The sequence below is a fragment of the Drosophila obscura genome, unplaced genomic scaffold (assembly GCF_018151105.1).
Source record: "Drosophila obscura isolate BZ-5 IFL unplaced genomic scaffold, ASM1815110v1 contig_28, whole genome shotgun sequence".
Classification (NCBI taxonomy): Eukaryota; Metazoa; Arthropoda; class Insecta; order Diptera; family Drosophilidae; genus Drosophila; species Drosophila obscura.
Window position 1 is genome coordinate 357,344 of NW_024542815.1, and position 288,358 is coordinate 645,701.

Consider the following 288,358-nt stretch of genomic DNA (forward strand, 5'->3'; position numbering starts at 1 on the left):
CTGGTTTGGATGTAATGCGCCGAAGGAAAGACATGCTGTCTGATGAAAATCGAATTCTATTGTTTTTGTTTCTCTTTAATTTTGTTTATACTATTTCAAAAATATGATGTGTCTATTATTTGAATACAAAGCGTATAACGTATATACAAACATGTTCTTACGAGTATACGTAATTCGTATACATTCAGGAGATAACTAAATTTCCGGTTGACAGAACAGGGAAACTATGTACAGTGGTTGCTTCGGTCAATATATCATTGAGTTTTCCGCCTTGTTATCCCAACGGCCCACACGTCTTGGCACATGATTTGAGGTGACGGATCCGTGTACGAGGCCCTGTCCACCGAACAGGATCTTAACTCTCAAATTCGCTGCTCGAAATATGGGTACACCTATTCCAACTCGTACTTGCAGCACTGCTTTTGCTGGGCAGACATATGTATGTACAACACGGAGACAGATGGTGTATATGCTGCTTGAATATTGAAGTTCGTACATCATTTCATTTCTGTGGGTTGCAGGAAATATATCTTCCCTCTCTCCTTTGTACACAATTTAAGTTCATTTAGATTTGGAATTAAATTGGGCTTCGTATTTTTCACGCTTTTGGTAAGTTAGAAAGTGTGGGAACGAGCAGAGTATATCTAAGGAAAACGACACTCAATTTGCGGAATGCAATAAATTGAATGAAAAGTGTGAAAATGAAGAGGACTCATCAACATCAACACCAGCATCGGGGGCAACAACACTAACGACCAGGCGAAGACGAGCTCTAAGAAATCCAGAAAATGTAAATGAAAGTTCAAGAAAATGTAATAATAAAAACATCAGCATAAAGTGAAACGCATAAAATCCAATGAAATGTAAAAAGGGAGCCAACGGGCAGGCGCCTGCCTGACCTCCTCCGTTACGTGTCCTTGTACTGTTCCAGCATTGGTCCGGGTTCTTCCCAGGTCGTGGTCCTGCTCTGGGTCCTTCTCCTGTTGCTGTGGACTGGATGCAGAATACGGATACGGATGCGAGTGCTGGTCTCGTGTGAGTACAGAATAGCGTCGGGTAATCACATTGCGCTGCTCTGGCTGTGTCCTGTACCCGACAGGATATGCTCAATTGAACATGTTGATTGCTGAAAGAGAGAACCAGCCGGCCTCAACAACCAGCAGCCAGCACCACCTTCCATTCCCGTCCGAGCAAATGGGGAGTCAATTGAAAATCAAGTTAGAGCTTGCTTTAATGGAATTAGTTCTGCAGAGCATCAACAGCATTGGCATCAGAAGGAGCATGAGCAGGAGCTGGAAAGAAAGAAGCATCAGATGAGATGCAAAATATGCCGAGGCGAGTTCTGTACATCTGTGCAAAGCATTCCTGGCCCGGATTTATAATAAAACTCCCGAACCTCAACTTACTCACCTTTGTGGCAGCATCCATGGGTTCGTGCTTAAAAGGGGTACAGCTAGATAAGCACTTGCATCCCAATTGGAGCAAAGAAGCGTTGAAGAGTGCCTTTTGACCGACAAATGCCAAGGACGATCTACGATAATAACCGCAGGGAGCGCAATTTGTCCTTTATTATCCAGAGTAAACATTAAGTTCGTGTGGTGCGTCCCCAGAAAAGGAATCCGCAAAACGTCATTTGATGACAAACCTTAAAAACTTTTGCATGCAATATGCTTTGTGATTTCTTGTTGGCTTTTGCTGTTTGTTTCTGGGTTTCTTCCATGTTTTATTGTTGGTCGAAAAGTAATTTGTTGCTGTTGTTGTTGTAGCTCCAAGACGAAGTCCTTATGACGGCCTTCCGATATGCCATTAAGGATGAGCAGAATGATTTTCTCTTCCAAGGAACCACTGTGCTCGAGGTGGGCTGTATCATTGCCATTCTCTCCATGTGGGTAGTCCAGCAGGGAGCTGCTCGCGTATTTTCCGTGGACTCTTGCGCCAGACATGTGGTGCGTGAGAATCACCTCGATCATGTGATCGAAGTTATGCAGCATTGAGGAACTGGAGCTACCCCTAGTCGATGTCATAATATTGAAGTGGATGTGGTAAGTCCAAACTCGTTTCTGTTATTCAGTTGTAAGTTCCATTTTCTGCTCTGAATGGCCTGTCTAGTGAAAAGCCAAAATATAAGTGGGCGAGATTCGCCGGGCTGGATATGTGTCAGGCTGCTCTGGCAGTGTTTGCCGTACATTTCGACTTTTCCTTTCCTGCTGGTACCAAAGCGATGGTCGTCAACACCAGTCCATGGCATCCGACCACGCACTGGAAGCAGACTGTCCTCCACATCAACCAACATCTGCCAGTACACCCAGCCGATTATCTTCATTCTTCAAGCTTTATATACAGCTTATATCCAGCGTGCGCATTCTTGCGTGCGTTATTCTTGATGAAGGCGCTAATCTTACGTAAGTCTAAATATTAACCATAAATGTATCATTTTACATAAACATATTTTTAATGTATATGCTGTACATATGTTGCAGCTTCTAGTATTTACCCGCCAGAGCTGGAAATGACTGAATGAGTGCCAGCTTGAATGGTTCAGCGAATTGGTGCATGAATCATTGAATAAGCGCATGAAGGGCACTGCTATAAAGTGTAGCCAGCGGTACTCCACTCTCGACATCGAAATCGCCATCGCCATCGTCGACATTCGGTCCCCTGTCTGTGGACAGGACTGGGAGGCTGATGGGTGATTGGACGCCTGTGGTCCTGGCTCCCATGTGTGCGCCAGGCGATGGGACATGGCGTTGCCTTGTATTATGCAACTGCCTTTGTAGCTTAATTGAATTTAAGTGCGACGCACAATATGCAATATTGCAAAATGATTCATCACATATACACATGTATTCCCATACCCGTTCCCATTCCCATCCACATCAGCATCCCCACTCTGCAGAGTGCTCTTGGCCGAGGCAAAGTGCATTTGACTTTGTTGCACGATTTGTCGCCGTACTCGAAGCGTTGGCGAACCATCCACCATCTGCCACTTGCAAAACGTCAACTTCAACGGAGGCCCTCGACTGCAACTACTGCTACAAGGGGACTGGGTGGGTCGCTGTTATTATGATGTGCGCAACTTGACAAACTTTATTACCCGCCGCAGGAATAGTTTTATTAATTGCCTCTGCCGAAGATCGCAATCGCAGTCAGTCAGAGCCGTTACTGCTGCTGCTATTAAAGAAAGAGTAAACAATGTAATTAAATGTGAAATAATTCTATTATATGTATATTATAATTATTAGAGAGTTTCAGAGTATACATATTTATATTATATGATATATTTTAAATATTTTACTAATTGCATAATTTAATTCAATACCAAGTGCAGGGAATGCTGAAGTGAGTGCATGCTTTCAGATGCCCATTGCTACCACTCCCAGAGCTGTGCTCGACTTCAGAACATCGCTAAATGACGCTTTAAAAAGTTAAAGCCCCTCTTCTTCCGTTCAGTTACGGCACATAAACAAACAGTGCTAAACAAACAACTCCAATGTACAGTCTCACCTTCCTGCGGCCTCGTCCAGTGTTCGTTCTACGCTGCTCCGTAGGATAGCAAATAAAATGCACTGAGCGAAAATCGATGTGCATAAAATAGTAGCCAACAAGTGAGCAAAACAAAACAAAACAAAAAATGCACACAAAACAAAAAAAGTCTGAAGCGATGAAATAAGAAAGAATAAAGAGGAGAGGCAGCAGGAAACTTGAATCAGTCGGGTCCACATTAGGACAGGGACAAATGCAGGACCGGGACCAGAACTAGGGCTGACATTGTACGAAAAAACTGTTTGGTTGAAATGGCGGATGGGGTCGGCTCACACAACAAATGTACGACAAAAAGTACGACAAAAGAAGAGGAAAATTTGTTTGGGCCGCTTTAGGCGACCAACGCAAACACTTTTAGTTGTTGTTAGTGGCTATGTCGAGTGGATCCTCCACGGACTAGTCTGCTATGGTCTGGCCATGGTCTGGTCTGGGCCTGGTCTATCCTGGCTGTGGCCCTATCTTTGTCTGGTGGCTATTCCTGAAGGTGTCGCCGCGAAGACTTGCAAACTATGTACATGGCGGTAAATACTCCGCACGCCACGTGGCCGATACCGCCGGCAACAACCAACCACTCCCGATTGCTGCTCGGAGTCTTTAAATTTACTGTCCTCAGGCAGTTCATATGGTGTCGCGGCCATTTGGGCGATATGTTCCTTCTGCAAACTTTTTCGAAATGTGACCAAAAAAGAAAAGTGAAGCAAACGTTTGAGTGCGCAGGGTTCTACTACTACGCTAGAGAACTAACATTTCACAAAAATTCCATTCGGAAAGGTGGTCAAGAAATTAATGACTCTTTATACCTGTACTCAAACAAGAGTTAAGGGGTATATTAGATTTGTGGTAAAAGTGGATGTGTGTAACGTAGAGAAGGAAACGTTTCCGACCCCATAAATATATATTCTTGATCAGCATCAAAAGCCGAGTCGATATAGCCATGTCTGTCTGTCCGTCTTGTTGAGCGCCTAGATTTTAGAGACTATAAGAGCTAGGGCAACCAAATTTGGTTTCCAGACTCATGTGATATCACACTGCTACAAGTGTTTTTCAAAATTTTCCCCGCGCCCCCTTCTGCGACCCCAAAGGACGAAAATCTGTGGCAGGCACATTTTTAAAGATACGATAAAACTAAAAACGCAGTATCGTAGAGAATGCCCATATCTACCAGAATGCCCATATATGTAGAATATACAAAGTATATGTAGATGTAGATAATAGATGTAGCAAAAAAATTTAAACATCTACATATACTATGTTTAATGTAAATATGGACAATAGCTAAGCCACTAATATACATATATACATGTATATATCTCTATGTACAATATATATATATATATATATATATATATATAAAAGTAAACGAGAAGGAACGTGTGAGTCGCTTCTGGGGACGCGACTCTACTTATACCCGTACTCAGTCAGTATATGCATTTTTGAGCATGATTTTTTAGAATTTTAGAATTTAAAAAAAAAATTTTACATTTTAAATTTTTTTGCTACATTTGTTATCTACATCTCATCTACAATGTCTATTCTACATCTAACATGTAGATTGTACATGTACCATTTAGATTCTACATCTCCTCCGCTAGGGGTTGCTCGCGCACTGAACGCGGCAGAGTGTGCGAGCGAGAAGGAAAATGAGTTGCGTTGTTGGAAGCGGGAGGGGGAGGGGAAGCAACTGAAAATGAATTTCATCATTCTGGCTATAATTATGATCCGATCTAATTCAGATTCGGCAATCTGGTAGATATGGGCATTCTCTACGATACTGCGTTTTTAGTTTTATCGTATCTTTAAAACTGTGCCTGCCACAGATTTTCGTCCTTTGTGTGGGCGGAAGGGGGCGGGGCGAAATTTTGAAATACACTTGTAGCAGTGTGATATCACATGAGTCTGGAAACCAAATTTGGTTTCTCTAGCTCTTATAGTCTCTGAGATCCAGGCGCTCATCAAGACGGACGGACGGACAGACGGACAGACGGACAGACGGACGGACAGACGGACAGACGGACATGGCTATATAGACTCGGCTATTGATGCTGATCAAGAATATATATACTTTATGGGGTCGGAAACGTTTCCTTCTCTGCGTTGCACACATCCACTTTTACCACAAATCTAATATACCCCTTAACTCTTTTTTTAGTACGGGTATAAAAAGTATATATATATATACATATATGTATGTAAATACGAACATCTACAAAGTTTTATTGATGTTGACAATAATGAATACGAAACAATACGAACCAATACGAAACGCGTCTTAAACACAAACAATATATGTACATACATATGTAAAACTAACACGAACAAAATTAGACACAAGCACACCAGTTGCAGCATGTTGCTAGGAATTTGGCAACATTTTGCCAGCATCATGCTGCTAGGAATTTGGCATCATTTTGCCAGCATCATGCTGCTAGGACTTTGGCAGCATGCTGCTAGGACTTTGGCAACATATTGATGTTGCCAGCAACGTGTTGCCAGGATCATGTTGCTAGGACTTTGGCAAAATATTGATGTTGCCAGCCAGATGTTGCCAACAACATGTTGCTAGGACTTTGGCAACATATTGATTTTGCCAGAAACATTTTGTTAGGATTTTTTTTGTATTTTGCCAGCAGCATGTTGCTAGGACTTTGGCCAAATATTGATGTTGCCAGCCAGATGTTGCCAACAGCATGCTGCTAGGACTTTGCCAACATATTGATGTTGCCAGAAACATTTTGTTAGGATTTGTTTTGTATTGTTGGCAGCAAAATGTTGCTAGGACTTTGGCAACAGATTGATGTTGCCAGCAAGATGTTGCTTGCAACTTTGGCAAATGATTGATGTTGCCAGCAACATATTGACGTTGCCAGCAATATGCTGCTAGGACTTTGGAAACATATGGACGTTTCCAGCCTCATGTTGCCAGCAGCATGATGCTAGGACTTTGGCAACATATTGATGTTGCCAGCATCATGTTGCCAGCAATATGTTGCTAGGACTTTGTAATATATTTACAGTGGGTTTGGATTTTAGATTGTACATACATAGGTACATAGGTGGATATATTGGATGCATGGTGTGCAAAAGATTATGGTAGCATACATATTTTCTGAAGAAATTCTTTGAACAACCTTTTTCAATTGATACCTTAGAGGATAGTGTGATACTGTGATGAAGTGTGATGTACCCACCAAAAGGCGACACCCCACCCAAGCTTAAATTTTAAGTTCGATCAAACGGAACTTGACTATTAGCAGAACTCTCGATTTATTCGATTGCCAGCAGCGACGACAGCATCTGTAAAATGCAATTTTGAGCTGTTATCAAATAAGCCGAGGCTAATAATAAATTGAATCAACTTTAATTCTTATTAAATTTTTTGTGGTACGTCTCTGGAGTAGGACATTGCTCTGGTCTCCCGTTTCCGCTTTCCGCTTTTCTCCACACCGTTGCGAGCTGGCAGCATCAGTGGGTAGCTTCTGGTTGTAATCGGGGAGGGCAAGACGCACATCATTTCACGCGGAAATCAAAGACGCTTCCTTATTTTTCTTTAGGTTAAATTGCAGGAAATTACTTTCCAGTGGCAGTGCCAGCAACTTCACCTCGTCTCCAGAGTATTTTTCATTTCTTTCAGCGCACTGCAATTTTTAATATTAAACTCCAGACAGGTAAGCAGAGAGCCACAGCCAAATCCAGGAACGAAAACGGAACATCCCTTGACCGCGGATATTGAGAGCAGCAGCAAAATCCTACTGCTACTTATCGGGCTCAGAGCTCTTTCCCTTTGGCGTCGTTGCCACGGAAATTCATCAAAATCATATAAACTTATTCCCTGTTTGCTCTCTACCCAGCTATCCCATCCCATCCCCACTCATCCACCCACTTATCCATCCGTCCACCCACAGAGCCCTAGACCCCCTGCTCAGCTCCTTCGTAAATCTCATCACAAATCGCGAGTGCCTCTGCGACTCTGTGGCACTGCCAGCATTGCGGTCTGTCGTTGGCCAAAAACTTTGCATGGACCATCTGCATGTTTTCTTACACGGTTTTCCACGGTAATCTGCTTGTTGTTGTTGGTTGAGCTGCCAGTGGCACTTGAGCAATATTTGATTTTCTTCTTTGATGCCATTAGTTATTCTTTCATTCGTTTTGCTTGCCCTTTTCAATCGAGTTGTAATATTTTTGTAGGCAGTTTCTCCAGTATCAGAGATATCTCTTTGTCAGTCGGCTTGTAGATACTGCATGAGGAACAAATGCCCATTAATTTTTCGTTTGACGCTTCTTTAACTCTTTTTAAAAAAGCTCGGAAATGCTACTATTAAACGAAGCTCTACGTATGTATATGTCTAAAACTCTCGATGGATCAGGGTAGGGTATTTAATGCATGGACCTGTCTATAGTTGGGATTTCATATTTGTGTTTTTTTTTCTCATCGTCCCTGACCCGCCTTTACCTATTTGTAATCGCAGTCGTAGTCCCGTTGTCCGTATCTCGGAGCTCTCAACGATAAACTTTTGTAAATGAAATTGCAAAATATATTTATTTTGCCCAACCCTGCTTCTGCTTCTGTTAGTGCTGCTGATGCTGGGCCTGCTCTCGTGCCACCTTGTACTCTCTCTTTTCGTCCACTTGACAGCTCAAGCAGATAATGCGTTTTGCGACTGTTGCATTGCTGTGCCACCGAACGAAACGGAATGGATTCGAATGGAATGGGTTTTGAGTGGAATGGATTGAAATGGTTGGAGGTAGACGGTCAGGACGGGCCTGGGTACGGGCAAGCATCCCTGCAGGTGCTTAGAAACCATTCGAGTAATCAAAGCTCGACTACTTACAATGCCAAACCAGTCAAGGCAGCATCAGAAGCATTGCCACCCAAAGCAATCAGATGTCGGGCGCAGGGAGCACCTGGAAAAACAGTTTCCAGTAAAACCTATCCTCCCACGCCTCCCCAATGTGTACAGTGAGTGGATAAACAAAAACAATCACAGGTGTATATTTACTAGAGATGTGCAATGGGTCGTGACTCCAAAGGAAGTGATTGATCTGACGGTTGGGAGGAACAGACATCGACGTCTCTCTCTACTGATGTGTGTCAAAGAGCTGGCTGTCACAAAGCCGAGGGAATCGTGACACCTGGGAAATCCAATGTGATCGTATAGGTGAGAGACGTGATTTTATGGAACAAAAGTGTACAGAGGTATGCATGGCATATGTACATACGTATTTAGATGTACTACTTGATCTCTAGCAAACATTCTTTTATGAGCATCGTGACACGACCTACCAAACCAGAAACGCCCACGCATCCACACAACTCGATGGCGTGCATTTCGGGGTCGGGTCGCATATGAAAAATGTTGCTACCATGCTACACACACACGGTGAAAGTGAGGTAGAGAGAGAGAGAGAGAGAGAAGATTAGAAGAAGTGGTAAGGAGAGAGCGCAATCTCAGTTGCATTTTAATTACCGAATCAGTAATCAGAGAAGCGGAAATACTTATGAATTTCTTATGAGTGTTCAGCAGAACGTCTCCTTCTGCAAGACAGCGCCCACGCCGCAGTCGAGGATAATTTCAAACCAGTCTGTACGTTGTGAGTCGCGCTCTTCATAATACCCTCTACTTAGTTTATATATTTATATTAGTATATACATATGTATTGAAATATGTACAATATATTGTACACGTTATTAAACCATTCTTTCTATTTTCTTTATTGCTGTTCATAAAGCGACAGATTAATTTGTCATGAGAAAAGACACAGCGCATATTGGGGAAACATAGAGAGAGAGCTACAGCGATTCTCTTTGCTTCCGTTTTTTATATATTTTTACATACTTAATATTGTGGATGATACGTACAGGTTTGATTTCTTACAGGGTTACCTTTTATAGTCTCTAAGAACTAGGCCTTAATAAAACAGACAGACAGACATGTCTATATCGACATGTTCTTATACGCTTCCTTCTTGTGTTACATATGTATGTATATCTAGTCGAATCTGTTACACTGCTATACTCTTTAAGTACCAGGTATAAAAATATGGAAAAAACGAGAAGGAACGTGCGAGTCGCTTCTGGGGACGCGACTCTACTTATACCCGTACTCAGTCATCATATACATATACATTTTTGAGCATATGATTTTTTAGAATTAAAAAAAAAAATTTTACATTTTAACTTTTTTTTGCTACATCTGTTATCTACATCTGCATATATTATGTATATTCTACATCTAACATGTAGATTATAAATGTACCATTTAGATTCTACATCCCCTCCGCTAGGGGTTGCTCGCGCACTGAACGCGGCAGAGTGTGCGAGCGAGATGGAAAATGAGTTGTGTTGTCGTGGGCAGGAGGGGGCAGGGGAAGCAACTGAAAACTAATTTCGTCATTCTGGCTATAATTATGATCCGATCTGATTCAGATTCGGCAATCTGGTAGATATTGGCATTTTCTACGATACTGCGTTTTTAGTTTAATCGTATCTTTAAATGTGCCTGCCACAGATTTTCGTCCTTTGTGTGGGCGGAAGGGGGCGGGGCGAAATTTTGAAAAACACTTGTAGCAGTGGGATATCACATGAGTCTGGAAACCAAATTTGGTTGCCCTAGCTCTTATAGTCTCTGAGATCTAGGCGCTCATCGGGACGGACAGACAGACAGACGGACAGACAGACAGACAGACGGACAGACAGGGCTATATCGACTCGGCTATTGATACTGATCAAGAATATATATACTTTATGGGGTCGAAAACGTTTCCTTCTCTGCGTTATACACATCCACTTTTACCACAAATCTAATATACCCCTTTACTCTTTTTTGAGTACGGGTATAAAAAAAAGAGCAACAACAATTTTGGCAAAAGTAGAAGCAAGAGTGAGAGCGAAAGGTAGGAGATGGGGGTGTCTCAGTTGTAATGGTATTTCCAGTTTTCTATTTTACGCTTCCATTTCTGCTTCGTGTTTCAGCAGAGGGCAGGTGAAAAAGTATTGGATAGTCGAACGTAATAATTTTATACAAAACAGGATCTTTTATCAAATTAAATTATTTTTTTTCTCTTAAAAATCGCAATGAAAAAGCTCTTAAAACAGCAGTAAACTGGAATGTTATTGATGCGTCAATACTCAAGTTCAATTCTCTACATATGTACATATGTATATAGATAAATTCAGTATCGATTCTTGTTTTACCAAATTCTATATTCTCACCTCGGTCTCCACTGCAGCTGCACACGCGAATACACAAATTGGTTTAGCACACACATGCTGTAAGTGCATTCATATTTTTGTGTATCTGTGTGTGTATCTGTATGTGAATCTGTAAGTGATGTGGTGTGGAGAGGAGGGGAATGTGTCGGTGTGTTTGAGTGGGTGCATACGGGAAGAGTCGTCGCGTCTCCTTCAACGTACAAATACGAAATGTGATAAATGTTTAATTCAAGTGTGGGTGTTTTTTGGGCCAGCTTCCGTATGGGTCTGGGTCTGTCCTGTCTCTGGGTCTGGGTCTGGGTCGAGGCCGATACTCCCTTGCGACCCCAGATATGGCTGCTCTCATTCGTTTTGCGGCTGCTGTTGTACTTCACTCAAAAAAATCATATACTACCGCATATCGTGTGTCTAGTCTGCTTCTGCATCCGTCCCATCTCACTATGGGAAATTTGACCCCTTTTTCTGGCCAAAACCCGTTTTCTGAAAGTCGGAATATTAAAATAAGTTTTAGTGCAACGCATTCACAACACTTCAATCTTTATTGTTGCATCACAGAAATCTTCATAGAGGGCGCCACAACGAAGGAATCAGCTGATAAACACAGCTGTTTCGTTTGCACAGCACATGCTTCTGGAATGCTAGGTTTTTATACCCGTACTCAAAAAGAGTTAAGGGGTATATTAGATTTGTGGTAAAAGTGGATGTGTGTAACGCAGAGAAGGAAACGTTTCCGACCCCATAAAGTATATATATTCTTGATCAGCATCAATAGCCGAGTCGATAGAGCCATGTCTGTCTGTCCGTCTGACCGTCTGACCGTCTGTCCGTCTGTCTGTCTTGTTGAGCGCCTAGATCTCAGAGACTATAAGAGCTAGGGCAACCAAATTTTGTTTCCAGACTCATGTGATATCCCACTGCTACAAGTGTATTTCAAAATTTCGACCCGCCCCCTTCCGCCCCCATAAAGAACGAAAATCTGTGCCAGGCACATTTTTAAAGATACGATAAAACTAAAAACGCATTATCGTAGAGAATGATCATATATACCAGACTGACGAATCTGAATCAGATCGGATTATAATTATAGTCAGAATGAAGAAATTAATTTTCAGATGCTTCCCCTGCCCACTCCAGACGACGACAACACAACTCATTTTCCATCTCGCTCGCACACTGTGCCGCGTTCAGTGCGCGAGCAACCCCTAGCGGAGGAGATGTAGAATCTGAATGGTACATGTATAATCTACATGTTAGATGTAGAATATACATAATATATGTAGATGTAGATAACAGATGTAGCAAAAAAATGTAATATGTAAAATTTTTTTTTTTAATGCTAAAACTCTAAAATATCATACATATGTTCAAAAATGTAAATACTGACTGAGTACGGGTATAAGTAGAGTCGCGTCTTTAGAAGCGACTCACACGTTCCTTCTCGTTTTTGCTAACTTTAAGTGCCAAAAAAACAAAAAATTAAACAATATTACTCAAGTTTTTGAAATGAATTCCAATCAGTGTGGTTTTTATTATGTGTTTGTGAACTTCTGATTCAGGAAAAACTAGTATTGTCCCCATAATAGAGCCAAACTGTAAGTAGCCTTGTAAATGCATATTTTTGATTAAGTCTCATCTTGCAAAAGGGATTTAAAGTGAGTCCAGCAGAGTCCATCAACAAGATGTGTTTTATGTTGTAGAGTATTAAATTCTTGTTCAAATGAATATAACTAAAAATAACACTTTTTACGATTTTGCGAGAAATTTTAATTTTTAGGACATAACCTCAATTTGGCAAAACTCAGATTTGTTTGGCAAGTGGTACGAAGCAAGGGAAAAAGTCGCAAAGGAGGATGCTGTGTTGAATTTGATCAAAGCTGCCATATCAGGAGTGGATCTTGCCAGTATTCTGAAGCTGCTTTCGATATGACCCGAAAAAGCTAAATACATGCGCAAAGCAATTATGGCACCGATCAAAACGCCAGAAGCTGTGTCCCCTGATGAGGCATTAGCTCTTCTTCTGGACCAAAATTTTACAAATAGCAATATTTGGATATACGAGACCAATAAAAAAAAAAAAATGCGATACATATCCATTTTACAAGACGGTTGCTCACCAAAAAGAAATGAGCCGACCTGATGATTTTTCAGTAATTGATAAAATAGTTAAAGTAACTCTGCAGAGTCTTCTAGCTCACACAGAAACTCGGCTCGTTCATTTGCAAGTTGACATCGTCAAGAACATTATGAAAGATCAAGGTACACAGTTTTTATCGGCGGAACTCATTTTAATCTATGGCTTTGATGGAAGCTCTGGGCAATCGAATTACAATCAGAAATACTCGGGAGGACTATACTTTGGCTCCAATATATTTTACCTTGTTAAAGGCGTACCACGCCCACTATTGTCCAATAAATATAACCTAATACTATCACAAAATTGGTTGTTACTTGTTAAAGTAGAACTCTAAAGAAATGACTAAATTTAAATGAGTTCTAAAAAGAAAAGGGGCGGTGCCCTCTATTTTTCTATTTCTAATAGATGTTGGTTCATTTAACCCGATGCAAAAAACAGAATGGAAATATCTTGCTCCGTTCTTGAGTTATTAAATTTGGCCAGAAAAAGTGGTCAAATATCCCATAGTGCATCTGTGAGACATTCACACTCATGCATACACTCATAGACATTAATATTTGGCTTTGCTATCGCAGGCGCTAGTTTTTGGGACTACTCCAATCGAATCCCTGATGAGTCGTGCCATTCTTTAGTGGAATTTTGGATGAGCTTTTCATTGCCAAGTGCAGCTCGAATCAAGATTCCCTAATTAGCATAAACTACAAAAATATTCAAATCCCAACCATTCCGAGTAGATCTCTTGGAAGTCGAGCTTTTATTTCCTTCTAATCTGTTTTGGTAGCTCCGCTTTTGGAACTTTTATAAAACTTCATTCGATTCAATATTGTGAAAACATTTTTGGAGTCCTCGTATATATACTATAATATATGTATATACCATATATTTACATACATATGCACATGTACATATGTATGTTTTTACACATGTAAATATATGTACATATGTATGTATATATATTTGTGTTGGAGGCAGCTGAAGAATTTTTGGCAGGATTTCCACCCATTGGTAATTTGTCTGCTGCTGCACATATTTGTGCTTAACAATTATTTATTTATGAGGTAAACATCATTCAGATGCTGCGACGGCGGCTTCTTTATGAATACATAAGTGCCTGGGGTCCCCATGCCGCCGTGCCACATGCCACATGATGGCCGTTAGATTGGCTGGCTGGCCAAATGACCGTTGCAAATTTGATTGCATTTACATATGCAGATCCTCGGAGAAAGGCATGGAATGGCAGGTGGCAGGAGGCAGGTGGGAGAGCTGTACACTTTGTGATTGCCACATCCCTCGTAATTATGTTCGTGCTAACCCTTTGGCTTAACCTCGCGGATGCCCTTGGGGCTGGGTTGGCGTGGCCTATTATTAATTTTCAGTCACAGATCACATTATTTTTGTTTTCGATATACGGTATCGAAACGGTGTTGCATGGGACAGCTCAGACAGCCGCAACGCTTGGATTTTTTTGTGCTGCCCGGAAAAAAGCGTCGGAAACTGTTGCAGCATCAGCGAAACGGATCTCGCATCTCATAACCACAGCTTTACCACCAGTCCGCATGCCTCGTAGCTCTTGGCCCAGTTGGGTTCTGGAAAAGAAGAGTAGAGGACTTGGCCCATCGTTTGGCTTCTGCTCATTTGGTTTTGGCTTATTGGAATGGCGAATTGGCTATTTGCTGCACTTGCCACGCGTAACAACTGAATATTGAATATGAAGCGATTGCTTGGCGGCTTCCCCTGGCACGTCTATAAATATTTGATGCCACACATATACTCAAATACTGAAGCAGAGATACAGATACAAATTCGTGTACACATACACATACAGAGATGGAAATACAATACTCGTACGAGGAGAAAAATGTGTGTAATTGTGCACTACTCATGTGCGATATGGTCTGGTCTGGTTTGTCCCGGTGCCTCGCTTATAAGGGGAGAGATTTCATACGAGCATCGCCTAAATTCAGAAATTCATTGCTCCGGTGTCGCTTTGCCAGAGAGAGCCCTTTTCAGAGTCTGATTATATGCTCATCCCGAGCTGGAACTGGAGCCAGAGCCAGAGCCGCATACTATCCATGTTTTATTCAGCGGAGTGGGTCTGCGGAGTCGGTTATTGTATATCGCAATATTCTTATTTAGTTTCATTGTGCTTTCCTCAGATACGAGTATACACCACAAGAGGCATAAATATTTGAGCACTTTTGTTCCCTGTTCCCCGCTTCCCCGCTACTACCAGAATAAATCCACAGGCCAATATTTGAAATTGACTCAAGTATGAGTGTGAGAAAGGATTAGGAATTGGATTAGACTCAAGGAGATCTGCTTCGTGCGAATCATCCCATCATCCTGTAAGCCCATTTTGGGACTACAAAGGCATGTTATGCCTTTTCGACCACAAGAGAAAAGCTACTCAGAAATATTTTATTTCATTTTCTTTGTGCTCTTGACAGTCGGAAATTTTGGCAGACATGAGCTAAACAAACTACATATTGTGCACCTTATCTCTATCGAACTCTAAGCTAAGATCAAAATAGATATGCATATACTTGCTAGTCTGCAACTCATCGTATGGGCCCTATGACAATCTGTAAACTTTCGAAGATTTTTTGGCCCATAAAGATTCCAAAGCACAGGTATGTTTTGCTTAGACAACCATTCCCCTAACGAGATATCTTCGAGAATGGAAAACGGTTGCCTGCCACGGGATCATTAAATGTGGCCGAAAAGTGGAGAGTCGAGAGGGTTGTTGGGAATGTGAAAGGTTGACGAAAAGGCGTTTGCCAAAAATGCCGACCGACTCATAAAATGCAATGTTGGAATAAAAACAAATTCACGTGGGTGCGACAAACCAAATGACAAGCACATTAAGTCCACACACAGATACACCTATGCTAACCTATGCGTATGGCAACTTATTCTCGTGCACACACAGATACACCTGTAGTCATGCGGAGCAGAGAGTGGAGTGTGGAGTGTGCTCCACGTCTGTATTCGTAACTTTTGCAATGATTTCACCATTACATTTTATTTGCACTTTCGTTGACATTTTGCGCAGCCCAAACATACAAAAACATGAAAGGAAGGCGGAATTCTGTGCCGACGCTGGGTATGCCCTTGCAGATCCATTGTTTCTGTGCCGGAAATTATAATTGATAATTATCTTCAGAGGGATCTGAATAGGACACTTCCCGCAGCACAACTCAAGGACTAATTGAAAAAAATGAATCCACATCTGTTTTTTTTCGTGGTTTTTGGCACCAATTATAGGGCTTATTAAGTTTTATAAGTGTAAAGCCTACTGTCAAAATAAACGTTTTAGGTCGAGGGATATCGACACATCTATCTCGGGCATTTTGATCATGAATATATGCGCATGTATGTACATGTTTCCTTTATTCTTTATGCTTATTTGCGTCACAATAGCCCTCTGTAAGGGCATCAGCAAGCAACACAAAGGGCAGGCACAGTGAGTCCCGGCAGCCTGCCTGTGGTGCATAGCGTTTTAAAGTGACTAGAAAATCTCCAAAGCACACTTGAGTTAAATCCATGGAATATGCTCCACGTTGGGCAGGTGGGGAGGACACTCTCACAGACGAGCACACACCCGGAGCCAGCTCCGTCGAACGATGTTGACGAACACGAGGCACTCAAGCGCGTCCATGGGCGAAGCAGGCCGTGGCGGGAGTATGGTAAGCAGCATCAGCAGAAGCTGAGACATTACCAAAGACAGACAGATGGAGATACATTCAGCGGGAACAAGAGCACAGGGGGAGAATGATGACGAGTGGAGACGCTTCTTGAGATACTCGCAATATTGAGGGGTGAAGACACGTATTTGTGGGACAGTAGGACCATTACACATAGACTTGGCTAGTTCAAGACAATTCTAGTCAGGATTTCGGACATTGTTGGAGCATACGAACGCCGATGGAGACAGAGATAGAGACAGAAAGGAAGAGGGAGAGGGAGACAGAGAGTAAACATACACACATACATACGCACACCAATAAAAAGAAACGAAACGATGGGACATTTGGAATCCTCATTGCAACGAAAGTGATTTTAATAATAAATGAAATGTTTGCCTCCTCTGGTTTCCACTCCTCTTATTTCGTCAGCAGGAGCGTAGTAGAACAGGAGAGGTGTCCGGACGGAGTACACATGCCGATATCGTTGTGGCCAACTATCCGCTATCCGCAACGTTTCCGGGCCTGGCCTTCTTTTAAGACCCTTGTGTGGTCGTGGTCCCATCAGCTGTTTCTGCTTCAGCATCAGCATCAGCATTCACAGAATCATCGGAGACATTCCATGATGGAAAAGGTCGTCAAAATATTGAATAGTTTTGGGCTGGATAAGTCAGTCATTGGGGAAAGTGTACGGGGAATTCGTAAGGCCTAATTGAAGATTCAAGAAAAATTACTAGCACATTTCCTAAAATCGGTTTTAGAATGAATCAGGTAGGCCAAAAAGTTTTTGTTTATATTTCGGAAGTACATTGATTGAATCGGGCTCGGAAAAAAAAGGAGGCGACGAATTGGCAGTCTAGCTAGACACAAAGAATAAACAATAAGTACAAGCAGAAACGGAGACTACAGAATTATTATTTTTCGTGTGAATTTTTGTGTGAAATATTTTACCAATGTCTGAACGCCAGAACAATTTCTTCAAGGCAAAATTGGCTGACCAGGCCGATCGACACACAGACATGACTGAGGCCATGAAGAGCACCGTTTTGATGGGCGAAGTGCTAACTGTGGAGGAGCGCAACATGTTCTCGGCTTCATACAAGAATCGTATTGGGAAGGTGCGTTCTTCGTGGCGCGTCCTTAACTCGATCGAAAGGAAGGAGACGGGCGTCGTTAGCGTGGAGCATCTGGGGGTGATCCCCCAACGGCGCGGACTTCAAGCAGGCGTCTGAGCAGTCGCTGTGCTCTTACAATGGAGCCGGGGAATTGGGAAAGGAATTGGCTCTAACACACCCTATTCGCTTGGGTGTGGCACTGAACTTATCGGTTTGCTACTACGAGACTATGCGATTTATCGAGAAGGCCGTCGACTTGGCAAAGCCCGCTTTGGATGATGCCATTGCAGAACTGGATAAGCTGAACGAAGAAAGCTACAGAGACTCCACACTCTGGACGTCTGCCTTGCAGCAAGAAGGTAAGCCACTGCCTTCATTTTGGTTAATATTTTAATTAACGATTTCAAATATAACGGCACAAGAAGACACCGCAGATGGTGTTGAGCCTGAGAACCAGAACCAGGAGGGAGACCTGGATGAAATGGATAAATATTAATCTAAGTAGTCCTGCACACGGTTCTTGAACACTACACTTTCGGACTCAATTCTTTGTAAGCAACAAAAAAAAATTATGTGACAAAGTCACATAACGGACGCGTATCGACCGCTATGCAAATAGAAGGTAAGCCATTTGAATTTTTTCAAATTTAATTATACTAAAAAGGTGATACCAATGCAGTTGATGGTGAGTCTAGGGATAACAAAAACACGGCATCATACGTACAAGAAGAAAAACCACAACAGTGTTCAAAAATCGCTGAAACATTAACATTAATTCCTTTGCCAATTCCCCGGCTCCATTTTAAGAGCACAGCGACTGCTTCGACGCCTGCTTGAAGTCCGCGCCGTTGGGGGATCACCCCCAGATGCTCCACGCTAACGACGCCCGTCTCCTTCCATTCGATCGAATTAAGGACGCGCCACGAAGAACGCACCTTCCCAATATGATTCTTGTATGCAGCCGAGAACATGTTGCGCTCCTCCACAGTTAGCACTTCGCCTATCAAAACGGTGCTCTTCATGGCCTCAGGCATGTCTGTGTGTCGATCGGCCTGGTCAGCCAATTTTGCCTTGAAGAAATTGTTCTGGCGTTCAGACATTGTTGTAAAATATTTCACACAAAAATTCACACGAAAAATAATAATTCTGTAGTCTCCGTTTCTGCTTGTACTTATTGTTTATTCTTTGTGTCTAGCTAGACTGCCAATTCGTCGCCTCCTTTTTTCTCCGAGCCCGATTCAATCAATGTACTTCCGAAATATAAACAAAAACTTTTTGGCCTACCTGATTCATTCTAAAACCGATTTTAGGAAATGTGCTAGTAATTTCTCTTGAATCTTCAATTAGGCACAGATCACATTATTTTTGTTTTCGATATACGGTATCGAAACGGTGTTGCATGGGACAGCTCAGGCAGCCGCAACGCTTGGATTTTTTTGTGCTGCCCGGGAAAAAGGCGTCGGAAACTGTTGCAGGATCTCGCATCTCATAACCACAGCTTTACCACCAGTCCGCATGCCTCGTAGCTCTTGGCCCAGTTGGGTTCTGGAGAAGAAGAGTAGAGGACTGGGCCCATCGTTTGGCTTCTGCTCATTTGGTTTTGGCTTATTGGAATGGCGAATTGGCTATTTGCTGCACTTTCCACGCGTAACAACTGAATATTGAATATGAAGCGATTGCTTGGCGGCTTCCCCTGGCACGTCTATAAATATTTGATGCCACACAGATACTCAAATACAGAAACAGAGATACAGATACAAATACGTGTACTCATACACATACAGAGATGGATCCCCCGTTGGGGGATCACCCCCAGATGCTTCAGTTGATGGTGAGTCTAGGGACAACATAAACACGGCATCTTACGTACAAGAAGAAAAACCACAACAGAGTTCAAAAATCGCTAAAACATTAACCGAATTTTGGAGGATTACAACAGTAACATGAAACGCAATCAGAAACAGCAACAACACGAAGAAGCACGGCCTGGTGGCCATGAATGTGGAGAGAGGACCCCCACGCCTCCTTGAGCGCCAACAGCAGCCTCCCACCCAAGACATATAAAAATATCAGCCGCAGTTGGTATTAATACAAACCTTAAAAAATAAGTATTAATAATTAGATATAATTATAAATATTATTTTATAATTAAAAGAGAGACTTGAAGTCTGAAGTAGCAAGAGTATGTCGCTTATGGGTCGGTGCTCCGTGGAAATTGCATCGAACTTTTAGACTTTTTTTTTTAAATATACCTATCGCATTGTATCCACGGTTCGACGCAACTTGCCAATCTGTCAATATTTACCCACATTACTCTTTTGCTGCTGTGGAATCCAATTCCATGCATCCAATTACTCGAAAGAGTAATTACCTGCCATAGCCCTTCACTGCCTTAGCCCTAGCCCTCTCGAAGAACTGTAAACTAATTCAAGACTGCGAATGGAATCCGTGGCCGCGAAATATGCTCAAAAATGAATAGCCTCAAAGAACAGAAACCTGAAATTTAGAATTATAACCAGGGGATGGGCTCCTTGTTCATGGGTCTGGGCCATAAATTATAAACATAAATTTAAATTAGAAAACAAAACGCGCCAGCCCCTTCTAACCCTTTATTGCACTCCCACATCGACCATCCACCACTTCGTCATAAACTTGGCCCACAAAATCAGGCAACATTAAAATGAATCAAGTGCAGACGAACTTGTTGGCCATTATCTACCAATTTTAAGTCCCAACAAGCAATCTTGATGTTTAAATGGAACCAACTTGGAACACAGTTTGTTTAATATTATACTATACATATGTATGTATATGTGTTATACATGAGTTACAACGCTAAATGGCATAAAAGGTACTATATTACATATGTACATATGAATTCATTCATTGTGCTAAAACCTGATGCAGTCCTATGTACATTTCTCGTATTATCAAATCAGATAATACCAAAAAATAAACAACGTCTGTTCGTCAGCGACAAGCGTAGCGAGCTGGAGACAGCGCTGCTGCCCGACTGCTTCGTCTGCTCGTCAGCGAAAATGTTCCGGATAGCGCAGCAGCGAACAGTGGGCATAGCTTGCACTCAATATGGCATAGCGATATATCTCCGAACGACATATGTATGTATCTCCTGCTGAAAAATGTATGTCAGGAGATATGTCGTTACCCGCTCAATATGAGTAAAGCTCTAGAATATTCTCAATTAGATGTGTACACTTATATTATTCAAAGCTATCATAAAGTATTTTTGACTTTTGCCACCTCTTTTCCCCACTGTGAATACACACAATACAAACAAATAACGGCATCAATGTGCTGACTCATGCCCAAGCAATGTAGTCGTTTTTGCATTCTTCCGACCTGTTCAGGACCGGCCCATCAATCTGGGGGCCTCCCTTTTTTCACGCAAGTTCCCTTCTATTTTCATTTGAAATAGAAACTTATAAATTTTGTGTTTGTTTGATTATTTATTATGTTTCTCAGTGGTTTTTATATTTTTGATTCATTATTTGGAGTTTTGTTTTTTCAACATATGTTTCTGTCAGCCCTGGGCGGGGATTATAAGATTATAATCCCCTAAAAGATCGGCTGTTGGTCTTATCGTACTTTATAAAATATTATCGAAAGGAAGCAAAATTCAGCAAATGCAATGCATTTTTGTATAGATGTATTAACTTAAATTTCAATTGATTTAGTTTTTAATGATTAATGATGGTTTCGACAGGATTCTTCCCACCGATTCGTTTTCTTTTTGGAGGATCTGTTACGGCTATGTTGTGTTAGCTGGTATTTGCAGCATCGCATCCATTCGGATTTCAAAATTTGGTCCACGTTCGGACGCTTGGCTGGATCCCGATTAAGGCACCTAACGACCAGACGTCTGAAGGGTCTGCTGGCGTATTTCCAACGCCTAGAGAGCTTATTGAAAGATTCGGCTTGGATAGTTTTTCGAAGACTGTCCAGTCTCTCGTGGCCCATGTTCATGTCGTACTCGTCCTGGCGATAGGGGGGATGACCCACTACAATTGTGTAGAGAGTGGCCCCAAGGCCATATATGTCGACGCCGGGTGAGTACGACACGAACCGCGAATCGGCGAGAAGCTCGGGAGCAGCATAGTCGAGAGTGTACCGTGGTATGTCCTTCCAGTTTTTGGAGCTGCTGTTGTAGCTGTACACAAAGAAAACTCGATTATATAAGAAGAAACATAAAAAATGAGAGGCATTGAGACACGGCTATGGTATGGATATGAGGACTCACCATGCATTTCCAAAGTCAATCAGCTTGATGGTCAGGTCCTGGGAATTGGTATCTGTGAACAATATGTTCTCGGGCTTGATGTCGCCGTGTATGAAATGCTTGGAGTGGACGTGGCGCACGGCCAACACGATCTGACGGAAAATTTGGCGGCAGGTCTTCTCATCAAGGTTTCTCAAACGATAGCGCTCGCTTAGCTCCTCACCACGTATATACTCCGTAAGAATCCAGACGTCGGTCCTGTCGCGGATCGTTTTATAGTAGGTAAGAATGTTTGGATGGCATCGATGATCCGATGGGTTTGTCTTGGTGGCACAGGAGGCCAGGGCATCCACCTCGGAAAGCCGGAACTTGGACAGCGGCACGACCTTGGCCACGATGCGGCCTTGGGCGTGGGCGTAGTGGGCCATGGTGATGTGGCAGGAGCTGAATGATCCCCTCCGGATGCGAGGCCCCAAAGAGAAGCCGTCGGGCCTCGTTGGTATTTCGTTTACTTCCGGGTGGCAGTACTCGATGTGGACCTGTTTGGCTCTGCGAATCTCATCCAAGTGCTGCGGAGCAACGTAGGTGTAACCACGGAAGACCTTGATGGTATCAGGAATTTCCTCAGATTCTTCATCAACAGCCGGCATATCCGTGAACTCGACGCTAAAGTTCTGCACGTCTTCCTCGCCGCTGAGGGGGGGCTTGCATGGAGTCGGGTACGTTTTGGCCAACAGTAACTGCCAGTTGATATGGTTGAACCATGGATGTTCCTTGATCTTATTGGCCTCCCGATCGTTCCCGCCCAAGCGGCGCTTTTCGTTAATCTCCAACATACACAGCACAAAATCCCGGCCAGAAGGGCTGACCGACGAGAATACCATCTCCCCATCACTGCGTATGCGTTCGACGATCTGCGCCGCGTCCAGGATGTCCGCCGGGCTCTCAAAAGGTCCTTTTCCTTTACTGAGCAGTTCATAAGTTAGTACACCCACGGACCACCAGTCTACGGCCATGCCGTAGCCTGTCGGCTCACCACGAAGGACCTCAGGGGCCATGTACTCCAAGGTTCCGCAGAAACTGTGGGTGCGATACTGCTTCTCTTCGGACAGAAGCGTCGCCAGTCCGAAATCGGCGAGAACAATGTGTCCATCTGCATCCAACAGAATATTTTCGAGTTTAAGATCGCGATAAACGATGCCCAGCTTGTGCAGCTCCTCCAGAGCCAGCACCATCTCGGCAATGTAAAAGCGAACGGCACTCTCCCCCATGTCCGAAATCTCGGAAGCGTGGCTGAAAAGGTCGCCGCCACGGATAAAATCTATTACCACATAAAGCTTAGAGAGCGATTGGAATGCATAGTGTACTTGGGAGAGAAAGCGGCTTCGCTGGACAGCCTGCAGCACAATGCGCTCCATTTTTGTGTGTTCGGCGTGTTGCCGTTTTTGCAAAACTTTTATCTTTTTGATCGCCTTCATGGCGTAGAGAGCGCCCATGTCGGTACCCATCAATTTGCGCACTAGGTACACACTTCCATACGACCCAAAACCCAAAACGCAAAGTATCTCAAAGTCCTTCAATCCAACGGTCTCGTCTTTGTGTAAGTTTTCGTAGGAATCCAGGGCTGTTAGGGCTTCAAGCTCCCGCTGGTGGACCTTGTTATTTAAGTTTAGATCTGATCTAATTGGTCTGGGAGCAAGTGCTGGTGCTGGTTCTGGTTCGTCCTCGTCATCTGCGTCATCGTCCCCGTTTAAATCAATGAGTTCCTCCTTTGGTTCCGCGCACAAGTCCTCGAACACCTCCTCTGGTTCCGACTCCAAGTCTATGTCCGAAGCAAGGACAGAGTCAGACTCTTCGTACAAGTCCAAAATGTTCACTGGATTTGAGGTCACCTCGCCCGCGTATTCAGAATCCTCCTCGTTTTCGTTATCCATTCCCTCTTCATGGAGGGATTGTGAGGCGGTCGGAGACGACATATTTTGTTTCTTTGCACGTTTACAGGTGACGCTCAACGTGCTACTGGCGCATCTGCGATTCCCAGTGCCAGCCGGACGAAGGTCCTCTCCGTCGCCTGCGGCAACCGGTGGAAGCGGGGCACCTGGAGAAATTCCTCTGTCGCTATCACAGTTACTTCCACTGCAAATGGTATCCACCTCCATTGGAGCTATTACAAGGTGAAAAGCAAAAGTATTTCAGTACAGAAGAAAGCAACTAACAAACTTTCGATCGATCTATTTGGGAATACGATTTACGAGTGAAATCCCCTGAGGCCCTGAGTTCGCATTTTTGTCTTGACGAAACCCCTTCAGACGGCATACTCGTATATATGTATCTTCTCTGAGCTGAGGCTGCAACCCAGAGAAGGAATGTATTCGGCATTATTACCAGCATCGAGTGTTCTGTTCTATTTGTTCTGTCTGTGAGTCTACATTCCTTTCGTCCCTCTGTTTCTATGGCCGGAAATCGTACACTCCCCCTTTGATATACGCCGTCCCTTCTGCGATCTTGAAGCTGTGGATGAGATCCACATCAAATGAATTCCATCCAATGCCTCGGCCCCTAAGATCGCCTTTCTTTCTGATTCTGATTTCTGTTTATTTTTGTGTTTACTTCGTTTTGGAATCCGAGTCGGTCTTGAGTCTACTTTCCCTGGGCGGGGCTTTCTGTTACTCGGATATCGGCATGTCTGTTTGCGTAAACAGCTCTTCCCCTGAATTGGTCTGCCTGCTCTCCTGCCTTTTTTCTGGGAACTGTTGAAATTAATTTTGGCCAATCTTTGCGATAGGAAAAAACCGTCCCAGCTTAGTACTGCTAAATTGTATTTGTGAACGATGCGGAAACAATGAACTAACTGCAATACTCGCAAACTAAAGACAAAACTTTTTGAACCAAGGCATTCTTTTTCCTTTTTGGCTTTTGCTTATATATTTAGTTGATTTTTAAGAAATTAAAGCTGAGTGTGTTGACTTCTGTGGATTTTGGCCTTACTTCAGACGATATTATCTTTGAAGCAAGTGCTTACCATCCCCCGATGACAAAAGTTTTGAAGATTCTGCCGAATCAGATATTCGATTTGCCTCAACGGGGCTTACTTTCTTATCAGGTTCTTGTGAAAGCTTACCAAGACTTTATTCTTTTTCCCCAGTTAACTTTAATTGTAAAGAATCTTAGCAAAATTTTGGAAACAAATTTTGGCCTATTTTTTTATTTCTCGCCCCCTTCTGCTGCTACTATTCACTTTTGTTATACGCAGGCTGACACTGATGAAAACTGGGGAAAACTGATTGACGGCGCTCTCCTGATCTAGCTTATAAGGTGCCAGTGTTCCCGGTTTGCAGAAAGCTGCCAGCGCCCTAACATCTAACTGTCTCTGTCGCCCGCGGATAGATATACGCCCAGCTGGAACCACCACAAGCAAGAGCCTCGCCTTACAGGGGGGAGTCACCTCCGCCCTAAAAGTATAACGCCACAGCTCCCACTATTCATCTCTTTATTAAGAGCTGTTGATAGCAGTAATTCGAGTAGCTGATGTTCCATGCTGATTAAACATTGTCTCTTAAGCCCCCCTTAAGTTCCATCAGTGATCTCTTATTTTGGATCTTTAATCAGGGTGTGCTCTCTCAGTTTCTTCTCTCAGAGAGCCTGAGCTATGAGAGAAGCTTGGAAAGAAAGCTTTTGTGCGATCAAAAGACACAAGTTGCGATTGATTATATTTGTGTTCGCCATGTTGCAGACTCATGGAGCTGACGGTGTGGGCCAACATGAACATGTATGTACATATGTATGTACATGGAGATAAGAAACATGTTGATTCCATGGCGATCCATTCTTTACCGCAAGTATGGATTTATCCAATATTTATAGTTCTTTCATCGCGCAAATGCAGATATATTGCTTGCTTTTATTCTCGCTAACTGGCGGATGCCATTGGACTTTGTTAACTGACAAACTTGCTAGGTCATACGAGAATAATATAATTAATTTATAAGCAAAACAATGACACTGCTGAATTAGCAGTGTAACCGTTGTGTGTGCACCGTGCACCTGGCAACACTGTCGCTAGCGATACAGTGCATACATGAAATTTTATAATCGAAAATTGTTCTAAGCTTTAGAAAATATTACTACTGAAAACATTTAATTAATTTAGAATAAATGACAGCAATTTCCATTTTAATACTATTTCACTCTATTGTTGGGTCCATCATGAACGAACGATCAAAAAAACTATTGACTATAATGAACGGGCTGAATAAGTTCAGCTTAATCGATATTTTTACCTTATTAGTTCGATGTTTCTTGCTGGTACGGCAAATCAAATGATTTTAATAAATACAATAAATAAATCGAATTCTGATAGAAATTACGAATAACATAAACGAACTATTAACAAAAAATAACCAACTAAGAACGACTTAGTTCCAGAATAAAATTTGGTAAATTGAACGATGATTATTCAACAACACTATTGTGTTCCGCTCCCAATATATTATTGAAAACATTTTGCCATCCCAAATTCCATTCCATATTCCGTTTACCGATAGCCACATGACATATTTCTGCAATACATTCACAAAGTGCAAGTACAACTTTTGACTTAAAAAAAGGAAAATTAAGAAAAATGTCGAATGTTTCGGATATTTATGCGGTTTCTCATCTGGATGGGAGCGCCAGCGAGGGTGCTGACAATGAGGAGGAGTTTTACGAGTACTACGATCTGTGGGTGCGCTATCTCCTTGGGGCCAAAGCCAACCTCAAGGACCGTACTCTAACATTGGCCATCTATCACCAAACACCCATCTGGAAGGCGACACGCTTCCGATTCGTCGTGTGCCACGCGTCGCCGACCGGCAATATGCAAGTCGCTCTGATCACCGTCGGGGACATTGTACTGGTTTACGATGGCCTTGACCAGAGCGTGCCTTTCGAGTTGCAGGACTCGTGGCAAGAGCACATCACTTGTGCTGCCTTCCGGCCCAGCGGGACCGTCATGTTGGCTGTAGGATGCGCGGAAGGGCTATGCATTTGGGAAAAAAACAGCGACCAAATGAGATTGCTGAGTGCCACGGGACACAAATACGTGACGTCCTTGACTTGGAGCAAGAATGGAGCGCACCTGGTGAGTGCGGCAGTTAGTACCCACCATATCGTAATCTGGGATATGGACAAGAAGAATTTCGTACGCTTCGTCCCTGGACCCGGCGGCCTTCTCACATGCTACCACCAGCTGCTTTTTAGCCCTGACTTCCAGTTGCTGCTCTGTGCAGACAACAATTCTCGGGCAAGCATCTGTCAGATGAATCAAAGCGGGAATCAAGACTTGAATCGCAAGGACGTGAAGCGGGACCTTCTCCTGATGAAGGCCACAATTCATGCTGCAGCCTGGGCAACCATTGGCGATTGTCAGTATCTGCTGTTTGCCCATGAGCGAGACTCCAAGCTGTACGCCCTGACTTGCAAAAAAGAAGATGGCCTCTGGATTCAATGTGTCCTTTCAGATCTGGAAGCTCACCCCGAGCAGTTTATTGTCAGCCCCCAGAACAACTTACTGGTGATAAAATTCAAGAAGAAAAACTTTGTAAAGCTCTACAAGCTGGTACCGTGTGAGAACTTGCCACCGAAGATTATTCCGTTGCTATGCTATTATTCCACCATCGATGGGCGTGCAGAAAGAGATGAAAATATATTTGCAGAATGCGTAGCTTTTGGCGAAGACGACTCGCCTGAAGATCCACTCCTAGTGATTGCTTGGTCTTCTGGATCGTTGCATCACATCAAATTGCTACCGTCGACCGAAGAAGAATCCCTGCATTCCTAATTTGGGTGACGCTGCAGAAGAGAACAATGTTCACGATGAATTACAAATTACACTCAATTGGCAGAATTTTTAACCTTTTTAATACTTTGTTTGCAAATGTACGTTTGCTTTTCGCATTTTCACACAAAAACGGACAGCACTCAACACTAAAAAAAAGGGAAATGTAACGACATTTCCTGAAAATTGTTATCTCTCTTTCGCGATTGTCTATGATACATCCGATGTGGGGATAAATATCAGCAATCAGCCTCCTTACCACCGATTCGAAGAGATGACATGCCGCAAAGGGTCGGCTAAGCGGATGATGGAGTTTCCGGGGAAGCATCTGGCTGGAGGGTGAAATGGAATGCAGCAAAAATAACAAAATGCGACCACTAATAGTGCCCCGTGGGGTGGGTGGGTGTCTGTTGTTCCCTTTGATGTGGCCGAAAAACAAAGGCAGCCGCCAGTGGGGAGGACGAAAAACTTTTGGTTTTATTCCACTTGACTCCGCTCTGGCCCGCTTTCGGTTGCTGCCAATCTTGATTATAAGTCACATTAATGCACAGGCATGCCCCAAGAAGGGGTTCGGCTGTCGGCCGGAGTGAAAGAAAAGGTTCTCCTATATTCCCACAAGCGGAGTGGATCGGTAGTGGGGGATACTTCGAGAAGCGCTTGGCGGTCACCACTTTTAATTAAAACAAAACAAAGCAGAACCATGCTATAAAATTTCCCAGCTGATTTTCATGAAACTGCTAGGTAATGCTTGGTTGGAGTATTTTTGCAAAAATAAGAAGTAATCATTATGGAAGCTATAAAAAGGGCTATATTTTCGTACACTTTCGGAGTTCCGCTTCATATTCTGCGTGCCAAGAATCTGGTCAATAGCGTAATACCCATTGCAGAGAGTATAAAAAAAGATAAAAATTAAATAAAATATCCAAAAATGGAGACAGATGCGGCAACGGAAGCGGATACGGACAGAAACAGGAAAGGAATGAAACGGAATAGACAGAACGCGAAACAAGTGGTAAAAAAAGGCGCTACGAATGAACAGCTGTGAACAATGACCTCACCGCAATCCCTCCCTGCCGAGCGACGGACATTTAGGGAAGTCAAAAAAAGAAGAAAAATACTACGAGTACGAGTATATTTAAATAATAGTGGCCTACAGAAAAGGCGAGGAATCGGGGCCGCGAACTTTCTGTTATTTAATGCTCTTTCCCTTTGGCCAGCTCCGTCTGCTCATCTTCTCTCCTCTCCGGCTACGAGAACGTAAAGGGGGGTTTAAATAAATTGGCATAATGGGGCTTAAGTGAGGATGGAATGGTTTGGCCAACAAAGGGACACCTGATGATGGCGTGGGCAGTGCCAAAAAGGGGATACTATATGCCCAATCCTTCAACTATTGGATTTGTATGGTAGTTTTATCGCACGCTCAACGTGTTACAGGCCAATGATCTGGATGGGGCTTTACACATTTCAGCGAATTCTTCTCAGTTCTCCGTCTTTAAAATATATTCAAAAATTAAATCGAAATCAGCGCACTACAATTTCAAAGAGATGGGAGATTCAATGCAATTTTAGCTCTTAACGGTTTATGGAATTGAATCAATAGTACACATGATGCTCTCTGCATTTTAAAATATGTAGACCATTTTCCTCTTACAATTTGTAAACATTATCATTCAACATTTTACCGTCGAAACGTGTCAAGCCCATTTCGCTGAATGAGAGATCTCTGGAGTGAGACCATGTCCATGTATTTTGCTGTGCTAAAGGGTATCCAAGCCTCCCTGATGTTTGAAGAGCAGCAGGCCAAAAATTAAGTTGTTACTCGTACTTTTGTGTCCTGCTCCATGTGTTTTCCGTCATTGTCCTATCTGAGCCGTGGATCCACTGCCTCTGACGACGACGAATGGCAGACATTGAAGTGCTTGCGTCCCGCCGTTGCCCCAAAGGAATGGGAATACGAGTGGAGTTGCCGGTGCCTCTAGAATGGCTAGGAGAGTATGGTCCGGTATGGTCCGGTTTGGTATGTTCAAGGGGAGGCACTTTGTTTTTGCCCTTTTGGCCTTTCATTTTGGTCAACTTGCACTTGGCAAGCCAGTCAGAAAATGTTTATTGTTGCTGCTGTTGTTCTTTGCCCATCGCTTTCCATTCCGTTTCTTGCCTTTCCTTTCCTTTCCATTCTTTTTTGGTGGCTAAATACAAAAGGCAGCTGGTTTTTATGCCTACCTCTTCCCTGTCCTGCCCCTCTGTGGCAAGCATCCCAAGTAGCAAATGTCTGGTTTGTCTGGGGCCGGGCCGGGTCGGGCCGGGCCGGGCGGAAGTTTTTTTCTGTGCCGGTAGGGTCGGTTGTAAGTTGCATGAATATGAAGTGGTCTTATAATCCACACCAAACAACAAAATGACCCAAGTGCGAAATTAAAAGGCGAAAATGTGCCAGAGTTGGGGCAGAGTGGATGGTGCATAGCTGTGGAAGATTGAGGCAGTGGGCAGTGTTGGGCACCACTGGAAAATGCGACGATTGTCCGGCAGCTTCTTGTGGCAGTTGTTGCCATTTTCTACCATGAAGACATTGGGGCTAAAGGAAGGCCGCGCCGGAAGACTGAAATGCTTGTGACACAAAAAAGGGGACAACTTCCACCTTCCACCAGCTCCACTTCGAGCGACACTTTTCATTTGGATTTCCTTGGGGCAGTGATTTGTTGCTGCCAGATAAAATGTGTAACAACTAATTGAGATTTATAGGAATGCCATGAGGACAGAGGCAGAACATAGGAAGGGTTAGTCAGGAGGCCACGTTAAGCTCAAACAATCCCCTCCATTAAGCCATTAACCAGTACTCACACCTGATTCGATTGGAGCTAATATCTGGCGGTTCTTGGAAGGGATTCTGATGATGAGGCTCCTCGAGGCAGTTTGATGCCATTGCCCCGTCTCCATTAGCAGCAGCAGTAACAGCAACAGACGAAATGTTATCCTCTCCGAACGTCGCCTGCTCCTGACGCTCTCGACGACTGCGCATACCTCAATGGAGACGATGCCGCTCTTTGCTATAATTATTATAGTTGGGTTTGCGACTTGACTTAGCCCAAATAGGTCTATCTATATAGGAACTGAAATCTCAAGAGAGTTGTGGTTTTGGAGGGGGTGACGTGAGTTATGTTAACCACGGTCATGCGCAGTCCTGGCCCTTCGTTCTCTTAAAGTTATTCGCTTCCAATTTCTTGCCTTCGTATAACAGCTCTTTGACGGAGTTCCTTGGTCTGAGTTTATGGCGCTTTGATTTCGGAGTGCATACCTACCGACTTGTTGCTAATGCCATCAAATATCTGTTTGGCGTTTGTTCCAATTTTTCCACGAGAAACACATTTGTTGGAGGAAGATCGCGGTCTGATCAAAGAGCTGGCCAGCTAAATTTGCTAGACTAAATCGACAAAGAAACACAATTTTTAACCTTCTCAGAAATCCGGAATTATATGAAAAAATTAAGCGGAGCGGCAAACGCATCGATGAACGGTGCAAGAGGCCAACTCGACGTCTAGCCGTTCAAACAACAAGTCTTGCATGGAGATCAAAGGTCAACTGAAGCTTGAAATATCCAAAAGACGTACTTATCAAATCTTAAACGAAAATGAAACGGTTAACAATGCTACCCTCGACCCTGTACCAAGGCTAATGAAGCACCATATTAGCAGTTCCTATCTGGTGTTACGTTACTTTCGTATGGTCAAAAAGCCGAAATTTAGAAAAAACATCACCGGAAAAATGTAAAAATTCGTTACATAAAACAGAAGTGGTTTTCGAGGTTGGGGTACAAAATGGGTAGGTTTATCTGTATACAAATTTACTGTGCATGTATTTGAAATCTGCAGTGTTAACTTTCAAAGTTATTTAATGTAAAAACCTTTGCTGTTTTTTTTGCAATAAGTCCGCGGAAGCATCTGACGAACGTTACTGGCGTGACGTTACCAAATTTTGCGATTAGAAAAGTCTAAAAATATACTGTTAGCCGAGGTTGGACAAACTTTCTGATAATTTTGTTAGATAGTTCAATATGCTGGAAAGACTTTAAGCAGAAACTTTTATCAAGAATAATATTTTTCCTAGAAGATAATAATAAAAGAAAATATGGGAATTGCAATCGTTTTAATTAAAATGGCGTATCAGTTGGGATCGTGGGACCTCGAGGAATGAGAATATCTTCCCTGTTCGGAGCAGAACCCAGCCGACTAGCTGCGTTACCCCTGTCATTATTCCATGTTTGTTATTAAATATGTTCGCTTGAGCTTGCCACGATAATTGCTCTCTAAAAGCTCGCTCCTTGTTTTCTGCGACTCCTCGCTGCTTATCTATGCCGAGCGAAGCTGCGCTCAGCTATCGGATCGGAAATGCAAAGGGCAATGTCATTAAAGAACATACATAAATTTTGTTGTAAAAACAATTATCCCCAATTCCCACGGTCCGTCATCGTGCTTCCACACTTGCTTCCCTCTATAATCGACTTTTATTTTACATCCTAGCTCCTACTCAAGTAGTTTTCCCCTAATCACTTATATGTTCACTGGACTGAATTACATTGTTGAGTTCGTAGACATTTTTATTCTTGGCGTCAAGGATAGCTCGTTCGCTCAGCCAATTGTGGTTCCTATAATTTATTTGAATATTAGGAAACACAAGGAAACACACGATCAATTATTTCCTCATTGCAACTGCATAAATTACAGAAATCCTCTCCAAATGTGCAGTAACTGGCGTGAGAAGATCTCGATCGATTGATCATTTTGTAACTGGACACGCATATTATTATTCAACTGTAACGTATACACGTACGTACATATGTATGTACATATGTACATACATACGTGTCGCCAAAAGGTTGAATATTTGAGGAAGGAATTTATTTCGTCCGCTGTTGTAGATCGAGGAATGACAGTTCATTTTTGCCTAAAGTCCCCTGCTAGCAATATCAATGAATTTCCAAATGGTTCAATATTGTCACGAAAATGTATCAAAGTTCTATTAAGAGCCTCGGCGATTTTTTATGAGTCATCTTCCACTCATCCCAAGCAATGAGTTTACTTTTTTTTTAATTTTATATTAGATACTAAATGAAGGCAGAAGAAGTTGCTAGCAGAAAATTAATACAGAAATATATAATAATGTAGGCATTTATTGAGATGAAGCCCAACGGACCAGACTTTTTCACCCGCCTTCAAAGGTACCTAACGGCGATGTCAGGCTCACAGGTTGTACGATTGTCTGTTAGTCAGCAGTTAGTTAGCTAACAGCTGTGTCCACTAATATTCATCATGACCGAAAGACATCGCATTGCGAGTTCGAAAGCTTTTGGGACACTGCCTGCAAATATATACTCGTATCTCGGGCGAGAATTCCCTGCTTTAATTTACCCCATTGTCTTTCTCGCACCATCCCACCCAAACCCTCTTTGGGCTTAAGTTCCTACAATTCATGAAGTTCGTGTAGTTTTCACATCCTCCTCCTCCACCAGGCATCCCGCCATGCGTATACGCAGGACGACCCGCGAAAGACACAATCGCATATTGATTACAGCTCAACTCCCTTATGGACCACTCTACTGTGGATAATAAATTTCCAGTTATGATCGGTCATCGGTGCCCACAGTCACAACTAGAGCCACAGGAACAGCCCAGCCCAATATTACCCAAAAACTGAAAGAGATACTTGTTCCCTGCGTAGGCCGAGTTCGAAATTTATACTCGTACTCGTGTGTTAAACAAATCGGATTAATTATGGAACCATGAAAATGAGGTTAATTCGTTCTGGTTAAATAATCGTTACCTATTTGGACGATGAGCTCGCTTAATCAGAACACCACCCCAAAAATCCAATCTCCGTACAATCCCCGTTCGGCGCCAACGCCATCGACCGGACCACACGGACAATTCTTCCCCCAGCGCACTCATTTGGGGCATTTCATATGGCTGGGTACGTGCTGCGGCTGCAATTACATGTGGCCTTAATAAAAACAAATGATTTTCGCATCGAGATCAGCTGCCATTAAATGTAATTATTTTAATACGATTTACAATTTGGTTTCATTTCAGTGCTTGAACATGCACTCCATCCTACATCTGGTGCCTTGTCCTGTTCCCTGCGCTCCATCCTTGTCTGCTTTTTGGGGCCTCGTTTCCTTGTGTGGCACGTGTTTTACAGGTGCCCACGATATGTGCACTGAAATATTGCTTTGTGCTTAACTAGCATTTATGTTTTGATTCTCAATAACTGTAATTAATGCCTCTTAAGACAAGTCGTGCAGTTTGGCTCGATTCCAAACAAATTATATTCATACATACATATGTATATCGATTGTGATTCCACGGTGTCCGAGAATAGCGGCGCAAAGTGAGCTTTTCAACTAAATGGACAAAGTGTTTTAAATTTCTAATTTTATTTTATTTCTTTAAAACCGTGATACCGTGATAGTATTTACTAAGAGTCGTTACATGAATTATGCATCCTAATACCCTTCCCATCTTTTTGGTAAATTTCCTTTTTCACTCATAGTTTTTCCGCCGCAAACTGTTGCCGCCTTTCGCGTGAGACACTGCCAAAAGAAGACAGCAGTGTCGCCCATCTCGCGCCAGATGGCGCTAGGCAGAGCTTAAAATTGAATGGCATTAAATTCGAAATTTTTCATATGGGGACTATATTAAAATTTGGACTAACAGGATCTGAACCTTGGGGTATGGGTATACTGGGGCAGTGTTAGCAGCCCCAATAGGCCCCAATCTCCTAAAGCTATTTCCAGATATCTGGTGCCACTCGAATCTACTTTAATCTGACAATGTTTGCAATTATTTGATGATTTGTTATTTGTCGCGCTCATTTGAAGCCAACATTAAACGGGAGACGGAAACTGTCCAATTCGCACCCACTGCCATCACTGCCCCCTGCTGCAGGCCGCTCTAATTGCTCAGCATGAGTGATATTTGTGGGAATTGCATTCCCGGACGGAGCTAATCAACTGTCGTGGATGCCCGGTGGCTGTGTTATTTATTTGAATGCCTTTAACGTTCAATAAATAATGGTGCCCATCGACGAGGCGGCGGCATGCATAATTTTCGCGATGATTGTGTTTTAATTAATGCCACGCTCAAAAATGAACATTCAGAACAAGATATGCTGAGAGGAGAGGAGGAGAGAAAGCCCCCACAAAGACTGGGGCAAAAATAGTTGTGAAAGCGACCGGCGATAAAACTAACTAGCGGCCATTGTTTGTCCATGGCATCTACATTTACATACATGCCACTTCATCCTGCCACGTGCCGAAGGGATGTGCGTGGGTGTGTTCGTGCGTGTGCATTAGAACAATGGCCTCAAATTAAAAGCTGAAATCAATGGCAACTATACACACGGCCATGGACTCCACTCCCCCCAGCCTTCGTTCATCGCTTGCATTAAACATAATGCACGTAATTATTATCATTTTGCGGCAGCTTCTATATGCAGACTTACCTCCACAGCGGAGCACCCGCCACAGCCGCACAGCCCCATAGCCCCACAACCCCAAAACCCCACTTCCCGCCCATCCTATCGGTCGAAACTGCCAATTTAACGTCGATTGTGAACTATTTATTAGCGCATAACTTTATAAATGAGCAGCAACAGCGGACACGAGTTTCCAAATTGGGATTCGATATGTCGGCACACATAGACAGAAACAGACACCGACGCAGACACAGACACAGAGAAAGACAGGAACAGGTACATACAAACGCGTACATACAGCTGCGGTCAGAATAATAGCAGTACGATTCAGAGGAAGCTTCTTCCGGAAGGTGGAAGCTGCTAAAAGTTTTTTCCAAGTCCAAGATAAGTTGCAGACTATTCTTTAAATAAGGGGTACTCGTAAAGTGCTGGCAGCAGTCACAAAACTTAACTTAAGTTCAGGGACCGTAATCATTATAAGCTATAATTTAAAAATCACACAATAATAATTTTTTTTTAGTTTTTGGGATAATTATTATTGATAATAATTATTTTTATTAATTATTATTAATGATTATCCATAATAATTATGTTTGAGCAAAAAATATCAAAGTTAAACAATGAAAATATCATGGGGTGTTGAGAAAAAATTGATACATATCCTTACTAATTAAGTCAAACGGAAAGCATATAACATGTTTTAAGGAATTTATATTATAATTTTTTTTTTAATTGATTTATTTGTTCAATTTTACAAAAAGAAGTTTTTGCAAAAACTCCGGTAAGAGACGCACCCTGTAGATCATCTCTTGCATTGGAAGGCATAGTAAAGCACTTCCAGAATCCAGGCGTGCTCTTACTGCAAGCTAGAATACGATCATGATAAGCTCATCTAGAGCCAAAATTTTGTGCATAACATTAAAAGCTTTCTGGCAGTTCGACCGCACATTTTGTTTACAATTTTGAATGTTTGTTAAAGCTCTGCAACTACTAAGATTCTCCGCCTATATTTTCGCTCAATATCTATGCAAGCTTATGTATGGCGAGCGAAGCTTCTACTAGCAACCAGTTCGGAAATGCATGCATGTATAAAGAAAGCAAGCTTTACCACAATTTAATAATCATGCTTTAATAAAAATGTATACATATTTTCATAAAAATATAATATATTTTTTTTTTAAATTGAAAAACATGTTTTATGCGTTCGTCTTGACTTAATTAGTAAGGATATGTATCAATATTTTCACAGCTTCCAATGATTTTTTCATTATTTAACTTTGAGTTTTATATTTGAGCGAAAAAATAAAAAAAATAAAAAGGTCTATTTAATTCTTCTGTGCGGCTACTTTAAGTGGATGATTTTTTCGAAAAAAATAAATAAAAAATAATCATTATTAACGGTCCCTGCTTAAGTTAGCAAAAATTAAACGAATAATTATGCTATTTACTCTTATGGTGATAGATAACCGATTGCACTGATTTTAGTTGTCTAATATGACACGACAATAATACTTCTCCGCAAAGTAAACTCTGCTCCCCATTAAAGTGTGGCAAATGTGGTCGGTGCAACTCTCGATACTCTCGTGTATTCATATTAAGAGGAGAAGCACTATAATTCTACCTGGCACTGTTTATAGGTAGGCACATATGACCATGCAAATGTGTCGGGAGCCTTTCAATTGGTTTCACAAATATAATTTCGACCAAGTTAAGTTTCACGGCCGAGTCCACTCCACGCAATGGGGATTCCGGGGTTGCATCATTAGTCCGTGTGTGGGCGGGGTAGTCGACAGTGGTCGGGGGAGGCGATACTGTTGCGCTAATGATGATTCTCATAGTTTTCTAATTTGTTGCTCAATTAGCGGCATTCTATTTGCATTCGACTAGCGTGACATTAATCAATACGGCAACACTTTGGCAGTGACTGAAAATTTATTGATTGAATTACTAATTAATTGATAGATTCCTTTTGCATTTTAATGAGCTCCGGCACCGGAAGGTAAGCATTTTTCGATTAACCTGGTTGGCTTGATGCATTAACTTCAATATCCATTTGATTGAGTCAAAGAAATTTTGTAGTGAGTGAGCATGGCAGCACTTGATTGAAGCTGTAGCTGGAGCTCTTTGGAGTAGTCCTTGAGCTGGTAAGCGATTTCTGATCAAACTGAATAATAATTGAATCACTCGTAAGCCATATTACTGGGAATATTTGAGAACATCGAATCAAGAGGCAAAGTACTGTGCGCCAAAATACTGATGGCTGGACTGCCATAGAGTACTCGGACTTCTGTAGATCTTTTGTGGGAGGACTCATACATATCTGCCCCACTGGCAGCTCCTTCCTAAGAACTCCCCTAATCGTATTTCTTATAGCTGACTGGCAAACACATGAGCTTCGGATTTGGCTGTACCTTTACCTTCACCTGTTAGCTTACCTCAGAGCTAACTTCAAGTACCTTTGCAGCATGTACATTTTTGTTTGTTAATTTTATACTTATAAATATGTTTAGCCGGCAGAGAGCCAACAATATGCAGGTGTATGTGTCGTTTCCTTGCCATTGGCTAACAAGTGCCGCAAATGTACCGTAAAGAAACCATTTAGGATTAGTTTAATATGATACACAGACCACGGACAGGGCATGAGATGGGATGTGGTGGGACTGAGAATGGGATCGGGATTGACAGTGGGAGACTGGGGAGATAACGCTACTGGAATAAGCAAACAGTGCTTAAAAATGGCAGGGTAGGAACAGAACGTCGTCCACTACTTATAGGGATAGAGAAAGGAGCCCCAAACATAACAGAAGCACAATAATATTAGCAGGCAAAGGAGGCGAAAAATCACCTTCCCTGAGCTGGTCACAAGGAGAGCGAAAAGCGGACAGGACAGCGACAGGAGCCGAAGCAGGAGCAGGAGCAGAAGCAAGAGCAGGACTCTGGCAAAATATTGGTGAGATAAAGCCAAGCCAAAGCCAGGGAAAACCCAGGCACAGGCGGTACAATGGAAAAAAATGACAAATTTGCAAATGTTAAGACGGAAAGAAAACATCAACATAAGTTATAGGCTTAGTGCGTAATCGTTTTTCGCAAAGCGGCGCCAAAGCACTGTCCCACCAGAAGGACACTCGAGGAGTTGTTTTCCGGAAAGAAGATGCCACCAGGAAAATAGAGCCCTCCGAACGAAGAAAATGAAACGGTCATATGCAGCATAAATAAAAAATTCCTACTCGTACTACAAGTAGGAGAACTTACAACAAATTCTAGTTACTTTTTGCCAATCAAATGATAGGGTCTAAATTTTCGTTGACAATTAATTCAATTTTCTTAGAAGGCTTCGAATTATATTTTTGGAAAAGAACATTTCCAGGTCGAGCTCCAGTACCTATAGCTGTAGCTGTAGCAGTCAGCCATGGAGCAAATGAAGAAGCGTAACATCGAAATTCGCGTGGGAGGCTACAAGGTGATCCGACAGATCGGCAGCGGATCCTTTGGGGACGTCTACCTGGGCCTCTACCTTTGGAGCGGCGAACACGTAGCCATAAAGGTGGAGAGCACAGCGGTGACCCATCCGCAACTGAACTACGAGCGCCGTGTGTACCGGGCTCTGCGCCCCGCCGTGGGCCTGCCGCGCATCCGTTTCTACTGCAAGAAGCCAAAATATAACGCCATGGTAATGGATCTCCAGGGGCCATCGCTAGAGCGGCTGTTTCAGTTCTGCGAGCGGGCATTCACTATGAAGACGGTGCTGATGCTGGCCGAGCAGATGATCAGCCGGGTGGAGTACGTGCACAAGCAGGGGTTCGTGCACCGCGACATCAAGCCTGACAATTTCCTGATGGGCCTGAGCAGGCAGGCAAAGATAGTGTACCTGATCGACTTCGGGCTGGCGAAGAAGTACCTGGACACGACCACCGGGGTGCACATGCCCTACCGCGAGGAACGCTCCCTCACAGGCACAGCGCGCTATGCCTCCATCCGATCCCACGCGGGAGTGGAGCAGTCCCGGCGCGACGACCTAGTGTCTGTCGGCTACGTGCTGATGTATTTCAACCGTGGCACCCTGCCCTGGCAGAACATCAAGGCCTCCACCAAGCGCCAGAAGTTCGAGCGCATTCACGAGATGAAGCTCTCCATAAGCGACGGGGTGCTCTGCGAGGGCTTTCCGTGCGAGTTCCCCATGTACCTGAACTACTGCCGCGGGCTGGGCTTCTACGACAAGCCCGACTATGCCATGCTCATCCGCATGTTCCGCATGCTGCGGCTGGGCCTTAACTACGCCGACAGCCACATCTTCGACTGGGATATGCTTACCATGAAGAACCACAACCGCCAGCGCAATCCCGGCACCGGCGAGCGCGTCTATCCGTCACCCAACGAGCCCGACGACGGTATAAGCGGGTTGCCCATCGTAAGGGATGAGAAGTGCAGTCGCTGGGATTAGCGGTTCCCCCAAAAAACCATATATTCCCTGATCCCCTGTAAAATACACAACATACCCTTCAACTAATTCTAAATTCGTTTAAGTTCTATAGAATCCATCTTTTGGCTTCCCATTCAGGTCATAAGACCATTGAGATCCACTCATTAAAACTATTTTGTTCCAAAGCTGAAACAAAGCCGTTGCCATTATCATTTTGTTTTCGGGAATGATGCGAATGAGGCTTCTCGAAAAGCTAGTGGTTCTATTGCCCTTTTTGGCACAACAGATGATCCAGGCCGGCAGCCTTCCTTGTGGAAGTCGTTGGACTGTTACCAACGACAATATTTATAACAATATGTATGCCAAAAATTTTGGCGCTCATATTTTTCTGGCTGGCTCTAGAGCTGGCTCCAGGCTCTCTTGAAATTTTATTCAAAAACCAGAGAGAGAGAGAGAGCGTTCTAGAGCCAGCCGCTCTCTTGTATTAAAGACTATACAATAATAAGATAACATGCATGAGCGACCGAAAACCGGTTCTATGGGGGGGTTTCAATTCTCTTTTCGACTATGCTTCGTTTTTGACCGAGAGCCCGCTGCCCACCGGCTTCGTCTGTGCATGTATGTGCATGCATTTCGCACAGTGGGGCCTTTGCCTATATCAGCTGCCTAAATTAATAAGCGAATAAGAGTTCAATACATTGTTTCACACTGAAACAACTTTCAACTTTAAGTGCTTTTATATATATGTATATACTATATAAATTCATTTTCTTTTCTTTTACCGTGTCATGTAGATGAGAAGGCCTTTCGAGTTCTCAGTGAAAAAGCCTCAATAAATGGTAATATGGATTTTGCTACCGTCTATTTATTTCAATTATACATTCCCGTTCCGCAATTAGGAATAAATGAATGCATGCAATTAACATTTTTTAAGGCCTGTTATGAAATCCCAAGTACTTAATACCCTTCATGGCCAGCGCCATGTGGAGTGAGCAATTCTGCACTCCAAAATATATCGAAGTAAATTAATGGACTCGTATGAGGATTTCCCCCATCTTGTTGCTCTTGGCAACTGTTGATTCCGATGGCCCGTCAGATGAGGGAAACACAGAGATGGATGGGGTGCGATGGAGAAGACAGATTCAGATTGTAAAGAAGGAAAATCAAAATCACAATCACATTTTTCCATAGTTCTACACACTTGGCAAACAGAAGGAGTGGGAAGGGACATGCATAGCGGCCATGGCAACGCTCCAGCGTTAGCTAATAAAACTTATCCAGTTTTTCCAATCTGAGAGTCGAAAACGATGGCAATGGCCACCCCAAAGCCACTTCACCCAATGCCACACCCCCGCCCCCCGCTCATAGATACGGCGAAACAGTGGAAAGTGAGGAGAGGAGACGGACAGACTACCAGCACCAGAAGCAAGACCCAGAGCAGAACCAGATCTAGAACCATGTCGAGACCAGGACCCGGTCCCGGTCCCGGACCCAGTCCCTGTCCCTGCAAATAGAGCAATTTAAATTGGAACGTGATTATGCAAACGTTTGCACAGCTTAACTCAAGTGCCGCTCCGTGCCGCTCGGCCAGTTGGCCAGTTGGTGGTGCTCACACATGGTTCTGACTCTGGTTACCAACGAGTGGAGCCGAGCACAGTAGAGCGAGTGACCGGCGGACCGGGTACTCATATTGGATTGGCAGGGAAGGAGGTGCCTGCTGTCCATAGATTACATGTCTTAAATCAATTTTTAAGGCCATCTTGCGCCACCGCACAAAAATCCATCTAAAAGCACCATGTCTGGCTTAGGCGATGACCACTTACATATGTATGTAGGTATTACATCGATATGCGTCGTGTGGCTGTTGCAAGGTTCACCTCCACCTCCGCCGCCTACTGCAATGGCGGGGGAATATAAAGTAGTCGGCAATAGGCCACAGCATGTCGTTGGTGATTCGAGGCAGCAAGTTCCTGTTCCGGTTATCCGTGTCATGTGGGCCGGATAGAAGTCATGGTTGCAGTTCGAGATCATCGTGAAGTTCTGCTCGATCAGGCTGAGCAGATCTTCTGACAGAGGTCGATGGTGGGGCAGCCGGAGCACGTCAAAGAGCTTCGCTTGGTAGGCGCACCAGACACGGTCCACACCTTGCCGTGGAAGGGTCTCCCCAGTGGCCCGAATTGGACCAGCAAGCGGTAAGTAAGTAAGCCACTTAGCAATGTACAATGATGAATACATAATTATAATTATTTGTACTTTCAAAAAATTAAAAACTTAAATTTAATGCAATTATTTAATGTTGGTGGCGGAGAAAGCGTGGTCGCATCGGTCAGAAAATGAATTCGAAATTCATTAGTAATGTGAATAGCCAATATTCCCAGTTTCAACTTTCTGGCTTTACCGTGGAGGTTAAGGCGAAAAAAAACGGAATTTCCATCCACCGTGCAGTGGTGGTCCAGAAGTTGCATGGATAAATTTCCACACCCGTATTACATAGCCAATAGCTGTTCTGAATGAGCTGCATGAAGATGCTCGTACTGATATCTCAGCCATAGAAGGTTGCTGTTCCGGGATGGGCAATTTGAAGACAGCCGATCACATCAGTCATGCCACGGCCATGGGGCAAAAGCAATAAGCGCCACCCAGAGCGCACTTCTCGGTAATTTAAGGAGCATAGACGGGGCAAAGACTTGGCCAGAATGTGGTGCTGCTGTTGCCTACGACGGGGGGTCTTGGCACGGTGGCAGAGATGAGTGGTTAGGTGGGTAGTCTCCGGTGTGTTATATTGTGGCCTTTTAGGTTCACTTGATGTTATTTTACAAGGACACGCGCACAATTTATAATAACTTCGACTGGCCAGTGCTCATCTCCGTTTCAGTCTTGGTCTTGGTCTTGGTCTCTGGCTTTCTCTTTGTCTTTGGTCACTAACAGATGCTTTCCTACTGCATGGGAGAAGCAAGAGGCGAAAAGAAAAGAAGGTACACAGCACCCCACACAGATAGAGCCCTACGGTTCTATGTGTTTGAGGGTGTTTGCAAACGAGAAAAATGAAGCGAAACAATTCCAAGTAAGCAAACAAAACTGATGGAAGATAATCTACTTGAAGCATACTTTAAGGCGTATCTAATGGTCCTTTTAATGTTTAAACACGCTTTCGTCTTCCCCACAAATCCCTCCCCCTGTTAGTCCTCTCAGCTTCCCTGCTCGCCCGCTTCTTGGCCAAACCAATGTCCCATGTTTATTTTATCCACATCATCAGCGCTCAAGTCGCCAGAACTCTGGCACCCACAGTCCACAGCCCACAGCCGGGTCTGATTCTGTGGGTGCTCTTACAGTAGCCGGCCAATGTCACGTTCAGCCTCCTTCTCTCTCTGTCCCCTCCATATATAGAATAAATATGTATAGGGATATATAAATGTATTTTTTCCGCTTCTTAAGGCTTGTCGCCGGCTGCGGCTTCTTTTTTGTTTTTTATATTTTTTTTATCATAATTTCGCATTTTTGCTTTTATAAATTTTAAATTTGTTAGTGTGTTAAATACATTGTCTAATGGTTATGTTGATATATTCGATTAGACGGATTGATACACTGATAGAAAGAAGCCCAAAGTGGATGGAAATAAAATGAAAATGATTAGTTTTACGATTTCAAAACTAGCCCCTTTGAATTCAGCTCTTTAAAAGTACATATGTTATAAAAGTAATAACCTAAAGATCAATTGGTGAAACCATCGGGAATGAAGCAAAGTTGGATTTTTTTTTTTATTGCACGCCTCGTAAAGCAATTTCTCCGAACTGACTAAGGCCACGCTTCAAAAAAACTCAAACGCTTTATTAAATTTTAGTATTTGTTGTTAAGAGTACATTCACATTTATATATTAAATAATCTTCAGATTTTTCCTTTTTTTTAATCCAGCAATTAAATGTTCCTGGAAATGAGTTCTGATCCTTCCCTTCCCTCCCTCTCTCTGACCATGAGGTATGTATGTATGTATGTGCTGCGTGAGTAGTCTGAATGATTTTAGGCATACATATGCCTTGTACACTCGTACATATATGAGAATGGCTTTAAAATTGGGGTTAAGTAACCCCTTGTGCCACTTCCATCTCAAAGGTTTCTCTGCCCGTCTCGTCTGGCCTCTCCGCCTTCTGTCTGTGCGACTTGCCGTCTGTTTGTCTGAATTTGTGCGTATCGATTATCATGGCAGACGGCGACATCCGCAGACGTAGACGTAGAAGGGATGCCGTGAGGGGAGCTCGGATGTCGGAGCGGGAGACGGAGACGGATCAACTAGCCAGTAATAATGTCTTTCGCTGACATTTGACATTTTGGCTATATATCACTCACATTGTGACAACTGGCAACTTGGCATTCAAATATAGCCAGAGAGCATTGCCAAAGGCCCAGACCCAGACCCAGACCCAAAACTCAGTCCAGTGCCAATCCCAGTCCCAAGACTTGGGCCAGCACTAGGATCGCAGGGGCTATGGCTATTCATGCTCAGATGTTTAAGAACAATAAATTTGTGGGCCTTGCCTTCTCCTGTGCATGCGTCTCTATGGTTCCCTTTACTCCTTGTGGGAGGGAGATGTTCCAGATATCCTAAAGATTCGAAAGTTGGCAGTTTTAGAAATATGGACATTTCTGGTTCCACCTTAAAACTATTGACGCGACAAAGGAAAGGCGAAGGTGGATGAATCTCTTTGCCTCCGCGAATTCTACAAAGCAGATCCATTTAATGTGAAAACATCTTAAGATTTTGGTAAGACCGAAAACGAGATCTGCGGAATCACTTTTTGGCGGCCTGCTGGAGTTTTCGGGAACACTGGCTTACGTGTACGTGTTCGTGTACCCTTCCCTCCTCCTTTGTAGACAGACGAAATGTTTGGCAGTCTTGTGCCTGATGTAGACCCAATGACAAGAGGGAAGCGACATATTTGAACTGGAATGAAGCTGGAATGGGGCCGGATAGCGGTGGCTATTATCCCCATCAGCAGGCGGAGGAGGAGCAGTTGCAGTAGCAGTGCCAACGGTAGCTGGAGCATTTACATCATAACATGGCCGTCTGATGGATAGACAGATAACCAGCATTAGCATTAGTGGCCACGATGATGAGGATGATGCTGATGCTGACGCTGATGCTGACAACAACAGCCACGGCGGCTCCAAGGATGAGATGAAACGAGGGAAAGCCCAAGCCCTGACTCTGGAGCCAGGGCCTCTCCTGCTTGTCAGTCTGCGCGTGTGGTTTGGTGGGCGTGGCACACGCTGAAGTTGAAACATGCGGGTAAATTATCTTTTCATTTCCATCAACGTCCTCGTCGTCGTCCTCATCTCCATCTCCAGCTTCATCCTCTGCTTCGTCCTTCTCTGTTTGTCTGTCTGCCGGCTCATCGTTTGTCGTGCGCGTTGTCGTCGTGGCAATTGCCACTTCCATGTCGTCGTCCACATCCACATCTGCATTTGCCCACCATTGCCACCCAGGCGGGCGGCTGTAACATGGTATAACAGCATCCGGGAATTGAATCGGTATCTGGCGCTGTTCGATTGTTTGGCTTCTTCAACTTTTTTCCGCCTCTGCGAGCCATCGTATTGTGGACGGCAAGGTGACCACTCCTACCCATTGCCCATGGTTCCGTAACATGAGTTGAGTTTTATTAAGGCCGCCTGTCTGCAGTTTCCGCACCCGCACCCGCTTCAATTAAAGCGGTCGAGCCGACTGCTGCTAAAAGCGGTTAAAACTATAATTCCGTTTCGCTAATTGTTCAGGGAAATTAAACGAGTTGCAGGAACAATCGAGAAGATTTACAAGTAGCTGAATATCTATTTAAAACTTTTCTGCGATGAATATTTCTTAAAAAACAATCCTTAAAAAAATATATATTTCTTCCTAGCGATTAAGTTAATAATCGACTGCAGTCGACTGGTTGAAAAAGACAGAAAGGTTCTTGCTATTGTAATTGAAATTTCCACTTGAATTTGTAGTTTACCAACAATAAATTTTACTAGCATTGCTTTTTGGAGACTAACGGGCCTCTGATGACTGGAAAAAAAAATAATATACATTCATACATGTACAAAAATTACCCTCAAGCAAAGCCTCCAGCTGCAACGGGTCAAAGGGGTTGTTCAGGGGAACGGAACCAGGTTCTGGCCGTGCTTTGATGGCGCTGAAGTTGGACGAACAACGAACAACAAACAGCAAAATATAAATGACTTTAATAGCTCATCAATGATTCAGGCGGAAATCCGGACTGTCCAAGTGCAGTCGGTTTATTGGATACCGGAAAGGCATTATGTTGCTCCTACTGTTTCTCTGTCTCTGTCACTCTCCGTCTCTCTCTCACGTTGTCTGTGTGCTACTGTCTCTCTTTATGGCTTTTGTCCATTTGTTTGATTATTCTGACTGAAGGTGAAGTCTGCCTGATTCTGGGGAGGGGTCAGTGGATGGTGGTTAGTGGATAGGGGATAGGGGAGGACACGGGCCTGTCTGTTTAGCTGCAATGATTTTCACGCTGCATCCGAAAAGTATGCAACCAAATTTGCATATTGTTTTGCTCGTGTCGCCCCCCGCAATGTCAGCAGTTTGTCTGCCTTCTGCCACTCTCTGTCCGAGCCCCAACCCCACCCTGGGTGCATATAGGACCGCCTCGGCATACGTGTGTGTGTATGTGTTTTCAAGTCAACTCGATGGCTGCCTCCCTGTTACACCTGTCTGCGTCTATGAGCAGGTTCTGATGTTGGTGCAGTGGCATGTGTCTGTTGTTTCATCATTATTATCGTCATTATAGGTGGCACATGGGCGGTTTCCCATCCCCATCCCCGTCCCCATCCTCATGCTCATGCTCGTCTACGTACCTTTCTCAATGGCTGCCGCCCAGTGGCCATGTGACAGTAGCCGCTTGGCTTTTGCCTCTCATTTATTATGCAAATCCGGGCCAGGGGTCTCTGGCTGATTGTGTGAGGTTTAGAATTGGCCCTTCGCAAGCGGCCAAAGAGTTAAGCACTATTCAAAAATACAATATGACGTCGCCCTACAGCATCACGAAATCATCGGCAACAACATCAACTAAGCTCATTCTCACCATGCGATGTCCCCAACATTCGTTTTACATGTTTTACATTTACAAAAAAATAATATTGCTAATCGCATATTGATGAAACGACAGAAAATATTACAAATCGGTGTAATCCGAAAATGCATGCGACAATCCCAACCTAAGCTGATTTGTGTTCAACGAATTGGCAATGGGTACACGAGTGGAATACTTATTTGGATACGTTATAGTGGATACCTTAATGCCGCAAATAATACTCAGCAGTGCCGTGTACCCTATGCTAACTCTATTACTGGCTACGAATATTAACTGGCTTCGCACGTCATATAAATTGCAGATGCCCCTTGATCGTGGCACGTCCCTGAAAACTAGCAGAGCGTATGTCCAAAACGCAGGCGGAGCTGGAAAATAATAAAAAGTAAATATAATTTCAATTTCCATTTCCATTTTTATGCATGCCTCAGTGTTAATCAATTACGTGCTTTAATTGAAAGTCGCCAAAGTCAATAGCGAAACTCGCAAACCAATACAAAGGAAAATATGCAATATTAAATATGAATATATACATAAATCCCAATACATATTCATTTGCATATGTATATGTATGTATTTGCATGTATGTATATGTTATTTTTTCACTGGCGCAAGATCCCGTCGGGTGTCTTCTGTTTGCCTACGAATTTCTTTTCAATTAACTCTAAGCCGTAAAAACATAATTGAAATGCGGCCGCATTCCCATTCCCCAACATTGCTTGCCATCCAGCAGTAAAACAGTGAAAAGTGCTCCGGAGGGAAGGTAATATTAAAAGTACTCCAAGTGCGAGTACATGTGGAACGAGCCCAAGAGGAATGACTGAGTAGTAGATTGAGGCAAGATCATAGTTGTGAAGTGAAGTTAGAGTAAATATTTGAGATTGGGGTGAGGTCATTAGGTCTACTGCTAGTATGGATACTAGTTCACGCTAGTTGACTGCGAAATGAAAGATTTATACGAGTATGGGAGGGTGACACCTCTAACAGCACTCTCTAGCACTGCACTACCCTCCACCCCAGTACCCACCCAGTGTGCCCATCCACCGACTGGTCTTACTGTTCCAACCATGCCATGGGCATCGGCGTGCTGCTCGATAGAACTCGACTGGGCCGCCTGGCGTCTGCGGCTGTAAATGAAGTTGTGTTTTAATTAAAATTCCAGACTTTATTTCTGTAATTATATTAACTCGCTGTTCGAATTCGTTTGCTCGGTTCCGGCATCGGTCTCAGTCCCGGTCTCAGCCATAGCTTCGGCCCGGATCGATCGATCTTAGGGGGATAGACTAGGAGTGCGAGTGGGAGTGGTAGTGGTAGTGGGAGAGAACCATGGATAGGGCAGGGCAGTAAGCAAAAGATAAAACCATTAACGGTAAAGTGAAGAAATGTGGAAAACGTGGCACAGGCATGTGGCATGTACGCCTCACTACTCGAACACCATTCTCTGTCCTGCATATCCAGCTGTGTCGTCATTGGCACTGGCATCGGCATCTTCGCCTGCTATGCGGGGGTCACCCCGTCGGGTCCTCTCCTTTCCTATCCTTTCCTTTCCCGTCCTGTTCTTTTACACCAGCTTGTTATACCTTCCAATCGCCTGCTCCTGCTCCTGTTCCTGTTTCTGTTCTTGCCGCTGCCCTTCCCCATCTTCCATTCGCCCGACTGCAAATGGTGTTTAAATTAATTTAATTGAATGTGAAATGAAATTTGTTTTGACACACACCAGCACTAGCACCGAATACCAGCAAATACATCCGCATCCGCAGCCAACACCACATCGACATCAACTCCAGCTAAAAGTACTATATAGCCAGAGCCACAGCCACAACTACAGCTCCAGCTTCTGTCCCAAAACTGGAAACTGGAGCCACTACAATGGCTGCTTTTGCTTTCCCGGACTGCTATGGATTCCTTTTGGCTGCTGCTCTCATTGTTTTCCCATCGCACAATACAAATGGTCGTCGCTGCATTCTGGACGATTGTGTGCGCCTCCGTGTGCACTCCGGGGCCCAGGAATGCCACAACGATGCCAAAGCGGTCGCTTTTCGAGGTGGGACGCAGTCCGACTTATCAGACTTCACCGACTCCTGAAAACATATTCCAATATCGCTATTATCAGAAATTTCGAAAGAAAACTGATTGAAAAGTGGAGTTTCTGGTGATAATTTGATTTGTAGGCCGCCGCGGCCGGTCTTCCAGCGAATGCTCTCATCCATATACCGTCCGGATAAGGTTCAAAAACTTCTGCTTTGGCTTTTCATTCCATAAACCTATCCAGCTCGGATATTCTACAAAGAAATTGCTTTAAACACATATGTAAGTAGTATATAATGTAGACACCTCCTACACAGAGGAGACTCCAACTCAGAGCCGTGTGTTTGGCGTGGCTGATGGTTGCCCAATCCAAAACAGAAGCTACAAAAGCCGCAAAATTCGGCCAACGGTTGTTGTCATGCTGCAATGTGTGTGTGTGTCAGTCGTATGCGTGTGCGAGGCAGCTTGCATGCTTATGTGTGTGTGCGTATGCGTTCACATCCATTTTGCGGCGGCATACGTTGCGTATGCGCAGCGCATTTCTATCGGAAGCGAACGTTGAAACAACTAAAAATGTTGTTAAAATTTGCTAAATTTGCATTTTTTGACGTTTTTGCGTCTTGTTGTAGTCGGACGGCAGTGCCTACTACTACTACCGTCACCGAAACACACCCCGTCCCGAAGCACTACATCGACGTTCGTCTATTTGTGTTGCAAATATAATTTTTAATTTAAATGCAAATTTTGGAAATCATTTTCGAAGCATTATGTGCCCATATTGATACGCAAATTGCTGTCAGCACGCACAGTCATAGACGTAGAGGCAGAGGCAGAGCCACATAGATACACCCGCACACAACAGCCCACAACAGCACACACGGACAGACAGAGCCACACACACATGCAGATTTAATAACGCATATGCGTCAGTCAACCGCTGGTACAAGCCGCAGAGCCAACAGTTTTAGGAGTCGCTTCGTCATCCACGGGAAACATTATAGAATCCGGAGGAGGAAGGGTCTGGGTATTGGTCTGTGCCATTCCATGGGGAAAACGATGGTGTCGGAGGCAGCCGCCGCTGTGACCGCCGTAGTCACCGAAGAGCTGACAACATCAGCTCTGGCACTGCTCCACGACTCTTCCATAAGAATATCGATTTTTGAAGAATTCAGGAGACGTTGGATATACAGCAACCGTTTGCCGGTTTTTGATGATTTTTTTTAATGTTTATTGCCGGTGGCAGCAACAACGAGAAGAGCCACAGGAAAAGCAGAGGGGCACAAACAAAAATGGGATTCATGGATCTGAAAAATGTTCCCTTGACCTTGCTTCAATCAGTTCAATGATTCACTCGTTCCATTTCAATCCATATTATTAGTGTACATATGTATATCTGCTCATTATATGCATACATTCTATATTTAAAAAACAAAACATACATATATAACCATACAAAAATTCTTAAGTAAAGGGTATATTTAGCCAGCTCTGTAAAAAACCGTATGCATGCAGGCAGATCTAGAATGCTTGAGAATATGTGTGCACACGTATCAATGCTAAAGTCTTTGGAGCGGCACAGTGGGCTCAGCCTAAAAGGGGTTGCACAGGTCAACAAATTGTATGAGCGCTTTGCATAAAATAAAAGAGAATTTTCCAGAGAATATGAGATGTAAGCACTTAAAGTTGAAAATTGTTTCAATGTGAAACAATGTATTGAACTCTTAGTCTCTTATTAATTTATCCAGCTGATATAGGCAAAGACCCCACTGTGCGAAATGCATGCACATGCATGCACAGACGAAGCCTGTGGGCAGCGGGCTTTTGGTCAGAGACGAAGCTTAGCCGAAAAGAGAGTTTAAAGTCCGCGCGCGCTCTCTGTGTATGGGACGTAGTGACCCGCCATAGAACCGGTTTTCGGCCGCTCACGCATGTTATCTTGTTATTGTATAGTCTTTGATTGAGAGATTAAGAGCGGCTGGCTCTAGAGCGCTCTCTCTCTCTCTGGTTTTTGAACAGAAAACAGCCAGCCAGAAAAATATGAGTGCCAAAAGTTCGTCGTTACGCATCTTATTGTTACATATGTATATGTATTGTCTTTGCTAGTAGGTACATACATTTAGTTGAAGCTGCCTTTTTATGGTTATAATTTCAGTGGATTTTAAACCCCTTCCACTTCTCCGGTCCGATCCGTTCCGTTCCGTTCGGCTGTGCAGCCATTTGTCTGCCGCTCTCCTGGCACTCTGGCAGCCATTTAAAACCATTTCACAAGTCGTCAAATCCGATTATGAACTCATTTCACTATTCTGTCGTTGAACTACTTTGATGTTTAATTTGCAATTTAATTTTAATGTGCCTACCGAAGTGCCATTCCTTCCTTCCTTCCATCCGTCCGTCCTTCCTGTCATTCTGCCATTCTGTCGGCTTCCGTGTCCACCTGGGCGTGTGAGCAATTCATAAAGGGCCACACTCCGGACACCACTCGGAGCCCCGCCCCAGCGGATCGCTCCACCCTACACCCTGCCCATCATCCTTTGGCGATAATTTTATTACTGATGTTGTTGTTGCTGGTGTTTTTGCCATTAGTTCGTTGCCAGCAGCTGGCCATTAACGTCCATTTAGTCAGGCGCCACGCATTTCTAAGTCGGTAACATTTTCTAATTGCCGCAGATGGATGGGGCACTACGGAGTGCAGGTGGAGGTGGATGTGGAACTAGATGCGGATGTAGAGCTGTGGGGTGTTACTTGGACGTTGATTACAGCTGACAGGGAAAACAGAAGCATGAGGGAGGAAAGGAAAGGGTTTGCATGTGGATCCGATGCCATTGTTGCCACTGCCACTGCCGCTGCCACTGCTGCTGCTTCCACTTCCACTGTCAGTTGCCATTGATTTTACCCGCTTTATTGCTGCTTCTGCTGCTTCTGCTTCTGCTTCTGGAGTTGCACTAATTGCTCCCTCGCTTTCAACAGAAACGGCAGTCATGTAAACTTACAACCTCAACTGGCATCCAGCGCCCATCCCACCCCATTCCATTCCACCCCATCCCATCCCATTAGTACCCGACAAACTCTTTTTGCATTCATTTATGAATATTTTAAAATTCATTGCTGATGTTGCTCCTGTTGCCGCTCGGACGGGGATTGGGTTTGGTTCTCCGCCCTCTGCTCCTCCTCCCCCTCATCTACGAGTTGCTGCTGCTGTTGTTGCTGTTATTGAAATGTAGACGGAAATTAAGTTGTCCCGCTCGACCGTGTGGCCATAATAGAATAAAAGAGCCCACCCCCGAGGCCACAGCACCCTGAATTGAACTTCCATGAACTCCACGGCCAGACCGAACCCATGCACCGGACTGAGACTAGAGCATCATCTGTGACTCAGACTGTGGCTCAGCTTCGTTCTGCTTGTTACCTGAGACATCTTAATGGACACGAAAGACCAAAGATCAGCCGGAATGCATGATGATGCATGCTGAAACCGGGCCAAGCGAGGTGTACATTTTAATTCCTTTTCAGCTAAGCTTTTGGATGAACCTTGCTCATGTTCCCACTCCCATTCGATCTTAGTCTCTGGCTACCGCTGAATCCCCACTTTTTAACCTACTGGCCGTATCTGTTGCCTGCTACTACAGCTGGAACCAATTCCACATGTAAGGCCTCTACTCTCCCGGCATTCGGGCAAGAACAAATATGACTCCGAGAGACGCCACCCCCATTGGCTTTTGGCACTTAAACGGAAGACGGAACAGCTACAGAGAAGAGAATAAAGGAAAGGGAGAGTCATTTTGTGACTAACTTTGCATGCCACTCAAGACGACACTATGCACCCACCCCCTGAGCACACGGCTCCGCAAAGGAGTCTGGGTCCGGTCTCGGAGTCTGTTGCTTCGTCCGGATCACGTGCAGAATGCTGACGTTCCTTGGCCTAACAAGCTTTGGGGCCATGCGAGCGTGTGGCGCTCGCGCCCGGACGGGTCACGGGGCAAGGACGCGTTAATGTTTCTTTTACGTGCCCCGCAGCAGTAAGATTACTCCTCCAAGTCTACTTCCACTTCCCCTCCCCTCCCTATCCCATTTCCCATCCCATCTTCACCTCCAGGTCCATCTCCTCCTCTCTCCAGTTCACAGGTCCAGCACCTTCTTCGACCCAAAAGACTTCTTTCCTTCTTCTGTTGTGTCGCTGCAGGAGTCTGGCTCTGCGGCACTTCTTGGGTAATGTGAGTTAGTGGCCGTTGATGGGGTGCCTCGCCCCACCTTCCTTTCCCCTGCCAATACCACTGCCCCAACCCCCAGCCCCACCCCATCATCTCCAACTCCACTCCTCACCCGAAAAAAAGGTGGAACGGTCAGGTTTATTGATAATTACTGTGCAACACTCAGGCTCCCTTTCTGCTGCCGCTGCTGCTGCTGCTTCTACTGCTGTTGTGCATAAATTTAATTTTGTTAATTAATTAAGAAAACCTGAAAGTGCGAGAGGGATGGGAAGATAGACTGAATAAGAACGAGAGGGATAGAAAGAGACTGCCCAGCAGGCGGGGGTAGGTCACTTTTCCGGGCGCTAATTGAAAATAAAGACCAATTTTTTAATTAAACTTTAAATTAATTTATTGAAGTGCTCCTGGTGGGCGTCGCACACAATAGCTGCTTTGTAATGGGGAAGTGACTGGTGGCAGCAAGAGGTGGCAGGGGTGTGTGTCGAAATGTAATGGTGGCTGGTGTTTAAACATTGACCCGCGGTCAATCAGCAGGAGGTCAAGTGTCCGAAATCTAAAAAATTATACTTCCAACGAAAAATTGAAAAGGAAATTTAAACTTTAATGGATATTATTATTGGAATGAAATCTTTGATTGATTGCCAAACGTGAAGTGGCACCTTGATTTATACTATATAATTGTATATTATATACTCACATATGTATACATATTCTACATACATACTCTATAGAGTTCCATTATCTTCTTTGAAGGATTGGACACGTGCCATCAAGTCGAAGGATGCTGCATTGAACGACCTGAAAAATGACATGGAATCCTTGGGCTTAGAAGTGGCGCCCATGAGGAAACCAGCCAAAATAGACGCGGATATGTCGAGCACAAAGCAGCAATCAAAGCCAGTTAGCGCACCTCCAGAGCCACCAAAGACTACGGAAAAGCGAATCCGTTCAACAGACTACAACAAATGGGACAAGTATGACCCCGACGAGGAAATACTGCGCATGGAATTGACGGAGGAGCGAACCAAAGAGCAGGAGGAACTAAAAAATCGACCTGACCCCACGCCGACGCCGACGCCGACGCAGACCTCTGAAGAAGTAATAAAAAGTGAAAAGGAAGCCCTCTATGAACGTCTCCAGGAACATCTAAAGAAACTAAGCCAGGTGGAACGGGAGCAGTTCGCTCAAAAGTGGGTAACATCGAACCCTTTTTCAGGATTTCTGATGAGTTCTGATTAATTTTAGGCATCGTTTACGTGGCAACGAATACTTCAAGTCGAAGGAGTGTGAAAGTGCCATAGAAGAGTACAATTGTGCCATTATCTACGATCCTGAGAATGCAGCTCGGGCCTACAACAATCGCGCGGTGTCACGTAAGTTTCAGCGAGGATCAAGATATACTTATTTTGCTTTTATTTGCTTCCAATAGATATGAAAGTGAAGAACTATCTAGCCGCTATATCGGACTGCAAGGCATGTCTGGAAATGGAGCCGGACAATCTGAAGGCTCGTCTGCGCCTGGCTGATGCTAGCTATGCCCAAGGAAGTCGCCGTGAGGTAATCAGAGTGTCCCTTAATTGATGATGGCTCTCTGATGATTCTCTTCCTTTAGTCTCTTCATCTTTATCAGCGCGTTCTAGAGCTGCAGCCGGATAATGCTGCTGCCTTAAAGGCCCTGGAGCTGCTAAATAATCAGCTCGGAGAGCTGGCTCCGAACAATGCCACCCGTTTGATGATTGAGGAGCTGAAGCCAGATGCATCGGCCAAACCGAAAGGAAAGTCCAAAGATGTGCCAGTGGCGAAGCCACCTCCTGTCAAAGAATATGATCTGGCCGAGCTGGTGAAGCCGAATCGTGTGGTCAAAAGCAAATTGGTTACTGCAGCCGAGGCCTTGGGCAGTAAATTCAAGGCTCCTACTGCCTCCGCACCCAAAAACCAGACACAGCCACTCACAAGCGAAGCCTCCACACTACCAGCAATGCTACGCATGCCCCAGGACAATATCAAGAGCAGCAACAAGCTGCTAATACAGGAGATTTAGCTGACACATTTATTAAGAGACATATTTATGAGGTATTAAACTGTGGTATGCAGACAGTATCGGGCCCATTATTGCTTCAAGAGTCCCTGAATGTAGCGACCCACAACGAGGAAGGGACGGTGCTCAAACTCTTCCTTCTTTTCGGCGTTGACCTGTGGATGATTCATTGGTTTCGTGAACTTTGGTTAGGGATATGATATGCCGGAAATTCACCTGATCGCCGTCAAGACGGTTGAGTAAGGTCACACAGATGTCGCCAGCCTTCACGCCAATCTTTTGGGTGACCGAGGCGAACATGCTGGCCTCCATCTCGATGTTGCGTATGCCCAGGTCATGACACTTGTGCAAGAATTTCATCTTGTCCTCGGCACTATACTCGCATATGGCGCCATCGGTACGACCCTGACCTAAGTCAATCCAATGGGCATTGTTATGGTTATGGGCTATTTCTTTGAACCACTTGACACTCGCACACTCACCCTCGTAGAAGCAATCTGTGCCCATGGTGTTGCCACTTATGATTTGGAAACCATCATCGGTCCTGGCACCATATGCCAGAATATCCTTGATCACGCTCTCCGTGAACTGGGCGGGTCGCACCACACGCTCTCCGAGAATTGCCTAACCAGCAAATTGAATATAAATAACTAAAGTGTACAATGGACCCACTTACAATCTCGTGTTCGTTGCGGAGCAAGCCGTTGAAGGCGTCCTTCGTAACGACAACCGTGCCGGGTGGTACACCGATGCCGCCGCAGGTGCCGATGCGCAGGAAGACCGGATCGTGGCACTTGGCGTAGTGGACCAGCTTCAGCAGCTCGTGGAGCACCACACTGAAGGTGGAGGAGCCGACACCGTGGCTGACACAGATCACAGGTCCCACCTTGTAGAGCGCGTAGCGATGTCCCTTAGCGCTTATATCCTCAGGATCGCTAGTGCCCTGCACACCCAACTGCTTTCGCAGATATTTGGCCAGTTCCAGCATGCGTATAGCGGTTCCACCCGTGCAGATAACCTGTGGAGTTGGCATCCAGAGTGACTGACTCCCCATTGATTGGCTCAATCCTTACCCTGACATCGCCAAACTGCCTCTGAATCTCACTGGTGTTCTTGGTGTCTGCTACATTGATGGCCAGATGGTACAGATAATCGGATGCCAAGTCTTCCAGGTGGGGATTCTTCAATTGAATGCTGTTGACATAATTGCACTCATTAAGATATCGGTGAATACTCGTAGCCGGTCCGTCTTGTGTCTTACTTTTGTGACATTGTCTGTAGGAGATGTATGTATGTACTAACAGAAGAACGAAATGTAACTTTATATGCAAATCAGAGCAAACACTGTCAAGGCAAGTGGCTAACTATGAACACTTTCAATGATCTTGAAATATTTTTTGTCTTGTTTATTCTTTGCCGGCCTTCTTGTTGCTAGCGTGTTGCCAATCTTATCTATTTTTTTTTCAGAGCCAACATAAAGCTTGTACGACACACACGCCAATATATGCAATCAATATGTAGTTATCTTTTATAGTTCTCGAATTCGAGTATATATATTCGTATATGCATGTATGTATTTTAGTATTTCAGTCACAGAAATATAAGGGGCTCGGCATCTACTTGGAATCACACACTTGAACGACTGACTGCTCGGGACGACGTTGCGATCGCGTCGAGTGCTCGCAGAAAACTGAACACTTGGAAAGCGTCAAAACTTGTACGTGCCATAGCCGCGCACGTGCTTTCCATCCCATCTTCATGTGCCTGTCCAGCCGCCCAAGCTGCTTGCCCTGTGTCCTCACCAGTTCTGTGGGATCCAACTATTCGCTTACACTGCTTATTATGATTGTACTCTACTTACCCTTCAACTGGCAAACATCGCGATTCAAGTCGCATGGGTTTGGATTCGCATTGCAATTGCCTGCCATTTTCGTATGCCATATATGCCATATATGCCATATATGCGTAACTAGTTGCAGAACTAGTTGCGCGGTAATCGGCGCGGAGCTAGTTCGAGAGGGTCAATTCACCCCTTTGGTTCTACAGGGATGTGATTGTTGAACTCTGTTGAATTGAGTGTGGGGAGGCCCCGTTAACAAGTGCAGCAAGTGTGAGTACATATAGCCATAGTCGGAGATATGATAGCCGAGTATGTTTCCAATGGTTTTTTTACAGAAACACAACGGAAAATAATGTGCATATTATCGTAAGAGGGAGATTGTGGGGAAAACCCGTTTTGCAAGTGCAACAAGAACATGTGTGAGTACATACATATAGCAATAGCCGGAGAAATGATAGCCGAGTAGGTTTTCAAGGTTTTATTAATAATGTAATGTTTTGTCGTTTCGTATACATTTTCCTATACCCATGAGATAGGGACGTGCCTTTTTTTATATTGTATTATATTGTTTACTAACATTTAATATTAACATTAACAAAATTTATATATTATATATTAATAATATTTAATAATTAGGGGCACATCAATGGCTGTGGTTCCACCACTACCCAAAGACGAAGGCGACGCTGATGCTGACTGTGTACTCTTGGGCGAGATTTCTCTCGCAATTCTAGCAGTACTAGAGGCTTAGTTATCCAAAATCATACACCGATAGAAAAAAGCCCTGAAATTTTAATATTTTCACTTAGATTTTAATATTTATGCCATTGATTTTCATCCAAGAGTGGTTGTATTAAAATTGAATATTTTTCACTTAAATTTTGATATTAATATAGAAATATTTCAATTTAATATATTTCATATTTAAATTTAATATGTTTCATATTTAATGTTAATATGCTTCATATTTAAATTTAATATGTTTAATATTTAAATCTAATATGTTTCATATTTATATTTATATTCATTTTTAACTAATTGGTTATTATTTTGCGTACGCAAATTACATTTCAAGTCCTCATGGTGTGAATTGGTTAAAGTTTTCAACTAGAAATAATCGCAACATGAGTAGGACTGCATTGGTTGTGATTATGCCCCTGCGCTAAGATAATTTTACTGCGCATTCAAGGCGGCAGCAGCTGAAACCAGTTGGGAATTCGAGGGACATAAAAAAATAATATAAACATAGTTAAAATAAATTCAAAAAATATTTGATTTCATTTAATATGGAATATTTAAAATAAAAAGTTTTTCCTTTGGATTTTAAAAGAAAAATTTTGAAATCAAGTCATAATAATATTCAATTTAAATATGAAACATATTAAACTACAAATTTAATATATTATAGTTATTTTGAAGTGTTTTGTATTTAGATTAAATATGACCGTATTAAAAAAGCATTTTTAATACATTTATATTTGAATCAAAGTGAATTTTATTAAATTTTACTATGTTTGTATTTAAAAATGGCATTTTAAATTCAAATATGATTGTAGTTATTTTTACTATGCCTTTTTTCTATCAGTGTATGTATATGTATACTTACAATTGCATACTTGCACTTACATACGAGTATGTACGGGTATACATATGTGTGTACATGTACATATGTACATATGTAGGTACATACGGGGAGGGCTGGTTGTATTAGGAGGAGGTCGCAGGTGGGCTGGAGGATGCAGCTGGGCGCGCTGCATAAAAACCAACAATGCGCTAATGCTCATTTAATGCGATTTCGCACGTTTGCATTTTCTATCAGACACACACACTCACACACACCGGCGAAAGTAGATGTTATGTTTATACGGTCGAAAATATTACTATACTAAATTTTACTAAATCGACTAAAATAAATAAAATATTAATTTATTAATTTTCAATTAATAATACCCAATACAATATTTTTTATTGAAAATATATTCCTTCTTTTGTATGGAATATAACGATAACCGATATATTATATATGTATGTATGTATATATAGTCTGTGTCTGGCCAAGGCCAGAACCTAATTGAGAAAATTGTTTGTGTAAACATATCCATCTACATATGTATGTATGTATATCCCTAAAGTAGATTCGGAGACTTTGCCGCGCATAAACCCAGCTGGTTCGGTCCCATTTGGCAACCACCTCTGATGTAGCCGCAGCCGCTGTCGGCCACGCGAGCGCATAGCTGAAATGTATTTATCTAAGTTTTACGCAATATTTGCACTATATTACATAACCGCATTGTTCCAACCGCCAATGAAGCTCGAAATGAAAAGCCAGGCCAAAGCCAGAGCCAGAGCCAGAACTGGCAAAAAACATCCCCTTTGAGAGTGACGAGTGTGGGAGACTGCCGGGCGAAAGGTACAGAGTAAACACAATATGTTGGAGCGCATTGAAGCGGCGCCCTGCACTCCACAAAATTACGTTAGCCAGCAGGCGGCGGCAACAGGCGATCCGACCCGACACATTAGAGGGGAAAGGAATAGCATGTGTGGTTAAATTTACATATGTACTATATGGTATGTATGTATAAATACTCTCACATACATATGTATGCATATATGTCTCGAATCGATACCATAAGACATGAATCGAATTTTACTTTTTAAATATGTAGGAAACCAAGATTTAAAGAATGAGCAGCTTTACCTTCTTATTCCTGGAATCTGCAAGTTTATCTATCTCATGTGGCAATTCTCAGCAAGCTACCAAAGAGATGAAACGAAAGAGCGGCAGAGAGAGAAAGAGAACAAGAAAGAGAGTGAAAGAGTGAAAGCGTGATAGAGCGAAAGAGAGAGAGCGAAGAGAGAGAGAGAGAGGGAAATCTCGGTTGGAATAAACAAGAAAAAAAATATTAATTAAATTAAAACCACAAAACCAAGCCCGCAAATATCCGCACACAAAATGTTGTAATCACGATTTATGCTGAGTTGGTTATTTACACTTTGCACTTAATACTCACACACGGATGCGGACACATGGATGCACGAACACATGGATGCACGGATACAGAGACGTGCACAGATACACACAACTACACGGACAGTGGGATGTGCATACATGAGTGCATGTTGCACACGTTGCGCGAAGCTTTTTGCATGTTTAGCAGAAAATAATATGCAAATTATGCAATTATTTTAGCACTGTCTGTGTGCTTTTATCTCTCTCGACTCGATCTTTCTCGCACTATCGTTTGCAGTGGGTGGGACACTCCCATTTGCAACTACACTGGATTGACCAACACTGGACACGACTGAAAAGGATAGAATAGAATAGAATAGGATATGAGACACAGCACAACACAACACAGCAGCCAAAGGAGGAGCCACTTTGCCTGATTGCGCCCGTCTGCTCCGTGTCCAATCCCATCTTTGGTCCTCCAACATTCAGCTCTAATCGCTTTGCATACTCGTCCTCGTACTCGTACTCGTGGAGAGGGTGCAGCTGAAGGAGCCGCGCCAAGGACTTTCAGCGGGTAAGGCTACTTTTTAACGTTCCTGATTTCTGGCAGATCATTTGCCAACTTTGCCAACTAGCGACAGCGACGGCTGCCGCAACTTGCTCCTTGTTCTCATTTCTCTCTTGTCCTCCTGCTCTGCTCTGCACTGCCTTGTCCTTGTTTGTCGCCTCATCCTACCCGACAGCCCGACTGCCTGCTAGACAGCTGCATTCATTCCACTGCTTGCGCCTTTGTCTCGCCGCTTGGCACTGCACATTGTTTCTCTGCACTTTGCCCGAATCAGCCTCAACCCCCAGTCCAAGATTTTGCTTATTCCTGTCGTCGCCCTGGTCGTGGCCTCAAAATTGATGACAGCATTTGGCCAAAGCACATGTTGGCAAAACGAGCATTAGCCGCAATAGCTTCCGTCATCTAGGACCCGGCCACACAGGGGCAGAGGCCCTCACAGGCTCATTAACCTTACTCGCGAGCGAAAGTGTTTCGTTCCACTGAGATTTCTGCAGGACATCAGTCACACATGGGTCATAAATCAATGTAAGAGACTCGACGCGATTGGTTCTATATTCTCATTAGCAAACTTCTGCCACAATAACAAGGTTAGCGATAGAAGAGCAAGACACGATTCATTTGTACTTACTATTGTCTTGCACGTTGGTTTTTGTGTACGGGCTTGGAGAAGACGTGGGACATTTGATTGGATCCTTCTCATGACACTCATCGGAATCGCTTGGTGAATACCCTGAAGCGCAGTAATACTTATACTCGTGAATATGTGAATTCAATCACAAAAATGTTTCAAATTTCCTTACTTTATTGTGCTTTTTTTTAAAGTCATATCTATTAAGTTGTCGAAGTGGCTGGCAGTCTAGCGAAACCATTATTTAAAATTTGCTCGATAAAAATCATTTAAAAGCTCTTTGAAGATTTCAAAGTTTTCGGGCTCCAACTCATCAGAATTACTCGACAATCTGCGGATGTCTTTGCCAAATATCTCTTCAGAAAAACTTTTCCTCTCAGACTTAGAGATGAGAAGGAGTAGGCACTTCATTTATTAGGGTGACTCCTTGAATGCCTAATGAGCAAAATCGAACTGAGGGAAGAGCCGAGCGCCATGTGTGGATGGGGTAGGGATTATTTATTGACTTTCATATGCAAACAGACAGGAAAATGCTGAATTAAGCAGCCTCCACAAATTCTTTTCCCAGAGACTGCCTCCTCATCACATGAGCCTGACAAAGTCACTTGTCAGATGCAGCCAGGCCGATCCGAGGGCGGAGCAGAAATCAAAAGCGACCAGGCAGCGACCTCATCCTCAGCCAGTGCCACAGTTAATGCCAAAAATAAGGATAATCTCATTTTTCTATTGAGTAGAATACCAACTGTAGACGTGCCACATGACCACTCCACAAGTCCACCACTCCGGCTAACGCTTTCCGATTCCTGATGTGATTATGATAAAATATACTCGAGCAGGGGTTTTTCTCGACTTTTTATACCCGCACTCGAAGATTTTAGGGGTATGTTGGGTTTGTGGTAAAAGTGGATGTGTGCAACGTAGAGAAATTAATTTTTAGTTGCTTCCCCAACCTTGTCCAGCGCTACAGGCAGTGCCTATTATTTTTTTCGCTCGCACACACTCTGCCCTGTGCAATGCGCGACCTTTGCGGATAAGATGTAGAATTTACACTGTGTATGTGGAATCTACATTTAGAATGTATAATCGACAATGTAGATGTAAAATGTATATTTTCAAATTCTACATAAATCATAAGCTAAAAAATTTATATGCCGACTGAGTACGGGTGTAAAAGTAGAGTCGCGTTCACAGAAGCGACTCAAATGTTCCTTTTCGTTATGATTTATGACTTTGAATATGGCCAAAAAAACGGCTTCAATTCCCCTATAGACAGAAGGGCGCCACTAGAAGGGGGGCAGAACAGGGCCAGTTAGGTGTGGCAGGGCCATGGACAGTGGCAGGGGGAAATAAACGGGTCGAAGGCAGGACAATAAGCACTCGAGTGCGTCGGCATATATTTTCCCTGTTTGCTCCTGTCGAGCCGTAATTTTGTATTGGTACAATTTTTTACTCGACTGCCTTTTTTCCATTATTTATTTTTCAGAGAGCTCTATGAGTTCAACAGGATGTTTGCAACGTAGAAAACAAAAACATTCGGTGCCTAAAGAATGTATTTCCATATTCAATATTTTCACTTCGAAAACTCCTAGCAACACAATTAATCGAATCAGAATCGAATGAATAGATGATTCTGTCGCTAAAAGGATTGCCAAACCATCAAGGGTATAAAAAGCTGCGGCTCCCAAAAATACGCTTCCACTCTTGTTTTATTCGCTTGGCCAGAACCACATGCCACGAGGAGGGGTAGAAGCCCACGTCTGGCCCAGGTCCACCCTTTGTGCAACACCCGGCCACCGCTCATCACCGATACACCCGTCTGGTCATAATTTTTCGCGCATAATTTGCTTCATTGTGGGGTCTGGGTTCCACTTCCAGTTCCAGTTCGCATTCGAGTTCCCTGTCCTTGTGCCTTCAATTTTCATAATTTGCGACTTTACTCAGGACGTGGAGGGTTGCCCGCAGAACTAAGTGGAATGGGAGGAGGTGAACCCACTTAGCACTGTCACGCCCAGCCAAAAAGAAATTAGATAGAGGGTGGCAGAAACACCAAATGGAAGGAATGACAATCCGACGTTTGTGTACCCTTGAAGGAAGAAACTTAGTTGGACATAGCTTTTCAATTTTACGTGGCTAATCGAGGGAGCGGGGGAATTTCAAAGACTTGTTTTCATCCTCAAAATATATGTACTTATGTATATAATCCTACTCTTCAACATTTCTGGAACTATTCATCTATTCATTCCATGTCCATGCAGGATAGCAATGTATCCACTCACACTCCGTTGCGTTGACAGAGACAGATATGTATGTATGTACTGCGTGCGCGCGAATGAATACCTTTAATCAAGTGAAAACCATCATCAAAGGCTAAGGACAGCTCGAATCAAATCAGGGCAGCGCACTTGATTAGCATATTGCATATTCAGTTCGATATATACGATATATAAGCATTTTTATGTTGTTGTTGATGCCCCCCCTTGTTGTTGGTAGCTCATGAATTGCACACACGCCAAGTGCAACCAGCACATGTTAACTCACCCATATCCTCCCTCCCACGCAGAAGAAGAAGGAGAAGCGTTCACATTGCATTCCACAAAAACTGGCTACGGTGAAGTGTGGCTGCAATGGTTGCAAGGTGGTTGGGTGGCAGTGCCACTGACTCCGCGGATCCCAGCAATTATAAAGCCCCTGCCCATCTTCAATCTCTGGCGAGTGGCAAATGGTGAATGGCCTAGTGCGTTCAAGGTGGCAAGATGGAGACACCACTGTTCCTCGCTTGGGCATATGATGACTCTCTGAACTTGGCTTATTCCGATGGGGCAATGGCAATGGTAATGCAATGGTGCCAGCAAGCCAGCCCTACAAATGAGGACACCACAGCCGCACAGATACATATCCATACATATGTATGAAATGTAACGTGATGAATTTGATGATCTATTGTCAGGGCGGACAATAATGGAATGAAACAGCGAGCATCAAGGAGCTCTGCACTGAGCGAAAAAATGCTGCTTTCCTGCTTTCTAACTTATTGATAAGTGATTTTGAATTTAAGTGGATCTGCAATTGATTTGAGTACATACATTTATACAATAGATATTGAGAATTGGTAGCCCCAGTAGTGCAGATGTTCGACACAAAATGGTTTGGGTTTGATACCGATTATGGCAGTTGGTTCCTTTTTTTTTCAGTATGATACCTTCAGGAATATCGGCAGGAGGTAGGCCTAAGTCCGGGTAAACTTAGTGTGGTGAGGGTTGGGCGGTTTTAGAGTCGGAGCTCCTGACTTTGTATGCACATCGTGTGCCCTGCGTGTGTGTGCACATCTTTAGCATCTATCAGTCTGTAAGGCTTCCTTTCTTCCTTCCCTTCCTCCTTCCTCCCCCATCAGACGGACTCTGCCTACAGCGAACGTGGGGGAATGCGTGTCTGCTTCTTGCCCTGACCTTTCTCCGCTTCCGTGTCTCCCTAGGCCGCATCCATATACCCGTGTTGTTCTGGAATGCGTCGACTGATATGCATATGTGGGGGAGAGACACAAGCGACACGACACTCCCATCCACATGTGTGCTCATTCATTCATTCATTCATTTCATTTCATTCGGCTGGCACATCCCAAGGTGCCTGCCTGGGATCCCACACCCCCGACGACTGGATTTGGATCTGTGGATCTGCTCAACTCCGATAGCGATGGGGCAGAGAGGGTGCCGGGTGTCAGTCTGGGGGGAATATTCAATTTAGCAACACACAGAAGATGACAAAACGATTGCTTTCGACTGCTTGTCCTATGGATGATGAATTGTTCCTGTTCCGACCAGCCGACGAATGGTCCAACAAACGAACCGACCAGCGGATCCCACCCCCCATCGAACCCAAGCATCCATTGAGCTCATCCACCCCGGCCTTTGCTTTTCCACAAAACATCCTTTTGTTTTTGCTGCTGTTGCCTTGACTTTGGGTGCATATAAATGTCCTCAGTGTGTGTCTGTTTGACAAACTTAAAGCGGAAATTAAATTTGGCGCAATTAAGGTGTTCTCCGACAATGTCGTTGAAAGTGAAAAGATATCATCTGGCATGCTCTCCAAGAGCAGAGGTCCGTGGTTTTGGTTTAAGCCTTGTTCAGGCTCATTAATTCACCTGAAACATTACCCCTTAAGGATGTATCATCAAAAAATGAGATGTTTCTCTTAACTATACTCAATTTTAGCATCTTCTATTTAATCGGTTCTCAACAGGATTACTTACGGGATTTATATCATAAACTATACAATTCTTTTGTCGGCTGAACAATTCCTCTACGATTCGTATCAATCAGACCGGATTTAAGTACACTCTAATTAAAATAGCTGCTGCGGCACTCCATGGGTGCCTCGTAGGGCATCCTGGCAGGAAATCGGATGCAACGTCTCAGCCCCGACTCCAGGACACTAGAGTGTTGGCGAATCAATTAGTTCCATGCATGAAGAAAGCGCAGCCCCGTCCCTTTTGGCCGTGGAGCACTTCCGCTCTTCGCTGCCAACAAACAAAACTAATTACAAGCATTTTCATTAACGCCTACGAGTGAGCGCCTTCAGAACGTCCCTCTAAGCCACTCTCCGGGAAGATGGCCAATGCATTCGGATTTAGATGGGTCTGGTGCGGGAGCAGAAGAGCATCAAAGTGCTCGGGTGTCTCCAGTCGCCAGGTCGGGTCTGTTGTTCTGTGAGGGAGGCGACAACTACTTAAAAGTCGATGCGCCAGCAAGGCTAAAACACTTTTGCCGTCACTCAAGTGACAATGCAGGACGCGCCACACTTCGCTCGGGATGGGACAACGGGCAACTATTGGTCGGAGACAAGAGGACAACAGAGACGACGACTTAGAGTACGGCTACGGCTACGTCGACGACAAAGTTCGGTGGCGCAAACTTTACCGCCAATGCGGCGCATCGCGGGCCTCGAATCTGTGCCGTCAACAAAAAATGTCTGATGCTCCAACTGAACAGACCCAAAACAGGGCAAGTGTCCAGGTCCCGGAGTAGGCCCGTAGTGAATTGTCTAATTACAGCTGCCAGCTAAATGAAAAAAACAAAGCGCAGTTCCGTCCTCTTTGTCCCCTATGTGCTCGTCGGCTGTCAGAAACAGGAGCTGGAGTTTCAGAAGGAGCAGAAGCCAAGGCAGCAGCTTCGCCTTTTGTCGCCGCATCGTCGCCAAAGCAAGTCGAAAACATCTTAAGCACATTTTTAATTAATTTAAATGCGTTAAGTTGCTTGTCACTTCATTTGGTGATGCCCCCAGCCTCACTCCCACTCCCAGTCGCAGTCCACAACCCAATGCCAGACGACATCCCAAGAACCTGCCGAGTACTTGTGCCGCTCAAGCCCACGTTTCGACACTTATCCCAAGGGTCAGGGTCGCGGAAAAAAACCCCAAGTGCCCAGCCTCAACCTGAGGACAGCCCCAAATCCCGTTCGATGAGGTTGATGCTGATGAGGTTTTTGTAAGTACCCAAAGCTACAAATAATTTGCTATTTTTTTTTATATATATGTAATGACACAAACATATTTGTATATACGACGGTATATTTTAATAATCGATTAACGTTCATCGGTTGCATTTGAGCCCTATATAGGTATTATGCTGATATATTGATACATATACATACATATGTACGTATGTAGATTAAGTGCACATTAATCCGAAAGATTCTGTTAAGAGTGCCACAAAAAAATATAAAAATGCTTAAAAATTCGATATTCAAGATCGGAATGATTTTCAGCTATGTAAATATTTTTAGGCGGTCCCCTCTGCAACAGTAACTAATACTAACATGGGTCGGCTGTACCACTGAATTACACATCCTTTCATTCCGTATGCCACATCCATCATCGAATGACAAGGATATTCCGTGTTTTGTCATGGAATCAATGACACGACTCCTCTACTCTTTCGCCAATCTCTGCTCTTCGTCACCCCCCGACTCTCCACGCCACAAAACCTGAAATACGCCTCCATATAATCCTTGATCTGCGCCCGCACACGCAATGGTGTGTGTTTGTGTGTGTTACATCCCGATGAAACGGCGACTGGCAAATGGACCAAACACCCTTTTATGCCATGCCATACAGTACGATTCCGTTTCGATCCATTGCCAACGACTGGCTACAAATTGTCCGACTTAATTAAAGAAACGCTGTCTTACTTTGTAATTGAGCGGCCAGTGCATGCAGCAGTGCCGTGCTATATACCGCGGCAGCCCTCACCCGCGCCCGCGAGCTCAACCAATCGCTCGCATACGAGTTTGTGTGGACAGAGACAAAGGCAGACACAGAGTGAAAGAGAGCTTTTCAAGCGTCTATCTTTATCTACGGCAGTTCTTCATAAGTTTCTCAAAATAAAACAGAAACAAAGGCTAGCCCACAAAAAATAAGAGAGAAATTCTTTTTCGGGGGCCGAAGCCTTTAATACACTTGTATATCCAGTGCCTAAAGTCAGGTATACATATGTACATATGTTAAATTAGTTTCAAGATTGTATATGAAATTATAATTGTACATATGTACATATATGTATGTGTCATATCAGCATGTCAGATTATTGTGTTTTACCGAGTCTATACAATACCAAAAGATGGCTGCATGAGGAAATGCTACTGGCTTCGTTTTCGTTTCAGTATGAAACAATCTATTGAACTCTTATTCGCTTATTAATTTAGCCAGTTGATATAGGCAAAGGCCCCAAAGTGCGAGATGCATGCATATGCATTCACAGACGAAACCGTTGGGCAGCGGGCCCGCGGTCAAAAACGAAGTATAGACGAAAAGAGAATTGAAATCCGGCGCGCTCTCTCTGTACAGAGGACGTAGCGATAAGCCCAGCCATCGAACCGGTTTAAGGTCGCTCAAGCAGCATCTTGGTTATTTGGTTGTACATAAATATGCCATAAGAAATTATAATCTGACTGCTCTAAGATTTTGAAACGATTGTTAGGATTTACAACCTATTAAATATTACCATTTACAACCTGCATCATTCCATTGAATTTCTTTCAAGTTTTAATAATCCAATTTCAATGCAAACAAACGTGCTGCGTGTAGCTGAAAGGTGGGCCTTTGCAGGTAGGAATTAGTAACTAGCTTGATGATGAACATAAAAATGTTTTTGTCTTTATTGTCTCGGAAATGCTTCCCTATCTGCATGTCAAACTTTTTGCATAGTCGCAATACCCTCTGAAAGGGAAGGGTATAGAAGAGTAGTGGGCAATTTCTGTGTGTGTTGACTGCGACAACAACAAAAATGGACGCTTCTGTCGCTGGAATGAATAATAGAGGGGTAGTGGAGGATGGGAGTGATGGGAAGTAAAGAGTGGCTTGCTGAGAGCAACATGAAATTGTATCTGCAAAAAAAGGTGCACCGTTGCTTTTAATTGAAAACGCAAATTGGTCATCAATTAATTTGACATACATATAGACGCTACAGCGGCGTTGAATTTGAATGGCCCCGAAAAAAGGCTGAAAATGTCGGATACTCGTATTCATATACCGGATACCCTATATACCCTATGCCTCCCGAGATGCAAGTAAGCTTTAAGCTGCTGACACAAGACCCGTTTTGCACCGATTCTTTGGAAATATTTTCAGTCCGAGCTGTGGCGCCAGAGCTGTTTACTCACCATATCAGCACTATTTTCCCATTGTTTAGCTAAAGTAAACAGACATTTGATTCCGGATAGGTCGAGTTTAGACGGGCAGGGAAGGCTCATGAGTCTTCATAATCGGATAGTTGAGCAATGAAGAGTTTTCAGTCCAAGCTACGGCCAAAGGATTGCGTCAGCATTCTTTATCGTGTCGATTCAAATGGAAATTTTTTAAAACGTTGGTTCTTTGAAACTTGGAAATGAGATGTTGGTCTCTTTGGCGAGTGCTGCTTACTGGGAAGCTGAATTAATTTAATCTTTTGTCTCTACACAAATTTTACCTATTCAGGTAACAGCAATTCTGAGTCAGGAAAGATCGATTTGAAGAATAACAGCTGCATCTCAGTTTTCATGTTTGACAGTCATTGGTGATAACTTTGACTGCAGCTGTATCTGCGTGGCCGTTTTCTTCTGATTATGTTCCATCCATTTTCCGCTGCTTTTCCTTCTTTCGGTTTTCCTCCATCCACCTCTGCTCTTCCTCCTTCTATCGCCACTTTTGCCTCTGTAGCCGCTGGCGTTGCATTTGCAATGGAAATGTTTCCCATCCGTCGCATGCGAAATGCATTTTAAATGCGACTCCGTCCGAAAAACAAAACGGGGCGGGAATCCGGAATGCAGCGCTCCCCTTCCTCCTCTTCCACCGCCTGGCTTTTACCCACGAAACTCGTTGACAATTCGGCGTAGACGGTGAATGCTACGATGAAAATAAATAAATAGGCAGCGACCGGCCGAAAGACCCAACCAAAGTTGCACCCCCTCTATTTAGAACTCCCTACAGAAGACCTCCATGAGGAGGGAGGAAGCGTAAGCATGCAAATATTTAGATTAATGCAAGACTTTTGCAACAAAATACGCGCCGCGCATATTGCCAAACAAATTTTTATTTATGCCAACAAGAGGGACAGGGACAGGGAACTAGTATCTGGCAGAGAGAGCGGCGTGGTGGCGTCTTGGCGTGGTAACCGTCAGTCTTCAGTCGCAACGCCAACCAAGATGAAAAAATTAGTTTTCCTTTTTTGGTTGTCCTTTATTTTGCAGCGTTATTTTTAGGGTTTTATCCGTCGTTCAGCCAGTGAGCGGTTTTCGCTTTTTTTTAATCTTACTATTTCTTGATTGGGAGAAAATAAATCTCGGCAGTAAAAACTTTGAATCAGAAAATTCATACAAAAGCCCCACACTACATTAGTTATGAATCCTGAGTGTCAGGCTTAAACAAACACAGAACAGTGTAACCGTAGGGCATACACTTGGCCCACTTTGGTCACACTGGGAGCCGAGAAAACTATATAGTACTGGGCTTTACGCCATAAATCTCATGCAGCAGGCATCTTGAATAGTTAGGGGCCACTTCTTTAATTGAAAATCGATTGATTCTCTGACACTTTCCTGCCCTTTCCCTTGTATGACTTTGTTTATTATTGTACGGCACCCGCTCCTGTGGTCCCAAGCGTTCACATATCTATATCCCATACCTTATTCCATCCTTCCGACGACAAGAACCCCAACGGTTGTCCTAGAACTGCAATATGCCCTGCGCATTCTCTTACTCTTACTATCAGTGTCCTTCTCTCTCTCTCTCTCTGTTTTCCTCTCTCACAACCAATGATTGTTTCTCTGGCTTCATATTTTTGGATGTTTCTCTGCTAGCCAGCCATAATTTTCAAATGTTTTGCTATAAATTCATCAGCTGGAGGTTTGTGCCCAGGCTAGATGGCAGCGATTAAATTTCTGGTTGTGAAGAGGAGGTGGCAGAACAGTCATCCCCATGCATGGGTTTATTTATAAATCATGTAAAGAACCAGCAAGCCCTATCGCAAAGAACCCAATCAACAGCCAAGACAATGCAGAGACATTCGATTAATTAGTATTAATTAAAAGAGGTGTTGATGCCATCAATACGAGTAGATTTCAACCAATTAATTCCTAGCTCAGGCCCACAAAAGCAACTACAAATCGACGATAAGTAAGTCAAATGTCTTTCAGCTTTAGCATTACAAAATCAGCCCGCAACTATTACGCCTAAAATACATAGAGTACAAGGGTATGTTGCACGTGTAGGTATTCGTATTCGTGTAGGTGTTTTCAGTAAAAGTATACATACGTACATATTATTTCTCAAATCCATTATCATACGAACGTTGAACAAAATAGAACGAGCCTATTCTTCAATATGTCTGCTAACATTAAACAGATTAAAAATAAAAATATAGCGACTATCGATTGGAATACCGGAACTATTTCCCTTGTGATACGAGTTTCAATTATATACGTATAGGAGTAAATGCCGAGTATAATCCTTATGAGCGATATGCCACCGTTGGAATACTGCCTCTTTCTCTCTTACCTATTAAATAGCTCGATGCCCAGACATACTCAATGTACAGCTATGGATAGTTCTGTGAGCTCTGGGAATTCGGTTAGCCGATAAACTGGAATTGCACTTGAAACTTAATTACGAACTCGTGGCCAACTGGCAAGCAGCAAAATGCAAATGCAGATGGGGATGCAAATTTTGGAATACCTGACAGAGCCAAAGCCGTTGGAGATGGAGATGCTGGCTAAGTGCTCCGGGCTCAAATTGTACCTCTCCCCACCCTTCCAGCCTCCTGCATCTCTGCCTCTCTGTCTGCCACGTGGCGTATGAGCAATATGCATTAATGCCAAACGAAATGTGTCTATAATGCCGCATAAACCTAACCCCGATTAGCCCCTCCACCTACATGACGACCCACTCTTCACTTATGTAATTAAGTGTCTTGTTAAAACGGAAATGGAATTTGGTTTCGGGTTTTGATTTTCATTTACATTAATTGCAGATGCATTTATGCCACCGACCACTCGGAGAATCGAAAACAACCCAAGACCCTCTTCAGACTTTAGTTTCAGCATGGGAATGGCACCGAGAACAGCAACGACTGCATTTACTCAGAGTTTAAAAATGCATGAAACGGACACAAATTGCGGCCTTGGACATATAGGACTACGATTGCCAGGTTGTCGTTAATCGGTCGGCATAGAGACACATGCAATTTGAATTGTCGAAAGGATTACCGCTGACCCATTTCGGGCCTTACAGATAAAGAGGATTTGCATTCGTATTCGAGTGGTAAGGGGGGAGGGCCATATGGCGGAGAAGCATTATTAATGCTACCTGACTTATTCATCGACTAAATAAAATCAAATGTAATGAATTCAGAACTGAGGCATGTTTGCATAAGTGTGGAAAATGTAAAGTAATCTTCTTAGCCACTGAAAGAATGAGGATGCACTTGGACAGGTCCTACCTGCAATGGAAGGTACCTGCAGGTGAAGAACTGTTCAGATTGCAATGGAATTGAATGATTGCAATTAAATGATTTTATCAAGGGATTTAAATGCATTCAAGATGAATTGTTGACATACATATGTAAGGGAATCACTTTGAACAACCTGAAATAAATTAAATGTATGCAAATGAATTAATTTGTTAGCTTGCCCTCCAAACGCATTCAAATGTAATGCTAGACAATAGAAGATTGCTGGCGAATGATTTCTGAACAAGAACCTTAAGTATTTGCAAGGTACATCTTTCACATCAACCTTTAAAATTCCAAATGTATTGGGCTAAAGTGACTACATGGAATAGTTAATAGTTAAGTCCCTTCATTTTTGTCTTCTACTTTGGATGTCAGTTGCAGAATCACATGCTATGTATAAGATTAAATGCATTGAATGGGGTAATGTTATTTTGTACAAGCTTTAAAGCAGCTGTCACTTAAAGTATCCTCCGAATATTATGAATGGAACACCTGCAGAGTTACTGCCATCATTATAATTGTGGCCACAATTAACATGTTGCAGCGATTGAATGCATTCCTAATTGGCGGGTAATTGGTCCTTCCCCTATCCCAGCCATTCCCATAGCTGCTCAAAGTACCTTAGAGTACCACCCCATGATGACCACTCCTTCCGCTTCTCTGAACATCTGAACTCTTGACTTTAGATACACAAACAAAACACCCGTGTACACGAGTGTAGAAGATATCCCCTTCAAAGACCTTTAAGAACGTATTGGAATGCACTATTCAACAAAAATAATATGTGCGTGAATTTACACTACGCTAAAATACAATGAAGTTTCCCCCAACAGGGGCAGGGCATAATCGCCGTTGCGTAAGAATTTGTCCAGTTGTAACTGTTTAATTATAGTCTCTAGGAATCAATGGATTATACTTCTAGTCCATTTATATATTTAGAAACATACATACATATATAGTAAGTATGAACATATACATGGTTTGGTAGTTTAAGGATAAAATCCTTTGCGACCTTGTCGTTATCTGTGGAAATAGAAAACAGTGTCTTTATCACTCATCGTTTCAAAATTGTTCCAAAATTGTTTTTTGATTAAGACAAAAACTGTTAAGCTGGGTGTTGGCATATACTTGGGGTGGTTCAACCAGCGCCCAAATCAGTTGGGCCCCTATGGCAGCCTACATACCTTCTGCTTTGCTCCTACAAGTGGCGCCACAGCATTTTGTTTGCATATGCATTGACGTATTTGCCGAAGTCAGCGGAGCGTGTGATTAAATTTGAAATATTTAAGCATATTTTACGCGTTGGCTGGAAAAAAATGAAAAGGAAAATCAAACGAGGAACGGCCATTGACCAACTGCAGACGGGGGGGGACAGAGGCAGAGGGTGGTCGCAACAATGACAGCAAAAATAATAACAATAAAAAAATTAACTGCAAGTGCAAAAAATGGCGCGCAAATTAAAAAGAATAAAAATCCAATGAAAATTGCTCTCCATAAAAATGTAAAAATGCGCCAAGCGCTGCCACAAAAACACCGAAGAAGCAAAGAAACAAAAAAAAAAAAATTAAAAAAGGAAAAAATTAAAATAAAAATGAAAAGAAGCACTGTGAAAACAAAAAAAAAACCTACGAAAAACGCACGCAAAATATAATATAAAATACAAATAAGTATAAAAAGCCGAATGCGAAGGTACAGTAGAACCAAATGAAAAGAAACTGTAAGCAAACGGTGCTGAAAATGCGCAATTGTTTATGGCAGGGAGAGCAGCGTGTAGGAGGGGGCTGAAAAAGGGTGGTTGCATGGTGGGTGGTTCTGTGGGTGTAGGTGCTGGGACTGACTGCCCGACGGCGCCCGGGGCTCAATGTGCGTGTATTGGAGTGTACTTGTGGGGTAGTGGCATAGGCATTGCCCAAACGACGGCCAGGGGGTGAAATAATGGTAGAGTGGAATGTGTGTTTGGTGTTTTTGGATGGGTAAGGGCTGCGGGTTGGTTCGTTGGTTGGCTATGTGGGTGGTGTTGCGAGAATCAAAGGCTGGCCTTGTTGTCTGCTAGGCATGTGGAAAATCAGCGGCAGAAAAAACGGAGCGTGCAGTGGAGACAGACAGATAAGGGGGTAGCCGTGGGTGGTAGGGAGGCGGAATAAAGAGAAGTAGAGAGAGAGAGAGATAGCGGGCACAATATGTTTCCAATGTGGCACATTTAATATTAACTTTTCGAATTTATTTTTATTTCCGCCTGGCGCAAAATACATTTGTTGCCTGCAACTGTATCTGTGTCTGTATCTGTGTGTGCTTCTGTGTATGCATATATCTGTACGTTTTGCGTGTGTGCGTGTGCATGTGTGCCACATTCATTTCGCTTCATTTCTCGCTTTCTTGCAGGAAATTACAGCATGTAATTTGCATTCAGTTGTAAAGTGAAATGGAATAATTTCACGAAGCTGCCGCCATTGATGGCTTCTCTCTCTTCTTCACATATCTTCCTCTGTCTTTATTTGTGTATGGGTGTGTGTGTGTGTGTGTGTGTGAGTGTGTGTTTTAATTTCTCAATCATTCAATCATGCATTCTCGCAGGCATTTGCCAGCCTCAGCCACTGTGTCCCCATCGATGTTCTGCTCTTTCTCGATGTGCAAAAATTTGACATGCTTTTAGCCAGCAACAATACATGTACATATGTAAGCCTTCCTTTCTATACAAGCGAATGTCTTTGTGTGTATGCGGAAGTTGACACTTTCGAGTCTAATGGAGGGGCTGCATGATGGCAGCGGAAACAGAAACGGCCGTCTTCAGGACACCCAACCCCCTTAGCGCCAGACCTCCAGGAGAAGAGCCCCTGAAGCCCCTGCCTCGCATTCTTTCTCAACTTCCACTACTTCTTTTTTTATTTTCCTTAAGTCTCTCCCCAATGCTGCATTTCTTGGTAGACTCAAGTGCTCTGGCTTGAATGGGAAGCACTCAAAGGGATCTCTCGGGAAACATATGTAAATACATACAAGTAATAAAGATTCAGTTATTGATAAGCAAACAGTGCTTTAGTAATATTTATCAATGAATATTTTGAGCTGGCCATCTTTCAAACAATTAACATTTACTCAATTAGCCGATTTAAATTCAGAAAATGTTCAACATCCTTCCAATTCCGTAAATGAAAAAGGAAGGGAATGAGATTGGGGTTGCCATTTTGAACTTACGCTATACGAAATTATGGCTCGCAGAGGTAAGAACAATCCTGCAAATAGGGAGACGTGTATGTGTATGTGTATGTACATATGTATGTATATAGGTACATATATCGAGAGCACAAACATACTGCTCTGACGCTTAGTCTTACGTACTCTCTCTCTCTCCCTCTTTATGGCATTGCCACTCAAACCCGTAAACGGGACTAGATTAACGTCTCAGTGCCGCTTCCGATCTCGTTCTCACTCTCTTTTTCTTTTTTTGTACGTAGCGTCAAACAGACAACAGCTCTTGTTACTCTGGTAGATCCATTGCTTTCATGGCAGCTGTATGATACTCGTACTTATACGAGTAATCAGATATACATGCATACATACATCTTTAAAATATACTCAAAGCTGAGACTACATAATGATGGTATGCTTGATTGACTGCTGGAATTCACAGAGTTCACAGGAGTCTCTACAATTTGCACCAGTCGAATCGAACTTTTACCGCTAGAAAGCCACCATGTGCTTCGGATCAAAAGCACATGCATACATATGAGTGTGAGAATGAGAGCGTGTGAATGCAGCATAGATGAGGCAACGCTATCAAGAGCAGCGCGGACAAGAGTAAAGGGAATGGCGGTGGACACACAGCGTGAAATGCCAATTTAAATTTTTACAACCTAGCAGAACATGGAAAGGGATAAACAAAGTATTGACGACCATCGATTAAATGGAAAAATCTGCGATTATAAGATTTTAGCCCATTCAAATCTGTTGCTCCTCCACGGTGCGTATGGGGACTGGGAAATTTCAATTAAACTTTTTCTTCATTTGGGTTTGAAATGTTTTGTTTAACACCTTCACGGGATTCCGGCATTTATTGAATTGCTTTGTATTTTGGAGCCATTTCCGTTTCGCTGCACGACAGCGAAACATGCGACGTGACGAATGCTAATGCAGGGTGGCTAGTGGCACGTTGCTGTGTGGGATGGGGGGAATACAAGTGGATGAGGTGGGCAGAGGTAGGGTTACCGCTGCGTAAAAAAACAATAAAATTAATGAGACGCATTTACAAATGCAGCATTCTGGAGCAGGAGCTTTAGTTGACGCTGACATTTTTGTTCTACCTGTATCCAGTCCCTATGCATAGTCCATATAGACGCAAATTTGTCTTTTAAATTATGCGCATCTCAGTCCCAAAAAGAGGGTGAAGTGCGTGGGTTGAGGACTGAGCAGTGTTTCTGTGGCGCTGTAACTGCTGGATGCCCAAGCCGTATATGGCGAGGGGCAGGGAGAACTTGTACACGGTGCACATGTCCCGGGTACAACGGCGTATTTTAAAATGCGACGCATGACTTTCATTTCACGTTGTTTACTTCGCATGCGGTCGCGTGATTTTCATACGGTGGCATCTCCAGATCACTGCCACTGAATGCGGGCGGGGATAGAGGGATACAAGGCTGTGACTTAGTTGAGGCTATGGGGCATGGGGCAAGGGGCAAGTGGCGAGGCCGCGGCACGATGCGGCACGTGTCAACTGTTGGAAATGGGTTTTTAAGGCGCCGCAACGTATGCCACAGTTTCTTTGGCTACAACTTTTGTTTCAATTACGATTACCTGTTACCACCCCTAAGGCCATGTCCTCCTGCCCCACCTGTTACCATCCTTAAGGCCATGTCTTTTCCTCTCCTTGGTGCATTTGCATGGATTGTCACGCTCCTTGGCTGCTGTGCTCGACACCCCCCAAAACTCCACGAGCCCGACAAATAAGTTTGCCTATGTTTTTTAATGATTATCTGTGTTGTTAATACGTGGCTAGTGTTGGAAAGCACTGTTGGCTTTTGGCAAGGTTTTTGGGAATGTGGGAGACACTGTGGAGTTGATTAACATGTATTTACCTTTGGGATGGGAAATGATCTACTATCCCTATGTGATCTACTGGCAATGAATATTTGGTTGTATATTTTCAGGAAACAGGAATCGGTACTCCAAATTTACGCATAATTATAGCTCCCATGAATTCCGTCATCAGAACTGATAAGCTTTAACTGACGCATATCCAGAGCGACAGGTATGGATTAAACGTCCAAATATGTAAATTTTAATTAAAAACCAATTACTGGATAATTTGGGTTCTATAGAAAAAATGTATCTGCGGTGATCCGAGTAGAAATAGTTTTGGCTTTGAATATAGCCTTAAATAATCCTGAAATTGAATTCATTTCAAGAATCGGGATTTGAATAGTGCAAACTATTTCTAGAGGGAGCCGAGAGTCCCATGGAAAGTCTCTATGCTCTCTCTGTCTCTGTCCGTGTTTCTCTAAAGATCAATTTTCCACTCCCATTGTTCCAATGGGTGGTTTTCTCCTGAAACGAATATTTAACAAGTTTTAAGCATCTAAATCTGTGCAACCTTCATTAAAGTTTCGTGCAACCAGAGAAACAAAAAAATGATTTCTTTTTTATATTTTTGGGGATAGTCTCACACATTTCCTCCAGCGTCCTTTATGTGTGCGTGTGTGTGTGTGTGAGCGTATCAGTTTCAACGTGACATATTATACACCTAAATGCCTCCGGAGCCGTTTGACTCCGATTTTGGTCTGTGGCCAAGTGAAATTTATATACCCAGACATAATGAACTTGGAGCACTGGCACGTACACCCCGTACCCGTACTCTCAGGACACTTGCACTACCACTACACCTATCACATCCACTACCTCTATCCTGTCGCTATCTCTGTCTCTTTCTATAAGCCTTCTTCTGTCTCATTCTCTCCTTCTTTCTCCCTATGATTCTGTGGAAGTTTGGTAACATTTCACTTTGGCCCAAAGTGCAGTTTGGCTGGTTGACTTGGTTTCGACTGTGTGGGTCCCTGTGTGTTGGTCCTTTAGGCAATTCATGGCAGGCCCACAGGGAAGTGTGGTTAGAGGGGGTAAACGGTGAGAGCGGTTTGTCTGTAGAGGGGGTTTAAGTGGAGAGAGGAGCAGGAGCCCCCCTCTTTGGACAGTACTTGCCAATGTATTCGGTGAAACATAAATAAACTGTGCCATGAGAACTCCCATCATCCAGGTCCATTCCCCTTGCAGCATTCAGTCACCAAACTGCAACACCACCCCCCTCCCTCTCCCTGAAACACACACACACACTCTTTGTACCCTTCCTCAGCTGTTCCTGCTACTCCCAGCTCCATCACGGATCTCTGTGTGCGAGGGAAAACAGCATGAAAATCATATTATAAATAAATTATGCAATTATAATTACACAAGAAAACTACTTGGGGCAAAACAGTTTACACCCACAAATAGTGAGAAAAAGGTAGAAAGGTAGACGAGAGGGACACACACACATACAAATGGACAGGCAACACCAGGAGCAAGAGTCCCCATATGTAGTCCTTGTTTCAGGCTAAAAATGCTCAAAGTTGTCATGCCAGGCGCGTGAAGCTTTTCCCCCCACACACACACACACACACACACACCGAGGACTCTCTTCACCCGAGAGTCTCTTATGTAGGTGTACATATGTCTGTGCCTCGAGTGTGTGTGTGTGTGTATGTGTATGTGTATGTGTAGGAGTACATAGTGCCCGAGTGCCTGGGCACAAATAGCACAAGTACAGGAAAATAATTACATTTTACGTGTTCCTATTAATCTTGCTGAGTTTTTAGTTTCAGTTTTAGTTTTCCCCACTAATTCACTTGCTACCCTTCTCCTGCGCTTTGCTCTTCCCCTCTCTCTTACACTCTTTGCAATTGGTTGTGCCGCAGTGACCAGTCTCCCCTGCAGGGGCCCTGGTCCGTGGCGTCCTGTCTTCACCCTTTTACAAATTCAATTTTCTTCGTTCAGTTTGCTTTTTACTTTACTTTGCTCCACTCTAGTGGTCGGTTTTGGTCTCCCTCGGAACCCTTTGAACCGAGTGGTTGATGGGGGTCTGGGCATCGATAGGTGGATAGATATGTGCGCAGTGCGCACACGATTACATACATATATTTCTTTTAGTTAATCACTTAGATGGGACATCAGAGCAGCAGGAGCACTTAGAGAATGTGAGGACAGGAGGACTCTTGGATCTCCGATTGAAATAGGTTCAGACTTAAAGTCAGAAAGAAGAAAATGAACGGAAAATAGATTATTCAGTTATGTACCTTTGAAAATGTATAAACTCGTAAAGATGTATGAAATATTGGGAAAAGTTTGATATATTGGTAGCTGAGAGACTATGAATACTCACGAAAATTTTCAAGGTGTCATACATACTCGTATGTACGTGGTATTATAGTATAGTTTCTTAGCATTTATGTAGTATATATGTATACATATATATCCGATATGGCCATATTGTCATGCGCTGTCTTACTTACATATGTATGTATATGATGTATACGATTCGATCATAAATGGCAATAAGTAAACGAAATATCATACCATTTATGATCAATAATATATGCATGTATGTATGTATATAGTACATACCGTATGTACATACATTTGTACATACCGAGAGAGGGTATCCTCATACAATATGTGAGGGTGAGAGCGAATCCGGAGCAGCATAAAATAATTTCCAGCTTTCAGTTGATTTCTGTTTTGTCAGGGGCAACCGTAATGGGTTTCCGGGGAATTTCCTTCGAAGGGCTGGGCGCTGCCTGGATATGTGTTTCTGTGTATGTGCGTGTGTGTGTCAGTAGCCATGATGTTGCATGCAACTAGTTATGCTTTTTACCATTCGGTGGTTTGCTCTTTTGCCACTTAGCAACAACATAAGCCGCTTAACCCACTAAAGCCACAGGATACACGCACACTCGGATAGCGAGGGATATTCATACATACACATGCAGACTGCTGAGTGGGTGAGTGTGAGTGGCGAGAAGAGAGAAGCCCCCGCAAATCTCATTAAAGTTGCTAACATGTTTCAAAATTAATTTCAGTAATTCTCCACTTGACTGCGGTTCCGGGCGAACGCTCTCCGTTACGTTCCGCTCATCGCATTTGTTTTGCCTCATTTTCCAGGACTCGGTCAACTCTCGTTCGAACTTTCATTTCCATCCCCACTCCCAATCCGGTGCCATTCGGCAACCGCAGCTCGAATGCAGCAAAGGATAATCACATCACTCGAAAGTTTCCTCCCTGAATGCCAACCAGCGCAATTGGAAGTTGACCCATCGTCGCAGGGACTGGAAAGGCATCTGCGAAACTGCGAGTCTCTGGAACTGTCATCAGGGTAATATACACACATGTGTATTTAGGCCCGGACAACACGAGCATGGTCAACTGCCAGAGTGAACCTGAAGAAAAGCCTAAGGAAATAAAATTCGAAAATACAGTCCAGCCTCCACCAAATCACAAGGGAATGTCGGACGTTACGGAAATAGAGCAGTTCAAAAATACTTAGATAATACTTTTAAATCTTTAATTATGCCAAATTGGCGGCAACATATTGGAATTGTCGGTCTGTCCATACAGTCAGCACTCCTTCACCTAGCACGTCTGCAACATGGCGAACACAAATATGGGCAGTTCCGCCAAAAGGTCCACCAGGCCAAAAATTCTAAAAAGTCAATAAAAAGCGATTTCCATATTATTTTTTCCGGATATTTTTTTCTAAATTGATTGAAAGGTAACTAATTTACTTTATTGACATATAATTTCATTAACTTTCATCCTAAAACCTATGAAAATAAGCAAAAGTTCACGTTTTTGGTATTTTCTGGTATTTTTATAGACATGTTTTCTTTTACTATTATCTCCTAGGAAGAAGATGATTCTTGAAAAAATTTCTCCTTTAATTCTTCACTCCTAACCATGAGTTTGCCCAACTACGGCTAAAACCATTAGGCTATAATCGCGGAACGTGCGTACGCTCGCCAGACGTTCGGAAAAGTATACATTTATAGGTAAACTTTTACTTATTAGCACAAGAATTTGATAACGTCACGCCAGTATTAAGTTCGCCAGCCCCGCGAATGTAACGCACTTTAGGTAAATTTTGGCAATTAAACCGACCCGATTACCGGCCCCCCCCCCCCAATGTTGAAAAAAAACGATAAAATATACTTTGGTTAGACTTATATTCACCAAAATGGGCTCACTGGGCCCATTTTCCGCAACCAGCTGAACGGGAACACCTGCCGTAAGATCATCCGCCAGATTCTGTAGGCCTTGCACCATGTCCACTCCAAGAAGTTCATGCATGGGGACCTGAAACCTGAGAATGCGGTGTTCGTCGGTGGCAAGGATCTGTCTGTCAAGTCTAGTTGACTTTGGCAATGCCTGGTGATATTTCCTTATATTTCCATGATGTTTCTTTGAGTACAATATTTTATAATCTGCAGCTACAATAGAAACATTCGGAGCTGGACGGACTTTCCGCGCTACACTACCGAGTTTGTATGTATGTATGTACATATGTATGTACTACATACATGATATTGTATATTCGAATGTACCCTGCAGTACCAAAATTCATTTGTCACTCGTGATTCATTCGGTGAATCACTCGTGACAATGTCCCTGTCCTGTGGTGACTCCCTAGTGAAACTCCATATGAATTTTGTATGGGATGTCCGCCAATTCACCAGTGACACCTTCATATGACATTTTCACCGAATTCACCCTTGATTTCATTAGAAGTAAGAGGGAGAGGGAAATCTATGGATATCTGCTTCTCTTTCTTACACATCCGTTTCGGTTAGCAGCAGTGAAGCTTGGAAAAATTCTCTGCTGACGTCGACGTCGTCAACGGCAGCGAAGTCGAAGTCGAAAAATTTTTCATATGAATTTTTTCATGAGGTGACTGCCAGAACTGCAGGGTATGTACATATACAATCACAACACAATCACAATCACAGTCAAAGGCATACATATGTACATGTTAACATTAAATGTGCTTTTGTGCTCGACTTCTTTTGTGGAGTTGAGTCAGAACAAAATTTTAGTTGATATTAACCGCACTCATATTCATTGCGCCCCCCCTATTGACAACCCTCGCTATCGGCACCACCGCTATTGTCATCATCGCATTTAACACCGCGTTATAATATTAGTTAGAAATAAAGTTAAAATCTAAAAAATGAGTAATACAGTCCAATAATTCGCAACCACGTTCCTTACAGAAGACACGCAAAGTCCACTTAAGTGATCAGAGCTGGGAAACAAGAAGTCATCTACGACATACATACATACAGTACATACATACATATAATAATAATACATATTATGTATACAGTTATGGGCCCACAATATGCTCAGTACTCAATACCCACACAGCTGATCTACGGAAGCTAAATGAAATCTAATCAAATCCAAACCACTTTCTGCGATACCAAGGGCTCAGACTAAGAACGGGAATGAGGATGGGTCCCGGAGGAATCTGAAGCATTCAAATGTGAACAATTTTGTGAGCCTTTGATGCGGAAACGGAACATCAAATAGATGTACAAATTTATTGTCTCCATCTCCGTGTCCTTCAAGCTAGAGGGTGACCAGGATTAGGTGCGGTGACTCATAGCAAACTTTTGCATTTTTGTTAAATACTTTAATTAATAATTTAGTGTGCACAGGGGTAGGGATGCGGTAGAGGGAATAAGGCAGCGACAGAAAGCATAAGTTGAGCAAACAACTAACAAAAGATCAAGGATTAGGCTTGCTCCGTGTGCACATGGGATGTGGTGTGGCAGGGGGAAACGGCCGAGGACTCGGCGCTGTAACAAAAGGAAGACAAAGAAGATTAGACCAAGCGAAGCAGGAGGTGGAACAGGAGATGGTTGCCTGATGAGTTTAATTATTTGAATGCCTCAGCTCTCACACAGCACAAAGCCATAGACACACACGAGTCAGGGTTGTCCTGGCCAAACAAAAGGCAGCTGCTTTTGTCACATGCATACGCTTGGCCCTGGGGTCTAAATACGAACCGCACAATCCACATCCACCAGCCTCTAGGACACCATTTTTTTGTCATTCAGTTTGTTACTTATATCTTGGAATAAACTGGAATCTTTTTATTATGCTAAAAAGTTGCTCTTCTATTCATATATGTACTTTATACATTCCATATTTGAGTTACATTGGCACAAAGTTCCGTTATTGCGTTTTCAGTTTGATGCCAAAACTCGTATGTATATGGATACTTACTCAATTTAGTTCTCTAATACGGACATTTGTATGAATGTATTCATATAGTGATCCAGCATCATTATCAGTCTGAATCAAAGCTAGGATGACCTCCAGCTCTTAGTTTTGCACACTTTCTTAGCAGGGTATTCTGAGTGTCTGGCTTCGAGAGCAGAATCGAGATCATTACTCAATGCAGTTCTCTAATACGGACATTTGTATGAATGTATGAATGTATTCATATTCATATATACATATACATATATTCCACTCAGCTTGGATACTTACTCAATGCCGTTCTCTAATACGGACATTTGTATGAATGTATTCATATTCATATGAATGTATTCATATTCATATGAATGTATTCATATTCATATGAATGTGTTCATATATGTATGAATGTACTCATATACATACATATGTGTGTATTTATGTATGTATGTATGTATGAACATAATATATCCACTCACCTTGGATACTTACTCAATGCAGTTCTCTAATACGGACATTTTTATGAATGTATGAATGTAATCATATTCAAATGAATGTATTCATATTCATATTAACGAATTTTTGTATGTATGTATGTATGTACATATGTATGTATGTTTTGTATGTATGTATGTGTGTTTGTATGTATGTAAGTATGTTTGTATGTATGTATGTAAGTATGTTTGTATGTATGTACATATGTATGTATGTATGTTTTGTATGTATGTATGTATGTATGTATGTGTGTTTGTATGTATGTATGTATGCAGTTCTCTAATACGGACATTTTTATGAATGTATGAATGTAATCATATTCAAATGAATGTATTCATATTCATATTAACGAATTTTTGTATGTATGTATGTATGTACATATGTATGTATGTTTTGTATGTATGTATGTGTGTTTGTATGTATGTTTTGTATGTATGTATGTGTGTTTGTATGTATGTAAGTATGTTTGTATGTATGTATGTATGTTTTGTATGTATGTATGTATGTATGTATGTGTGTTTGTATGTATGTATGTGTGTAGTATGTATGTATGTATGTATGTATGTATGTATGTTTTGTATGTATGTATATATGTTTGTATGTAGGTATGTAAGTATGTTTGTATGTATGTACATATGTATGTTTGTTTTTTATGTATGTACATATGTATGTATGTGTGTTTGTATGTATGTATGTGTGTCGTATGTATGTATGTATGTATGTATGTATGTATGTTTGTTTGTTTGTATATATGTATGTATGAATGTATGTATGTTTGCATTGTTGTATGTATGTGTATCCACTACTCACCTCGAATACTTACTTAATCCAGTTCTCTAATACGGACATTTTTATGAATGTACATATGAATGAATGAATGTCGCAATATGTTGCTTATATATTCATATATGTATGTATGTGTGTGTGTGTATGTATGTATACATACATACATACATGCAGTAAATAATATAGGGGGAGATTGAACCACTTTGACCTGCCCATTAAATGCATATCCATTGACTCCTCTCAACTTGTCTTTGAACCCGCAACTATTTGGTCAGAATTTATTCAGCATTGACATTGGCTCTTACGAAACACTGCCTCAACCGTCCATCCGTTCATAGTGCCAACCCACTTGGCCGCTGGATTACAGCTGGGAAATCCTTTTTGCTGCTATTTCTTTCCTTCTGGCGCAAATCCTTCAACTACATTTGACCGCAGCCATGCACATTTACGTAAGCTGATTACGTGGCTCTCTCCTGCTGCTGCTACTTCTGCTGATCCTGATTTTGCTTCTGCTTCTATTCGCATTCCAGTGGCCATTAGCCGTGTCCGGAGCTTAGAAACTCCGCTAGTAACAGAGCACGGACAAGGAGGGGTTCACTGACAGCGATAGATGTATGAAAGCGCGCCAGATCCCTCATTAGTCAAATCTATAAATACATTTGAAATTATACATTCATGCATTCCATTTGGAATACGTACATATATGCCTACACCTATTCATGTTTAGGGTCGCTTATAATTTCCAGCACACTCGCATTCACATTTCGAATCGAAAAATACCCGGGCTCGTTCCCTCTCTGGCTCTAGCTCTGGCTCTGGCTCTGACTGGATGTTGGGTCTAGGCTAGAGCGCAGCACTTAAACAGTGGCACCGAGTGCGCATACTGATGCTGCCTATGAGGATGATGTGAATGTGAATGATGATGATGGTAGTCTGTAATTGAAATGCAGAAAATGAAGAGCATCCCAAGCAGCCTCGACCTGCTCGCCGACTGAGGTGAGTGCTCCCAACCCCTGGGGATGGGACTAGTGCTGCTGCTGTGGATGGGTTCCGCTTCTCCCTTAAAGATAAATAATGCAGCAGCCTGAAGCCCGTAGGAGAGGGATGTAGATGCTTTCTTCATCTGTCTCGGGCCTGAGCCGCTGTTGACACATAGTTTGTAGTTGGTAAACAGTCAACACACAACTGCTCAACGAGCACCTGAAGATGCTTTGTATAAATTTGAATATTTAACTGCAGCTGCACTTGCACTGGCTCACGATCTTGCTCTGACAGTAGCAGTGGCAGTGGCAGTCCCATACCCAGCTAAAGCTTCAGTCCCACCAGAAGTAGTAACATTTCACTAAAATCTAGTGCAGCTGCTCCATGGCTCCCTGACTGCCTGTCCGCCTGTCAGTTTGTCCTGCATGTACTTGTCGTGGACTGGGCAAATCTTTAGCCAAATTACGGGCTCTGGAGCCGGACCCAAACCCCTAACCGAACCCGAAAACTGGCTCATTTGGCATGCAGGTGTGTCGCTCTGGCCAAGACATCGGCCTCTACCGTGGCTGCAACTTTGGAAGCAGGAGCCATCTCAGATGATTATTATGTATTTCTGTGGCTGTTCAACATCTCTGCCCAGTATCGACTGATAGTTGCCTGGTTTTTCAATAGCAAGGGTGCACGGGGTATAAAGTTTCCATAAAGTACTAAAGCCATTATGATAACTTAATATAAAGGGATCTCAAAATCGAAATAAAACTCACAGCGATTGGTTCACATTTAGTTTTCATATTTATTTATTTATTTTTAATTAATTCATTAGTTTTTATTTATTCTTAGACCCTTGATATCCTCAGAAGTTGTTTGGTGTGTGTTGGTTTTGTTTTATTTAGAACGCTTTTCGCATTTGCCTTTTCTCTTTTTTAATATATACATATATGTATATATCTATATATTCATATAGATATATAAGTATATGTATTTTTAATACGCTTAAAATATTCTCGTTTTGCGTTGAAATCATTACATGTATGGTATATCATTATCATTATTGCAATAATTATCGTAATTATTATTTTACGTTAGTTTATTTTCTGCTGTGGTACTATAATGCCATATATAATTGTTCATTTATCGTTAGATATATGCATACGCCTAGGGGATTTGGGTGGATTTTTGGGTGTGGACTTTGTCATACTCGTATATGGTATGGTATCGTACCAAATCGTTTGCTACTCATCCTATTCCTCGTCCTTCACTAAGCAGCTTACATAGACAAAAAAAAAACCTTACGGGGAGTGGTTGGTATCGTACTTTTAAGCGGAATTTTCCCTACAATACGAGTACGTGTACGTGTAAGGGTTTGAGTATACCCTAGGCTTGCCTCGGTTTATTTGCTATTTGTGAGTTATATAGTTCGATATACTACAGATTCTTAAGTTTCGTCTACAGCTCCTTTGCTATTTTGTCTAATAAATATAATTTGTTCGTCTTTTGGTTTTTGCATTCTTAAAGGTTTCCCTACCTTTCATCTTTTTATTTTTCTTCTTTCTGCATTTTTCGTTAATAATAGCTATATATTTTTACTGTCGCTGCCTTTGGGTTGGGTTTATTTAATTATTATATCTCATAAATTCTTGTTGTTGCTAAATTTTGTTGTTTGCTTTGCTGTCGAGTACTGTCTGCCTCTGCCCTTGCATCTGTGTTTCTATGTTTCTGTTGTTCTGTATCTGTCTGTCTTTTTGTGTTGTTGTGTATCTGTGAGTTTTTTGAGTTCATGTAAGGTGTGCAAAACGTTTAAATGTTAATTTATCTCAATTGTTTCCCTGTTTCTTTATTTGCTAAGTATTCCTCTTCTGGCCATCGTTGCTTCACTTGTCCTCCTCCGCTGAGTCAGTTGAATCTGGCTGACCATCGCTTTAGTTTTAGGTTTAGTTTTATTTCCTCTGTTTTAGTTTAGTTTCTTGTAGCTCTAACATAAATACTCGTACACTAAAATACTTGGTTTTCTCCAGTTATTTACACACACATAGTGGTTGTTTCATCCGCAGCTTCTGCACTTTTTTCTCTGTGGGTTTTTCTATTCTCTATTCTCCATTCGCTTCTTCTTAGTTTTCGGCAATGCGTAATATTAATTTTAGTGTGCCATTGGGTTTTTCTTTTTTTGTTTGCTTTTGAAGCAATTTAAGTTTTATTTTTATTTCGTTTCTTTTCCTTTTATATGCTTGCCAAATTCTAATAGGTAACTGACTCCTGCTCTTTTTTCAAATGGTTTTGGTTTGCCAATCAACGAAACGGAAACGAAACACAAATCAGAAACGAGAGGAGTACTCGCACAGAGCGCTACCTCCATTATCTTATGGCATTCACACCTGTACACACACGCACATACATATATAAAATACATAAGTATATACATATATGTATATGTATATGCATAGTGTATATCTCGCATTTATATCTTACGAAATACGTACTCGTCATACATATATGTATGTATATATATATATATATTATATTATATTATATCCGTTTGCTCTGTGTCGTAAATTTTACATCTAGTTAGGCGCAACAACGATGGAGAAAAAAGCAAAAAAAGTTTGCATAAACTTACATATGCATACAGATATCTCTTTATATATGTATATAAACTATATATATCATATTCTATATAATTCATATATATGTATTTAGATTACGATGCATGGTGCCATATACGATATAACACTAGTTTACCTTGATTAGCCTTAATGTATATACACAGATACCCCAGCAACTCTAATTCGTTTGTTTTTGTTTCTCTTATTTTTTGTTTTTTTGATATAACGCTATCCCAAAGATGTGGACTTTCCACATGCGGGCGCTTTCTGCGTACTCTCCCTTAAATTGATCGATCATTTTGGCCTCATTTTGTGTGTGTGTTTGGTTTTGAGTCGATATTTTCTTTTAAAGATTTAATTTCTTTGCAACTACTAAATTCAGCAATTCTTTCTGTTTGGTTTCTTCTCTGGGGATTTCTCCTAAGAGTTCATTCTCATAGGTGTCCCTTCATCTAATGTCTAGGAGGCAAGGAATCAACCAACTTATTCACACACATGCACTTTAATAGCTATATCTATATATATTCATATAGTTTTTGCAATAAATTCGATAAGCACCAATTCATGGGAAAAAACAAAAAAATCTGTTAGGGCTCTCAAGCGTTTCGAGTAAAACTCAGTAAAAGTTGGGTTAATATATTCTTAAGTTAATATCTGAAAGCGAAAGAAGATCTAGCAAATATGTCTGCTTGGTTTGGGGACTAACTATGAGTCTCGTTCTGTATCTTATTCTCGGTCATAGTCCGAGTTTTCCGTATTTAATCGGTTTATGCGTCTGCCAATTGTCAAATGTTAGGGCTCTCAAGCGTTTCGAGTAAAAATCAGTAAATTTGATCGGTTTAGGCGTCTGCCAATGATCGCCTCTAAAATTTTGCATAGTTTTGGTTTATTGTAGTATTTATTTTTGTTTGTTAATACTGTTTCAAGCTTTATTTAGATCGATTCGTTTTCATGGTTTTATTTTGGGCCGCATTCAGCTGGGTTTGAAAAGCAAACTTATAAATAATAACATAACATTTCACATTCCATACGATAATAGCAGTATATATATATATATATGTATATGTGTATCATTAGACTTATTTCGATCTTATACGAGCTGTTGTTTTTTTCTTTTTGGATCGTGGATGTTCCATCTTTGTCGCGGCTGCGAGCAATAATAGTGAATAAATTAGTTAGGAAAAAAACTTAATCTTATCTATCAGGAATTTACAATTATTGGTTTCTATTCATACATACCCATATTTGCATATATATATATACATATATATATATGTATACATATATGTATGTACATTATGTAAATATATATATACATGCATATTTATATATACATATCAATATGTATATTTTTTGTGTTTAAATCTATCTTTATATATAATTAAAAAAAAGTTTTCTTTTGCCTATAAGCTAAATTTTGTTGCTCCTTTTTTTTTTAATAATTAATTTTTGTTGTTACATTTTTTTTTCGAATGCATTTTATTTTTGTTCTGAAGCTGTTACACTGTGCAAAGCAAATGAGAGAAAGCTTTCGCTAAGCAAAAATCTCCCAAAACAGGCCCTCAATTGGTTTGCCAAATGTAATATTTTATGTGATAATGTGGTCTAGACGGCGGGCCAGGGCCAGGGTTCCATTTATGTTTCATTCTATTACGATTCTCATACATAATATCCATTCCCATTGCCATATACTTCCTATATACATTTACTATGGCTGATGGTACAGTGTGCTGTGCTGGCTGGCTAAATCTTGCTGGGTTTTTCCGCCCAGCCCAGTCCATCGGGTGTCCGTCTGCCTGTCCGAGTGTCTTTGTTCGTGTCCGCGCACTTTGTTATGTGTTTAAAACTATGCCAGTCTCAAAAAGCTCGAGTACCACGAAAAAAAAGATTCCCTCCTTGCCTACTGCATTCCCCTGTATTCCCTGTTTCTACTTTTCTACTCTTTTACTTTTTTACTCTCTTACTCTTTTACTATTACCCAATCATCTGACGCCCCTTACCACGCCTTATTGTTTGTGGGTTTGCATGTACATATGGATAAGGTTATGTTTGTGTGGTTAGATTTTGTTTGTTTGTTGCTGTTGTTGTTCTGGGTTTATATGACTACTGCACTATGCTATATAAATGTATTGCATATATGTATGTATGTATATCTATGCTTCTATTTAGTATCTATAACTTCATCGGTACCGGTGTATCGGTATCATTAGCTGTATCTGTATTTGTATCTGTTTAGCTATAGCCGATGACACACACATAGACGAGTACGGGTATACCTCTACTACGGATTATGTATCTATCTGCCATGAGCAGACGTCTGTTTGGGACTCGAGTCCCTAATTACATGTATGCATTTTCTGTCGCACTTTTCTAGTTCCTAATAATACAAAAAAAAATCCGTACATATACTATGTATGCATGTATATATGTATGTATATGTTCCTTGACATCAAAAAATTATTTGATAACATACATTTAGTCCTATATATATATATAAATAATTATGTTTCCTGCGCCTGTTGACGGCACTCTTTCTTCTTAGTAGAGCTGCTTGGTGGATCGCATCTCCGAGATCGGGCATCGTCCAAGAGCTAACAGGCAACGGCCTCCTCGGCCGTCGCATCCTCGTCGATTTCGATTTCCCTGCCGCGGTCCGGGGAACGCCGGCGTCTGCGCCGTGTATTGGGCACTCCGGCGGCGCCGCCGGTGGCGCCCTTTTTCTTCACGAACTTGATGTTGTACGGATCCTCGGCGAGCTCCGGGTAGAGGGCCACGTCGTGGATGTACTCACCCTCGTAGTTGTTGGCATAGCTCTGCTTGAGGATCTCATCGCTCTCCTGCTGGGTCCACTCTAGGGCGGTGGTCAGACCGCTGCGCAGGGCCTCCTTCTCGCGGTGCCAGGCCTTACGGACAGCAGTGAGCTTGGCGTGGTGCATAAGGCGCTGCTGCTCCTTGGCGACGGTGGTGCCGTACCGCAAATTGATGATGGCATGAGCTCCATGGATCTTCACGTCGAGATAGTTGCCGCCCGAGGAGCCGGCAGTGGAGACCACCGACGATGAGGAGCCACCGGAGCCACTGGACCCAGCCGACCCGGCCGGTGCAGCCTCGCGCGTGATTTCGTGGAAGGTGGTGTTCACCTGCCCCTGCAGTCTCTTGAGCTGCTGCCGGTCCTCGCTGGCCCGCCACGCATCCTCTTTGACGAAGAAGAACGAGTCCTGCTGAGCGTTGTGCACCACAAAGGTGAAGGGCAGAAGCTTCGAACGGTTGAACACGCTCGTGTACACATCCCGATAGATCGCATTGGCCGCCGGTACGCTGGACACGATGGCCTGCCCGTCCGCCGTCCGGGAGACGACGATGCCCTTGCCGAAGGGCGGTTCCGTGTCGGAGCCGATGATGCGCGGAGAAGGGTCCATAACGTCGCACTTGAGGGCGGATCGCGGTGGGGCCGAGAGCTGCTCGAAGTCGGACATCCGGCGCACATTGAGGTGGGCGAGGAAGCCGCTTTCGACGGCCATTGTTGGGATATTGTCGAAGGGGCGGCGCATGTTCAGGGCAATGGGGTTAGCGGGCGGACGTCCCCAGAGAGCCGGCGGCTGCCAGAGGTCGCGGGCCAGCTGCGGCACCAGGTTGCCCACATTGTAGCCAAGGGTTTGCATCCAGCTGGAAAAGTCCTGTGGGTAGTGGCGCTCGTGGCCCACATTGATGGGATCGTTGCCATTGAAGCGGTACAGATGGAGCCGCGTGGGCGTGATGATGCGCTCGGCCACGCGCTGCCAGTCCGGCGACATCCACTGGCCAATCAGCGGATCGTAGACCCGGCCGTCGCCCATGTGCACCAGGGTGGTCACCTGGTCCAGGATTCCGCCGCAGAAATCGATCGGGAGATATAGATACGGGTTCGAATCGTAGACGATGTGGCCGAAGGGCGAGCGCATGATCTCGCGGATTCCTTCGCCGTACTGGTTAAAGAGCATCAGGGGCGTGCCGCTCTGGTCCGTGGCCACGTAGTATTTGTGGCGATACACCTGCGCGTATATCAGGTGGCCTACGTCGTCGTAGGTAAGCGACATCAGCTTGCCGTCGCGGGGCGAGTAGATCTGGGAGACCTCGTAGGGCCGCTGCTGGTTCGTGTAGAAGAACTGGGTCACGTTTCCAAAGTTGTCCTTCCGAGTGGTGAGCCGCTTGAGATGGTCGTAGTAATAGCGAACGTCGAAGCGGCCCCGCTTTGAGGCGCGCACCAGCAGGCCCTGCGTGTTGTAATGGAATCGCTCCTCCCGCGCATTCTGAGCCACCAGACCCCGGGCATCGTACTTGTACTGGCCCTCTCCGAACTTCACGATGCGGTCCTGGGCGTTGTACTCCATCGGGATGGTGTTGCCGCGGTAGGTGAGCGAGAGCAAATTGCCGTTATCGTCATATCGGAAGCCCCACGGCTCCTGCGCCTCCACACCCACCAGCTGCCCGTCACAGTCCCATGTGTAGTTCTTCACATTTGTGTAGCTATTCACGGCCATGTTCCGGGTGTAGGTGCGCGTCTGCGAGATGCGTCCGTGCACACCGTACGAGAACTCCATGCGAAATACCTCCAGACGATGTATGGCCAAGGCCATGCGCTGTGTCTGGAAACGTCCATCCACGGTCCGCGTGAAGCTGGCCGTTCCGTCGTGCAGCTGCGTCTGGTTTAGGGCGGGCCGCGTGAACTTGAACTGCCCGATGAGGCTGGGTTGTCCGGTACGTGGATCGTAGGCAAATGCCTGCGTCGGCAGGCTCTGGCCCCCGATGCGTCCTTGCAGGGCCACCACCCGCAGCTGGCTGTCGTACTCATAGCTGAACTTTGCGTTGCTCAGCCCTGTCTTGGCCACGTAGTCGATGCGCTCCTCGGTGAGGAGGCCAGCAGCGTACTCGAAGTCCCACCGATACTCTAGCTCCCGCTCCGCGTGCGACACCGTGCTGGGCATGCCGCTGGCCTCGTTGTACTGAAACTCGCTACGACCGTCCCCGTGGACCACCTCTGTGAGCTGGCCTGCCGCATTGTAGCGATAGACGATGCGCGCACCGTCCCCTGGAAGGATGGTCTGAAGCAGGGCCCCAGCGTGGCTGTAGTGCTGGAGGTAGGCGCGGGTGCTTCCCGGCGGCGTGTATGTGCAGCGGATGAAGCCAATGGAGGTCTGCATGCTAAAGCTGTGGCGGGTACCTGAGGGCAAGACCACGTGTCGGAGCCCGCCCGCGTCGTCGTACTGCAGCACGAACTTGCGCTGGCTGGCCAGCCCGATCTCGGAGACAAGGTTCCAGTCGTTGTACACGAACGATATGATACCGTCCTGCTGCGAGGTGATCTCCGAAAGTAGGCCATGCCTGTCGTAGCTGTACTTAAGCTCCGCGGGGCCCCAGGCCCAGCCTTCGACGCGGTTGAACCGGTCGTAGGTGATGTTCACCGGATAGCCGTTTGTGGGATAGTAGGACTTGGGCAGTCCGGACTGGTCGTAGGCCACGATTAGGATGGGGGTGCGTCTGCCGTCGTAGAAGGTCTCGCGGTTGGTGAACTGGTCGAACTCTACTCCGATAACTCGCGACTGGTTCACCCAGATCTCGCGGTTGAGTGTCTGCTGGGGATTGCGCACATCGCCGACTAGGTTGTAGACCGAATACATCGAGTTGGTGAGGCCGTCACCCATGGTGACGCTCTGGTGCGACCACATGGCCAGCATCTCTGCTTCCACGGGCAGGGCGGCCTCAAGTAGCGGGTGCCGGGCCACCGCAGAGGCCTCGACCACCACTCCGTTTGATCCGTGGATGACCAGGGTGTTGTTGGCCTTCAGTTCTGCGTCGGCATGGGCCAGGCCGCGCTTCAGAAAGGTAGATCGGACGCCGCCGAGGACTAGCAGCTCGTTAGCATCCACGCCGACAACGCGCTCGCGCGAGAAGAGTGACTCTACGGAGGCGTGCACGTAGATGGTTAGTCCCTTGTTGTCCGCCAGCTGCGAGGTGATGCGCACGATCTCGCCGCTGGGCAGGATCATGCCAGTGACGCGTCCGAACTCGTCGTACTGGTAGATATACGTCTCGCCGCCGGAGGAGCGCGAGTTAAGCAGACCTGTGTTGCTGTCGTAGTCCAACTCGATCTCCTGGCGCCCCTTCTCGCTCAGCTTGGTCATGATGCCGATGCCGTTGATCTGGATCTCCGACTTGTGGTCTTGCGTGTTCTCAATGGAGCTCACTACATTGCTGTAGTCGCGCAGGAACTGAATTTTGTTGCCCGACGCGTCCGTGACCGTGGACAACCGCCCAAAGCTCGTGTTCTTCGAATACAGGAAGCTGTAGCGCGTCTTGGCCGAGGTCAGGTCCTTGGTGGCTACATGCTGACCGTACCTATTGAATACATAAATCTCGCTCGACGGCGGGAAGGGAATGTGAAACTCTCCGTTTTCGTCGTGCGACGGCAGATAATGCTCCAAGGCCAAAACGTGCAAGGATCCTGGTGAATAAGAAAAGATATACACGATTGTCAGTCATGGAATTTGCCTCTATTACTAATAAAACTATTATTATAACAGCATGCTATGGCAGTATGTAGATATAAATATCAGATAATAAGGAATATTCGATTATGCTACACTCCTATCCATGTGGAAAATGTCTCCCAGACAGAATTTCTTTCGGAAGAAATAATTAATCATTAGAAATATTTTCTACGTAGTTCTATTTGGCTTCTTTTCTGTTGCAGTACAGCTCTATTATCCGTTGTTATGTCGCATCTTCTTACGAGTATTCCACTAGCAAAATTTGCTGAACACTTCGATTACCTCTCGCTGGCCCATAAAACAGTTTCTATTAACGGACAGGGGCGTGTTGTTCCCCAACTATTATCCCAATTCTCCTTGCCGGATAACTTGGCATGGTTTTGGACCTTTTTTTCTTTTAACTGGCCATCAAATTTATTCGCAATTCCCTTCGCCTGTCTCTAGATCTCTCCTCTTGCCTCCTTCGTATTGTTGATCATTTGCTTAAGCTAAATGCCAGATTCTGCCAGCTGTTTGTTTTTACAGTCACAGTTCTGCCCACACCCCTCATTTTCCAGACCTCTCCTCTGCTCATAAAACGCTTGAAGTTTTGATTTACTGCAAGTGCACAAATATAAAATGGCGTGGGTATGCTCTATGAGTCTTTTCTCTCTCTCTATCTCTCTCTTTGTCTCTGTGCGGGTGATGTCCCAAGTATTTTTGTGCAATTTGTTCCTCACCCTCCGCTCATCCAATCCGCCCATCCAATCCGCCCTCTGCTTCACCCATCGCCCATTGCACACCGACCAATGCACTAGTGCCACCCACATTTACGCCCACTGTTGTTTCCTCTGAAGCCCCGTTTCATTTTAGTTAGTGTTGGAAATCGCTTTGGATTTGCATAAATTTACTCATTCCTTCCGCAGCTACGCATCTCCGCACCACCCCACCGTCACGCCATCACCCCCTTTCGGATTTGCATTCCAAACAGGCAACAACAAAGACGATGACAGCGTTTTGTATAAGAATGGGGGTGTTGAGGGGAGTGACACTGCTAGAGGCCATTAACGTAGCATCATCACTGCTCTGACAACAACAGGAATCTATATATTACTATAATCTGCAGCATCTGGCCCACCGATCAATGCAGGATGGTACAAGAATGCTACTTACATTGCTCGTTGCTCGATTTACGGCAGCATGAAAAACTATTATTAAACTATTATAGTCGTCATGTAAATTTACAAAGTGTAATTTAAAGGTGTTTGTACTACGTATACCATCAGATACTTTAAATCTATCTTTGAAAATCTAAAATATACCATCTAAAACATTTATCAAACTCAATGTATTATTCATAAATGTATCCAGAAAAAGGATTGAAAGCTTAAGATTAATTTTCCCCAATAGTGGGTATTGCCTGTACTTGTTTGGAAAACCATAAATTTCCACAATTATCGTATGAAACAATTCCCCACTGACTATTTATTATTTTTTTGTTGCACCAACAGTTATGGAACTTTTGCTCCTTTGCACACATTTGCACAATAAAAATATTAAATACATTGTGGGCAATTTTTGTTGCTATATTTCGGGATGGGGATGGCGATGGGGATCGGAATGGAGACTGGGACTGGGACTGCGACTGCGGTCTGGCAGTGTTGATTTGATTGCGTTACAGTTCATTTACCCGGAGGCAGCGCACGCTGAACCAAACCTCCCATCGGAGACACATCCCTGACGTCCTCCTGCTTCCAACGCAGTCGGAGCGTAAGCCATTACGGTCTCATTTTAGAGGAGCGTTTGGGTTTCGGGTGTTCGTGGGAGGACTCAACCGGACTGTAATTGGGACTGTTGTTGGGTGTGGTCTGGTTTAGTCGGTTGGGTGTGGGGGTGGGGGCTGGACTGCGTCTTTGGGTCTTTGGCAGGGCGCCAGCCAGGCCAACGATTGAGCGAATTTCAATGCAATAAATGTGTGACACTCCGCTGGAAGTTGAACCACCAGAACCACTTGTCCTGACCCCACCTCTCTGAATGGGTGTGTGCCAGTGTGGTATGTGCTGTAATGTAATATAATGGCCCCATAAACTGAACAACTTGTTTGTGCCCAGTGCAAAGGTCTCCTGCCATTGTGTCTCCGAATGTGTCTCTCTCTCTGGCTGCGGGCTGTGGTACCCCGCTCTCAGGGGGTTTATTTTTACGGATTTATGTACATCGGAAACACTCCCACTACCCACTACCCACTAACACTCATTCTGTCCGCTCTCTAAGCTTTAAACAGTCTTCATGGATGGCCTGACATATGTCCAAAACGTAGGAAAAGTTAATATAGATGGAGACTCAACCCAGTTGGCGGATTGAAGTGAAAGTAAGAAAAAGTCGGTATATTCAATACACCTCTCTGTATTTGTCCACTCTTATTTGATATTCTTGGTGGCGCAATTTATGAAATAGTTTTGCACAAATGCAGACGCAGTTTCTCCCCTCCGGCACACGTTCACACGTACTCTCAGGGTGGAGGAGGGGTAGAAGAGAACTCCACATAAGCTGTGAGCTTTTAATGAAGCTTATTTGCGTGAGGGCTCCAGCGGCAATGAGAGCATCATAAACTCTGAGCTAAACCTCGGAGCGAGCACACGGGGTGCATTTACATATGTATATATTCTTGTCTCCACACACATGCATTGATACACATATGTACATATACATACATGCACATAAACATACACATAAACACTCTCACTCGAATAGAAGAAATCGCAGACTGTTGATTAATGTATTGCAGGGGGAGTGGTTCGTAGTTTGGGGAGTTTGGGTCTGAAGTTTTGTCTGAAGATTGGGGTGGAAGGTAAAGTTGGCCAATTCGATTCCGCGTAGGTAATAAGATTGATTTTCACTTTTTCGCTTTTCACACTTTTGCTGGAAAAAGGGAGGGGGTGAACCAGTGGTAGAGACACTGGGCAGCCATCACTCACACGTGTTCCCAAACTTCCCACTCCCGCACAGTAATGTCGACGACTTAAACTTGATTAATTATGGCAATTGATTTGCTTTCCACGGCTTCATCTCTGCCACTGCCATGGCCACGGCCACTGCGAGACCCAGCTCCCGCCCCAGCCCGCATGTCTGGCTCGTCATTAATTTGCGTTGCCTGCCATCCGCCGCCACTGAATGGCCGGACCACCCTTTGTCCATTCCGTCTGAGCGACCCATCGTTAGCGCTGGAGTACGAGAGCAGTCCTCTAGTCCATCCATCCGTATCTATCCACCCTCTCCCATTGTGGAAATTTATTAATTACATTTTTGGTCTTATCAAATTACGCTTTGCTAATGCACTCAAATTTATACCTTCGATGTTTTTTGAGCTTTAGCTTACGCTTTCACATTTGGCTTCTTCACTCTGCCTCTCTCCCCTTCCCCTTTTTCTTTCACTTATTTATTGGCAGCCATTTTGTTTTGTGTGTTTCTTCTTCTCCCTATTCCGATGAAGGGCTGGTGCTACCTGTGTGTGTGTGTGTGTGTGTGTGGGTCCTAATTTGTCCTCGTTCGAATTGTAACGGAAATTGGTTTCGCTTTTTCCTTTTCAGGGCTCTCCAACTCCTCCAGTACCTTCGATTACAGTCCCATCGCATTCCCGCCCCCATGCCGGCCTTCACTGGTCCCCTTTATTCTGCGTGTCCTTTTCTTCCTGTCTACCCCGCCACATTCTTCGATATTCGAGCGACATAATGGCCAATTACAACAGCAATTGCTTGCTTTTCCATTGTTCAGCGATGTTACTGCCTGCTCTTGTTCCGTTGCTGTTGCTGCTGTTGCTGCTGTAGTTGTTGAGTTTTTTATTTTTTTTGTAAAGGTTGTTATTGAGCTTTTTATTTTTGAAGAATTTGTTGCTCTAGTTGTTGTTGAGTGTTTAGTATTAATGAGAGTGTTGTGGCTGGGTTCACGGTAGATGTTGTTGCTACGGAATTTTGTATAAGTATAATGGATGGATGGATGGATTGCGGTTGCGGTGGCTGCTGTGGCGGTGGCAGTATCGTAGAAAATTGCCGACTTTGGTTCAGATCTGATCATCGTTATAGCTAGACTGAAGAAATAAAATTGCATTGGCTAAGCTACCCCTTTCCAGCACTGCAGCGCCTAATCATTCTCTATCTTTCTCACACCCTCTGCCTTGTTCAGTGTGCGCCCTTTGGCGGAGGAGAAGGAACTAGAGAAGAGGGAAAGCGACAGAGGTAGCAAAAAAAATGGAAACAGATAAAATATTTTAAATTCGACAAATATCATGTATGTCATACATACATAAATATTGACTGAGTACCGGGTATGAATTGAATGGCGCGGCGCGGCTTAAGCAGCGCCTCCCAACGTTCCCCATCGATTTGTTTTGTGTATTTGAGGCTGTTATTTCTGGCGTTCTTCTGAGTGTTGTTGTAATTCTTGATAAGGTTCTGTTGAGGGAGTTATTGTTGTCTTATTTTTGTGGGTGTCATTATTATTTTTATTGCACATATAATTCGTTCGTTGCTTTTGCGTTTTGTGTTTTGCAATATTTCAAATTTCAACAACCGCTTCACTTTTTTGTGCCTGCAGATAAGATTTTCTATACTTCCCCCGCATCCTATTTTTTCTCCCTTTTTAGCGATTGTTAACACCCACATATACACACGCAAACATAAACAGAACAATGGTAAATAAGGATCAAAAGCAAAATTCTGATTTCCATGCGAATGTATCGGGGGTTGTGGGGAAGTTTGATTCTGTCGTGCACACAGCGTGGGAGGATAACTAATTTTTAGGTTTATAGGTACATATGTACATAGGTATCTGAAGACAGTCGATGACCGACGATTAAGATAATGTGCTGTATAATCTGTAGATCATAAATATATTTGCCCAATGGATTAACATAAGCCTACATATGAAAACCATAAATCTTATTAATATTATTCAAAAGCCACTCACCTTGATCTGCCACATTGATGACTCCGTCCTGAGCCACGGCGATGGCCGAGATAGCCTGGAAACGTGCGTTCGATGAGAGCAGGGTCTCCGCATTGCTCAGGGTTCCGTCGTCGTTGAGGGTCGCTCCGCTGCCGATGCCTGAGGCGGTGGTCTTCGCCCCCAGGAGCACGGTGGTGGTAGTGGTGGGGCCGGTGGACATGAGGCTGCCACCGCCGACGATGCTGGCCAGAGTACCGCCACCATTACCGGTGCCCGAGCCGGAGCCGGAGCCCGAACCTGAGCCAGAGCCAGAGGTGGAGAGCGTGCCGATGCCGAGGCCACCAGGACAGATACAGGCTGCGGAGCTGCCGTTGCCCGTGGCGACCGTGGCGGAGGCAGAGGCGCTGCCATTGTTTCCGTTTCCGCCCGCCGGGGTCGTTGGGGTGGTTCCGCCACTATTGCGTGTCGGGTTCACGGTCGTAGAGTAGGCGCCAGCACTGGCCCCGCCTAGTCCAGCCGAGGCCGAGCTGCCGTTGCTGCCCGTTCCAATGCCGCACTCGCAGGTCTGGGAGCTGCTCGGATTAAGGGTGAAGCGATTGAGAGGGAAGATAAATGCATGGATAAATTGAGAGTTAGTGGTGTAACAGGAAATAATTTTAGCTAGGCCTTGCTTCATCTCCTGGCTATCCCCATTCGCACCCCTTTTTGCCACTGCACTGCTGCTGCTGGTGCCACTCGAAACGCGTATTTATGATGACATTGTTTGTTCGATAAACATTCCACAGTAAGGGCAGCTCAGTTCTTCGCTTATCGCTGGCCACGCCCACACAGCAGACACTGACAGAGGGACGGAAGCGGATACGGATACGAAGACACACACAAACACACCCACAAGAAAACCGGAGACGAAGAAAAAAGACCCAAGACAACAATAAAATAAAAAGGGGGTAAGCAAAGTTGATTTATAGTTTCTGTCTGTGGCGCAACGGCTGCTAATTACTTTGCCACGTCTGGCGGCTACGCCCTCGTACTATTATCCCCCACCCAACTGACCCACCATCCATCTCCACCTCCGGTTAGACCCCTCCGGCACCTGATGCCATTCCCATGACCCATGGTTCGGAGCCCATATAAAAGTGCTCCCCGGAATTCTATTTGCTTAAATAAACTGTGGACCCTCGTCTGGAATTGAATAAAGTTGCACAAATTGTTGGTTCACTTGTTTGCTATCCTCACCCGTCTTCTGCTGCCTCTTCCCTCATAATTCCCCCCTTGGGTCCCTTGAGTTTTCAGCATTTTTTTGGACGCCACTCAAAAAACCAAATTAATTGGTTTAGTGTAAAATTTTCGATGTAAATCGGAGGCCTCATAAAATTAGGGTTTTTTTTTTGGTGTGCGTGTGTGTGTCTGAGTAGTGCTAGCCGACTAACCCTCTCAGGATATAGGGATAGGAACGCCACTCTCCCTAATGCGCACTTCCGATTTAGTATATCGATTCTTGTGCTCTTTACTCAACTGCTGATTACCGGCTTCACGTTTGATTCTTGTGCCTTTCTATTCAAATTCACAAATTTATTTAACCTCCACTCTGGAAACCCTTCAGCTAGTTTCCCGACGTTGTCCAACACTGAACTCATTCTTCTTACTCGCTTTTCCACATTTCGACTGGATTGCCCCTGAAATGGAAGTTCATTGACTGCTGCTGTACCATTGTGGCCCCAGTATGCATGCCCTGGTATCCCCCCCCACCAGCGCGATTTAATCAATGTAGGAATGCAAATGGCTTTAGTGCCTCTAGTCACCACACACACATACACACACACACACACATGTTCTATACATGTATATATACATATATTTACATATATACACATATGGTGGTATAGTAGTTGTATACATGGGGCCCATGAAAAATCCGACAATGAAATTCCCCAATGTGAGAATTCCAATTAATTTCTGGTCACCGTTTCCAACGCCTTCAAAACGGGTTAATAAAGTCAAATAAAGTTAACAGAGGTCCACATCGAAAGAGGTTATCTATAGCAAGAGAGCGACAGAGACACACAGATGGGATGGAGATAGAGCTAGAAAGAGAGAGGAGGTGATAGACACTCTTTGGGGCATTTGCCTAGTTGGCATGACATTTATGGCCGTTTTGGTGCATTGGAAATTTTGTGCTGCTCTTGCTGAATTTTTTATTATTTATGCCCACTCTGTCGTCCATTGCTCTACCCTGCCATACCCCTTATATCCTTTGCTTACCGTCTACCACTACAGTGTACTGTGTACGTGTGTACGTTTCCCGTTTGTCGTTGGTGGTAGACATTTTGAAAAACTGGGTGATATCGTTCGGCAATATGCAAATAGCCCGGAGCTCACTTAATTGGGTCAAGTATGCACATAAACAAGTCCGAGTGGAGTCAAACCCCAGCTCCGTTTCAGTTTTCTGTCCTGCTCTATACAGACGCGTGCCCCGTGCCCCCGGAAATGTGGGCTTCGACCACATTGGCAGTCATGTTTACCCGGGCCCAGTCAATATTTGAGTGTGAAAACCAATATGAATGCTCTAGTCGAGTGTTCCAAATGTACGAGTATACGACTTCCGCCACCAAAAATTATATATTCTTCGTATGACCTCTTATTGGTTGAAAATGATCTATGATACAATTAAAATTGTGCTCTATCGTTGTGAAACATGTTCCATCTGAGGACACAATGGGCTGCCTTTCAATTTAAGGAAGCATAAAAAAGGGTGTGGGACTCATTAAAAAAATATTTCATTTATGTACATACATATGTACATATGTACACAATACAAAATGAACAGACATTACAGTCGAGTAGCTAATCAAAGCTCTGCCTACTACCAAAGACTATACAATAGCTAAGATGCTGCTTAAGCGACCAAAAACAGGTTCTATGGCTACGTCCCATGTACAGAGAGAGCCGCGCGGGCTTTCAATTCTCTTTTCGGCAGCCCAATGTCTTCGTCTGCGCATGCACATGCATGCATTTCGCACAGTGGGGCCTTTGCCTACATCAGATGGTTAAATTAATACATACATAAGTACCAAGAAGAGTCGAACTAAAATTGAATGGGCATTCGTTCCTTATGCAGCATCTTGGAATTGTATTGTCTTTGCTACTACACATTTTGGGTTATGGATAATCTAAGCCGTAGATTCTAAGGACTCATAGACCGTGGCTATCTCGTGACGGGGATGTGTACTTACCCAGTGCCCTCCTGCTTGCCGGCAAAGTATCTCATGTTTCCAGCCGTGTCTACCACTCGAATGGAGTTGATGCGTCGCGAGTCGCTGTCCGCTATGTAGAGATCGCCGAAAGGCGAGAAAGCCATGGCCAACACGGTGCCTAAGACGTTGTCGGTGATCGTTTTGTTCACGCGGCTGTCCTGTCCGTTGTTACTGCAGTGCAGTGGGGTGCCAGCTACGACGCGTATCTTCATGTCCGAAGTGAGGCGCAGTACGAGGCGGTCGTCGATGAAGTGCAGCGAGCCATCCAGGGGGCTGAGGGCCAGGCCAGTGGGCCACTGCAGCTGCGCCTGGTTGGCCATAAGGGTGCCGGTGCAGGGCGCGGGGCTCCAGTGGTTGTGATGGCCATGGTGGCCGATCAGCGTGTGGATGATGCCCTTGGAGTCGACGGCCCGGATGTTGGTTCCGTCCGCGATGTACATGGTGCGGTCCGCGGCAATGGCCAGTCCCTTGGGGTGTGAGAGTCGCGCCAGTAAGGCTGGCCCGTTGTCACCGCAGTTGCCCTCGTCACCGGGGATGCACCGCTGACCGCTGCCTACCACCGGGTCGCTGTTGATGCTCGGGTCCTTAACTTTCTCGAGGCGCAGGAGACGCAGGATCTGGTGGCGCTCTGGGTCGGAGATATACAGGTGACCGTCGGCGGGCGACACGGCCAGGTAGTACTGGTACGAGACCTGGGTGGCGCTCAGCTGAAGGATGGTGAACACCTTGCCATCGGGCGTGATGCGGCGGACCAGGTTGAAATCGCCCACGTAGAGACTGCCGTCGGGGCCGGTGGCCAGAGCGATGGGAGTCAGCAACTTGGCGTCCTTAGCCACCCCATTGCAGTAGTCTGGACAGTTGAGTGGCCGCTGCAGGCCGGTGCCCATCACCACCTTTACGGTACGCGGGTACTCCTTCATGTGCAGGGTGCTGCCGTCGCCCTTCTGCAGGATCCCCTCGTGGAAATTGTAATGATGGTGGATGTCCAGCCCCCAGCCGCCAATGTCCGAGATGTCTACGTCGTAGCCCTGCAGCTTAGCCGTCTGGGTAATCCAGACGGGCGTCTGGCAGGTGGTGTGCTGGTAGCCCACCGATATCCGGGCGATCGTCACGCCGTACACCTTTTGTCGGTACACGTTGCGCTTATTCCAGGCAAACGTGTGGATTAGATTCGGATCCGCTTCGTACGTCTTCACGTGCAGCGCCCCCTCGATCTCCACACCCACGTGAACATGGGTCAGGGTCTTGGGTATCGTCTCCGAGGTTAGCCGCATGCGGACGATGCTCAGGTAGCCCGAGGCTTGCGACGACTGGTAGGTGAGGTGCAGGTCCGAGCCGGGTATCTGTATGGACTCCTGGACAATCTGTGCGGCATGAAAAAAGAGAGAGAAAAGGTCATCAGAGGACCGCAGCTGGACAGCTTTGAGTGCTGCAATTAAACGTGCCCCGAGCATGGGCACGGGCTCGCCCCTTCCCAAGCAGAATTAATGTTCTGCCGGCGCTGCCCCTTCTCCTGCTCCTGCTGCTGCTCCTGCCTTTGCTTAGACTGCCAGATGCAAAGTTATAATGTCATTACGGCAAACTTTAAATTAATTAAAAATGCGCGCTGCGCCGGTCCAGATGCTGCCAGGCCGCTAATTAGGAATGGCATTAGGGCAGGGAGCCCAGAGTGCCTCTACAGAGAGCCAGCCGACCAACCGAAGAGAGGAGGAGTCCCATCTATGGGAAAGAGGGGAAGGGCACAGGGCCACAGGACACAAGGACACATACCTGAGTCTCGGCAAAGATAACCCGCTTGCCGGGCATGGCGCCCACGCCATTCGGCATCCAGGTGCTGATCAGCTGTGGTCTCAATTTCTCGTGGTCGTGGTCCATGCACACCTTACTGGCATCATTAGCCTCATCCGCCGTGTGGTAGTGTATGGAATTTAGGAACGTCAAGGCCGGATTCAGGGGCGCCACCCTGGAAACACACACGCACAAAAGTACAAACCATAAGATCTGCTCCCCTGTACATCCCCTTCGGCGACTTACTTTATGTTGCGACTGGTGGTCTCGTCGTCATCGCTCAATTGCATCTGGACGGGCGGCAAAACTACGATGCGGTTCCAGGGCACAAACACGGTGCGCGTCAAAGGGCGGAACGGCGATCGCTGGAACTGTAGGGTGACCGCTCCCCCGCCATTCACGAGAACATCAAACCTGAGAAATAATCGGACAGCGATGTAGATTGCGGGTTGGGAATGAAAAGGAATATGAAATTAGTACAAAACTTGAAGGCAAACATGTAAATTAATATTTTAATGAACTTCAATCGAACCGAACCCATTCACAGACATCCGGACTTGGTGGTGGATTGTGGATGGAGGTGGGGGTGGTGGTCTGGCAAGAAACTCTAATACCTCAATTGTTTGTTGGAAATTGAAAAACTTTAGATTTTTGCTTGATTGGGCTCCCCTCTTGGCCGGTCCCCTCACAATGCCGTTAGCCGCATTAAATATAATGATGGCGATTTCGAGGCCGCCGCCATTATTGCTGGAGCAATTTCCAATTCCAGTGTCTGGGTAGAGGAGACGAAAAGTTGCACAAACTTCTACCAGAACAAGAACAAGAAATAGGAAAAGACGCGATAGAGTCTGTTTGAAAACAAAGGCCGGAACAAAAACCAGAAAAATACGGAAAGGAAAGGGGAAAAATATGGAAGAAGCTCTACGAACTCTCCAAAAACAGTAATACTTTTGTTTTTATTCTCGCGACTCGAAGAGTTTAGGGACCATATTGGTTTTTTCGTCGAAGTGGATGTGTGTAATACGCAGAATATTTTCCGACCATATAAATTATATTTAATTATTGCAATTTTTAACTGTGCTTGGAGCGAGCAATTGAGATATATCACGACAACAAACAAAGAAAGCGGAGCTTAAGTTTGCTTTAAGTTTTCCTGCACTGGAAATACCACAAGCTTGTAATAAATGACATAGCATGAAACATTAAATATCCCCCATTTAAGAGGCGACCAAAGCGGGTCATAAACGAAACCATAAACCAGGACAGCATTAACAAAGAGTGGCAGCAAAAATGAAAAAAAGAAAACAAGAATATTCTGTAAAATTTGTTACAATTTTTACTAATTTAATTTTAGTGTTTTCCTCATTCTCCAGCACAACTGCTGTTGTGGCTGCCATAATGCCGGACTGGACGGGCATAAAGTACTATCACACACAACCATACACACAAAGGCATACGCTGATACAGAGTTCGCTGTGGCCGGGTATTGCATACATTCTGGCGCGCATTCATTCATTTGTAATTGAATTGGATTTTATGAGGCTGACCAGAGCCAGGGGGTATGGGGGTGGTGGGGAAACCATTTAGCGGAGGCAACAACCCGAAAACATATACCACTCACAAACACACACATGGAAACTCCCGTTTCAGGAAAGGAATGAGGGAGAGAGAGAAAGAGAAAAGAGTCTAATAACAATACGTATGCAACAACAAAAATGCCAACCATAATCCCTGCAGCACAATATAATGACTTTTATTACCTTTATTACTATGATAACAAAAGCAACAACCAACAATGCATGTCCGACAACAACAAGAAAAGCTAGGAAAAATCATGGGAAAAGCTAAGAAAAAGCAATAGGAAAGAGAGCGAGGAGCCAGCCGACAAAGCAATGAGAACGTCAAGACATAAGGGGAAGCAAAATGGCAACTTGGAACAACAATTGTTGCTCCTTCCGCCATGTGTGTGGGCAGTGGGTGGGTATGAGAATGTGTGGAAAGCTTATAAAAGTAAACTCAAATTGAAATGAACATTATAAGCATAAAACCAGAAGATCCTTAAGAACCAGCAGAATGAACCGCAATATATGCATACATATGTATGTAAATACATATGTGAAAAGAGGTGGATTGACATTTGTTTGCAAGATGGAATAATGGGGGGAAATGCAAAATGGGGCACATAAGCAGCAGTGACATTCATCATACAAATACAGTTAAAATCAGTTATATCCTTTTCCAGGAAAGATATAAGTTAACCTTGAGTGGAAGTAAGTAACAGTCAAAAGTCAATCCGAAAAGCTTCTGCGAGTAGCGCATTTTAGTTTCAGAGTCGTTGCAGCCTGGCTCGAAATGAGGTAATAGAGTATTGACCTGTAGTATGCTGCCTTGACGCGAATATCTCCTCCTATACACAGCCAAAAATAATTTGAACATAAACAGGAATTATAGCCAGCCAACAACAGGAGCAGCAGCAGACAGCTGCATACGAAATAACAAGGCCAATACACAGAAAAAACTTTAAACTCCCTTGAAAATTCCAGAAAGTAGAGAGGCTTCACGAGGCAAAAGCCATGCAGCAGGCAGCAGGAAAATACATAACAACAAAGTTGTCATAATAAAAATACATAAATACTAGCTGGGGAATTTATGCCACAATAAAATCGGGGAGCAGCAGCAGCACCGGAAGAAGCAGTACCAGCAGCAGCAGCAGCAGCGGAAGTAGTTCCAGATCTGGACATATTTGTTAGTCGGTGCGGTACTGCTGTTGCTTTCGTCCTGATTTCCAAAGCTAATGACGACACTGGATCGGTTTTAAGCGACAAATTTTTCCTCATGTAATATTCGCATGAAAAAAAAAAAAACTAAATGAACGTGTTCTATATCATGAAAATTCTTATATTTTACAAAATTAAATATGTGAAGGTTAGATAGAGGCAGCTACCAGTCAGTGGGTAAAAACTAAGAATTAGAAATGACGGCAAGGCGCCGAAGGTCACACCTAGCTGGACAGACGACAGGCACATACATATGTATTTTACAGCAGGGCAAGGCATCGCTTACTTGGCCATTCGGCTAATGAGAAATTATGGCCGCATTTACTCGTAGGTAAAAAATAGTCACCGAGAATATGTGCTGCGTACGGAGTCGTGTTGTGTCTGGCCCATATAGATATGGTCTGTTGTGTACGAGTGCATATATGTACATACATATATACATATGTACATATGTGTGTACATATACCTGACTGTTTGCCCAGACTAATGCGAGTGTGTGTGAGAGATTGAAATAAATAAAGTCCGTCTCTGGAAGCAAACACAAATAATCATCAGACTGTTGGAGCTCTGGGTCCGTCTGTCTGTTGCACAGATTTTGTTCGTGAGGCATGCTCCTGCTTCTGCTCCTACTGCTTGGCCATAATAAAATCAGGGAAAGACGGGTGCGAAATGTTTATTTAAATTGGCCAACACACACATACACACACACAGACACATGAAACAAACACATACACAAAAGGCAGTTTGCTGATGGCTGCAAACGGAATTCCTTTTCCAACCCCCCCAACCCCTACATACCAAACAAAAGAATGGAGAAAAACAATTGCAAAAATATTTATATTAGATATATTGGATTGCCCACTGGCTGACACAGCCACTGCTTCTCCATCCCTATCCCCTTTCTCAGATGGGAATGCATATACCCACACACCTTCTCGCATCTGTGCCATGTCTATGCATCTTTGATGGGCTCAATTAGAGGACTATACAGAACTGGTAGAAGTTTCTGTTTCTTTTGCTGGAAAGCAATTCGTACAAAATAACAAATAATTGAAACTAATGTGTTCCCAGCTCGGGCAGTCCGGACGTATGGCCCGGCCTATACTTTGCGGCTGCTGACCAATCTGTCACTGCCCTGTAGTCTGCTCTAATTATGCTAACCGCTTGTGCAAACTTTGAGACAGCAGCCCGAAGAAGTTTCCGAGTTCTGACGGGGGCCACATCAAAGCAAAAGATTTAATTAAAAATGTGATAACTTCGTCGCACTGTTGCCTGGTCGGTTTATAATTTTTTTTTTTTTTTATAAGTATCTGCTGGCCATCATCTGCAGATTCCATCATCACAGATTTAATCAGGATGGATCAGGCCAGAGCCGGCTCGGATAATGAGAATTTACTCATACGTAAGTAATTTTCGTATATCAAAAAGGTATAATCGCCAGTGTTTCTGAAGCTTCCATCTGGTCAAAGACAGGTTCTTAGTAATTTGTGTAGTGTTACGGAAATTTATTTTGCTGATACACAAGTGCTGTAATTTGAGGTTCATGTATATCTGAATACTCTTATATATAGTATGTTCTTCCCATGGTATAGAAGCCTTAGAAAATATAGTTTTAAATAGCTTCAAAACATAGAAAGTATACAGATATTAATGGATTATGCTTACCAGCCTCCTTGGCGGGTGAGGGTGAACCCGAAGCGTGAGTCTCGATCTACAGAGACACGAATGCCGACGATGCCAAGTCCCTGAGGAGTGATCACCTGTCCTCGCATCACAGACACGCGACTGTAGAGATGCGTCCAAGATCCAAGGCAAAGATAGTATTGGGGAGTTTCGGTATTTATGGATGGGGAAAAATAGAAATTGATCTGTTAGAATCTTTTAATTTTTGGTATTTTCATTGGTTTTATTTTGTTTTTCTATTAGATTTTTTTGTTTGTTTTTTTTTTCCAAATTTGTGGTTTGTGATTGATGAAATCATAAGATTGAAAAGTGAAAAAACATCGAACAATTGTTGTATGTAGTTTAGGTAGTTATGTAATATCGGATTAACGCAACTTGGGGATACAAATAAACGATTCGATTGATTTGCTTTTGTCTCTAAGACAAACCAAAGAAAACTTAAGGTATGCAATAATATGAAGAAATATTTATATAAAGATATTTAAATTTTTGTATCTGTTTTCTTGGTACGAGTATGCATATGTATAGGTCTAGATATATATATAGTATACGAGTATATGTATGAATAGAGAGAGAGAGAGAGAGATAGATTGTGAGATAGTGACAGGGGGTAGGGTGGGGAGTTGTGAATGGAATGGAATGAACCTTGTGACATGAGCAAGGAGTAGGAGTAGTGGGTTCTGTACATAGTATCTGTATCTGTGTCTGCATATTTATCTTTGTCTATGTATTGGCGGAGTTCTTTGTGGGACAATCTCAAAGCGTTTTTCTGGCGGGGGATTATGCAGTTATTGAAAGTTGGATGTGTACGTGATTGAAACTGTGTTGTGGAATTACTTGAATGTCCAACAATCGACTGCGGAAAAAATAACAGGAGGCCAAAGGAGGGGAGAATGCGAGCATGGGTAGCCGTACCTGCACCCGTACTTCCCCTGTTTCATCTCGTATTTATCTACGAGTACGTACAGCTACTGGTGTCTCCAGCTCTTTCTTGTGAGGGAACTGGGAAATAGGTAATGGGGAGTGAAAGCACAAATTTCATTTGGCACGCAGAGAATGAAGTTAAAGTATCGAGTTTGGACTCCCAATCTACTTTCAATGGAAAGATTGGATTGCTTTAAGCTGTTCATAATTAAAGAGGTTGAGGACGGAGCAGCTGTGGACTTGGGACTGGACTGGTTTGAGACGGGATGATAGTATGAGAACTAAGATTCGTTGGGGATCTGAGGAGAAATGTGTATTGAGAAGGATTGAGGGTTTGATTAGTAGCTCGGGCTATTGATGGTTTAATTGGATCGACGGCATTTATCGATATTAAATATTCTGTGTCATTTGTTTTTCTAATAGTAATCGGTGTTTTATTTTTGTTGTCTAAGGAAAAGGCGGCCAAAAAACAGAATTAATAAAAAACAAAGCTATGTGAAAATATTGGGAAAAGGTCTTGTCGCTTTTTATCGGATAAGAATATAATTCCTCTTTTCAACAGCTGCAAATTCTTTCTGATCTGAATATTGGGCTTAAAGATTGTTTCTGTGATATTTGATCGCTATCGGTTAATAATGGAATACGCATAAAGTAGCCGCCGTGGTGACAACGTTCACATTTTCATCGTTTATATACGATCGTAAAAATGTAAGACATCGATAGATTACTTCGATACGAAATTCTGTTATCGACAGCTCGACTAATAACCATCAATGGCCCACGCCGTCAGCTATCTATTTATTCTATCAGAGTATTTTAAAAGACATGCATTTGATTAACAACTATTATGGAAAAAACTATTAAAATTCATTATTCGATTGATTAAATTTCCTGCGATACTTCATAGATGTGGCTAGCGATAGCTAGACCAACGATAATTGAGAGAAGGAAACTAAAACGGTGAATGTACATGATGAAAAGAACAATTGTAAATCAAAAAGCAAATGGCGGGTCAGCCATTGGCTGGCGACTCTATACAATATCGTTGAATTGTCAATCGGCTGCAATGCGATACTCTTCACGGGGTGAATAGGTGGGGTAAGTACCCAGTTGCCCTTGCCGCGTCCTTGGCGGATGTCTTCTGTGGTATTTTCATAGTATATACGATGCGTGCGACAGGCAGGCAGGCCGTCAGCTAAAAAACAAAATCATTTCCATTTGCATTTCCATTTAATGAGCGCTCCTCCCAAAAGAAACTATGGCAACCCTAGCGGAGCTGCTTTCTGCTGCTGGCTTTCTTCTTTGTCACACGAATCGCAGGGCTGCATGGCGCAGAAGGAGCCAACAATGAACCGATATCCGATTTCAAGTTTGCCAATTTATTATGACAAAAGTCAAAAGAAGGGAGCACACGAAATGTGCTTTATATTTTCAATGGGTGCTGGGGGGATGCTATAAATATACTTGTAGAAAACTGAAATGGTTCTTGAGATGGCGATGGAGCCGAATGGCAAACCTTGAAACAAAATTCCACAGTGAGTCAGCAACAGGACAGGACACGACGGGGTAGGATATGGCAGGACAGGACAGGACAGGGTGAGCAAAATTTGCCAAGGATATCGGAAACTGGCGCAATTGTTTGCACTAATTACTGTAGAGTTAAGGAGAATCTCTGCCTGCTTCCATCACACAGGGGTCCAACGACGTCGTCAGGTGAACCTGGGCCTGGTCTTGGGCTTGGGTCCGAGACAGGACTGCAGTTGGCCTCTTTAAACTTTTGTGCCAGCGCAAGTTCTCAAAAACATTTTCAAGTTTTCAAGTGATGCAATTTCTCTTGTACCTCACTCTTTCCCTCAGGGTCCGTTCCGTCCGTCCGTCCCTATGGTTGCTTGCTGTTGCTGATGACCTCCCATATATATCTCTTCCTCCTGCCCTTCTGACTGCTGGTTGCTGACTGTGTGTGAGTGTATGGGTGTACATAAACACATAATGTACAGTATTTGGGTCAGAGTTTTATGTGCACTGTTGCATTTTTATTAGTGATGGTCTTCGGAACGGTTGATCCGCATTGGAATTCTTGAAGAGTGGCCAACTTCTTCACAGACTTCTAATTGCAATTGACCAAGTGGCAAGTGGCAAGAGGCAAGAGGCCCAAAGCCGAATACTCCCACAGCCCATCTTCTATTGCTATTGCTAATGCTATTGCTTCTATTGCTGTTCAATTTCTGTTCAATTTCTGTTCACTTGCCACGGCTTTCGTTCATTTTTGCTGCTTCAATTCGATTCAATGAAGCAAAATTTTATTTGAAATCAAACCGAGAAGCATATTGCATGTGTGTAAGTATCCTTCTATCAGAGTGTGTGTGTGTGTTTTGCGACTTAAAGTGTATGTGTATTCCAATTCATTGAAGTGAAGAGTGGTTTTTATTTCGCATTTTATTCGTTTCGTTTCGTTTCATTTATTATTTATTTGATTTATTTGAACTGCAGCCAAGGAACAGAACAGAAAAGAAGCTCCTCCCCGTTCTTTTCTTTAGGCCAATTGAACCCATTGGCCTTCTGGGGCTGCCATCATGCCCCTGCCCCTGCCTCTGCCTCTGCCCATGCCCTTCCCACTGCCCAACTGCCAGCCAGGTAAATCACTCATACGCCACCGAAAGAGCCCACTCGAATGTCTTCAGCACATTTTGTTTTGTTTGCCTTGGTTCGCTTTGCTTCGCCTCTCGTCTCGTCTTGACTCGTTTCGGTTTGAATTGGTTTGATTTGGTTATGAGAGGCGTTTCACTTTGATTTTTTTACCATCAAATTGTTGCACCACCTCCAATTTATTCCATGTGCCACAATATGCTATAAAGTGCTGAAACTATTCAATGTAAAACGGCACAGGGGAACCGTTTCTTGAGTGCAGTTTCCAGCTAATTTTCAATAGTCTTAAAATGGGAAAGAAATCGAATTGAATCGAAGCTAAACTCCGGCGGATCAAAATAAGTTGGGGACTCCATCAATCCAAAGCGAATACACAATTACGATTGTGCATTCGATTTTCCCCGTTTCAGCGGAAGATATCAAAGTCGTGGAAGAACGAGACCAATAGAATCTCATTTCTGCATTGTACAAGTGCTCGTATCTTTTTGCACTCTTTCTGACAAAAACTTTTCAATCAGCTCCCCATTATTATCATTATCAGCATCATCATCAGCGATGGCCACTCAAAATTATGATGCAATAAAGGCATTTAGCTAAGGAATAAAATGAGATTGACGAGCATTCACGAAGGGTTCAGGAAAAGCAATCTAGGGGGACTGAACTGGCCCTGCCTTGAGAGGGCCCCCAATGAAGTGAAAGCAATGCCACAAAAATTTCTAATCTCATTCGCAACAGCCAAAGATGGAAGCGACCTCCTCCGTCTAATCGTCCTTGCCATGAATGAGCAATAAAGGCGACGACAAAGGTGGCCAGGACCGAGACTAGCAGCCGCAGCAGGAATAAAAGCAAGATGAGAACGAGGATGCGGAAGAGGAGGAGGAGGACCAGAACCAGGAGCAGGACCAGGAGACTCTGAACCAGGGCGAGGCAGAGGCATTGTCGCTACTGCACCTTTTGTGTCAAAAGTGCACTTCCATTATTAGCGCATTGTGTGGTGAGGAGGTGGCCGTGAGGGCAGCGAAATATGAGAAGATTGCGCATAAAGGAAGTACATTTAATTTCTTTTCTTTTTTAACTCTGGCAGAGCTGTCAGAAGAAGCCGGGGAGTGGGTGGATTTGTGGCCATTCATAAAGCGGCTGCCTGCCTTTCAATTGCACCACGAGCCGAATGCGAGCCGTGCCCCTGCTCCATTTTGGCTTATAGCAACACACAAAGTGGCGGCGTCTCCGGTTCCATCGCCGTCGTGGTCGTCTTCCCATCATAAAAATTGAGCACGACTTAGTTGACTTTTGTGCATACAAAAGGACACTAACCGCCAGCGTCAGCGCCAGTGCCAGGAGCAGCACAAGCAGCAGCAGTACAAAATAAGGATATAATTTTAATTTGGCTTTATTTTCATGACGCCCACGACGAGGAGGCCAGGGGAGCAAGATGCCAGAGCTAGAGCCAGAAACCAGAGCCAGAACCAGTTCGAAGGATTCTTCTGAAACAAAGCCAAAGCTGTAGGCAAAGTGGTTTGCGAGGGGCCTGTGCCTGCGTCTGCGTCTGGGTCTGGGCTTGGGAGCCGAGTGGTTCGCTTTTTGTTCATTTAGCTTGAAACAGTTTTTGAAACATTTTTCAGCAACGCCGCCGACGACGACGACAGCAACGAAGAAGGAGAACCCTGGGCCACACATTTCTTTTCGCTTTTGTAACCACGATAAATGTGCTTTATGTAGCGAGAGCCAGAGATGGGAATGGGACTGAGACCGGGGATATGGGCACAGGCACGGGCATGGGCATGGGCATAGGACTGTAGTGCAGGGGGCCGTCGGATGCAGTCTTACTAGGTGCCAGGGCCTAGCAAATAAAGGGGAGTGAGCTCCCCTGTGTGTTTGTGTGTGTGTGTGTGTGCTTGGTTGGCTGATGAAATGTTTCCTGCACTTTTGCTATTTTTTTTTCTTTTTGCTTCTTTCGCCCTTTTTCATTAAAAGGCACACAAAATAAAGCAAGAAGAAATAGAGTAGCGAGTGAAGTGGGATAAGGAGCTGTCCAAAGGGACAGCAAAATGCAGGAAGAACAGTGGCCAAAATTGTTGGATTTTCTGCTCTTATTTTTTGGATACAATATGGGAATTCCATTAGAAACATGTAATCCAAGCGATTTTATAGTATTTTATATTCTGTGGAATTGTCTCATTTTTTCCCCAATTCCAACCCTCCGATGTCCAGACATATTTTAATTTAAAGATATATTTACTTGAATTCATACACATATGTAAATTCCGAAAGGGTCCAACATACCATTCCTTTTGTGGACAAAGATCGTCCAACAAAAGGAGGTTACGGTTATACTTCCCTAAATGGATTACTTTAATACTTCTTGTCGAAGATCCATCACTTTTTTCTTGTCATTCGGAGCTATTTTTGTGGCGCTCCTGCCCAGTGTGCCCAGAGTACCAACGGAGTGGAGTGGAGTGAAAGATGAAAGGAGAGCCCCATATTATAAATAAATAGCAGCTGCAGGGCAGAGGGCGACGAGTGCTAGCTCGTCTGTGGAGGACGATAGGCGTGTGAATAGAGCTGGCTCTGGAATGGGGACACACACAAAGCAGCACGTGCTGCATGTGTATTGAAAAGTTTGAATAGAATTTTTAAGTTTGCCATTTACCAACACTGGAGCACACACACACACACATACACACAAACAAACAAGTCGTCGCGCCGTCCGACAACAAGAGAGAGAGAGAGAGAGGGAGCAAAAGAAAGCCTTTAGTAGCGTGTAATTTGCACTTTGTAAATTTGCATAAAAGCTGCACACAGCAGAGCAAGGAAGCAGGTATGCAGGGAAGGGGGGGCCTGGCATAAGTCCAAGATAGAGACGATATGTAAATGCCATACCATGTGTCGTCGCTTAAGGGGGGATGTGGGGATGGATAGGTGCAGGGTTTGCCACCAAGTGCCTGCATAAAATGCCATTCATTGGCTCCAACATTTCCATTTAGTTTGGGTTTTACCATCATTTCTCTTTTCTTTTCTTTTCGTTCGTTTGCTGCGGCTCTCCTTTCGTCTCATTCCGATACTCTTTCGCCTTATCATACTTCCGTTTCATTCCATTCAGTTTCCCTTCGTTTCCGGTTGCATCTGCATCTGGATGGGAGATTAGCTTCGGCGCCACCTGGTGGCTAATGCATTGAGCATACATACACATATCTATCTTCCACCTGCCACACATTTTGGCTGTTCCAAATTGATACACACAAAACTAATTCCATTTCTGCACCGCTGCCTTCCCTGGAAAAACAGGCAGGGGTCGAGAGCGAAACACACAGATACAGAGAAAAGGGTCAGGAGAGACACAGAGAGTGAGAGATTCTCCGACAGTCTCGTCCTTAAGAAGATTAGAGATTAATTAAACGTATCGTTTTTATTCGATTTTCTGACAGCAATAAATACGAGTACGAATACGAATACGAGTTTAAGCTTCAAAGAATTGCTCTGGAAGCATCAGAATGATAAAGGAATATAAATATGTACCGGGTATCTGAACAGGAGACGCACTTTCCTCTCTCTAATCAGACATCCGACCAATACATATGTACATATATATGTATGTAGAAGATAAGTACTTATGTACATAATTTTACTTATGTACCTGTAGTGGCAGATGGCAGCACTAAGGGATTGTAAACCCTAATTTCAATCAGAGAATCGTTTCAGTCGTATTTTAAAACCTATCATAAGGCATCCCCCAAGGAGACACACACCGGACTGCTTCGTTTACCATTTATCGCCTTTCTTTATAATACCTGAATGTAGTAAATCTCTTCTAAGAAACAGGCAAGACCGTCATGTCGGGTGCGGACGGATCACCCCTGTCAGTGGGGGAGTGGTTGTGTCGTTTCATTTCCGTTCATAATAATTCCACCACCTGAAGGGGTGTGGGGATGTTGGTGGTAGTGATGGTGCCTGCCTCCATTTTATACCGCAATCAAAACAGTTTTCATCAACTTTTGCCGCAAAGGCCGCATGCAATGTTGCAATGGCAATGGCAACTGCCGGCGCCGCCCACTCATTTCTCATGCCAGTAGGACAGTCAACACAATGGCACACAGCTTATATATTTTATAGTTATATGAAGCCATTACAGAGCTGCACCGCCACAACACCCTATAGCCCCAACCCTCGCTTCCCTTCCCTTCGCTACCACATAAAAGAGCGAAAAAGAGAGAGCGAGAACGAAACCCAGTTTTGTAGTTTTGCAGTTTGCACTTCACTTAAATGCGGCGCTCGACCCTCAAAAGAATAACGAAAATGCAAGCCCTGGCCGAAGGGGGAAGTGGAAGGCAATGGGGGATCCCCCCAAAAATCCCCAACCCCATTTCAAACTTATGACTGCCGGAGGGGCTGGCGGAAGGGTGGTAGACGCTGCCGCTGCTGCTGGTTCCGATCTCGCCCTCTCTCTCTCTCTCTCTCTCTCATGAGTTTGTAAAAGCTTCGCCGCAGGCCATTAAAAATTTTGTGCTGATGTCGAATTAGCGCAGAGTGGGGACCCCAATGAAACGGGCTTTCTATATCCTTTCCGCTCTCTATTGTCCCTCGCCACCTTTCCCACATCCCATATCCTCACCCTCTTTATGGATGTGTGCATGTGTATATTTTCTCTGTCTCTACAAACACATAAATATATCTAATCTCACATAAAAGTAATTACTTTCAGCTGGCGTTGTTGCTATCGAAAAATATTAAATTATATTGAGTGCACACACATAGACACACACAAATACACACATGTATATTACATATGTACATATGTGTATGTATGTATGCAGCACATGGAAAATGGCCGCGAATCCTGGGATTGTAGAAGCCGTCGACCGCAGACTATAACTATATATGGCAAACTACAACTCCTATCCCTTCCTCCTCTTTCTACCTCTTTCTTCGCTTAAATGGCCCTCTCTTTTTCTATATACCCTACATATATCCTCAAAACGTTTTTCTGCTTCCTCGTGACCCCATCCTAGACCATCCATGTCCCGGTCTGTCGACATATTTGCTTCATTCTTTCTCTTTTTTACTGTAGCTGTTTTGGTTTTTTGTGCGACTGCACAAAATTCAGCGAATTTTTCTATGGTTTTTCATAGTTTGTACCCACCATTGGATGACAAGCGCATTTGCGGTACAGGCAGTTGGGTGAGGGGGCTTAAGGATATATGGACTAGGGCATAAAGTTGGCAGCGATCAAGCGATGTACACACAGGGAGATTATGGCTATGGCTGTACTGCTCGTATTTGGAGTGGACCGTGGACCACAACTGTTCATTAAATAAAGCCACAGAACATAGAAATTTTCCTTACCGAAAAAAGACATTCAAATAAATTGAATTCGCTTGCCTTCAAATTATGTAAGTATTTTATGTCAGAGATCTGTAGATTTTAAGGTCCTTTCTCGGCAGCTCATTAAAGAGCTTAAGAAGTTCTGCCTTAAAGCGGAAAATGCGTTCTTATACGTACTTGTGCGATGTCCCTTGTCCCTTTAAGTTTTCTCCTGCCACTTGCACATAATTACACCTCATTTTCGTAACTTATATAGATATTCATTTTGGTTTATGTTCTCCTCTTACGTTGTGAATTCGTTGTCTTTTCTAGGGTATGCAGTCTTCCATACGATAGCACGGACAAGAGAAGAAGGATGACAATAACAGCCCCGACAACAAAGGGCAGGAAGAGGTATAGTCATGGCAATGGCATCGTTGATAACACAGCAATGGCGAAGGACAATGACTGTGAAAACAGTCGGAATAGCGCCATTTTAATTTATGTAGGATACATGCATACATATGTGCATTTGGATGTATTGGATGTATGGATGTGCCGCCAATGTATCCAGGATATATGCATGCATCTCTGGTCATAAGTCTTTGAAGCAAGCAAACAACAGATGGAAGAAGAGGCCCGAACGGTGCGAGAGATGTATATGTATCCCAGAATGAAAAACAGCAATCAAGGGAACACTAAGAAGGAAATATGGCTGGCTGGTAGAGAGGCCTTCTAGAAAGCAAGATCTTACGGAAACAACAAGTATCCCTTCTATATAAATATTAAAGACAATTCGGATGGAAAAAAAAAACCGGAATGCAGCTATCATCTTTTACTGTTGCTCTTGTCGCTTTTGATGCAAAGCACATCCTTAGCTAAGCCCATTTCCGTTTCCGTTTCTCCGCAAAAGATCAAGGATCAAACGATTACGAACCGCAAAAAAAAGTAGATTAAAGCAGCGAAAAGGAAAACCCCGACTTAAGAACCCAGAGACAACTCTTCCCTGTTCTGCACTCTCCACATCATCCACTTGATGTCTTCTAGCAAGTTGACACTAATCAGTTTAGCTTTAGCCCCAACGCCGACCACTTGATTTGCATACACAAATGTGTCCGACTTGGGGCGAACACACACACACGCACACACACAGAAGAGTGACTAAAGAGGAAGAGAGTGTTTGTAAGAGAGAGAATAAGTTGAAAGAGTAGCAGGGAAACCACTTAAACGGGTAACCGGCCACCTCACACCTCACCGGTCCGTCAGCACGTCAGTGGAGTCAACGGGGCCAGATCCTTGAACGTATTTCTCCAGAACGAAACAAGAAAAGGCAACCGCACCACAGTAGCACTGGTCCTCTGCCCTTCGTGTTGTTGGACAAAACAAAATGGAAGGCAAAACAGGAAGTAATCTATAGTCGCTCCGCCATTGTTTATTGTTTAATTTTTAGACATCGTTGCTCCATCGTCCGCCAGCCAACTTTCGACTTCATCCAAGTCTCCGTTCTGGTTATGGCTGCTTCCTGTTACTCCTCCTGCTACTGCTACTGCCATTGCCTTTAGCACTCGCGCCTCGCTTTCTTTTGGGCCACCCTGCCGCCATGGCCCTCCTCTTCTTATTTTATTTCTATTGTTAACAATTTTTGCATTTGCCGCTGCAAGTAGCGAGAACTTTTCACAATGGACCTGGGGGGAAAGGGCGTCTGATGGCGCTGGCCCATTGTTCTTGCTCCTCTGCCACATGCCACATGCCCCAGTCCCTGTTCCAGTTCCAGTCCCTGCCCCATCCCGCGCCCGATTCAACGATGCCACTTGAGCACTACAAAGGCACAACACACAAAAAATAATACGAAGAAACCCAAGAAAGTAAAAAGAGGTAAAAAGAAAATAGCCAGCAGAAGCAGCGACAAGAACGAGGCAGACAAAGCAAATCCAAATGCCAAAGACGAAGACGAAGAGGAAGACGTTGTCAACGGCGCGCCGTCTTGGCCCAGTCCACCCCTTCTCTATTCAGCACTGAAGCACTGATGCACCCATCACCCTGGGCTTTGCTTCGCCTCATGACATGCCCGTATCACATTTACTTGGATTTGGCTCTATTCGAAAGGCGACGACGACAGCAGCAGCGGGTACAAGAATCAGTCACCAACAAAGTCACCCAGTTTCCATGGCATCATCATCTGTTCTCCCACATGATGGTATCCATCGCCAGGTTGCCATCCTTTTTGATTATTTTTTTTGCACATAATTCCGTTGAAGAGGAGAGGGTATGAGTGTTACGAAAAGGCGTTTGTTAACCATAAATTATCCACAGCATATTATTCTGGCAATCTCTATGTATTCAACGTACGTATGTGCATACATATGTATGTGATAATATTTTTAACAGACCCATCTGCCAAAATTAGAGCTACCTTAAAATCGATCAGAAATTATACAAATTTTTGGGGTGAAGATTCTTGCTTAACGTCATAAATGGTCAATCAACAAGATTTGATGCGTGATTAAAGTCAAACAACTGAATATATAGTAAATAAGATATAGAAACAGCCATGAGGGCGTGAGACGAGGGAAAAGAGTATTTAGAGCATCGGTCTTTGAATGAAGCGCTCCCTCTTAGTTGGCATTGTAGTCTCCTTCGCCATTGCCTTGTAATTGCGCTGCGCTGGTGGTGTCGGTGGCGGGGGTGTACACGCGGCTACGGAACAGCAAGAACAGCAGCACGGGAGCAAGTAGCGATAATGGTCCTGAATCCCATACCCTTTTGAACCCCCTTTAGACACCCTACTCGCAGCATACTTTCTGTGTGCAGCATGCTGCATGCAACACCACAATAGGAAAAAGGGAAGATGGCATTTCAATGACTGCAAGGATAGCAGGGACAACAAACTGCTGAAAGGAGGAGACATTTACCGTGCGCTGCAATAAAAAGTTAAATAGAGCATTGTAACTGTGTCTAAATCTATACTTAAGCTATGCCTCAAACTCTATCATTATGGCTGGCTTTAACTTTATCTCCAGAGCCGATGAAAGGTAAGTAGTATGTATAGCAGAAAGAGGGCATAACCCACTAAGCTGATTGCAGTTGGGTGGCGGTGGCGGTGGCGGTGGCTGTTGCGGTTTACGTCGCTTTTCCTATCCCGGAGGATTATTCCCAGAGGTGATTCCAATTTAAAGGAAGAGCAATACCCACAGATGGCGGTTGTCTTTTAGTCGATTGCTCCACTGAAGCGTTACTTAATTAGTCGGACTTATTAGTTTATTAGTTGGAAGCCCAGGGCCCTGCCCTGTCGCGATGTGATCGATTATCCATTGAGCCTGTTTATTTATTCAATTTAGTATTAGTTGAACATAATTGAAACAGTTTTTTCAATATAAATATTTGTATACCCTCTCCTGGTTGCGGCTTCTGAACTCTTCCTTATAACACTACGCGTAAATTTGTATGTATATTATGGGAAACGCTGCGAATTAACTGATTAGAGCTGTCACTTATGAGCGCAGTTTAGTAAAAGGGTTTCTAAACATTAATCCACAAAAATCTATTAATTAAGATCGGCGGCATATGTAGGCTATTCCACAAGGCTAGGGCACTCGAAGCTTCGGCCTGCCGAAGTAAGGCTTTCTTTACTATTTTCTCATAACTAAATTTACGCTTTTCGCATTTGCCCAATAGCCGTGAAAAATATCACATTTTTGCATAGACAGTTCAAAGATATTTTGTAGAAAAAATTAAATAATTATAATACAGAAACCGAAAAAATTAACAAAAAACTTGATGAAATAAATTGCATTCTGAATTGTTTTTTCAAGAATTTTTTTCTTCTTTTCCTTTTTTTTTAATGTGGTTTTGTGTGCTTTTATTTAGCTATATTTTTTTTTTTTTTTTTTTTTTTAGAGCTTTAATGGAGATTTCTCTGTGTTGGCAGTGGGATGGATGGATGGGTTTATGCGATTGTGTGGGCGAGTTTTGTTGTATTTGGAAAACATATAAACAAATGGCTTAGACGCAGACAATTAGGACATTTAGGGATACGTTTAGGGGTTTGTTGGGATGTTTTTTATTTGTTTCATATATTTTCTTTCGTTCATTTTTTGATATTTTCTTTTATATTTGTTATATTTGTTGGTTTCTGTTTCGAGTGGACAACATACAAGGATACATAGATGTTTTCTTTCTTTATTTTTACTTGCATTTTTCGCACAAATATGGATTTTGATTGTTTATCTTTTGGTTTTTGGTTCTGCTGCTTTTCCTTCTGTCAGAGGTTGATCTGCTGAGGAGTTTTTCATGTTGGGTTTTGGAGGGGAATACCTAGCTGGTAGATCGAGCAAGTGAGAACTTACTCTCTAGTATCTTGGTCTGTTTGCTGGTTTCTGTTTTTGTTTACATATTTAATTTATTTATTTTTTGGTTAACACAAAATAAACTGATAACAAATAATCGTTAATCGATAAAGAAAACCAAATAAGTGATTCACATTTAATGAGATTTGTTTACCTTAAAAAGCTTTGATCAAAATTGAAAGAAAATGGAACCAAAGAGGACAAGGAAACATAAACATTGAGAGAAAGTGGAAAAATTATGGTCTAAACTTTGGACAACTGAAAAACGATCTGGTGTAAGTGGAGAGACTGTGACTAAGATAGAGAAAGTGATGGAGAGAGAGAGAAATATTGTTGGAGTGGAGTGTCTGAAGAACGTCGAAGAAATCAAATGAAAAGTGGTCCAAAGTTCATTTCGAAATGCTCACATGCCAAATCAATGAGAATATAGTAGAGGAAAAACGATGGGAAAATGAATGAACTGAATCGGTTCTCTGGATGATTTTTGGGGGGCGGGTGGGTGGGGTTGGAGTTGTGGTCTGGGTTAGTATGAGTGTTAATACTGGTTGATTGGTTGATTGGCGAACGGAAAACACAAATCGGAAATCAAACTAAATACACATATAGACACGGTACACATAACACATACAATTATATATATATGGTATATATATATATATATTTTGGGATATATACATATATATCGGTATTCGGTTATTTTCAATTCTCATTTTGCCCTAAAAAACACGGTGGAAATTAACAAATAAATATGCAAAAAGATTATATGTATGTATATCCATGATATGTAAGTGTTCGCGTGTGGTTGCATATGTGTGTGTGTGCGTGTGTCTGTGTATCTGTGAGGTACAAAATTATGAATGCATTTTCCATTATTATTTTTTGTTCTTTTTTCTTTTTATTACTCTTTTTGTTGTTGTTTTTGTTGTTGATTTTGTTGTTGTTGCAGTGGTAGTTGTTGTCGTGTTATATTTACATGAATGATTTGTTGACTTTTCGATCTCTTTTTTTATGCTGCGTTTTTTGTTTTCGTATGTTAAAATGTAATTTAAAATCAACAAAATGGCATTATACGACAAGCAAGGGCGGTGCAACGAGCTGAAAGCAGGAAATGGAAATGGAGATGGGAGCGAGTTGTTCTGCCTATCTGGCGCATTTGAAAAGTAATTACAACCGAAAGGCAGCCGAACACTTGCAACAGTTGCAGAGTACGTACCATTTACCATTGGCCCTGGCAATCACAGTATTTATACTTGTCGTTGTACATATGTATGTATGTACATGCATACATATATTTCATTGTAATAGATTTCGGTGAAAAGTAAGCATGTATCAAAGTTGCAAGCAAGGTAAAGTCATTTCGCGTCTGGATTTTGTTGGATTATAGTTCCCATTATTAAGAATTTCCGTTTTGGAAATAAAAAACAAAGAAGAAGGCGGCTCAGGTGGCTTTTGTGATTCTTTCTATGACGACTTGATACATCATTACGATTTGGAGTATTTTAAGAACTTGGAGCTTGGGAAAAGCCCTTATTCAAAAGCTTTTTAGCTGTAGTTGAAAGGAAAAGATCTGGAAGTCGGCGGATGGGGATCGATAATGTGATATATGTACATCTAATTTTGTTGGATGAAATAAAAACATCTCTTGTGCCGTTTGGATGCATTTTACGTTATGACAACTGAAATCGAACAAACAAACCGTGTTCAAGATGCATTCTGTGGATGAATGGATGGTTGGTTGGATGGTTCAATGTTTGGATGAGGGTAACATAAAATCCAGAATCAACTGAGGAAGATGCGACTATAACAAAGAATTTATTTTTTGGTTTTTCTTTTCTGTTTGGGAAACCAAAATGGTTACACCTGTGTTTCTTTTTCAAGTGTTTTTGTTTTGTTTTTTATTTGTATTATTTTTTTTTCGACTTACCAAGGTGTGAACGAGCTCCAGAAGAGACTACAAATTCACGGTTAGAAAACGTAGGATTTTTTTTGTGATTTTTTTGTTTTGATTTGGATATTGATTTGCATGTGGGAAATGCATTTCGGTTGGTGTTGAAATTCGATTTGGATTTGATTTTTTTTGTTTTGTTTTTGGTTTAGCACACAACATGAAGGTATCGAGCCACAGCAACAGAGTAGGACAGTACACAAGTAATTGACAGGACAATAAAAAAGAAATTAAAAGACAAAAATGCGTTTCGTTAACGAATTATTCAAACTTTGATATTGCTTAAGAATTTGTAATAATTTTCTGGTATTTTTTTTATACTTTTAGCATACCTAGAGTTGAGATTTTACTTTCATAGCTTAGTGAACGAAAGACTAAAGAACCGAAACGAACGAAACGGAAATGGAACGAAAGTGGAAACGAACAATAAACGTCACAATAAGAAATTAACTCAAAAAACACATTTGACAAACACACTTAGTCTGATGGTGAGACGAAGACAGAGACGGAGACGGAGATCGGCAGACATCTTTGGGGTTTTGGTATCATCTTGGTTGGTTTAGTATGGTTAGTTGGTTAATGCACGAAACGAAATGAAGTGAAAGGAAAATGAAATAAACTGAAACGGAAACGGAAACGAAAACCACACGTTGACCAGGAAGTTGTTTTCAACAGTAAAACGTAAAACAAATGTATATCATAATCGATTCGCTCATCTTTCCTCCTCTCTTTGGGAATCCGATTTTCGGTCTGGGCATCAGCGAAGTTATTATTGGAGGATGTAATCGTAACAAAAATCGAAATCGGAATCGAAATCAAAGCAAAAACAAAAGAGTTCACGCTAAATATTCAAGTACTATATAGATATAGATAGATATTTATATACACTAGCTGGAGTATATAATTCGGTGGTAATCTGAAGGTTAAGGAAACCAAAAGAAAGCAAATTAAATATAAAGTAAACTATCAAAATGGTAGCTAGGTCTTTGACCACAGCTAGAGTTAGAGCTAGGACAATGATCGGCGATCATACATACATATACTTATCGTAGGGCATGGGATTTTCTTTGGTCTTATATTTCCATCTTTTATAGAATTTCATTTCATTTTGTTCAGGTTTTATTTTTTTGTGTTTTGGTTTTTTTTTTTGGGTAAGACGAACACAAGGAGGTAGAACACTAGACAACACACATACTCAATGGAGTGCTATCATTATGTATTCGCTTTTGATTTTGGTTTGGCTTTTCTCGTATTGTTCTGAGTTTTATTTTGAGAGAATGAGAGAAATGTGGCGGCTTAAAGAAATGGAAACGAAGAATCTAATCGAAATGAGACATTCACTGATATTTCACATCCGTAACTCAAGAAAATAAACTAAATGGTAAATAATAATAATAATTTTGTGAATATATTTCCTTTTTTCGGGCTTCTTTTTGGTCTCGGGCACTCAGGATCTTTTTCATCATTCTGGTCATCTTCGATCTGATCTTGATTCCCAGGCAGACAAGAAAAGAAAAAGCTCAAACTACGAAAATGCTCTACATTTTCTTGTGAAGTCAACGAAAAGAGAAAACAGAAAAATCGAAACGGAATTCAGGAATGTCACCGAAAGAAATACAGGCACAGAATGGAATGGAACGGAACTCAGAGGAACAAGAGAAAAGAAAATGCCAAAAATTCAACAATTTGTCTTGATTTCTTTCTTCATATCAACATATTTTTTAGCGCATAAATGATAGACTCATTGAGGGGGAGAGGCGTACGGGATTGTGGGAATGTGAATGGGTTAAGATTTTTAATTGACTTTTGCTTTTTTCTTTATTTTTTTATATATATTTTTTTTTGCTTGGAATTTGATTGATTAATTGATTGATAGACTACTTGAGGTGTATTTAGTTGAAAAATTGGTAAAAATAAATTAACTTTTACATATTCTTTTGGTTTCTGATTTGGAAACTTTTGTGGTGGAAAGCATAAAGTAAAAAGATTTAATATGTTTACATGTGTGTATATATAAATCGATATGGTGTTCAATACGGATGTATATAGGCACACATATACGAACATACATGTATGGAAATAATTTGAGCTTTTTCTCTTCATTGCACCCATAAAGCTTAAAGAATACACACAGAACTGAAACGCAAATAGTTCAAACGAAATTCCAATGTAAAGTTTCTCATTTGCTGCGGGCCGGGCAGATCCTCCTAGCAACCTCATTTGAGGCCGAAAATGAATAATGCCGCGGTCTGCAACTGATCCAACAACTGAACTTATAGCCAACGAAAAATCGAAACGGTAATGGTAACGGTAACTGAAACACAAGATTCGAACTCAGGAAGTAAAATCAAGAGTCGCTCAATGGAAAGCAAGGACCTCCTTGAGCTACTCGGCATCCGATAGATGCGATTATATATCTTTCCCTGTGGGCCTAGACTGCGCACTAAGAATCAGACCCATATCTACATATTTGTATACATATGGAGATATGTATATGGATAAATGGGGTATCTCTATATGGTATAGCCTGGTATGCTTATCGCTATGGTTGGCCACTTACTTTTCGCTGTATTCATCCATGTGGGCGTACGACTGGACAGAGTTCTCCTCGATCAGGAACTTGACGCGCTGGTAGAACGAGGCCGTCACCGAGGGCGGCTGCTTCCGCAGCAGCACCTCAACGGGATCGTTCGAGGACAGGCACATGATGTGCTCCGAGCAGGCCGGATGCGAGCAGCACTCGCTATCAGAGCAGTCAGTCATCCCATCTGGGAACGGAGAAAAGGACTGTTGTATCAGCAAGGGATAATTAAATATTTAAATTTTCCATGTACTTACCGCCATCGTTGTCAATGTTGTCCTTGCAGTTGAGTTCCAAGGCTATCGAACAGTCACTGCCAGCCCAGCCTTCAATGCAGTCGCATCGGTACTCGCCGTTCTCCAGGCTGCACTGTCCATGCCGAGAGCAGCCGTTCTCGCAACCAGCTAAAGATTTGATACAATTCGATTATTCGATTAGTTGGAGCTCTTGTAAGTGATGGTTTGATTAATTTAAATTTAAAAATCATTTCATTCGGCACCGCCTATCGGTTGCATTAGTATCCCACTGTGAAATCCAGACAGGTCTCGAATAAACGAACAGAACGAAAAGGTGGGACACATACATATGTATGTACAGTTGCGGCAGAAATAATAGCACTGTTTGGTACCACAGTCTTTATTGTTTCAAGCCTGCAACCAACATATTTTGCCCTTGACTATAATATCAATTAGGTTTACATGTCTCCTCTCTGATAGAAGTGTGCTTACTCTCAAATTCCTAACGGTTCTTATTACTAAAGGAAATTTTCCAAAAAAGAAGCGAAATAGGCGGCAACAAAAATAGCACTAAAATTGGTTTTTTATAAAAACTTTTACTTTTCCGGATTTTCGTAGTTTATGATTTTAATTAAATTACAATTCGGTGTCTAAGCAGATTGTGGCAAGAACTTAACAAAATAAAAGTAGTTTTGGGCCTTAGAAAGCACTTTAGGTTAGAAAAAAGCAACAGGATCAAAACTTTTATTCCAGAAGGAGACAATCCAGACAGGTCTCGAATAAACGAACAGAACGAAAAGGTGGGACACATACATATGTATGTATGTACATATATTCAACAACAGTGGCCGGATTATCTATACCTTAATCCATGTTATGTTCCAGTGTGGAAATTGTGTTTCGGTTTAATACAAGTACAGAGTACTTGGGGTGGGGCTTCAAATTGAATGATAACACTCCACCAATCCATCTACCATCCCACCTCCACGTTCCACCCCATTGTCAACATCATGAATATAAAAATAATTTTTAATGTTTGCCCACTCTCTCTGTCAAGCAAAGGATAGAAAGAAAAGCAAAGTAAACCTTTGCCGGCATCATCATCAGCGAACACTCAACGAAATGTTCGACAAACATAAAAACCCAACGAAACGTAACCTAACGATAGATGATTTTCCCTTTGCTGCTTCCCTCTTTTCTTTCCCACTTCTCTCGTCGTTTGGGCTTTATTTGTTTGTCCCACGATAGCATTTGACGCAAAGTTAATGTCACTTGACATGTGTCATTTGCAAAATGAGGGACGGTATCGGTAGAGCCCTGCTAACCCAGCTTCCGTTATGTTAAAAAGTTTGCGGCGCATAAAGTGACTTTCTTGGCTGTTACTGCCTTAATGTTTACGAGTCTCTGAGCCTGGTTCCTGCCTCCTTGCGTCCTGAGTGCGTGTTTGTGCACACATATTGGCAATAACATCAAGTGTTGTTGCAAATATTGAGCCCCGTCCAGCTCCACTCTCTGACAGTTTGCGCCCGACATCAGAGAAATCTGTCAAATGCTGACTGGCTTGGAGACGGATCGAACACGAACACGAGCATCAGGGAAACCCTATTCCCCAAGAGCAATTTCTTTGAGGCAAATATCCAGAAACTAAGACGGATAGGCGAAAGCTATCTGATAAAGATGAGTGATTGCAAAGAGTGATACTCCCTCCATGGAGAGAAGTTCATTCTCTATCTTAAATTCTAAGTAAACAGATTATCTAATGGATAATTAAGCATTGAACTTTAGGTGAAGAAGGATAGGGGTTCTACTCGTAGAAACGGTAATGGTAAAGGGTCTAAGGGTCTTTGCTGCACTGAAAAAAAAAACATTCCCAGAACAGAATACCAAAATGTATCCTCAGTGGAAGTAGGCATTCAAATTCATAACTCTTATACGATTTTCCCAAAGTATACGCCATTAAATGCCTGCCACTTTAGGTGTGGGTGTCCTGCCGTGGGGATTCCCACTGAAAGAACTCCCTATTACATCAGAGGCCCGTAATTTGTTAGAAATCTCTGTTTCAAGTTCAATCAGCGCATTGAACTTGTTGACTGACTGCAGTTCGATACAGTTTCAGCTGAAAGGTCTAATCAAGGCTCACTGCATGTGTAACAATGGGAGGCACAAAGGCGTGTACACGCACACTTATGCCCCCCAACACGTATATCTCGGGAGGAAAGTCGTTAAGTACTTTCAAAAAATACATTCAGCAGCGCAGACATGGATCCGAATAGGAGAGGGAGATCCTTATGCATGTACTCGTATTAGTGTATTTGGGTGGCAGTTTGAGCCCGTGCAAGCGTGACTCGCACGTCCCAGCCCCTCATCATGCCCCATCGGAAAGTCCTGAGCCCCTCCTCCCATGTGGTCTGCAACACTTAAACCGATTGAAAGCCCTTTTCTGTAACAGAGGGGGGGGCACCAGGGAGGAAAGGCGAGGTCTAGTCGAGAGCCAAGATTGGGTCTGACTGGAATGACGTCGGAAGTTTTATTGGTTTTGCACACGTCAACAAAATGTTCATCGCCAGAAAGAGACAGACAGACACACAGAGAAAGAGACAGAGACAGAGAGATGTAATGGCATTACATGCATGCCTGAGCCAGCGGGTGAGGGAGAGCGCCACACGTTCCGAGTTGTTGCGGCTGTGGATGTTTTTGCAACATGACTGTTTGTTTTAAAAGTTTTAATCACTGTCAATCGATAGCTACTTATCATCATGGTGCATTGCTGCCAAGTGCCTCTGCCTCTGGCCTTGTCCATGCTGCTTCGTCTACTTTGTGCTGCCTGTTACATTGCCTCCTGTTCCTTGGCCCCAAACAACATGGTTAAGTCATGGCGGCAAAACTGTCAAACGCACTTCCATTGGAGAGCCACGATAGGAGTAGAAGTCAGGGAACGAGCCAGCGAGCCAGCGATGGTGTCACGGCAGTTCGGCGGGGGGTTCGGCGACAGCAAATGGCGTAAACATGTACAAAAACTTTGGGTGCATCGACTCCTCAGATAGAAAACCCCAACACCAGAGCCAGAACCAGAACCAGAACCAGAACAGCGTAAGCTACAAAAAGCAAACCCGAAAAAAAGAAGGAAGGAATTGATAAAAAGTACGACAGCAGCAACATTGACAGGGGATAAACGATAGGTACAGCGGCTGTGGGGGATAAGGAACTAGGACAGGGACGGGGACAGGCACAGGCACAGGGACTGTGGATAAGCGAGAGCCAAAGGGCTGTGGCTATGGCAATGGCAGTGGGAAGTGGCACTTGCAACAGCCACAGCAAAGTTGTTACTGCTTCTGCTGATGTTTTTTTGCTGGCTTTGGACAGTCGCGCTGCGACAGGAGGCGACAATGTTGCAGCAACAGCAGCGACTGAGTTTGCTGCCAACGGCGCTTGGCAGGGAGTGTATGTGCCAGCCATCAATTGACCGGCAGCGGATAGCGAAAGAAATTTCCCCACCGGCAGGCTCACTGAGGATTTCGGTGAGTTTAAGTCGAGCCCGGGAGCCCCGCCAAAGAAATATAACAGCCCAAAGATACATTTTCGATCATTTGTGTACTTACGCAGGGTGCAGTGCCTGCCATTCCATCCCTGGGAACAGACGCACGTTCCGTTCTTGCATTGGCCGTGCTCAGAGCATCGAGCGTCGCAGGGCAGCTGATCGCAAAGGTTGCCCGTCCATCCACTGTTGCAGCGGCACTTACCGGACTCGCACACTCCGTTCCTCCCGCAGTCGAGACTGCAAACAGCTGTGAAAAAGACAAAAATGGGCTATTAGGGTATACATAATAATGAAATAGAACAGATCCATGTAAGATCTCAGAAAAGTGGACGGCAGAGGGAGAGTCGCGAAGTCTGTGTATTGTTCTTCGTTGTGGTTCATCCACACATCCGTCCATATGCACGTTTAAATTCATTAAAGTTCTGTACGACAGCCAGCAGGTCCAACCATAGCCACGCCGTAATGCAGCAGGAAGAACAGGACTGGAGCTGGAGTGGCAGGAGGTGCGTACAACGGTTGAACCATAAAAACCACATTATAAATGTTACATGTACGTGGTGGCACACTTTGCTAACAATCCCCGCAACTCCACCACCCATATACAGCCATACGAATACGAGTGTACCGAGTATACCCACAACGGAGATGCGAAGTGCTCATGGCGTATGCATGAATCCAGAGTGGATTGTTTTACTGGTTCGTTCATAACTTTTTCCACTAACTGGGTTAAGGGCTGCTATTACGTTTGCTGGTTCAGGAGTAGTTTCATGCGTTACGAGTTCATGGTCTAAGTCAGGATTTTTTTAAGCATTTTTTTTAGTTCTTAAATTGATTCATTTATGGATTTTAAGTGCAGTTTATGGTTCCATTTTTACCATTCACATATTTTGCAGTGCGTTGGTGTGCGTTAAGCGGAACAGACGACGACGTAAAAATGTAGTTCTATGATTTATACAATAGAAACAATAGAACAAATACAATATTCTTGGACACCTTGATGTCGGGCCACACGTGCCTCGACAAAAAAACATTCATCCATTTCTTATTATAAGTCGAACTTTTATTTAAAATCAATCAGTCTCATTCCTGTGGCAGGCTCTATCAAAATCGTATGCATTTGTTCACCGATTGGTTTAGGAATTGACTCCAGCTTTCTCTCCGCTCCCTGGTTCAGTGGCTGGATTTATGTTCATAATTTAAGTTCATAATCTTGTTCGGAGCTATGTGTATGTGCTTTTCGGGAGTGAAGCCGAATGGAGTGAAGCGGGTATGCGTTTCATGACTTTTGTTCTCTTCTTAACAGTCGCAGGCGTAAATTTATTTTATTTTCCTCTCCCTCGCAGCTCCAGATGGTGGTTGGAGCTCAGGAGAAACAGCTAAGGACGTGAACGTGAAGCTGGAGCCAGGGAAAACCTGGGTATTAAATAAATAATGAATTTTTATGAAGCTCTGCTTCATTACGCCTGGAGAGAGTCGTCACAGCACTGCCCCCCTAAATGGCATGCTGGTGCTAAAAAATGTAAGCAAATTAGGAGTGCGTGCCAATGAGAAAGGCAGACGTGTCTTTGGCCATTTGTGGCTTCGTAAGCTGCATGTTTTATTGGGATTACCCTCCAATCCAGGTCCTCTATCCAGATCCTCCTCTATCGCGCTCTTTTTCTCTCTCTCTCTTTGAAATGACCATGGAACGGTGCGTCGTTTGCGCTCTGATTCTGGTTCCTGCCTAATTGGGAGCTTCGGTTTTATGGCTCACTTGCATCCAAATTTCGGGTTATGTTGTGTCCATAAAACATCATCACTTTTGCAGAGCCCGCATCGGTTGATCGTTCTTGTGTGAGTGGAGGCATAATAAAGATCTCGAAAGTAATTTCTGGCCTCCAGCGTTTTCCCTGTTCCACCTTCACCGTCTGATAATTGTATCAGAATCTGGATCTTGGTATGGCAAATTATTTTTCAGCAAGTATTTGCATCTCAAAGATAACGACATGCATTTCAGACTTTGCTCGACGACTTTCCACTTCTGTGTGCCATTTACCATTAAAGCAACGCACCCAAATCAATTCATTTCCTGTAGCCAAGCACACAACTAAACAGATATTTCAGGACTTGTGGCGGCGGTGTTGTATACGTATTGCGTATACGAGTGTAATTTGTAAGCATTTTTCATCGAATATGAAAAGAAGCATAGCCATGCTTGGTGCTATTAATTATGAGGGAGGGAGGACAAGAGGACACAGAGGACGCAGGGAACAAAGGGAAAAGGGCAGACAGAAATGCGAGGTGCTGCGTGAGGGAGTACCTACCTTGCGAACAGTCCGGTCCAGTCCAGTGGCGCTCACACACACACTGGCCCGTCTCCAGGTCGTAGGTTCCGTGCTCCGAGCAGCCGGGCAGGCACTGGTACACCTGCTGATCAATCGTGCCACAGTCCTCGCCCTGCCAACCGGCCTTACAGTAGCACTGTCCGGCGACACAGGTGCCGTGCCCCGAGCACAGCGGATCAAGGCAGTCGTCTGTGCATTCAGTACGGCGCGGGTCCAGAGGGCGTGTTCGGGAATAGTTCATTGGTTGTTTGGTTGTTTGAAGCGGGTGGAAAGAAAGAATACAAAATGTTTGTTAGTCGCACACGTAGGTACAGTGGAGCTCGATTAGATGAGCAATAGTTAGAGTGAAATTCGTTTGTTATTAGTTTGACTAAAGGGGAAATACACCGAGAAAAGCATAGCGAAGATTCTCTAACTGACAATTGATTAGGAGCAAGAAACATCACTCGGATATGGAGATGGATATGTATACACAGAGAGAGACAGACAGACACACAGACGGAATGATAAACGTACACACAAAAGTTAATACAATTGACCATATCTATGGAGTATAGATAAAAGGTTGCTCCCAAATATGGATCCAAAAACTTTTCAGTCTTGAACTACAATTAAAACAACATTTTAATTGCAATCCCGAGCTTAAAAAATGATCAACAGCATAGCATCTTGGCCTGTTATCCTTATTAAGTGTTGCATCGTATAATTTATGGAGTGTGCACCGTGACTCCTTCGCGAGGAATACGAATGAAGAATGGGTCGTGACAGCCTTGGCCAAACAAAAAGCTTGGCACCATCAAGGTCTCCACTTGACTTATGTTTCCACCAGCTTCAGCTCTTTTTCTTATTCTCTCTCTTTCGGTTTTCTCTTTTAGCCTGGTCAACACAGATACAGCTACAGATACACACATATGACATGATTAGTATGTTAGACACGTACAAAAGTGGTCATTAAAATGAAATTCCAGTTTAGTTCAAGTTGGTAATTTTGCGCAGTTGTTGCAATTTTTGTTGGCTTCTTCTTGTTGTGCCCCATGTTCCATACTCCATGCCTCATGCGGCAGGGCTGCCTAAAAGTTCGCTCCGGTTTTGCGCCCTCCGTGCATGTGTATGAGAAATATGCTCTCGACATAAAAATTCGATTTTATACGTTTTATGTTTGCTCAACGTTTTTCCTTTCCTTCCTCTTCTGTTTCCTCTCGTTCTTCATTTCTTTTATTCTTTCTGTTTCTGTTTCGGATTCTGTTTGTTGTTTGTCCCTGTTTGTTTTCGTATGCCACGGGGTCCGTTACTCAGGGTGGCTGGGTGGCATTGGCACAGGCAAAGGCAAAGGCCACATTAAACATATACAAAATGGTGGCCAGGCAATGAGGTACACAGAGGCATTTCGGAGCCATGTATTGTTGCATGTTGCATATTTTATTCGAATTTTGTTGTTGGTTGTTTTACAACCCACGAGGCAGAGCAACAGAGTGCCGGTGTCCATTGTTTTTATTGACACGTAAGTAACGATGGAGAATGGGCGAGGGAGCGTAGCTTTATGGGCATGTACTGTATAAGGACTACAGTCCACCTACTTGTATCCTGGCTGTCCACTTAAACTCTCAATCTTTCTGTCCGCTTTGATTTGATATTTATTAAAGACAGATAGCGCTTCTCGGTGGAGGCGCTTCAAAACTAAGTATTTCAATCTTGAGGCCTGCTATATTTTGAAGGGTACTTCCTGGTCGGGAGTTGGTTCTTCATTTGTCTTTTACTCGTATTTTTCATATTTGTGCGTCGCCTGCAAATAATTTACTTGATTTGTCTGTTTCTCTTGCGCATTACCCAACAGTTTGGTATTCTTCGTAGAAATGTTTAAATGTCAACCTGAATGCGTCGCTGTGACGCCTGGCTAAAAATATCAAAGCTATCTGAGGCATGTGGCTTGGGATTGGAGCGGAGAAATCTCCACCTCCACCTGCTATCCATTGAAATCCTGAAATTTTGGTTCCTTTTTTTGCCTCTCTCTCTCGCTTTGTCCATTTAAGGCAAACACAAAGCGAGGAGCAGGGTACTGAGAAGGAGCAGGAGCAGATGTCGGCATATTAACTGAAATATTTTGGCATCGTCGTTTCCCCATTCCTGACCGGTGGGGCCCTTATCGTCCAGTGTCAACATGGCCCAGGACGCAGGGCGCAGGCACAAAATTGGATACCGGAGAATGAAGGCCGGAGGGAGATGGAACTCAAACAAGGCAAATAAATAATGTTAGCATTTTTATGCCAAGTCAGCGGAACGGAGGAGAGGCCTTGACACTTACGTTGATCGCAATACGGTCCCTTCCAGCCGCGCTCGCAATGGCACTCGCCCTCAATGCACCGTCCGTGGCTGGAGCAGTTGGGGACCTCGCACTCGCCCACCGGAATGTCGCACTCGGCCCCCTTCCAGCCGTCCTCGCAGTGGCAGACTCCGCCGCCGTAGTGGCCATGCGCCGAGCACAACACCGGACAAACGCCTGCAAAAGAACGGAAAGAGATGGCATCAGTTACAGAGAAAGCGATAGGGAGGGAAAGGAAAGAGAAAGAAAATCTGCAGGTTCAGAGACTCACTTTTAGAACAGTCGACGCCTTGGTAGCCATCAATACAGTCACACTTTCCCAGGTAGCAACTTCCGCGACCGGAACAGTCGTTGGGGCAGGTGGTGCTGACGCCCTCGGCCTCCTCGGCCAACAGCGAGACGGAGTGGGCCACCAGCTCGTCGTTGTAGACGGAGATAAACCAGAGGCCTGTGTCGAGATACTGCAGCAGCGATACGTTCACCGTCATCGCGTCCATGTCGAGGGCGGGCAGGCCGCCGCCATCTACCGCCGAGCGCTTCTTGACTTCATGCTGTGCGTACTGTGGATTTTGCTGCTGGAAGTGGATCTGTCGCTGGAGGTGCTTTGCCGTATCCAGGGGCGTTTCGACATCGAAGAATTCGCCAGAGTCGGGGTCGGAGTCGGAGTCGGCGTCTGGTTCGTCTTTGCTTGCATCCACCATCCTGCTTGCATCCTGCTCTTCGTAGCTGAACTGTAGATTTGGTCGTGGCGTGAATCGTTCTTGGAGGTGCTGCTGCTGCTCGTCGAGGTACACTGCGTCCCAGTCCTTTCCGGCGATCGACGAGGCATTGCCCGGGCTACGACGGTGCCGCAGGTGGCTGTCCAGACGTCCTCCCTTGATGAACTCCACAAAGTCGTGCTGCGTGACCGACGGCGCCACGTTTCGGCGCGAGTATACGGCAAAGTGGGCGCCCCACGGCAGCGTGAAGTTGAAGCGAATGAAGGCTGGATGCTTGTTCCGGAACTCCAAAGTCCAAAACTGGTAGGCTGGTATATTCGCGTGGTACACCTCGTTAAACTCCTTCAGCTCGACGACCTGCGGCCACTGTCCTCCTCCAAGCTGTGGCTGCAGCGCCTGGTGGTGGTGCATCCCGCTGCCGCCCGCTTGGGCCAGCAGCATGTTGTGCTGCTGTCCGTTAAGGGAGCCCGGGCCCATAACCATGCCGTTGCCGATGCCGCCTCCGTAGGTCAGTTGATGGTCCTGCAGCTGGGTGTTGGTCGCGTCCATCGGCGTCAGCGGTTGGTTGATCGAGTGAGGCTGCTGTTGCTGGAGAAGCAACTGCTGCTGAATGCCCGTTGCCCCACCACCGCCGGCCCCACCCGCCACTCCATTGAGTCCATGTCCGTTACTGCCGTGGTCCGAGGTGCTGGTCTGTATCGATTCCTCCGTGGGATAGGCAGTGGCCCCACCCACGCTCTTGTCGTTCGCTTTCCCCCCCGGCCCGCCACGCAGATCGTGCGGCTGTGACTTGACGTCCTGGACTAGGATGCAATTAGTGCTGTCCAAGTTCGGCTTCATCGAGCTGACAGCTGTGTAAACGAAAAAGAGAACAGAACGGAATGAAAACTGGGTTCAAAAATGACTTTTTACGAGTATATATGTATATCTAGTATAGTATATTATCTACTATGTATACATACATATATAGTATTATGTACTATGTAAACCAGTGATCGGCACGCACTTTTGTAACAAAGACCATACAATAACAAGATGCTGCATGAGCGAACAAAAAACCGGTTCTATGGCTGGGCTTATCGCTACTTCCCATGTACAGAGAGAGCGCGCTGGCTTTCAATTATATTTTCGGCTAAGCTTCGTCTCTGACCGAAAGCCCGCTGCCCAACGGCTTCGTCTGTGCATGCATGTGCATGCATTTCGCACAGTGGGGCCTTTGCCTATTTCAGCGAATAAAGAACTCCATAAATTGTTTCACACTTTAACAATTTTCAACTTCGAATGCTTCTATCTGATATTCTCTGGAAAATTATATTTTAGAAGCGTATATTAACTTTATCCAAAGCGCTAATAAATTTTTTGACTTTTCGGCTGAGCCCCGCGCGCCGGTACCAGGAAGCGTCAAACGAAATTTTGTATGGGCATTTCTTCCTCATGCAGAATCTTCGTATTGTCTTGTCTTTGCACACAGCAAACTGTTTTGATCTGCCTGAAATTTATTTACCGAAAATCCAAAATTTAAGCAGTTATTTAATATTTAAACAAATAGTACGCAGCAGCAGCGAACTTTCCTATGAACATAAGATAGGGCCTATCAGATAGCTGACTTAAACATAAAATGGGTATCTGTATTATCAAAATCTATTGAATTTCACAAATTTCCTGAACACACATCATTTTATACTTTTACTGTTTTACCTAAAACAATGTTCTGAATTTTCTTAGTTATGTATCCAGAAATCTTTTGGAACTATTTCAATATGATATAACAATGTCTAAGAGCAGCCATCAATTTCATATTCTTTGAATAATTTTCCAAGTCGCTGTGGTGTATTTTTTTCAAGTGTAGCTATAACTTGTTCCTCGGCTTCTAGCTCGCCGCCTTCTGTTGCAGCAGCAGCTTTTGCTTTTGGCTGGCTTTCGATTCGGTTTGGCCAAATGTGCGGCCATAAATCGAGAGAGATGCAAGAGCGCTTCCCCCCATAAATCTGTTCCTCGGGCTGCTGCCACCAGGATGGAGCCGTATAGCGGCCATGGGGCAGGCATGGAGCTGCAATGGGGCAATAATGTCTTCTGTGGTGCTGTAGTTGGTGGCCAGGCGACGGCGATGGCGTCAGCTGCTCTGCAGCACTGCAGTCTTCTTGTTCGGCCCTGCTTTTTCACACATAAATTTCGGCATCATATTTTAACGCCATATTAATATGCACACGAGTATAAATCAAAAATCTCCCTGCCATCCTCAGTGGCATCTCCGTCCTTCCTTCCTTCCTTCCTTCCGAACCGAAGGGGCCCGCACCGCACCACACCGCACACACACATACACACACAGCGAAGGGATGGACATGAATATGGACACACACACATGGACACAAAGTGGCCGTTGTTAACACGTTTGCATTTGGCCACCAGCTGGCAGCGGGACTAGGACTGGGGTTATCGTTTATCGATAACCATGGCCAGAAATTTATGGCAATTGGTAGGAAATGCGGCGCCAGCAGGTCCTAGACGCAAGGACGCAAATAAGGAAATGATTAAGCGACTCGTTTGCGCTTTAAATTTGCTTCAAGATGAACGATAAGGATGGGACGATAAGGATAAGGCCAATTTTAAAATCTCAGCAGAATTACCAGAGGTGGAGAGGGGCCAGGCAAGTATTTCAATTAACGTAGATATAAAGCAAGCCCAAGGATTCGTTCAGGCAAGTTTTGAGGCAGTTTCAGTTATGTTTTAAAAACGTTGAATCGTCCCATCAATCATTGACTGTGTAGCCTACACTAAGCCTCAATCACGGCTTCAATCCCCCGGCAGTGTTTGGGCAGGCAGAACACAAAGCCTGTAAGCAATTAAAGGGACTCTGGACTGGCATTTTCCATCTTTCCTTGGCACATATCGATTGGAATTATGTTAATGGAGCAGTATATTCGATTGCTGCTATATTTAGAGTATACACAAATCCCCGTGGAGGGAGGGTGGTATATAAATATCTGAATACTAGGATCAACGGCTGGTCTGTCATTCTGTGACGGAACTACGTAGTAGCCATCTGCAATGAATCCTCTCATTCCTAAGAATTTGACAGGAAAAAAAAAACATTTCCTTGACATGTAAACTAATGTGCTCTTGGAACTCCACTCCTCAAGATATTTGTCCAAGGAACAACGAAAAACGAATCGAAATGACACGAATGAAAACGCGGATGGGCCGGGGAATGAGAATAAACAAAGTTCCAGATAGTGGGGGCCAAGTATCATTAATAAATTAGGACTTCCATCGGGACAGGGCAGGGTTTCTTTTTCTCTGTTCTATTAAGTTAACAAGCTTTTCTTTCAAGTGGGCCCCCACTCCCCTGTCCACCACCGAACAACCGCTAGACAAACAATGACGGACTCGCAACTGGAGACCTCGACGCGGGCTGCGGCTCTCGCTGGGCCTGGGCCTGGGCCTGGGGCCGGCTTGCCTTTTCAGCCGTCAATCTTGTTCTATTTTGTCGTCCACCAATTAAATTTGATTACAATTTGTTCTAATAAAGTCCTTCTGCCAAATGATCCTACCCGCTTTCCGTGGTTAATGGTTATTTTCGGTGGCATGGCCAGGGAAAGTCGATAGTCAGTTTTTGCAGATACATAAGTATCTCCCGGATACATGTTTGCACATCATTAGACTGACACATGAGTCCAGTCGCGTCCCTCCACCCCTTAGGTGGAACACTCCAGTTGGCATTTATTTTTAGCTCAATTCAAGTCCTGCTCCAGTTGCTGCCTCAAAGGGTGTGTGCAGCGGATGTGTTCGATTAATTATTTCCGCTTTCGGTTCCTTCTCCTCCACCACCACCTCCAGAACATTGTGTACTGGCCTAGAAGTAGGCAATAACTTTCGAAGCTCTCCTTCAGGGGCGAATTCTCGTTTAAAAGCCCAGCACATATGAATAAAAGAGGGTTTTAAGATCTCCTTTGCTGCAACTAATGAGTCACATCATAGGTCGGGCCCCAGAAGGGTCCTTTCTAATTGCTCCTGATGGGGACGGACAGCCAAACGCAAAGCCAAAGGCATGCCTAAAACCAGTTCCAGTGCCAGGGTCAGGCAGAAAGTTACAGCAGCAACAGCAACAAATTTATGAAACATTTCCTTAATTGCACTTCCTTGAGGAAAATAATTTATTTAAACGACATGCGCACACCTTTAGTCCAACGGCAGAATGGAGGACTGTAAGGCCGCGCCCTCTGTGTTTTCCGACTGCTGTTGCTGTTGCTCTGGCTGTGGGCTGCCAGTGACAAATGTCCCTCGCAGAGTCCGTCCTCCTCGCCGCCTGCATGTGTGTGTAATTTAAATTGGAATGTATTTCAATAGGTTTGTCCTTTTTTTTTAAGGATCTGCCGAATGTTTGCTAAACATTATTTGTGGCCATTTCTTAGTTTCCCCAACAACGTAAAAAAATTAGAACATTCCTTCTAATATATTTCTTTGGGCTCTGGCTTGTCTATTTGTTGCTGTGGCTCCTCCTGTCGTCTGCTAATTGACTTTCTTTGTTGCGGCTTGTGCGTGACGTTCGCATTTCCGGATGATTGGCTTGCCTCCGGCCACCCAAGCCCAACCACCCCATATCGGGTCTGCCAACTGACTGACTGACTGACTGACTAAACAACTGGACTGGAGGACTGACTGATGTTTGACCCACAGGAAAAACGGAATTCGAGCCCAACAATTTCCGAGTGCTTGGCATAATTCGTTAGGCGCAAAGGAAACCGCAGAAAAATGGACAGCTCCATTCACTAATTGGCAGCTCTGGCTCTATCGTGCAAGGAGGCCTCGACTGCACTGGTCACTGAGTTCACTGAGGTGGCATTCTGTGGTTAGTGCAGCAAGTGATGTATCTGATGCGAATCGAGGGTATTGGAGCCGCACCGAACGTTTAATTGGCAAAGCTCTGTGCAGTGGTTTTATTTGCTTCATTCTTGAGTCACATGACAGAGTTTATGAATTTCAAAAATGAATCTTCTATCTGTGGCAAAGCCCTCGCTAACCTGTAACTCAAGTGTTCAGTATTGGCCATTTAAGTTCCAGTTAATTACCATTGACAGTTTGTTTATTTAATGAGAGTCTGAGAGAGATATCTAGCAATTACCTGAGCTCTCCAGTTGCAGATTGATGCAGTTAAGATTCGATGACTGTGGAAATAAGCCACTAGCTGCCTGGGCATGGCTGCATAGGCTTTTGCCAATGAACTAAACAATTCGATTTGTGCCAAAACATTTTATTGGCCACATTCGAATTTGTTGTGATGAGTGGCCCACATTCAGCATAATTTGTCCTTGTGCCAGCGTAATGCCGACAGTAACTACTGATGAACAACTGACAGGCATCGGAATGTGCATCGAATCTAATTTCAGTAGGATTATATTTCCTCTGTATCTCTTCTCTGTGCTGTGGTGGGAGATGACAGCAGCACAGCAGGGAAAGAGCTACAGCCGAAAGCCGAGTGCCGAGTACCGAGGGCCGAGTGGTTGTCTTCAAGTATGCAGGGCAACAAATTAAATTTACAGCAAGCCGCAACGTAAAGTAAAATGAAAATAAAATCGCATTAACCACAAGGCCAGCTGCTGTAAATGACAACGCCGATAAGACGAGGGGCAAGGACTGCCACTCATCCGAGCGGGAAGAAGGATGCGACGGACCAGACCGGACCAGACCAGAAACAGACCAGAAACAGGGCAGGCCCCATGGGGTCATTGCAGCAGTAATAGCACCAGAGCAGTGGCCAGTGGCAGTGGCAGGGCAAGGGCATTGGCAGGGCAGCAAAGCATGCAACCACACAGATGGTGGCATCCCAGGGTGGCGTGCAGCCGGAGGGGGCAATGAAGTTTCAACACAAATGGATGCACGAACGCACTTGGCCATTTGGCCTCCGCATGTAATGCACTAAAAGAGAGAGACAGAGATTCACAAAGATAGAGAGAGAGAGAGGGAGAGCGAAAGTGGGGGAATGTATTGGTGTGTGTGTTGGGTTGGAGTGGGGGGGGGGGGGCTGACTGTGAAACAGTGCATATCGAATGAGTTTCCGATAGCCATCCGCTTAAAAATCGATTAACCTATTTCCGATAACTACTGCAATGCGCATCCAGAAAGGATTGCCAAGGGAGGGACTGTGATGCGGAGTGGGTGGTGGGGTGGTGGGGCGGTGGAGATGCTTCCAGCTGCCAGTCAAGCATATTAACTGTTGTCTACTGTCTGGTGTCTCTCTCTCTCTCTCTCTCTCTCTCTGTACGTTTGCTGTGATAGAAAGTGGCACATTTGTAAATCGCTGGGCAAACATTTATGCAACTTTATAGGTCGATGCAGTTGTTTCAACTTTCTCTCTGATTTCTCCATTGTGTTTGGCCTTCTCGCGTCTCTCTCTCTCTCTCTCTCTCTCTCTCTCACCCTCTGTCTCCCTTCCACCCGCTGTATCTGCATTTGCTGCTGCCCTCTGCTGACACTGCGGTCGATTATTGGGACAGATATGACAGCTGTATGGAGTGAAATGCGTACAGGAGTATTTGCGGAACGAAGGAGTCTTATCGCTGGCGAACTATATCATTGCATACTTCAGTGGCCTTCATATTTTTGGGGCCTTCTTTTCTTTGTCTTTGTCTTTCTGGGCGTGGCGGCAAACAGCTGCTTTAACGACGAGGCAGACAGACAAGGCAGCAGCAAATGAATGGCGTCTGTCTGACTCTTAATTTACTGACAACGGGCGTGACACACACAAACACACACACATTCACACTTATTCACTCACATCGAGCGATATAATCTCATATGTATATAGAGGTATATATGTATGTACTTACAAATCCACTGCCACTTAAAAGCAAGAAGATTAAAGAGTGTGGGCGAGGGCGGAGAGGACAAGCAGCGAGGAGTAGCTGCTGGGCGACATCCACATCCACATTGCCCGCAAGTGTTTTGCTAATTTTATGGAACCCTCTTGCGCTTAATTAATATAAAATTATTGTGCAAACAGCTAAGCGGCGGGCTAAGCGGGGGGCTTGGAGCTGCTCCGAAAAGTATTAGCCACTATTTAAGGGCGAGGGCTGGCTGGAGCTGACTGGCTGGCTGGGCGTATGGGTGGGGTGGAAAAGCGTGAAAACAACATCCATTTCTGGGCCACCTGCCCCTCTGTCTGGATAACTGGCTGATGTTACCATGTCTTAACCCCAGCATGCCCCGCAGTTTTAAAACTATTCAACCATAAAACGACCCACACAGAGAAAGGGTAGCAGAGGAGGAGGATGGAATTCAAGGGTCGGAAAGGAAAGGAAAGGAGAGGAGAGAGCGCCAAAAGACAGAGGGACAGATGCGAAGCGTAAATTCATTTACCGCAATGGGGAAACAGAAGCCAAACACACAGACACACAGACACACACACACACACACACTTACACACACACCGATACAGCCACAGACAAAAAGCTTTTTACACAAATGAGTTTATGGCGGTGGCTTTGGGGAGTGGTTGGACTAGGGGCTGGAGGGAGGGAATGGGATGGAGTGCCACAAAAATTAATACATTATTTTTAAAAGATATATTTCAAGCATGTGCCTCTGCTGCTGCCTCTGCTACTGCTACTGCTGCCAACAATTAAATCAGTGAAATCCACACACAGCTTCATCCTAACGCCCCCAACCCACACCTCCCATCATCCCCCCACAGACGAAGCTATCCACAAAATGTTCACAACTTTTCAACTTAAATTCATTTTGTGCCAAAACCTGGGATCCTTGGAGAAAGGGGATGCCAACGCCCACACACACACACACACACACCTCCCCATTGAGGGTGTGTGTGGGTTAAGATGTGGTGGCTCCGGGAAGGGAAAGGAGTTATTTCCAAGTGGCATCACATATTTTTCCCGTGGTTTGTTGTAAATTTGTTTTCGTTCGCTTGCAACGCTGTGACACCGCAGCCCCATCAGCATCAGCAGCAACAGCAGGGAGACTTGCCACGCCACCCCCTACCCTGTATGGTAACGCCCCTCCCCCAAAAACAAGCCGCAGCTTTTAGCTAACTGTAAATCAGTGCCTCCGACTCTCGAGCAGCTGCTGCTGCTGCTTGTGCTATTCGTGCTTCTTCGCCACCAGCTTCTGTTGTTGCGTAGATAATAAATTAAACGCACAGGAAAAGTGAAAGAAGAGAAAGGCAGAGAAATTGGAACAGAGAGACGGGAACGAGGATAGAGGGTTTTTTAGGGGGAAAGATTGGCTTGAAATTGAAATGGAATGCAGGGGAAGTTGATGAAGCTCTACAGCTGAAGGAGAGAGGAAACTACTCCGAAGCTTTCCGCTGGGAACATAATCGCTTTAAACTGTGGATTTAGACTTATAAATTAGAGAGCAAAATCCATTCTACATTTATTTATGGTAATATTTTAAGCCTCAAAAAAGGAGAATCAATGGGGAAAATCGTATCTATAACTGAGGTAAACTCCACTATAAGAATTCCCAGCAGAATGTCGAGACGTCGAGACAGTCTTTCTTTTTAGGAGGCTTTGCCACATAAATTTGAATGCTTTCGGTTTAGATTTATCAAAAACAAAATGGCAGCTCCCTTGCCCCGAAAAAGATGGGCCGCCAGAGCTGCCAACCCAGATGTCGACGCACAAACGTAAAAAGTGTCCAAAAAGTTGGGCCAATGTTTCACTAGATAAAACGTCAGGGCAAAGGCCACCAGCCACCAGCCACCACAGGATGGTAGGCAGCTCCGAGTGGGTAGAGGAAACAGGATGGCTGGGTGGTAGGTGGTCGGTGGTTGAGGCGTCGTCATTGTCGCCATTGCTGTCAACGGTTGGCGGGGCTGCCACGTCAACCCTTTTGTTTCAAATTAAAATTTACATATTTTAATGTGCAAAGTTTTTACCGAACGCTTCTCGCACGGAGAGAAGCCAGAGGAAAACAACAGACAAACACTGTGGAATGTCAGGAGCCATAGCCATAGCCATAGCCTGTGACAGCCACAGCGACAGCGACAGAGTTGGCCAAAAAACGGAGAGAAAAAATAAATTAAATTGACCTGTAAATATAATTTGGAAGGGAGCACAGCAGTGGGTGTGGGGCTGGGGCTGGGGCTGGGGCCGACAGCAAACGTGTTTAATTACCAAGTTGTAAGCAAAAACAGGAAAGGAAGCAGGACCCAACAGGAGATGGATCAACTTCCTTCTCTCAGCTGCAAATGGAACTTAAAGTGAAGTGAATTTACGGTTAGAGATACTCGGGGCTCGGGGTTGAGGTTTCCAGGTTCGTGTCACACGAGTATGTGGGTGATGTCTGTGAATGAATGACCAGAGTTCCAGAACTTAATTTCGGCATCACCAATCCAGCAATGCGGCATAAACAAAAGCGGAAACGATCCACCATTACCATTCACCACTTAGAGCGCTAAAAGTCTTCAAGTTTCATAATTTCCATGGCTATTTAAATAAACGAAAGCTACGCAATAAAGTCACTGCATTTATCCATAATAATGGAAATTGGATGAATATATAATTATATAATATAGAATTATGTTATCGGTGCAAACGCAAACTCTTCCAGGAGCTCCTGCTGCAGGAAGAATTACAGATAGATATCCGGTGGGTAAAATTTGAATTTCCTACAACCAATCACCATGTAACCACAAGGATGTCAAAAAGTGGGCCATGATAAATTGATTTTTGGGGTTTTACCACACCAGTTCTCAGGGACAGAGACTCGACATGCAATCAGCGATCTGATGGCTGGTTTGATGGCAGTGGGATGGCCAGGGGATGCCTGGCGTGGTCTGGGGTCTAGGGTCTAGGGTTTGCGATGCGGTTTCTAATTGCTTGTCAATTGTATAATTCGTACGTACATATGTTCATGCACCCAAACATTTTGAATATTTATCAATTAACAACAAGCGTTCAAGTTGTGTGTGTATGTGTGTGTGCAAGTTAACACCATTTAACGCTAATGTAAAGCAAACACTTTGATGTATTTGCCTTGTTATCTCTACGTGTGTAGCTCGCACTGTATGCATGTATGTATGTGTGCGCATATATTCGCACTCGGAGAACTCGGAGGGAGTACTCAGAGTACTCGGAGTACTCGGGGTGCGGTTGGAGTGTGGAACTAAGCGAATATTTGCCCGTGTGTATGTGTATTTTTCATTAACTATGTTGGCATTATGACAGTCCACACACACATCCGCATTGGCGTCCGCATTGGCGTCCGCGTATCCGCGGACAGGGGTCCGCTTTTGCCGTTTTCACCGTTTTTGCCGTTTCATCGCAAAGTATGCTTACCTGCAAAGTATGCCAACATGGCGGTTAGGACGACGGATACGAAAATTAAGGCGATGCTCAAGCATTTCCAGGAACATCGGTGCTGACAGCGCTTATCTATGTGAAACCTGTGGGCGAAACAAAAGAGTGAGAGAGAGAGAGAGAGAGAGTGGGTGAGTAGAGCTTAAACAAACTGAGAATTGCATTTGTAATTAACAAAACGGGCAAACAGAAGGAGCAGGGGCACGGGGCGATGGGGACGATGAGGAAGATGAGGAGGAACCGCAAGACACACGGCTAAAGCCGTCATCTGGATGACTCTGCTGCTGCCTTGGCTCGTCCTGTGGCTTTAGACGCTTGACATGTCACAAGGACCACAAAAACCAACCAAACAAACACAACCCCAAAGCCACCCCTCACCCTGCCACCCAGCCACCCTGCCACCGCCAACAGCCACATCCCCACTTATGCACAAACATAATGGGGGCCAGAGATTGGGACTGGGACTGGGACTGGGTCTCGCAACCAGCAAGAGTAAGTACGCCAATGAGTTTGTCAAACTGTTGGTAACCGCTGGCAACTTTTTTAATATAGGTAGCACACATACTACATACGACATACGACTACTGCTAGTGCCAGTCGCCTCCGGCAGGCCGCCAGCCAGAGCTGTCTGTCGGCGTGGCGCTCCTTCATCTAATTGCGTAAAAGTTGAAGGAAATGCGAATGGGGTGGGGTGTGGTGTGGTGTGGTGGCTTAAAGGGAATTAACAATTGCATTCCAATTGTCCAGAGGACGGGGTCTCGGGTCTCGGGGACGGCTCATGTTACTCCCAAAGGTGATTCAAATCACTCAATATCGTCCCTCGAAGGAGTTTGCGGACAGAAGAAGCCTCTCACACCAGCAGAAGCAACCCACTAAGGCAGTGGAAAACAAAAACGAAGAAGTTAAAGTATCCCGACCCCTGGAATTGTTGAACTTTGCAGCAGGCGAAGAGTGATCTCAGGTGGATCTATTTGGGGATGGCTTTGCAATGGCTTTGAGCCTGCAAGGCCATCAATAAAGCGGGAGGAATGTCTGATTTAATCTTCGCACCCATCGAATGAGACCATTAAGAGAGAGAGGGCTGCCCGCTGGCCCGAAGCCTACGCCTGAGTTAAATCAGTTGACTGGAAGTCATATCGGAGGGCCCCCACCCAACCAGAGCAAACACTCAATTTAACTTGAATTCCGGTGGGTTGCACCCGCGGGTCGCGTAGCAGAGGGTCCTGTGTTAAAGGGTTAAAGGGTTAGAGGGGGACTCGGCCTTTCTGCTTACCTGGATGGCGAATATGGCGAATAATGCGGTGCATGCGCTGAGTGGGAATTACGCAATGGGAATCCGGGCATGACCAACGGCTGTGAGCCGCTTATCTGGCAATGGGGCCCCCCATTGCCGCTGCCCGGTGGCCCGACGTTGGCATTGGGGCCACCACCGCCGCTGCCGCCCACTTGACCCACGCCGCCCACACCGACGGGCATTGTACCGGCGCCCATGGGCATGACGACGCCACCACGATCGATGCCGCCATGGCCGATTGTGTTGCTGCCAGTTGACATACTTTGTGGCATCTGTTGTGGGTGGCCGCCCAATCTGGAATGGCAAAAGAGAAATGGACAATCAGTGAGTGCATGGAGTACGAATAGTGTGGATGGGTGGTTGGGTGGTCTGGTGGTCTGGTGGTTGAGTGTTGGAGGAGACTCCCTGTTTTTTTTCGGAGACTCTTCACACAGGGAGAATGAATGCGAGAAGCGCTTGTAATGCGGAAATTAAAACATGTGCACAAGTTTTCGTCCTACATTCGCAAATTCCTTCTCCTTCTTCCGCTTTTCCCGCAATATTTAAATCTCATCCTTGCGGACAAAGGACAAAGGCTTATTGTTGCTGCTGCTGCTGTTATTATTATCATTATTATTTTCAGCGGTTAAGTGATGCGGAAATTTTAAATTAAAAAACATAAATCAATGCATATGTGAGTGGCTTGGGTCCGGTCTGGTCTGCTCCGGTCTGCTCCGGTCTGGTTTGGAGCCCAGCGGCATGCTGGGTGAGAGTTTTCATTATCCCTTCCCTGTGGCGGCGGCCGTTGTTTGTGTTTTATTATCGCTTAACATTATGCGGAAATGCAGTGCTGCTAGCGCTCGATAACTGCTCGCCATTGTTGCCTCTTTTTGCTGACAGTTACTGTGTGTGCCAGAGTGTACGCCGTGCCACACTTTGTGGATGCCATTTTCAGGCGCCGCCCGCAAATATGCAGCACAAATTGCTGCTGCCCTTTTTGTTATTTCTCGAACACATTTTTGCGGACACACACGAGTGGGGAGTGCGTGTGCGTGTACATGTGTACGTTCCAAGGACGCAGCGACAAGAGGAGGAGCTGTCGACAAGTAAGTAAACAATATTGGAAGCGTTCCAGAGAATTGGCTGACACAATTTGGTGCACTTTCTCGACCAAGTCTCGCCCCTCTCGAACCAAAATCCCAAGACGTGCTTTGATCAAGCCTTAAAGGGAGCGAAGTTACGTAAACCTATTGATATCGTTTGAAAAATTGTATGCAGTATTTGATGGCAGTGATGGGAGAGCAAGAATAAGTACAGTCCCATGAAAAGCAGTGACTTATAAATCCTCTGGCAACGCTTTAAATGAACCTCATTAAAATCCCATTACAAATAGGAGAAGCAATAGGAAAAGCCTTAAAGGTAATTTCCTTCTGCATTTTTGCATGGCAATTACATATATGCAAAGTACAGTTGCCTCAAAGGCAATCTCTGCCATCTTTTGTCGCTGCGCAGCACTTGTTATGTAAATGTTTTTCAAAAGTATGTTTTCTTTGACAGCGGGTGATGGAAAAAGAGGAGAGGGAGCGAGAGAACTTTTTCCTGCGTCAGAGGCAGAGACTATTTCCATGGTGAAAACTCAAAGGGGCAATGGGGCTTTCATTAATCGCAAAGGCAATTACAGGAAGAGCTATCTCCGTCCTTTGATGCAGTGCAACGGTTGACACAAAAGTACAGTCTCGTCCAAGGCAGCACTGATGGCGGCGCCGTATAACCCGTTATGCCCGTCTAGCTTATCTATGACAGTGCTTATTTTAATATCATTCGAATGGGTCCGGTTGCCGTTCTGTTCCGTCCCCCAGCAGCAGCATCATTGTAGAGTCGAGTCCCATCGTCAGCTGCTGTCGAGTGCATTTGACATATCACATTTGGCTCTCGCTTTGGTTTGGTTTGGTTTTGGCTCTGAGCTGCTGCTGCCGCCATTTTGGCTTTGTTATTTATGGCCATGTCAAGCGGTCGCTTGCTGGTCAACCTACACTCCACGCCCACTAACGGCTGCTCCTGGTCCTGATCCTTGTGCCTCAGCCTCGTCCTCCCTCGGTTTTTGGGGTCTGGCCTGCATTTGACATGCGGTTGTTCTGTGTGTGCGGTGCGAGTTTTTTGTCTTTTTCGGCTGTTGAAAATTGGTTTTGTTTTTTTCTCAGCTTTTTTGTTTTGTTTTGTTTTGTTTTAATTCGAGTGGAGAAAGCGATGCATGGTAAACCGGCTCAACCGCCGAATGAACTGCGCCCCAATCCATTATATTTTGAGATAGATTTTCCCTACAATCTTTCGATTTCTTTTTTTTTTAATGTAACCAAAAATCAAGCTTCAAATTATTTACAAAAGTTGGGACAGAGGGCCAAAAAGCAACAAAATCTGTGTAATCTGTAGCCTGGAGAGGGGAATGGGTCATGACGCTGACGCCTGAAAGTATGCAACACGAAACAATGAATGAACCCCCGTTGGCAGAAAACGAAAGAGAGAGAGAGAGAGAGAGGACCAGTGCCAGTGCCAGTCCCAGTGTCAAATGAGTGCGAAAGCCGCTTACAACACCAACAGCCATAGCAGCAATAGCAGCAGGCGGCACAAGACAAATGTGTATCTGTATCTATGTGTGCAAATATCTATATACATATACATACATATGTATATAGTATGTGTGTGTGTGTTTGTGTGTTTTGTGGCGCTTAGCAGCGAACAGCGCAAGCTGTGCCTGTGATTTATTAGCAACAATAATAGAATTAAACAATTTAAATTAAGTTGTAGCCAAAAACCATAAACAGTCTGCCAAGCGGCTCCTCCCCCTTCTTGCTGTCGCCCCACTGGCAGCACACGCAACGTATTTTGTTGCCTCGCTGTGGGAATACCCTCGAAGGCAAAATGACTGGTGATGCCACAGTTTTGGATTCTTCACAATTAATGCTGAAAAGATGGAGCTAATTAAGGGAACCCCCTCCACATACATATGTATGTACGATTCCTCGAATCTTTCGTGTTAGGTGCTGCTTTAATCCTCACAGGCATTTCTCAAAGTCAGATCCTCTAAGGAGTGTAATACAATTCGAATAGAAATTCGAATGGTGCTCTTGACCAACAGAAGCACCAGCAGAACCACCACCAGCAGAAGGAGACGACATGGGGCGGCAATGAAGGGGAAAGTCAGGCAGCAGGAAGTGTTTTTGGGGCCATGGTGGGGTCACAGTAAAATTTCCTCGCGCTGCTGGCGGCATTACAAATGCTTCCTGTGCAGTTTGTGTGTGTGTCCTCCTTTCATTCTCTCCCTTTCTGTTGAATGGTGCGGTGTGTATGTGTGTGTGTGTGTGTGTCAGTGTGTATATTGCTGCCATTATTATTTCTGTTGACCAACCACACCACACCCGAATGCACCCGATCCCTGTGCAGCACTCGACACTCTGACGAAAGTTGTGCCACACGCAAAGTGCGACAAGTACCAGTCCGGCAAAAAACCATTGCATACTCTTCAGTGTCCAGCGCATTTTCATTTTGTAACCCAAAAAATGGCATTTTGTTGTTTTCCCCTCTCTCTCACACTATGTTGTGTTGTGTGTGTCTGGCTGATTGTTTAATTTAATTTGGATTTAAAAGCAACGCATAACAAGGATTGCTGGAAATTATTATTATTTTTTGCCAAGTGTTTTTTATTATTCAATCAAATAATATTCGTTTCATTTGCAATCAACAACAACAATAAAAAACGTCCCCGCCTTTATTAAATTTTGCGTGCCCCCTCTGTGTGGCATGCCACACGAGACACCGATACAGATGGAGTATTTTTCTCTCTTTGGATTAAGAATCACAAGTATTAAATGGGCGGAAAAGAAGGAAGCAAATGGTCTCAATTGAACTAAAACTAAAACACTGAATTTCCCTTTTGAAAGCCACTGCATATAATCACCTGTTCAAGGCAATGACTTATCCATTGGTAAGTGAATGAATGTGTTGTGCATCGGGGCCACGAAGTGGGGCATTGCTGGGTATGACGTAAGGGATTTCTTGCGAAGACTACAACGTGCACTTTCGCTTTTGGAAGCTTTCATTCCTAGATTTATAGATTTACTTACTCTTCCATCAAATTCTCTAGTTCTGCAGCATATCGGTTTATGTACAGTGTATGTGAATGTACATACATATGTATGTATGCAGAACGTAAAAATGATTAGTGTCTTCTTTGGGTTTCAGGTTTTTGGTTTTGGGAATTCTGAATTCTGAATTTTTCGTAATACATACCCCCTGTACCCGGAAAAAAATCAATCAACTCCAACGATTTGCCCAATAGTATTTCCCTCCCTCTATTTCAATTTGCTTCTCTCCTCTCCCTTGCACTCAGGGCCCATTATATCTGCATTAGAGTGCGTGACAGGACAATGCGCTGGGCTCTGGCTTTGGCTCTTATTTGGATGCCGTTGCCGTTGCAGTTGCCGTTGCAGTTGCCGTTGCAGATGTTAATGTTGCACGTAGCCATTTGCCACAGTTTGTTGTTCACCTTTTTGGTTTTTTGTCTCACTCCCTCTCTGCATCTCGCTGCCGTGGGTTCTGCCGTCTCTTTCTGTGTGTTATTATTGATTTCGCGCTTCATTTTTCTAGCACGTTTTCAGCGCCGTCTCACACACAGCGTGTAATTTTGTTTGGATCTATCGTACGTTTCCCCTAAGCCTCTTCACCTCTTCCCCCGTTCAAATCACTTCTTTTTGCCCTCCACGTCGCCCCTTTCCCTCTCATTATTCGAAACTTTCTGTGTGTGTATGTGTATGTGAACGTTTTGCGAAAATCACGTTTTTGGTGGGCGTTTTGTTAGTTTTCGCTTTGTGAGGCACGAATCTGATGAAACCAACATCCAACGTGAGACCTGAGGACCTGTGGACCTGAGGACCTAAGGACGTGCGGGGGTGACGTGAGAAGGGGCAAAGGGACTTAACCCAACAATGCCACGCAGGGCAGAAAAACGAAATTCATAGTTTTTGTTCCACTTCCTTTGGAAGCGTATGGGTGTGTATTTGTGTGAGTGCCCCTGCCACTGCCACTACCACTGCAATCCATTGAAAAGTTTCGCAACAAAACGTTTAATGGCCTTCAGGCTCGATCGGGCCCTAGGGAAAATTCCGGTGGAAGGGAGACACAGGGGCCGCGCCATCCGAACACTTTTCATCGAATTTGTTTAGCATTTCGTTGTTTTTTGTTCTGAATGGCAGGGGGGAAGTGGAAATCGCCTCATACATCAACTCTATTCAGCGCTCGCATAGTATGACACAAAACTCTTAAGTGAGCGGAAGAAGAACATCAATTTGGATGGGATGAATACTCCATAGGACTTTGTCGGATTCATATATCATATCATATAATTCATAATATCATAACTTAGTATGATTACGGTCCCAGACCAGACCATCCCTTGGTGATGGTCGATCAGAGTGAGGATTATCGACTCACTTTACAATGGATTTATTTCAAGTCTTTGTTTCAGTCTTTCTCACTGCTCCACTTCTCTGCTCCATTCCATAGTCAAAACAAAATAAAGGAGTCCCCCGAGACCATCCTTAGTCAGCCTTTGGCCATCTTTTGGATGCCCGAAGCCCTTTCTCCTCTCGGGACACCACACAAGTCAAAAAAGGCAGAAAATCAAAACCAAAAGAAGCATCCAGAGAAAAATCCAGGGGTCAAAAATAAGGAGAACGATAAGAGGCACAAGGAGAGACAAAGAGAGACAGCAGCGGGCGGGCAACGATGTAGTGGGGCTGCTGGTGCTTGCGGCGGCGGCGTTGGGGAAAATCAATTTAATTAGTTTTTGACTTTCATTTACAAATTATGCATAAATCTGTAGACAGCACCCCAGAGACCATAAATTATGCGCCAGCCATCGCCAAACGCAAATTCTCAACAACGAAAAAATACACGAAAAAGAAAAACGAGCGCGAAAAATAAACGAAACGAAGGGAAAAACTTTTAGCAAAACAGCGCACAACACAAACAGCAGCAACCGAAACTTGTATCTAACTACGTACAAACGGGAAGAGGGAAAAAAAATATAGCGGAGAGAACGGGAAGTATAAAGAGAGGGCGAAAGCCGAAGAAGAACCAGAAAAAGACAGCGAAGAAAGCGAGAGAAAAGCGAACAGGAACGTGGGTTCGACGCAAAATTAATTTGCGCCTTTATTAAATTTTCTCTTTTTTGCTTGTTTTAGCAGGACACGACAATCACGCAGAGGGGGAAAATGAAAGCGATAGAGAGAGCGAGACAGAAAGATGAAAGAGCACGGTTGGCTGGGGTGGCAGGTTATCATGACCGGAGGGGTAAAACGCACATGAACACACACACACACAGCACATATATACATATATGAGCAATTTTTATCGAGCGTAAGCGCAACAGGAGAGATATGTAGAGAAGAATGTACCTTGCGAAAGGGGGGGAAGTGGAAGAGTGACATGGGTGCAGACCCTTAAAAAAAATGTTAAACTCGATTTATTTCCGTTTTCTGTTCTTTCCAAAGGTAGCGCTGCTCTATTTGCTCGACTAGGCACAACAAATTACGTACTACTATTCGGGTACGATCGACAAAACGGTAAATTCGAGGTAGTAAGGACAGCAAGAGAATATATTTACCTGGAGCGTACATATGCCCTCCCCTCCCTCCATTGATCATTCAAAATAAAATAAACCAGAAAACATACATAATGTATGTTTGAATAGCGATCCCAAAAAAGTCACCATGGTAATACCTACATACATACATATGTATGTATATTTTCCCTACATTGTAAAAGGTGAATGATCTGATAAAGGCATATGCCTTTAGGTGGCATAAAGCAGGAGTTAAAGGCACACTGGCAGGGGGAGGGAGTCGCTGTATCAGTTTCGCTCTCTCCTTGCAAACGATTCTGCTGGAATAAAAATGAAACCGAGAGCAAAACTCCCCTCCCCACTGTATGCATCCAATCCATTGCCGCTGAAGCGACTAATAACCCCCCGAGGGAGCAGCAAGAACCAAAACTTGAATCCGGCAAGCCGCCAGAGGGCGGGGCCGAGGCCGTGGCCATGGCGTGGGCGTGGGTGGTGGCAGGAGAAATGGCAACGGCGGCGACTGGCAATGATCAAAGCATTTTTCTTTCGCCTTTTCCGTCCTTCTCGACATTCTGTCTCATCTTCAACCACCGAAGATGCGATGTCAGGCGGCGGTTGGGTTTGGGGCATGCTAAATTTTTGTTATGACGGCGGAATTAATGTTATTAAGGGTCGATTTTCTGCCACGGTCTGGTCTGGTGTAGTGGTGCCATGGGTCCTTACTCTGTCCCTTTTCTCACTATTTTTTGTTGTTTTTGTTTGCTTTGCTTTGCCTCTCTTTCTTTTTGTGCAGCCGTTGAGTTGATAAATTTGCGATGCCACACCAGCAGCAGCAGCAACAGCAACAGCAACAACAACAGCGACAAGAGGCAGAAGACGACTACGTCATTATCAGCAAATGGCGCACGCCGCTTTGTTTGACAAAGGCACCACCACCCAACCCATTCGACTCAGCTTTCCTTTGGCTGGGCTGCGTTTTGCCTGTTTATGGCTCTTATTAAATATTTACAATTTTGGAAAGTTTGAAAAGCGCCTTTGATTGCTGTCACTTCTAGATTAATTATTTACACACACCCCACAGCCATCCACCAGTACGTCCATAGGGGCTCCCAGAATCCTAGAGGGTACAACCTTTCCCTTCGGGAGAAGGGTATGTTTCCTCTAGTAATTATTTGGAATAAGGAAATTGTATCTGTAAATTATATAATATTATATAATATAATATAATATCAAAACTTAATTCAAATATAGATCGTTGATCTGGTAAAATCACTCAGAGTGTGTCTCCTTATTTCTCATTTGAGAGCATTAAGCAGTCGGCTTTCGGCGCTTCTCCGCTCATCTGCCGTACTCTTTTGGTTTCCCTTTTTGCCTGTTCGTAATTTCGTCCTTTTGGAAGGAATAAGGATGTGGTTGGGTGTTGGGTGTTGCCTGGTATTGGATGGGAGGCATGAAAGCGTCGCGCGATAAGCGCCTCAAACATTTTTCCAAGCGCTTATTAATTGTGTTTGTCGAGTGACGACGGCTGCTGCTTGAGCTTGGGCTTGAGCCCAACCTGACAAATGGGACGATTGGATGTTTGCCAAAGGATTATGCTGCTCTAACGGAAAACGAAAAGAAAACTGTAAAATTATGGTTTAATCTGCTCCATAGCGCACTGCCACCTGCTGGGAGATTTTTTAATATTTGCCAGAAGTGTGGCAATAAAACCAATCGAGCTAATAACGGAAATTGCCTACAGAAGAAGACGATGATAGAAAAAACACAAAAAATAAAAATACCCCCTGAAAAACAGAAATTTCGAAATCGAAAATTCGCAGCGGGTCATCGTCCTTCCAGCCACGTGGCCATAGCGCACGTCCCTGTGTCCCTGTCTCCCTGAATTTTCCCAGCGCCCGATTCCGGTTTGGAATGGAATAAATTGAATTAGACGGCCCCCGCCAGAGGCCAGGGCAGAGCAGTCGCAGCTGCAAGTGCAACCGGCGGTCGGTCATGAAGTGAAAGCCACCACCGTCAACAGCAATGGCAATGGCAGCATCCCTTATCATTTTCCCCCGGCCATGCATTTCCCCTGACCATTTTTCATCTTCCCGTCAAGGCCATAAAGCAGCAAGTAATACTCGTATGTTCGTCCATCTGGCTAATAATCAAATCAATGGGCGTGGTCATATTTTTAGATTGCTTTACGCCCCATTTTGCTAAGGGCAATCAATTATGGTTCGGGAATAGGTCTGCAGATCTTTGTAGAGGTTTTTGCAATGGGATATGTAGCTTTCCCAATCAGAATCCCAGACTGAACTGATAAGAGCTTACAGACAGAAATATCATTAGATTCTTGAAATTTAAAACACGAAAAAATAGAGTAGAAGTTCCGCAAGATTCCGGCCCAGTGCCTTAGGATATCTCGTCCCCAAGTTAATTTGGAACTTAATCTTTTAATCTGATTTTTGTGTCAAGCGCAGACCGACCAACAACAAAGTACAGAGCCCTCAAAAGGGTGTGGGCGAAAATGGTTTCCGGAAAATCCACCCTATGAATTGAGCATCAACCCTTGAAGGCACGCTGGTCGGAATTCATGAAAAATTCATTAGTTCCGTGTGCATCCAATAGATGACGACATATGACCCTAATGATGCCCCAGGCACAAATGAATTGTCCACTTGATGGTCAAAAAGGATTCGGAATTATGATCAAAAGCATTAAGCAACAAAATACATCCGCCATAGACCATTAATCCGTTCCGGCATTACGGGAATCCCATTGCCTGCATGTAAAAATTGGATTACTTCTCTTTTTTAGAATTTTAATTTCATATAAAACAAAAATTGAATTGCGGAAAAGTCTTGGAATGAAAAGAAATATTGATTGGATAAAATGTCGAACATATGTATATACATTTTTTTAAATTTATATTTGTATGTACATATGTACATGTGTATTTCTTACATATCAAATCGATTTTCTTTTAAAGATTTAAAGACCAATCCAAAACCCCATTGAAATATATTCCCTCCAAAGCGAAAGGTTAGATTTTGTTCTAGAAAAAGTATTAATTACCGAACAACCAAGCAACGTCCCCATTAAAATTAAAACATAAAACGAACCCCAAACTCGGATATGTTACTAGTATCAATACCAAGATGCTGCTTGAGCGACCTAAAACCGGTTCTATGGCTGGGCTTATCGCTACGTCCCATGTACAGAGAGAGCGCGCGGGCTTTCAATTCTCTTTTCGGCTTTGCTTCGACTCTGACCGAAAGCCCGCTGCCCAACGGCTTCGGCTGTGCATGCATGTGCATGCATTTCGCACAGTGGGTCCTTTGCCTATATCAGCTGGCTAAATTAATTACCGAATAAGAGCTCAATAAATTGTTTCACACTGAAACAATTTTCAACTTTAAGTGCGGATATCTCATATTCTCTGGAAAGTTCCCTTTTAGAAGCGTATATTAATTTTATCCAAAGCGCTAATAAATTTTTTTGATTTCCGATATTGATCCTTCTTTTTGGTCCGCTTTTTTGATCCACAATATTTTTACATATACCCTTCGCAGTGGTAAATCATCAACAGTCGAGGTTTCCACTAACATATTAATTCTTTAAATCAAGCCTTGAACAAATGTATCTGTTTGAAAATTTTCCTAGATCTTTGCTTTCAGCTTCCAGTAATGGAACGCTGTCTATATGGGTGGTGTAAGTGTAAATAAATCCAGAATATACGAGTATGTAAGTGACATAATTGAAACATAGACGCGATGCATCTGAATGTGTATCCACAGCCTCGTGTCCCTTTTTTTCTGTTTGAGTTTTCGTTAGATTTACTTTTCTTTAATCTGAATGTAATTTTTGTGTGTAATTTTTTTTGGCCGGTGCGTCAGTTTTTATGTGCAACAAAATAGGCTCAGGGGAGGGATCACAATAAGTACACACACACACACATCAGCATTAGTCAGTGTGTGTGTGGGGCTGAAATTCATCAAAATCCAATCAATCTTTCATCTAAACATTTTCATTTCGGCTCGTTGCGCGGCAGTCGCATTGAATGGAAATCCATACAAAGGGCAATAAGGGGAGAGCAAAGGAGAAGGACAGCGATAGGGATAGAAAGAGACAACCAGATGGTAGAGGTAGAGAGAGAGAGAGAGAAATATGGAGAAAATGGCAAAACAAAGAGCAAGAAGAAAATCCAACGTAAAGCGCAAATATTTGCGCGTATAAATGGGGATGATGATAGATGAAAAAACCAAAATTCAGCCAAAGGCCCAGAAACCAAACCCCGAAAACCAGGCCCGTACAGATGGAGGGGGGAATGAGGAACCGCAAGGACGAGAGTGGATGGAATCAGAGAAAACAAAGAAAAGAAATGCGGAAAACCACTTTAAATATCGTTAAAGACTTGGGGACAGGTCGTCAGTCCTCTGCACTCATTTCCCTTCGATCAAATTTTGAAATGATTCTTATAACGGATAAACAGTCAGAACCGGGTTCCCGTCCTTGTCCCATCTTCCAAATTAGTTGGGTGGGGCACAAATAAAGAGCTGCATATACATACATAAGCAGAAGCCACAAAAAACAGAAAGCAGGGCCTACTGAAAGCGAAACTTGAAATTAATTCTGGTGGGATCGGACCACTCGTTCGACCGCATATGCCTGTACAAATATCCAGAGTCCGAGGCTGTATCCCGAACATTCGGGCGAGCACAAATTATATGGCCCAAATACTCTAAGAAATTGTATGACCCATCCCCAAGCAATTTGCCGAACGCTTTTCCATTTCTTATTTGGGGAAAAGCCAAAGCAAACATCAAGCGGCGGGCAGTGGGAGAGGGAGAGCATGCGATGAGAAGCAGTCTCGTCCCTGTTTACCGTTTTGCATTTTAAGCTTAATCCCAACCAAGGAAAGCATGAATTTATAATTAAAAGTAAATTAAAAGTAAATAAAACTGAAGCAACCCAAATGGAAGCCCACCCAAAAACAGATCCAAAGAAACCTCACACCCTGTTTTCATCGGCATAATGAGGGGACAACAGGACAGCAGGATATTTAAATAATGTTTGACAACGCGTCAGAGGTGTTGAAAGGGGGGGGATCAAGGAAAAAAGAAGAGTTCAATTGTTGCCTCATTCGTATTTGTAGTGGAATTGTCAACATATAGTACATATGAGATTCATTTTTTTTTTGGGGCTATTTTGGATAATCCTAAGACGAATTTTCAAGAACTTTAACAAAAAAAAATTGGAAGACACTTTTATCTACATATATTTACCGAAACGCATAAAAGACAAGGCTCCCTCCCCTTGACAGCTTCCAAAGTTAAAGTACATAACATTTGAAAATCTTGTTTCCTTAAATCGAAATTGGTGTCAACGCATAATCAGATGTTGACCTCCTCGCGCCTTAAGCCCCCCCCCCATCCCCTCTGAGAAATTTGAATATATAACAAGGATAAGAGTGGAGTGTACGATGAGGAGTAACATTAACAAAAGATGTGGAAGATACATGGAAGAAGACGGAAGGAGCGAAGTAAACTGCGCCGAAAGTAGGTTAATGTGCGTCGATGTCGATAAAATATATGTACGGGTATATTGACAGTGAGAGATGCACACAAACACAGATGCAGACACACAGACACAAACACAAACACAAAACACATATTCTCCATTCATGGCTGTATCTGTGGGCTTTCCACAGTAAGCCCCCAATCTGAATGTCCCCCGTCATGTGGTGGTGGTCCGTTTGTCGATGTCTAGGCAGGAATGGAATTTAAAATTCTAATTGCTCTCCATCTCCGTCTGTGTGGACGTTAGATGTACGCACGCTCCCCGCTCTTCGTTTCAGCCAGAATGAATAAAACATTAAATCGGACTGGAGAAATTTTGCATTTTTCAAAAATTAACATGTTTATCCTGGCAAAGAGGCGATACCCAGAACCAGAACCCAGGCGCAGTCCCAGTCCCAGTCACATAAGCGAGTCCCAATGCGAGTCGGACTACTGCAATACAGTGACTACTAGCAGGGGGCGACCTCGGAATGGGTGGGGGGAGGGGGGGTTCAAACCGCACTCAAAGTGCTGGGGTAACTTCTTGGCATCGCTCTCATCGACACATCGACGCATGCAAATTGCGGAGAACCCAAAATGAAGAAAAGCCAAGGATTTCCATCAATTAAAGTAGGCAACCAGCCACGAAGTGGGCGGGGCCTAATAGGGTTAAGCATTATGTTGAGGTGTGGCCCTTAGGGCGAGAGCAAACCCACTTGCCACTTGCTATTTGCCACTCGGTGAAAAGTGCCCTGAACAGTGCGGCGAGGCGATGGCAGATCGATGTGGATGCAATCAGCGGAGGAAAATTGAGCACCATTTGGGGACATGCTCCCATGCACAGCAATCATCTGTGAATGGACTGTTGAATTTCCAAGCAAAGACATCTGCTCGAGAAGAGATCTACTGGAAGATGTGGTAAGGAGCACAAGCCATATTTCGGTGTGTGAATTGTGGGAATATTAGCTTCCTTGTCTGGGAAAAATTAAGGGCAACTTATCCGAAATATATATTCGTAAGGAATGCCAAACTCCAGTATCTGCTTTGAGTTAAGAGTGGAACTCAAACCAATAACTGCTAATTGGAATAATTGGAAGATACAATTCTCAACTAAAGACCCAAGTGTACTGAAATCCCTCTGATGCTCTCCCCTTCTCTCTGATTTCTGAATCCACTTGATGAAATGTTGCAACGACTGAGTGACTGATTAAATGACAGGCAGCCGATTGAAGTGGCACAATGAGATTAGGGTCTCAGTTTTTGATACTTTTATGTGCTGTGCTGCGCTGTGCTGAGATTGCTCAGATGAGGAGAAAGGGATCCCGGTTGAAGTCGACCGCCAGCTGGCAATATGATGAGGGTTGCCTGGATCATGGCCCATAATTACGGGGCAGGGAACCACGGAGACCCCTGCCGATAATTACAGGCTACGTCCGATGCATGAACAATCCATCAATGGAGCGCTGGACAATCCACAATTCACAATTCAAAATCCGCTTTTCCGATCGTCATAAGCCTTCGATATTTATGACGTGGCTGCGCGTGGGGCGTTTGTCTGCCATCGACACTCCGTGACACATGACAAACAGCAAACTGCGGCCAACCAGTGGCATAATCAACATCTCCATCGCCATAGCCCTAGCATGAGTGGCATGTGTAATTAGCCTGTCAACGTCTCCTACCTCCCACCCTGCCACTCCCCCACTCTGCCCCTGTGTCTCACAGTCATGGAACACGGGGCGCATTGTATTGCGTCGGGTTTCGCTTGCATTGACGCCAACTGCAGACGGCGGCAAACATTATTTGATTGCCGAAAATGCAAATTGTCGAAGCGATTAGCAGCAGGGATGGCTGTTGCTGCATGCTGCATGCTGCAACCACGATGACTGGGATGATGCTGCAAAACTTGCACACTTGTGCATCGAAAGCTTTTGGCCACAAGCCGCGATCCTGTTTGAAATACCGGAGAGAAAGAAAGGAAGGAAAAGGGACACCCTTTGCCACCCTGGCTCAGTATTTATAGAACATAAATGAAGGGTGCCCAATGCTATGTTCCATAGAAGTTACGAAGCGAATTTCCGGGGCCATCTACGCATCTCTGAAGCGCGCATCCCATTCCAATTTGTCAAGATCCCTATCGTCTTCAAGGGCAACAGCCGCAGCAGCTTGGGAGTGTCGTTGCCCTGGCACTGGCATCTCCTAATTATGTAAGGACCTGCCGTGTGTGCCAACCATGCATATCAATGGCGATATCAAGATGCGATTTATGCGACTTTTGCTCGAGTGCCGTGTGGCTGGGGGGTGTGGCGTGCAGCGTGTCGTGTGTATGAAAAAGTCATTAAAATGTAATAAATTAGGCCACGTAAAGAAGCCACACGTTGGATGAGAGATGGTGAATCAGAGATGAATCAGGGGTTCTGTTCTTTTCATTTCCCTTATTTTTTTCCCTTTTGGGTTGCCGTGTTGCCGTGTCCCCTCTGCCCTGCCGCCTGCCGCCTGCCCCTGACTAGCGCTGTTAAATTGATTTCACTTGATTTTCCCGCTTGTACTCTACTCGTACTTTATTTATTTTCTTCTAGAAAGAAGCTGCGGGTGCCATGGGGGATGGTGGCTGCTGGCTGGTGGCTGGGCTCTCTTCCATTGGTCTCTGTGTATTCAATTCTCATTATTGCAAAATCCACACACATACTTATGGATTTATTGTAGGCGTATATACATATACATATAGATATATATTTTGTGCCGTTGTGGGTAATGAATATCACGCGCTGCTTATTAAACCTTACGCATCGCTTGGAATCTAATAGAAGTGATGCAAACAAAAAAGAGAGCTAGAGCCACGATAAAACGTGGAGCAGGACCAGGAGCAGGGGCAACAGAACAGAAACAGAACGTGCCTGTTGGGTAATTTGAGCCCATAAATGAATCCCAAGCCCAAGTGAGAGTAAACAAGAACCCGAGAGAGTGGGCAGAAAATAGAGACTACAGTCGGGTCTCGTTAAAGGCTAAGAAAATGTGTGGAGCAGAATATGTTACGACATGAAAATGTCACGCTATATGACTTTTCTCGAAGTATTGAAGTTTTTTTAAAGTTTGTACCAAAAAATCTATTCTCTATTCCAGATTAATAGATTCATTTCGTCGCTGTATGCAAATGGCAGGTGTAAAATATGAAAGCTTGGGAAGGGGGTGTGGGGGGAGACGGCGACTGTGGGGAGGTCTGGCGGCCATAACCAAACAAAATGTTTTTCTGTTTTTCTAGCTCTTTTTCCACAACACGAAATTTTACTTTTTACTTCCTGTGAAATGGTGGAAATCAGAAGGGGTGGAGTTGTGGATGGGCGAGTGGGTGGGTGGATGTGTGCCATATGAGTGTACATATCCGTTTGTCAGTGGTTCTGTGTGCGTGTGTGAGTTGTTTTGGGGCAAATATTACAAAACACAAACGCCTGTTTCCGTTTTACTAATTCGTATGCTGTTTGCATTTGCATTTTGTAGGCAGCGCAAGAGAGAGAGAGGGAGGGAGAGCAGAGCTCTCCCTTAAAACGGATGCCTAGAGGTGTGGGTGGGTAAATGGAGGGGCAGGTGGGGGACGGGAGAGTGCGTGCGTGCGACATATATGCAAAATATCCTTGAGCCAGAGAGAGAGAGACACACACACAAACACAGAGGCGTAAAAGAAGGCAATGTAAACGAAAAATCGAAATATCGCGAAATTTACGGGGTACAGTGGGGTTGCCACACGGATGCGGGATGGGGCCATGGGAAGGGGAAAGGGAAGGGGAAATACAACTCCCTCCCCATGTTGTCGTTCATTTTGCATAGCTCAAAAGCAAAGTGCCAAAATGGTTTTTGGGAGGAAGGAATCGAGAGATGGAGCTGGAAATGGAGTCGTGAGTCGGGGGTAGGGGGTAGATGGTAGGGGGGATGTTTTGTACCCCAAAAGTGCAAAAGGAAATTCATGCATATGGGAGTGGGAGTGGTGTGGGGGAGCAGGATACCCCCTATGTGTGTTTTCCGCTGCCGGAAAGCGTTGAAATGTGCTACAAATTGAATTTTATTGAAACGTGTTTGAAATTTTTCGGCAGACAGTTTCCCAACCGAAGCCCCATTGCCAGCCCCATGACCAAACGTAGCAAAAGGACCCCCCCCTCGCCACCCTCCCCACAACTAGGGATGCGGGGAGGATGACGCAGGAAGATGACGTGGAGGCAGAGGGGTGGCTTTGGGGTGTGGCAGCAGTCTGCTTGTTTTGGCCATTGTAGAATGCAAACAGGCAATCGCCAAGTGTCGCACACCCATTCCATGGCCATCGCCAATGGCGAACTATTCAAATTTGGGTGGGAAACGCTTATTCAGTGGGTATTTGGGGTGATAGCGAAAGGAGAGTGGGACAGTGGGGAATGGAGAGTGTGGCTGTTTGTGGGAGAGTGCTAGTTGGTCTGCCTGACAGTCGAACAAAAGCAGCTGCCAGCCCCAGCCCCAGTCCCAGTCCCACTATTCACCACAAAGGAGAGGCCGCAAAAGAGAAAACTAATCTAAGGCAGAAGAGCGTTGTCAGAGCTCTGCCGCCACCAGGGCTGTCACCAGCAACGAAAAACCATAGACTTTTCTTCTCATAGGCGTATCCTACATATAGTAGGTATAGATGTAGATATGGTAGGAAGATATTTACCAACACTGGCCACTAGCAATTCGCATCACTTATCCTAAATGCATAATCTTTTAAGCAGGGGATGAGCTTTAGTTGTCGCAACTCTGAACCTTCGTCTGCGAATCAGTGCGGGACTCAATTCGCCAGCGGATATTTCCAGCCATTAGTCCTGTCCATTATTAACCAGAGGAGACAGGACATTCGCCCCGCCATATTAAATCTTAGCTGTTACCTGAGTCACCGTTCAGGTGGAGGCTGCTGATTCATTTGACTGCACATTATTCACATTCCACATCCACAAATGCACCACGTTCTGGGTCACCAGAGAGTCAGAGTCAGAGCCTGATTCAGATTCCGAGTCAGATTCGGATGTGAGGCTGGTGGGGCAGGTAGCCCTTAATGATTTGTATGGCCCCTGCCCCCAACGTTAGCCTCCGATTCAGCGCGTTTCATTAGCCAAAGTGCCGACTGGCGACCTGGCGACCTGGCGACCTGCCGACCTGACAAATGTCTAAGCGGGAGAGCGACAGTAGCCCTATAGCCCTATAGCTCACGTCTGTTCCGCATCCGTCTGCTGTTCAGCTTCTGCTGCTGCTGCTGGTATTTTTCCTACATTTTTCTGTATTTTCATTTGAATATCGACAGCATCGAAGTTTGAAATTAGTTGATTTGTATTTATGGTAAATCATGGGGCAAGCGCACAGGTAAAAGTAATGGAATCGGGCATCGGGGATCGGGGACGGATTGAGACAGGTTTCGGTTCCAACTTCGATTTTGTGCCTTGTCAATCGGTGACTAATGTTCAGCAATTTGGCTAAGCGACAGAGACACTGGAGACAAGACAACAAACGGCCCAAAAGGAAAGCAACGTGAAGCGAACTGCGTGGAGCGGCAGGTAGGGATGAGGGAAAGAAAGAAGGAAAGAAAGATTGAGCCCGAAACGAGAGCTAAAGCGCAAGGACAAAATCGTTAAAATGTTAACAACAAGCTGGGGCTAAAATAAATCAATGCGGCTTTCGTTATTTATTCCCTTTCAAGTTCTCACCAGCGCCCGGGACCACCTTCCTCCCCCTTCTATTTCTGGGGAGGAGTTTGCTGGAACTCAGACATTCGATTTGTTTATCAGCAAGAAATTGAGTGAGTGTCAAGTGAATGAATCAAGTGCCAAAGTGCCAGTAGTAATCGGGCTCGGAGGCCACTCCCCAGTACATCAATCCACCAATTCGCCAATCCAGCAACCACCGACCTAAAGGCAGGTTGTAGTCTCCCATCTGATCCTCAATCCTCAAATCTCAATCCTAAAAATAACGATGACAGCACCGATGATTCCATTTTTCAATCTTTAGGAGTACAAAATATCAGAGTGCCCTCCTAAAAAAAAAAAACCAAACAGAAAACCATCAGCTCAGCCTTGGATTTTCCAGATTTGAAAGTTGTATTGGGTTCGGGGACATACTAGTAGTTCCTGCCGTAGCACAGTCTCACCACATTCAATAGAACAGAGCTCGGGATAGGTTTTTGAGAGTGTTTCTTTCCCAAATTTAGTTTTTAGTTAAGTTTATTTTCCATAAATTTTTTGTTTGTTTCTGCGGTAAATTTGAAAATGCTGTCGTTCAGATCGGTTAAATTGCTGGCGTTGGGCACGGCCGGCGCGCTCTTCATTGGCTACTGTTTCTACTTTGACCGGAAGCGCACTTCGGCGCCGGACTACAAGAAGAAGGTGCACGAGCGTCGCGAGCGGGAGGCAATGGCCACGAAGCTGCGGAAAAGCGAACTGGCGATCGGCAGGGACGGCGCAGGACTGGCAGGAGCAGCGGCTGCCAACGAAGATGACGATCAGCTGGAGATGCAGATGCGGTTCGTGAGCGAGGTGCAGCGGGGCGAGAGCCTCATCAAAGAGGGTCGCGTGGACCAGGGCCTTACGCACATATCCAACGCCATAATGCTGTGCGCCCACCCGGGCTCCCTCCTGGAGATGCTCCAGGCCAGTCTCCCGGAGCCGCTGTTCCGTCCGCTGATGATGCGGCTGGCTGAGATGAACCAGCGCAGCAGCAGCAGCAGCAGTAGCGAGGCTTCCAGTGAGATGACCAGCGACCAGCTCAGCGACGACACCACCAGGGCAAGCAGCACCTGTGCCAGCACGACCACCAGTGGCACCGCCACCTCCACCTCGCTCCCCACCTCCCAGCCCGGAGCACCTGCAGCTTCAGCAGCGGCGGCGGCGGCGGCCCAGTACACAGAGCCCTAGAGCCCCTCTTCAGGGGTAACCTGCGGAAATAATGCGCAGGGCAAGACCCGTGAAGCTCCAGAGCAGGAACGTAGCTGGCCGGAAACTCAACGAATCTTCACATAGTAATATTAAAAGTATCCAAATTTAAAATAAGAATGCATACAATGCATTAAATAGATACGTAAATATACCCAATGGTTGTGGTTGAATTTCTGGGATCGGATTATCGGATGGGCTCATAAACGATTCGCTTTGGGATGAAACTTTTTGGCAAAAACTGAAATGCCCTTTCATGTGAGTAGTGCCAGTCAGTGACCCCACGAATAAGTCACCAATCTGATAACATTCATTAAATGCATTTTCTTATTCATTTTTGTCGCCTCTGCCTCTGCTTTCCTTTCCATTCCTTAACTCACTGCTGTTGCTGCTGTGGTTGGCTCTTAATGAAGCAGGTAGCGAACGGAAGGGCGGAAGGCAAGGGTGGGGCAGGAGAAAATTTGTATGCGATAAATCAAAAATGTGTAAGAGGCGCTTCGGCACAAAAGGAACATCCAAACATCCGAACATCCGAACATCCGAAATATGTCAAATGATTCATATTAAAGTGTGCGGTTATGTTCGCTCCACTCGGTAATAAATCAAACAAAGCTACAGATATATATCCACAAATACATATGCACACACATACATCCATACATATGTACATATATCCACATGCATATATTCCGAGGAGGTAGTGCGTAAACGCTGCCCCTGGGCTTGTCATTGTCTCTGGGTTTGGTTCGGGTCTCTCGTTCTCCTTCTCGCTCTTCATGGAGGGAGGATGAAGATGGGGTTTTTGGACTGAAACTGAAACTGGAACTGAAACGCGAACTGCTGCTGCGGTTCTCGTGTTGCTGCTTCTGCTGAGTCGCGTGCAACCGCGTTGATATATTGATTTGCTCGAGCTACTTAATCAAAATAACTCCCGGGACTGGGAATGCGAATGGGAGGGGGAATGCGAATGGTAATGGGAATGGGAATACGTTGCGTTGACAATTCTAAGAATTTTGATAGAGTTGCCGCTCGACCACTCAGATTGCGGTGCGCATTTCGAGGGTAATCGAAATCGCTGATGAATGGCTGAGAGTGCCGTGGCAGCTGCCAAAATAGAGTATGCATTTGTACATATGTATGTATGTTTGTATGTATATGTACACGTATTAATCAAAACGTAATGCACTGTGAGCCCACAATTGTGCCACACATACAGTTTTCGAACTTTTGTGGCGCGTTGTCCGCTCCATTTTGGAAGCGAAGCAACTGGATGCCTAGATGCCTCCTGCAGCCTGCCCGCCCTGCCCTGCCCCCCACCGTATGGCTCAAATTGGCCAAAATATTACCAAAAGGGCAACGACAGAAAGGGACAGACAGACAATTCAAAACTTGAGGAGAAAATTCCGGAGTTTGCGGCTACGGAGTTTTCCGGGGCACCACGAAACGCGTTATGTAAGCGTATTTAACTTTATTATTTATGCCACAAATGCTTATGTGTGTGTGTATGTGTGTATGTTCGCTTATTAATTTATAATACACTGCGGCCCTGCCTCTGCTTCTGACTCTGCTTCTGACTCTGCATCTGCCACAGCGACGGAGCATGTGTGCCTCAAAACTTTCTATTCAATAAAACGCTGTTGTTGTTGCTGCTGCTGTTGTTGTTGTTCCTGACCTGTTTTTCTGTTTGGTTTTTCCTTTCCACCCTTTTCCTGCCAGTGTGGAAAACTTTGCCATTTGCTCAGGCCATCTAATATTTTCCAATGTGCAGCAACTCATTTCATATGCGAAAATGCGACTGCGAAAATGGATGACAGGAGGCAGTGTGCCTCAATGTGTGCCACAGACCCATTGAGGTAATTATAATTATGTTTCGTTCGTGAATTTCCGATACTCGATTAGCCCCTTTTGCTCTGTTCTTTTGGTCGAAAATTCGGTAAGACGCGCAGACTCTACAATTCATCGATACCCTGTGAGGCAGCCGTCGCACAAAGGCAAACTCCAAACACAAACTACACTCAAACATACGTACAGATGTCCCCCAAATGATGGTTGATGATGGCGAGCGGGTGGTGGCTGTAAGCTGTTGATTGTGGGGGTGTGTGTGGAGAGTGGAATGGAAAGTGCGATGCGACCAGGCCCAGACAATGGGCTCTTGCCAGGAACCATCTTAAGCGAACAAATGGCCAATGTGTTGCCCAAATGTTGTTCTGGCGGCAGGAGGCGCCCCAAAAGGGTGGGCTGCAACGACGAGGCCGAATCCACTTGGACCAACACGAACATAATGGCATAAAGCGTTGCTAACAAATTTGCGGATTTCAACATGAATGAATTCTCCAGTGGGACACACAGGACACACACACACACATGAGAGAGAGAGAGAGAGAGAAAAGTCAGAAAGAAAGAACGGACTGAGAAAAGACATAGACAAAGAGAGGCATAGAGTGCACTCACTGGAGGGGAGGTCCTTATAGTGGTGTGTGACGGCACTGGGCCTCGTTCTTATGGGTAGGTGACATTTTGTTGCCTTAAGTGGCCAAGCGGCAAAATGACAAACATATGGCCCCCCATGCGACGTGACCCTCCCTCCCCTCCTCACCCGTGACTCGTACCACCCCCTATGACCATGTCTCTGCAGGCAATGTAACGCAGAGTCCGGCTTAGGATACTGATCCATGTCCAGGCTCATGTCCGTGCTTGTGCTTGTGCTTGTGTCTATGTCCGTGTCCGTGTCTATGTCCGTGTCCCTAGTCCGGTCACGGCCTGCTGCCAGCCAGCATGTCAACATTTGGTCCGGCGCCTTGAGACGCCCAGCGTTGGACGCCCGGCCATCAGGGGACATCAGCCTGATTTTCCGACTTGGGCTCTCTGTGATTTTTCGGTCGTGGAGATGAGAGAAATGCTGACACGGCTCTGAAGCAGGGTGGAGCAGGCAGAAGCGGAAAGTCAGCCTTGAATGATGGAAAGTAGACAAAAGAAATCAGTGAGGACAACAACAGCAGCAACAATACGTGCAGCATGCAGCAGCAGTACAGTATGCTGCCCCCAAGGGTACGGGGCTCTGTCCCCGTCCCTGTCCCTGTCCCGGTCTTCGTCGATGTCCTCGTCCTTGTTGACGTTTCATTTATCGTAATCAAGTGCGCAATCAATGCGGAGAGAATTGAACTTAACGGTTGCTTTTTTCTCTCTCTCTCTCTCTCTCTCTCTCTCTCCCTCTCTCTGTCGATATCCCTTTCTATCCCTATCCCTATCTCTGTGTTGTGTTTTGTGTCTCAGCTCCTAATTTACTTTGATTCCTTTCGAGGGAGGAACCACAGGCGCAGGAAGAGCCTGCTGGCTACAGGCTGCTGGCTAGAGCCAGACTGGTGAATGAATGACAGACAGAAAGACAGACAGACAGACAGACAGACAGTGACTGGTGGCTTTGATCAATACGTGAACTTTTGACCCTCTGCAATTGGCAGAATGTCACGTGAGTGCTCGTTAGAACTGCTTACATTTTACGAACGCTCCAAAAGAATAATTCAATAAGCGAGTCAATCAAGTTCAAATAACCTAAAAAACACTACGGACAGACGGACATCGCTGATCAAGAGTAAATATACTTTATGGGGTCGGAAACGGAAAACCTTTTATCTATCTAATCTAATAGATCCCTTAACTATTCGAGTACGGGCACAAAAACACTGCAGTCATACGCGTCATACGCGTCATACGCGTTATACGGCAGCGCCTCTCGGTCGCGGTAGGGAGCGTAGTCCTGATAATCTAGTGGAATTCCGCATCATCCTTAATCCAACAACTCGTAGAATGGAAACGCAGACCCAGAGAATCGAACTCTTCGCGAGCTTGACTAATGCCAAAACCAGACTAATGAAAAATGGAATAAAAGAAAATATGGAGGAGGATCCTCAGCAGCAATTCCGCCACCAGAGTTGTCCCCTCAACCGAGGAGGACTGATAATGACAGGGGCAGCAGCAGAGCGCAGCGCTCCCACCCAGTGCAGTGGATGGGAGTGTGGCCCAGTACAGTCAGCACATTTTAACGTTGACTGACTGACAAAGCAAGAAAAAAAGCATCAGCGAAAAAAGGCTCGGAAAAAATGGAGGCAGCAGAAGAGTATTTTTTTTTTGTTTGGCTTGCCAAAAATCGTGCCCAAAACTTTGTGGCCGACCGCTCGACTGTTAGAACTTTTTGGGTTTCACAGCCCCACATCAGGCTCTGGCTGGCAATGGCTCTTCAGCTCCGGCTTTGGGCCCAGGCTGAGGCTCGGGTCTGGACACTATCATGACCGGCGAATCCGTTTTAGTTCCCTCTTCTGTCTATCTCTCTGCGAATGTGTGCGAGTATCTGTGTGTGTGGGTGGGTGGGTTCGCTGGTAGGTCCTGCTGCTGATGCTGCTGGTACATATTGTACAATGGCTAAAAGCGACGTCGCGCGATATTGTCAGCAAAAGAAGAGCCAAGAGACATGCGGCAGGCGGCAGGGAAAAATGCAATTTCTGTAGAGCAAACCAAAAATTTCCACGACGACAACGAAAATTGGATGAGCACTCGCCTTCCTTCGCCCCGTTCCCAGGATTGGGATTGGAAAATGGGGAAGTGGCATTGCGAGTGGAGGGTGTGAGTAGGAGAGGGAGAGGGAGTCGGAGAGTCCATGGAAACTGGCAGATCGACGAAGCATACAAAATAACCACAAACCCGTGCTGCATATTATCTATGAATGTGGTTTTCGTTGGTGTCTGGTGTATGGTGTCGTTGGCTGGTGGGTGGTGAAGCTCCCTGTTTTTCTCAATTCATTCGTTTCCAGTATTTTCCTTTTTTTTTAAGTCCCGAAAAAGCGAGAGAGACACAAGATAAGGCGGAAATTGTAGAAAAAAACTTAAAGCTGAACGAAATTGTTTTTGGCGACGGTTTTTGGGTAGTGCCCAGGCAGGTCTGTGTTCCACTGTAGTGGGTGTGGGTGGGTGCAGCAGCGCTCGACTCCCTAGGTCATTGGTCCTTCGTCCGAGGCTTGTTAGGCAGCATCGGAGGAAGCAGCATCATCATCAGCAGCTGCTGCTTGTGCATGTGGAAGTTACAAGTTACATGTGTGTCCACGCTGTAAGCTCCCCTCCCGCAGAGGCAGCCTCCATCTAAGAATCCAGCCATTGAGAAGCAGGTGATGCGCTACACTTGACTGAAGATGGTGTCCGCAGATAGCTGCCGCCAGTCCGGCATTGCCAGCTCGAAATATATCAGTATGGCATGGCTGGGAACTAAGAGACTTCATGCTGTCTGTATTGTTGGCAGTGTAGCAGGCATGACAGTATGTTTAGGGAATTGATTCGGTTCAGGCATTGCTAGCTTCCAATATGATTCATGAATCGCCAGAGTACAAGCCGAACGCAACAAAAGAATCCCTGCAAGAAGACTCTCTCTGGTGCCAAGGTCTCTGGCCACATGGTCACACGTTACGGGTATAGGGTGCAGTCAGAAGTTTCCCTGAACGGTTCTACCGTAGGCTGGCGCTCCAGTCGACACCCTTTTGCCGTGCAGACGTGTTTGGGGATGAAAATGGGTGTTGGTTTGGATGGGCACCAGCATTGCAGAGATTTGTTGGCTTGGAAATTTCCCAACAAATTTCTGTTGGTGGGCCACAAACAACACGACATACGATGGGGCATCCTGTAGGCGAGGATGAGGCAGGGAAGGGGCCAGGGGCAGGGGCAGGGGCTGGGGCTGGGGAACGGCGTATCTATGCATATATCTCCAGCCACCAGCTTCTTCTCTGCCAACACCCTGTCCGCGCCACTGCCCGTTGTGCATGTGTGTGGGCTCTGCAGATTACTTACTTTTCGAGCGTTAGTCGTTAGTCGTTAGTGCCGTTATTTCATAGTTGCCGTCACGCCCCAAAACCGCAGTGCCCCTGCACCCTGCATCCTGCACCATGCAGCATGCGGCCCGGCCCGGCCCGCCAGATGCCCGAAGATACTTAGGCGAGTGCCGTGCCGCGCCACGCCACGCCACGCCGCACAAAATCGCAAAGAGCGCAAAAGCCGTTCATTGATAATGTAAACTCAGCACAAAAATATCTCCTAGGTAGAGAATGGTAGGTGGTGGGGAATGGGGAAGAGAGTATGGACACACACACACACACACACAATTATGATGCCTGTGTGGAGGAAACTTTTGCCAGGCACCGCACCGCACCGAGTACGTACCAGAACCAGAGCATCAACTCATGCCTAAAAAATTATGTGGTTATATTTAAAGTTTCGAGGCCGAGACCCTGGACTGGTCCTGTCCCTGGCTCTAGCTAGAGTTTTGGGCAGTGGACTGCGTAATACTTTTTCAGTTAACTAACGAAAACTTTAGCAACGACCCCGGCATATATGTACGTATCTGTGTACACTGGTACATATGTGCATACATATGTAAATGCGTATGTGTAGTATGTATGCATCTATGGGCGGTTTGGTACTTGGCCTGAACTTCAGCTCCGATTACCAATGACATTGTTAAAGTTCCACTGGGATACATACCTGAAAGAAAAGACAGAGCACAGAATTAGAGATTAATCAAGTGCCACGGGCTGGTTATAGAAGGCGCTTAAAAATATCTACTTTCTCCCGAAATAGGGAAAGCCAAGCCCCAACAAGGGATTACACTGGTAAGCTTAGTAAATATCATTGATTCTCTATACCAGCACTGACATGAGCCCATTCACATTGGTCCCATTGACTCGCCAATTGATCATATTTTTCCACATTCGGATAAACATTTTAATTTTATTTTTAAGCCGGGCAGAGCTAAGAGTAACAGTCAAGACGATTTAAAAAAAAAAAAGAATATACATACAGTACAATGTATGTTTTTGTGAAAATATATTTATAATGCCTTTGGTGAGCGAAATCAGGATATAGCCGAGGAAGGCTAAGAACTACATTTAATAAATTTCCCCGATCACAATTATTGACGGCATTAAGAGCCCCGCTCACCAGTCACCCGTCGAATACCGCAATTAAGACTGGCACCCGACTCCGCTGGCGGGGCATTACCCAAGCATTCGACTCATTTAGCACATTGTTCAAATACAGGGAGTGACATAACCCCAGAAACAGTGGACCAGACCAGCAAGCAGAAGGTTACAAAAGCAATACAAATATACGGGCTGGAAAGGAAGGAAGGAAACATAACAAGAGGAGTTCCTTTTTGCTTCTTTGGAGTTATTTTGCATAAATTAAGCATCGACACACAACGGTATTGCTAATTACAGCAATAACGTCTGAGCGGAGGAGGCCCGAAGCTAGGCGATGAGATGTTTTGGAGTGGGATCTTGCAACATTCGGGGGGTACAACACACACACACACAACACCCAACTCACAGCAACAACACAGAGAAAAGAGAGAAAACAAATTAGCATAATAACCTCTAATCATACAAACGAAAAAATTAAATAACAACAAGAGCGGCAACGGATGGTGGCAGGGGCAGTGGCAGGGGCAGAAATATGCTAAGTAGGCACACGACCACCACATCAGAGACCGAAATTATTTGTTCGGTTTTTTCGAAAAGCGAAGAACACTGCGAGTACAAGCCATTAACGAACATTAGCAGAACTTATAAATTTATTGCCTGCTGCCACAGCCCACAGTCCCCTCCATCCACGTCCTCCCGATATAGATGGATGTTGTTGAGGTTTCTCCCCAAAGCACTTCTGCCATTCGTAGGGGTTTTAGGGTGGCTTCTTTGTTGCTGTGAAAGTGAGCGTGAATCGAAGTGGATTAGAGCCACCACACTACAGTGGTTTAAGGGCAATAGATTCATGCATCTCATGCATACGCCATACTCGTGCCTTGAATGAGAAACCCTAACCCCGCACCAAGATAGGGTTCTGCACAGTCTCCAACATGAAAGGGAAATTCTAATTATTATTAATTATTTATTATTATTATCGAACTTAAACTCATTTTAGTTTCGAAAAGCATCCCCATTCAATCATTTTCAAGGGAAATTGCCTTTGTCCCACTGTGTCTGACCTTTAAAGATTGTACAGGGGTTTTTTTTTTGCTAAGCCTAAAGCTAAAGCCTCCCTTCCGCCGTACAATATGTACAATCGTTCCGCCCTGTCGAACCCTTCCTCCCAACAGCCACCCTCATCCCAGCCCTAACTCTCAGCCTGATTCTAGCCCTCCCAGGCCGCACAAACAAAACAGCTGCATTCAGCACCAGATCCGAAGATAGCCGATGGACGGTGCAGCAATGTTTGGCACACGTGCACCAATTACTGCCACACGAGGGAAAATGCAATACAGGATGAATATTTTAGCAGGCCTGTGAGAGAGGGAGGAGGACGTGTAAAGTCAACGCTTTCCCATTAGAAGAAAACAGCATTTCCCATATACTCGTATTACCCATGTGTCACCACCAGGTGTCTAACTCTGTCCGTCTCTCTTTTTGTGTCTTCCTTTTCCATGCCGTCCCTTCCTCCCTCCTGATCACTCTCCAGGGGCAGCCCCAGCCCCAGGCCGCATAGCGGTACAAATATTTAGCTCGTGTTTAACCCTCAGCAGCGCCCTTGCAACGCTCGGAAGACAGCAGACGGCAATGTCATCCCTTGGGAGGACACCAATCCCCTAGCACGACGAATGGTTTTTCGGGGTTCCTTAGGATCGAAGGACGATGACGATGGGCACCTGTTATGACCAGCAGGCGTCCACACAGCAACGGTATAATAAACATCTCTCATCAGTGAGTCACCGCTCTATACAGTATCTATGTATGTATGTACATTATTACAAAGGTAAGGGGCTATCCCATGGCACTATCTTTGACTCGTTCTTTCCCTTTGTATTCCCTAAATGAACGACTAAACAATAACAAGATAACAAGATGCTGCGTGAGCGACCGAAAACCGGTTCTATGGTTGGGCTTATCGCTACGTCCCATGTACAGAGAGAGCGCGCGGGCTTTCAATTCTCTTTTCGGCTTTGCTTCGACTCTGACCGAAAGCCCGCTGCCCAACGGCTTCGTCTGTGCATGCATGCGCATGCATTTCGCACAGTGGGGCCTTTGCCTATATCAGCTGACTAAATAAATAAGCTAATAAAATTAATTATTCATTTTATCCAGAGCACTAATACATTTTTTGACTTGTGCAACCCCTTTTCGGCTGAGTCCCCACTGTGCAGCGCCAAAGACTTTAGCATTGACGAAGCCAGTAGCATTTCAGAGCCTAAAAGAAAATCGAAGTAATAGCCCCGCGCGCCCGTACCATGAAGTGTGAAACTAAAATTGCATCTTGGAATTGTATAGTCTCTGCGTATATTCTCCTATTTCGAATTCGTCAATCATTGTTTCCATTACTGGGGTCTAAGAACCTCTTTAAAAGATACACTGTCTTCTTCGATATCTTACATATTTTTGGCTTTTTTTTTTGATGGTTTAAGACCTTGGGAAGTCCCCATTTCAAGGCTCCCCCAAACGTAGGAGTATCCTTTCGATCATTCTATTCCATTCCCCTTCGCAGTGCTCTTCCCCCACATATCTCGTGCATCAGGCTGTCGCCTTCTGTTCCATTTAGTGTTCCCTGCAATTCCGTTATTTATGCCTCAACTGTTGTTGCCACACATCCCGATATATTCCTTTATATTATTATTACGAGTATTATTCGTTTTCGTATTCGTATGAGGGGTCGCATCCTGTCGTTGCTGCTGCTGCTGCTGCTGCTGCTGCTGCTACTGCCCCATTTGGCCGTTTGTATTCATTTTGAATTTTCATTGCCTTTGTTTTACAAAAATTGCATGCCACATTGCTCCTGGGTCTGCTTTTGTTCCTGCTGTTACTACTGATACTGCTGCTGTTGCTGCTCATTGATACCCTAACGTTTGAAAGGAGCTTGACTATTCCTCAGTGATTGGAAACGTATGTATACCATCGTCTAGACTCTAGACTCGATAGGATGTATCTTTATCTGTGTAGAAGAGATCGTTAATGTCTACATATGTACATCGAAGCCTATCAAAAGATATCCAAAGCTTAAGGATAATAGGGAGTTTTGGCTTCTCTCTGGATATCCAACAATCTGTATGTCAACCTGAAAAATATATGTACATATGTATGTAGAGCGAATGCTTTGATTCTCTTTGATAGACTACGTCTCTGATAGGGTATACGTTGGCTTTCTTTCTTTCTCTCCTATTGTTTTTTTTCCTTTCTGTTTATTTTGCTTTTGCTAAACTCAGCATTTAAGTTTACATGGCCCAAAGGGTTGAAGACGACAGACAGTCGTCGGTTCTCGCTTTACTTTACTTCAGGATCGAAACAACCGCGCCGCGCCGTGTGTGTTGTGTTGTGTATGTTTTGGGGTAAAACGTTTTGCATTTTATTTTATTTCTCGTTTTCGTTGTTTGCCACAATAAAAAGGGTGAATTTTTATATATTTTGCCATAAGTTTTTATGGCTTCCGTGTGTGTGGCGGCTGTCGGCTGCACGTTAACCCTCTCCCTCCCCCTCATCGCTCTTTGCGACTGGCCATTTCTGTGTCCCCTCGCTCCGTAGCACTGTTTTTCTCCGACTTTTTGTCAAAAGTTAGTCCAGTCAACCAAGTGCCAAGACACAGCAACAGAAACCAGAAGCCCAGATCGTGCCGTGGGGCTCTGTGGCTCTATGGCTCTGTGGCTCTGTGGCTCTGTGCTTGCGGTGGCTTGCGGTGTATCTTAACTTGACCCGCCTTTACAGTACGTACGTCGAAATTTAAAACAAATCTGCCCAGCCGTTCTCACGTGATGATGCACTATACATTTTGATCTCTCCATTTTTATTTATATAGATTAATATCTCCCTTTGTATGGAATTGTTGCTGTCCCTTTTTTTAACCTTTAATTCAGTTTATTTTTTTCGCAAAATGTGTGGGTGTGTGTGTAATCTACTTCGCCGCTGCAGCTGAAACAATGTTTGACAGCGCCCCCAAAAGAAACAAAATAATAGTACCATAAAAAAGGTATACTGTAAATAATACAGTAACTTTTGTTGTTGTCAATACATAATGGTGAAAATGTTTTTGTTGAGCCTCCTAATTGGATAACATATTCCGAGTGACATTTGATGGATTCTCACACACACATCCGAAGGGGGAAAAAGAAACTCAAAGTAAATGTGTTTAAGTGTGTCTTCCATCGGCTCTCGATTATTTCAATGTATTTAAATGTTAACCAATTAAAGATGAGTAAAATCTTATAATGAATATTTTCATTCGCATACATACATACATATACATATGTATGTATAGTGCTGTTAAGTGTCTGCCGAACACACCATTTACGAACAAGTATTTGTAAATGCCTTGGGAACAGTCATAATTGGCCGGCACACCCCCAACACCGTGCTCCCTGCACACAGAAAATGAGAATATTTCGATTTGTATGGAAAATGAACTAATTAGGAATCCACTCATCGACAGTCCCGCTCAGGAACCTAAGAGGGTTCCCTCCCCTCATTTCTCACTCTGCAACAATTACGGGGAATCATTCAGAAAGTTGAGAGCTGCTCCCATTTGATTGCAGCGACTGCCACTACCACTGCCCACACACAAAGCGAACACGGAGGATGAGAGAGGATGCATTTGTGGGTGGGGAAGGGAGCACTGCTCCAGAGAGGGGTCTGGAGAATGGGGGCCAAGAAACGTGCCTAGCAAATAAATGGATTGGTCAGTGTTAAATTTCAATGCCAATTGCAGCTTGAACAGAGGCAAAAAGAGAGAGGGAGAGAGAGGAAGCAGCCCCAGAGTGGAGTCGCCAGCATTTTCTTTCTCGATTTTTATGGCTTTTTAAATGCAAAACGCACACACATAGACACCACACCACACAGATACAGAGGCACGACTGCGGCCCTTTTGTTGCCTGCCTGCCTGCCTGTCTCTCGATAGATGCGGGCGGCAGCAGTCGTCTCTCGGCTCATCTGGCGTCTGTGATTCTTCCACTTGCCAACATTTTTCATACATATGTATTACATACATATGTATATGTATGCATGTTTCTGCAAGGCCAAGATCTGATCTGTCCCTTTGCTCTCTCAAGACCTTCGCCAGATATGTATGTATATTCTGTAACTCTCCCAAAGTAGATCCACAAAAGTAACCCCCGACATCCATACGTTCTGTTCTTCTTCTTTTTATACTCGTATTATAATAGTTTCCTTATTTTTCGTTTCTTCTCTCTCTGACGTAATTAAAAGAGAGAAGAGAAGAAGGGCCGAAAGAATTAAATTTTCGCTCAATTAGCAGTGTTGAGCTTTTTCACATCCCTATTAAGAGCTCTCTCCTCCTGCGTCGTGGTCCGTCTCCTTCTTAAGACTCTTTTGTTGGTGGATTTTCCCGGGATGGCATATAAATTAATAAAAAGCAGTTCCGTTCCAGCCTCATGGGGATGCAGGGATGGACGAATGGACAGATTGTTTGATTGGTGCCGTCCTCTCCCCAGAACATAAGTTCTTTGTGCCTCTTCCACTTATCTCCTCGCCATTCACTCTCTTTCTTTCTTTCTGTGGATTGACACCACCCAATGCGTTTTATTGACTTCGGTTTCGACCGTATGTACATACATACATATGTACATATGTATGTCTCTGCATGAGTATGAGGCAGTGACAGCGTGTGTGTGTGTGTTGCATCATGCAAACATGAAACGGCCCGCATCTGACACATTATAACCATAAAACGATTCCTTAATCAAACAATTTTAATACTCTCATGCTCTCCCAACGGAATTTTTCGTTTTTTATGCAGATTCAAATGAGTTTTAATCTTCTCGAAGTTTATGTTTGTGCATGTTATATTTTTGTTTTGTTTCTAGTCATTATAATTTTCATCATAATCATCGATTGCTAGATTTCAAGAGTGTTCAACAGAAGGCCAGACCTAGCTTGAGGGGCCATGCAATAGTGGTTCGCTAATTGCAGATAATTTCAAGACAAGGCCCTTTACCCTTTGACCTGATCTTCCCTGTATGTATCAAATTTCATGTAAATTTAATTGCACTTAACCGATAAGTGATGTCCAGGAGTCGCGGCCTTTTGCACACAAAATTGTTACAGGTTGCTCAAATTAAATGACAATACCAGAAGGAAGAGAGAGGATGGTGCATCACCCCCATCAGACCACCCAACGAACTGCACTCAACTAACCACTCAGTTCTCTTTTGAAAGGGCGTCCAGATTTCCATCAAGAGAATCTATAAAGATATGCAATAAAGAGAGCTTTCTAGCCTTGCATTCGGATCTGCACCCACGGCGAATTAATTCAATTAAACTCTTTCAATTTCATACACACATACAATGTACACACATACATATACTCGTAAACTGATATACTTCATACACTGAGCGAATTCCCTATGCGCTACGAAAGAAACAAAATTTTGATTCGGGAATATTACAAGAGACGAAAATAAGTATATGTATTTCTGGATTGTAATTAGCGCGGGCCACTCTTTCCGAATTCGTAGCTGATTTTGTCGGCGAAAAAAATTGAATACATATGTATGTTCATATGTGGTTGCTTCCTCTCTTTCTTTCAGTGTATCATAGTGCTTGTATTTTTTCCCCCTGCGATGCAGCACCAAAACATTGTTCAACTTCCTTTTGTTCTCTTTCTACTCTCTTTCTCACATTCCATGATGCTACACCCACGAAAATACATATACACACATAGTTCTATGTCCATATGGTATATGTGTGTGTGTGTGTGTGTGGGGGCTTCCTCTTCGAACTTCTGTAGCTGCTGCTCCCCTGCTGTTGCTCACGCCATCGCCCACCCAACGCACAGCAAAGTGCAAAAATACGTTTTTAATTGATTTTTAATTAAATGTTAAATTGTCAGATGCAGACGCCGCCGCGCGTATGCTCCTCCGCCATTGGATATAGGGGGTGGTCTTGCATGCTCGAGTGTCCGAACCGAATGTCAAATCAATATTCCCTTAGATGGGGAGTGGTGAGATACGGACCAATATATTTCCCACAGACGTAGAAAATGAGTTCAATATGTTCCGCCAGACTGTGCCAAAAGATACAATATCTTGGCTGTGGGCAGAGAGAAGATTAACGAAGCGAAGTGCTGAGGAACATTAGAAATTCTTTCGTATTCGATATTATTTCAATCTCTAGAATAAAGAATCATAGCTCTGTGGTTGGCTTTCAGTTTCTGGTACACATTCGTAATCCATTTTATCTTCTAAAGAATGAAGCAGAATCTTCTCAAGAGCTGGAAAAAGGAACACCTTAAGCTGATGAAAGAGAATCTCCCTGCAGGACAGCCCACCCGGCTCTCTCTCTCTCTCTCTCTCTTTAATCATATTAACTTAAGAGGTCTCAAAACTTTTGCTCCTACTATTCTCCGCCGAAGAAAAAGTTGCCGCACAGGTGGGCTGGGCTGGGCTCCTCGATTGTTTGTTGAAAGCTGTTGTCGTCGCAAAGTTCCCTCAGCCTTCATTATGGCCATTAACCAGATGATGAGGATGGCCTATGGTCATGGGACATGCGGCATGATGATGTTGCGTTTTGGTCCTTTGGTCCGCTGCTATGTGAGCCTATCACGTACATTCGCCATCAATAACGCTACGATTTAACTTGTCTCGTTCCTCCGTGGCACGTACTATGGGATGCCGAAGCCGATGACGATGCCGATGCCGATGCCTACCCCATTGTGAGCGAGGTGGCACGTACGCATCCTCTTCCATATACGTGGCTTAGTCTGAAGCGCCGCCCCGAAGCACAGGCACAAGCACAGGTTTTGCCTAATGTTTATTCCTATTTTGTTTATCGGCATAAATATTGACAACTTTTGCCCACATTTTGGCCTGGCACGTAACCCACACCCCACACCCCACACCCGACACGACACGAAAGAGAGGGAGTCCTGTTTCTGGTGCACAAATCCACTTAGTCGCTAATTGGCGGCAAATCAGCTGAAGCCGAAGCTAAAGCTGGACTCGGGACTCGAGACTCGGGGCAGGGAATGGGAATCGCATCACGTGAAACATCATCGTCTGGTTCCTCTCAGTCATAGTCGTCGTCTCTGTGCTCTGTGCTCTGTCCTCTGTCTCAGTGCCAGTCTCCGTCTCCCTCTTGCTCTTGTATCTGCGTTTTATGTATTTCATTTGGGTTTCTCGTATCTTCCTACCAGTTGGATACAAGCTCCAAAGCAAACGGATGCATTATTTGGCCAAAAAATTCACGTTGGCTGCCATCCCAAAACATACAGCCAGAACCCGAACACAGACCAGAACAAAAACCAGAGCACAAACCAGAATCAGAATGGATCAGGGAAGGGCGGAACGGAGCAGAGCGAAGGAGAAGGATGGCAAGGACGGGACGTGGTCGCGGCTCTTGGGCGCCTGGCTTTGTGGTCATTCCATCGCCCTGTCCATTCTTGTGTCCAAACCGAAGCAGAGATAGTCGTAAAAATACCCAAAAGATGTCCATGTCGAAGGTATGTTGCAAAATTTCAAGCTCAAGTCGTCGCAATGCCAGCCAAAGTCTGTTTGTTGCACACACACACACACACATCAGACACACCAGACACTCGCACGCGGACTCGCACTCGGGGGCACACAATCAAAATCCAGCTCCAGCTCCAGCTGAAATAAAAGATACATGCCACGCAAAGGCAGCAGCAGCAGCAGCAACAGCAAAGGCGGACGCACGTCAGTGGCATAAAACGTTGCCTGTATGTTGTATGTTTGACTTTCAAATGGTCAAAATGTGGACATTTGCTTAAAAAAAAAAAAAGGAAGATTCCCCAAGCAAAGAGTCTGCCTCGCTCTAGCTCTTTCTCCCAGCGAAGACGAAACGAGTCTCGTTCTCGCATTTTTATGTTCGGATGGGTGCGGCATTTAGGGTTTTGGCAATGCTCTACAATCAGTGGATGGCGAAGAGTGGGCGGAACATCTTTCCCCTTAAGCTCTTGAGGGAAGCTACATATCTGAAGAATGAGTGGTAACAATTCCAGACAGAAATGCATCTCGGGTTGCTTTACGCCGCACGTGGCATGACCCTATTGACCGATATTATATTGTGTATTGTGCGCACTGCGCCCGCCCCCTTGCGCCCACACAGAAACAAATAATATATTCCAAAATCTGACTGACTGAGTACCTGATACTCGGGTACCGGGTACAGGGCACCGGGCATCGGGCATGCAGCGCAACTGTAGGGTCGACCTTGTCCATCCACCCAATCCCCCATCTCGAGAAACACTCTCTCCTCTTGCTCTTCTTTTTTCTGCCCTATCCCTATCCCAGTCCCTCAATCCCTCTATCACTTGCACGCACTCACACAAAATTGTTCCTTTTTTTCGTTCTTTGGTTTTTTCGTTCTTTCGTTCCTTTTTTAATTTTTTTATTTTTTCCTTAAATAAAAGTTTGCGTTTTAGCTTTAGCCAGATTTATGTTTTCCTGCTTGCGTTTGCACAATTTTTGTCGGAAGTTTTTTGTGCAGCATCATGGGGCACACACACACACACACACACACACACACACGCAGACACGCATCCAGGCATAGATGTGAGAAGTGAGAAGGAGTGTTGGGGGAAAGTTATTCCTCTAAAAGGAAGAAATAAAACGGGAAGTATCAAATGGAAGGGGGGACTGAAAAGACAGTAAGGCAGAAGTTCAGTGGCAACTAAAAATGAAACATGGAAGAAGTGGCAAAGGCAAAGTGTGTGTGGAGTGTGTGGAGGGCGAAGAGTTGGAGCTGAGACTCGGGAATTGGGTCTAGGATTGCGACTGCTACTGCGACTCTGAGGATTTGAGACTTCGGTTAGGTGAGGCGTGGTGACCACAAAATATGCTACTTTTGACTCTCTGCCTCTCACTGCATCTGCCTCTGACTCGCTGAAACTGTTTTTGGCAGAGAGCTTTTCCTTTTGACTTGTCATTAGTCGCATCAGGAAGAGGGCAAGGACGAAGATGGAGCTGCAGATGCAGATGGCGGTTGGCGGTTGGGTGCCTGCTTAGCCCAAGTGTGTTATGCCTTCAGTTGCCCTTCCTGTTCCAGTTCCAGTTCCTTCTTTCGTTCGTTCCTTCCTTTCATTCGTTTTTTTTGTGGCAAGCTCATTGCATTCGATATTCTCTCCCCTGCTCACACTTTCACTTCTTTTATCGTCCAATTAGCAGTCAAGTAGCAGCGCACTCCTCCTCATGTAGTTGGGCTTGCAAGTAGTTACGTAGCTCATGTCATGTGTGTTTGGCTCCAAGGTAACCCGAATTGAACAAGGAATTGGACATCATTAGCAGGGGATGGCACAAGCAGCAGCAGCAGGAGCGGCAGCCATGCCCCAAAGGCAAGTGAAATGACCAAAGGAATCAAATGAAAGCCAGCCAGCTCCTCAAACAAAAGGTGGTTCCATTAAAGTGCTGTAATTGAGATGGGTACGAAAAGGAGAGAGAGAGAGAGAGAGAGAGAGAGAGAGAGAGCGGACAGAGACCCTCCTTTAGTGTAGCACATGGGCAGGACATCGCACGAGCCTGGCGAGAAGAACATCTGGGAATGGATTCCTTCTGGAAAACTTTCATTTCGCTCTGAACTTTCTTGTTTGAATCTATTTCGATATGCTCAAGATCCAACAGATAATAATTCAATGATTCAAGTATTTTGTTCCCATATTAATACGAGTATGCAGATATATTCTGGACATAGTCTGGACAGGTCTTAAATGTCTGTACATATTTGCCTTTACGTCCTTCTGTCTTTGTGTATTTTTCTTTCTTTGTTTCAGCATCAATCAAAAGCTGTCTTTCGCCCCCAGGCCATGTCCAGTGAGAGGTAATTGGAGATGCATATCTAAGCGCCTTTTGATGACGCAACTTCCGTTGGCAGATAGTCGATACGAGGTTGCGTGGGGTTATGGGTTAGGGGTTATGGGTTGGGTGTTTCAGGGTGGAGTTCAGGCTCAGGCTCAGGTTCGGGTTCGGGTGTACGATGGCCAGTAACTTCCTCTGCTAATTAGCTAAGCGCTGGTTAAATCGTTTACCTATTGCACAACACATCACATTGTACATTTCTATGGCATCGCTCAGACCCTCACCCTGAATTTAGAATAGCGTTGTGATGGGGCAGAGGCGGAGGGAAGGCCTAGTGGGTTGGTGGAAATGACAGTCAATAAATAAAATGGAAGACATGGCCACAACATACGAAAACAAGAGAAAAGAAGGTCCTCAAAAAGGGGAACGGAACGAACCCTTTTCCTTTTCCGGAGACAATTCCGAGCCATTACCTTGAGAAATGTGACACAATTTGAATTTGAATAACATTTAAAATACAAAATTCAGCATCCACTCGGAGTCTGCTCTCGGGGTTTCTTTCCCTTTCTGTCGGGTGGTTAACCCTTAGCCTTGCCACATGCCCCCCCACCCGCTGATTGCGATGGATCTGCTTGTCTGGCTCCATTGGGCCTCATCCCCCCATTCCCATCACATTTTCCCCATTTGGTTGTCTCGTGCGTCAGTCTTTGGTTTTCTTCATTATTTTCTTTTTTTGCCAAGACTAAATTGCGTAAATTATTGGCATATGTTGTCTTCACAGTCGGAGAGCCGGAAGGTCGGACGTCGGATTCAGAGTCGGTGTCGGTGTCGGTGCCGGAGACGGAGACGGGAGAGAACGAGTCGAGGCAATGAAACATTTTTAACCCTTTCGCTGGAATTGACAGTCGCACATTGTTGGGGCGCGGCATGGTCTGGGTGCAGGCTCTTTGGGGCAGCGGCAGTGGCAGTGGCAGTGGCAGTGGCAAAGGAAGACCGATGTCGATGCCGGGCCGTGGATTGCCATTCTCTAACCATTCCACACTATCCCATTTCCATCATTTTCCCTCCCGCTATCCAATTCCTTTAACCTTTTTCTCTTTTCTCTACCATCTTCTGTCACTCTCTGTCTCTCTCTCTCTCTCTCTCTGTTTCACTGTCTGCCTTGCGCTACTTGCCACTGCCCTGCTCCCTCCCTCTCCTGCTTCTTCTTCTGTTTTTTATCATTTATGCCCGTCGTCGTTCTTTGGCTTTTTATGTGCGCTATTTCGCGAAGTAGAACAATAGCCGCCCGGCTCCCACCGCTCACTATCTGAGGATCCGGGACAGCGTCATGAGTCCTGGGTCCTCGGTCCTCAGTGCTCGGTACTCGGTCCTGTATCCAGGCTCCTACAACCAGCATACTTCATCTTCTTGTGCTTTTGTTAAAGCGCCGCCAATAGTGAGAGAAAGAAGGGACCAGGGACACTGTCACTATCTCTCTCTCTCTCTCTCCGCACACCCTTCTCAATCCTGAATGCTCCAATCATCCCTCATCCCTCATCCTTCATCCCTTCGGTTCCTTGTGCACCCTCGCGGGCTGAACATTATTGTCTTGCCAAAAGAAATAGACTTTTAATATACTTGGCCATTCACAGCACACAAAACATGAAGGAGGGACAGGGACAGGACCAGGGCCAACCCAGGACCAGGACCAGTTCCCGAATGGAGGATTTTTCGAGGACCGCAGGAGGACGAAGAATGGAAGGGAGTGTAAAGTGTCTGTGGAGTGTGGAGTGTGGAAATATTAGGCGATTTTGCCAGTTCATTGACTTGCCACAACAATAGTTTGAAGTTTGTCTGCCAAAATATGAGCTAGACCCAGTCGAGGAAGAGAAGCAGGCGGAGCAGGAGGAGCACGAGGAGTGTTGCAGGGAAAGAGCATGAAACCGAACGTCTGAGACTCCGTTTGCGCGAAAAGGAGCACTAAAGTTTTTCACTCTAATAGTTGAACCAATTTGATGCATGCAAAGAGAGAGGGAGATGGATGGTTAATGGCGCTAAGGGTGGAAGGAGGCGCTCGAACACTGCACTGAGCGAAAAGGGGAGGCATTCGCTGCACTGAGAGGAATTAAATATATTACAAGATAATGTAGGGTATATTTTAATTCGTCTGGCCTGTCCTCAAACGTGACACTTAAAGTTGGTCAGGGCAACAAACAATAGTCGATGCGTCCCAACAGCTGTGGTAGCCCGATTCGGGTTATCGATGGATCTCTGTTAAACATAGCAGCAGTACATTTTGCGCTTAACAGCACAGCAGGAAATAAAACACACATTTGCGAATGTGGGAGCGCCTCGAAATAAAAAATATATGTATGACTTTTGGCTGTGACAGCAGGAGCCCCCCCTGATTATGTCAGTTGTCAGAATAAAGCTGTTCAGATATTTTTCTCAGTCGGCACACACAACATCTACAGAATACATACAAATTCCAGTTTCAAAATTTGTTTGTTTCCCTCCCCCGAAAAGGCCCGTAGAGTCCGTGGAGTCCGTGGAGTCCGTGTATGGTGCTTAGCGATGTCTGACAAGAGGAAGAAAGGAGACAGATCGAGCCGTAGGCGGGACCATGAGCGGAACCAGGAACGAAACAACAACATGTACAACCGACTGTGCCAGACGTTGGCCGCCGAGCACCGGAAACTGAAGGATCTGGAGCTGCATCGGGAGCGACTGATGGAGGAGATGCGCACCCTGCGCGCCCGCTTCTTGAAGGAGAACGCCCTCCTCCGGCGCACCGTCCAGCGGGGTCCGGGCTTGATGGCTGTGCCATCCCACCCGGGCGGAGCATCTGCCTCCGCCTCCGCCGCCACCGCCGCCGCCACCGCCGCCGTCACTGGCGGCAGTATGCGATCGGCGCCACGAGCCGCCCTTCCGGGACATGGAGTGACCCGCGGCATCTCGGTCCCCAATCGCATCCCCGTGCGATCGGTGTCCTTCGCCAATCCGAGCCCCACCAGCAGCCGCCAGAGACCAACGGTCACCCAGCAGGTGGCTCCGAGGCTGAGTCAGAAGAGGGAGGAACAGAAGCAGAAGCAGAGGCAGGAGGGTCCCAGCGGCCGCAAGAGCGTGCGCTTCCCAAAGAGGGTCCCAGCCACGAATTTGGGTCCGAATCCAAATCCGAACTCCCGGAAGCAGCCGCAACGCTAGTATTGCCAATTCCGCCAATTCAACGCTCTGCCTGTGCGATGACACCAAGCAGCCGGAGTCCGGAGTGGGATGAGCTGAAGAGCGGAGATATTCATAGGCGTGCAGCCGCAGCCTAGCCCCAGGCCAGAGCCCCAACCGTCACAGCAGCGACAGTCCCAGACGGACAACAGGAAATAATAATAAATAAGACAGCGCCGACTTTGAAGTTCTCTGGCAACAGTTTTTCGGCCCAAACAAATATACAAATTGGAAACCAAGCCCCAATTTTCTCTAATCACTAACCACCAGTAGTCACTATCTATCAAATAGTATTCCGAGGAATATCGAGAGCACATCGAAAGCCTCTTTCCTCTCTTTCCAATAGAATTCCATTCACCCAGCCATTTGCATTACACCCTCCGTGTTGCTTTCCTTTCAATGGACTCTTCCGCGCCATCTGGTGACCCCAATGTTCGCATGCCTCTGCTCCCCTTGGCTTCCCTGCAGGACCCTCAACCCTCGACATCCATTTCAAAGCAAATTAGTTGGCAACTGTCCGAAACAAATGCTGCCTAACGAGCAGAATCGAGTTGTGTGTCTCGTGTTTGGTATTTTCTGTTTGATATGCGATATGTGATATGTCGTCTTCATCTCGGTATGGATACCGATACCCATACCCATACCGATACTCATCCCCTGGGCCGTCTGGTTGTTTGTGCAACAAAAGACGTAACGAAATTTCAATCAAAATGCGAGTCCGGGCTCGGGACAAGGGACTCATCATAATATCTACTGTTGCCTTCTGCTGCAGAAAGATACTCCAGAAAGATATTGATATAGATATTGATTGGGGGGTGGGGCGGGGGGCTCTTCTTTTGTCCGCTCTCCTTCGACTGGGTCAAAAGGTTACCCACACATTTGCTGCGAGTGGAATGCATCTTTCGTTCGGTTCGGGGATGGAATGCACTTGAAGTTCTGTCGAAACCGAAACGAAATGCAAACCAAAACCAAGCCCCAGTCCCCAAGCCCCAGGCTCCAGTCCCTAACTGAACAAGTTTTTGAGCAACCCAAACCACCTGACCTACACGGGGTGGGGGGCGGCATGTACCGCACAAAAATTATTTGTGTGGGAGGCATCCATTTTTTTTTTTTGTATTTGTTGTTTGTTGCAAGCTTCTCAAGTAGGTCATTAGAGGGGACGTCAGGCCCTGCGCTCGGCGACCTGCAGCCTGAGTGGAGGCTTCTGAAGCTACTTGAATTATTAAATTCGCTTCTGCCACTGCCACATCCCGCACACAAAGTTTGTGCAGTTGAAAGTTTCGGTCGAGCATTCGGTGACCTCATCAAATATCGGTTGAGCGACGTTGCGCCCCGTGTTAACGTGCCCCTTAGGTACATGCATACGAGTAGGAGTACGAGTGGGAGTACGAGTATATGTGTCAGGTACCTCCCTCCCCCTATTTACCACCAACTGCCATCCCAGAAGTTACCGCAGATGTTTCCATAACTTACCGCAGAATGGGAGCGGAAAAGAAGCAAATATTTATTGCAATTTCTGGGGGAATGTTTCACGTACTAAAGATAGTTTTTAAATGCAGAAATTGGCAGCACAGGCGAGCGAGCATATCGGAGATCATTACGCGATTGTGGTATACATATATCCCCAGAAAGGTGCCACAAAGTCCGACTCTAAAGCATTCCCCTAACCAACCATTCAAGCGGATTGGGTGCGGTGCGCCATAGTTGTTTTCCGTTTTTTCTCCATTTTGCATTTGAGTAAAGTGTTTTGCCTCCCAGTGTCTGTTGTGTGTGTTCTGTGTGTGTTGTGTGTGCGCTGTACATCCCATAAAAAGTAATTGGAATTTTCATTTAATATAGAACGACACTGGCAGCGGAACACACGAATCTCTAACCCAGTTATCTCTATGCTCTCTGCCCGCTCTCTCTTCTCTGCTCCACAGCTCTCCACAATCGCAGCAGCAACTGAAAACTATGCATATAAACGGGGCCACTGATGCTGCTCCATCTATGTGGTACACTCCTGGCCGTGCTGGTATACAATAGTGGCACGATACGATGATGATGGGGTGGCTGCAAGGATACAATGTATCCAGTGGAGCATCATCATCATCCACCCCCCACCACTCACCATATACCGTACCCATATACAGCAGTTCTGGTTCGGCTCGTTGCTCATAAAACTCACTCAAGTAAAAGAAGGAATGGTTTTCGATATGAAATGCATGAAACTGACAGGCGAACATATTGCTGGCGCATTTTCTACCAAACACCCATCCCCTGCAGCCCCGAACCGGCAGAACCGCCAGAACCCCTAGAAGCGCCAAAGCCCAACCTGCAGGCATGGGGATGGGAATGGGGATCTTGTATCGTATCAGTTGGCTGACTGTTGCTTACCACTTGGCCGTTGTGGTGGCTCCCCCCCCCTCCCTACCACCCTCTTGAAGCCTCCTGGTGCCTCGTAAGCTCCTACAGCTGTCTGCCCGGCTCCCTCGCGCGTCTTCCTCCCTCTCTTCTTTCCACCACGTGGCCTATGGTTTGCCTTGCCTTCAGGCGACAGGCGGAGAGTGGCGTGGAGTGCATCCATCTCCCTCCTCCGACTATAAAAATGCATACTGAAAGCCCGTCCGTCCCATCAAATATGGGACATTTCGCTAACAAAAAAAATTGTTCTCCTTTTCAAATTAGTTTCTAAAATATATTTCGCAATACACACACTTATTACGTAGTAATGCTGTTGCATGCAACAAAAAAAGAACCCCATCGCCCGGATTAAGGGGGAAGTTCTCACATAGTTCCCACTTAGAGGTGGTCAGGGATGGGGACTAGCGCGGGGACTTGAGTCTGCAGAATGCCACTGCAGCCTGTTCTGTTTCTGGCGTTTTGATTACATTTCACGATAGGAGTACCAGAGAACAGGACGGGACAGAACAGAACAGAACAGGACACTCCGGGACTCCACTTAATTACAATTATTTGCATAGACACGCGGACATGTGACAGGGAATGAATGCTGCAACATTATCCATGGATGCATGGACCCATGGACCCATGAATCCATCCATTGTCCACTCGAATGGATGCATGAATGAATGTATATTTACCTGCTGGAATGGTTCGGTTCATGGGCAAAGGGCTCCGCGTAAATGTTGCGAACGGGTGGCACACGTCGTGGCAGTGGCGGCGGCACCGGATTATAGCCATCCATAATGGTATCACAATCGGAGTACTTCATCGATTTCATAGTCATTTTGGTATCGCGCTGCGCCACGTTGCTCTCGTTCGGTTCTCGTTTTCGGTTTTCGGTTCTCGGTTCCTTCTGTCACTGTTTTCACTGTATTTCAGGGCAGGGGATTAAAGTAAATGTTTCGTGGTACGTGGCACGTGTGGCGACTGTGCACTTCACTGACGATTTATGTTGAATATTTAATTTGTTTCGCTCTCCACGTTAATTATGTTGCAATGTTGCGATGACTATTGCATTTATTATTATTATTATTATTAATTACTATTATTGGCCACGTTGCATTTCATTTGCACTCGCACTCGCATGAATCATGAATCATCCGAAAGGGCTCTCGCTCTCTGCACTCCTTCAATGCCACGCCCTCGTCATCGATGAGGCATGCGGCATGGCCCGTGGGGGCCTTGGTGCCATTGCAGCCTCGTAGCCGCCACCTGGAGCTGAAAGTATCTCCTCCTCCTCCACCTCCTTTGCAGATCCGATCGGTTCCTTCGAATATCCTTTCGATATCGATATCGATTTCGATTTCGTTATTCGAATTCCTATTTTCGTGTCGTGTGCTGTAGGTTTTTTACATAGTTTTCATTTGGGATCTGGATGGAAATGGATTCAAATAAATACATGTTTGCAAAAGATTAGCTGGAGGCTTTCACACCAGCGGTCTCAACACCTTTTGCGACCTTTCGTTACGCCTTACATTGCCGCATTTTACAGTTGGATTTCTAACGTTTTTATAGTTTTGTATCCCTAATCTATATCGAAGCTTACTCACTGAATCACCGAACGAAGTCCAGCTCACTCAACATGATTTTACATACACTGCTTAAATTTTAATCAATATCGGCTCCACATTTATGATATTATCATCCCCTTCCCTTCCATTTTTTTGCATGGTTATCGCGGCTTCAGTCGTTGTTTTCGGGCTTAAGTGCTTGCCCGGTAACATATTTACCCCATCCCACATCCCCATTCCCATTCCCATTCCGATTGTCCATATGCGAAGGGAAGCAAAAATCATTCTTGGCTTTCGTTCAAGAATGTTCATGTTCAAATATGAAAACTGGATTCGGGCCATCAGTGAAGGAGAGAAGGAGAGGGGAGCAGAGGCAGAGGCAGAGCCAGAGCCAGAATCGGGAACAGAATCAGGGCGAAAGCGAGGGCAGAAACGAGAGCGAGAGCTAGAGCTAGAGCCAGGCAGCAAAGCCGCATTTGCTGGACAAACAATCAGAATAAGTGTAGATTCCAGTGTAGATTTTGGTACGAGAGTTCTTGTATCTCGTTGCACACCCAACACACACACACACACACACACACACACACACACATACAACATATTTGTTACAACAATCCCTGCCACTGACACCGCCACAGGCACTGCCTCTGCAACAGTCCGGTTGGACGGATGGACTGCGGGCTGGCTGCTTGGCTGGCTGGCTGTTTGGCTGGCTGGTGTATCGCTCTAATCACAAAATCCCACCCATGATGTGCGCCACGGTGCGGCAAGCGGCAAGCGGCAAGCGGCGTGCGGCACGGACCAAATATTCAACGTCATTGTGTAATATTGGAAAGCACTCGATGGAGCGGAGGGGCACGGGCGCCGATTCCAAACAATTTCGAATGTAATCCGTTATTGTTCGGAGAGGGAGGAGAAAGCCAAGCGGAAAAGATCGAAATGTATCTCATACAATGGAGAGAATGGAGCAGAGCAACCATAACCCGTCTTGGGTTAATGTGGCATAGCCACGGGATTTTCATCTCAAATTAAATTTATGATATGGCAAAAAAAAAACTGAATAAAACACCGCAGAGAAACGAAAATGAAAAAGACACCTCAAGTGAGCCGAAAAAATTTGCAGATGCCTCGAGACGCCCCGAGATGCAGCGATGCACAGATACACATACAGAGAGAGCCGAAAACGGTTAAGTGGACCTTTGGCTATTCCTTGGGACCATCGCCAGAAAATAAATGCGGAAGAGAGCTGCGGAGAAATGTATCGGGGTTTCTTCTTCTTCAACTATTAATGGAAACTCTGTCATTAATCAGACAATATCAAAGATACGGACAGATAAAGTGTGTGTGCCGTGTCGACATGTCTCATATTAATTAACACACAGCAGAGTGAACTGGCACATTCCACAGATATGGTACACATACAGATACTTTTGTATCTACAAAGCACAGCAGCAGGTCTCACAGCCTTTCGGCTCATAAACGAACATAATTTCACGTTCATTAAAATCATTAAAAGCAGCGCCAAAAGATATCCCATTGCATCACCCTTCGAAAGAAAAGTTCGTTGGATGAGATGCCCCCGAAGATGATCGAACCGTGACATATGCAAAAAACGTTCAGATTAGCCACAAAAAATGAGGGAGCGAGTATCGCCACACAGCTGGCGGAATGTCATCACTGGAATTGAAAGAATTCTTTGGCATCGAATTGTGTAATGTATCTCTGGGATATTCCGATATAATGGCCATGATGATATGCTCAGTGTTTATCTGCAATCCGTTGAGTAGGATTACTCGTTTTCGTTTTCTTTTGTTTTCGATTTTAAACAGATTTTATGAAGATACATTTGGCAGATACATTTCGCACTCACATAACGAATATATACATGTGTACATATCTGTACCTTTGAGTTAAAAAAAATCCCATGGATACCATGTAGCTTGAGATACGATCTCATATTTTTCTTGGAAATTTGTTGAACTTTATTTGTTCTTCAATGTCTTTGGCCCCATGAATGATCGCTCACTGATCCTTTGCTTACTCTCTCTCTCTCTCTGCCTCTCTCTCTCTCTCCCAAAATGTATCTCTCAGATGCAAAATCTGCTCGTTGGCTGAAGTCCGGACTCCGGAGCCAGGCCAAAAAGCGGCTCAAACAGCTCTAGATTTAGTGGCCAGAGGCACGAACATGGCCCTGCTACTGCCTCCCTACCCCACTGTTGCCAACTATTGAAACAGCTTCCCTCTACCAAGCCCCTTACCACTATCCTCCTCTCTCGCAGCACTCTCTTCTCATATAATGCTGCCGAGTTTCGGGTTTGTCTCGCAGCGCATTAATCTTTCGTTTGGCTTCCAGGTTCGCTGCACTCCACTCCACTCCACCCTACTCCATTCCACGGCCTACGCAAAAAATGCAGCGCGAAAATGAGGCAGGAACAGAGAGCCAGTACCAGTACCCGTACCCGTACCCGTACCCTCTTTTTGCAGATAATTAAGGTTTTCCCTTCTGCTCTCTCCCGTTAGAGAAAAAAAAAATGTTTTGCTTTGTGTCGCAAATCATGTGGCACGCCCCTCAGCCCCGCTTCAATGCCCACAGCTCCTACTCTTGCACTCTTCCCCCTCTCTCCTCTGCTGCACACTTCTCCTTCTGTTCTGGTCGCCTGCTCCCCCACACACTGACCGAACTCCTGCCTGCCCCAAAATGCTACCAAACGAGTTCGCAGCCAGTTGCAACAAGTTTTCAGCATATCGATAGGATGCAACAGACACACGAAAAATCAGCAGCAGCTTAAATGGGGAATAGACTGGAGACTGGAGCTGGAGACTGGATACTGGAGACTGGAACTCGAGACGGGAACGAAAACTTAAACTAAAACGAGTCGTAAGGTGACGGGTACGTGAACAGGTCTGGACCGGACACTACAATACCCGGACCCGGTGGTACCCAATCATTTTTGATACCTATGTACGTATGTGCAATGTACATTGTGCACACATATGTAATCTCTCTCTCTCTCTCTCTCTCTCCCTTTCTGGAGACTGGAACTGCGCTTGACACTTTGACTGAATCTCTGGAATTTAAGTCTCTTCTGGAGACTGGAACTTGGACTGCATTGACTGATATTGAGAATCGAGGGAGAAGAATGGGTGGCAGGGGTATTGGGGCATTGGGCAAAACTGGTTTCCCCCACACAGAAGACAGAAAAGAGCCGCAGCTCAAACGGGGACTTGGCGGGAGACTGGAATTAAGCCTGACACCGCCGACACTGGCAAGAGGAAGGAGGGAGGAGGAAGGCATGCAGCATGCAGCATGGGGCAGAAACTGGTTTCCCCGCCACTCTCTGATTCGGATACTCATCCGATATCCCCCCCTTTAAAATGTCAACGGCTAAATGTAATTAAAATTGATTTTATTTCCTTACGAAAACTCAACATAAAACAATTAAATGGCGTCTAACCCGAATGTAGGGGCACCGCTCTCCTTCTCCTTCTCCCCTCCCCTCTCCACCCATCCCTTCCCATCGTGCCACTCGCCACAACAATTTGTGTCAACAATTTTGATTATTTATAAATAGTAGAGGATCCGAGTCCGAGGGCCCAGCGATTGCTGTGTGGGGTGGTGTGGTGTGGTGTGTCATTAGCAGGGCGACAGAGTGAGAAAAGTTTTCGGGGCACAACATTTGCCACAAATGTCAGAAATAATCATGATGGCCAACACGGCATTTCATTTAACAACATGAGGAGGGACACCTCCTCCTCCTGCTCCTCCACTACTCCACTGGGAAGGCGACACGCAGACAGAGAGACAGCCAACAAGCCAAAGGGTTACCCAACAACATTTTTATGTGTCTGCTGAAGGAGTGGAGTGGAGTGGCGTGGCGTGGTGTCGTTTCCAAAAAATGTTTTCAGTTTTTACGAGTGGGAAGTGCGTGCCGCACAGTGGGGTGGAGAAACTGTGACCGAGATGAGATGATTCCCGAGTTGAGGGACCGAATAATTAAGGCAGCAGATGCGATGGATTCTATGGCCGCGATGGATGCGGATTGGCCACCAGAAATGGGGGGGACTTTGATTTTGGGCCAAAGCTAATTGGCCAAAAGGGGCAACCATTGGGTGGAGAGTGTCACAACTGCGGTGACAAGATCACGATGCCACAAACAGCTGCAGAGAGCGCTCTCTCATCTCAGTTCCACGAAAGATCACTCAAAATAATCATCGTGGGAGTCAAGGAATGGGGGGGACTGAGGGGACTGCAACGCTCACTCCAAGCTTAATCCCTCGTCACGATCGTTTTCGTTTTTTTTTTGGGAATGGATATAGGAACGAAAACATTGAACACTCAATCGAATTCGATATCGAGCTTGGAAACGATTATTGGATGAAATCACTGAATATCACTGCTCACATATAGATTATGTTTAACTTTAATCTATAGCTGCAGCTGAGAGCTAAATATTTATGGCATATTCAAGCTCTAAAATGAAAAACGATCTGTCGACCCGATCTGTCGCTAGATGTGCGGCTCCTGAGGGCGGGATATCTGGCACGCAACGATCCTCAATGGCACTGAGGCACATGATCACACAGAAAGTTGACTTCGACTCCCCTCGATCTCCCCGTCACCCAATCCTCCTCCTCTCACATAAATTAACGCCCCTGTCATAAGTGCGAGTGCGCAGTGCATTTCAAGGTCTGGTTTCCCTTTGGGGCGAACCGAACAGAGCCGAACCGAGCGCACGCACGCGTTGCCCCACAGGGCCCCCTTTGCCGCTTTTTGTTTAAATATTTTGCGTGCTTGGAGACTTGTGGTGCAATCGCAGCAAAGAGTGGGGAATGCCTCCCCGACTCGGGACGACTGGCATTTATTTGTCTTGAAAGTTTTATTGCATCTAAATTTATGACTTTTGTCGCTTGTCCCCTGGTTTCCCGCTCCTCAAATGTGCAACTCAATGCTGCTGTCGTGGATCTTGGATCGTGGATCGTGGATCGGGGTTCGGGTATTGCAACGGAAAAGGAGATCCCACTGTTCACACCTACATAATTAAAAGGAAGATACTGCACTCGGAAAAATGGGAAATCGGGGAATACATATGTATGCTATGTATTCCACCCTAGTGTGGTCATTCGAGGATCTATCTATCTAACAATACTTCCCCGCAGTGCATTAGGCGAAGCCACACAGTTGCCAGCAATCGTGTTGAAGGATTGCCTTTGTGTTTGTCTCGGATTCTGGTTCTGGTTTCGATTATAAGCCCCCGGCTGCCGCCCTGCTGCTGCTGCTAATTGTGACTGTGATAATGATTACGTTGGTGGAAAGTCTCGCAGGGGCGGCAGGACAGCAGCACATAATACGCCTGCCTGCAAATGTGCTTATCGTCAGAGGCAGCAGAATGTGTCAGAACTTTTGCTTCTGTCACGAGACCATGTCTAGAGAGAGGGCAGGGAGAGCAGCCTTCCCCCGATAGCTTATCAGGGGACATGGCACTCACAGGGAACACGTTCCAGCGGCTCTTTTCCTTTCAAAATTAGATTAAAATCTTGCAGGAAATTTTATAAACTTGAAAAATGAGCGTCAAGTCAACCAAACAAAATAAGTTCGCTATACAAATACCCGATAAGCGCCACTACATACATATGTACATATGTATGTATGTATATATTTAAACAATTTCCCGTCGATCAAGAATATGTGAATATACTCCCACAGTACCTGCTGGTCTCCAGCACCTGATCAAAGTCCGCAAAAGATGGCAAAGAAAAGCGAGAAAGCTTCGCCAATAGTGGATGGTGGTAAGGGTGGCAAGGGGGTGGGGTTCTTCTGTGGGAAATGTTGATATTTATTGAAAGCAGAGAATAGAAACGAAACGAGGCACAACAAAGTTTTGAGCCGCCACCGCGTGCCGACTCTTCGCTGCCCTCCCATTCCCACCCATTTCATCTGCCCATTTCTCCATCCCATTCGGCGCTTTTTTATTACAAGAGGGAGCAGAAGGAGGGAGAGGGAGAGGGGGAATAAGAGCGAATAAATAAAGAAAAAAGTAAAGTAACGCAAAGTCAAGTCAAGTAAAGTGCACAAACGACGGCTGGGGGGACACAAGACAGACGCGACTGACGACACGACGGGAATGAGATACACATAAGCTTGCATAGACATCATAAAAAAGTTAAGCTCAAGATACGAGAGAAGAAGACACAAAGATATACACACACACACATGCACAGGGTACATGGATACACGGATACACGTATGGGTGCTCAACAAAAGAGCAATTTGTTATTTAATGAAACTGAAAATGAAATAAACTCAAAGGCAAAGGCAGAGGCAGCAAAAAAAAAAAGGAAAAAAAATGTATCTGTAAGATGAAAGCATTAACACAGACAGAATGCTAATATCATATGCACACACATACACAGAGTCAGCAAGGGGCATGGGGCATGGACTTCATGGAAATCCAACAACAGAATCAGAGCCTAAAAAACCGAAACCTAAACCGAATCCGAATCCGAGGCCGAGGCAGAAACTGTCGTGTCTCTTGATTATTATCGGAGCAGCGGCTCAGAGCAGGAGAGCAGCAGAGCAGCAGAGGAAGAGAGATGGAGAGAGCCTCGACTTGGCCTTAGTCGCAGATACATACATACATATTTGTAGCTGTATCTTTTGCATTAACACAGTGGAAAAGTAGCAAGACCGAGCGAACAAAGTTAAGCTAATAAAGCAGAGCACCGAGAATTCGGTTGTAGGTGGTGGGAAGGGGAGGGGAAGGCAGGGGAAATTAGGAGAAATGGGATAAAATTGGTTTGGGGATAAGTGAAAACTGGTGTAGTGAAATTTTTGTGTTCCAGCGATACGCGAAGGGGAAAGATACAAAGAAGAGGGGGCACAGCCATCTGGCATTTGGTTTATGGTTTATTCCCGCGAGGGTAAATCTAAGAAAAGTTTATGCAGGATTCGATTATTGCAGGATAAAAGGAATACACTCGTAGTATCCATATTTTGTCCAGCGAAGTATCTACATATGTACCCGATCAGTGGAAACATATCTTATGTCCTTGGAAGTCCATGCTTCGGTTGTCCTTCTCCAGTGGTCTATCTACGCATTAGTATCCTATTCAATGTTGGGGCAACCCCTAGGAGAAACTCAATCTATAGATTTTAATATTCTTTTTATCAACAGACGAAAAAAGGGACTTGCAGAAACAATATATTATAGAAAGAAAAGGAAATATACAGGATAGTTTCTCTATTCCCACGACTCGAAACAGTCGACAGACATTTTCGAAGATATTCCCACTCGATGACCGTATCGATGATTTCGGGCTGGCTTTAACTTCCTCTTGGGGCTTCCCATCAAAATGGGAGACTGGGTGAGTGACAGCTTGTTGGCTTGTTACTCGTAAAATGTATCTGCGCATCTGCCTACGTCGCCCGCCCAATGGCAGGGCCAAGCCCCAACTTTGATGATCATCGGAAAACCCTTTTCTGCTCGTCTGTTGTTTTCCCTCCCACACGCCACAAATCCCAGTGCAGTGGTAAGAGCGTAGCATTTATTTGTCGCTTCAGCAGACACAGAAATTGGATGAATCCCCGAGACATGGGACCCCAGAAAACGTTCCGCTTCAGTGCATCATTGCTGTGTTGCATTTTAACAAGCCGTTTGCCCCAAGACTCAGAAGTCTTCGGAGGTGAAAATGGTGTCGAGGCGGAGGCAACAGCAGGGGCAGGCGCTGCGGCAGGGGCAAGATGATTGCCACACACACACACACACATGGATCGTTAACGGTGCTGCCACAAAAGGGCATGGGATCCCAGGGGATTGGGGATTGGGGTTTGGGGAAAAACAAAGTATATGTATCTTATAAATCTGATCGGCTTATCGCCGTCGATCGTTTTGCATTCGAAATGAGATTCAATCTGAGCCCGAGAGACGAGTGGGCGGGTATGCATCTGCCTCTGGCTCTGCATCTGTGTCCGGATCTGTGTCCGCATCTATATTTCCATCTGCGTATCCATCCACAGGCGACCGGCTGCGAAACGTTTTACACTCAATAAAGGCGTCAAGAGCGCCATAAAAATTATCACAGACACAACGCAGCAACATGCCACACAAACAGCACACAAAGCACACAAAACAAAGATACAAGCACATTAAATAAGTTACATGGTAAATAAAACAAAACAGGCACCGAGAAAATTACACAAAAGAGTATATGGGGAGAACCCTTTGGCAGCTGCAGATACTCCAGTTGTTTTCGGATATAAAACAGATACATATACATGTGTGCATGCATATACTGCATATATATATGAATCTTATGGGGATCTGGCACGGGTGGGACCCAGGCATTAGCTCAGCAAACCGAGTACCAACCGCATTAGAGCACAATTAAACCAAAGAAACATAACGCACAAAGTATCTGATATACACACACACACACACACACATGTATGTATCTATGGGGGCCTGGGGGTGGGCATGGCGTTGGGAACAGGGGTGTTGATTGGCATGTTCGGGTGTCGGAGTGTTGGAGAGTTCATCGTGGCACTTGCCAGCAGCGCAATTAGGCGGCCATTGCACTGTGCCTCCTGTCTCCTTTTGGGGCACTTTTCCCTCTGGGGTCTGAATCTTTTTTGGGCTGAGAGATGAAATTTGTATCAGAGGCTGATTCCCATTCGCACTTTTGCTATTTTGCTATTTTCAATGAATGGAGCTGCGGATACGAATGGGAAGGCAAATGCGAATGCGACGCGACTGCGTGCCTCTTGACAAGCGTGCAACAATAATTGGCACAGGGCCAGGGATATTCCAAGTCCATTGATGAAAAGCAGCCAGCGGCAAAGGCAGCACAAAGATACAGTAAGAGATCCGCCAGATACATGGCTACACGCAGATCTGGCAGATACATAGCAATGCTTAACCCACAGCAGCTCATTCGCTGACGCGTTTTTCCTCGATTTAAATTTAGCCACTTGAATTTCCGCCGCTTACTTTTTTACGATGCATGCCCCTGCCCGTAGCACATGCCCCATGCCCCTTTCCCCTTTCCCGCGCCCCCTTTTCTAGGGGGAAAATGTTTACAAAATATAAATAAAAGCATAAAATATTTTGTCGACTTCCGCTCGTAATCACCAATTAGTGATGCCAAACTGACAAATAATCTTACACCAGAGACGCAGCAGCTTGTGGCCGCTGGACAGCAGATGCACGAGTGGATCAGTGGCATGTGCCATTGGGCATGGAGCATGGGGCATGGGGCATAGGGGAGTTGATATATTTGTAATAAATTGCCAAAGTCAGTCCCCAAAAGTTGGGTCACACTTACATCATTAGTCAACGGGCGGGCGATTCCCACTAAATTCAAATGGAAATACACAGCATCTAGATTCAGATACACAAACAAGACACACACAGGCATATGTAGATACGGAAATAAGATACTGATAAACGGTTCAGAGCAGCGTTGGGGCATTGTCAAATCTACCGAATCGGAGTGCACTCAATGGAGCGCGCCTGGTGGGAGGGGAGGGTCTTCCCGACCATTGCAAAATAATTCGTTCCTTCTAGCTTTAATAATAATATGATCCGAGCCAGATTCGGCCATCTGGTACTGCGTTTTCCCCTCCATTTTTCCCTGACGCCGAACGGACGGATTGCTGCCACGCAAAAACGCATTCGAAAACTGCTGAGACCGAAGCAACTTTTGCCATTTGCTTCGTGTTTGCATTTCGCTCCATTTTGCGTCTGCCACTTTCGGGTTTCGCACTTCGATTGCCCCGCCCCCAAGCCACAGACCCAACGCATGCACCTCATTCATACCACACCCCATCTGTGCCATCGGCCACTATAATACGAGTATATGTATATGTATATATGTACACATGTACATATGTATAAAGAGACGCTGACCAATCAATCGATTTGTGTCTCCCTTTCGGGGCTTCTCCTCCCTTGTGGCAGGGCTTTCCACGGAAAAAGATCAAAGAAAACCAAAGCGAAAACGCCTGGGAAATGAGCTCAAGTGTTTTGGCTCCTCTTTGGTTTCGTCGCTGTCGTTGCCTTTGCCTTCGCTTTGATTTTTAGAGTGCCCCGCCCCGCCTATCCCCAGTCCGCAATCCCCAACCACAGGCCTCAATCCCCCGACCAATCCCAAGGAAAACCCAAAGCACAACCCAAAAACCAAATTGGCTTTCTCTTGACATTTCATTGGATTTTAATTCGCCGCGTGTTCTAGTTTCCATTTTCACTCCTTGCGTCATGGCGCGGTTCGGCGTGGGGCATAGATTAATGAAGATTTTCTCTAGTCAGTTCAGCGCACAAATTCCATTGATTGATGTCTTTACACACGGCTCCTTCGCCCCTGTCACACTTCAGCTAGAAGTTTTCCCCGTGGAGGCTGACGGGGGAAATTCTCTAAGCTGCACGCAAAAGTCATGTCTGTGGGGCGTTTGTTGTGGGTTGCTGCACCGCCAGATACGAGTATCTACGCGTACGAGTATGGCCATGAAAATCTTTTAATTATCGTGTTAGAATAACAGTTAATCGAGTGATCGATATTACCAATAATTCCCCGAATGCTTTGCAACCGAAAATCGAATTAAATTTACTCTATTTTTGTTTGAGATGCTATAGATACTACAGATATATGTGCGATAACCAGCCCACCCACACAATCGAAGATGCCGCAAAGGGATGTGCGAACAAATTGGCAGGAACCGCAGAAACAGGCAGAAATTCGGTTTTTGGGAAACAAGAAAACACTCGATGGAAATTAAAGCAATTTCCTGTGGCAATTTCAAGATGGTAAATTAAAATACAAACGACGACGGAGTCAAAGATACTCTATCCACAGATACACAGATACAGAAGCACACAAGCACACAGAGGCAGACGACAGATGACTGCGTCGGATGCTAAGACCGCCATTCATAGATATTTAATTAGCAGAGTGCCAGGCGCTAGAGAGAAAGGGAGACGGAGATTGTAAATTGGCAATAATCTCAAACCGAATCTGTAGCTGTGTATCTGTGTAGCTGTATATCTGTATATGTATCTGTAGCCGCAGCAGTACAGTGTCATCCGCAAAACCGAAAAACGTCAAGAAACAGCAACAGCGACAACAAAGTAAATGAAGATGAGCACTTCCTGCAACAAAAGCGACAACAACAACAACAAGGAGCTGTGGCACAGCGAGCGTAGAGTGGAGAGAGTGGAGAGTGGAGAAGTATCTGTGGCACACACGAAACATTTTTAATCGAGTGCAACGCCATGAATGGAGCAGAGCAGCAGCAGCAGCAGCAGCAGCATCAGCAGCGGCAGTACATGCAGAAGTGGAGGCCTCTCATTTGTTTGTTTAAACAGAGATTGCAAGTGTATGCGTGTGTGTCCCACAGATACATTTACGGATACATTTACAGATACATTCGCGGCTCTTGTATCTTTTATACGAATGAGTTAAATGCTATGCTCGAGTTGAGTGAGTGATGCATCCCAGGGCGCATCCGTAAGATAAACAGTCGCAGCACGCAACGTTTAACTTTTCATTTGCCAGCCAGCCATTCAGCATATGTATTTGTGCATTTGTTCATCTGTGCATCTGTTGCGTGGTGCTGCGGGTGGGTGCTGCGGTCTGCTCGCTGCAAAGGTCACGGGCACGCTCCGTTGCATTTCGGCCGCAAAAATATTCTAAAAAATTGAACAAACCATTAAAGATATTTATGAAAGCCAAAAGGGAATCTGTGCCAGCAGATAATTAAAGTTGCATCAGAAAGATGCAACTCTCAAATATTGAACCATTTTTAAAGTATATTTTCTCACAAAGAACTTCCTCAATAATGAATCAAATATTTACACACGAAAAATGAAGCAAAGAAGAAGTTGAATCCAAGACTGGGACTGGAACTGGGACTGGAACTGGAACTGGGACTGAGGCAAGATGAAACTTTTGTATCTTTTGTTGGGTGCGAGAGTATCTTTTTCTGTGGAAACTTAAATTCGGGGCTAAGCCAATAAGAGGGGAACGTTGGGTTGTTGGCTTGTTGGGCTGTTGGCTAGGGGGGGATGGGGTTTTCATTTCTGTGTTAGGAGAACCCTCAAATTTCCAAATGATTTAACTTGCCACTTCAATCGTCAGTGGAGGGCGCTCGGAGGGAGAGACTAACTCATAAACTGCTGAGAGTGAAGATACTTCAAATGAATGTGCGTGATGGTCCAAAGCGGAGGAGCGGAACCCGAAAAGATCCACAGCGGGGAGAGTGGGGATAAAGCGACTTAAGACGAGCAAAAGTCATTGAGAAATTGCGATGGCAGCAGAGAGGGGAGGAAGGGACACATACACATCACAATGCAAGAGTGGAAGTGGCTTGTGGATTGTGGGGTGTGGGGTGTGGAATGTGGATTGTGGATTGTAGGTGTGTGCAAGTTAGGCCTCCTTTTACCTCTGCCGCTTTGTTTCTGTGAGTCTCTGATTCTCTGATTCGAATAAACGTATAAATTCGGTCAGGCGAAACCTCATACTCAATTGAAGCCAATTGAAGCTAATCATTTGCTATTTAAATACGGGGGGCAACACACTGCGAGGAGACCCCGAGACAGACTCCGGCTGAGATGCGGATACTGCAATAGATACAAAGATACATATGGGAATGGTGATGGTAATGGTAATGGTACTGGGAAATGGTCTACCATTTGACGGGGCTTTTGTCCGCAGATCATAGACCCAAAAACTCAAAATTATCATGATATCATGAGGGAAAAGCAGAGCTTATTCGAGTGCCACTCCACTGGGACATGGGACATGCGAGTATAGGGGCTTCGGGGCTGCGGGGCCCTAACCTTCTCTCAACAGAAAACAAAACATTCGAATGTCACGCGGAAGTACTGGAAATGTGATCACCCTCTCGGAATGATGGAGTATCGGAGCAGTGCGAGGGAGGGGTTGCGGGGGGTTGCCTGGAAGGAACTATACAACAATCCCAAGCATACTCGCAATGCGGATTTAAAGCTGGAAGAACCATGAAGGAAGGCCTGTTAGGTGTTTGGTGATGTTCCACCTTCACAGTTCGAATGATTCAAATAAATTTATTGTGGAAATATTGTGATATACATTTGTATGTGCCGTTTACATTACATTCAACCTTACCATCTTCAATTCGTTCCATCGTTTTCCCTTTCAACATTCTATCTCTGTCTCTATATTTCATTTCATTATTCTATATTCCTCCATCGTTTCCCCTTTTACACTTTCGTCTGCCTCTTCTGGAAACTATGTTGAATCTTTGCAGCTTCTTGTTTCCACATCCTTTAATATCCGAAAAACATTCCTGTTCCCGTTAAGCTCCATTCGGATCTGAGCCAGCCTAACCCGTCGCAAAAATGTATCTCACAGATATATGTATATGCACATATCTGTTGGATACATTTCTGCGAGGGGGAACAGCATTTTCTTGGCTCGTTGCATCGAAACTTTTTCGGGTCTTATGAAATATTGTGATGTGTGAAAGAACGAGAAGAACGAGAGAAATATTTCGCCTCCCTCTCTCCATCTACTGTCTCTCTATTGCTCTCTTTCTCTGCCACAGATGGTTGCATGAATGGGGAGGCGGCATGAGAGGGTCGTCGTCTCTTCCACAGTATCCAGCTTCGAGTCTGGCGTTTTTGTTGCCTGCCAAATTGAGAATCGCATTGGCACGCGTCCGCATTGCATTTGACCTCGTTTTTGTGCTAAGCCATGTTTCTGCCACATGCCCCAACCCCCCTCTCACTCCTCGTCCCCATCGTCAGCCCCTTGCAGCACTCCCCTTCCCCTTCTTGGCGGAAATTCTGGCAAGCAACACACAGCGCAAGAGTCGCAAGGAGGGACGAAGAGCTGTGCCTGGTGGAAGGTTGAAAGCATTAAATTATTTTTTATGCGCAAATTATTTAAGTTTAAGCACAAGTTTTGCAAAATAGGAACATTAAGCCAGCGCTGATTCATCCACTGAGAGAAACGAAACAGAATCCCCAACAGAGCAAAATTACTCCAAAGTAAAAAGAATGGCTCTCCGAGCACTTTTGCATCCCCTCCTTTCATTTATATGCTCACGCGACATGCAGCAGCGCCCATTGTTCTGTTGGTCCCTGCCAGTGTGTCTCTGGCTTCAGTGCTCTAATATCACCGGAGATACAGAGTTCCTATCTCTTTCTTGAGGTATACTTTCCCTTTATTCGGAAGCATTAGTGCATGGACGATTGAATGGGTGAGTAAAAAAGGCATCTTCCATCTGCCGATTCCCCCAGTGTATCCTTATATAGATTTGTATCTGTGCCTATGTCTGGGTGTGTGTGTGTGGCTCTCTTCTCTGCTCATTACTTGTGTGGAAAAAATGATGGGAGCTTGCATTTTTGGCGCTCGAACGACGGCTGGTTCTTGGCGCTTGGCGCTTGGCTCTTGGCGCTAGCCGCTTGGCTGATGGCCATCGCAAACAAAACCATTAACTGGGAGTCGATTGGGAGGTTACTCCAGAAGAGAGAGGCTAAGGACTCCCATGGATAAATTGACTCTTTAGCTTTTGGTTTCAGCCGTATTCCGCCCCCTTCTGGAAAATGCATTGATGCGTTGCATTTGCTATTCCTGTGATTTTCATTATTTTTTTGTTTGTTTTTTGGTTTCATGCGAAAAGTTTTCAATTGCTCTGGCGTCACTTTTTGATTGCTTTGATGTGTTTTTCTCGCACATTTCCCCAGCCTCAATTCATGACAAAAGTTTTTCGGCGCACAAACACACACAGACACAGCTTGGTGGGGTGGAAAGTTTTCCCGGGAAAAACGGATGAGGAGAAGGTTTTTGCGGACAGACAAAAGCTGAGAACTTTTGCTTTGATTTTCAAACATCTTCCATCCTTCCATGGCAGCAACCGCCCAACGCATCTGCCGATGCATTTTTCTTCCTTCTTTTGGGTTTTTGCATTTTCCCCTCTCTCTCTCTCTCTCTCTATTTCTCTCTCTCTCTCTTATGTTATCCTTGGGATGACAGAAAAATGAAAGTTTAATGCGTTTGCCAAATACAATTTTCACAATCTTTTTTCCACACAACGAATGTTTTTTCTTAGTTGAATTTTAGTTTTCGGGTAAAATTGAGTTTTACCCAATTCGCGAGTTTCCTTTTGATATCCCCATCTCTCTCTCTCTCTCTGTCTCTCTCTCCGTCTCTATTCTATCTATTTTTTATACACAAATATTTTGTTGGCCGGAAAATGTGTGCGTCTGTGCGGAAATTGCATTTTTTTCACCCTTTTTCCCACATTTTGTCCTCCCGCCCCGCCCCCTCCGACCGACCCATCCCAACAGTCCTTTTTCTTTTAATCTGTGAGCGCATTATAGCACAAGAGAGCAAGGGTTAAGGGTCAAGGGGCAGGATAAAGTCTGGCCTAAGTGCAAGTTTTTAATGCTTGAAATCGTCTACAACGCGAGCATTAAAAGAGAAAGACCGATGAGCACTTAAGAGCGAAAAATTAATATGCAAACTGCTGTCCATCTTTCTCCAGTTTCTTTCTCACATTCTCAAGTTCTGATTTTCCCCAGTGCTATATGTTTTATTTTTATTGAAAATGTTTGATTGATCAACGCCAGGTAGAGGGGAAAGATAGAGGGGATGGATGTCCCACCCAAGCCCTCCACTGGCCTGGCTCCAGATGGCCCCGAGATTCGCCTCAAGAGGATAATGGAGGGAGGGAGGCGGGAATTAGCCAACCCGCGTGGCTATTAGCAGAGCAAACTCAAATGCGAAACGCAAAGCGAAAGAGACAAGGAGAAGGAGAAATAGAAATACACAAAAATAAAATAGGGGAAGGACATTTTAATCTACAAATGGAATTTCCCTACATGGACGAAAAAAACATCACGGGGTAAATTAATTTTAATTGCCGCCCGGGCGGCCTTACGACTTGTTTACATTTGGGGCACCCCACACAGGATACACAGGATACGCAGGACACCCAGGGCATCGGTCAGGACACCCGAGAGGACAGAATAAACGTCATGGAAGGCAGACGGTGAGAGGGGGAGAGGGAGATACCCAAGCCCCTGGGCGACGAATTTGTTGCCTGTCAAATAAAACAAGACGCATCAAATTATTTCAAATTTATCGCGCAGTGTGCCTCCTCCTATCCGCCTATCCAGATCCTGCAACGATGATCAGGGGTCCTGCCGGCGGCAGCTGCTGCTCTGCTGCTCGACGGAATCAGCCCTCCCTCCCTCAAATGATACACAACCCTCTGTGGGGAACGAGCCATTGAAATGTTCGTCCATCCAATGCGGTCTGTATCTACGAATATGCATGTATCTATGCATCTATGAATCTATGTATACCAGGTAGAGCAATAGACAGAGAGGAGTGAGGAGAAGTAGAAGGAGAAGGCACATATTAAGCCACAGATTCGTACCGCAAAATGACAGGCCACAACAATTAATGGCCATCCATTCCAGAGGAGTATCTTGGTATCTGTGCTCGTATTCACAGAAATGATATTTTGACACGCAGCTGAGCTAAAACCAGCAATTAAAACACCCAAAAGATACACAATGCCACAGATGAATGTACGTATGTACGTATGTATGTATGTATGTAGCTCCAGTGCGCCAATACCAATCGTTTCGTTTTTGCAATTGTGGGTTAATGGCACTTTAAACTTCGGCACAGGAAGTGTATCTCTCATGAATGCCTGTGCGAATGGATGGTAGTGGAAACTATTGGAGTAACTTTGATTCATATTTGGCACGCAACAAACCCATTTGCTCGCTCTGCGAGTCTGAGTTGACTCGCAAACAACTCCAATATAAAATCTTTCTGATGCTGAAATATCTTTCGAGATTTTCATGTTTTTTTTCTCTTGTATTTTTTGTTTCTTGTTTCGTATTTTGTATCTTGTATTTCATTCCTCTGCAGACGGAGGCGGGTTCCCAACTATAAATCATATGGTTTCTGTGCTGCAGAACAGAGCTTAAAATGCAATTTACTTTTCGATGTAATTAACTGGGTGACTCAGAGAAGGCCTGCCTGCTCCCTGCTCCCTATGGCCCTTCCTTTGTTTGTGCGAAGCCCCACAGTGAGAGAGAAAGGATGGGAGAGGAGACTCCTCTCTGAGCGAAAAAGAAGAAGAAAGAATACAAAAGCGTCGACTGATTTTTATCAACTAACCAAGCGAAACGCAGACAAACACTTCCTAAATCACTTGAATCCCCGTCTCCCCCGGCACTACCATTCCCATTCCGATTCCCATTCCAATTCCCACTCGCATCCCAGCGATACACCCCGCCCCGCACCAAAGACAAACCACCCAACAGCAATCAAACAGAAGGGAGCGCTTCCTGTGGCACATAAAACCTACATTATTTAATTTGTTCTCTCTTTCTTTCTCTCTCGCTATCTCTATCTCCCTCTCATTGTATGGGGGTCCCCTGGACGGACGCCCTTATCGGAATCGTCGATGGCGTCCATGGCGTCCATGGCGTCCATGGCAGCTTAGAATCCCAAAAAATTATGAAACACTTTCGTTGGGTCTTTCTCTTCCTCTTTTCCTCTCTTTCTCCTTCTCTCAATCTCTCTCCTTCTATTATATTGTATTGATTTAATTTCTTTTGCCATTCGGTGTGCCACATCGCGTGCACACGATGGAGCTGGAAATTGGAAAGAAAAAATAGATCTCTGGAGATCTGAAATGAGGTTTACGATGATCCCACCGGCGATCCCGCTTGTTACCTGTTAGCTGTTACCTTTCAAAATTCGAGTTTATGGCTGGATTTATTGCTTGAACCAAAAGCTGGTTGGAAGCATTTTACGGGATACTCTGCGATTCAATCAAAATTTCGTGGGGCCCAAACTTATGATATCCAACTTTTGTGTGCAAAGCCCCCCTCTGCGAAAAGTTGGGGAAAGGTCGCGCCGCGCCGCTCCGTGCCACGCCACCCGTATGAAGTCAAACGCTTTTCATCGGGAAAGTGGAAATGAAAATGGCCAAAAACCAGGAGCCAGGAGCCAGGCGCCGGGAGCCAGAAGCTAGAAGGAGGGACTTCAAGAAGGTGCGACAGGAATAATAAATATTCAGTTTAAGTAAATGGGCTTTTATCGCGCATCTCTGGGGTGCCATAATTTGCCATTTTTCCGAGGCCTGCCTCTTTCTGCTCTCTTGGCTGTCTACCATCTGCCGGTCGTTCTATTTTTCTCTTTTCTGCGCTTTTCCTTTGGAATTTTGTTTGGGGAACTGCTCTGTTGCCTGTAATTGATTCAACAAAACGGTAGCAAAGACAAAGGTGAAAAAAGAAAGTGTGGGAGAGCGCGGGAAAGCGCCCTCGTCGTCACACAGTGGGCCCTCAGCCGAAAAATGGTGGCAAAAGTAAAGGAATTTAATGAGCGCTTTGGATTAAATAAATATACTCCTATAACTTAAAAAAATAAACGGTTTTTCGTGCACGGTGAGGACAGAAAAGTTGACCGAACGATATATTTTTGGAAAGTCAATTCAAGTTTCAGCCATCAGACATGGGAGATCTCAAAATAAATCATAGAAATGTTAATTCCTTAAAATGTTGTCGAAAAAAAAAAAAAATGTTTGTGTGTGTACAGAAGTATTAATTTATCAAACTCAAATGGCCGAAGGCCCCACTGTGCGTCGGCCAAAACAATTATACGCACAGAATATATTCCAGCCATAAATATGCGAATGTTTTGCGCGATTGTGTGTGTGTGTGTGTGTGTGTGGGTGTGTGTTTGGGCGGGAAATAAAAATAAAAATTATCAAAACCAAAGTCACGCTTCCACCCCATAAAAAATTACCAGAAGAAAACGAGGAAAATCAGTTCGGGAGCCAAATTTAGCTCACATTCTGTTTTATACATTTTAAGAAACAATAAACCAACGGCCCATAAAACACAAAAGCCACCAAATGAAAATGATTTAATGTCAGGCCACCCAATGCCAGACCGACGAGTATTTGCTTTTAGCGCAAAATTTAACAAAAATAATTGCAGCGTTTTGTGTTTTATTTATGGGAGAATCTGAAGCTGGAGCCGGAGCCCTTCCTTCTATCGCAAGGCAATCAAAAGTTGAGAGACAGTTCTTCCTAACGAAGAAGAACTGTGTTGAGCAGTTGGTCTATGCAATTGTTGTATTACAATTCCAAGATGCTGCATAAGGAACAAATTCCCATTCAATGAACTAAAAATACGCTTATAAAAGAGAATTTTTCAGAAAATATGAGATATATGTGAAACAATTTATTGAGCTCTTATTCGTTTATTAATTTAGCCAGCTGATCTAGGCACAGGCACCACTGTGTGAAATGCATGCATATGCATGCACAGACGAAGCCGTCGGGCAGCGGGCTCGCTGTCAGATACGAAGCAAAGCCGAAAAGAGAGCCCGCGCGCTACCCTCTGTACATGGGATGTAGCGATAAGACCCGCCATAGAACCGGTTTTCGGTCGCTCATGCAGCCTCTGGTTTTGTATTCTTTGGCATAGCGGAATATTAGTGCTTCGAAACACTGAGCAGTTGTCAACTTGAAAGTATATGGCAGGCTAATAAGGAACTAAATATAATTGCATTAAGCTTAGCTTTCTTTTCTATTCAATTAGCTGTACAAAATGGAGGAGGAGGTGCAGGAGCAGGAGCAGGAACTCGAGCAAAGCTATTGGCTCCTTGCAACTAAGAACTTCCATTAGCGTGAAGTTTGGCAACAAATTTTTCGTCCATCCCCATCCCCACAGATGGAAAACAAAACAGAATGCAGCACAACGCGCAATGCTATTTAATGAGTTTTCACGCAGAAAAAGCTTTTTCTTGTCTCACTGGCTTTAAATCTTTTGCTCCAGTTTTTTTTACCAGTTTTTGCAGCGTGAAATATTTAATTATGCTACCTGAATTTTTCTGTGCAACGTCCTGGGGCACACACACACTTGACTCCTGGAGTGGCACCTCGCACTTGGGGTGCACTGCCTTATGCCGCCCTGCGACTTGAATCTTAAATGCTAAAATGCCTCTGCCCCTTCCTCCGCTCCTGTTCTCGAGTCTCTCTCCCTTATGGCAAAGCAAATTAGCCCGATGCTCCTTATGCAGCATCCATCCATTCCTTCTTCCACTTCCCTGCAAGACCACATCTTTCAAGTATTATTTTTCCACCTCTCCTAAGCTATCTTCAACAGGTCTCTCGTGCAACAGAATTATAAAATTTCAATTTTCAATTTCACTTTGCAGCTCCGGTGAATTGCCTTTGAATTTTGGTTTGGACTTCCTCTCAAGTGTTTTCCATCGCTTACGAGTAATGGCAAATGAGGAAAACTCTTTATGTTTCTGTCTTTTGATTCAAGATTTACGACCCATCCCCCCATCGATTGTCGCCACGCTCCAATTCATTTGAAAACGATTTGTGGCGATTTATTGTTTCTGGGAACTGGAAAACTTTTCAAAGCCTCGAAATAAATCTTGAATAATTATTGAAAATATAAATTTCGTTTCGTAGGCGATTCGTTCTTGTTTCTTTCCTCTGATGCAAAATCAGTCAAGTGTTTTCTCTAGATAGAAACACACACGGGAAAAACACAGCATCAGCATCAACAGCAGCAGCAGCAGTTGTGCTTATTCACACACAGGGTCCATGAGTCTACGAGTATATGGGTCCATCGTCCAGGGCTTAGGCCACAGGTAACGTGAAGATGGCAGTTGGCAAGCGGCAGAGGGTAAGGGTAAGGTAGGTGTGAAAAATGAAGTAGGTAGAATCGGTAGGAAGGGAATCAACGTTCATCGTCCAAGTGCTTGGAAAATAAACGATGTTGTCTATGACAAGGCATGACGGTAATGACCAACGCCATTCTGCCTGCCGACGGACTCCTTGTTCCCGCCATACACTATGGTTTTTCACTACTGGGTATCCCACCGTTGGGGAATGGCATTTTGGTACCACCATTGACTATGCAGTTCGATCTGGGCAAACTCTACGGCTCGGTGAAGCTAATATTCTTGATTTTTGTACGTGCAACGTGAAAGGCGTGAAAAACAATTGGAAAACATGTTGTTTTGTGTATTTATAGATGCACGCAAGTCTAAACCAACAATCATTAGGATCGGGCTAAATTTTTTAACTGCATTCTGAGATATTTCCCATTCACTTTCGCATTTTTGTATTATATTTTTTGTCGAATTTTCTTCTCATTTCCTTCCAATTTTTCCCTCAATCGCTTTTAAGGAATAGGAACATTCCTGAATACCCATGATTACGTCTGAATCTGAGGGTTTATTTTGTCCCGTAGACCCGTCGTGAACTTATTTTCGACTGCTGTGTCATTGTTGCTACAGCCACAGCAGCAGCATCTCCTTCACCGCCACATTCTCCTTCAGCACCTTCCAGCTCCATTTTTAGCTTCATCCCCATCTCCCATCTACCCACTTCTGCTCCCTCACAGCACCATCTCCATCTTCGTATCTGTTTTTGTTTTACCCACAGATGCAGACACAGAAACAGACACATACATACACATACCTACACACATAAATGCTACTCCCCCCTTTATACATAAAGATATTTTTGCAGGCATATTTTGGTTTTTTTGAATTTTTCAATTCAAGGTTTTGCTGCCGCTGTATGGTGCTGATGCTTCACACCTTTTGCAGTGAGCAGCAAAAACCTCTTATCCGTCCGTCCCTCCCGAATCTTTCCCTACGTCTGCTGATCCGTCCGTTTACCCCGCATTTTCTGCAGCATCATCATCCACGGAGGATGGGCCCATGGTCGTCGCTCCGTCGTTGATATCAATGGCAAAACCTTTTGTAGATTGTTATTTTTGCTGTCTGCACTTGTGCCTGAACCCAAAGACGAGGCCCAGAGCCAGAGCCAGGGCAGAGCAAGAGCTAGAGCCCAAGACGAGCCCCGAGATGAGGCCGGCCAGAGATGGCAGCGACTGGCATCATAAATCATCTCAAGTGGCGGCTTGGCTGGCCCCTCCGCTCTACGCTCTCACTGCCGCTGCTTTCTTGTAGCTAAAATCCTGCTATTTTGGGTTTTTTGTATCTACAACTATAACAATTTGCAAGAGTATCTCGCAGATACACACACTCATCTGCCCATCAGGCGGCCGCCTGTCATGCAAAGCGTCGACGCCGTCGCTGCCTGCCAACACCATCTCGAGTACCATTTTCCATTTGTAGTTTTCCCAGTTTGCCAGTTTCCCATTTCCTTGTACAACTTTTGACATTTTTGTTGGACTAATTTGTTGCCACACAAATAACGTGCGTGAACAGATGTGCGGATGGTTTTTGGGCCAATTTTTGGACATCATTTCATTTGTGAACCGATTACAGGTACCTGCTGGCGTTGCACGAGATACAGATACATTTTGTATCTTTTTCTCCGCATGTGCCCCTGTTTCGTCGTTTTGCAACAGCTGTGCTGCACAGAGAACCGGCAACAGGGTCCAGTCGAATGATGGAAGAGCAGAAATACATGGGAAAAAAATATGAGGATTTAATCAACGTTGCGTTGCGTTGGCTTTGATTTCTGCACATTTCTGAGAGGCAGGTTATGGCAAGTATCTGTATCTTTGACGCAAGCGAACCCGTGTGAAAAGCGGCAACAACGCGAAACAGCTGCGGAGCAAACAAAAACTGGAGTGAGACCCAACGATGGGATTTTACTTGAGAGTTTGCTTAACTGATCCAAGGAATATTTATCTCATAACCAATGAAACATTGAACAAATCTAACACAACTAACTAACAATTTAAAATGTTTTCAATCATTAAACATATTTAGCCACTGAAATCACAGAAGAAATTACCAAAAAGTCAAGAATATTGGAAGAGAAATTAACAGTGCGTTTCATACAATAAATAGTAGGCATCTCTAGAGGTTAATTTTCAATAATTAAATTTGAAACAAAACAAAGTAACAGAAGAGTTCTCTCAACTACTTGCCTAATTGCAACACGAAGGGGCCTTGATTTATGGCTTAAAGAAGAGAAGATCGCGGATGTGGACAACATGTGCCAGTGCCAGTGGCAGAGGCTTATGACCCCGGGGGCAGAGGCACACACAGAGAAATAGCCATTTTGATTTTTGTTCATTAAACAAATGGGCAGAAAAAAAAAACAACACAACTGGAGAGTCGCCAATGGATTTTGATGATCCCGACGGGGTGCGGTCCACAAACAAAACAAATGAAAATAAATTATTGACTATTTTGGCACTTTATCTAATGTTCTGATTTCCTTTGGAACATACTCGTGGAATTTTGTGTATGCAGCAGGAAAATTCTAAATCTGGTCACTGGTGTAATATGCAAATATTATATGGGGGTTTCCACCTGGTTTCTTCCTATTTTCCTCTTCTACACTATTGCTTGGTTTATGTTTACCGTTTTCTTTACTCAAATTTCATTCCTTCCGTATTATTTTTTCTGTATGCATGTTTCAATATTGGGTTTTTTATTCTCTTCGTTTTTCGCGCCGTTCCGTTTCTGTGGATGGAATTTATTTGCACATCATTCGGCATTTGAAATGATTTGAACGCAAATAATAGAAACAGCAGCGAGAAGGTCAAAGGCTATGCTGGGGATACAAATAAAACCCACTTTATGGGTCACAGGCAATGTAAGGCGTAACGAGGAGCAAAAGAGATTGCGTATAAAAGTATCTAGAAATCTGGTTTCACAACAAACCAAAAGGAAATGTTAACGCGTCGCTGTATTTTTCATCCTTAAAACTCCAAAAAGCAAAAAAGGTTTTCTTTTTCCTTCAACATTTAACTAATGAAATGTATGCGAATGGTTACGGTTTTAGTATTTTTAGTTTAGAACATCAAATTTTGTTAAACTTTGCTTATGTGGCAGCAATATGCAAATGAAAATTGAGGGAAAGATCCCTTCCCGAAAAATTGGGAAATCGCATTAAATTTACTAAGAGAATTTCTTCATTTTTTGGATATTAAAAATACAAATAATTTATTTGAAGAGAATTGCCTTTGTTTTTCGGGATGTTTTATTCTTATGAGGATTGATTGACAGATATACCAGCGATATTTTCCTTTTGGTTTGTTCCTGTTTTCCATTTTCGCTGCGTTTTTCTTTTCAGAATTTTTCGCAGCGGAAAAGGTCTAGGAAAGTGGAAAATCTTTAAGGAATGACCTACATTTTTTTGGCTGCGCTTTCGTGAATGTCCAGACGGTGGTTGAGACGCTGTTTGCTGCTTTGTTCCGTTGGTTTTTCTATCCAAAAATGTGTTGTAATCCGTTAATTGATGAAATTCTGCAGCGGCTTCTGCTCTGCCTCTGTCGCTGTTTTGTCATTGGAAGGAATCTTAATTTTTTTTTATCTTCTCTCTTCTTTCTCTCTTTCTCTCTTTATCCTTTATTTCGGTTTTTCTTTTTGTGGTTTTTTCCTTCTTTGTTTTGAGCACTTTCCAGCACTTAAAAAAATTGGTCACAATAAAAACAAATGAGCAAAAAATTAAAAAGTTCCTTCTTTGCGCAAATCAAGAAAACTACAGGAAATGCATTGGTAGTCGTGAAGGGAAGGGAGGTGGATTTCGGGTTTTAGGGAAACAAAACACAAAAACGCTAAAAAATACGCGAGAACACACAAAAAACACACACAGATAGACACTCACGTACACGCGGAGGTTGCTGCGGCTGGATGCGGATGTATTCGGAGGATTTGTTATTCGCGCCGAGTTTCGAATGTTGAATACATCTTGATATATCGAATATTGATATATGTATTTTTTTGATAATTTATTTGTGGGTGATATTCTTTTGCAAATATATCAATACGCATATTTTCGTGGGATATATCAACGGACTTTTCCGAACTCGACACTATTATCTATTTTTCTGTTGTTTTCTTGGTTCCTTGTCGCTTGTCATCCGCGGCACGTTCATTCATGTTCACACATTTTAGGGCGTTTGGGACGCAAGGCCGTTCGTTTCAAGTCCGGCCGCGTTCAAATGTTGCTGACAACAGACGCGTGTTGCTGCGACAAAACGAGGTATGGTCTACGGGCCAAACGCCCAGGAAAACAGAGGGCACGCAAGCTAAAATACACCCCAACTCTTGACATGCTGTGAATGGCATATTGGAGTCCAAGGTGAGGTGGCATGAGCAAACAACAACAGAAACCTGTGGCGGCGGCTAACAGGAGCGAGTCGCCAAGTTACCAGCGAAAGAGCAGAGTTTACAGCGAAAGAGCGTAGCTAACAGCGAGAGAGAGCGTTGGTAATTCTCTCTCAACTCTCTTTAAAACTCTTGGCAACATGAGATTTGCTGCCACATGTGGCCGAGCAACATTTTTAGGTCCCCAGCTACATTTTTAGGTCCCAAGAAACATTTGAAAGTGCCAAACAATGGACAGCTGTTGTGTATAACAGTTTGCAGTTAACATGTTATACCTAGGAAGGAACGAGTATTACAGCTGTATTTCCATTTATATAAATACATATATCTTTGCAAGCGATTCCGTCGCTTTAAAATCTATCGCATATCATATTAGAGTCCCTATCGGATAGCTTTGTCATAAACCTAACCTGGCCTTAGAACGCAGTCGAAAGGAAAGTCTTTTGAATTTTCTTTTTTCAATGCTATTATCCGTATGACAGTCTTTGGTTCGCAACTTGTTTATGTAACCATTTACATTGCCCCTTTCACTCCATTTCGCACCCTTCGCACGAAAATTATTCTCTTTCCAAAGAGAGTCTGTGGAAGATGTGTGTACATCAGAAATCTGGTATAATAGTTATGGTATTTATGGCCATTTATGGCACCAACTCTTATACAGTTTTATGGACGGGTTGCAAAATCATCTAAGGTTTGTTCTTTCGGAAACAATTTTAATGAGAGACTGGAAATCTTTCCAGGGTATGCAAGCTCGAACATACAAAAATTAGCATCTGGGATTGTTCGATGCCATACAGATATTACGAAAATAAGCCCGGTGGGAGAGGATGATGACACAGCGGGTGGCAGGGGGATCACGGAAGCGTGGCAGCCCACAAATAATAAGGTTATCAACGTGACAGCGGGTGGCGGCGGTGCTGGCCCTGGCACTGGCGTTGTCGCTGGACATTTATCAACGGCTGCGCAGGCGCAAAGAAAGCGTCAGCAGCAGCAGAGTGGGAGGAAGAAATAACAAGAGAATCATATGGTATGGATGGGAAAGAGGGCTATGAGATGGTGTCCGAAAGCGGCAGACGGGCAGGGGGAATTTATGAATTTGCATATGACTGATGGCATGGCACCACCACTCAAACTCTACTCTCTCCCTTCGAGTCCACCATTCGCTGGTTCCGTCTCATTCATGCACTCCCTCTTTTTTTCCCCCCATATCATATTATTTCAGGTGCAAAATCAGCTTACAAGCCTCGGACATACCTACACATGTACATACATATGTACATATATGTATGTACATACTTATCTCTGTCTGAACTTGCATCTTGGCATCCTTGCATCTTTGAGTTGAAGTAAATGCAATTAAGACAAATCAACTTGCAATTAAACAATTGAATATAATTGGGCGAAATGATGAGACCGGACACTGCGATGATGCCAGAGAAGGGCACAACCCCCAAGAACCAACACACAAATCAGCATTTCCAAAGCGAATGTTTATACATACGCGTACCTGGGCGAGAGGCCACAAAACCATAATGAATAAAGAAATAAACAGCACGCTGTTGAAGGTCTCGGAACGTCTCGATTTACAGGTCTCTCGAGTGGCCCCACTCAGTTGGGCGTCTCTCTGCAGTCTGGGTCTGGGTCTGTATGTGAGCTGTGGGTCAACTCCGACCGATCTGAGCCATTTGTTTTGCTGTTTGCTGTTTGCTGTGTGTTCGATTGCAGTGGGACTGGCTCCTTTAATGGAGTGCCTGTCCCAGGGAGTCGACGGGTACAAGCATTCACAAGTATGTATCTGTACATATATGTATCTCTATGGAGAGCGACGTGACGTGTGTGTACAGTTATAATTAAGTGATACACATAAACGTTCGCCTGTCGTCTCCCCGGGTCGCATTGTATCTGTGGCGCTGTTTAATGATTGTTTTCAATTAGTTTTGTTTTCCCTGTGTTTTATGTTTCCTCACAAACAAACGAAGGAGCGCAGCAACGGAGCCACTCACTCACTCAATCCATTGTAGAGCCATCGAGCCATCGAGCGAGCCTAGTGTGCGAGTGTGAGTGCGAGGGCGTTGGACAGGGTTGTGGTAGGGGAGGGGATGGAGGGCATCGATTGAGTCAGTACCAAACTCGGATCGGAGCGCCTTTTAAGTGTTTACGCTTGTTTTATTAATTTCCATCATACATCTTGGACTGTCAGCGATCATCATCGTGTTCTTCTGCCTCTCGTTCGCAGTTCACAGTTCGCAGTTCACCTTCGACTTCCACTTAGTTTACAATACGATCCCCTTGGCTAACGAGCCGCCAACGCAAATCGAAACCATAACGAAAAGATAGGCAAACATTAAAATGGGAGAAAGTAAAACTAAAACATGACAAACAATAGAAACGAAAAGAGTTTTCATATAAGCAAAATCGAACTCAAACTAAAACCCAATGAAAATCAATTAAATGGTAAATCCAAAGGGTTATTTGGTAATTGAATAAATATGTAAATAGAATATCACTGGGACTGGACGGAATCAAATAGACTTGGATAATAACAAACATAAGAAATAATAAACGTGAAAGGGAAATTATGCAGAGAGTGAACAACATGACCTATTGTACGTGGCACATGAAGCATGCCACAGTTTAATTGCATTTAAGTGTTTGCCTATGAAGAGGTTCGTTCGATTGTTTCTTCTTTGACTTCTATAAGATGTATGCGTTTTTGTGTTTAATGAGACGATCCTTAAGCACTTTGGCAGCCCCACAGACCCCTCGATTTAAGTCTGACAAAGCGAACAGATGGAAGTTCGTTCATATACGTATTACGTATGGTTGAAATGACGTGCCGCTGCCACAGGCGAGGGATGGGAGACGTGGCATATTCTATTAATGTTGGGATCATGAAAGTTTTTACAACTAAAACCGGATTGGAATTGGCAATTTCATGCTTCGAATACAGTGCTAGGATGCGGTTTTTATGGCACATTCGTGAGCTTATTGTAATGAATTGCCCCCGGATTCCGGGTGCGGATTCCTTCTGGGGACAAGGAGCGGACAGGCCACACTAGAATGTGTGTGTCCGGTGCTCGGTGTCTGTGTGCGGAGTGTGGAGTGTGAAACATGTGGTATTTGCTGTAATCATAATTTTATGTCCATCTAAGTAGCTGCGCATGACGACTGTCAACGACATATTGTTTCTCTGCTTTGCTCTGCTTCATATAATGGTCCTTACTCATCCTTTGCGATGGATAGATTGGGGGGATGCCTGGCTGCCAGACACCTTAAACTGTCCTGTCTCACGCACTCTCATCTACATGGATTATGGCTTACATTTTTTGAGAGTATAGCCCAAAATATATACATTAAGAATGCATTCAAGGAGTGGTTAATCATGCGTAAGTTAAATAAAATAATATGAAAAATCACCATAAGTGTAGACAAACTGAATGAAGCATTTACTTTCGTTTTTCATGAGTAAGATGCACTTGATATAAAAATATAAAGCATTAAGCATTTTATTGTACAGATCTTACTCCATCCCAAAGGATATCATTGACGATATCCTTAAAATATTGTATCGACACTGAAGTTCTTAGGCTTTTCTATGGTAGGTAAAAATTGCAACCAAACACATTGGTTTGCTGATCAACCAAATAGAATAACACTCTTGAGTGTTCCCCGATGACTGTATCCGGATTCAGGGAATGTTTCGTGATGATGTTCATGATTTTTTCATTCATCATTATGTATCCGCTGCTTATGTGAGTGCGCCGCGGCAATCATTAGTTGAAACATTAGCGTATGTGGTGCGGCTAGACCCAGAGACCGAGGCCGCCCCCAGTGTGCTGCATCCTGCGCACATCCGGCTGAGCGGAGACCCCCCCACAGACCGCCTCCCGACGGAGGGGGGAGAAGTCACAGCACCTGTCCGGAGAGGGAGAGACAATCCAATGGTAACGGTTAAACCTATAAAACCACGTAATCTCCAAGTGAGTTCTTTAATTATGCTGCAAGAGGCACAGCCAGCAGAGGAGCATCAGGTGGCAGGTGGCAGGCAGCAGGCAGCCGGCAGCAGGATCCGTCTGCCTGGCTAGTAATTGGCGAAGTGGAGGCGGTCCTAGCCCCAAAGGACAGCACCATTGCAGGCGTAGATGTCGTGGCCAGGACGCCAGGACAAACAGAACGAGCAGCAGAGCCCAGTGTATGGGTGTGGGCCCTTGCCCTGGGTGGAGGAGCAAACAAAATACGAAGCAAAAGCCGCTTATACAACCGCAAAATGCTACGGAAATCTTTGGCCAGCAACATAAGAGGCGCCACATGCAGGAGGGGAGGTGGAGGACACAAAAAGGAGCGACTCCAATGGCAGCCATTTTAAAGTTTGGGACTGTGGCTTTCCACCTCCTTGTGCTCCGCTCGCTGCTGCTCCGCATGGCAAGGATTACAATGCTGATGCACTCGCACATGAGATACGAGAAGCAAACAGACTCCTGCCAGAGACAAACAAACAAACAAACAGCAGTCCAGACAACGACGGACGATGTGAACCATTTTGCGGATTTAATTGCCGCTAACATGGGACTCTCCCTACTACACGGCCACCGCCACCACCACCACCACCACCTCCAGCTTCCAGATCCAGGCTGTCGCTGATGTAACGGGAGGCTCAAACGATGCAAGCCCAGAGACCGCACGCAGATTAGAGGACAAGCTTTGACATAGTGGGGGGGGCTCCGGCTTCTCCTAGCTTTGTCTCCAACTCCCAATACCGATGAACTGTCTCCAGTTGCAGGAGGACTGCAGCGGACTGCAGCGGACTGCAATCCAACGTGCAACGCAAGGCCAGAGTTGGAGGATTATCAGTTTGGGTGTGTGGGAGAGACATGTGAGACATGCACAATGTACACACATATGTGTATGCGTATGTATATGTTACAGTTACAGGTCAATGTATCACTTACCCCTGCGTGTCGACCGGCGACTGAGGTTTCAGCTGCTGATCCGTTGAGCGTAAGTTATCGCTGATGATATAATCTGCAAGCAAGAAAAGAAGTTGGACATCATTTATGAGGCACATCCGTAACGATTTTCCGCAAAGCTTTCCACAAAGCATTTCCATGCTTAACAGCCAACAGCCAGTTTTGGCCCAACAGCTGTCTGTTAAGACTTTTTCGAGCCAACGCAAAGCTTTCGACAAATGCCGACAAAAGCTGGGAATTTCTCGAAAAAAGCTTGGCACAAAAAGCTTCGTGAGTGTGAGGGAGTGAGTAATTCCCCAGTATTGCTTGTGGCACGGTACTTACCCTTCTGTAGCATGCTGGTTGGGATAAATTCCTCGTGTTTTTGGTCCCCTTTTTCCTCGTATTTGAGCTTGTAGTCCGAGTGCTTGCGCAAGGACATCAGCAGCGATTGCGTGCGCGGTGGTATCTCTGGCGGCGCTGGCTCCGGCGGCGGCTCTGACTCCCCGCTGCTACCGGCAAAATCGTCAAAGTCTCCCTCGCCATTTTCGTCGCCGTCACCACTGGCACCGCTCGTGCTCCGCACCTCCGGCTGCACTAGAGAGTGCTGCCTGGCCCCCTGCTGGCTCGGATGCAGATGCTGCGCTTGGCTATGGCTGTGGCTGGGATGCCGCTGTCGCAGTGAATCGCTGCGATTGACGGACAGGGCCGAGGTGCCGCTGCTGGAGCTGGTCATGCCACTCAGGCGGTTCAGGGTGCTGCGTGCCGCTCCGCTGCTCCGGTGGCTCCGACTGTGGCTCGAGGCAGCCGTCGAAGAAGAGGCCGAGGCGGGCAACAAGAACGTGCCCGTGGCCTCCTCGTCTGCCGTGAATTTGGCGCTCAGGAAGGGATTTGTACTGCGCGGTGTGGCAACGGCTGCAGCTGCAGCTTCACCTGTATCTGTGGCAGTGGCAGTGGCGCTGCTGCTGGGAAAGAGGCCCAGATTGGCATTGGATTGATATTTGCTGGTTGACACGGTGGCCACGCTGCCCGCCGTGCGCTGGTGCGGTTGCGCGTAGTTCACTTCCTGACCTGCTGCTGCCGCCCCGGGGCCGCCCTGTCCCAATCGACGGTCTCGCTGCCGCAGATACTCCGGCTCGCAGTCCGAATTGTAGTGTTCCATGCCTGCAATAATAAGAGGAACACCAACTTGTACTTCTACTACGAAAATATATGTTTTTAATTATATAGCCCAAATCAAAGACAACACAACAATAAGATGCGTAACGCCCGCACATTTTAATTGCCAAATGCAGGCAATTTTTCTGCAAGCGAGGAAATTCTCGCTATCTCGCTCGCACTCTAAAAATAGAATGCGCTTGCATGTGTGAGTGCATATGTGTGCGTACTTGTGCACAGCAAACGGTTTTCGAGACGAAACTTCTCTTCTTCTTCTTCTTCGAAAATCTTTTTCCGTAGGACTGATTGGAAAGTAAAAAAGTTATATTCTTATATTGTCTTTGGTCGCTTGTTGTTGCTTTGATTGTAAAGACTCATGATGTGTTGTTGCAATCTCGAGATCGCGGCTACGAAGCCCGGACAGCCCGGACAGCCCGGATGGCCGCAGAGGACGAAGATTTCTCTGCGGAATGCTCCTGTGAGATAGAGGAGATCGAAAAAAACCAAGAGGAGTGCCACTCGGAGGCCATACCGATGAACATTCGACCTGTAATGGACGGAGAAGAGCAGGGCGCAATTGAGACTCTACTGACGAGCTGGGGGAGGTGGCTTGCCTGGCCTAAGGCTGTCCGGCGAAGATGGAGGAGGCGCACCCCGACTCAAATCCATAATATTTCCATATACGATTTTTATTCACAAATAACCACACAAGCTACTGGTGAGTGAAAATATTAACAAAATATTGTTTTGCATGCGCGCTTGAGTGTGTACTTTATGTGCAGAATTTCAGCATACCTACATGCAAGTACATATGTACACACTCGTACGTACTGGAATTAAATGGACAGGGCAAAATCAGTTGCAAATAGTTACAGTTAAGAGGCTGCTGATTGTCTAGAAATTCAAGATATGTTTTAAATTTTTGGACTTCAAGAGGAAAACGAAGGAGAAACTGTGCGCCATAGAAATTGGCAACGAATTGCAAGCGGACCCCGAGACCTTTTTGAATTCCTACATACGAGTATGGAGTGGAATGAAAATTCTTAAGTATAGTAAATGCATATAAAATAAGTGAGAGTAAATGGTGTGGATGGAGTGGGGATGCTGGGGGTGCTGGGGGTGGTACTTACTTGCCAACTGCTGGCTTTGGAGGAGCAACTGGGCCAGCAGCTGTGTGTCGAACGAAGTGGGCTGGGCCGTATTCTGGTACTCGTCCTCACTGCTGCTGCCGTAGCCGTGGCGATGGCTGTGCCACTCCGCCGATCGTTGGCGCCGCATCTGGTCGCCGCCGCCGTATAAATATTCGCTGCTGGCGGCACTTGCACTGGCGCCGCCGCTGCCAGCGCGTTTACGGCCAATTGTGCCGGAATGACTGCTGGACATGGTGGACAGAGCCCTGCCTGGGGCTCTGGATCCTCTCCGATTCACCTTCAATTGAAACTATGAACGTAACTTTTGCCAAGCAATTTATCCCCGTTGTTTTCCTCGCAGGAACTAAAGCAGCTTCTGTTCCAGTGCTTCTGCTCCTGCCCCTGCCCCTGCTCCTGCTCCAGTGACTGTGGTCCGCCGTCAACGCATTGCTCCAGCGTCCGGCTGGACGGCTCCCCACCAGTCCATGTGTTCCTCCGGACGGGCCGGGATGGGACGGTACTGACAGGACCTCGCCTTAAGTGCTTAACCGAATTAACGCTGCAACGATAAAAACGACAAAGTGTCAGAGAGCATGAGTCAGTCGAGTGCTGGGCGCCTATAAATGGATGGGGGGGAGGCTACTACTACAGCAGAGGATACAACAGCCGTAGTGCCACAGCCCATGGCCCACAGATGAAGCCATAAATGCACGAAAATGAAAATAAATAGCAGCCGGCTCCAATCCAATCGCCCCCCCCCCCCCCGGTACTTTCCCTTTGACTCCTGGACTCCGGGGCGTAAAGTGAGCTTAATGGCTATTCCAGGCCCAACACCCATACCCCCATCCCCCAACCCCAACACTGAACGCACTGCCGCGTTGATCCGTCCGGATTCTGTTGCCTGTTGTGCTGGGCCACGTTTACTGGCTCCGGAGTCCGGCCAGACACTCTGACTTTTGATTTGGATGAGCGAGCATTTAAATGCACTAAAGTAGGGCCAGGGCCACGGCCATGGACAGAGCCATGGACAGGGACAAGGGGCCAGGGACAAGTGGGTCATCACTGCCAAAATCTCCACCGCTACGCCTACGGGGGGAGTTCAGGGACCACCATCTACATTTGTCTATTGCAGCGAAGTCGGCAGGTGCCACGAATGTCGATGATGTTCAGAGGCCTGTACATATGTATGTATGTGTGTACATACCTATGTGTACACATTGGAAATGTGATTTCTACGGCACAGAAGCAGATTGAATATTATCCTGTTCGTATTTATTGTAAGAGCTACATTGTAAATTTCCAAAATGTAAATTCAGAGATCGTCACCGTAGCGAGCGGCGCTGCTGGTGGCATGGGGCATCCCAGCGGCTTTCGGGGCTGGGGCAACGGGGCTCGCGGAAGGCAAGGTATGTGGGCAGCGGTGTGTCCTCCGGCAGCGTATCGCGCATGAGACGAGCGCTCAGTAGCTCGTCCATGGCCTTCTGCTCACAATCGCTTTGTGGTTGGGCAGCCAGAACGGCCTGGAAGCTGACGGTCGACTCCTCGCCACGAAGGTGCCACGGAGTGTCGGTCTCGTGGTCCCATTGCAATTCCCCCCAATCGCTGGCGTTCGGGGAGGAGGACTCGTCTCCCAAGCTCTGCATATTCACACCAGATGCCACCAAGGCGTCCAGTGCATCGAGGAGGGTCCCTGGTTCCATTCTCTCCATTGATTCCATTGCCTCCAGCTGACCCCCGAAACCAAGTTCCTCCTCAGAACCACCATCCATATTGCTCCAAGGAAGGCCGCCGAATGCAAGGAAGAAAATGGGATGACTGCTCTGCTCTCGGGTCTGGAATGCTTGCCAGCCGAAAACCCCAAATTACTTTTGTTTAATTACTTTTGACTTACAAATCTGTGCAACTATCTGCCACCTATCTGTATACAATATACGCATGCCGCTGCTGACTGTGCCGGAGAGCCCTGCGATGCCTGCCAATCAGGCAATATTCGATGTGGCATAGTTGCAGCTTTATGGAAGATTCAAGGCTGATGTTTGAAAGTCTCGCCATATGCCCGCCATTGGCATATAGCGGCACTTCACAGGACCGGCTCCGCTCCGAAGTGCTTTTGCTGCTACAGTAAACTAAGCAGAGCCTAATCGAATGGAACTGCAGTTTGGGGTTCAACTGAAGTCAGACTTGGGTGGGGTAGCGGAGGATATCCTTGGACAGCACATTTCTCTTGGGTTTTTCCCTATGGAAAACGAACAGTCTGCAAAATGCAAAATGCATATTTGTGGCATCCATTTGTATGGCTTTGTTGGCCCAAAGCCCGACCCGAAAGATAATCAAATAGGCATTTCTCTTTTGCTGCTGCTGTGGCTGCCACCCTCCCTCCTGTAGCATTCTGTAGCACTTGAATACGGATTCCAGCCGCACCCGTGTGGCCGGGCCCAAATGCAATGCAAAAATTTGTCCGCATCAACTGCAGTTTTAAAGTGCCCGCACATTGCCTGTGAGGAAACTTTGCTTACGAATTAAGAGCAAAATATTATATGCCTGGCAAAATGTTGCATAAAGTGTGGGACAACGGGACTGCTGTTTGCTGGTTGCTGATGTGGTGCTGCTGGGGTGCTGCTGGGGTGGGGGGCTGGGGGTTGTACGCAATTATTTTGCATGCTCCATTTTAATAATTCGGATGAGGAGAGAGAAAAGTGAGCGGGTGAAATATGGAAATGGGGAAATGGCAAAATGAATGAATGGGCACCCACCAGGGTGGCTCCAGGGGCATGCAAAGTGGGGCATTAAAGCCTAGCTGTGTGGCGAGGCGAGGCGAGGCGAGTCGGCAGGCGGTAGCATTTTCATATGCATGCTCAAGTGCAAGTACGAAATGCCACAAGCAGCCAAAAAAATATTTAGTTAACTCGAGCTGCTCTGCCCTAAAAGTACGCAATGAAATGTTATTTTCCTCATTTCCCCCAAAACTTTCCACGACCACAGCCTCGCCTCGTCCGCTCTTTGCCGCAGAAACTTTGCCCCCTGCCGCAGCTGTTCCATCAGACGACGCCTTCAATTAATTGCCGCTTAACAATTTCACTTCAGAAATGACCCCAAAGAGATAATAATACGTCCCGTCCTCCCACACTAGCACAGAGCCCTTCAAATGATGTGAATCGGATCCATCGGCCATGTACATATGTACATATGTATATATGTACACACATATATGTATGTATAGTCTATGGCTAGTGGTTGAACTTATTGCACTTTCGAACAGAATAGAATTTGATTTGATTTCAAATCGAAATTAGTCGTTTTGTCGGTTTCTAAATCAGCATTTCCTTCGTCATAAATCCGTTTATTGTTCTGGCCACAACAGTTATGGGCCAAGAGAGACACCGAGTACATGATGTTTGATGTTTGATTATGTATCGACTGCGTAGGTGGGGGAGTAGTAGAGCCCGATTGTATGGTAACCATATCCAATGACATATCCATATCCAGAGTCAACCACAAGCTCTCTTCGCCATACACGTTGTCAACCGCAAAACGTTTAATTACATGTCAAAATGCGAGATGCACTGAGAAGCACAGGAATCATAGCCCACCCCACCCCACCATCAACCCATTTACACATTGCACGCCTCCCGTCGTTGTTTTCCATGGAACCACACAAAGCGCGCAACGTTACAGCTCAGAATTTTGTGTTGTGACTAAACATGCAAAAAAGAAAACCCCATTACTAGCCCAGAACATGGCCCAGAACACAGATATACACACACACTTTTGCACCCGAGGCCTCATCACCAGGCGCCGCACCGGCAGTGTAAACAGCACACAGATACTCGTACTCGTACTGGTACTCGTACTGGTACTGGTACTCCCTGCCTGTGGGTCGAGCAGAAAGTCTGTGCAGTCCAACAGAGGCGCCACCTCGTCAAACGGGGGGCATGCTCCGCGCCAAGACAAACTCAGGAGTCTGGCTCTGCCAATTACAGTGCGTCAATCCGTTGCACATTATAGACAGGTGTGTCCATGGTAAACATTCACTCTTGAAACGACATCAGCGACATCACCGACATCAGCGTCTCTTCGGGCACAGAATCGATCCACCAAAGTATGCCTGGCTCGTCTTTTCGATTGCATGGAAAGGTTTTTGGCCATAATAATAATGCTTTTGGTAGGAAAAAGATCTGTACAGGTACGAAAACCTACAGGTAAGTGCACTCCCCTTGGCAGATCGTGGACGGTGTCCCTCTGGCCCTCCTTCTTTCTTTTGGACAAACTATGACTATGCCGTCTGCCATTTCACTCCGATGAATGTGCAATTGGAATACTTTAGAACCGTTAATGGTTAGAGCACCCCCTTTGGTCCGCACCACTGTGGTGCTGCGTGCTCCATAATTGCTTCCTGCACAGCAGACATTTATTTTGTTTTGGGTTGCCAACACATTTATTGACTGAGTAACGCCCACCGACCCCTGAGAGGCCTAACTCCAACTCTGGCTGAAAGGAACCGCCCACGGCTTGTCTATCGATGGTATCCAGGATCCAGGTACTTCTTCATCCCTCCAGATTATGCTAGAAGTATCTAAAGCCCGTTAATGAACTTCCAGCCGCAGGACGGCTTTGGCTTTGTCTTTGGCAATGGCAAACCTTTAGAACCTTTGGAACCTTCAGAACCTTTAGAAGCAGCGCAGGTTTTGAGTCTTGAGCTCCATCTGTATCTTCCTTTTACATCGTGAACCTGTCCATTGGCGAAGCCTGAGCTCAGGTCCAGGTGCTGCTCTGGATTTGTTGTTGCCACAGGTTGTGGCATGTGTTTGAGGTTGTGTTTGGGCAGTAGCTACATGTGCGATGATGGGAATGGCCAGTCAGTGGCAGGATACGGATGCCGCAACCGCGTTGCCCCTGGAAGTGACACTCGCCCACGACGGTGGCGCCACGTTGTCTCCAGTGTGGCCGCAGCTTTGTTACAGTAAAACCAGCAGCAACTCGCTCAATCCATGAAGAGGAATGGCTAAACAGCTGAGTGGGGGGAGCTATTGTACGAAACCCATGGCAAGTGGCACGTCTCTGGCCGCCCTTACGTCCTTTAGCCGCAAGAACTTCCTTTTTCTCCGTTTCACCGAAAGTAAGGGCAAAGAACGAACGAGAAGTGGCAAGTGCCTGCACAAAAATGCATAACGGCGTAGAAAAGTCAAAGAGCAAAACTTATTTTATACAAATTTTTAATTTTTAGCTCCTCGGCAAGGACCCGGACCCGGACACACATGGAGCCCGACTTGTGGATCTGGATTCAGAATGGTGTTAGCAGTGGCTGCCATTGAAAGGGAAAGGCAGAGGCTGGAGCTGCAAAGGAAAACTATTAAAAGGTGTTGGCTGGCAACATTTTGCAAACTTGACTTTGCCCATACACACAGGCGGAGGAGCAGGCGCGGGCGGAGGTGAGCTGCCACTTGGATGCCAACTAAATTGCAGACACTATATTTATATGTATGGAAGGATATTGCCTTTGATGCTGTACTTTTTTATCTCGTTTAGCAAAATGCAAAGGAAAATCCTGCCAGCGCCAGAATAAGCCAGAAGTACGATGGAGAGGAATCATTGCGACTAAGAAGGTGCCACCGCCCACCCCATCGCATCCCTTTTCACTGTACACTGTACAGCTAAAAACAAACAGCTTAATTGATAAAGAAACGGAGATGGGGAATGGGAGATTGGGAGAATGGAATCAACCAGAGCAAAGTCTGAAAATGAAAAAAGAGATAAAAGAGAAGGAAACAAAAAAAGAAAGCCGTGCTTGCGGCGACTCATTGAATCGGTTCATTGCTACTCCCTCCACAGAATCGTTCAGGAAATCTCACCGGAAAGAGGATATAAATGAATTTCGATGACTGCATGATAGTCCCAATGACTGAATGGTAATGCAAGTCTCTTTGCATGGCTCGATCATCCAGCCACAGGGGGGGTGGATCGCTGGACGTACCCTTTGCGCCCAGCACCGAAGTGCGATTTGATGGCTGCTGGGCGACGGCTACGTCCGCGCATGGAGCAGGCAAAGAGAATGAGATTTATGGCTGGCCTTTATCCCAGGGCATTGTGGACTGTCTTTCATCTGGCTGCTGGCTGCTGGCTGCTTGACTGCTTGACTGCTTGACTTGGAGAACAGATCACGACCACACGTCGGACAGTAGGCGATGTGCACTGGTCGCTCGAAGATGATTACCTAAAGCAAACACAGACAGGGCAGCAAACACCGCCGTCCCCACCTCTCACCTGGCAAACCCACTCGCCTGCGGTGCAGGAGATGGCGGCTGCTCCTGATGACTGCACCATTGTTGCAGAGTGTTGTTCACGTCTCAGCGACGGCAACGGAGCGAGTGGAAGATGTGTGGGAGGACGTGGAGGGCGTGCAGGACGATGGCTTCAAGGATTACCAACAAAAGGATGGATAGATGTGGATGGATGGCTGGCGTGCCCTTTCCTGGGTCATCGGCACGGCACGGCCATGCGAGCACACTAGTGTACATGCATGTGTCAAAAGAAGTGTGCTGTGCGAGGGGGCAGGTAGCCAGGTGGCGTATACGTAATGCATTCAGGTGGAATACATATGTGTGCACTCAGAGTGCCACATAGATACGGACACGCACGCACACCCACACAGGGAGGCAGAGACAGAGACAGACAGAGAACGTGTGTGAACAGGCACTTGATTGTGTTATTATTATTGTTTCAAGTGTTGCTTTCTCTTCGCTCTTGTTTATCCGCATCCATTGTATCTGTAACTGTAGCTGTAGCTGTGCTGTGCTGTGCCAAAGGGGCATCTGGCATATGGCAGGGGGCATGGGGCATGGGCCACGTGACGGGGGGGCGGGTTTCACGGGGCGTTCACAGTGGTCACAATGGTGAAACCGACTGTGCGTCCGCCGGCAACTCAACTCGAGTGGAAGTGATTTCCCCCAAACTGAGAAAACTGCCATCTCAATTATTTTACAACAATTTTGTTGGCATCATATCAAACTGAATTTTGCCTGAATTCCCACAACTGATCCTGGATCCTACAGATGCATTGTCCTGCCGCAGCCACTGTGCCATTCTGCCTCCCTGCTCCACTTGTGGGTCACGTGCCCTGCCGCCTGCCTCCAAGTACCCGTCTCCGTCCCCATCCCCGTCCCCATCCCCATCCCTGTCCCCATCCCCGTACACGACTTGCACTTCGGTAGCACAGTGTTGCATTGTTGCAAGCATACTTGAATGCACTTGAATGTGCAGCGAACCGGACACGGGCCTGTCCCATGACCCGTCCTCATCCTTCGGGCCATGGAACCTCCGCCATTCCCTCCCCTCTTCGCACACCGCAAGCAGAACGGAATGCGTTTTTTTTTCTACATTTTTGGGATGTTTGTTTTAATAATGTTTTCATTATCTCTCAATTTACGATTGGAGGAGGGTCTGATGAACTAGCCAGCCATAAAAAAAATAAATAAATATATCGGGTCCTATCCCATAAAATGTCTGCCCTCCAATAGCTCTTTTATCGATGAACTCCCTCCCTCCCCAACATTATTTGATTTCCTCAGTCTGTTTCTGACTTCAGACCTGTCGCTTCTACAGATATCCGTAACTATCAGCCGGGCTGAACTGAACACTCCCGCATTTCCGATTTCCGATTTCACTTTCCACTGGACCAAAGTATCCGTAATATTCCCTTTTTATTTACACAAAAGAAATCTCCGCTTTTATTGGATCATTTAAAATACATCGCTTTCGGGGAGGAAGCACGGACGGAAGGCGGAAAGCAGAGCTCGTGGCAGCAGGCGGGGCCAGTCAAATTCCTCACACACTCTCCCCCCACTTTCTCTTTCACTCTTGAGGGGTAATTTATGAAAATTACTAAACGAATGCGTGCAAATTATGCCTTTTTCTGGCAGTGCCAGCAACCGGAGCGGCAAGGAGCAGCTCGGTCTGGAATATGGGTTAAGTGCAGCAGGATGCTGGTGTTGCAGGATGCAGGATGCAGGATTCAGCCCCGCCCCACCACGCCGGCGGTCGTAAACAAAAAGGTAGCTGGCCCACTTCCCCACTTCCCCACTCTTCTCCACGCATCTCATTTTATTCACGATTCCCAGGCAGAGGGATATAATGATTTTCAGCAGCTGTTTGCACGGCTGCAAAGAAAGTTGTCCCGACCTCTGAGCATTTCGTATGCCGTTCCGTACATATGTACATGAAATCTGATTAAAGTAAACCCAAGTATGGTCACTAGAGCCAAAGACGAGTCGCTGGAAAGCGAAATGATAGAGGTTATCAAAAACGAATAGGCGCCATAAAAGTAATAATTCTGTGAGGGTAAAAAGCTAATATTTTGATTTTGTTTTTGTTTGTATTTTATTTTATCTTTTTTTATTCGTTGGCTGCTGCGGAGAATGCAGCTGGACTGAAACGGAAGTCCTGAGATGATGATAAAGCGGCAGGATGACTCCTTGCCGCTGCCAGCTACAGATACAGCTCCGGCTCCAAGACCGTGTTCTCTGCTCCACTTCCTGGTGGCTGCTGCTACTTGTTTTCTGCTCATTAAAAATTACCCTTCGTATGGCAAAGTTGAATTAAAAGCGTGGCAGTTGGCAGTTGGCAGTGGCGTGTGGCGCGTAAAGTTATTTTAACTGCAACGTTGCAAGAATACACACACAGCTAGACAGAGAGACCGAGCGTAAGAGAGATAGAGAGAGAGAGAGAGAGAAAGAAACAAAAAGAAATGGAGAAAGATAGACAAAAACAAAGAAAAAGAGTAAAGATATGCTGAGAGGAACAGGAAACAATGCAACGTGAACAATGAATTAAAAAACACAAAGAAACTTTCTTTTGCCACATTTACTTCTCTGCCGCCTGCCGCCTGCCTCCTGCACTCCTCTCTTCGTGGGTTCCTGTGATCTTCCGTTTCGGTAGAGGCTGGCAAGAAAGCCCCTGATACATTGACACTTCATATCTGCAGATATTCGCATGCCTATCCCATAATTCAGGCAAATTGCGGTCGTGTTTTCGATGATGTGATATTACGATAAAAACCGCAACACGAGAGTTCAACTAAAAACAATAATATTTGGAGTAAAATGGTGATTTGTATGCTCGTGTGTATATGAAAGAAAGGTATTTGGAAAAGATGTCCAACTTTCCAAGCACTTTTTTTTGGCTCTTCTGGGTTGTGAATGGTAGATTTGGTTTTACACGTCACTCCAATGTTGCAGATGAGAGACATAAAAGGCAACTCCTATAACTATGCCATGTTTCCGGTGTCTGGCGGCATAAACTTCCTTAACCATATTCAACAGATCGTAAGGAGCTTTACATGAACGGTATAAGACGTCCTTGTAACAGGAGTGGTAGGTATTAAGCCCCAGCTGCATCTTAAGCAGCTTTCACTGTACTCACCGTCGTTGTACTTGGACAGGCCCGCGCAGTACCCGCAGTCCCCGCGATAGAGTGCAGTCGGCTGGCTCCCAAGTCATTAAGACTAATGGCCACCTAAGCAGTGAGGCCAGAGCCCGCAAGGGGGCGACTCCAACAGGAATCCTGGCTAGCAATGGATGGGTGACGTGACGCCTGTTGTTCCGTGGCGTGCTGCTGCTGGAGGGTCTCCCATCCATGTTCCGTGTCCCGTGTTCCGTGTCCGTATCTGTTTCTGTTTCTGTTTAGGTTTCCATGTCTGTGGTTGCGGCCTGCACAAATAACCAAGCAGTTGTTCAGTGGTTTTGATTTTGTAGCTGCTGTAGCTGCATTAGCAGGGAGTGTTTGGGCGCTCCGCTTGCCGGGGCCATTGGGGGGGCTTGGCTTTGTTTCAGCCTTCAGCAACTGTTGTCTGTCTCTGTCTTTGTCTCTCTGGCCGATATCTAGTTGCTTCTTTTTTGTTTAATTCAGCACTTCAACTGAATTGTAAAATACTTTCGACGCTTTCGCTCTGGCGCTGAATTTGGATGGAAAAGAATTTAAGGCAACCATGCGGTTGCCTATATAGCGGCATCTCTCTTCTCCTCCATCTCTATCTCGCTTTCTCTCATGCTTTCCGCTTATCTTTCTCTTCGTCCAGCACATCTCTGGCTCGTTTCTGACTTTTTGTGTGAACTCCATTTGCTGCCTTTGAATTTGTTTTTTTTCTTCTGAATTCTCCCAGCTTTTGGTTTTCTCGTTTATCTTCTTGCTTATTGAGATTTTACAAACTGAGTCCTGCAGCTCTGGCTGGCAGTATTCTTTGACAAGGCCATGTCCATCATAACTTTGGCCATAAGGGAATCCAAATATCTCCGTCTGTCACGCTTCGAGGGATCTACATACATACATACAGACATACATACATACGTATGAACGTCTTGGCTGTCCAGACAGATTATTTGTAATGGGAAAACTTCAAATGGAATGATCTAAGGAAAGCTCAGATTCTGCCGCCTTTAATTATTAATTATAAATCCATTATTGCATAAATGATTAAAAAGGTTAACCAACTGTTAAGTTGTAGTGTTTCCTTAACTGATAAATTGTCGAATCTTCTATATATACATATGTATAAAACAGGAGGTCTGGTACTTATATTTTCACATTCCGATTGCATATTCCTCAGTTCTGCGGAGAAGTTATTCGCGTCTCTGGGTAAGTGCTGCCGGCTCGAGTGATTGTTTGGCAAATTATAGTTCAGAGACAGAGACAGAGATCTCTGGTGGCAGCAGGCTGCTCAGGGACATGAGTGCATGGTGTCATACCGTCCCGCCCTATGCCACCCTTTGGCCCTTGTCGCTCGCTGCCTTCCTTCGTGGCTCCTCTAGGCCGCACTTGTAACACTTTTCATCTTCATTCTTCATTTTAATGAAATTATTTCCGTATAATTTATTTGCATTACGAAAGAAATGATATAAGTGCGTGGGTGCCTTGGGTTTTCGGTGACTCCAAGGAGGCGGCGGCACAGAAGGACTCGGCTGCATTCATTAAGTGCATCATCTTTCATTTCCCTAGGCGTTGTCAACAAACTCTCTCTCTCTCTATCTCTCTCTTGCTCTTGCTCTTAGTCTGAATCTGCTTGTGCCCCATAATCGTCTGCCTTCGTCATTTTGCAACACGGCGAAAGGGGTTGGAGCATGGGCAGGGGCAGGAGCAGGGAGCAGGGGCAGGGGCAGAAATAGCGACAGAGGCAGAAACAGAAAGAGTGACAGAAGAGGGTACAAATTTATGCTTGACATAGAAACACGAATTTCGCTGACTGACGGCCATTTTATTCTTATTCCCTTCCGTGCCGCTATTTAGCCACCCGACGCGTCGGGGGTATTGTACTTTTGCACCAGGTGCTTGCGCCACATACAGTCTTGACCTGCATCATCAGTCGAGTGTCCGTCAGTTTACATGCCGCAAACTATCCCTTCAGCATTCAACATTCAGCATCTGCTTGGGTTTTGGCACAGACTCAACTTGTGGAGGGGCCTGCATCAATAATCGGGGCTATTCTTCTTGTCAGCTAAGAAATACATACATATCATGCAAGACATCGATCCTGGATCTGTATAATTTTTTGCCACACGTTTGGGTCCTCAAATTTCTGAAAAGTAGGGCTCAGAATCCATACTACAAAATCATTACCTTGTTTTTATACCACCTTTCAGATTCCCATCCCATTGGTAGTCTGCTCAACTATCTGAGCCATCTTATTTCTTTCCTCGATTAAAAGGCATACTTTTGGGGAGCCTGCAACAATTACACTAAATGTTGCTGCCAACCCTCGTGTCAGAAAGTACGAGTATAGCCAAGACACAGAGATGCAAAAAGAATTTGACGAGTGCTCGGCTCAGGTAAGTGCTTATACTGCGTTGCAACAAGAGAAGCCTGGGGGCTGGCTGCAGGGGCACAGGTGCCTTCTTTTGCTAAGGTGAGGTGTGGCATGGTAGGGGCAGATTGCGCTGGGTGCCATGCATCATGATGACGACTCTGTTGACACTTCATAAATACATGAGTTTCAGGCGGAGAGCCTCCTCAAATACACACAGATACACGAGCTTAGATACAGGTGAGTGCCGATCTCTTTGAGTGTGCTAGTACATACATATATATTTATATGTGTGAGTGTGTGTGCGTGCGAGAGTGTGCAAGTGGATCTGAATGCAATTGTTATTCTTCAGTTGCTTACCCTTTAATCCAAGCAAAGGAAAATTGGGGCACTCACGTTCTTATTCTCTGACCAAATGTGTTCCCTGAGTGAAGAATATCCCCAAGGATCTCCTATTTAAACCCTTTGTATGTACACATGGGCAGTTCCTATCTGGCATTACGTTACATGTTGAAAGAAATATTCAAAGAGCCGAAATTTTGAATAAAAAATACCCTTGTTGAATATGAATTGGTTAGCCCTATGTATATTTACCATAAAAATGGCAATAATCGAGCGTACGGCTGTAAAGCTATAAGCCAAAATAAGACCTAAAATTACGTTACACAAAACAGATGTGGATTTCGAGGTTGGGGCAAAATGGCAAAACTCTGCGTAATGGGTAGGTCCATCTGAATACGTATTACGTATACGTATGTATCTCTATATTTTTTGTGGTATTTATGAAATATGTGGAGTTCACTTTCAAAGTTAGTTAATGTAAAAACCTTCCTTTGCTATAATTGCTATAATTCGGCGGACGCATCTGAACGTTACTGGCGTGATGTTAAAAAATTCAGCGATAATAAAAGCTTCAAAATATACTGTTAGCCGACGTTGGACATATGTTCCAATAATTTTTGTAGGTACTTCAATCTTTTAGAAAGACTTTGAGAAGAAACTTTTATCAAGAATCTGTTTTTCCCAGGAGATAATAGCAAAAGAAAACACTTCTATAAAAATAGGTTAATAGGTTTTCGCATCAAAGATGTTGAAATTATATGTCTATTTGGTAAATTAGTCATCATTCAATATATTTAGAAATTAATATCGCGACAATAGTAGTATATGGAAATCGGTTTGATTGACTTTTCATAATTTGTGGTCTGGTGGAGCTTTAGGCGGAACTGCTCATATGTACAATGTACAAATGTATGTAAATGTTTAGGAAGAATATTAATATAAAAGCTGGAAGAAAAGACTATACAACAACAAGATAACAAGAGGCTGCCTGAGCGACCGAAAACCGGTTCTATGACGGGCTTATCGCTACGTCCCCTGTACAGAGAGAGCGCGCGGGCTTTCAATTTCTTTTCGGCTATGCTTAGTGTCTGACCGCGAGCCCGCTGCCGAACGGCTTCGTCTGTGCCTGCATATGCATGCTTTCGCACAGTGGTGCCTTTGCCTAGATCAGCTGGCTAAATTCTATATACATATATGTATATACTAATAAACTCAAAGAGACCTGCACTCATTTACAATACATATGTACATATGTTTGCATGTATCTAGACCTCATCGTCAGTTATTCAGCTTAGGTACATGTTTGATTTATTTTGATCGAATCATTTCTGATCCTTAAACAATAATATCCTATTGATTGCTACCTCAAATCTGCCCCAAGGGTAGCAATAAGGTCAAGATCTATTGAAAGTTCTTTTGTGGTGCGCTTTCGATGATGGACTGAGAATTCCTATTTCCTTTGGTTGTTTTGCCAGCTTTTTCCGACTTTGTCGTTTTGTCGAAGTACTTCAACAAATTTACACGTGTATCACTCACATGCGCCGTTGGCATGCCATTTGCTAAGCCCCCTCCCTGCCCACTATCCGCCATACCTTTGCGGGCAATCCCATACGCTACCTATACGTACATATATACCCCTTTAATTATTGCTGCCGGATGCGGGTTAGAGCGGCAGCAACACCAGCAAGCACAAAGCTACGTATGATGGGGACTCAGCCGAAAAGTGGTGGCAAAAGTCGAAGAATTTTATGAGCGCTTTGAATAAAAGGCATAATATAGGGAGTTTTCCAGAGCTTTCAAAAATTAGGTCCATACATATACTCTCTGAATCCATATATTTCATGTATTAGACATGTGAGAACCGAAAATAAATCAAGGAATTGCTCGGAGAGGTTACATATGTATGTAAGTTTTTTTTTTAGTTTAGGTAGACTAAAAATTGAATTTAAAATTATTATACATATGTACATATGTATGTAGCATGACCATTAAGCGTTCTTTATCGATCAAAAATAAATAAAACTTTGGAATTTTACATACATAGGAATTCAGGAATAAAAAAAATCACAACAAAAATGTTGTCGTTGTTGTATAGCTTTCTCTGTTTTCTTAAAGAATTATAATTAATTTGGGTTAAAACCATAGAATTGATGCCCCTGCGCCCCGTTCTGGGTTTTGGATTGGGAGTTGGGAACGCGGCAGAGTGGGAAAGGGTTGACGAAGCAAAGAAGTAGTGCCACGAAGCATTTAATAAAGAGCACGGCGCAAAAAAAAGTAAAAGAAGGGCACAGCCTTTGGCAAACTTCAGTCGATGGTGGTGGCTAGACGCCATGGCAAACGGGAAGAATGGGAGGCTTTTAGAAGTAGGAGGCAGTGGGAGAAAAATGAATCACCGGCAAATTACGGTAAGAAAGGAGAAGGTAATGGCGGAAGCAACATTCCGTTATGGCTCCTTCCGCCCGACTTCAATCTTTTATTGTTCTCAACACACCCCCACAATCGACCGTACAATCCCATTCCGTTCGGCAGCGCCGAAATTGTAAAAATTTCACAATAACTTCCAGCAAAGGAGAACAGAATGAGAAAAGGTCTTATGAAATATGCATATGATCATTTTGGCCCCGAGTCCAATCCAAAGCATTGGGACAGGCTGGGCGGGGCGTAGTCTGGGCGGAGCAAAATTTCATTAAAGTTCAAGTGAAAATTCAATGCAGCCCCTAACTTTAAGATTGTCGGACGGGGAGTCGCAAAGTAACCAAGGGGAATACCAGTAGATGAAACACACACAAAAACATCCGCAATGTGGGGAAAAAGTTGCCGGCAGAGAAATTACCTGCAAGAAAGACAAACAAATGCAGAAAAGAGAGAAAGAGAGAGGCCAAGTCCAGGTGGAAAAAAATTTCCGGCTTTTCCATGGAATATATCACAGGGAAGTCTTCAGTGAAGTCTATCCCCAAGTCGCCTGTACAAATTCAATGAAATCGCTGGAAAATATGAACTAAAATTTATTGATACGCCTGATGTGGAAATCTGTAGAGCCAGTATGAGGATCCAGGATGAGCAAGATCACGTGGGGGCTCCTAAACCACTGGAAGAGGTGCTGGAAGGTGACTGGCTGGGCACTTTGTAATGGTCAAGTCCTCGTCGATGGTGCACTCATAATCGTCTCCGTTAGCATCCTTGGCCTGAGCACCGCTGGCTTGATCGTCTTCGGACTCGCTCAAGGACTCCAGGCTGGTCTGCTTCTGCAGCTCCGCCACCCGCATCAGAAGCGGATGAATCAGCTGCTCCGGCAGACTCTTCTGGATGCTCAGTAGAAGACTGCCCGGCTTGGAGCACAGCAGGATGGCGTTGGACAAGTGGGTCAGACCGTCGTCCACGTGACCATTTATCAGCAGATACTCCCCCAGCCTGAACTCCGACTCAAAGTGCAGCTGCACGGTCGTCTTCCGTCCCACGCCGGCGGCAGCCAGCAACGGCATCACGCCTCCCCCAAGCAAACCCATCCCCATCTGGCTACTTCCCACCTCCTCGTGGGAAGTCTGGGCCTTCGCTTTGTGTTGACGACGGTCATGAACCTTGCGCTTGTAGTCCGGGTCTGCCAAGCGCTTCCGGTCAAAGTATATGCAGTATCCCAAGAAGCTGACACCGGCTGTGGCGAATATTATTAGCTTGGCCGACAACATTTTCACGAGTGTGTAATTTGGAAGTTAAAAATGGAGTTACAAACTATTTTCCAAAAATACAACAAATCACGAAAACTAACAAATTTACAATGCTAGCTCCGAACGAACTGCTCTGTGTAGGGTTCAATAAAAAACTGACCTAGAAACAAAAACCCAAAACAAACTTCAAAGAGTTTTCGAAACTCGAAACCGTATTCCCTGGCCTAAAAGCTAAGGCTACGTTGATGGCAGGCTACGAGGCATTCCGCTCTGACATTTCAGAGGGTGACCAGCTACGATCTTCCACATAGGATCTGTCTTTATTTTACCAACGAAAGACCGATCTGCAAAAATTGGGGAAATGCAAACAGCTTGAACAGCTCGATTTGCGTGTCATCGGGCCGTGACTGGGGGACTCTGTCGATTGTAATTCACAAAGCATTACAGTCGCGCATTACGCCACCGAAATTCCCAAAGGTGTTCCCAATGTCGTGGTGTGGTGTCCATGTCCATATTTATCTTTCGGTTTGGGTTCTGTCCTGTCATATTCAGCGACTGGACCAAATCCTCGTTCTCTGCTCCATAAATTGTTGGCAAGCATGTGTGCGTTGGTTGGGTGGTGATGGAAGGGGCAAATGTAGAGGGTGAGGGTGAAATGTCTGCTGTAACGCTGACGTCAAAGTATTTATCACAATGACAAAATCACTGGAGCCTGGATGGAGTCTGGAGCCCAATGCCTAGAGCAAGGACTGGATTCATTGGGGGAGGTGTTGCGCAGACATTACTTAACGGTTTAAGTGTAACACATTTACAAATTGTTAACAAACAAACAAAAACAAACAAAACAGAGAGACAGATGGACAAAGGCAAGCATAGCAGCCCACGCACACCACGCACACCACGTGCTCAGCGTTGTGATAAATGATAACAAATTAGCGGTTTGTCTTTTAAACGAAAAAAAGGCCACGCATAAGGGAGAGAAAATGCGATACCAAAGTTACCTCAATGCAATAAATCACCCCACCTGAGCAGGCCACCGCAACACACCGCACACACACTGAAACACACGAACAGCCCCAAAATAACCGAGCATATAATTCCCGCCCACAGCACTCATTCGCTATGAATGCACTCCCAAAGATTGATCTATGGAGAGACTAGAGGATGTACTCGTGTACCTTTATAAAGAGGGATCATAAATGGGGTACGGCCAGAAACTGCTAAAGCAGAATCACTTAATCTTTTGGATCTAAAAAAGGTGCGACAAAAGTTACTACCTCTCCATTATTATTTATAAACAGAGATAATTCCTTCTCGATGATTTTGTATACGATTTTTCGTGCTTCCCTGGCTTTGAACACTGCCTTGCACACTGAAAGTCAGAGCCGGGCCGTATCTTTCAGTCGATTTTCACTGTATTAAGCATACGCATACGTGTGCCAGCCAAAGAAGAACCCACCTCCAGGGGGGATTGGAGCCAGGAACGGAGTACCGGTAACGAGAGCGTGGCACAACATTTATGACTTGCACTGAAGGAGTTACATTACCCTTCGGCCCGTGCCTCTGTTCGCACTACCCCCCACCGCCCCACCACGCCCACTTTGCCACGAAGCACGTCCGTCCCACTCTTTCTATTTCTCTCTATCTCTCGCTCTCGGTGCAGGGTGTTAAGTGCCGGCAGGGAATAATTAATGATGCGGGCAGGAGATTCAGGTTCTGCTGTAGAAGTAGAGGTTCCAGGGGTTTCGGAGAAGCCCGCACCAGGCTGAGCGGGGAAAATTTTAATTATCATTTTGTGGATTCAGACGCGTTCTGAAAACTACGCAAAATTTAATGAGCGACCGCTTGCCTGGCTGCGAAATTAGAGTCAAACCGTGCTTCGTCTCTCCTTCCGGACGACGCCCCGCCAAACATGGAACCTGCACCCACTACATCCGCTGCCTCCCTGCCAACAAGGATTCAGTTTGGTGTTCCATGTTTTGGGCCCGACTTTGCTCAACTTATTTCATTACATTTGAACTAGCCGCCTGATATTTGCTTTACAGACATGCGCTCTCTAATGAACAAACTTTGTGGACTTCATGTGGGTAAACGTGAACCATCATGTCCCTTGGTCGGCTGCCGTGGGGGGTCACCAATTGATGCCAGTGTGCTTGCAGATTGCTCTGCTCTCGATTTATTGAGCAATTCTTTTAGGTAATCGTGCAGTGCTGTAAGCGGAATGATTGGGATTCCCTTCTAGCATAATTAGAAGTTATCAACTGCTGCAAGACCAGGTTGGAAAGAAAATTACTATGCGGTACTTAATTCGGTACTAGTAGATCGCTTTTATTATCACATTAAAAAAATAAGACCAAAAGGGAATTGGTATCTCACTGGTATTGGTAGACTAGAGGTGCTACGATTATGCAGCTCTTGGGGTGTAGTGCACCTGTTAATCCACATAATCATTTTGGAATATCGAGCTATAACTTAACGAGAGAGACATAACCAATTTTGTGCGAGGGGTTAGCATGAATGGTATTCGGATTGATAGAGCATTACAGAGCAGATAGGAAGAGGATGTTTGTCTGTTTTTAACGGTACTTTTTAAGTGGCCGTAACACAGTAGACAACGGCCATAAAAACCCCGACAATGTGGACGATTTATAGCAGCAGAGTGTATACACACTCGCTCCCACTATACCCTATGTGTGTACATATGTATGTATGTATAGAAATTAAATTGCAGTTGCTTCCCGCACCTCCTCCAGCACGAGACCACACTACTCATTCTCTTTCTCGCTCGCACCATCTCTCCTCTGCCCTGTGCAAGGCGCGACCTATGCGGATAATATGTAGAATCTACATTGTGTATCGACATTGTTGATGTAGATGTAGATAACATATGTAGCAAACCAAATGTAAAATGTTAAATGTTTTAAAATTCTTCATAAATCATAAGCTACTGACTGAATAGAGCCGCGTCCACAGAAGCGACTCACACGTTCCTCCTCGTTTTAATTTCCTGTGCCAGCAGGTCGACTGCTTAATCAAATTTATGATGAAACCGTGTGCCTGGCTAGCTCTCTGTCTCTCACACACCTGCAAACTCACAGAACTCCTGACCGCTTCGCCCCCGCCCGTTCATTGCTCACTCGGGCGACGCACAAAGGCGCGCTTCACTTATTTCAGTCAAATTACGGCCAATGAATATTGAAAAATCGCCCTACATACGCAAACATACGCATACGTACATATGTATGCTCCGGTATACGGGTGCGAGAGTAGAGCCGTAGCCCAAGCATGTATCGGTCGCGAAAATATTTTTTCGGTGATTCGTTTCAGTCAGCGAATCATCCGCTGGGAGGCACACCATCAATGGGGTGCGGCTCGGTTCGGTGCGGTGCGGTGCACTGGGTATGCACTATGCGGCAAATTCCATTGCGTTTGCAGGAGGAGGTGTCTGCTCAATTATCGAACAAAGTGTATTTCCAAGTCGAGATTCGATTAAAACATATTTATATTTACGCTCATTGAGTTCTATTTGCATCTCAGTGCATATATATACATTCTGTAACCATAATGCATCATAGCTGCAGAAAATCTCCTCCAAACCTCCTCCTTCGCCTTGGTAAAGTGTTCTTAATATTTATTTTTCTGGAAATTATAATTTATATTTTTATTTGTATTAAATTTGTATTTAAATCACCAACGGAACTGCACTAATAGCCTATTTACACTGACACGAGTTACCTATCGACCTATCAATTCGGAAAATCGAGCAAACTGAAACTGCAACTGCAATTATCGGTCATACTATTTTTTAATCGGAAGGGAGCGCATTTAAATCTAATTTCATTGTTCTAGCTGCGTTTGCATTGGCTTTGTTATTTTTGTGTGTGTTTCCTTTGGGATTTCCACTACGGAATTCCGCTCGTTAGGGTAATTTTAAATATTTTAAATAAAAAAATAGGAAAATTGCTATTGACTTTCCAAGCATTTTCCCCCAACGTGCGTGGAACGGCTTTTTTCCATTCGCTTAGCCACTTTTTTTTGGCATGTCGCCGTCGCTTGGCTTTTGCCGTTTGACCGGGTGCATAATAAAAATTGTCCCATATTTTTTGTCTCTATGCGGTTGGCGTTCATATTTCTGCTGTAACTGTGGCAATCGCTGGGCGTTTTCCCTTTTCACACAGACACACGGACACTGCTGCGCCGGAAAATGGTGGCAGCAATTTCTGCAATTTTTGTGTGTAGCCTGTGCTGGCATTTTATTGAATGCTATCAAACGCACACACACACACACACACACACACACACACACGAGGAGCGTGTTTTCCTCGATATTTATGCATAAATTATGGGAATCGCAATGCGTTGGCCGTCAGATGGCCAGCGAGCGCGAAAAGTGCACGAATAATTTCAACAACCACATCGATCCATGGGCAGAGACAGAAGAGGACAGGCAAGGCAGGACAGGTCCAGTGGCAATATCTAGTGGGCGAGATAATGAAAGTTAAACAAATAATCAAAAGGGAAGGGAAGGGAATGAAGCGGAACGGAATGGCGCAAGGCTGACAAACAACGGACCCCAGAAAGTGGACAGTGGGCACATTCTTCTTCTTAAGAGCAGAAAAACAGACGGGCAAGGAAGTCTCATTTTGACTTGTTGTTTTACGTAATTACTATTTATCCACCATATACTCGGCTAAATAAAGTCAGTACAAGCCATTGAGTGTTATATTATTCAAGCTATCCTGTTTAAACTTTAAAGGACTATTTTCGCCCTGCATTTCTTTGCATTTAAATGGATAGATACTAAAGCTGGAGAAACCATGGTATCCCCTGACCCAGATACCCGGATGTGCACAATAAGAAACACAAAAAGCAAGAGCCAAATGGCAGGAGGCGAGTGGCGAGTGGTGAAACCATATCCGTATTTAATGTCGGTTTAATGGCGTTGACGCAATTAAATGGCACACACACCAACGCACCAACGCATCTACATCCTGGTGTAAAACTCGTATATTCCGTATTCGATCTATATATGTATATGTACTTAAACTTTTCCGTGCAGTAGTTTTCTTTATGGAAAATGTTTCTATTCCAGCAGATCATATAATTTGATACACTTAAACTTAACTACGATAAAACATAGTTTGGACAGAGGTGCATAGCTCCTAACACCGCATCCGATAGATGAGTGAACCAGTTCCAGGTGTGGATTGACAACTGGTGCGACTGGTGCTGGGCTCAGCCTGACAGGTTTCCGTGGCCAGTGCCGTTTGGATTCGGTTGACGTCTGCTACATCTGTTTGGTAGCTTGTGGAGTCGCTTGTTCGTCGACTGACTGACGGCTGAGCTATTCTGTGCCGTCTTTTCTGCCTGTCCGTTCTGTCCTGTTTGCCTAGCGGCCGAGTCAAGGCAATAGGAGTGGCAAGGGAAGCATCGACCCAGCATCCTGACAACCCATCGACCCAGTGACGTTGCCTTTGGCTGGATTCCACTTGCATTAGAAGCTTCCTGCCCTGTCATTGTAGCACGGGGAAGGGACATTGGTGCGGAGCTGTGTTCTGGGAAACGGATCCATGTCTGCTTGCCCTACGAATCGGCTTCTGGTCTCGGGCCTGGCAACCACTCTTTGTGTTTTCATCACCTTTGTGTCATTTAAATTTTAAAAAATAATAGTGATAGTCTTGTCTAAAATATCGTGCTCTTCCAAATTAATATTGATCAATTATACACAGGTAAATACACAGTTAATTTGTGGTGATGTGCAAAATTTGGAGTGGTGTTTGGTGTTTCCGTAATATAGATTGAAAGTGGATCCAAAATTGACCATTGAAATCCGAAGGAAGTGGAAGTGAAAAGCACCTAAAATGCACTCCAACCACAGAACAGATCAGCAAACAGAGAAGCGAAAAGAGACGCAGATACAATTACAGTTACATTAACAGATACCGGCCAAGTGGCCATCTTTTTTGAAAAACCAACTTTATCAATTTTAATCAACTTTCCCGAAAAGCGGAACCAAACGGAAAAATAAACGAATAAAGGTGGAGAAGAGTAAGCTGTAAATATGACCAAAAGCCGCAAAACTATGGGTAAAGCCGATATCTGTCTGGCAGGGGAAGAGGAGGGGGGGATATCATGATAATTTACTGAAGCCGAAAGCCGAAACCATTTTTGCACACAGATACACACTGAGAAGGAGACTGACACACACGCACAAACACACACAAACACACACAATCAATATTAAATTTCCACAAGCCACATCTGTATTTGCTTTTTGTTCCCCAAACACAGCCGGCCTACACCACCCCCCCACGGCCGTCCACGAAGTGAAACGTGAGCAAAGTGCAACTAATTTCCAAAAGGCAAATTTTATTACATTTTTAGCCGACACACAGAGAGAGGTCTATATGTAGAGCTAACTCGCACTGGTACTCGTACTCGTACTGTATTCCCAAATGCAAATCTAACTGCCTTTAGCCCCCTGCAGAAAAACCTAGCCACACATACACAGACACACAAGCGCGGCCCCCAAAGTACAGCAGTGGAAAAAATAATAGTAATGCCAAGAGTATTTCAAAGGAAACGGAACGGAAAGAGGCACTCATGGGTTGCGAATTGAAAGTTTCCAGATCGAAGTTGATGGTATGATCGAGTATACAATTTTTTCGAGCGTAAAGAATGTCTCAATCGTGGTTCGTATAGGGAGAATTCCGAAAAAAACGATTCCCATTTTAAAAGAGAACTTCTTATATGTAAAATACTATTCTGATCCTATACCCTTAGCACAAAAGATCCCCCATGCGGTATAGCCTTGCCTATATGTAGATCTTTGTGAAACTTCTCTCTTAATGTGCCAATTACATAAATGTGTTTATAGTTTACTGAAAATAATTGCAAGGGATACAAATGAGTGTTGTTAAATTGTGATATTAGTCTTGATCTTTTTGTTTCCCAACTACACACATACATACATATGTGGGATAGCGGAATGCCTCATTTTTGTGTGTGTTTCTGTATTCTTTTGTGTGCAGCTGTAGGTTGACGGTGGATTTGGAAGAGTTGCACGAACGGCCGCCCGCACATACAGCGACAGGGAGGGAGAGAAAGTTTTACCATTTCGAGTTGGAGCCGATGATGAAGAGTTCAACGTGAAACTTTCGTTTTATTTGCCATGAGTTGGCAGGAAAATTTCTGGCAAAACTGGAGCCCGAATGATTAATAAACAACAAGCAAGCAGAGCAACAGGGAGTCGTTTGAGGAGGGTGATTACTGCCACTAGGAGCCACAAATTCCAACTTTTGATGAATGGTACCGTCAACCGTCAACCGAACGATTGCCGATGGCTGGAAGAGTGAAAGTCGATAAGAAAAAGGTAAATTTAAAGGAATTTTTTAGGAGGATAATTCATTAATATCAGGCTGGCTTCTCGGAGCGAGAGCTAAGTGAAATCTATAGGAATCATTTCCATGTTAAGGCGAACCATTAATGATGATAAGTTATTGGTAATCTAAGAATTATTGTTAACTTTTACTGGAAGAAGAACTTGAAGGCTGCTTTATGCTTTTGTCGAGTATCTATACTTGTTATCCAGACAAAATATCGACCCACCGACGTGCATCAACCAGAAAGTATTTTAGGAAAGGAAAGCAGACCATCCAGGCCTTTGACCCAGTTGATATATTTGCTTTGTAGCAAAAATATTAACTTAAGCGATTTAATCCTTGGACATGGGAGCATCTCCTTCCATTCGGTGGGTTCTGCTCTGCTCTGGTGTGCTCTGGTGTGTCCTGGTGTCCTCTGTATGTGTTCCGCTTGCCCTTTCAGTCTCTCTGTCAGGCTTAAACTGCAGTCATAACAATAAATTTAATTTGCACGTTCCGACATTACTTGGCTCTTGACTCCTTGACTCCTTTACTTGCACTTCGTCTGGCTCTGGCTTCAGCTCCGTCTGTGGCTCTTAGTATGGTTCTGGATCTCGTTCTGGCCATGGCTTTGGCGGGCAGAGCCAACTGGCTCTGTCTCTCTGGCTCTCTACTTCTACTTGAGCTTCTCCATCTCCTGAGTCTAGCGTGGGTCCTTGTTGTTGGCTGTTTCGCTTGGCTGAGCTTGAATTTGACATCATTTCCCATGGCCAAGTGTCGTAAAGCTTTCACAGCAACAGCCTATTTTTTGTTGCTGTTCAGAATTACTCTATGATGTATACATTTTATGATTCTGATACCCTGCTGCACCCCCACCATTATATTTTTCGTTCCGACTGCATATAGATACTCGCTCCTTTGAGTGATACACACCATCCACCACTCGGTGCCAGGGAAAATTGCATTTTTGACACTTGACAGCGGCAATTTTACTGGCAGAATTTTCAATTAGAACCATGCCATCGTTAGCGAGACGCGTGCTCCCTTTTCCATCGTCTGGAAATGAAGTTATCTGTTTTTGATTTTGATTCGGATCGTAGCGCGCTGCAGCCTCGCATTTGGGTCACACACAACTCCTCCTCACAGTCTGACATCGGGGGCTGGTGCACTCAACCGTGCCGTACTGTCTGGCCCAGTCCCTGGCACCAGGCGGGGGAATACGGGGAATATGTATACAGAAATACTCGTATGGTACGGGTATGTGGAGTGCGTGGTCTGAATAGATTTTATTGAATATTTTCGGCAGGTATCAAATGTTCGAGGATGGATTGAATCAAAGACTAATACACAATTTGTATATTCTTTGATTGAGTGCAATGCATTGTCGGTAACAGAAACTAAGCGATGCTTCGTGCCGTATTTGATAGATTTTTAAATTAAATTATTTAACTCCTTTCATTTTTAGCCAATTCTGACCACCCAGGGTTGCAACTTGGCAAGGTTTCCAATTACTTGGAGTATGTACAATAAATACAATTATAAAAAAAGTTCATCACTTTGATCGCATTACTCTGGATAATACATATCATATAATGCCTCACATTTTGTTTCTCTCGTACTCATTTACCATAATAATTTACACTCACCAATGGCTTAAAAATGTTATTCCCTTGCGAAGATATTTCGGTAGAATGCTGCAAAGTATAAAGAAAATATTGAGATTATTGTAAAGAATATAGAATATATGTTATATAAATTTGCATATGCCTAAAAATAGAATTAAGAAACAATTTGGCAAAAGTTTTCGAAACTTCCACACAATTCCACGATAAATTCAAACTATCCTTTTCAGATAAACGCTATTCCAAGTCTCGAACTAATCAGTTCAAAACGTAATATTCCAATAGTGAAAGGAAGTGTTTGGAGAGTCGGAGCTATCATATAGTATCGAAGACAGTGGGTTTAGCATAAAACTCTTTTCTTATTCACTTTGTACACTCAACTCAAAGTTGGCCATCTTCTTTCCGTCCAGGAATAAGGAATATGTCAAGCGATATGTACGAAAATATACTCGAAAATGTTTGTGTTCCTTTTAAGCATTCGGAAGCATTTCTATTTTATTCGCATCTGCTTCTGCTTCTGTCATTGCTTTGCGCTTCCATTCTGCCATTTGGATTTTCTCTTCTCGTTTTTTTCATTCTTTTTGCATGGTTCAAGGCATGTGCCCCAAAATGTGGAGTAGGAGAAGCTGGATGAGCGGCAAGGGGATACGTCATACAAGTACTATATATAGGATGTAGGATGAGTTGTTTGCCAACTATTTTGTAGGTTATTAGGGCGTAACGCGTTCGCTCATTCATATAGACAGACAGTCACGCCTCCACACACAAACACACATACAAAAACGCGGGGCATGGCATTGAGAGTGGGAGTGGTGGTATGCGGGGGTGGAAATTTCGCTAAAACACTGGGAAGAAGCGACATAAACACGGATTTAAGGTGGAAACAATTCGGATTTGTTTGACTCGTAGTTACACAAGTATTGTGTCCCGCAATGGCAGATTAATTTCCATTTGGATTTCCAACCAACACTGGTATTTTATTTTTCAAAATCCGCCTTGGGCCATATGTATGTACATATGTATGTACAGCATGAATGCTGACAAGTGAAATCATTAATCATTGCCACTCTGCTAGAGCTTTTTAAAGAAATGTGGTGGTCTGTGTAGACTAAAAAAGTATCTATTAAAAGTATGCTGCAAATTAGCGAATGGCACACTCCTCCAACTCCATCCACGACCGATGCAACCAAGGAACTACCCATATCCATCCATCTATGCTTATCGAGTGGAATGGCGAGTGACCAAGCCCCGTGGTCAGCAGGCCCCTTTGGCTGGAGAAGGAACGAAGCGGCTTCATCGTTTAAAGCGGATTTGATGCTGAATATTATTTATGGGATGCCTTTATTTTCAGACCCGTACCCGTACCCGGACCCGCTCCCGGATCCTTAAGAGCCATTGGCCAGCCGGAATGTATGTATGTAACTTGCTGTCCGTTGTTTGTTGTCCGTTGTCCGTAGTCCGTCGCTGTGTCCGTTGTACGTGTGGTTTTTGAAAATATTTTCCAACATTCTTCGGGTATTTAAAGAAAGATTTATTTTATATTTATATCTTGTGTGGCTGTCGATTTCCCAGTCTCCACTTTTGCTCGTTTGTGTGCGTGTATTTTATATGGAATCCCAGCAAAGCAAACGGACAACAGCGAACGTACAAACGAGCTCAGGCAAACGGAAATTGCAAGTAGAGCGTTGAATCCTTTCTGCTTCAACACGTCCCGCACGGTCCGGTCCACTCCATGTCCATCTGGCCGCAAGTCCACACTGGCGGTGCTCGTGCTCCCCTTGTTTGTGGTATGTGTCTATCTGTTGGCCATTGTTCGAGGATTTGTTTGGGGACTTGTTTCATATTTTACGATAACTCCATTTATGGTTGCTTGTCCTCTGCCTATTCCTTCCACCTTCCACCGGACATTCCGGTGAGTGCTTGCCGTTTGGGTTTTACGTCTTTAAACATGAAATGCGGCCATCAGCTATTGGAGGTAGTCTCTGGCCTGTCTTTAAGCCAGAGCGACTAAAAAGATGGAGCAATCCTTAGAGAGAGAGAGAGAGAGAGAAAGATAGAGATAAAAGAAGAAGAGGATATACATATGAAAGGAGAGACGGAGTGAGATGACATGAAATAGAGAGAGGAATAATTGATCCGACAGCTGCAATATGCATATTTTGTCTATTAATTTGTGTGTTTATGCATAATTAGGATTAATTATGTATAATCGTGATTAACAGTCAACATGCAAATGGCCTGTCATAATTAGCCTTCCACGCTCCATCCCCCCCATCCCCCCATCAACCCATCATCCATTCTGCAGCCATTGTTCAGGGATTTTGCCTTCTTTCAATGTGTCTGAGCTTTTGGATATTTACGACCTTTACACGTGACCCCGATGCTAACAGTTATCTCTACACACTCACACTCAGTGGGTACTGAAACACCTCACTTGGAAAGAGAGAGAGAGAGAGAGAGAAAGAGATATGGAATGGTGTGGAGCCCTGAAATTTTTGATATTTTGTCCAGCTGCCTGTCATTTCGCATTTTCGCTGATTACATTTGGGACCTCGCCTCGTTTTTAGCCTGTTCAATGCATTCAATTCGACTGTTTGTTCGCCTCGCCCTTTTGTAAACATTTCCCTGTGGCCAGTGAGCAGCTCTTTAAGGTTTTTCGTGGTTCTCCTTTATAAAATTTAACTTTTATTTTGAAACCTGTTATACCAATACCAATACTACCTGTCAATACCCTGAAGCTCCAAATACAGATATTAGCCTATAAGGCCAGATGAATTCTATCTTAACCTTCTTTTAAAATTGGAGTACTCCAGGGTTCTCCTTTTCTTCCTCGACATTATTCGAAGGTTTATTTGGATATCTTTCATTTTATAAATCTTCTTAAGAACTAAATATTAAGTAAGCTGTGTTAGATATGCCCTAAGAATTCTTTAAGCTTTGCTTTTCTTATGATTCCTTAACAGTCCAAGTGTTCACCCTACGAATCTTTCTTTTAAATATTGTATAAGATTGCCTACTCCCCAAAAGCTCACTTAAAGCTGGAAGATACGGGGGGGGTCTGTGTTACAGACTACCCACCCAACTGATACGAAAGCTAACAGAGATGCAAAAGAACATGGACGGAGTAGAGGGAACTACCAATGCGCAAGCACAACTTTTAGACCACCCAGACCTGGCTTGGCTTGGGCCGGCGAGAAGGCGAAAAATTAGCGACCCTTTTTAGCCGTTTATTACGCTTTTTATTTGGCCAAACGCTTTGGACGAGACGGGAAGCGTGCTCGAATTTTTTTCGTAATTTTGTTTATTAAAAGTTGGGCGAAACCGCGACCCAAAGCCATCTTTTAGAGAGGGTCAGAACCAGGACACGACCGGCAATCCCTGGCTGCTTTCAGAATTAATTTGTCTTGAGCTTCGTACAATTTTCTGGGTTTTAGCGAGTGTCATTAGTTTGCTGTTTGGCAGCCAGCTTGGAGACATAGTTAAATTAGCTAAACATTGTGGTGGGTGGTCGATGGTGCAGGGTGGTGCTACACTGGGGTGCCTGACTGGCGGTGGAGGGCACAGAGGCAGTTCAGAGTGCTGTTGGGATAGATGGTGGGGAGTTTCCCTTTCACACTTCACTACACTCAAAGAGAAGGAAAATAGGAGGAACAAACTTTTCGCATAAAAATCTAGAAAATGTTAGGAGGAGTCGCAGAAGAAGCGAGAAGAAGGGACTGAGAATTTGAAATGCACTTAATGGCAAAGTGGGCGTGGCGGAAGTTCTAGCCGCCCCTCAATATTGTACGCAGCCACAAGAGTTGATTTGGTTACAAGACATTTTCAGGGCCCGAAAGGGTTGAAACGAAGAGATCTAGTTTTACCCGAGAAGGAAAATCAAATCAGTGTCGGAGTATGGGATTATATACATATATATGCATATACTAGGAGTTGATACATTTCAAGATATTGCCAGAGCCACAAAAGAAGTATAAGACTCTCCGTAAACTGAACAAACTAATAACTACTGAGACTAACAATCCACTCGTGAAACAAGAAAAAAGTCTCAAAATGGCAAGAAATCAAAACAATTGAGACTTAACCAATACTGCAAGAGCAGAGCCACTTGCACGGACTTAGGCACTCTCCGCAAAATCAAAATCGAACCAAAATGGCACTCAAAAAGCAGAAGGAGTAACAAGGAGTGCTAGGAAGCTGTTGGCTGTGGCACGAGTAAGTATGTATATTTTAGAGTGGGGCGTCACTTATCAACAATTTATAAACAATAAGCGAATATAAAGAAACTTTGGAGCTTTCTAACGTAAAAATGCGTTACGTTACAACAAAGGCACACTGAGAAAAACACACCCAAGGAATCAGATGGGACAACGCTGGGAAGGGAGCTCAGATACTCGTAAATGGCTGAAAAATGCCAAACAAAATTGTTGAAGGGTGGGTCTGGGTCGGGTTTGGGGATGGGGATGGGTTTTGGATGCTAGCTCCAAACATGTCAATGTGAAAAGTTATTTTCCTTTTTTCACTTTTTTCGTTCTGGGCTCTTTTCTTTATTCTGTGATTTCTTCCAAACTTTTCTCCCTCATTGGAACTCATGGCTAAATGGACTTGAATGGAGAGGATGTGAAGAAGGAGGGACGTGGGTTAGGGGTCTGCAAGGGGTAAAAGCATAAGGAAAACAACAATTTCGAGAGGAAAGGAAAGAATAAATTGGGGATAGAGAGTGGGTTGGTGATGGGGTGGGAAGAAGGCGAGTCAAGAAGTTCAAATTAGCTGTGAAATCCGATTGTTTAAATACACTTTTAGCTATTTCTATCTAGGTGTCTATAGCGTTGAAATGGATTATCTTTTGAAGCAAGAAATTCTCAATCGATTGCGATTATACTGCTTTCATTAAAAAAAAAAAGGAACTGTTCAAAGCCTGTGACTGTGATTGACATAGGAAATCTGTGCAGCTGGTAATTCTTTTCTTGTTGGCTCATTTTGATCGAGCTTGAATATATTTTGGGTATAGTTATGTTCCACGTGCCTCGGGTGTAACTACCTTAAAGATAAGTAAGTCCAGATGGAGAACTTATGGCAAAAAAAAGGCAGTATGAGTGGGACAAATATGAGAATATATGAACCATTATTTACAATAATAACAATAATCTTGCCGAGTTTTTTATTACATTTGGGCGAGTTCTGATTTTTTCATATGGCAACTGTGGCTATGATACCCTTCAAAAGAGTATATAAAGTTTTCACGTTGATGTTTTGTTTACGAAGTATGTAAGCGAAACACATTTCGCCTCATAAAGTGGCAGGAAGAGGGTCTCAGGGAGGTATTTTCGTGGGGCTGTCAGGTGTGCTGGAATGCGGTTGGTAGGTGCTGCTGCTTCGAGGGCGATGTTGCAGGTTGGAGATGTTTCCGTTCCCCCCACCAAAAAGTACGAGTATCTCTTCGCCTGCATATTAGTTTCGCTTTTATGAACTTGAAGTTGTCACTGCCCGACGCGACTCCCAACATAACTTGGTACAATGCCATCGCCTCTGCTCATCTGGTAGCATTTCTTCCCGCCATCCCATCCCAGAGTGTGGTGGGGCATTCTCTTGATCCTTTTTGATATGCTCTCGCTGTCGCCTTGTCGTCCTCTCCCAGCAGCTGCACATGACAAGAATTTGTTGCTACTCTGCTTTTGGCAGTGCACAGGGTAGGTGTGTGGGGTGTGAAGGTCGGCGGTGTGGCATGTAAATATTAACTTTAAACAAAATGGGTAAAGCCACGCCGCTACGCTCGCTTTCGATGACTGGATAAAAAGTTTCGCATACCCTTGTGTAGTATAAATCATAAAAGGATAAGATAGTTTACAAGAATACATGACAAAATTACATTTGACGCGCGTTGTCATCTCCCACGCCATCGAATAAAAAAGACGTATGGGAATAAAGTAATTAGAAATAGTTATTTATTATTTACTTTTCCTTCTTCTCTCTCTTCACCACTGCACTACCTATTGGTTGTATGTACTTTTCGCTTGATCCGAAAAATTTCTTGAAGAATTTAGCTGGGGAAATTGAAAGTTTTGCAATGGTTGGCGATTGCAGTCACAGCCGGCAGCTTATGGACAAGGGACAACCGAGACGCTTCATTAGAGCTCCGTTATGACACTTTGCCACGACCGTCTCCTTCCCTGGGTCACAGGCCCGGCCCACGACTGCCTTCCGCTCTGTTGCTGCGTTTACGCTCTGTTGCACGTGCCAACGTTGCGTATGATTGATGAACTAAGGATGAGGAAGAAGAACGCAGACGAAGCACGCGGACGAGACACGGATTGAGGCACGGGACGGCACGGAGTTATGAAACGAGGACCGGAATGAGGCAAGGTGGTTATGGCTGTGGCAGCAGCAGCAGCGACAGTGGCACTGGGCAGGCAGCCATAACAATAACTGGCAAGGACACACCTCTTTCCCATATCCCATATCCCGTTCACCGTTTTCAGTGCTGGAGCTGTATGCCAACAGCAAGGCGACGGCAGACGAAACATGCAAAAGCATGGGACCAGAACACCCTGGAAGTGCTATCGAAATCGAGGGAGAGCTATGTACATATATGTATGTATAATATTGTTCCCCGATCAACTGAAAAACCTTTAAGGAACATTCTATTCTGTAAGAAACTGTACGAAATTCATACGTCCGTATAATACATAAATCCACTAAGTGCAAACGGAAAATGAATCTCCTGAATAGAGAACTCATTAATTATAGTTCTTCGACTCTTCATAATTGACGTACATATGTATTTATATATCAATAATAATAATAATTAAAAGAGAACATTTACGGTTTTTATTTTTCATTTCTTTTAGGTACCTAAAAGTATATCCTGTCGAGAAAACCGACCTTGAGGCACACAACATTTTCCTTACTTATCCAATATTGTTGCAATTCATTTGTGAATTTGAGCCTCTTGAAGTCAATTCCCTCGGAGGGTCACCATCGCATCACAGAGTAAGAGAACGAGTCTCTGAACGAGTCTCTGCCATAAACTGAGAAAGTGAATGGGAATAAGAAATTTTTATTGCCTGCACTTTGATTGCGAAGAGAGAAGAGAACAAGAAGAGAAGAAGAAAGAGTTTGGGGAAATTCGAGGGAGGAAGAAACAGTTTCATTTGCCAAAGTTGCATTTTATATGGGATTGAATGTTTTTTTTTATCCGTCAATGGAGGCAGCACACAGGAGAAGGATGCAGAAGAGCCAGAAGAACTCAGCCCAACGCAAAAGGGATAGAGCGACACTCGCATCGTATGCGCAATTTTCGTTTAATGCATAACAATGACAATTTGACAATCGGGAATTGTCTCGAAAGGAAGTGAGTGGGGAAGTGGTGTGGGAATGGGGAATGAGACGGGTAAGAGGAGTAGCAGAATAACGCAGGCCGCACAGGGTCTGAGAGTGGGTGTGTGTGGCAGGTTCTCGTATCCTCCCTCCCTCCCTCTCTTCTTTTATGTTCTTTACTGAATTTATTTGGATTTTGATTGAATAAGTGCTAAGGCAAACCCCCGAAGCCCACTTTGCTCTACATAGGCACCCACTATCCCATCCCTGCCAGCCACCCGTCAATGTCCTTCTATTTATACTCTCCCGATCCCCACTCTTCAAACAATTCTCTCTGACAGTTTTGCGCGCGTTTTCAGCCGAAAAGGCAAACAAGAAACAAAAAACTCGAATTCATTTTGGCGAATGTGTTTAGTGCAGCATTTTTCGGTAACCATTCAATGTTAGGCCTTATTAAATATTTAAATGCCAGTCGTTTTTGTTTTCCCATGTTTCCCATTGTTGTCAAGACGCGGAAAAAAAACAAGCAAATAAATAACAAAAAATCGGTAGGGACAACATGACAAAAGCAATCGGACGTCACACACCAGACACAAGACAAGAGAAGGGACAGGACCTGATTGAGACCTGTAAGGGACATATACGGTACCTGCATGGGTGCTGGACAGGACTCATGTCTATCAATCACCGGCTTCGATGTCTGGAAGACGATCGAAAATCTCAAGTTTAATTTTCCTTTCACTGGCAACCCGAACACAAGGGGATTGGGAAAAATGGGTGCGACTTTCTACGCCTGAATGGAATTTAAAGAAAGCCTTGGTACACTGAGTTTTGTGGCTGTGCACAGTTATGAAGTAAAACTTCAGTCCATCGAATATAATGAGTTACTCCATTGCATAATAGAGACTTGCTGGGTAGCGGTGCGCGGTACTCCGTGTGGCATCAATATCATAAAGTCTACTGATACTAGTTTACGGATGTTTTATCTCTCCCCTTGCTCCCTCTACCAGAAACAACATCAGAAAAGCGCTAAATTTGAGAGTCCATGGAGATGTCTGCTGCCAAAGGACAAGTTCTACGTACTAGCAGTGTACCCAGTGTTGAATTTTCGTTGCTTTTCCAAAAATGTTTACCAATAGCACATTACGTTGAAGGCGGGCAGAAATCAGAGAATGTGTTCGAGTCGTCCTGGTTAAAAGTCATCTATAATATTTAATTTTTAATTGGAGATATTGTTGCCTCCTTCGTCAGGGAACAGGAGTGGCTGTTCCCAGGAATTTAAAGTTAATTACGTGGGGCACAGCAAGTCGGGCTGTGGCTTTGCCTCTGGCTCGGCCTTTGGCTCGGCCTCTGGCTCTCGTTATGTTTTCCTGCTCTGTTGGTTTCTTATTATGCATTTTCCCCGCTATACCATATAGTACCCGTCCAAACACACTCGTGCCCATACACAGATACTCGTACAGCTGCTGTTCCGTTGACCAGGTCATGACTCTCCTTGGCTGTTCTTTGCCTTTTCCCGCCCAGTGACGGGAAACACACTCCACCATTTGGGGCCCACTTCCTTCCGCCTCTGGTTGGATACCAGACAAAGGTGGCAGATCCGACGGATATTGAAAGGAATGATCAACGATTTTCATAAGGGAATGTAGATGTCGGTGGACGGGGGAAAAAAAATAGGGAGAAAAATCGATGTCACAATCGACACATCAATGTTTTTTTAATTTGTACATACATATACATATGTATGTACATAAAAACATCGATCTTGTCTCTAGTCTAGTCACGTCTTGGCCACAGAAAAAAAAGAGAGAGAATTTTCCAGAGAATATGAGATATAAGCATTCAAAGTTGAAAATTGTTTCAGTGTGAAACAATTTATTGAGCTCTTATTCGCTTATTAATTTAGCCAGCTGATCTAGGCAAAGGCCCCACTGTACGAAATGCATGCATATGCAGGCACAGCCGAAATCGTTGGGCAGCGGGCTCGCGGTCAGAGACGAAGCATAGTCGAAAAGAGAGCCCGCGCGCTCTCTCCGTACAGAGGACGTAAGCGATAAGCCCGCCATAGAACCGGTTTTCGGTCGCTCAGGCAGCCTCTTGTTATCTTGTTATTGCATAGTCTTTGGCACAAGTAATGTTTACAAACAGAACTTGGACTTTGCTGCGCTTTTTCTATCAATGACGTAGAATTGGTGACGTAGGTGATTGCTTGATGAGAATAGATAATTAATGTGTTTGATGACAAGAGAAGCAACCAAATTTTTTAATTAAGCAGAGTTATGGAAGACGACAGGCAAATGGACGAAAATATGTATAATGTCCAACCTTTTATTGAGAGTTTGTAGAAGTTCCTTCTCACATCATGAAAACCACCGATTTTCTCCTCCCATACATACATACATACATATACATATGTATGTACATCCATCAGAGAGTGGCCTTTATGGTCTCAGGGATTTAAGTTATATGATGTTTCGTTGATGTTTTGTCTTGAATGTTTTCAAGTATCGATGTTTCTCCAGCTTTATAGGGAAAGGTGTTTCACCGGTAATTACTGCCTCACAAGAGACAGCTTGTCAAAGGGAAATGCTCTAAAAAAGTATACAAAACAACACACAGCTCCACAAAGTAATTATATAATCAGGTGTCTATGACAGGCATCATACAATATCTCCATCCCACTCCACCACCACCACCACCACGACCACCACCCCCGTTGAGCCCTGTGACAGGTAGAGAAAGAGAGGCAAAGAGCCTGGCACAATTTGCAACCTTTGATGAACGTTTTTTTGGCGCCAAAACTTTTGCACCACGACAACGAACTCTATTTTCAATTTCGGGAAAAGTTGGTCGCATTTGTAGAGTTTTGTTGCCACTGCCGCATTTTGTGCTAATTAACAGGCCTACCAGCCACTATAATCCTGCTACATCCACCCCATCTCTATGCCGACTTGTATTTAAGATGGGTGGGATGGTAACGTGAACTGGGACGGGGAGGCGGCGGTGGAGGTGGAGGTGGTGGTGGTGTCGGTGGCAGTGGCAGTGGCAAAAACACACAACTTTGACGCTTTTGGGCTAATACGTATGCATACATAATTGAGGGGCGGCCAACGCATACAGCAACACTGGGCCTGTCAGCGTAGAACAATTTCTATATGCATATCAATACAAACACGCACATGCACGCACACTCTGACACAACACAAATACGTGTATGTTGTACATACATATGTACATCCAGAGATACGGACATGGACACAGTCATAGATACGGACGGAGGACACAGATACGAAGACTGACGCACATTAATGTGGCAAGCCTGAAAATCATTGAACCAAACCAAGAAGAAAATCCCGAAATGGCAACAGTAGGCAGACTGATGGACGCTGCTGATACGCCTTTGCTTGGGCTTGCTGAAATAGTAAGTATCAAATTCGAATCATTATTCGTATATTATAATTTAAAACCATTCGCACCTTCTGATATCTAATTTTGCATAATAATTGTCTATCATCAGTCATGTCTCCTTGAGCTCCCCAAGTGCGAGGTAACAAAAGGCACTTTACTCTGGCCAGCTTCCACCAACCTTTGCCACCATGCGTGTGTACATATGTATTGCGTATTCGTATGGGCAGTTTGTATGTATGTTTTGTGTATCCTTTGGCTGCGAAATTGCATTTCATGAATGGTAATGTGCTATGATGCGAGCCCCTCACCATCGCAGACCACGTCCTGACCACGACCTTGCACTGTGCTGGCAGCATATTTGCGGTTGTGGCTATGGGACGAAGCCAAGCCTGGGCAGGCCACCCGGAACTGGACGGAAGTCAAAAAAGGTTCTCCCCCAAAAATAATGCAAATTAAAGCTAATAGTCAGCGAGGGGAGAACTAAGAACTCGACTGAGATCGTGATGGAGTGCCAGAGAAAAGATCTCTGATGGGTCCAGCAAAAATGGGATATAAGTGATGGCCAAATCATGACCGTGGGGCTGTTGTTCCAAATTAGGAGTACAGCAGATGGGGCTCTTTGCTATATTCCGTAGCCGCACCCTAACCTAATCGCTAACGCACTCGACTAATCTATTCATAAATTAATTCACAACTTTAGAAACCTATCGATCTTATTTATTTATCTATGTATACGCCTGTATATGTACAAAGGCTAATCTATATATACATATATTCAAATCAACATTTATTAAAAAAAATTTTCCCCCAGTTGCATCCAAGACCTCGACCAACTAATATTGCACATTCTCGCCTGCTCTAGATTTGTGTGGCCGTCCGTGGAGGGCAATGGCACACTTTTAGCAGGAAATGACCGAAAATTGAATGCAAATTCATAATATGCATGACAGCAAGAGCTCCAGATACAAATGGATGGACAATTTGCTCATTGTTTCGCATTGTTTAGCGCAGCAACAAAACAACACAAAGACATATAAACCAAAAGCAACAAAAATGTAGTCGAATAAAAAGAGGATAGAAAACATTTTAATAAATAATTTCGCATGATTTTCAGCTAGTGTATTATTTATTTTGCGATATTTTTGCATCTCGCAAAGTAATCTATCGGAATCATGAATAAATTGGAATGTCGCAATGGATATTCATACGGGAGTCGCCCAAAATATCTGGCCCAACTCTGGACATGATGTCACACCAGCCGACAAAACTACGAAAAACAAACACTGAAACATCTGTTTCGGCTTATTGACTAAAGTGCCACATAAAACACTATTGACCCCGTTTGGACGACATTTGTCATAGCTTGAAGAGTGCGACGGCCGTCCGACCTGCCTCCTCATCATCGTCTGTCCCAAGAAATTTGCCAAAGATGCAGAGGAACAGAAGCGGAAACTGGCACTTATTTCCAAAGCTTACTTTAAAAGGAACAGTCAGTATTCCTCCTGTGATTTTCAGACATTTATAAGTAATTTTACTTTATTGCCTGCAGCTGGATTCAGCGTGCTGCATTCTCTCCCTCCCACTGTCATTTGGTATCGCGGATCTAAGAAGGGATTAATTGATCTTTTTGTTAATGTGAGAGGAGGAAGGTCGCACGTGTGATGAAAGAGAGAAACCGCGACCACTAGTTACATATGTTCTAATATTAATAATAATTATCCAATCTCTAAAAAATGTTTATCATTTTCCCTACCATCCTGCCCCTTTTGTTACATCCTGGTGCCGTCGCTCCTGCTAGTCTTCTAATACAGAAGATTCAACGGAACTGAAATCGGATGGCCTAAAAACCTCATTCTGGGATGCGTGAAACGGTTCAGCCTGGTTGGGATTCGGGGATGGAGTCGAGAATTGCAAAAGAGATTGGAGCCTGGGCTCATGTCTGCAAATATGAATTGGGCAATAAGCCTTCGACTGAGGCTCAAGCACTGAGGATTCTTGTGTGTTCCATATCCATACTCCTCCCTCACCGCTCTTTTGGTCTTGTAAAACATAGCAATTGGTATTTGATTGCGAGGAGGGGTGGATTACAAATGTGTTGCATACGTTCATGCATATTTGTTGATTGCCATAATTAAGCCGTAAATGAGGAGCACAATTTGGGAAGAGCATGAACTGATTTGCATGGGCGGTGGAAGGGTGGTGGGTGTTTGCCAGTTGGGGTGAGGGTCTGCTAGTGGCATTGGCTTGCCACATCATTTAATGCTGATTAAAACAACTGCGACGCGTATACTTCCGCTCTGTCTGTCCCACTGTCGTGCCGCCTTCTCCCCCCCACCTCACTCTCACTTTGTCTTTTTCGCCGTCTCTCTCGCTCTCTATTTCATTCCGCTTTCACTCTTTCGCTCTTTCTGTGTGGCACTTGACATTTTGCGGTGTTTTAATTTGGCGCACGCTCAAGTTCTCTTCGCATTGCCGACAGCGACGCCAACCGCACCATCAGCAGGAGCAGCGCCCGCAGAGACAGTGGCAACATCAGCAGCAGCGGTGGCAGCCACATCGGTAGCGGGCTGCAGGGGGGCCGCCACGTTCCAATTCCCTTTGCTTCCCTGGAGTCTGCGGGACTAAGCTACAAAATGAATTGCAATAATGGTTATGGCATTCCCCAAAGGTTGGTGAGCTTTGATTGCCAGTTGAAGTGCTTATGGAACCGCATGCTTTTACCCCTCATCACCTCATCACCTCATCACAATTATCTTCATCAGAATCAGCATCCAATCCATCGAATGCATTCATTTCAGTTTGGTTCGTCTCTAAACAGGTGTCGTGGGAGGAGATTGATAGTTTGTTTTGGAGTTGATTGAAAGAACGTGCAGAAGTACTGTAGAATTAAGATAACTCGTACTTGAAATGCGAACAACCCTGCAACTTAAATATGAGTGTCCTTCTTTTCACTAGGCCCTGTTTTTTGTCAGTGTAGATTATTAATATTACCGCTTTAATCGATGCAGGTATGTTCCCCCGTCTGCACGCGCTTAGCATTTACCAGCGACTTCATCTGTCGTCCCGTTCCAGTCAAAAAAAGAGCTTTCCCCGTACGCTCCTTCTCCATATCCTGCTTTTTACTCTCTCCCCTCAAACTTGATGTCTTTAGGCGCACTCTGCATTCAGCTTCGCGACTGTCATTCATAATTTGGCCAAGGATACATTAGCGTGATGATGAAAGCACGAGATGTGGACAGATGGCGGCAAGCGCAGATGTGGAGGCGGAGTCGGAGACAGGGTCACAAGCATTTACTTTATACATTTTGAATACCATCGACATTATAGCCTGAGCCTGAGCCAGAGACGGACCCAAAGTAGGAGCGAGGCGTAAGAGGCTTTGGTGTCTTTTATCGCCTTTTCATCGAAGTTATCATGCATATTGCATGAGTCGCTCGCCATCTCAAAATATGCTATATGTGTGGCACGAATACGAGCATGCACCCACCAAATCGTTTAAATTTAAACGTGTATATGTGTGTAGCTGTGTGAGGGAACCGCCAGACCCACAAACATGTCCTTCGACATCCTCATCGATATTTTGCTGCCACCACAAAATGTTTTGACATGTTTCTGTGTGTGGGTGTGTGTGTGTGTGTGCGCGCTCTGATGCGGCTTACTCCGTTATAGATTTCTTAGGGGACCCTGTTTATTATCCTTTCATATACTTGCTGCCTTGCCATATTTCTTTATTTATTGATGTTGTACATTTGAGTTAAGGGCCAACAGCATCGTAGCATTCGTTATCCATAACTGAAGCCGTTTTGCCCACACACATCCACCCACACACATCCACCCTCACACATTCATACACACGAGTCCTGGAGGAGCTGATTGCAATATGAAACTGTAATATAAATATTGCGCATACGCCAAGTTCACCCAGCGGCAAGAGAGAGAAAAGCTTCATACATATTGTTGCACCTCCAACCCCATTCTTAAGTAACTGCTGGGGTAAAATTCGATCAAAAGTCAACGTCAAAAGCACATACTCGTTCTCGCAGAGGTATGAATACATTGAACTGGGCTTCACCTCAGCTGCGACAGGAACATAACCACACAGCGTAACGGCAAGGTCTATTGTTTGAAGTCTGGGCTCTGTCGTTGGCCCAGAGAAATGAACAGGCGACACTGAACTTAACGCGAGCTTCAAAAATAACCTTCACCATCCATGGCAAGCGGGATAGATGCTCGGGTAATCATTCTACCGCTTGTCAGCTGCAAAAGTCGGATCACAGCGTCCAGAAAAATAATTAAACCGTAACTATGCGCACAGCTGCAAAGCCAGCTGTCCTGGCAAATAATTATAAGTAGTTTTTATATAAATGTGTTGGTGCTGTTAAGGCGGAAGTAAAACTTACAAAAACGATATTTCCGACTTCCGGATAGTTCCTTAGAGTAAATCTATAGTACGAAGTTGCCCAATCAGATCAGCAAGACATGGGAAGGCTTGAGCTCCGATGCCAGATGAGAGCTATGGGACTCAAAGCGTTTGGGCTGAAAATTAACCCAGATTCCTGTCCTCTGCTCTCAGTCTACATTTTGACAATCTCTGGCCTTAGATCCACGCCCATTGCACCACACCCACCCACCAATCAACTCATCCCTCACAACAACAACAGAATCGAAGCAACACTATCCTCTCCGCTCGACCCAGCTAGTGCATGGTCATGGCCCACATAGTGACGACGATGACATTGCCATTCGCGACTTTTGGGCACTTAAGTGGAGCCTGCGCCAGCACCTTGACTGTAAAGGGGCATGACAGGGGGGAGCGCAACGCACAAATATCTATAAAGGGGGCCTTTAGATGGAGAGCTGCGGCTGACTGCGAGGGCAATAAATTCAAAGCATTTGTTTGCCGTCACAGCCAGGAGAGGCTGTGAAGATTCACGCCCCATTCGGGCCCATTCGAGCCCATTCGAGCCCAAGGCCATGCCCAACAAACACAAACAGGGCAGTAGAGGAAGGACGGCTGTCAGTAGCAGCTTAAGTCACCGTCCAAGTAGCATCCGAGTAGCAGTCCCAGTCACAGTCACGTGCAGCATAATTTGCGCATTTAACATTTAAAAGCATTCCATGGAACACGGAGGCGTATACGCAATACATTTTACGACCCTGCCATTAGATACATTGCTCGACAGCACTCGGAGGTACGGGTGCTGGTGGGGTGGTGGTTGGAGTGGCATGGCAATGGGAATTGCCACAGAGTGCGCCAGGTCCCCCAGGTGAATGATTAATTGACTTAATTACAGCTAAACACATGATTTGCATGTGTTGCATTGCCCTTTGGAATCATTCCCTACATACATAGCGATGGCCTGAAAATATTAATAGCACAAAGGGTATATGTAAAAACTTCACCGAATAGAATATCTTATGGCACAGATCACAGATCGAAACAGTAATAATTTGTTTGAATAATTATTATTATTATAACATTTTACATTTCACACAGTTTTATATTTGACTGGAACGAGTTAGAGATGCCCGAAAAGACAATACGGTGTAGTCATATTTGTGACACCATCTGGACTATATCTGAATGGTTGAAATTCATCAGGTTCCGGGCTCTTTTCTGAGGCGAAGCTTATTTGTTGTCCCATGAATGAAAGCCAAACAACAGCGGAGGTTCTTGCGACATGTAATTGAATACATATTCGTAATGAGTGCACGCCCGAGGAGTCTTCAAATAGCTGCCCTGCCCTGCCACACCACCATTGCCACTCCATCCCTCAAAACCACCTTGCCACTCGGGGGTTCCTGTAGAAGGCAGCCTAGGCGGCAGCTAACACGTGCCAAAATAGAAATCAACTTTGCAAAGTTACGTTTTCCATTTCGTATGCAACATGCGATTTTGGCAGCAACAAAAACATCGTAACAACCTGCAACATTTTTGAACAATTTAATTTATTTATTTTGGCACTTTTTTGTTGTCGCTGCCGAAGTCAGCTGGCATGACATGGGTCCTTGCCCAGCTCCAGCTCTCGTTCTCGCCGTGGTCCTCATCGTGGTCCTGTGGCTCGTCGACGACCTGATCGAAACGCACTGATAGCCTCTGTCTGTCAGGATTGGATTTGGCAACCGGCTGCCTGGTCGATATCGCTGGCTAAACTGGTCACCCCGCCTCCCCACGCCAATCCACACGCAAACATCCCAACGCCCACCCACACTGCCTTGGCTACCACTTTGGCGGATGTGTGGGCATAGGACGAGGACATCCAAACAGCATTTAATCAAGTTTAGGAATCTTGAGCAATTACTGTTTTAGACTCGGTGGTTCGGTGCTGTTCGATTTGGACTCAAAAGCAAAAAAAAAAAACAAAATTTGAGTCCATCAAATTAAAGCAGATATGGATAGGATATAGTTGCTATAGCTATAAGAATTAGTTGAATGGAAGTCATACATTCAGCACACATTTTTTGCATTGTACATATAGTATGTATGTACGTGTATGTATGTACATGTGAAAAGGTGACCATGTTTCTCCAAAAGTAATGAGGTAATGAGTAAGTATTGAGTAATAAAGTCTTAATGAATAAATTCAAAAGACGAACAATTATAAATTACAATTGGAATTCACTTTTTAGCCACAATTTAAACTTTCTGTCACCTTCAGATTTCGCACGAGACTGCTTGGTCTGTTTCTCTTTAGCTTTGGTGTGCCGCTGCTTAATTATGGTGAAAATATTCCACTAATTAGATCGTTTACAATTTCTATGCATTTTAATAAGCATTTCAGGCCCGGAATGACGCTCTCCTTTCATCGGACCCTTTAACCCTTATCATATAAATCGCTGGAGCATTCTCGCACTTCCCCACGCCCGAGCAGACATCGTCCCACCAGTCAGCCCCTTGGCAGACATTTTTGGTCGTCATCTCAATGTGTGCAAGTGTTGGTGTTTTAATTTATTTATGGCCACATAATAAATCTGTGCATAAGACATTCCCTGACCAGCGGTCAAGCAGAGAGAGCTGTGGAGAAATGGCGGTGGAGATGGGGAGAACGGGCGGCCATATCCCATATCCTTTGGACCATATCCCCATCCCCATGTGGTGACTGTTGCCCCATCGTATCTTGTTGTTGCGTCTGCCTGCCTAATGTTTTTCCTTCTTCAGCGCTATACTTTATTGCAGTGTCATTTGCGCAAACTGTTGTTAATAGCCTTGTGGTGACACTGGACCCAGTTTTGTCCACCGAGCATTCTTATACATTCCATGCTATCAACATTGTTGGCTTTAGCCTGCCGGCTTTAGCCTGCCATTTTTTACCATGCATTCTACCACGTACTCTACTTGACTAAGTTCAAGCTCTAGCTTTTGGCTAATGCTAATTATATTGAAATCGAAGGCATGCTCTGCCCCATCAGCATAATCATCGAAATCCTGGCTAACACAAGCTTCGATGGAAGTCCCTGATGAATTTTTAGGTAATTTCGCTTGTGCGGGAGGTGGAACTTTGGTCAAACATTCTTACGATGCACAGTGGGGCCTTCGGGCATTTCAATTTGCTTAACTAATAACTTCTGAACGAATCTTCATGTAACCAACTGCATTTGGCTAGAAACTTTACACTATAGTGTCAAAGTTGAACTTTGATTCTGGTGCATATTTGAATAGGCAACTTCAGCTTTTTCATGTATCGATAAAGAACGTTTAATGGTATTTTTTTTTGTACTAAAAGATACCAAAAACAATTTTTACACTTTTTTTCCACTTGAAAGATGCACTACGTTAAAAAAATGTGAATCCATTTTTCCACATTTCCACATTCTACATTTTTCCATGAGTGCTCATATCCATCAAACTAAAAGTTAAATTCTTGAAAATTGAATTTTGAAAACGTTCATAAAATTCTTTGCCTTTTTCCACCTCCTTTTAGCTAAGGCTCCACTGTGCGACGTTCTGTATATGTGTGTGTACGTCAGCATTTATTTTCATATGTGTGTGTGTGTGTGTGTGTGTGTGTAGGGTGGGGTCAACGGGTCAAGCATTCTCGCAGCGCACACATATTTTGTGGCTAAGCTGACTTACAAAGGCCTAAGCAGACTTGATAGCTGCTCAGCAGCGCTGCCCTCGGCATTGCTTTGGCAGGGGTTTAAGGCAGGCGCTTTAAAGGCTCACCACTTTCTCTACCCCTGCCAGCAGCCGCTGGCCTCATTGATTTACCGAATCAACTCAAAATAATCTTTCGCAATGCGTGGGCATCAATATTTTCATTGCAGCCCATCGTCTCTTCTTAATTAATCCCCTAATATATTTATCCGAAGAGTAGACTGTGACTTTTCGGTGCTGCGATTGGTGTCCTGTCCGTGTTTCTGTGTAGGGGAGTGTTGGTGAGTTAGCTCATGACTCAGCACGATCCAACAAAACTCAACAACACGATTTAGCACGACCAATGCAATAGTAGCGAGTTTTGTTGGTTGTTGGTGGATTAATGGAATTTCCGAATGGCTGCTGAAGAGTTAATGGTCAGTTGTTGGGTGGGCTATTGGGTTGATGGGTGGATATTTGGTATCGGTGGATTTTTGGGTATTTGTATAAATTGGGGGCTATTGAATTTGAGTTGGGGATTCTTTGGTCCTGCAACCCTGCAACCGGAGGCTAATCACATCGTGGCCATATAATTTATATGATTGTTTAATTAATTTCCACGTCATGAAAAGCCGGAAAAGTTTTCCCTTGCTCGACTGCTATTTTACTCTTGGCTTTTTCTCTTCCTTTCCTTTCCTTTCGTTTCTTTTGGTTTTTCCCCGATTACCATTCCTACATTTGTTTTCGAACTTTCCCTGCTTTTTTCCTTTCCGCGTTGGGTTTTCTAGTTTTTATTTTGCGGCTGTTTGATTTATGCATCGGCGCTTAATGAGAAACCACTTGGCTTGACTCAAACCGTGACCCATCGCACAGTCTTACCGGTCTGCCTACCGCTTATATCCTCCAAGATTGACGCGTACATACAGTAGCGGACAGTGAAATATGGACAAACAAAACAAACGACTTGCCAAAATCAAATCGAAGGACTGCGATTAAAAAATATAAATTAAAATGTTGATCATGGTCGGCCCCGATGCAAGCATTTCTCCCTTGCTTCGAGTGGTCCGGTCTTCTGGTTATTATAATTAAACTTTAATTGATTTCCACTATTCCACAACACGCCATTGCTAGTGGACACATTTCGATGCTGGGGACTAAAGCGGATTATACGGTGTTAAGCTCACGGATAGAAGCTTTTCCTGGAGAGATCAGTGGTGGGTGAGTGCGAGGATGAAGGGTGAGACAATGTTTTACGACTTTACTTGTTTTGCTACGCGATAGTGCAAATACAAAAACAATCAACAGCAAAAGAGTGGAAGGAAAAAGCAAAGTAAAATTAGGAAACAGAAACAGAAATAATAAGAGCAACAGCGTACATTTTCTCAATGCGTAAATGTTGTCACGAACGGAGTGGGATTCATTCAGGGTAATAGGTTAGGGGTGTGGGGGAAAATTATGGGGTGGGGTGGTGTGGGTCGGAGGCTTACGCTGTGGCCAGAGGCCCAGAAAGGTCCGGTCGAATGTTGAGGCCGGTTAAGGGGAATTTAAGTAAAACATAAACGCAAACGGAAATAGCAAACAAAAACAGCACAGCTGCAGCTTTTAGCGATTTCTGTCACGCGATTTTTCTGCAGTGACAAAAAACCAGCAGGAACGTTGTGAGTAGCAGCAAGGCCCGCCAGTTCTACTTTTATAGCCGGTACCCACACACCCGCGGAACGAAAGAGAGGAACTACGACCGATAGTTATGCTCCAATGTTAATTGTTGCACTTCGCTTATCCCCACTACACCTAATAAACTATTGTGTTAGTTTTAAAATATTTTGATTCCTGATTCAGTGTGATATTACAAGAGTTAGATGTTATATGTATACGCCTCACACACACATATCTGAATGTATCAATCTTCTTTTAGCAGACACCTGTTCATGTGTCTACACAGATTCTATGTACAATTTGAAGCACACCTATTACTGGGATTTCTGTTGGATAAGTTGGAAATGTATAAACAGTATCATATCCAAATGTCTTAGGACTATGACAAATAGCGATATTTTTGGGTGTTTCTGTGGGATAGTGTGTTAATATGCAACATTTTTTTTCGTTTTCTGGGTACCCCATCGCACCCCATCGAATATCAGGAATTTAAAACCGAAACAGAAAAAATAACGAACGCCTGCCACCAATGTCAATACATCTGTGCTATGTGTATGTGTATATGTATGTATGTGCGATTGTCTAGCACACTGACACACTGGGACAGTCGACAGCAGCGGGAAACAGAAAACAAACAACAATTTCTGCACAAAGCGCAAGCGAAACAAAATAAGCGAAGAATCGAAGAAGCGAAAGGAAACACATACGTAGAGACAAAGAGGGAGATGCAGAAAGAGAAGGGGAAAAGCTAAAAACAAAAGCAGCACAGGCAGACCAAAAGGCATCGACACAGAAGAGCCAAAGACAATATAATTGTATTGTCTGTGGATGAGCCCATGCCCATGGAGATGAAGCTGAAGCAGAAGTTGTGCAAACAGATAAAAGAAATGAGGAGAGGTGAACAGAATGTGTGTAACGCGAGACGCAGATAAACAAGAGAGGTACAGCGATAGCTCAAAAATAATACCAGCAACAAAAGTCCATTTGCACATGTACACAGATGTAGCGAATATTAATACATACATACATATGTACATATTTATATTTAAGGAAACTGATGTAATTACGAAAAAAAAACACACTTATTAATTTGTATACCCTGTATACCCAGTCACATACCGTACTCGCACAGGAATCCATAAGGGAATACGAGTAAAGATCGAAAACTCTTCCTGCAGGTTCGATAATGTCTGTACGGAACGGTTGGACTTGACTTTTGGCCAGTAAGTCAGTCGGTCATCGGGGATGGTTGGGGAAATCTCTTTGAGAGCCAGGGCTGCCGTTTGGTGAGTCTTCGTTTTAGTGGTCGCCCGCCTCGTAACCTGCCGCACCGGTCCGTCCGCATACCGCCCACGCCAGCACATGACAAAGAAAATGTTCGGAAATTCGTTCCCTCTTTTTTTGTTTTTGTCCAAATTTTAGCGGAGTATCTCGGCCCTTCCAACTGCTTCTTGTTACTCTGGCAACGTCTGTATGTGCCCGTCACGAACGGAACGTAAAGCGGCGCGTGCTCAGCTGCAACACTCACAGATAGTCATTCAGCCACACATGCACACACACACACACAGACGATAGGTTGGAGGATGTGGAGCCATGAGGTTGGTCGCCCCTTCCTAAAAATTGTTCCTGCATATGGACGGGTGGGTACATCGTACCGTTACCTATATTTCCATTCGCTTTCAGTTCAGAAAGGCATTAAGCCGGAAAAACACGTTGCATATAGATATACATATGTACGTATTTGCGAGTGTTTCTCCATGTTTCCTTACATGTGTGAGTGTGGAGATATTACGAGTATTCCTTAGTGGCCTTAGTGGCGATGGCACGTGTATTTACGTGAAGTCAACGTAGCGGACGCAGCAAAGACACCTGAGAGTCGCTAGCAGCAGCTCTAGCTGGCGGACACAACTCCCAGACTGACGGATGGGATGGCGGAAGGCGGGGGAGGGGAATCCTCAAATGTTATCCAGAATCAAATGAAATTAGCGTCGCAATTGCCACAAGATGGAAGATGGGCAGCGATGGATATAGATACATAGATACACAGAGACACCTGGGAATGGAGAGTGGGGCAGTTCTGGGACCCCAACTAATTAAAAGTGAAGTCAGTGCTGAAATTAGTTAATTAATATCACATTCAATTAGAGGCGTCGGGCCTGTGCAATTGAGTTATCAAACGAGCGCCCCGAGTCCGCCGCTCAGCACGGAACGTGACACAGTTAACGTGAGAAGAGGTCGGGAAAGTCCGGCCACGCATCCACTTCTAGCTCAAAGGATATTTCTAACGACTGTGATTTCAAGATAACACAATCTGAAATATTCATTCATGATTGTTTTCCAATGTTCAGTGGTGCTCATGACTTTAGAAACAAGTACTCAGATAGATACAAAGATACAGTCCTAAAAATAAAATATTAAAAAATCGACACCCAAAATACTCACTAAACTAATTGTTTGCAGTAATGGGCTTTAGGAACCTTCTAGTTGAAAGCATAAATCCACTCGGAAAATTCATCGGAAATTAATCCAGGAATAGAGTGAATAACTATAACTTGGCCCGGAACACACGCCAGCACCAGCAACACACGAACCATCAATTAGGACATTCTCCCTTGTCAAAAGTATCCCGTTTCCATCTGACCCAGCAACGTCTACGTCTGCAAGGGCATACGGCCGTGCCTAATTTTATTTTCCATCCATGCTTGAATGTTAATTTTGCAATTTGAGTACCATAACAAGGTTAATTGTGGCCAAAGGCTGAGTTCCAATTACGCCGCTCCGTTCGGGTCCATCAGGAAGCCCTGGAGTAAAGGAAATAAGAAAAGTATCTATACATTGAGCATGTATCATCTTCATGAAGGCCCTGCCGATGGCCGCACAAAGGCAAGAGAAATGTTTGCTGGAATTCCCAGCATGCTTACAAATGCATGACAAAATAATCCGGAAACGGGGAATGTGTCATTGTACCCTGACACCTGAGAAATCCAAGATGGCTTACAACAAAGTACAGTGTTTCATTCGAGTGGAAAGAATTTCAAGCATTCCATTGTCCACTCTTGTTGCGGCGCCTCGCCCTCCTGCGAAGCCTTTGCATCGGTTTCTGTTTGATCATAAGCGAGGAATCATGCATTCAGGCAACAGCCTGTAGAAGGAATAGTTCCTGAAACAGCCCTATGAGCTACATCACCAGTTGAGGTTGCAGCTTTGGCGTAAGAAGAACTGGATGCAACACCATATGCAGACAAAAGGCATCCATTAACCACGAATACAGAAATAAAAAAAAATAAAACCCAAATAAAAACATGTGCCACCCATCATGTGCGGATATTATTGGATTAAATTTTGCCCAGCCCCGGACCCCATTTTCATTATGCAGATAGTCCAAAGGAGATGGCGCCCAGCTCCTTGAAGTTTCTCAAACTAATTGGGATATTAGAAAGAAGACAGGAGAGAGATGTATTTTGAAGTGGATACATTTTCATTCTGTACTCGTAGCAGCTGCCACAGGATCAGCATCATTACAATTTCAGATTGGAAACCAATCTGAAAGCACGGCGAAAGGCCTTGTCCTTGTCCGCCTGCTCTCCATAATCACAATATTGATTCGAATAAGGACTTACACTGTAAATGCAAGTGTACATTTATGTTTTGTTTTGTTTTAATTAATACACGCTTCCGAACCTTCCTTTGCACGGGCCGAATGGTTGGCAGTTGTTTGCTTTAATTATGAATATTATTTAATATAGAAAATTCATTCGAATGACCGACCAGGATGAATGCAAGTATTACAATCATTATTGTTTCTGTTTATTACGATTATTATTTTTGTGCGGCTTATGTGCATAAATAAACAGATTTTAATTTAATTATTATGGAAGTGTTTTTCTTTGGCCCTGCCATTGGTTCAGGCCCATTCAGGCCCATTATCATAGACATGCGACAACCGTCGATGATGAAGCGCCCAGCAGGCAGTGGCCGACTGGGGGGCAGGTGGCGCTCAATAATTTGCATGTCATGTAAAATGCAAATTATTTTAGCCCCCACAAAAACACACGGCCATCTCGCATTCCGACCTTATTAGCTGCAGCTGACCAAATCGAATTAGACCCCTGGGTGACAGCGTTTCGCAAACAAATTTTCGATTCGATTACGCTGCCAGAGCCAAAACGTCTAGTTGATCCCGACTAATGCCAACCCGGGGAAAGCGTGTACAGTGTACACGGTTAAAAACTATAAATCAGAAGGGACTGCTAGCAGGTTACACTACCACACAAACCATAGCCATTGGTATGTCCTGGGGCCGAGATGGTTATGCTCTGTCGATTTGACTTATGATCACATATCTTACACCATTTCCGTTCCGTTATTCGTTGCTACAGCTGAATAGCTGAACTGATGCAGTGTGCCCACATTTACCAGAAGATCAGTGAATCAAGTTGCACCACTAAATATAATATTTTGTTCGTATTAAAGGCATGACCATCTAGGGTTAACAGCAACCTGAAACCAGGAAACACTAAGAGAATTTTGACAAATAGATTATGAAATGGTTTCTTAACATCAAGCCAAGTGCCAGACTCCTCTACTCACCTGAAATCGAAGATATTTATATCACGAGCATACACACACCTCTGCTGTCGGGAACGGCTTGGTCGGCTTTCGCAATGGGGGTTTGGGTTTGGGTTTTGGTGTTCTGTTTGTGTTTGCTAGCAGAACTTTTTCGGGGGCCTTCAAAGCGTATTTGTATTATTTACCGGTCAATGTCAATTAATTTGTTTGCCATTCAGCAATGATGACCCCAACTGACACACACACACACTCTTAAACACTCGTACACACACAAGGAGCGACGCAGCACAGGGCCAAGCGTTGATTTGCTGGATACTCGTGTTTGCTGATTTTATTTAAAAACAGGAAACAAAACAACAACAACAAAAATAAAATAAAATGCAGTAAGACGCGCCAAGAAATATTCAAGCGGCAGAATCTGCACTCCCAACGCGAATCGCCACGAACCGTATCGTACTTTATTGGCGAGGCGAAATCACACGACGCGGCTCTTCATTGGGTCAACTAGAGGAGGAGATGAGCACTGCTGGATTATTGCGTGGCAACTGGCGCCCGTGAACGTTGCGAGTCGCTGCAGAGACCGACACGGACTGCATTCGCTGATGTTTGGCTTGGCAAATTCAAGACGCACACACTCTCACTCTCACACACATGAACACACACGAACCGCAAACAGACGCAGTCCCGACCCACTGTAACGCACGAAGTTCGGTTCGGCTGTGGCTCGGCCTCGTCTGCGTGCTCGGTTTACCCGCTTCGGCTCTTGAGTAGGATCCCTGCGCATGTCCTCATGGGAGGGCGGCAATGTGGTAGGGATGCTGGGTTAGAGGAGGGAGGTGGCTTCAGCCACAAAATTGGCGCGCAATATCAATTAGTTGACGTCCCCTCAGTCTCAGTCTCATATTCTTAGCCGGCTTTTTGTAGACTAGGAGGCAGGGAGCCCCTGCCAGACGTCTGTTGCTCTACGAAAGTCACAGTTCTCTGTCTCTCTCTGTGCCCAAAACCAATCTCTTTCTTGCTTTGTGTAGTTCTTGGCCTGTTTATTCTGTTTAATTTGGCGTTTAATTTAAAGTGGACATGTAGCCACTCAATGATGAAATCAGATCACAAGTGGCTGACATTCATTTGCTTCATATGGGAGGGGCATCGCAAGATTGTCCGTCCGATACCTACTTCCAGTCCAAAAAAGTACCTTTGATTAGCAACAGTCTCTGGGGCTATCGTATCCTCATTTCAGGCCAATTCCAGCCAACTCTTTGTGGTTAATGAAAATTTGCCACAGAAATTGTAATGGGATAACAATGGGGCGTATGGGGACAGACAGGATGGCACTGCATTAACCAAAGAAATGATCGGAGGAGATGGAGAACTCCGTTGAAGGAGCTGAAGGAGGAGGCGTAATCCCTGACAAAGCCTTTGTTAAAACAAAGAACCCCACAATGGCTGACAATAGGGGCTTGGAGCTCGGTGAACTAGCAGAAAAAAGACCAACTTTTACAATAGAAATACCAGCACCCTGCAAGCTTGCACCCCCTGCCAACCCCTCCATAGCGCACATGGCGTGAAATGTGGCATTCAAATAAAGGAACACTCTAATAAGGCATCCTTTTGTTATTGATAAAAAAAGAAAGAAACGAGCAGCAAGCCTGCTCAGCAGAAGGTGGTGCAGAGTGCATTGATAGAGAACAGAGAAGAGAGATGAGATATTCTATGGAGTATATGGTGGTGGAGAGGATGTTTCTGAAGAAGTCGCATCTGCCAAGTGTGAACTACTACAAAAAAATAGAAACCAAAAAAAAAAACAAAAAGTAATATCCGGTTGCGCGTGACGAAATCAGTGGATGGGAAGGAGCAGCAGTAGAGAGCCAGAAGAAGGCCAGTAGAGCGGGGAGAAGGTGAAGAGGAACACTAAACGGTAGTGGGTTCGAAGAATGGCCAATATCTGGCAGCTTTTCAGCTCTGAAGCAGAGCCAAAAAAGTACCAGCCACAACATAAACTATAAGTTGAAGCGAAATACAGTCGCTTCAAAGAATGGATCTCAATTTAGAGATGCATTCAGGATTTTATAAAAAACAATTTTAATTAAAGCCAACATGGGAGCAGCGCGAACCGAGGTGACTGCAGAGTGGGTGGGTGGGTGGATGGATGGATGGACGGATGAGTGCGTGTTCCTAAAGTGGCCATAATTCGCTTCCAATGGGTAATCAATTATGTGTGTCTGTGCCGCAGTCTCTGTCTCTCGAGTGAAATTCGACATATGTACATATGTATGTATGTACATATGTACGTCCGGACCTTCGGACCCGGTTGTCTCCATTCAGCACTTTTCGGGCGACTCCAACAAACGATTTCCCCTGCATTTCATCAAAGTAAATCAACAAGAAGTTATATATAATTACATATAGCCGGTTGGGTACGTTGTGTTATGTGTTATAAAGTTCCCATTTCGGGAACATCACTCTTAGTGGCTCACAATCCTGTTAATCGAGACTCCGCCACCAGAGCCATTGCCTTCATTACTACGTGGTGAAACATTAGAATCAATGCATTTTTGGCATATATCAGACAGACACTGTCGGGTTCCCAGACCGATATTTAGTCGTAGAATCTTTAAATAATAGTTAGTGGAGTAGACTAACGTAAACCATCTTCATTGTTTATTATTAGCACTGCCCACTGTAAACTCCCATTGTCTCCTCTTCGCATATGCTTACGCACGGCAGCGGCCGTTCTTTCGTCTATCTATCCCGTCTTCTTCGTTGCTGCACATTTCTCGCGCTCTAGCCAACGCTCGTTCTCAGCTTAGCAGCAGCGCAGCCCCAAGCTGCTCTAACTCTCTCATTCTTTCTCTCGCTCTCGTCGGGCCTGGTAGATGAAAACAATACAATGTTTCGTTTTGCCTGCTGTCTACGCACCCAAACGCACACAAACACTCAAACCATGTGAGGGTGTACAATATTTCCACCTCTAATGCAGTACCCTAAGCCTCTATAGCGTATCTGCCCCAAGATTTCTCTCCCTCTGATTCATCGATCAGCTTTTTCCGACTCTTTATTGCAATTTAAATTCTCATTATCTACCGAAGGGGAAATAACTAAGAGAATCGCTGCTTGAGCGAGCAACCACCGAACGGCAGGAAGATGGCGAGAGTATGTTAATGATAATTTATCTAGGACATACATATGTACATGTATGTACGTGTTTCTATGTGTTTTTGTTCGGTACAGTTATGTGAGTGTATGGAGAGACCTCGACTGTGCGAAAATTTGCGAAAAATAATTTAATTATAAGGGCATGAAAAATAGCAACGAATGGCATTATATATGGAGGAGTATACGAGTATAAGTAAGTGGCAACGAAAGATATACAAAAATAGCGAGAAGGAAGGACGATGAAAGAGATAGACTGTGTGAGAGAAAGATAAAGACAAAGAAAGAGCGAGAGCGAGAGGGTAGAGGGTAGAGCAATGAAAATGCCTAGAAGAGCGCGTTCATCTTGTTTCATCCCGGCATCCTTTTGTTGCGCCACAAACCCCTAAAACAATAACCTCCTTCTATCACACCCTTCTGTCGTTCAACGTCATTATGAATTTTTGCACATAATACTCGTAATGCTGCTGCTGGCATTATTGCATTATGTAGCAGGTTCAAGCGCTTTGCCAGGGCGCTAATTACTGACGTAAAATATTCGCCCATCACTATCAAGATCATCATCATCATCATCATCATTACACCACCCACTGCAATTGTGGGTTCTCCTGTCCGTTCCTAGTGTCACATGAACACCTGTGAGGAGGAGTCACAGGTGTTTAAATATTGATACCGTATAATTCAACCATTAATAAGGGCTACTTAGTTCTACAGCTATTTTCCTACTCTCGCCTTTCTTTTATTTGGGGAATTTTGTGAAACTGTTTCTCCTCCTTGCGGTGGTTCTGGTCGACAACATGCCGAGTGGCTCAGCTCCCAAACGGTTCAGGTCCCACAGCCGAAGGGACCTGCGACACATTCGTTGTATGAACTGGCACATCTACATACTGTATGGTTAGTGCCTTGACGGTATGTTTGATTGTTTGCCTATGTAGCCATTTCATTTAGAATCAAGGCATTTGCGGAGAGTGTTCACTGTGTTTGTTCACAAATAAATGGTTTGGTTTGGTTTTGTTTTGTTAAATTAAATTGCCTTCAGCTTTGTTTGTCCCACTTACATAAAATATGGAATTGATGGATGTACTAGTAATAACACATAATTGAAAGCAATAATTTGTATGCATGGATTGGTATATGCAGCACACGCTCATACACACACAAATGCAAAACTCGCAAGTGACGCAATGGAGCATGCAATTCCCAACGTCAAATCATCATCAGATGAAATCATTTTACACTTTTTCGGTTTACTTGAGCGTAAATCAACTTTATGAATGTTTCAAGAGTGTGCAAAGACAAACACACACGGGGAAAGCGCCCGTCATAGAATTGCATGCATAGTTTTCTCTCCTTCTCTCCTTTTTATTTTTGGTACGTTGGGAGGTTTTCGGAGAAAAGGCTCCATTCGACCCTTGGAAAACCGCAATGTTTAGAGCGAGAATGAAAAGGAATTAGAGCAAAAAGCATGCATCAAGTATCAGTATCATCCCGAATTTTTCCACCCGCTATTTTTCGGAGAATTCAGCAAATCAGTGCCGGAATGTTAAGTGCAATATTCACACGCTCGTATTGAAATTTGCAATCGCAAAGTTACATCTTCCACTCGTTGCCATTCTGCATACGAATACGTACATATGTGTATGTACATACATATTTCGGCATGCCGCGGAAAAGGAAGCAACAGGAAACAGGCAAATGGTGTCGAATCTTTTTCTGAATTCAGAAAAGTACGTTATCCAATCAAAATATTCATATACATATGTATATTTGCAATAAAATATTTTTAAAACATCCCTAAATATTTGTCGGTCGGGAAAAACGAAACAAATGTTAAAACGTGGCGGGATTTAACTCTCAAAATGCGAAATTGACAAGAAACGATCTTAATGAAATAATTTGTGTTATATTGAACAAAATTGATGCATCATAATGCGAAATACATATATCGTAATTTCGAGTTGATAAAATAATACCCGCTAACTGCAATGTAAATGTTTATTGCGTTCTCCATTTCTCTCTCGCTCTCGCACACCAACACACACAGGCGCACAAGCATGCATTAGTTGGTGGGCTATGATCGCGCTGACAAAAGTGCAACAACAACAAAAACAGTGATAAAAAAATGCACAATAATAAAAGCAAAATAGGAAAAGTTTCACAATGCAATGCCGCCGCCAGGCTATGCATAAAAATGTCCAATCCAATTTGCTGCGTGGTTTCAGTTTTGGCTTTTGTACTTGTCACGACTTGCGGAATGTTATTCCTGTCTTTCGGACGAAATTTGTGCATCCATTCCAGCCAGCCCAGCCACACATTTTAGTACATTTCAATTGCAGTTTAAAGATAGCTAGTCCATAGGCTTATTAACGGTTGTTATTTGCATTTGGAAAGTAGAACTTACATTGAAATGAAGCTCGGCATGTTCCAGAACTTAAGCGGCCCGGCCCACATTTTCTCAACCATCGAATCGTTGCCAAACTCGTCCGCTGGCCTGGACAGCATGAAGGCTCCGTGCTAAGTATGGGACGTACTTCATGTAATGTCCGCTCATATGATCAAATCAAAATTTTAATACGTATACATAAAACAACAAATTTTTGGAGAAAATATGTCTTATCGCGTGAATGCTTTGTTCCTTTTGGCCTTGGGCTTCACCGCCTGGTGTGTGAATTGCTATTTTAATGCAATCGAGAAATACAGACGCACTCAGTACTTCGACGCGGAGCTGAACACAGGTGAGAGAAGGAGCGAATCCCGACTGTATATCCTTGCCTACATCTGTGTGTATGCTGCATTCCAGAAAACCCTAGCCCCGCGGCAGATGTTCCACGATATTTTCTCATCTTTGAAATGATGGCCAGTTTTGGCATCGTCTTATTCCTCACACCTGCCTTGGTCAAGTTGTTGGTGTTCGTGGTGGCGCGGGCACGTCCGTATTGGCATAGCAAGGAGCAAGAGGAGTTTAGTGGGAAGCAGGATAATCTCAGTCTGCTGAATGAGATAACGGAAAAAATAAACAACTTGCGGTGCAGACGTGAGCTGATGATAGAAATGCTGAAGAAACAACAGCCCAGTGCTGGATTGGAGCTACAGCCAACAGTTGGCTTGGATCTATATACCGGAGGAGTCTTGGACCCACAGACCAGAAGCAGTGGCTGCTCAGTGCCACAGGTCATTGGCAGTAACCCTTTGGAGCTCCAGCGTAGCAGCAGTTCGCCGTAGTAATGAACGAACTGTGCGACCGAAAAAGACCGTCTGCTCGGGATCGACCAGGGGTACCCACAGAATGCTCAATACAGAGCCCATCCACATGGATCTGGTACGCGAGTCAAAGCTATATGCGAGGCGGCCGAGTGTTTTCCTCCAGGTGTCTGACAGCTTCATTACCGAGACCCAGGGACCCACCGCCATACATTTCCGCACTTGACAGACCGAAATAAATAAAAAAAAGTATACAATTTAAACCGCTTTTACGGCACCTATTTAAATGTGGCTCGCTGTAATCGGTTATGCGGGAAATAAGTTATTACTTACATCAAAGATTTGCATACATCGTCTAAGGGGGTCCCTGCGGAAGGGTACATGCCGGGCTCTTGCCGGGGGACTTGAGGCTAAGGCAATGTCGAATTTGTCCCTTTCAGACTGCTTTAGAGGTGAGCGGCCGGGCGAGGGATATCGTATGAGTAGAATCGTACGCACCGAGAACACTGGGCCAAGTGAAGGAAGAAGTTAAGCAAAAGAATTTGCTGGGGAAACTTTGGCTTCAATGAAATGAAATAAAATTGCATTATAACGGCACGGTCGGGGGCCGGGGCACAGGGTCCTGGCTCAAAGGTTCTAGGCGGGTATGGGTGCTTTCGGACGGCAGGGATGGGGCGAGGGTTACGACGTGTGCGAAAAACTTTCGCCTTGCTTCTATTTTTACGAGAATTCCTTGCACTATGGTCCAAAATTCAATTTCAAATGGAAAAAAATTCAAATTAATCGGGCCGGCTCCTGCTTTCACTTACTTGTGCGTTTACGTTTTTCGAAAGCCGGAGCCTGCCTGTATATTTTATAATATGTTCCAAATTCCATAACGCAATTAAATCTGTACAATTTTATGTCCATGTAAATCGCATTTTCCGGCCATAGTTCAATGGGCACAGAAAAGTCAAGTCACTGAACGGCAGAGCACTCACACTCGCTCTGGGTCGCACATCAATTTGTTTAACCCGCACATCTGTCAAAGTTTGTCCCCCTCCCGCTCTTTATTTAACCCGATTTCCGCAATTAAGTTTATATCATTCACCTGCGCCGACTAAATCAGGACCAAAGCAAAGCAAAGCGAGGCGAGGTGAGGCGATAGCACTAGCAGAATGGCTCCTGCTGTCCCGGCCAAGGACGACCACAATGACGATGGCGAGGATGGGTATGTGACTGGGTGGGGCTGGTGAGTGACAAGTGAACTTTAAGCGGGCCTGGATGCGGTGCCGAAGGACGACGATGATGATGGAGGTGGCGATGTGCTATGCCACAGCCACGACTCTTTGACAGAACGAGAACTTTTATTTAAGCCTGAGTTTGACTTTTCCTTCATTGCCTTATATATAGTGGACGGACTTGGGTGACGTACATATGTAAATAACGATTTGTGGTTGTTGCACTAGCAACAGAGACTGATCAAGGATACGGCTTTCAAAAATGAATGAGAAACTCATTAAAATTGAATTAGAGATATATGGAAAAAAGACGATAGTTATGTGGTGAATCCTCTGATGGCTTAGTGTGGCTTTATTTTGTATGAGACGCACATCTTGGGGTAAGACATGGGAATTTTCCAAGTTAAAGAAGCATCCTGGACCTGGACACACATAGAGACATAGCGATTCAGTGACAGAGAGACAATGATACGACTTGCGACAAGACTGCCTCATACTCCTTCTAAAACCAAAACTTTTCCGAATGGGAGAGAAGAGAGCACAAGAGCTGCATTAAATCTATGCTTGTTTGTTTGCCTTTCAAATGTATTCGCAAAGAAGGTCTTGGCAGGACGGGTGCCGTATATCCACCTATCTTCACGTCCTTCTCTATGTGTGTGTGTGCGACGCGGCTTTGCGTTAGTTGAAAAAATAATTCTAACAGCAACTCAAACAGACAAACAAAATGGCAGGCGGACAAACAAACCAACAGAAAACATGAAAGCGGCGCAAGTAAAGCAACAGCAAATATAACAAAACAAAAATGAGAAAACGAAAATCCAGCTTCGGGATCCGAAGGGTGTCATACCCTTGCAAAGCCCATGTTAGCTTTATATTTACATTGCGTTCTGTAGCAACCCATAGATATAGAGCTCGGCATATCCTTGCAGATCCCAGTTCAGCAATCTTGGGGTAGCTTTATATTTATAAAGCCATAGTCGTTACTGTCATTCGATTTCGATAAAATTCGGCTGAGCATTGAAGAAAAAGTGAAACCACAGGTTTTTTCCCGGTGGTGTGGCTGGCGCCGCCCCGGGCCCGCGGGGGCCCCCCCCCCGGGCCCGGCCCCGTCCCCCCCCCCCCCCCCCCCCCCCGGGCTAGTGAGCAAACAGGGTCGGGATAGTGCCAGAGCGCCCCCTCTTTTAAATTTGGTTGCATAACTTTTAATACAGAAATTGAAGCTAGATTTGAAAGCAGCTGCAGATGAATCGAATTTATGGATAAAGTCAACAGATTTTTATGTGATGATTGTCACATGTGCATGACGAATTAATTAATTTGTATTTTCTAGTGCAGCACATATGTATGTATGTATGTACATATGTCTCCGAAATCTGCAACAGATAATTCTCCTAAATAAGCTTCATGAACGTTCTGCAATGAAATATACCCTTGTCCTGCGCTAGTACCGCAGTTCAGCGTATAAAACGGATGAAATAAATGCACAGAAACAGCCAGAGAGATTGGGCGAGAGAATGGACTTAAGGAAACAGTGGGTATACGTAAAGAGAGCAGAGTGCGGCTGAACCAGGCAGACGGAAGGAGAGCGCAACATTTTATGTTTGTGCTGGGCAAACTTTGTCACGAAAACTTGCTCCAAACGGTACCTGAGCAGGCGACTCCTGGGCCCATTGCAAGCCCCGAGCCTCCTTAAAGATCGATCACGTGTTTGAACAGCGCTGCCAGACGAAGCAGAGACGTTTGGTGGCTGGCATACATATGTATGTACTATATGTTAGGAATGGGTGGCGTGTGTGGGTCCATGTGTTTGCATTCAGTTCATTCAAATATATTTTCAGCAATCTTTTCTTGTCATTTCAAATGCGATGATGTTTAGATGTCGCTCTCCCATCCTGCACTCCCACTCACACTTTCACATCGTCTAACAGGATTTGTATATTTTACCCAATCAACCATTTCATGGACAACATGTAGCCTAGACAACGACTCCATGCCCCTCCCTGTGTACCCACACAGTGTGTCATGCGACTGGCCCACAAAGAGATCTGAAAGGTCCAAAGATTCTCCTTCGCGATTTGTTTGGCAAAATAAGCTAGATTGTAGACGAGACTGTAGGAGAAGAGTGGCATTGCTGTTATTTGCTCACACACATATGTAATCAACCGAGGATTACGTACCACATGATAGATAAGGGCACAAATTTGGGGCATTTTAAATTAAATTTAGGCCTACATTTTCAGTTTAGAAATAGTTAGTTGTTTTTCAGACCTGCTCCGACAGTAGACTTTATTTTTTTCGGTACGAAGTGATGTAAGTGGCTCACGACAACCTTTTGCTCTTGTTCTTTTGTTCACCGATTTTGTTGCACTCCTCACTCCATGTTACATATCAGCTATTGGCGTTAACATTTTCAAAATACTCGTAATCTTACATGTGGCAGCTTTTTGACACTGTATGAGTGCCAGAGGTGGCAATCTGCTTTCAATTTACGCCAGTTGGCTCTGATAATATCCGCTGGGGACTGCCGCCCTTACAGCCGGGACTTGAAGCCATGTCGAGTGGCTTTAAAATGCAATTTTGGAAAAAACCGGGCGCCACCCGAATGCGGGTTCGGGCTGGGCTCGTTCGAGTGCTGCAGTTGCAGCTGCTGCTGGCCCTAACGCCCTCTGGCCACCCAATCACATAACTTTGACAGCATTTTTGCAGAATTACAATTAACTGCCTAGATCCGACCGCGGCCGATGCTGTTCTCCAGGCCTGGGGCCTCTGTCTTGTCGAGACCACTGCCACTGCCAGCATAACCCTGGAATACGACCAGGCGCAGCGGATGCCGCGCAATTTCAGCCTAACAGTATGCAACCACGATTGCAGGAACTACTACTACTTCCTCCATGAGGCGTATGGTGGGCGTGGGTGACCACGAGTGTGTGTGGGCTGGCGGTGGGGCTGGGATTCGTGCTGGGAAATTTGTTCCATTTTACGCTTTCTACACAAAAGCAATAAATCGCTCACAGCATCTACCCAGCGTCAACTTTCCTAATGCAGCGACCTGCTGCCATGACGGACCCGCTGCCCATGTTGGATGCAGAATGCAGGATGCTGGATGAAGCCACCAGGATGCCAGCAATTGAGGCTGAAGTCATTTTAACTGCCACTTGAATGGAAAAAACTTTAAATAAACAGGAAAGAATGCCAATGTCATGTGTTGCAACTATAGGATACCCGACTGAGTACTAACATAATTTATGTAAACGAACTGATAATCTATTTGTATATTCCAGTTGTGCTTCAGAGCAATTGAGCATAGATTACAATCGGAGAGATCTATGTCCTATACATAAATACATGGATATGTCGGAATACATGTCAAAGGATTTGTCTGCCTGTTACACGAACGCAGTATATCCTTGGATTCTTTGAGTACAGGGTACAACAAAAACTATTCATGTATGTATGTACTTTATGTAGATATTATAGGAGTGTATCCCACTCGGTGTGTGTTGGTAAACGAGTCTAGGGGGTCTAAAATTGTAATTTGTAATTTTCAACTTTTAAGTGGCTGCCACGTGTGAGGCCCCATCCCCCTGCACCTTCTCTGGATTCTCTTCGGGCTATAGAAAATATAAATTAAAATCAACATGAACACAGTCCTGTTTTTCCTTCTAGTCTACACCGCTCCGTCCCGGTGTTTGACAACTTTACAACAATCGGTGCAATAAAAATGGAGAGTATTTTTTTTGTTCTATAGCTATGCGGAGTTTTTATTATACTCATGGTGGAAAACAGAAGGTGAAACAGCTAACATTCACAATTATGGTATAGTATTTCCATTCCAGGAGATCTGGGTGAGGAGCAACTGGTTGCAGAGAAACAAGATTAAAACATTAAGTTGCATGCGCAAAGATATTCCCCAAAAGTAGCACGAAATTATCAATGTGAAGTCAAGACCATCCTCGTTAAGCAGATCGATGCATAGGTCATACCATCGCGATGTTAGTCTGCAATTATTTTTTTTAGTTTTATTTTTTCTCTAATTTTTGTAGTTGCCTCTCAAATTTTGTAAAATGTTGTGCCTAAATGATTGTGTCTAAAATTTTGTCAAACATTTGTTGTCTAAAATTTAATGTCTCAAAGGTGTTATTTAAAGTGATTCCCCAAGTCGCACCAATCCATCAAAGAGCACCCGAATTGGTGAGGGATATACCCAGCAGGGCGGCCGATTGGTGCAAGGATCTTGAACATGGGGACTGGACGATCTGAATGATCTGGACGATGTGGACGATCTGGACAATCTGGCCGACCGGTAGTCATTATTGCGCTCCGACTGGAGGGAAAAAGCATAGGTATTCGCATCATTGTTATGCGTCTGCTGAAAGGCGATTAGATCAGGTTCCTGCACTGCGTTGTGGTAGGCTTCAGGCGTCCCTCCAAGGGAAAGTGACAATCTGGCGATCTCTGGCTCTGTCGGAAAAGCACAGGTGTTCCCACCATGTTTATGAGCTTGCTGCCATCCGATCAGATCGTACAGTCCAATATCGAGCATGGCGTTGTAGTAGGGTCCAGGCGCTCCTCCATGGGGACGTGACGATCTGGCGTTGAAGTCATCCTCTGACTCCGATGAACATCCGCAGATGTGGACACCAGATTTCTGCACGGCGTTGTATGCGTTAGGGTAGACTGCAGCCGCTCCTTTATCAGGACTAGACGTTCTGGCAGCGTCGAGCTCCTCCACGGCTTTATTGTCTTTGTGGTAGGATCCGGCTTCTCCCTTATCTAGACTAGATGATTTGGCGGCGCAATCGTTAATGCATTGCGTCTCTGACTCAAGCTCCGAATCAAAGTGCGTCTTAGTCTCCGGCGGACAAGTGCAGAAGGTTTCGGCAGACACGTCCGAACCTTCCCTATGGGGCTGCTTCCAGACGACCTGATTCGAGTTTCTATTGTCCTGCACGGCGGTATAGCTATTTTGGTTGGCACCAGGCGGAAAGCAACAGAGTCCAGGTCTTGACGGGCTGAAGTCTCTCTGTTCCACGGAACAGCTGTTTTGCGTTGATGTTCCAGTGCTATGGTAAGCAGGTGGTTGAAGAAGGTTGGTTGGTGAAGAAGCGTTTGGTGGTGCGGCAAAACTGTTCTGGCACCGCGGTACCGGTACCGAAGCTATAGACATTGATGTCGTTGTCGTTTGTCCCAATTGACCGACGTCCATCGACTGGAAGTGGGGGTCTAAGGACACTTTCTCGCATATGCCACAGTGCTCGCCTATCTCCTCCTGTCCTAGGTCCTGAGAGTTGTTGCATGTGAAGAAGTCTGATTCGCTGTCATTCTCCAACAGCGAGTACTCCAGCGAGTGACATCTCCGCTGGAGAGGCGTCTCGGTGGCTATATCCAAACACGTCTTGGGCATTTGCAACTGGTGGTGCGGCGTTAGTGAAAGGTTGTTAAAGGTTGACATGCTGACCTTTTCCAACTGATCGTCTGTCGACCGCTCTCCATCATTATCGGTGGCATGAGCTGGCTCGGTTAAATTTCCAAACATTCCAGCGGGATAAGGGATATCTGCCTGTGGCATATCACGCTGTGAAACCGCTCTGCCGAGCTGCTCGGTATGTCCGTATGCGGTTACGTGACGCTGGTCCGACACACATAGCATAGACGGTATCTTCTCATTTTCCAGACCCTCATTGGTCATCTGAATTTCGCGGTGTTCACGTGCCTGGCAGACGCTATTGCGATCGTTGTCCTGTTTTATGCAATCGCTTATGCTGGATGGGGCCGTCTGGCTGCGCAAGTTTTCCATGCACTCTCTTATCAAGGCCGTACATTCTGATATTGGCGCGGCAGCAGAGACTTCCTGTGAGGGCATGCTCATCTCCTCTGTGACTCTGTGCGCTCCTCTCTCATTATTGAAATTGTCGCCGAACGAGGGCATGGTCTCATCCTCGATGCGCTCACTTTTTTCAAGCCCACGATGTCCAGTAGGGTATGCGTCCATCACAGTGTTGCCTGCTCCCTGCGAAGGCTGCCGCGTTTCCCTCTGACTTTCATTTACAGGAAGGCTTGGCGTATAGAACCCGTCCCTTAATCCGCTCAAGAGAGTCTCTCTTGGCATAGAAGTCAGCCTCCTGACTCCTTCCCTCATTACGGAAGGTTCTGATTCATCGCTAATATTACGCGATGGCAGGTGATTTCCTCTCATAATGCTATTGGCTCCTGCGTCGTTCAAAAGAGTCGCTCTCGACATAGTAGTCGGCCTCCTGGAAAAACTTGAGACTTCACCAAATGATGGCATAGTCTCATCCTTAAAAGATGATTCTCTCAATATGGAAGGTTCGGATTCGTCGCAAATGTTTTGTGATGGCATTGTCTCGTCGGCTAGGCATTCGTCAGTTGTATACCGTCGAGTCGGGATATTATTCGTCGGCATCGCCACCTGTTGGCCTCTGGAGGTCCTCCTTCTTATGACGCCTCCCACTTCATCATATTCTGGCATCCACTCGTCTTCTATATTCTCATTCGCTTTGAGTCCTCCGTTTTGAAAGCTTATTCTAGACTCCACGAACTCTTCGGTGCTAGTGGCGCGTGTTGTGGTGGCAATCGGAAGTGCAATTTGATCACTGATATTCTGACGGGCCCTAATGTCTTCAGGTTCGGTCGCCATAGTTTGGCGTATTTCTGATAATTTAGAGTCACATGTAGAAGGAACTATATTTGCAACAGTCATCTCTCGACAGGTTGATGAGCAGACGTTTAACTCTGAAACGTATCCGTCCCGTCTCGTGGAATTCGCTTGTGGAAATTTAGGGGTTTGTTCGAATGAAGGCATGGTTTCATCATCCAGGCATTCATGCCTTTGACCAGATGCACCTAAGAATGTCACTGAATTACCACCAATATTTTGAGAAGGCCTCTGACTGTATGTAGCTTCAGAGACAGTAGCATCAAAAGTGGGCGCCGACACATCGTTTATGTTCTGAGAAGGAATAGATTGCCTCTGAAAACTTACAGGCATGGCTTGCCTCTGAGAATTTGAAACCATGGATTGTCTCTGACTGTATCTAGTTGCAGCACCGGTTCTCGGCAGTGCTGGAACCGATTCTTTCCAAATTATTTGAGAAGGCATAG

At 44.6% G+C, this 288,358-nt stretch overlaps 14 protein-coding genes and 2 long non-coding RNA genes across 24 annotated transcripts in view; 7 read left to right on the top strand and 9 right to left on the bottom strand.

Moving 5' to 3' along the window:
* LOC111070050 (ubiquitin-conjugating enzyme E2 E1) overlaps nt 1–148 on the bottom strand; it is a 1,057-nt gene extending 909 nt beyond the window's left edge. The window contains exon 1 of the mRNA XM_022360350.2: nt 1–148. This exon is cut by the window's left edge and continues 909 nt beyond it. Within this exon, the coding sequence (XP_022216042.1) occupies nt 1–34 (34 nt within the window). The 5' untranslated portion in view covers nt 35–148.
* Nucleotides 149–1,590: 1,442 nt separating this feature from the next.
* Nucleotides 1,591–3,098, top strand: LOC121404637. The gene is made up of 3 exons (XR_005968117.1): nt 1,591–2,042; nt 2,110–2,402; nt 2,481–3,098. It is a non-coding gene; the product is annotated as an uncharacterized LOC121404637 (long non-coding RNA).
* A 14,425-nt stretch (nt 3,099–17,523) lies between these two features.
* On the top strand, nt 17,524–18,821 carry LOC111070081 (14-3-3 protein epsilon-like). Its single transcript, XM_041594436.1, has 4 exons — nt 17,524–17,742; nt 17,795–18,044; nt 18,108–18,307; nt 18,365–18,821. The coding sequence occupies exons 1-3, from the start codon at nt 17,524–17,526 to the stop codon at nt 18,179–18,181; spliced, it is 543 nt and encodes a 180-aa protein (XP_041450370.1). The 3' UTR covers nt 18,182–18,307; nt 18,365–18,821.
* On the bottom strand, nt 18,322–18,937 carry LOC121404638 (14-3-3 protein epsilon-like). The gene has a single exon (XM_041594462.1). The coding sequence runs from the start codon at nt 18,783–18,785 to the stop codon at nt 18,342–18,344; it is 444 nt and encodes a 147-aa protein (XP_041450396.1). The 5' UTR covers nt 18,786–18,937; the 3' UTR covers nt 18,322–18,341.
* A 2,239-nt stretch (nt 18,938–21,176) lies between these two features.
* On the bottom strand, nt 21,177–25,133 carry LOC111070075 (chromosomal serine/threonine-protein kinase JIL-1-like). 2 transcript variants are annotated; one of them, XM_022360378.2, is made up of 3 exons: nt 25,044–25,133; nt 21,944–24,086; nt 21,177–21,853 (listed from the first exon to the last, which is right to left on the bottom strand). In XM_022360378.2, the coding sequence occupies exons 2-3, from the start codon at nt 24,079–24,081 to the stop codon at nt 21,391–21,393; spliced, it is 2,601 nt and encodes an 866-aa protein (XP_022216070.2). In that variant the 5' UTR covers nt 24,082–24,086; nt 25,044–25,133; the 3' UTR covers nt 21,177–21,390. The 2 variants fall into 2 exon arrangements, with proteins under 2 accessions (XP_022216070.2, XP_022216069.2); XM_022360377.2 differs by lacking the exon at nt 25,044–25,133 and having other exon boundaries at nt 21,944–24,154.
* A 1,410-nt stretch (nt 25,134–26,543) lies between these two features.
* LOC111070223 (aladin-like) lies at nt 26,544–27,740 on the top strand. The gene has a single exon (XM_022360613.2). The coding sequence runs from the start codon at nt 26,544–26,546 to the stop codon at nt 27,738–27,740; it is 1,197 nt and encodes a 398-aa protein (XP_022216305.2).
* Nucleotides 27,741–38,489: 10,749 nt separating this feature from the next.
* Nucleotides 38,490–39,803, top strand: LOC111070088 (casein kinase I). The gene has a single exon (XM_022360396.1). It carries the CDS (start codon nt 38,608–38,610, stop codon nt 39,637–39,639), a length of 1,032 nt encoding a protein of 343 aa, XP_022216088.1. The 5' UTR covers nt 38,490–38,607; the 3' UTR covers nt 39,640–39,803.
* Nucleotides 39,804–47,905: 8,102 nt separating this feature from the next.
* Nucleotides 47,906–49,328, bottom strand: LOC111070137. Of its 2 annotated transcripts, none has more exons than XR_002607322.2 (3): nt 49,049–49,328; nt 48,425–48,989; nt 47,906–48,363 (listed from the first exon to the last, which is right to left on the bottom strand). It is a non-coding gene; the product is annotated as an uncharacterized LOC111070137 (long non-coding RNA). The 2 variants fall into 2 exon arrangements; XR_002607321.2 differs by having other exon boundaries at nt 49,042–49,328.
* A 2,078-nt stretch (nt 49,329–51,406) lies between these two features.
* On the top strand, nt 51,407–55,018 carry LOC111070224 (sperm-associated antigen 1-like). The gene is made up of 6 exons (XM_022360614.2): nt 51,407–51,465; nt 52,829–52,946; nt 53,697–54,133; nt 54,189–54,316; nt 54,373–54,500; nt 54,556–55,018. Exons 1-6 carry the CDS (start codon nt 51,407–51,409, stop codon nt 54,982–54,984), a joined length of 1,299 nt encoding a protein of 432 aa, XP_022216306.2. The 3' UTR covers nt 54,985–55,018.
* Nucleotides 54,977–56,661, bottom strand: LOC111070014 (uridine phosphorylase 1-like). The gene is made up of 6 exons (XM_022360305.2): nt 56,243–56,661; nt 56,055–56,175; nt 55,658–55,999; nt 55,464–55,605; nt 55,198–55,391; nt 54,977–55,136 (listed from the first exon to the last, which is right to left on the bottom strand). The coding sequence occupies exons 1-6, from the start codon at nt 56,251–56,253 to the stop codon at nt 55,053–55,055; spliced, it is 894 nt and encodes a 297-aa protein (XP_022215997.2). The 5' UTR covers nt 56,254–56,661; the 3' UTR covers nt 54,977–55,052.
* Nucleotides 56,662–66,010: 9,349 nt separating this feature from the next.
* On the top strand, nt 66,011–118,709 carry LOC121404639. Its single transcript, XM_041594463.1, has 2 exons — nt 66,011–66,446; nt 118,229–118,709. Exons 1-2 carry the CDS (start codon nt 66,235–66,237, stop codon nt 118,494–118,496), a joined length of 480 nt encoding a protein of 159 aa, XP_041450397.1. The 5' UTR covers nt 66,011–66,234; the 3' UTR covers nt 118,497–118,709.
* LOC111070082 (teneurin-a) lies at nt 89,494–224,374 on the bottom strand. 4 transcript variants are annotated; one of them, XM_022360385.2, is made up of 18 exons: nt 223,867–224,374; nt 221,924–222,742; nt 221,582–221,654; nt 147,494–147,808; nt 146,200–146,306; nt 135,457–136,755; nt 135,168–135,362; nt 132,845–133,054; nt 130,603–130,788; nt 127,025–127,171; nt 126,747–126,954; nt 124,166–124,192; nt 109,010–109,129; nt 104,814–104,981; nt 104,550–104,742; nt 102,759–104,143; nt 99,547–100,097; nt 89,494–94,559 (listed from the first exon to the last, which is right to left on the bottom strand). In XM_022360385.2, the coding sequence occupies exons 1-18, from the start codon at nt 224,117–224,119 to the stop codon at nt 90,670–90,672; spliced, it is 10,146 nt and encodes a 3,381-aa protein (XP_022216077.2). In that variant the 5' UTR covers nt 224,120–224,374; the 3' UTR covers nt 89,494–90,669. The 4 variants fall into 4 exon arrangements, with proteins under 4 accessions (XP_022216077.2, XP_022216081.2, XP_022216078.2 ...); XM_022360389.2 differs by lacking the exons at nt 221,582–221,654; nt 221,924–222,742; nt 223,867–224,374 and adding exons at nt 190,635–191,367; nt 215,653–215,928; nt 216,134–216,489; XM_022360386.2 differs by lacking the exon at nt 124,166–124,192.
* LOC111070084 lies at nt 186,763–187,786 on the top strand. The gene has a single exon (XM_022360391.2). It carries the CDS (start codon nt 186,904–186,906, stop codon nt 187,531–187,533), a length of 630 nt encoding a protein of 209 aa, XP_022216083.2. The 5' UTR covers nt 186,763–186,903; the 3' UTR covers nt 187,534–187,786.
* A 754-nt stretch (nt 224,375–225,128) lies between the features above and the next one.
* On the bottom strand, nt 225,129–225,764 carry LOC111070085. The gene has a single exon (XM_022360392.2). The coding sequence runs from the start codon at nt 225,633–225,635 to the stop codon at nt 225,189–225,191; it is 447 nt and encodes a 148-aa protein (XP_022216084.2). The 5' UTR covers nt 225,636–225,764; the 3' UTR covers nt 225,129–225,188.
* Nucleotides 225,765–239,076: 13,312 nt separating this feature from the next.
* Nucleotides 239,077–239,682, bottom strand: LOC111070225 (mitochondrial import receptor subunit TOM20 homolog B-like). Its single transcript, XM_022360616.1, has one exon. The coding sequence runs from the start codon at nt 239,680–239,682 to the stop codon at nt 239,077–239,079; it is 606 nt and encodes a 201-aa protein (XP_022216308.1).
* Nucleotides 239,683–285,013: 45,331 nt separating this feature from the next.
* The window catches only part of LOC121404640, a 6,676-nt gene continuing 3,331 nt past the window's right edge, over nt 285,014–288,358 (bottom strand). Inside the window, exon 2 of one of the 4 annotated variants that reach the window (XM_041594467.1) lies at nt 285,014–288,358. This exon is cut by the window's right edge and continues 1,938 nt beyond it. In XM_041594467.1, coding sequence (XP_041450401.1) covers nt 285,378–288,358 — 2,981 coding nt within the window. In that variant the 3' untranslated portion in view covers nt 285,014–285,377. The other 3 variants (XM_041594466.1, XM_041594465.1, XM_041594464.1) reach the window with 3 other exon arrangements.

Bases quoted from the DNA above. Each gene is read 5' to 3' on its own strand.
- LOC111070081 (XM_041594436.1), top strand. From the start codon at position 17,524: ATGTCTGAACGCCAGAACAATTTCTTCAAGGCAAAATTGGCTGACCAG. The intron at 17,743-17,794 runs GTTAGCGTGGAG...GACTTCAAGCAG, and splicing joins AAAGGAAGGAGACGGGCGTC to GCGTCTGAGCAGTCGCTGTG. The intron at 18,045-18,107 runs GTAAGCCACTGC...TAACGGCACAAG, and splicing joins GTCTGCCTTGCAGCAAGAAG to AAGACACCGCAGATGGTGTT.
- LOC121404638 (XM_041594462.1), bottom strand. From the start codon at position 18,785: ATGTCTGAACGCCAGAACAATTTCTTCAAGGCAAAATTGGCTGACCAG.
- LOC111070075 (XM_022360378.2), bottom strand. From the start codon at position 24,081: ATGGAGGTGGATACCATTTGCAGTGGAAGTAACTGTGATAGCGACAGA. The intron at 21,854-21,943 runs GTGAGTCCTCAT...CTTTGTGTACAG, and splicing joins ATTGACTTTGGAAATGCATG to CTACAACAGCAGCTCCAAAA.
- LOC111070223 (XM_022360613.2), top strand. From the start codon at position 26,544: ATGTCGAATGTTTCGGATATTTATGCGGTTTCTCATCTGGATGGGAGC.
- LOC111070088 (XM_022360396.1), top strand. From the start codon at position 38,608: ATGGAGCAAATGAAGAAGCGTAACATCGAAATTCGCGTGGGAGGCTAC.
- LOC111070224 (XM_022360614.2), top strand. From the start codon at position 51,407: ATGGGGCACTACGGAGTGCAGGTGGAGGTGGATGTGGAACTAGATGCG. The intron at 51,466-52,828 runs GTGGGGTGTTAC...CTTCACCTCCAG, and splicing joins CTAGATGCGGATGTAGAGCT to GTCCATCTCCTCCTCTCTCC. The intron at 54,134-54,188 runs GTGGGTAACATC...GATTAATTTTAG, and splicing joins CGGGAGCAGTTCGCTCAAAA to GCATCGTTTACGTGGCAACG.
- LOC111070014 (XM_022360305.2), bottom strand. The intron at 55,392-55,463 runs GTGAGTGTGCGA...GGATTGACTTAG, and splicing joins CACAGATTGCTTCTACGAGG to GTCAGGGTCGTACCGATGGC. The intron at 55,137-55,197 runs GTGAATTTCCGG...AATCATCCACAG, and splicing joins ACCGTCTTGACGGCGATCAG to GTCAACGCCGAAAAGAAGGA.
- LOC121404639 (XM_041594463.1), top strand. From the start codon at position 66,235: ATGCCCCCAGCCTCACTCCCACTCCCAGTCGCAGTCCACAACCCAATG. The intron at 66,447-118,228 runs GTAAGTACCCAA...TGTCTTTTCTAG, and splicing joins TTGATGCTGATGAGGTTTTT to GGTATGCAGTCTTCCATACG.
- LOC111070084 (XM_022360391.2), top strand. From the start codon at position 186,904: ATGTCTGACAAGAGGAAGAAAGGAGACAGATCGAGCCGTAGGCGGGAC.
- LOC111070082 (XM_022360385.2), bottom strand. From the start codon at position 224,119: ATGTCCAGCAGTCATTCCGGCACAATTGGCCGTAAACGCGCTGGCAGC. The intron at 222,743-223,866 runs GTAAGTACCACC...TTATTATTGCAG, and splicing joins CCAAAGCCAGCAGTTGGCAA to GCATGGAACACTACAATTCG. The intron at 147,809-221,581 runs GTAAGTGATACA...TTGCCATTCCAG, and splicing joins TCGCCGGTCGACACGCAGGG to ATTGGGCGGCCACCCACAAC.
- LOC111070085 (XM_022360392.2), bottom strand. From the start codon at position 225,635: ATGGATGGTGGTTCTGAGGAGGAACTTGGTTTCGGGGGTCAGCTGGAG.
- LOC111070225 (XM_022360616.1), bottom strand. From the start codon at position 239,682: ATGTTGTCGGCCAAGCTAATAATATTCGCCACAGCCGGTGTCAGCTTC.